We start from the raw sequence: 282,835 nt of genomic DNA, 5'->3' as shown, positions 1-282,835 counted from the left end.
ATCCCCTCACTCATCAGCCCCACCTAAGTCTTATCACTTTTTTCATCCTCTCTTCTTCTCCATCCCCCTCTTCGTTCATCTATCATTGGCCTCCACCGCCTCTACCGGCTTGCTCTCTGAACCTCTTAAAAGGGGTGAGAGAGGGTGAAGGGAAGAGCTTGCGTTAAGATCAGGCTGATCAGCGTCAGCGTCACTGCATGGCTACGGTGCCAACGTGAGGTGTATGATGTAATCCTTTGGAGTTTGGTTAACTGTTATCCTTAGGACTAAGAGATTTCTCTAGCTAACCAGCTGGATAAGATTCCAATTTTGTGACATTCCTGGAAACATAAAAGTGAGGATGTTCTGTTCGTTAGCTACCTCTGACCAGCCTCTATAAACATGTTGATGTTTAACACAGGAAGGACATAGCACAGTCAGCACTCTCAAAAACAATCAAGCTGTTTTAACTAGCTTCCAACCTAGTTTTAGCATCTTTGGCAGGTAGAACAGTTTGAAGGTGTTCCAATGGGAAGCTAAATCCATTCAGACTCCACTCCACCCCCCACACACACCATGTTGAAGGCATCAGTGAGGGAGGCCCCAGGCTCTAGTCCTGGAGCTACTGGCAGGCGGATGGCGGGACCAGTGCGGCCTCTATAAAGCCAGCTTGTTAAATTCCTCCCCCGAGGATCACTGGAGAATGGGGATAATCAGGACCAGAGGTCTGGAACCACTCACCAGTCAATGGGTCTGGTCTGCTCAAAAATACTGTACACAACAACTTTAACCATGAGCAGACTTGGTCGTATAGATCTATGTAGCTACCTGTGAAGTGTCAGTATCTGGCACATACAGTCATCCACCTCTGACTTATGACTGTGTACCATATGTAGTCATATATATATCTACAATAACATTGTGGGACATTTACCTCAGCCTGAATGAATATAATATGGCTCCATTGCCCTGCCCATATGTTATTTATCTTATTTTATAATACACAGCTTCACACTTGTTGAGAACATGCATCAAGGCAACTCCTGTCAATGTGGATATGCGTGCATCCGTATGTACTAGATGGATCCCTCTGGATTCCAGTGAGCGAATGGAGCGTTGGAAGCTATCCCAGTCAGATAGGCTACAGTGAATGGAGCGTTGGAGGCTATCCCAGTCAGATAGGCTACAGTGAATGGAGCGTTGGAGGCTATCCCAGTCAGATAGGCTACAGTGAATGGAGCGTTGGAGGCTATCCCAGTCAGATAGGCTACAGTGAATGGAGCGTTGGAGGCTATCCCAGTCAGATAGGCTACAGTGAATGGAGCGTTGGAGGCTATCCCAGTCAGATAGGCTACAGTGAATGGAGCGTTGGAGGCTATCCCAGTCAGATAGGCTACAGTGAATGGAGCGTTGGAGGCTGTCCCAGTCAGATAGGCTATAGTGAATGGAGCGTTGGAGGCTATCCCAGTCAGATAGGCTACAGTGAATGGAGCGTTGGAGGCTATCCCAGTCAGAAAGGCTACAGTGAATGGAGCGTTGGAGGCTATCCCAGTCAGATAGGCTACAGCGAATGGAGCGTTGGAGGCTATCCCAGTCAGATAGGCTACAGTGAATGGAGCGTTGGAGGCTATCCCAGTCAGATAGGCTACAGTGAATGGAGCGTTGGAGGCTATCCCAGTCAGATAGGCTACAGTGAATGGAGCGTTGGAGGCTATCCCAGTCAGATAGGCTACAGTGAATGGAGCGTTGGAGGCTATCCCAGTCAGATAGGCTACAGTGAATGGAGCGTTGGAGGCTATCCCAGTCAGATAGGCTACAGTGAATGGAGCGTTGGAGGCTATCCCAGTCAGATAGGCTATAGTGAATGGAGCGTTGGAGGCTATCCCAGTCAGATAGGCTATAGTGAATGGAGCGTTGGAGGCTATCCCAGTCAGATAGGCTACAGTGAATGGAGCGTTGGAGGCTATCCCAGTCAGATAGGCTATAGTGAATGGAGCGTTGGAGGCTATCCCAGTCAGATAGGCTACAGTGAATGGAGCGTTGGAGGCTATCCCAGTCAGATAGGCTACAGTGAATGGAGCGTTGGAGGCTATCCCAGTCAGATAGGCTACAGCGAATGGAGCGTTGGAGGCTATCCCAATCAGATAGGCTACAGTGAATGGAGCGTTTGAGGCTATCCCAGTCAGATAGGCCACAGTGAATGGAGCGTTGGAGGCTATCCCAGTCAGATAGGCTATATTGAATGGAGCTTTTGAGGCTATCCCAGTCAGATAGGCTACAGTGAATGGAGCGTCTGAGGCTATCCCAGTCAGATAGGCTATAATGAATGGAGCGTCTGAGGCTATCCTAGTCAGACAGGCTATATTGAATGGAGAGTTCGAGGCTATCCCAGCATCTGCTCCAGCCATGCCTGTGGTGTGGGCTAGCCTGTGGGCTGTGGGACTCCAGGCTGTGGAGCGTGTCCGGTCAGGGCCAGAGGCCAGGGCTCCTGGATGTAGAAAGCCTGTTGGTCAGGACGTCTCCAGGATGTCACTTTCAGCCAATCCTTCGGAGGGGAAGTAAGGGGAAACCTGGCAGGTGTGGATGGGAATGGGGGCAAGGTGGAGAGGATATGGGGGTAGTGTGTGTGTGTGTGTGGAGGGAGGCTGGCTGACTGTGACATTGGGAAGGTCTGTTATATAGATAAAAGGCCCATTACTCCCCTCCATCCTCCTCTTCTTCCCTCTCCTCCCCTCTTCCTGCCAAGCTAGCCTCTTTAGAGTTGATCTGCAGCTGTGGACGCCTCCTGTAGTGGAAAGAGGAACACTGTGTGTGTGTGTGTGTGTGTGTGTGTGTGTGTGTGTGTGTGTGTGTGTGTGTGTGTGTGTGTGTGTGTGTGTGTGTGTGTGTGTGTGTGTGTGTGTGTGTTTCCATGTGCAATACTGTAAGTGCATTTTCTATATGTCTATGTATATATGTTATACAAGCATATTCACATTGATTTGAAGGCCAAACAGCCTTCAATTACCTATTCAGTTGATCAAGAGTTGTGACCAGAACAGACTGAGTGGAGAGAAGAGTCTCCAATCCATAGTTTCAGTGACATTTTTATGCAAAATGAATATCATACAGAGAGAGAGGGCCGTTGTGTTACAAATCACATCACAAACACACTGTGCATGACAGAGGACTTCTTTCCGGAGAAAGAAAGACGGAAGGGGGGTTAAGGGCCCCACATGGGGAGAATCTCAATTGCATACTCCTCGTGTCCTTTCCAATGTTCCCTCTAAGCTGCGGTTGTGCGCGGGCGTGCAGCTCCCCTGGGACTGCCGCGCAGAAGAAATATCAGCCCCCGCAGAGATTGAACTTCACTCAACTTTCTAGAGTTTTCCTCGTTAGTTAACACTATCAATGGTTCCCTTTACTGTGGGAGTTGTGATCGAATCAATGTAATATTAGCCACTTTCAATGTACCATACCGTAACAAAACAAACTATGAAAGACTTAGTATGCAAAATGAACTATGCAAGACATTTTGTTGAAGGCAGAACTCATCGGAGTAGGATTCTATTGCATTGACAGGCAAGACTCAGGCCCGTACTACACAGACCTGTGCGGCATAACCAATCAGAGCTGCAGTAGGCCTGTATGCAAATAGACCATTGCCATATATGGAGCTGAGCCATTCACTTTGACCTGGACTGTGTTTACAGCATGAGCGGTCATGAGTAGATTCGCTTGTTTTGAAATCAAAGCGAAAGCTACATTTAGCCACGTGTGCACATTTGTTCATATCCTTTGCTAGTTAGTGAGTTATTAACCCAGTTATAGATCATTTGTAGTCAGTAATGGGGGAGTGATTGCTGGCAGTGGGGTGATGTGGGGCGGTAGATAGGCAGAGGGTAGCATAATTTGTCTGACTTTGTAATAATGGTATGAGAATAATTATGCATTTTATTTTGTAAAGTGGTGTCTTGCATTAAACAACACAACAACATTTTCGGTCACAAGGACAAGTGGATTAACAGGTTAATGTCAAGCCCTGCATGTTTTTTTTTTAAAGTCTGGAATATAGGCCTACATTGAAGACTACACATTGGCTGCTACTGTAGGCTAAACGATAGAACAGCTATTTCCGTGTTAAAATGTTATGGGATGCATTTTCTCCATTGTTTTTGATGGTAGGCTACTCTGGTAGGCCTACATTATGATCAAATAGCCACAGTAGTCTACTTGACCACTGTTAAAATGAACTTAAAGCGGGCACAGCCTCAATGTTCACAGTAAATGCGCACCGGAGTTGCACAGAATTTTCACAACGTTCAAGTTTGCGCTCCTCAGACCTGAAATTTGCTCTGTGACGCAAAAAATGAGGGAATATTGATCCTCTCTCCTCGACTCCTCAAAACCCTTTGGAGGAGGTCAGAGGGGAGGGACCTCTGGCTTTCTCATTCAATTTGTTTTGAGAAGGAGATGAGGAGAGAGAGGACGCGAGAGATCTTCCCATGGTCCCTATATCACTTCCTGCGTTATCATAGTGGGTGGGATTCAGCTGGGTAACCTCTGACCTCTTACCTGTACACATTTCAGTCACTTGGAAAAGAAATACAGCTGTATGACAACATGACTAAACTTCCACCACACATCATCCCATCCACACATGGTTGTCAGTGGATTCATCCATCCCCCAAATCCATCCAGCATCTGGCCCTGATGCCTCTGGGAGATGGAGTTCTGTGAGGTGGAATGCTTTTGACGTAATCCCCAGAGCATTGAAGCCAATAGTGAAGGGAATACTAGCTACTGTATATGTGAACGGTGCTTTGTCTTATAATGAGTTTCACCAGGGAATTAGTTTGCTCTCTAGGTATATAAATGAAATAGATTATTCTTCATTGTATGCATCCATCTTCAGTAGGGATGTGCATATTTTCCTTTCAAGATGATTCGATATGTATCTAGATGCATTGGATCCGATATGATACAGGATTAATACATTTCAGTTTGAAACGATTCGTTTCGATTAGAGATTGAATCGATGCGATCCGGTTCGATGCGATACTATTCGATGCACTGGGCCTCTGAGCTGGATCTGTCTGAGCTGACTGTGTGTATGTAGGCCCCTGAGCTAAACCATAAGGGAAGCTGGACATCTAACACCACACTGTCAGATTGGGGGGGCATTGTTTGCTTTTTGTCCCTCCCCACTTTTGATTTTTTTAAAACCCATCACCCACTATGAATTTGTTATTTTTGCAGATTAAAAGTGTTAGAGCTAGTAATGTATCCATATGTATCTTAAAAATATGCTATGACATAGCTAATGAATGTACTGTATGTAGCACAACTTTGAATTTCACCCCCGTCTCATAATCTAATGGTTTAGACCGCTAGGAAATTTTGACAGAGTTGGAGTGAGCTTCTCTTCTTCTCTGCTTCAACCATGCAGTGTGGGTAGCAAAAACGATTGCTGTCCTCATTGTGATATTAGCAACTTTACCCTGAATATCTAAAACTGACCATACTGATTGTTTCAAGCAAAACTACCAAAACGATTGCTGATGGTGAACCTGAACAATCAAAATTAAAATCTAATGTAATCCCTGATCAGCATGTAGCCTACCTATAGCCAGATGAGAGTGGTACCACCGCAGACGGTGGTAACTTAGGCTACTTTTATTCAACAGCACATTTGATAAAAATAGCCTAGCAAATGACATTGTTTAACATAAAATGTAATATTGCGCAATCCATTTGACAAACATTTGAATGCTGAAGGTGACCCGCAGACATGCCAGATTAGGAATAGGCCTACCTCTCGTTGGTCAGTGCGCGAAGCTACGCACAGTGTGCAATTTGACTAGGCTACTGATACTGTATTGCCTGGGCTTGTTCGGCATGAAAAATGACTTTTTTACTTTTATTTAACTAGGCAAGTCAGTTAAGAACAAATTCTTATTTACAATGACGGCCTTCTTTGTTCAGGGCCAGAACGACAGACATTTTACCTTGTCAGCTCGGGGAATCGATCTAGAACCCTTTCGGTTTACTAGTCCAACGCTCTAACCACTAGGCTACCTGCCGCCCCGTATATCACTGATTGTCAACACAATTACATGCTTAGTTCGACACTGAAGGAGAGAACGCAATTGTCACACGGATAAGAGGTATTTTCAGAAGGTAGAAAGAAAGTCATTTGAGAAAAATATATTTGTAACGTTTGAATCTATTGCCTGACCGGTGGATGCTACATTTGAATCGAGTTTGGGCCGATACGCTCATATCTTAAACATTTGAACCAGGGACCGATGCATATCAGTCAGTCGTAACAACCCTAATCTTCAGTATTCTACAGTCAGAGGATGTTTGATTTGATCCAGTTAGATCAGCAGCTTCCTCTCTCTCTTCTCCCTCTAATATCTTGTTCACTCTACTGAGCTGAGCTGTCCTGCACTGGCCTGGCTTCACATCCACCATAGTTGCTGAAGCCAGCACAGTTCGGGTTGGCACAATAGTGTGGAAAGGGCTTCACTGTGTGCAGGCCCAGGCTTGGTAGATTGAGCCTTCCTCATGGACAGACAGGTTCAAGCCGGTCTTTCCTCGCACCCCTGTAAGAATGGTGTTTAGGAAACCCAGAGAACAGGAAAGGCAGAGCAGGCCAGGGAAGAATAGAGGGATATCCCCTTACAGGGTACCCACCTTTTTCCTTCAGGATAGAGTTGGGAAGAGGGGGTATGTAAATCACACCACCTGTCTACACACACGGACTAACACACACGCGTGCGAGCGCATGCGTGCACTCATGCACGTGTGTGTGTGTGTGTGTGTGTGTGTGTGTGTGTGTGTGTGTGTGTGTGTGTGTGTGTGTGTGTGTGTGTGTGTGTGTGTGTGTCTGCCTGCGAATGTGTGTGGTGGTGTGAGACCCTCCCGACCATCCCCCGATTAGGCCTCGTTGGCCCAGTGGATTAGAGCAGGATCAATCCTGGCCGATGTTTTTGCGGTACCCTAAGAATGAGCCCTGTAGCCGGCGGAGCATGTAGCTTGGGGCCAGCCTGGGCTTTAAGGCTTAACACCCCATTTTAATTACGCTTGACTAGAGAGGAAAAGTAGTACAGCAACTCAGACAAGCTGTGATTTCCTGGGATGTGGGGTGGGGTGGGTAAATCACTGAATGCAATTACATTTCATTGGTGTACATTTACATTTAAGTCATTTAGCAGACGCTCTTATCCAGAGCGACTTACAAATTGGAAAGTTCATACATATTCATCCTGGTCCCCCCGTGGGTATTGAACCCTGGTCCCCCCGTGGGAATTGAACCCACAACCCTGGCGTTGCAAGCGCCATGCTCTACCAACTGAGCCACACGGGACCAAGTTGTAGTTGGTGTCCAGACCAGGGTAGTAGATGCAAGATAATGTTGAGGATGAATGGGCTGCAGCCTCTAGATGTTGTGTTGGATTGATTACTTTTGATATTTTCCTGTAAGACTTTGGTTGGAGAAAATAACTGTGCTAGCTGAGCTGACTGGTGTCCCTTGTTGTGATATGCAATGCCGCCCCCCAGTGGTTGTGTAAACCCACACTACTAGAACCAATCTCTCCCTTTCTCTCCAGGAGGCACCAGGGACATAGGTTCAGCTCTGACCAGGATGTGCATGAGACACCGCAGCATTGAGACTAAACTACGCCACTTCACCAAGTAAGTGGTCCACCTTCAACCCTGCCTCATTCCTCTCCCTACATCTCTGTGCATTGCTAATGGTGCTACAAGTCCTGTCCTTACCCTCCCTCTTCTTTCCTCTCCTCCCCAGTGCTCTTATGGAAGGCCTAGTCACTCCTCTCCAGGACAGGATAGAGGAATGGAAAAAGACAGCTAACCTGCTGGACAAAGACCACGCCAAAGGTGAGGGTTTATGTTAAAAGGGCTATATATTATATTGAATTTGATTGATTGAACAAATCAATCAACAAATGACGCTTAACTCCAGGGTGACCGCTCCTTCTCTCCTCATCAGAATACAAGCGGTCTCGCCAGGAGATCAAGAGGAAGTCCTCCGACACCATGAAGCTCCAGAAGAAGGCCAGGAAAGGTAACATCGAACCGCACCCTGTGACATGATCTGATTGGCTACTGCTAAAAACGACTGGTTACTGATTGGCTACTGTTAAAAACTCTGTCCAAAACAGGATGTAGACTAGATAGAGGTTTGTTGTACTGCTGTAGGCTAGTTACCAGCACCTAACTGGGAAATGCCACTACCTAGTGCCCTGAATGAGAAATACATTGTCATGGGTTTCCAATGAGGGATAAATCAGAAATTAAGGCTATCATCCAAAAGGTTTGGAGAGTTTGGAGGTAAAAAATAAGAGGTTTATGTGTACAACTTTGATCTATTTCAATGCTTATAACGATGACCGTGCCAACTCTAATATTGGGCTTTCTGTCTATGCTTCCCCCCCCTTCCTTCTTCCACCCATGCTACCTATCTGTCTACTCCTCTGCCTCCTCACTTGGCTATTCCCCTGCTGTAGAGCTTCTAGGTATGTGTGTTATGCTTTCCCCACATTTCCCCGCGTTGCATGAGGCATTTCATGATAATGCTATAGTTAATATCTGGTGTGTGTGTTTCTGTGTGTGTGTCCTGCATCATCACGTCATTGTGTCTGACCATCTCACCTGGAGTGTTGTAGTCTGTCTGATACTGGTGTGTCCTATCAGTATTAACATACCCTCGTCTGTGTTGGGGAGTCGTGACCTATATGTAGTTCAGATAGTAATTGGTCTACATTTGACAGTAGCTTGGTGGTAGTTCATCTACATTCAAATCCACTAGTGTTTTCAGTAGATAATAACTTTTTTTTTGCCATGTAGCGTTGTAGCTAACTACAGGAACCACGCACTACATAGACATATGGGAGAAGTAAGCAAGACATTCCTTTCTTTTTTGTCATCAGATCTGCCAAATTCTCACTTGAAGTTGAGTTTTTAATAGGCTAAATTACACATTCTGTTAACATCTGACTCCAGTCCAGAGTGATCGGTTTGTAGCAATTTGTAGTCTATGACGTTTCAGATTTACATATGATTAATCACTAAGTACTTTGGATGTAGTGAACTACTTTTTCAAAGTAACTTTAGTTACGTCAACGATATTTCTCTTAAGGGTAGCTGTAGTGTAGCTTAACTTAATTAGCAGCTTGGTAAACTATATGTTAGCTTCCCCAACACGGCCTCCTCTACACACCCCTCTTGGTCATCATGTCACCATGTTTCATAATTTGGGTCCAAAACTTTTTTGTTACAGTTTCTTGAGTTGAACGGTACTAGTCACTGGTAATTATCCACAGTCACTGGTCATTTTCCACAGTCACTGGTCATTTTCCACAGTTGTTCAGTAACCTCTTTACATACCGAACAGAGGAGTGAATTATTACTTTTATTATTATCCCATTATCTATAGGGCACTAAAAGCAATGCGGAAATCTAGTTTCCTCTGGTTTTAAAGATCCTAGCACTCCTCTATCTTAGACATATAGACTTAGAGAACTGGTTAGAACCTGTTCTCGTTTGTAATATGTTTCTAAGGAAGTGGAGCCAATTACCCCTTATCTATTTTCCTAGCTTGCCTCCACCTAGAAGGGGGATTTAGCTCTTTGTGTAGATGAAGTATATAAAGACTGTGTCATTTGTAAATGAACAAGATCCTCTCCAGGTTCATCCTGAGAGAGTGATTTCCCTTGCAATTGCTCAAATAAACCTATTATTACTGATAAATGGGTTCTGCCTGATTCCTTGTAATGAGTTTTCCTCAACAATAAGGCTGTCTCATACATGGCGGCTGAATATGTCATCAGTGTTGTATTTACCTGTGCTAGCAAACCATGTTCATTTCAGGATCTCCAGCCATATAATCTGTTGTTTTTGGTCACATACACCAGATAGATGCAGTGAAATGTGTTGTTTTACAGCGTCAGCCATAGTAGTACAGCACCCATGGAGCAAATTAGGGTTGTGCCTTGCTCAAGGACACCAACAGATTTGTCTGCTCGGGTATTCAAACCAGCATCCTTTTCCTGACTGGCCCAACGCTCTAAACCAGGCTACCTGCGGAGTTGTTGGTGCTAGCCTCCTTTGAGATATGTGCTGTAGTTTCGTCCCATTCTCATTGAACGCGTATCATTTCAGTGCAGTGTTGTTTGTCAATGGTGGTCTGTCCTACGGTACACCGGCAGGCCCAAACCTGGCAGAGGGTTCTAATCACCACTCTTTTCTTCTCCTCCTCCTCTCTCATTTCATCCTCATCCTCTAACCGTCTTACCCAATGCCCCTCATCCCCGGGTACCCTGGTCCTCCTTCTTTCACTATTGACCCCTCCCTCCACTATCCCCTTCCCCTTTCTCTCGTCTTCCTCTTTTATCTTCCCTCCTCTATGTACTCTTCTCTCTTTACCCCCCCCCCCCCCTTCTCCCCAGGCCGGGGTAACCTGCGTCCTCAGCTGGACAGTGCCATGCAGGACGTCAGTGACCTCTACCTGCTGATGGGGGAGACAGAGAAGCAGGCGGTGCGCCGGGCCCTCCTAGAGGAGAGGGGGCGCTACTGCTTCTTCATCAACCTGCTGAAGCCTGTGGTGGTGAGCACAGATCTAGGATCAGCCTATCCAAATCCTTAGCTATTATAGGGAAAACTTCACTCACTTTAGATCAGTCTGTGGTTGTGAGAGGGGAGGATGATGATAGAGTTGGCTGGGGTGGGCGCTGGGGCATAGATCTAGGATAAGATTACCCTCCCTAAATCTTAACCTTAACCAGTATGTGGGAAAACCCTGCCTGACTGTAGATCAGCGATGGTGGTGAGAGAGGAGGATTGCTGAGATACCAGGGCGGGGTGGGCTCCCAGGAGAAGTTGCCTTGGCTTTAGGCTAGAGTTGAGGGTTGAAGTCAATTCCACAAATCACATTATAATTCTATTCTCTCTCCCTGTTAATTACATTTAATTCAATTCAAATTCCAGGTCAGTCTTTGAATTCAGAGATAATTGAATTCCCCTGAATTCCAGTGTTAGTTCAATTCCAAGAATTCAATTCCCAATTCAATATTATCCCCAAAGATTCCAAATAATAATTCTCTGCAACCTGAGCCACCCCCAAAGAATTGTTCCGAGAGCCGATTCGTGACCCACCAATTAACATCAATTTATGAATATTTTTTATGAGTCCAGAGCAGTACGTTATTCCCCATCCCTGCATTAATTAATTTGTCTGCATGTCTACATTTGGATAAAAGGAAACCATGCCATGAGTGAATAAGAATGATAGGCCGATCTTCTTATTTTCACAATGCTGTGCGGCACATTGACAACTCAAATCGCTTTGAGAAAGAGCCATATAATTAGCATTCTTCTAATAAAACCTATACTGATGTAACGTTCCTGACCTATTTTTATGTTATTTTGATTATGTTTAGTTGGTCAGGGCGTGAGTTGGGGTGGGCATTGTATGTTGTGTGTGTTTGGTTAGTCCATGGGTGTTGTATGTGTATGGGATAGTGTTTGTTAGGTTGTCTAGTTATGTCTATGGCTGCCTAGATTGGGTCTCAATCAGAGACAGCTGTCATTCATTTGTCTCTGATTGGGAGACAGATTTAAGGTAGCCATAGGCAGTAGGCTTTTGTGGGTGTTTGTTCCTGTGTCCTCACAGGACAGTTGAAGGTTAGTCTCATTTGTTGTTTTGTAGTTTTGTAGTGTATTGTTTTGCTGTTTTCATTAAAAGATGGCTTATTTCCCTCAATCCGCATCTTGGTCCTATCCATGCTCCTCCTCGTTTGAGGAGGAGAACAACATTGACTGCCTTTACAGAAACACCCACCACAACAGGACCAAGCGGATTGAGGAGAGAGAAAAGGAACTACAGCAATGGGGAAAAGAGGAATGGACTTGGGAAGAGATTCTGGACGGAGAAGGACCCTGGGCACAGCCAGTGGAGTGTCGCCGCCCCAAAGCGGAGCTGGAGGCAGCGAAAGCGGAGAGGCGGCATTATGAGGCGCTTGCAAGGCAGAGTGGCTGGAAACCCGAGAGGCTCACCCAAAAATTTCTTGGGGGGGGGCTAAAGGGGAGTGTGGCGAAGCCGGGTTGGATACCTGAGCCAACTCCCCGGGCTTGCCGTGGAGTAAGAGGGCGTCGTACTGGTCAGACACCGTGTTATGCGGTAAAGCGCACGGTGTCCCCAGTACGCGTGCTTAGCCCAGTGCGGGCTATTCCACCTCGCCGCACTGGCAGGGCTACGGGGACCATTCAACCTGGTGAGGTTGGGGAGGCTCGGTGCTCAAGAGCACGTGTCCTCCTTCACGGTCCGGTATATCCGGCGCCACCTTCCCACCCCAGCTCAGTACCACCAGTGCCTACACCACGCACCAGGCTTCCAGTGCATCTCCAGAGCCCTGTTCCTCCTCCACGTACTCTCCCTATGGTGCGTGTCTCCAGCCCAGTGCCTCCAGTTCCGGCACCACGCACCAAGCCTCCTGTGCGTCTCCAGAGCCCTGGACGCACTGTTCCTTCTCCCCGCACTCGCCCTGAGGTGCGTGCCCTCAGCCCGGTACCTCCAGTTCCAGTACCACGCACCAGGCCTAGAGTGCGCCACGAGAGTCCAGTGTGCCCTGTTCCCCGCACTCGCCCTGAGGTGCGTGCCCTCAGCCCGGTACCTCCAGTTCCGGTACCACGCACCAGGCCTATAGTGCGTCTCAGCCGGCCAGAGTCTGCCGTCTGCCCAGCGGTGCCTGAACGGCCCGTCTGCCCAGCTCCGTCTGAGCCATCTGTCTGCCCAGCGCCGTCTGAGCCATCTGTCTGCCCAGCGCCGTCTGAGCCATCTGTCTGCCCAGCGCCGTCTGAGCCATCTGTCTGCCCAGCGCCGTCTGAGCCATCTGTCTGCCCAGCGCCGTCTGAGCCATCTGTCTGCCCAGCGCCGTCTGAGCCATCTGTCTGCCCAGCGCCGTCTGAGCCATCTGTCTGCCCAGCGCCGTCTGAGCCATCTGTCTGCCCAGCGCCGTCTGAGCCATCTGTCTGCCCAGCGCCGTCTGAGCCATCTGTCTGCCCAGCGCCGTCTGAGCCATCTGTCTGCCCAGCGCCGTCTGAGCCATCTGTCTGCCCAGCGCCGTCTGAGCCATCTGTCTGCCCAGCGCCGTCTGAGCCATCTGTCTGCCCAGCGCCGTCTGAGCCATCTGTCTGCCCAGCGCCGTCTGAGCCATCTGTCTGCCCAGCGCCGTCTGAGCCATCTGTCTGCCCAGCGCCGTCTGAGCCATCTGTCTGCCCAGCGCCGTCTGAGCCATCTGTCTGCCCAGCGCCGTCTGAGCCATCTGTCTGCCCAGCGCCGTCTGAGCCATCTGTCTGCCCAGCGCCGTCTGAGCCATCTGTCTGCCCAGCGCCGTCTGAGCCATCTGTCTGCCCAGCGCCGTCTGAGTCATCCGTCTGCCACGAGCCATTAGAGCCGCCCGTCTGTCCCGAGCCAGTAGAGCCGTCCGCCAGTCAGGAGCCGCCAGAGACGCCCGCCAGTCAGGAGCCGCCAGAGACGCCCGCCAGTCAGGAGCCGCCAGAGACGCCCGCCAGTCAGGAGCCGCCAGAGACGCCCGCCAGTCAGGAGCCGCCAGAGACGCCCGCCAGTCAGGAGACGCCCGCCAGTCAGGAGCCGCCAGAGACGCCCGCCAGTCAGGAGCCGCCAGAGACGCCCGCCAGTCAGGAGCCGCCAGAGACGCCCGCCAGTCAGGAGCCGCCAGAGACGCCCGCCAGTCAGGAGCCGCCAGAGACGCCCGCCAGTCAGGAGCCGCCAGAGACGCCCGCCAGTCAGGAGCCGCCAGAGACGTCCGACAGTCCGGAGCTGCCCTACAGTCCGGAGCTGCCACTCAGCCCGGACCTGCCGGAGTTCCTCAGCCCGGACCTGCCGGAGTTCCTCAGCCCGGACCTGCCGGAGTTCCTCAGCCAGGACCTGCCGGAGTCCCTCAGCCAGGACCTGCCGGAGTCCCTCAGCCAGGACCTGCCGGAGTCCCTCAGCCAGGACCTGCCGGAGTCCCTCAGCCAGGACCTGCCGGGGTCCCTCAGCCAGGACCTGCCGGAGTCCCTCAGCCAGGACCTGCCGCCCCTTATCCCGGTGCTGCCCCTTGTCCCGGTGCTGCCCCTTGTCCCGGTGCTGCCCCTTGTCCCGGTGCTGCCCCTTGTCCCGGTGCTGGTCGCTCATTTAGGTGGTGTTAGTGGGAGGGTGGTCATTGGGAGGGGGATAAAGAAGCGGGGATTGAGTATGGTGGGGTGGGGACCTCGCCCTCAGCCTGAGCCACCACCGTGGTCAACTGCCCACCCAGACCCTCCCCTGGACTTTGTGCTGGTGCGCCCGGCGTTCGCACCTTGAGGGGGGGGTTCTGTAACGTTCCTGACCTATTTTTATGTTATTTTGATTATGTTTAGTTGGTCAGGGCGTGAGTTGGGGTGGGCATTGTATGTTGTGTGTGTTTGGTTAGTCCATGGGTGTTGTATGTGTATGGGATAGTGTTTGTTAGGTTGTCTAGTTATGTCTATGGCTGCCTAGATTGGGTCTCAATCAGAGACAGCTGTCATTCATTTGTCTCTGATTGGGAGACAGATTTAAGGTAGCCATAGGCAGTAGGCTTTTGTGGGTGTTTGTTCCTGTGTCCTCACAGGACAGTTGAAGGTTAGTCTCATTTGTTGTTTTGTAGTTTTGTAGTGTATTGTTTTGCTGTTTTCATTAAAAGATGGCTTATTTCCCTCAATCCGCATCTTGGTCCTATCCATGCTCCTCCTCGTTTGAGGAGGAGAACAACATTGACTGCCTTTACAACTGATATAACAAAACAATACTTTTACAATCAATATTGTTTAGATAATCAAATAGTTTCATTGAGACTTAAATAAACAATTCCCAGAATTGAATAGGCTACAGGCTGCAAAAATACATTTATTTAGTAGGCAATTGGCTTATCAAACTTTTACCGACCACACAGGTTTAAACTTTATATGGCCTGCGTATGGTCTAAATGAATGAATTTACAGTGTGAAATAATTAACTGATAATTAACTGAATTATCATAAACAAATACCTGCCGCTTGCACTTTTGCAGATCTGCACATGGACAAATTATGAATGTTTCAGCACCACAGAAACAATGGACAGTTCCCTGCTCCAGTCTCTTGCTGCGTGACTGGTAGCCTAGTCCTAGGCTATATCTGCCTCACTGCTCACATAATGGATTTCGCAACACATTTCATCACAACAAGCTCCTGGGCTTGTACAATTCTTTTCAAATCTTGATTTAATTCAAACGTTTCCAACCCGCAATATAATTGTTCTGAACCGCCAGCCGACCACTGGTTGAAAGAATGTTTTCATTCCACCCGCCAGCGGATTGTTTTGCATGTCAACCACAGGGAACTGTGGGTATCTGACCCAATGCAGGACTATACTTTAGGCACAGATCTAGAACATGATTATCCTACCCAAATCTGAACTATTATATGGAAAAGATTTACAGACCATAAGAGTCTAGGTGCAACTGCATCCTTCTGTCCACAGTGGAGTTGTTTGGTGGTCTTAACTCTCATGTTAAAGTTGTTTGGTGGTCTTAACTCTCATGTTAAAGTTGTTTGGTGGTCTTAACTCTCATGTTAAAGTTGTTTGGTGGTCTTAACTCTCATGTTAAAGTTGTTTGGTGGTCTTAACTCTCATGTTAAAGTTGTTTGGTGGTCTTAACTCTCATGTTAAAGTTGTTTGGTGGTCTTAACTCTCATGTTAAAGTTGTTTGGTGGTCTTAACTCTCATGTTAAAGTTGTTTGGTGGTCTTAACTCTCATGTTAAAGTTGTTTGGTGGTCTTAACTCTCATGTTAAAGTTGTTTGTTGGTCTTAACTCTCATGTTAAAGTTGTTTGGTGGTCTTAACTCTCATGTTAAAGTTGTTTGGTGGTCTTAACTCTCATGTTAAAGTTGTTTGGTGGTCTTAACTCTCATGTTAAAGTTGTTTGGTGGTCTTAACTCTCATGTTAAAGTTGTTTGGTGGTCTTAACTCTCATGTTAAAGTTGTTTGGTGGTCTTAACTCTCATGTTAAAGTTGTTTGGTGGTCTTAACTCTCATGTTAAAGTTGTTTGGTGGTCTTAACTCTCATGTTAAAGTTGTTTGGTGGTCTTAACTCTCATGTTAAAGTTGTTTGGTGGTCTTAACTCTCATGTTAAAGTTGTTTGGTGGTCTTAACTCTCATGTTAAAGTTGTTTGGTGGTCTTAACTCTCATGTTAAAGTTGTTTGGTGGTCTTAACTCTCATGTTAAAGTTGTTTGGTGGTCTTAACTCTCATGTTAAAGTTGTTTGGTGGTCTTAACTCTCATGTTAAAGTTGTTTGGTGGTCTTAACTCTCATGTTAAAGTTGTTTGGTGGTCTTAACTCTCATGTTAAAGTTGTTTGGTGGTCTTAACTCTCATGTTAAAGTTGTTTGGTGGTCTTAACTCTCATGTTAAAGTTGTTTGGTGGTCTTAACTCTCATGTTAAAGTTGTTTGGTGGTCTTAACTCTCATGTTAAAGTTGTTTGGTGGTCTTAACTCTCATGTTAAAGTTGTTTGGTGGTCTTAACTCTCATGTTAAAGTTGTTTGGTGGTCTTAGCTCTCATGTTAAAGTTGTTTGGTGGTCTTAGCTCTCATGTTAAAGTTGTTTGGTGGTCTTAGCTCTCATGTTAAAGTTGTTTGGTGGTCTTAGCTCTCATGTTAAAGTTGTTTGGTGGTCTTAGCTCTCATGTTAAAGTTGTTTGGTGGTCTTAGCTCTCATGTTTAAGTTGTTTGGTGGTCTTAGCTCTCATGTTTAAGTTGTTTGGTGGTCTTAGCTCTCATGTTAAAGTTGTTTGGTGGTCTTAGCTCTCATGTTAAAGTTGTTTGGTGGTCTTAGCTCTCATGTTAAAGTTGTTTGGTGGTCTTAGCTCTCATGTTAAAGTTGTTTGGTGGTCTTAGCTCTCATGTTAAAGTTGTTTGGTGGTCTTAGCTCTCATGTTAATGTTCTTTGTTTGTCACAGTTATTTCATTTAGTCTTAAATAATGCACATGTTATGTCTTTGTGTGTTGCTGAGCGAAAGGTCTTGTTGTTGCTCCTCTTCAGAATGGAGAGATAGCCATGCTGGGAGAGATCACTCACCTGCAGGCCATTGTTGATGACCTCACTGTGCTCACTGAAGACCCACACAAACTGCCCCCGGCTAGTGAGCAGGTAATCTCCAACATATACACAAAAGAACAAGACTTTCCTGACACAAGAAATCAGTCTTGCAAGCACACATGCTTAACCAGTAGCACAACATGTCAAACATTGAATGCACTTAGTGTAGGTATTGCTTGCGTAAACTCTCTCTTCTCTCTCTCCAGGTGATCGGGGACCTGAAGGGTTCAGACTACAGTTGGTCCTACCAGACCCCTCCCTCCTCTCCCAGCAGTGCTGCTTCCAGGAAGAGCAGTATGTGCAGTATCCTCCAGATGCCAACTGTCGGTGCCCATCGTCTCAGTAGTGTCTCCTCCCACGATTCAGGGTTCATCTCTCAGGATGCCAACACCCACTCCAAGCCCCCCTCACCCATGCCCTCTGACATCACCAGCCAGGTAGACACTCCTCTGAGTCAGTCAGTCTCTCGGCTCCACTCCAGGTCCTCTGTCACGTTCTTGTTTATCAAAACTTTGGAGTATGATAATGCACAGACCTGGGTTGAAATACATGTGTATTTGATTATTTGTTATTTAAATACGTATGTTCTGTGTATTTCAGTATTCAAATAATATGGCCCGAGTCTAATACTTCTATTTATTAGTATTTATTTTCAAATAATTTCCTAAATACTTACAGTTGAAGTCGGAAGTTTACATACACTTAGGTTGGAGTCATTAAAACTTGTTTTTCAACCACTCCACAAATTTCTTGTTAACAAACTATAGTTTTTTAAGAAAGTCGGTTAGGACATCTACTTTGTGCATGACACAAGTAATTTTTCCAAGAATTGTTTACAGACAGATTATTTCACTTATAATTCACTGTATTACAATTCCAGTGGGTCAGAAGTTTACATACACTAACTTGACTGTGCCTTTAAACAGCTTGGAAAATTCCAGAAAATGATATCATGGCTTTAGAAGCTTCTGATAGGCTAATTGACACCATTTGAGTCAATTGGAGGTGTACCTGGATGTATTTCAAGGCCTATTCAAATTCAGTGCCTCTTTGCTTGACATCATGGGAACATCAAAAGTAATCAGCCAAGACCTCAGAAAAAAAATTGTAGACCTCCACAAGTCTGGTTCATCCTTAGGAGCAATTTCCAAACTTCTGAAGGTACCACGTTCATCTGTACAAACAATAGTACGCAAGTATAAACACCATGGGACCATGCAGCCGTTATTCCGCTCAGGAAGAAGACGCATTCTGTCTCCTGGAGATGAACGCACTTTGGTGCGAAAAATTCAAATCAATACCAGAACAACAGCAAAGGACCATGTGAAGATGCTGGAGGAAACAGGTACAAAAGTATTTATATCCACAGTAAAACTAGTCCTATATCAACATAACCTGAAAGGCCGCTCAGCAAGTAAGAAGCCACTGCTCCAAAACTGCCATAAAAAAGCCAGACTACGGTTTGCAACTGCACATGGGGACAAAGATCATACTTTTTGGAGAAATGTCCTCCGGTCTGATGAAACAAAAATAGAACTGTTTGGCCATAATGACCATCGTTATGTTTGGAGGAAAAAGGGGGAGGCTTGCAAGCCGAAGAACACCATTCCAACCGTGAAGGACAGGGGTGACAGCATCATGTTGTGGGGGTGCTTTGCTGCAGGAGGGACTTGTGCACTTCACAAAATAGATGGCATCATGAGGATGGAAAATTATGTGGATATATTGAAGCGACATCTCAAGACATCAGTCAGGAAGTTAATGCTTGGTCACAAATGGGTCTTCCAAATGGACAATGACCCCAAGCATACTTCCAAAGTTGTGGCAAAATGGCTTAAGGACAACAAAGTCAAGGTACTGCCGGAGTTCCAAATTAAGCAGCAGCAGCTGAAAAGATGAGCTCCTACAAATATTGAAATTTAAATGTTTTTTTTAGAGTAAAGTACATCGAAAAAAATCAAAAGAAAACTGCAAACTGAATAGGAGACCAAACAAGCAGCAAACAAAGAAGAAAGGCTTTTGAAAAAGTAACAATTTTTTCATAAAATTATACCGTTTTCTTAGCTAGCTAAGTTGTTTACCTGTTGCTAGGCAGTTGCTACGGACATTCCTGGAAGAAGCTAGCTAGCTAACAAGGAGTGTCTAGTTGGCAGAAGAGAAGAAGGGACAAAGAAGGGACAAAGTGGGACAAAATAAGGACAGAAGAAAAGGGAAAGGGGGGAAAGGGGACATTAAGGTGAAGCAGTCCTCTAAAGACACAAAAGACAATAATACAAGAAACAACACTTCTATTGCCTCTCCCTCTATGATACGCACTTCCGGGTTGGAGTGAGTAGTTGCATTCCGCTTTGCTCCACAGGTAGTATTACATTTAATTTCATTACAGTACAACAGTTTGATTTGTTTGATCTTAGCTGGCTACATAGCCGTCTTTGTATCCAAGATAATTGTGTAGTCTAGAGTAATTGTCGAGGTTACCTAGCCAGTTAGAGGTTACCTAGCCAGCTACACTTTCAAACAAAGTCAACAACGCAGCCACTGCTAGCTAGCCTATTTCACCAGCCAGCAGTACTATATCATTTTAGTCAATAAGATTTTTTGCAACGTAAGCTTAACTTTCTGAACATTCGAGACGTGTAGTCCACTTGTCATTCCAATCTCCTTTGCATTAGCGTAGCCTCTTCTGTAGCCTGTCAACTATGTGTCTGTCTATCCCTGTTCTCTCCTCTCTGCACAGACCATACAAACGCTTCACACCGCGTGGCCGCTGCTACTCTAACCTGGTGGTCCCAGCGCGCACGACCCACGTGGAGTTCCAGGTCTCAGGCAGCCTCTGGAACTGCCGATCTGCGGCCAACAAGGCAGAGTTCATCTTAGCCTATGCTTCCCTCCAGTCCCTCGACTTCTTGGCACTGACGGAAACATGGATTACCACTGATAACACTGCTACTCCTACTGCTCTCTCCTCGTCTGCCCACGTGTTCTCGCACACCCCGAGAGCTTCTGGTCAGCGGGGTGGTGGCACTGGGATCCTCATCTCTCCCAAGTGGACATTCTCTCTTTCTCCCCTGACCCATCTGTCTATCGCCTCCTTTGAATTCCATGCTGTCACAGTTACCAGCCCTTTCAAGCTTAACATCCTTATCATTTATCGCCCTCCAGGTTCCCTTGGAGAGTTCATCAATGAGCTTGACGCCCTGATAAGTTCCTTTCCTGAGGATGGCTCACCTCTCACAGTTCTGGGTGACTTTAACCTCCCCACGTCTACCTTTGACTCATTCCTCTCTGCCTCCTTCTTTCCACTCCTCTCCTCTTTTGACCTCACCCTCTCACCTTCCCCCCCTACTCACAAGGCAGGCAATACGCTTGACCTCATCTTTACTAGATGCTGTTCTTCCACTAATCTCATTGCAACTCCCCTCCAAGTCTCCGACCACTACCTTGTATCCTTTTCCCTCTCGCTCTCATCCAACACTTCCCACACTGCCCCTACTCGGATGGTATCGCGCCGTCCCAACCTTCGCTCTCTCTCCCCCGCTACTCTCTCCTCTTCCATCCTATCATCTCTTCCCTCTGCTCAAACCTTCTCCAACCTATCTCCTGATTCTGCCTCCTCAACCCTCCTCTCCTCCCTTTCTGCATCCTTTGACTCTCTATGTCCCCTATCCTCCAGGCCGGCTCGGTCCTCCCCTCCTGCTCCATGGCTCGACGACTCATTGCGAGCTCACAGAACAGGGCTCCGGGCAGCCGAGCGGAAATGGAGGAAAACTCGCCTCCCTGCGGACCTGGCATCCTTTCACTCCCTCCTCTCTACATTCTCCTCTTCTGTCTCTGCTGCTAAAGCCAATTTCTACCACTCTAAATTCCAAGCATCTGCCTCTAACCCTAGGAAGCTCTTTGCCACCTTCTCCTCCCTCCTGAATCCTCCTCCCCCTCCTCCCCCCTCTCTGCTGATGACTTCGTCAACCATTTTGAAAAGAAGGTCGACGACATCCGATCCTCGTTTGCTAAGTCAAACGACACTACTGGTTCTGCTCACACTGCCCTACCCTGTGCTTTGACCTCTTTCTCCCCTCTCTCTCCAGATGAAATCTCGCGTCTTGTGACGGCCGGCCGCCCAACAACCTGCCCGCTTGACCCTATCCCCTCCTCTCTTCTCCAGACCATTTCCGGAGACCTTCTCCCTTACCTCACCTCGCTCATCAACTCATCCTTGACCGCTGGCTACGTCCCTTCCGTCTTCAAGAGAGCGAGAGTTGCACCCCTTCTGAAAAAACCTACACTCGATCCCTCCGATGTCAACAACTACAGACCAGTATCCCTTCTTTCTTTTCTCTCCAAAACTCTTGAACGTGCCGTCCTTGGCCAGCTCTCCTGCTATCTCTCTCAGAATGACCTTCTTGATCCAAATCAGTCAGGTTTCAAGACTAGTCATTCAACTGAGACTGCTCTTCTCTGTGTCACGGAGGCGCTCCGCACTGCTAAAGCTAACTCTCTCTCCTCTGCTCTCATCCTTCTAGACCTATCGGCTGCCTTTGATACTGTGAACCATCAGATCCTCTTCTCCACCCTCTCCGAGCTGGGCATCTCCGGCGCGGCCCACGCTTGGATTGCGTCCTACCTGACAGGTCGCTCCTACCAGGTGGCGTGGCGAGAATCTGTCTCCGCACCACGTGCTCTCACCACTGGTGTCCCCCAGGGCTCTGTTCTAGGCCCTCTCCTATTCTCGCTATACACCAAGTCACTTGGCTCTGTCATATCCTCACATGGTCTCTCCTATCATTGCTATGCAGACGACACACAATTAATCTTCTCCTTTCCCCCCTCTGATAACCAGGTGGTGAATCGCATCTCTGCATGTCTGGCAGACATATCAGTGTGGATGACGGATCACCACCTCAAGTTGAACCTCGGCAAGACGGAGCTGCTCTTCCTCCCGGGGAAGGACTGCCCGTTCCATGATCTCGCCATCATGGTTGACAACTCCATTGTGTCCTCCTCCCAGAGTGCTAAGAACCTTGGCGTGATCCTGGACAACACCCTGTCGTTCTCAACTAACATCAAGGCGGTGACCCGTTCCTGTAGGTTCATGCTCTACAACATTCGCAGAGTACGACCCTGCCTCACGCAGGAAGCGGCGCAGGTCCTAATCCAGGCACTTGTCATCTCCCGTCTGGATTACTGCAACTCGCTGTTGGCTGGGCTCCCTGCCTGTGCCATTAAACCCCTACAACGCATCCAGAACGCCGCAGCCCGTCTGGTGTTCAACTTTCCCAAGTTCTCTCACGTCACCCCGCTCCTCCGCTCTCTCCACTGGCTTCCAGTTGAAGCTCGCATCCGCTACAAGACCATGGTGCTTGCCTACGGAGCTGTGAGGGGAACGGCACCTCCGTACCTTCAGGCTCTGATCAGGCCCTACACCCAAACAAGGGCACTGCGTTCATCTACCTCTGGCCTGCTCGCCTCCCTACCTCTGAGGAAGTACAGTTCCCGCTCAGCCCAGTCAAAACTGTTCGCTGCTCTGGCACTCCAATGGTGGAACAAACTCCCTCACGACGCCAGGTCAGCAGAGTCAATCACCACCTTCCGGAGACACCTGAAACCCCACCTCTTTAAGGAATACCTAGGATAGGATAAAGTAATCCTTCTAACCCCCCCCCCCCCCCCCCCCCCCTTAAAAGAGTTAGATGCACTATTGTAAAGTGGTTGTTCCACTGGATATCATAAGGTGAATGCACCAATTTGTAAGTCGCTCTGGATAAGAGCATCTGCTAAATGACTTAAATGTAAATGTAATGTAAATGTATTGGAGTGGCCATCACAAAGCCCTGACCTCAATCCTATAGAAATTTTGTGGGCAGAACTGAAAAAGCATGTGCGAGCAAGGAGGCCTATAAACCTGACTCAGTTACACCAGCTCTGTCAGGAGGAATGGGCCAAAATTCACCCAACTTATTGTGGGAAGCTTGTGGAAGGCTACCCGAAATGTTTGACCCAAGTTAAGCAGTTTAAAGGCAATGCTACCAAATACTAATTGAGTGTATGTAAACTTCTGAACCACTGGGAATGTGATGAAAGAAATAAAAGCTGAAATAAATCATTCTCTCAAATATTATTCTGACATTTCACATTTTTAAAATAAAGTGGTGATCCTAACTGACCTAAGACAGGGAATTTTTACTAGGATTAAATGTCAGAGATTGTGAAAAACTGAGTTTAAATGTATTTGGCTAAGGTGTATATAAACTTCCGACTTCAACTGATTTCAAATACTATTTTCAAATGCATGGGAGTGTATTTTAATCAGTGTATTTTCAAATACTTTCATGTGAATTTCCAAATACATTACAATATTCAACTACTTGTCTTTTCAAGTAAAAAATATGTAAATTCATACTTCCAAATGTCTTTAAAAGTAATTGAAATATCCTAAATAGTATTTGAACCCAGGTTTGGTAACGTGAGAATCCTATTTTTATCCTCTTTCTGGCTGGTATGTGTTATTACTTATACCATCAAGCCTGTAAGATGATGCTAGAGTTTTCCTCCTTGATATACTATGAATTATTGTGGCGGATGGCTGTTAAAATTTCTCTGTAAATAGAATGGGCATCAGGGAGGGAATCTGATGCATTCTTCCATAGCAAAAGAGCAATATTGTGTGATGGTTTGTTGTGGAAGAGTAAATAGTTCCTTGAGTCATATTCTTTCCCCTCTTTCCCATTATTTTCCCTCCCTCTCACTCACTCTCAATCTCACTCACTTCTTGTCACCTTTCTCCATCTCTCCCACTCCTCTTCTCTCTCCATCTCCTTACTCCTCTTCTCTCTCGCCGTCTCTCTGATTCCATCTACAGAAGTCCACCAGCTCAGCCTCCTCTGAGGCATCAGAAACCTGCCAATCTGTCAGTGAATGCAACTCTCCCACCGCGGTTAGTACGTACAGACAGACAGACAGACAGACAGACAGACAGACAGACATTCTTAAAATAAAGTGGTGATCCTAACTGACCTAAGACCGACCGACCGACCAGACCAGACCAGACCAGACAAGCTGTGTGACATATCTATGGCTTAAGAGGCCCAGAGGGACCTTGCTATAGTATGTGATGAACACGATGACTCAGACATGTCTGTCCATTCCGCAGTTTGGCTCGGGCTCATCCTTCGGTACCTTCCGCCCCGCTCTCTCACACACTGGCTCCATCAGGCCTCTCTCTGTCATACTTCCTGGGTCCCCCACATTTAACCGCTCTCCTGGATCCAAAACCCCCTCACCCATCTCAAAGGTTCCTGGCTGGAAGGTTTGTTTTAATTTGCTGCTTTTCCGTTTTAATCTTTAATTTGCTTAACTGCTTTTTTCTTGGCTTTAACAACTCATTTGCATAACTCATGATGCATAATATCTTCAGGATCCATTCTGTTGTCGAATTCCGCTTTCAAATCTCTCATGCCAAAGATTTGCTAAGCTGAGCTGACTGCTAAACTCATTGTAATAAAATATTCATGCTTAGGGCTGAGATCTATTTGTGTAGACAGCACAAGCAGATTTGGTACCATGCTGTTAGAATTTAACCTCTTCATGGACCCTCATACTGCTTCCATTGCACCACAATGGAAAATACTTCTGAACTGCTGAATGATAGACATGTCCAATCCAAGGGTACATTGTTTAGTTAATTTCCTCATTGCCTCAATAATACTGCCACAGGATTGGTCTAAAACCAGTACCTACGAGCCCTCATTGGCTACCACTCTGCAGCAAAGGAGAGAGTCATTGGACAGGATGAGGGAGCAGGAGGTTCCTTCCAGTCCTAAAGGGTTCTCTGGGATGCACCCAGACACTCATAGGTCCAGGATGGCCCAAGCTACTATAGCAGCCAAGGTAATGATGAGCACACATTGGATGCAGTAACAGTACTCAACAATCAGCATGAGTTGTTGAGATGTAGATTTTAATGTTTGCCACTACTACTATTGTACGGTAATGTGAGTCTCCTCTCTCTTCTCTCTTTTTCTTTCTTTCTCATTCTGTTTTCTCGCTCTCTCTCTGCGTGTGTGTGACCATGTGTGTGTGTGCGCACAGCACGGCAGTGAGGCCATGTCCCCAGCAGCCAGTACACTAGCCATGGTACTAACCCGTGGTCTCAGTATAGAGCAGCAGAAGAATAGCAGGGAATCTCTGCAGTACTCCAGTGGCTACAGCACACAGACCAACACACCGTGCTGCTCAGAGGACACCATCCCCTCACAGGGTAACATACTCTGATCAACACCAGATAACCACATGTATCCCTTCAAACAGTAGTACCTGAAATTGTATAGAAAATCCAATAGGATCCGGCTGTCTCATGCATACGGCCTGATCAGTTTGAATTCATTCTCTGCTGTTCTCAGGGTCTGACTATGAGTGCTACTCTCTGAACGGGGACGCTGATACCGGCAGGGAGGCTGACTTCGACAAGTCCTCCACCATCCCCCGCCACAGCAACATCGCACAGAACTACCGCCGCATGATCCAGACCAAGAGGCCGGCCAGCACCGCCGGGTTACCCGCCGGAGTGAGCCCTCCTGGTGGTATGCATGGAGTGATTTATGGGGGTGATGGAGGGCGTGACGGGAGGCACGGAGCTATCACCTCTGGAACAGCCACCATCCGCCGTACCCCCTCCTCCAAAACGGGGGTGAGACGCACCCCGTCCACCTCAGGCCCCATCGCCATCCGCCCCCCCATCGTTCCAGTCAAGACTCCCACGGTGCCAGACTCTCCTATCTACTCCCCCGGTTACTCCCCCAGCTACTCTCCCAGCCTTACCCAGAGCATGGGCAGCGAAGAGTACCTGTATGGGGACGAGACTCCATCCAGTGCCCTGGAATACATGAAGGCCTCCCCCAAGCGGCTGAGCCTACCTGACACCACCGCCTGGAGCTCCGGAGGGGGGCTGGACCAAAGTGTCTATGCCCAGCAGCCCCCTGGCATGACAGGCCTCAGCCTAGAGGAGGACCCCCAGCTGGCAGCCAACCGCCACAGCCTGGTGGAGAAGATAGGAGAGCTCGCGGCCAGCGCCCACGCCCTGGGCGAGGGTCAGTTTCCCTTCTCCTCTCTGGACCCTCTGCCAGCGGACCCAATGGGTACCAAATCTGTAACCCAACACCCACAACAACCACCACACAGGCCCCAGGAAGGCGTGGACATGCTGGTGTCCATACGGAGAGGTGTGAGGCTCCGCAAGGCGGTCTCCAACGACAGATCAGCCCCCAGGATACTGCAGGATACTGCAGCAGCATCCAGGATACTGCGGTAGTATCTACTGGGACTGACCACAGAACTGTGGTGCCACTGCAAGCTCTAGTAGTGAAATGAATGAACACTCATCCTGTACAGGAAAAGACTGCATGAAATGAAAGGGAAAACGAGTGTCAATGTGTAAAGATTCAATGAATGGCCATGGGTGGCCAATGGACAAATGTCATGTAATGAATTGCGTACAAATATATTTTTATGTCGTATTCCTATTTCCTATGATGTCTGTGGGCTTAGTGGCTGTGGTTGTCTATTCCCTCTCCTGTCTCCTGATGAATCAGCTCAGGCACCTTTCCTTTAGACTCATTGATCAGGGCCTGTATTCACAAAGTGTCTCAGAGTAGGTGTTGTGATTATAATGAATCTATAATACAATTATATGGACAATGGTCCTGAGAGATTAGTGTATTTTGAGGTCTGTTTGGTTTGGTTTCGATTATATATACAGTACGAGTCAAAAGTTTGGACACACCTACTCATTCAAGGGTTTTTCTTTATTTTTACTGTTTTCTACATTGTAGAATAATAGTGAAGACATCAAAACTATGAAATAACACATATGGATCATGTAGTAACCAAAAAAGTGTTAAACAAATCAATATATATATTAGATTTTAGATTCTTCAAAGTAGCCACCCGTTGCCTTGATGACAGCTTTGCACACTCTTGGCATTCTCTCAACCAGCTTCATGAGGTACAGTAGTCACCTGGAATGCATTTCAATTAACAGGTGTGCCTTGTTAAAAATACATTTGTGGAATTTCTTTCCTTCTTAATGTGTTTGAGCCAATCAGTTGTGTAGTGACAAGGCAGAGGTGGCATACAGAAGATAGCCCTATTTGGTAAAAGACCAAGTCTATATTATGGGAAGAACAACTCAAATAAGCAAAGAGAAATGACAGTCCATAATGTCTTTAAGACATGAAGGTCAGGCAATCCAGAAAATTTAAAGAACCAGAAAGCGCTATGAGGAAACTGGCTCTCATGAGGACCGCCACTGGAAAGGAAGACCCAGAGTTACCTATGCTATAGAGGATAAGTTCATTAGAGTTAACTGCACCTCAGATTGCAGCCCAAATAAATGCTTCACAGAGTTCAAGTAACAGACACATCTCAACATAAACTGTTCAGAGGAGACTGCATGAAACAGGCCTTCGTGGTCGAATTTCTGCAAAGAAACCACTACTAAACGACACCAATAAGAAGAAGAGACTTGCTTGGGCCAAGAAACACGAGCAATGGACATTAGACCGGTGGAAATCTGTCCTTTGGTCTGATGAGTCCAAATTTGAGATTTTTGGCTTCAACCACCGTGTCTTTGTGAGACGCAGAGTAGGTGAACGGATGATCTCTGCATGTGTGGTTCCCACCGTGAAGCATGGAGGCATTGTGATGGTGTGGGAGTGCTTTGCTGGTAACACTGTGAGTTATTTAGAATTCAAGGCACACGTAACCAACATGGCTACCACAGCATTCTGCAGCGATACGCCATCCCATCTGGTTTGCGCTTAGTGGGACTATCATTTGTTTTTCAACAGAACAATGACCCATCACACCTCCAGGCTGTGTAAGGGCTATTTCACCAAGAAGGAGCATGATGGAGTGCTGCATCAGATGACCTGTCCTCCACAATCACCCGACCTCAACCCAATTGAGATGGTTTGGGATGAGTTAGACCGCAGAGTGTGGAAAAGCAGCCAACAAGTGCTCAGCATATGTGGGAACTCCTTCAAGACTGTTGGAAAATCATTCCTCATGAAGCTGTTTGAGAGAATGCCAAGAGTGTGCAAAGCTGTCATCAAGGCAAAGGGTGGCTACTTTGAAGTATCTGAAATATACATTGATTTGTTTAACACTTTTTTGGTTACTACATGATTCCATATGTGTTATTTCTTAGTTTTGATGTCTTCACTATTATTCTACAATGTAGAAAATAGTAAAAATATAGAAAAACCCTTGAATGAGTAGTTGTGTCCAAACTTTTGACTGGTACTGTATATATATTTTTTAACATTAAATGCACTATGCATTATGTGGGTTGAATGCTGTATCAACTCAGAATAAAACAATTCATCAAAGTCCCATGATGGTATTGACTGCCCATTACTGCTTATATTAACCATCGTTTATTCACATTATTTTACTTTAATAAAATATTTCAGTTGTTGTGTATATAAACATGTTTTATTTGATTACTTTATTATTTAATTCCAAGTCATCATCTCATCTCCATAGTGCTGCTGCCTATGCTGTCTGACTAAATCACTATTTTAGTAGTTCTTCAAAGTAAATAAGGCATACTTTTATGACTGCTGAATACCAACTATCAAACACTTAAATTATGTATTTTCAAGAAAAAATACCGCATGAAGCGAGAGGTCTCTCGATCGCACATTCATCTGTCTCTTTTACGTAGTAGGCGTAAAAGAAACAAACCGGATCAGTAGGCGCGCAATGGATTGTGGTCATTGTAGTTCATGTTTTCTGAGCTTAACAATGTAGAATATTGGCCTGTTGGAAACTACTACAACATCACAGAGTTCGGGCTTGATCTGATTGTTCTTTAGAGAAACTGCATAATGTGTGCATTGAGTTTACAGAAAACTGAACAAAATGGACTTCAAATAATTGAACCAATGTCTGTCAACGAGTTGTTAAAATACGGAAAAATATCTGAAATGTCAGTTAATCACTCCACTAATGGACAAGACTGCTTTTATCCTAGATCAGCACTCCTACTCTTAAATGCTATATGAATATGGGCCCAGGAGGTCATTTCAAAATGGCAGTTGAATGCTGTGTCTTATTGTGTGTGTACTAACACAGCCATCTGTTGTCTGAAAGTGATGGGGCTAAGTTGCTCTGTGAGCCTGTCTGTATGTTATGTTGTGTATTATTATACTGATGTATGTATTGCCGGTTGTATCACAAGCTGAACACCAATGTATGTTACATATCGGAGAAATGTAAAAGTCATGTAAATTAGGAGCAATGTGGCAGTGTTTTTATTGCTGTACTGTACTATCAATTTATTCTGCAATTAAACCAACCTTTTCCTGTAGAGGGATGTTGCCCTTTATTTTGAGTCTGAGATTTTATATGATGCACAAAAATGGATTGAGGTTTTACAGTTTTTATGACAGCCTATAGGCTAATTGAAAATCCAAGCAAGTGTAGTTTTCTTATGGAATTGTTATTAGGCTATGTAGTAGTTTTAGATGAAGGAGCAAAGGGTGAAAAGAGCACATGGTTATCAGGACAGGTGGAGTAAGAGCCATTTCAGCCTGGTCTCATAGACTAGGCATAACACACTAATTGTAAATCTGGGACATTCAAAGTACTGTAGTATGATATGATACATTTGGTATGGTTATACTAGACGGTTACTTAAGGAAAAAACATAAAGATGGCCTGTCCAAATCTCATCAGGGACAACTTTAGTATATGAGCTAATAAGCAACTTTTCAACTACTTACTACGTTTTAGCTACTTTGTAACTACTTGGCATGTTAGCTAACCCTTCCACTAACCCTAACCTTAACCATTTTAGCTAACCCTAACCTTAACCCTTTAACCTAACTCCTAACCTTAACCCTAACTCCTAACCCCTAGCTTAGCTAACGTTAGCCAGCTAGCTAAATGAGTGTTAGCCACCTAGTTAACGTTAGCCACACCAAATTGGAATTCGTAACATACCGTACCAGTCAAAAGTTGGGACACACCTACAAATTTTTTTCTTTAGTTTTACTATTTTCTACATTGTAGAATAATAGTGAAGACATCACAACTGTGAAATAACTCATATGGAATCATGTAGTAAGCAAGAAAATGTTAAACAAATCAAAATATATTTTATATTTCAGATTCTTCAAAGTAGCCACTCTTTGCCTTGATGACAGCTTTGCACACTCTTGGCATTCTCTCAACCAGCTTCATGAGGAATGCTTTTCCAACAGTTTTGAAGGAGTTCCCACATATGCTGAGCACTTGTTGTCTGCTTTCTTTCACTCTGCGGTCCAACTCATCCCAAACCATCTCAATTGGTTTGAGGTCGGGTGATTGTGGAGGCCAGGTCATCTGATGCAGAACTCCATCACTCTCCTTATTGGTCAAATAGCCCTTACACAGCCTGGAGGTGTGTTTTGGGTCATTGTCCTGTTGAAAAACAAATGATAGTCCCACTAAGCTCAACCCAGATGGGATGGCATATCGCTGCAGAATGCTATGGTAGCCATGCTGGTTACGTGTGTCTTGAATTGTAAATAACTCACAGAAAGTGTCACCAGCAAAGCACCCCCACCTCCTACTCCTCCATCCTTCATGGTGGGAACCACATATGCAGAGATAATCCGTTCACCGACTCTGCGTCTCACAAAGACACGGCAGTTGGAACGAAAAATCTCAAATTTGGAATCATCAGACCAAAGGACAGATTTCCACTGGTCTAATGTCCATTTCTCGTGTTTCTTTGCACAAGCAAGTCTCTTCTTATTATTGGTGTCCTTTAGTAGTGGTTTATTTGCATAAATTCGACCATGCAGGCCTGATTCACGCAGTCTCATCTGAACAGTTTATGTTGAGATGTGTCTGTTACTTGAACTCTGTGAAGCATTTATTTGGCCTGCAATTTCTCAGGCTGGTAACTCTAATGAATTTATCCTCTGCAGCATAGGTAACGCTGGGTCTTCCTTCCAGTGGCGGTCCGTATGAGAGCCAGTTTCATCATAGCGCTTGATGGCTTTTACGACTGCACTTGAAGAAACTTTAAAAGTTCTTGAAATGTTCCGCATTGACTGACCTTCCTGTCTTAAAGAAAAGCTGTTCTTGCCATAATATGGACTTGGTATCTTAACAAATAGGGCTATCTTCTGTATACCACCCCTGCCTTGTCACAGCACAACTGATTGGCTCAAAAGCATTAAAAAGGAAAGAAATTCCACAAATTAACATTTAACAAGGTTAAATTGAAATGCATTCCAGGTGACTACCTCATGAAGCTGGTTGAGAGAATGCCAAGAGTGTGCAAAGCTGTCATCAAGGCAAGGAGTGGCTACTTTGAAGAATCTCAAATATAAAATATATTTTGATTTGTTGAACACTTTTTTGGTTACTACATGATTCCATATGAGTTATTTCATAGTTATGATGTCTTCACTATTATTCTACAATGTAGAAAATAGTAAAAAAAAAAAAAAAAAACGTTTTGAATAAGTAGGTGTGTCCAAACTTTTGACTCGTACTGTTTACGTTTTGTAAATTAGTAACATATGGTATATTTAGCAAATTCTTAACATAACATACAAATTATAATTCATAACATATCCGAAATGGATGATGGACATCCATACCATACAAATTGTAACATATCATGCTAATTGGAGTGTCTCGGCTGTACATACAGAATGATACGAAATGCGCTGAGATCAAGTTGGCCATTTTGATAGGATCTATGATAGGATCTATGATAGGATCAAGTTGTTTCTCTTGAGCTGTAATTTCTTACAACTAAAGAGCAGTCTCACTTGTCAGGTGGTGCATGTGTATAAGGTCACAGGTAAACAGGTAGCAATCATGCATGGGTGAACAGGAGATACATTTTGCTGCTACTCACAAGATTACTCTACTACAAACCATCACCACAATTTTTTTTTTACAACTCTGACATTTGAAATAGCCAATAAAGGTGGGCTCTCCATGACAGGACACTATGATACTGAGCACTTAATAATAACCAGAGAGGCTGCGATATGTTGACTGGACTGAAGGTGGCGCCAGACACCTTTCATCTGCTTTTTGAAGCTTGGCCGAGATTTTAAAGCCACAAGAAGAGGACATCCAGCGCGACAGGCGTGGACGGTGGACTTTCCCGAAACTTGGCAATCTATATTCCTATATGGCTTAACAAATGTATAAAAAATTATTAGTACGTTTCCCCCACCTTCATCCAGAGAATGAATTATACAATAGAATTATACAATAGAACATATTCTAATGATCTCGCCTTCATATGATGAATGGGACATTCTGGAAAGTATTTCATCTGTTTGTATACGCATCAATTCTTTTTAGTCTGAATAGTACATCATTATCTAATTCCCACATCTACCATCTCTCTCAGATAAATACAATATCTGAGATATCTGAGAGAGACATCTAGTACTGATTATCTTTTCAGTTCATTTTTAATGACATAATTATCTCCCAGCTCCTCTCATAGTAGAGGAATTCATTTAGTGAACTAGTAGGATAGCATGATTCTGTCAGAGCTGCAACAAGGTCTCCTTTTAATCAATTATTATTTGTGAGTGTAATCACTTGGCTTGGACTCAAGCTCTTCTAATCAGTATGGCCATAAGAGAGCCTCTCCGCTGAGCTTCACAAGAGACCCTGTTGGCGCAAGGCCTTGTGTGTGTTTGTTAGTTAGAACCAGCCTATTAGGGAGACAATGTTGTTACTATCATTTACAATGACATAGGCCTATGCTATTCTCTGTGCTTCCTTCGTGACTAATTGTCTTTGAGATGGAGGAATGTGAAGAATATATTCTCTCACACACACACATTGGAAAACCAACCAACAATAAAACTTTCACTCATCTCAGTCTGTTCTTTGATCCTTCGTTGCAGAAGATGATACTGTATATGACGACCCCCCCCCCCCATGATAATTGACAAACGTAAAAGACTAAACTTGATTTTGAATGTGATGCTCTGTTCATAACTAATGAGTATCTTCTTAACCGTTCATTAATGCACAATGATCCCTTCTATGCCGTTACAGTGTAGCTGAAGTAGTTCACTAGATGGTCCCTTGAAGGAGGCTTACAGCTCTAGGCCAATTAGCAATAGTTGAAATATCTTTATGGCTACAGTAGTTTCCCAAGGCTTTTATTGAGGACTAATAGCCTGAAGAGCTACAAGCAGAGGAATACTACTTAGTGTGCGTGTGTGTAGAGTCAGTATGAATGTGTGCGCATGGAATGTGTGTGTGAGCAAATTAAGTGTGTGTGTGTGTGTGTGTGTGTGTGTGTGTGTGTGTGTGTGTGTGTGTGTGTGTGTGTGTGTGTGTGTGTGTGTGTGTGTGTGTGTGTGTGTGTGTGTGTGTGTGTATACATGGACCTGTGTGTCAAGATTTTGATCGTATGACTTCATTTGCCCTTTTTTTATTTAACAATTATTATTATTATTAAGTCATACAATCAAAATCCTGACAGACAGGTCCATGTATGCACACACACACACACACACATAACATGCACACACATTCCTACTTACTCTACACACACGCACACCCACTCATGTAAAATCATCATGTACACTGCTACTACTCTGTTAATCATACACTGAGTGTACAACAGTAGCGGTGCGTGGGCAAAATCACTGGGGAAGCCAAGCCAGGGATAAAAGCCATATTACAACCTATTTGTTGTGATAATTGTGTTGTTTGCCCTATAAGCTGTTAGTTCATTTGCCTTGTCACCGTGATATACAGTGGGGAGAACAAGTATGTGATACACTGCCGATTTTGCAGGTTTTCCTACTTACAAAGCATGTAGAGGTCTGTAATTTTTATCATAGGTACACTTCAACTGTGAGAGACGGAATCTAAAACAAAAATCCAGAAAAACACATTGTATGATTTTTATGGCCATGGCTATCGTCCCTCTCCTTCCTTATTGTTCAACTCATCCAAGCAAGGTGGACATTCCGCAGTTCAGGGGCATCCCCTCACTCCATCCCTTGCTGTCTCTCTCTCCATCTCTCTCTCTCTCTAAGGCACAGACAGAGCACAGACACAAGTAAATGTGCTACATCAGTTACAGTAAGTACTGCTCCTGTAACACACTTCAACCATTGCCTTTAAGAAGCTAAAGCTGCTTCTACTTGAGTGAAGGGAATGGATTTGGTCAATTATTCATTACGGGGGAATTCAGACATGAGTTAGTGCAGAGTGGGGTAAGTTGAGCCATGTTTACATTCAGTATCACTCAGTCAAGGGAAATATAAAATGATTTTTAACAAGGATATCAACATATAGTTCAGGATGTTGTGTATCCCTGGAAATAGTTATAATGAATGTAAACATTACAGTCTCTTGGCACAACTTACCCTGGGTATGGGGTAAATTAAATCTTTATTTACCAAACACAATTCAACACAATCACTTTTTTGTCTTAATCATTTAAAACTTATTTTAAAACAGGCTTAACACCTAACAAACACTTTGTACTAAAAAAAAATCACTTTTAACATAGACCAGGCCCTGGTGTTACCACAAATCCCTCCGACAATGCCTTGCATTATGCCTGGGAAGAGTACACTTAAATTTGCTCAACTTGCCATTGGCTCAACTTACTCCATGGCAAATATTTGGACTATATTAGCCCACACTGCTACAAGGATGCAGTGCATGCTAGGTTCAGGACCTCATATTGAAGCTTATAGAGACCACAACTGATGCATAGAACAAGATTTCAATGATCTACTTTGGTTTAGATCCAAGCATCATGAAACCTCTAACACAACAAATTACATTTGTCTTGGTGAAAACCAAACTTGCTTACGACCTTTTCCATGTTGTTTCTTCCTTCACAGACTCCATGAAATTACCTCTTCTTAAATATTTGATCAAATTATTAATTTTGTATATGGTTTCCAAGCGCTTTGCTCAAATTACCCCACTCTCCCCTACGCGTGCATAAAAATTACTTCATTCCCTTTTAATGCACTTTCCTCTCTACATATTCTGACCTTGAATTTATGCATGGGGAAAATCCAGTGCCAGCAAGGTACACGTTTGGGGTGGAGATCAAATAACTGGAGGTGTAGCGGGTGTGTGTCTACAGACACGCCATATTCTGACCTTGACTTAATTCTCTCATAGTTCCGCCAGCTTTACGTGCGAGGAAACGATGAATAAGGTCGACCAACCTGTTGGTTGCAAGTGGAAAAACATCACGTGTTTTTTGCCCGATAGAAATAAGACCATTCTCGCAGGAGGCAAATGTGAAACCAGTCATATGGCAGCAAACTGAATCAAATCAACATGACTGGTGGGCCGCTTCCTACAGTGAAGTATATGAAATGCTGTGCCGTTACGCAGAATTGAAATTGTATGGCCTTTTAAATAATTTGCAAGGATGACTCTTTGACGCAAGCCAAATGAGATGACAAGCCAAATTCGTGCAGTGACAGTTGGGCCAAATGTAACCTCTGTGTGCACTACAATGTTTTAATTTCAGCCTGGACTTTTCTTCATTTTTTGTAATATTTTTTTTTTTAACAGATATTAGCCATCAAACGTTATAAACTGTCACTTTAATGGGCTTTTTTTTGTTTTTGTTTTCTCTCAATATTTAGCCTACATTTGGCATCATTCCATTACATCATTAGTTTTCCTTTTCCTCTGTCATGTCCGTGTGGTTGATCCTGTGGGTTCCTAGCAATAGTGCATCATATTTAACGTACTACAAGTTGTTCCAAAGTTTGGGACATGTAGCTCACTTTATGGAATCATAATGGATTGCAGACCAAGCATGGCAGTTTAAACCTGGAGCCTGGCGCCAGATTTTTCCGCAGAGTTGGGCCTATTTCTTTACCTCTTCCTCTCTGGCTGTAGTTGGTCTCCGCTGCCTAGCTCATGCAGCAAAGCTGCTCTATGAACAAGGGAATGTTTGGTGGGAAAGGGGCCAAAACGGAGAGTTATGCTAATTGTCGCCATCTACATGGGAGGTGTGAATTGCAGGCTATTACCATGTGCTATGTAATCAGGTAGAATAATAATAATGAATGCCATTTAGAGGATGCTTTTATCCAAAGCGACTAACAGTCATGCATGCATACATTTTACGTATGGGTAGTCCCTGGAAGCAAACCCAATACCCTGACATTACACACGCCATGCTCTACCAACTGAGCTACAAAAGACCACATTAGCCTAGCCATTAGCCTAAACATGATACATGTGCATCCAGGTCAGTAGAGGCTGGTGGGAGGAGCTGGAAGAGGATGGGCTCATTGTAATGGCTGGAATGGAATCTCGGAACGGAGTCAAACATGTGGTTTCCATATCTGTGATGTGTTTGATACCGTTCCATTGATTCCATTCCAGCCATTACAATGAGCACATCCTCCTATAGCTCCTCCCACCAGCCTCCACTGATCCAGGTATACTTATGTGGGTGAGTCAACTTATTTGAATTACATTTCATATGATTGAATACTGTACATATCCTGATGTACATACAGTATTGTACCTGTTAGATATTTGGGGCTTCCTGGGATGAGCGAGTTAGCCAGCATGCTGTTATTTTAATGGTTGCATTAACTCCCTGCTGATTTACAGTTATTTCAATGCTAACAGACAAATCCCGAATCTATAGCCATCAACATACTGTTGTCCTGCACATTTAATGTGCTTCCTTGTGTCTATTATCAGTTACTTACATTTACTGTATTTTGTACAACACTGAACAAAAATATTAACGCAACATGTATTGTGTTGGTCCCATGTTTCATGAGCTGAAAAAAAATTACCAGAAATATTCCATATGCACAAAAAGTTTATTTCTCTCAAATGTTGGACACAAATATGTTTACATCCCTGTTAGTGAGCATTTCTCCTTTGCCAAGATAATCCATCCACCTGACAGGTGTGGCATATCAAGAAGCTTATTAAACAGCATGATTATTACACAGGTGCACCTGGTGCTGGGTACAATAAAAGGCCACTTTAAAATGTGCAGTTTTGTCACACAACACAATGCCACAGATGTCTCAAGTTTTGAGGGAGTGTGCAATTGGCATGCTGACTGTAGGAATGACCACTAGAGCTGTTGCCAGAAAATTTAATTATAATTTCTCTACCATAAATCACCTCCAACGCCGTTTTAGAGAATTTGGTAGTACGCCCAACCGGCCTCACAACTGCAGGCCAGGTGTAACCATAACGCCCTTTGGTGGGGAAAAACAAATTTTGATTAGCTGGGCCTGGCTCCCCAGTGGGTGGGCCTCTGCCCTCCAAGGCCCACCCATAGCTGCATCCCTGCATGCCAATGATTGTTTTGAAGGACTAACCGCAGAAAAGGCAGAACATGTCCCATCATGCTTCACCCAATACTCACCATTGGGGAAGGCATTTCTTAATTCCATTCCTTTACTTTTGATGTGTGAAATTGTTAGATATGACTGTTAGATATTACTGCACTGTTAATGCTAGAAACACAAGCATTTCTCTACACCCGCAATAAAATCTGCTAAACACGTGTATGTGACAAATAAAATCGATTTGATTTGATTTCAGGACATTATCAGGAACCACTGGTACGTTATTGATACTGACCCACAATTGAAACCCATTTTTAAATATCCCCCACGTATGTTCCCCAAACGTGAGAGACTTTGTGTTTAAATCTGATTACCCACCAGAGAAAAAGCTAACTTTCTTGGACAAGGTTCCGGAGGGTAATTACAAATGTGGGCAATGTGCTCAATGCAGCTTCACGTACAAGTACAACTCATTTACCCACCCCCGTACAGGACAAAGATTTAAGATCAATTGTCTGATTACCTGCATACCCACTAATGTTATTTACATGTTGAAATGTCCTTATGGTCTGTCTTACATAGGGAAAACCCATAGAAGCCTTAAGACCCGGATCAGTGAGCACTGCAGCAATATACGGACAGGTTAGACAAGAAATCTGGTTGCTGTTCATTTTGTACTAGCTGGACATCCTATTAGTTCTCTGAGATACATTGGAATAGAAATGATCAAAATGTCACGCAGGTTAGGGGACATTGAGAGGAAACTTCTTCAAAGGGGATCTTTCTGGATCCACAGGCTGAACACTGTCTCCTCTTGTCCTTAATGCCTGATGAAGACCTAAGGGTCGAAATGTTGTATCATTAAAATCACCTGGGTGCATGAACAGCAATGTGTGGCGTTTTCCTTTCTGTTTTGCATCCCTGCCCAGTCATGTGAAATCCATAGATCAGGGCTTAATGAATATATTTCAATTGACTGATTTCCTTATATGAACTGTAACTCTGTATAATCTCTGAAATTGTTGTATGTTGCGTTTATATTTTTGTTCAGCTATTTTTTTGTCATTGTACCCAGTCTGATACTGACATGCGAGAATCCTGAATCTACAGCCATCAACATACCGTCGTCATGCATATCTAATGTGCTTCCATGTGTCTGTCGTCAGAATAATCACCAATCAGCTGGGATCGCTGGCTGTACAGTCCTTTCTTTAAAAACACAACACAAGAGTGTTACGAAGTACAATCACGTCTGTTACACTGGTGCTGAGACCAGTCTCATTCTCTTCCCGGGACGTCTGCTCCATTTGAAGTCGAAAAAAACCTTATTACATGAAACAAAACGTTGAATCATTTTGAGACTACAGGAGAAAGGTTCACTGCTACGTTAAAACAACTGCAGTAATGGTTACTTTGATTGTCAACAGCCTTTTGGCCATTGAGGTATTCTGACTGTAGAAAAACAGGGATCTCAATTTGTCCCAGTTCAGGCAGGCAGCATGCGAGGGAGCCCTTACCTGGTGGTGGGTCTGGAACTCACCCTTTTCAGTACACATAAGGGAACATCTCCCAAAGAGCTCGTTGCGCACCGGTGTAAGTTAGGTCTTCCCTGAGCTGGCAAGGTGGAGAAACCTGCTGTGCTGCCCTTAAGCAAGGGAGTTAACCGCCAACTGCTATGATGCTGATTAAGGCAGACCCCCCACTTCTCTGATTCAGAGGGGTTGGGTTATTTGTGGAAGGCACATTTCGGTTTAGTGCATTCAGTTCAGTTGTGCAACTGACTAGGCATCCCCTATTTCTGTTGTAGGAGGGATGAAAAAAAGGTTTCTCGCAGATTTTGTATTCCTCACAGGTTTTTTTGAAGTGTGTGTGTGTGTTCAACCTGTTGGTTTTTCATCCCTGCAGGCAGAATCTCTGCCATCTTCACACACACTAAGTACACCCCGCTCCCTTAGGTGTGCCAGTTTATGCTTGCTCGTGTCATCTCTTACGCTGATAGTTGCAGTAGTGCATTCATAATGTAATATGATATATAAAAATGGTGTCATTTTTTTATGACATTCAGATCATCATTATGAATATGGAATTTATACATGGTAGTTGTGGTCTCTCTCTCACAGCAAGTGAGGTTAATACAGAAACAATATGCACTCATATTCATTAATAATTGATGTAACTAACACAGTTGTAACCTCTTAGATCCCATTAGGATAGAGAAGCATCCTCTTTCTGTACTGGCCAGGAAGGAGCCCTTGACCCCCTTCTTCCCAAGCCTGTTGCACACTGCCGTCATGGATTTAACAATGGGCGAAACTCCCTCCAGCCAATGCTTACACCAATTCAATGTTTATAAATCCATGACAGGGAGTGTGCAAGTTTGGGGGAAGTGTGAAAAAATGTAGATGTACCACAAGTGTCTGTCTCACCTCAGAGGTTCCAGGAGCGTTCTGGATGAAACCAAACATCCAGGTTCCATCATGTTGTTACCCTCTTATCTAATTTGTGACACTATAAACAATTTGGCAACATCACATTTTAAGTCCGTACCCACATATTTAGCTGTTGTCATATTGTCATGAGCCATAAAATTGCTGTGAGAATTTGTGTGTTGCACTTGAAGATAACAATGTAGAGGGTGTTCTGCTGGCTGGGTAGGCATGGACCAGTGACAGTGTTGATTGTTCACACTCTGCTGAACACAGAACACAGGCAGCACAGAGCTACTGCCCAGTTTGCAAAGCCCTTTTCTCACTCTAGTAAAAGGCTACATCTCACAATACAAGTATTTTTGTTTGAGTTCTCATTTACAGCAGCCTAACCTTGAGTCCTAATTTGCCACTATGTTGTCCATTCATATTGTCTCTACCATTTGTCATGTTCCTAGCTTTCCACATTACATTGAATATCTGAGTTGGAATTGACTGTGCCAGGAGAGGACTGCTTCACCGTCTGTATTTGACTCCCGCTAAGGCTTCGGGCTAAAGAGTGGAGATCAATAACTGAGAGTGCTCAATGGTTCTTGTTTACACAAGTAGTTTATTTGGTCACAGACGTCTTAACCGCAGTGGAACGTACTCGAACCCAGGACCCAAGCAGCTACCAGGCGGTCACATGGGGTGGGGTTCTCCGAGAATTCCGTCCCTATACGCCACGCCCCCGCGCTGGCGCTGTCCAGCACGCCAGGGCTGAATGCTGCTGGTAGCGAGCAACCAGTAACTGCCTGCAGCGGTGGACTGCACGTAGTGCTGCATGGAACAGCGACAGACAGTCGGCAAATCTCACCGGATACTAAGGTGAAAGTTCAGTAGACCCAGGTCAATTCACGGAGGAGACATCGGACAAATATGTGACATCTTTTTGATTTTACCAGACGGGGGCATTTTATTTTTGCCTTTCATTGATTTGCTGTCACACATGGAACTCCTGAACCATTCGGTGGTACAACTTGTTACCACCATGCTTTTGTATATTTTATTGACTTACTGTCTGTTTGTTTTTGGATATAAAACGGATGATCGACTGCCTTTCTTTCATGGGCATGTATTTGAGAACTCGCCGAAGGCATCAAAAGTGAATGGACTAAGCATTCCTGTGAAGCGCATCAACGCGCAAAAATGGTGTCCAGAATCGGGAATGCACTTGAAACTCTATGGGAATGGTAGCGAGGATTTCCACGTATTTGCCCACCACAAACAGGGAAATATATTGCTTAAAACTTCCAGGATTTTGGACAGGGAAGAGCGCTACGAATACCTACTGAGTGTAAGTTTGTGTTGCCAAACATGCGTTTCAGCGGGCCATGTTGTATTTCAGGTTGCGTCGGTGAAAGTGGATGTTTTGGACACCAACGACCACGAACCCACTTTTCGCAATGCAGACTTGAAATTAACTTTGAATGACGCGACTCCACTCCGGTCTGTGGTTTACACGATGGAAGCGCTTGATGCGGACAGTGGAAAGAACGCAGAGTTGACGTACTTCCCTGTTCCCAAAAACGGCAGTTTCTACGTGGTACCAAAAACTGGCGAAGTTTTGCTGATGGACTCCCTACTGGGCCTCCCATCTGCAATCAAGTTCTATGTTTTTGCTAAAGACCATGGTTGGCCCTGCAGAATCAGTAAGGGTGTTGAGATCACGGTTACCCCACGACAGTGGTGCCCACTGCGCCCAGGCCAGACAGGGGAGTTGGGCAGCCTGGGCAGGTCAGGGCGGATGCATAGGGCATTGTTGGACTCTGGTAGCATGGTCTTCCTCAATGTCTCCGAAGATGCAAACATCGGTTCTGTCGTTATGAGCCTGAGCCCAGCCAGGTTTCAGGCAGCCTCATTTGAGCTGGTTTATCCGAAGACAGATATTACCCCAATCAACGTGGGAAAGGAGAGTGGAGATATCGTGATAGCCATGCGCCTGGACAGGGAGACTGAACCGTTCATCGAAATCACTGTCAAAATACAAGATGAACGAGGTGTGTACCATGTACTAAATCTGCACTTAACTGGGTGCATGTCTCCTGTGCGATATGTGCAGAGTGGTAATTCCATAATTTAATGGAAAAACGGCTATTACGCATGCATTATATGGCACTTAATAGCGCAGGATTTTACGACCATCTGGATTGCTGAATTACAAGTCTCCCTGCAGTCACCATCCCTCAGTAATGCCCCAAGAGAGCATAATATACATTAGGACACTGACACTGGTCAGAAAAAAAAGCTTTTAGAGCGGACTAGCTACAATACATTCAACAGGTACACATGACAAGGTATCACATTACCTGCTTCCGTGTGAGGAATGTACACAGATTATTTGTCATTATGACATGCTCATACATTGATATTACGAACCACATGTTTATGTATAACTCTAACAGCTATATGAACTTTTAACAGCTATTTTAATTATGGCTAAATAAGTGCTGGGTATAACTGACTTATTCATTGATTTCTTAAATAGACTCCAGTCAGCAGAGAGTTATGGCCTCCATAGAAATACTCTACGTAGACTCGGCTGTGAAGTTGTTTCCAACATTAATCCTTTTGGATTGGAGATCCAGTGTGATGTCTCTCTCCCGCTCCCTCTCTCTCTCTCTTTCTCTCTCTCCCCATCTATCCATCCATCCATCTCTCTCACTCTCACTCTCTCTCTCTCTTTCTCTCCCCATCTATCCATCCATCCATCTCTCTCACTCTCACTCTCTCTCTCTCTTTCCCTCCCCATCTCTCCATCCATCTCTCTCTCTCACACTCTCTCTTTCTCATCTGCTGGCATTAGACCTTTAATCCCCCTCTCATTCGCTCCCTCCCAGGGATTTGGAGAGGCACTACATGCCGTACTCAGGAAACAACCTCTGGCATTCTTGGAGGGAGAGAGAAATTATATGAAACCCTGCAGTGTAATTGTGTTGACAGTTGTTGTGTGGCCCCTAGAGTTAGGGCCCCTAGAGTTGGGGCCCTTACAGAGATGATGTTGGAACTTGGCACCGTGGCCAATGATTTGCTTTGGTTTTATAGTGCCAGTGTTTGATTGTGATGCACAGCAGCGTGTGAGAGTTGTTATTGCTTCCAGTGTTGGGACAGGGGCCAATAATAATATATGTTGGTTGTAGTGCCAGTTTTCCAGTGTTCAATGATGTTAATGTGAAAAACTTGTAGGGATTTTTCTTGAATAGCCTATTGTTGTTTGATGCACAGCATGTGTTCATTGATGTGTAAGTGTCTGTATGTATGTATAGAATGGATGCATATTTGTACCAGAATCACAATTATTTCTTGGGAATGAATAATGTTCATGCAACCCAATGTTTTCTGAGAAAATCAATTCACAATTCTTTCTTTCTTGAGAACATATGAATTCTCTTATATATTGATGTTGTGAGGCGAGGACTATTCCTTTTCCAACTTGTCTCTGCCTGATTAAAGATTAGCAATTTCTTATGACTAGCTTGCCAGACAGTTCTTTCTGCTTCTTTTGTGGGCTGGTCTTTTTTATTTTTATCCTTTCAAAAGCAGACTACCCATCAAACATACCTCTTTTTGTGTTTAAACACATTTTCTGCTGTATTTTATTTGATGTGTGTTTTGCACCAACAGACCTTCAACTTTAGTATTCTGTACTGCATGTGGTTTGCTTTGGTTTGCTTTTTCCAATATGGCTGTGTGGTGAAACAAGTAGCTATAGCATGGAGGCCCGTAGGGATATTAGGTGTGGCTAAAGTTAGCATATGGCCCAGTGGCCTCTTGTCCACACCCCAGACAGCCCTATGAGATCCAGGAGAGAGTGAGCTGTCCATGGTACTGTAGTCTTTCTCTGTCACCTCTACACCAGCAGCTGTGGAATCAGCAGAGGGAGACTGCAGGAGAAGCCAGTGAATTAGGTCATCATGATAGACACTGCTAAGGTGTCGTGTTGGATAGAGGCAAAGGGAACTCTCCATTAGTCCTGTCTAAAGATTTTGTTTCGACAAAGGCCATCGGCATTAGTAGCTTAGTTTCACAGAACAGAATGTATTGGCTGATTCTCTTTGACTAGGACTTTTTCCTGCACCTGTGTTGAAATCTGTTTATCGTATTGGAAGGGGCAGGAGATTTGAGAAATATTGAGCAAATTGGACTGGAGTGATTCCCCTGCCTTTTTTATATCTGTGGGCCGGGTGGTAGTGGTTTGGAATGGAGACGTGGAGCTGTGTTTTAGCTCATAGTAATCACATAGGCTCCTATTTATCAAGCGTTTCAGAGTAGGAGTGCTGATTTAGGATCTGTAATTCCTTCTAGATCACAATGAATAAAATGACATGGACAGCGAGGGACCTGATCCTAGATCAGAATTCCTTGGTGCTTGATACATACGGCACCTGAGCTCAGCCTGTTTGTCAGGAAACTCGAGTTCTCTAGTTCTAGTCATCCTCTTCCCTAGTTGCCTCAGGCTGTATTTAATCCAATTTCCCATTTTCTCACTGCCTCTCCCCCAACTAAACATTAGCATATTCCCCCTGTGATGTGAAATGAATTGGAATGAGACCTGATCTTATTTCATGTGTAATTTGTGAATCTGGGGCTGTATATTTAATATGGAAAACAATTTCAGAATGCCATGCCATCTGCATTTATTCAATTTGTAAAGAAACTCCAGCTGTGGCTGGTGTGTGTTTGTGTGTGCGCGCGCCGTGTGAGTGCGTGTGTGTGCGCATGCCCGTGTGTGTTCGTGTTTATGTTCACCTCTCTGTGGTGGGCCCTAGTTGTCACATTCATAGCTCCTTTCTGCTTGAAGTACATTGTCAATGCATTCATAAGATCCTGTCTATTGTTCGATTTGTCTAATGCTCTAGCCATACTTCAGTTATTTTGGAATGCAGTTTACAGATCAAGAAAGAGGTGAACTATTCATGAGAAAGACACTGCAGAGCCACAACCTCTCTCTGTCAATCCAGAAATATCTTTGTTTACTGAGTTCTGTTTCGCCTGTAGCGTCACCTTAACATACTCCCTGTTGGTGTTTCCCCTGTAGCGTCACCTTAACATACTCCCTGTTGGTGTTTCCCCTGTAGCGTCACCTTAACATACTCACTGTTGGCGTTTCCCCTGTAGCGTCACCTTAACATACTCCCTGTTGGTGTTTCCCTGTAGCGTCACCTTAACATACTCCCTGTTGGTGTTTCCCCTGTAGCGTCACCTTAACATACTCCCTGTTGGTGTTTCCCCTGTAGCGTCACCTTAACATACTCCCTGTTGGTGTTTCCCCTGTAGCGTCACCTTAACATACTCCCTGTTGGTGTTCCCCTGTAGCGTCACCTTAACATACTCCCTGTTGGCGTTTCCCCTGTAGCGTCACCTTAACATACTCCCTGTTGGCGTTTCCCCTGTAGCGTCACCTTAACATACTCCCTGTTGGTGTTCCCCTGTAGCGTCACCTTAACATACTCCCTGTTGGTGTTTCCCTGTAGCGTCACCTTAACATACTCCCTGTTGGTGTTTCCCCTGTAGCGTCACCTTAACATACTCCCTGTTGGTGTTTCCCCTGTAGCGTCACCTTAACATACTCCCTGTTGGTGTTTCCCCTGTAGCGTCACCTTAACATACTCCCTGTTGGTGTTTCCCTGTAGCGTCACCTTAACATACTCCCTGTTGGTGTTTCCCCTGTAGCGTCACCTTAACATACTCCCTGTTGGTGTTTCCCCTGTAGCGTCACCTTAACATACTCCCTGTTGGCGTTTCCCCTGTAGCGTCACCTTAACATACTCCCTGTTGGCGTTTCCCCTGTAGCGTCACCTTAACATACTCCCTGTTGGTGTTTCCCCTGTAGCGTCACCTTAACATACTCCCTGTTGGTGTTTCCCCTGTAGCGTCACCTTAACATACTCCCTGTTGGTGTTTCCCCTGTAGCGTCACCTTAACATACTCCCTGTTGGTGTTTCCCCTGTAGCGTCACCTTAACATACTCCCTGTTGGTGTTTCCCCTGTAGCGTCACCTTAACATACTCCCTGTTGGTGTTTCCCCTGTAGCGTCACCTTAACATACTCCCTGTTGGTGTTTCCCCTGTAGCGTCACCTTAACATACTCCCTGTTGGCGTTTCCCCTGTAGCGTCACCTTAACATACTCCCTGTTGGCGTTTCCCCTGTAGCGTCACCTTAACATACTCCCTGTTGGTGTTTCCCCTGTAGCGTCACCTTAACATACTCCCTGTTGGTGTTCCCCTGTAGCGTCACCTTAACATACTCCCTGTTGGTGTTTCCCCTGTAGCGTCACCTTAACATACTCCCTGTTGGTGTTTCCCCTGTAGCGTCACCTTAACATACTCCCTGTTGGTGTTTCCCCTGTAGCGTCACCTTAACATACTCCCTGTTGGCGTTTCCCCTGTAGCGTCACCTTAACATACTCCCTGTTGGCGTTTCCCCTGTAGCGTCACCTTAACATACTCCCTGTTGGCGTTTCCCCTGTAGCGTCATCTTAACATACTCCCTGTTGGCGTTTCCCCTGTAGCGTCACCTTAACATACTCACTGTTGGCGTTTCCCCTGTAGCGTCACCTTAACATACTCACTGTTGGCGTTTCCCCTGTAGCGTCACCTTAACATACTCCCTGTTGGTGTTCCCCTGTAGCGTCACCTTAACATACTCCCTGTTGGCGTTTCCCCTGTAGCGTCACCTTAACATACTCCCTGTTGGTGTTTCCCCTGTAGCGTCACCTTAACATACTCCCTGTTGGTGTTTCCCCTGTAGCGTCACCTTAACATACTCCCTGTTGGTGTTCCCCTGTAGCGTCACCTTAACATACTCCCTGTTGGTGTTTCCCCTGTAGCGTCACCTTAACATACTCCCTGTTGGTGTTTCCCCTGTAGCGTCACCTTAACATACTCCCTGTTGGTGTTTCCCCTGTAGCGTCACCTTAACATACTCCCTGTTGGTGTTTCCCCTGTAGCGTCACCTTAACATACTCCCTGTTGGTGTTCCCCTGTAGCGTCACCTTAACATACTCCCTGTTGGTGTTCCCCTGTAGCGTCACCTTAACATACTCCCTGTTGGTGTTCCCCTGTAGCGTCACCTTAACATACTCCCTGTTGGTGTTCCCCTGTAGCGTCACCTTAACATACTCCCTGATGGCGTTTCCCCTGTAGCGTCACCTTAACATACTCCCTGTTGGTGTTTCCCCTGTAGCGTCACCTTAACATACTCCCTGTTGGCGTTTCCCCTGTAGCGTCACCTTAACATACTCACTGTTGGCGTTTCCCCTGTAGCGTCACCTTAACATACTCACTGTTGGTGTTTCCCCTGTAGCGTCACCTTAACATACTCCCTGTTGGTGTTTCCCTGTAGCGTCACCTTAACATACTCCCTGTTGGTGTTTCCCTGTAGCGTCACCTTAACATACTCCCTGTTGGCGTTTCCCCTGTAGGCCAGAATTGCTGCCATTGATTTAGCAAGCATTCTTCTGTTATGTTCCAATCCCGAACATCGCTGTAGCCCTTTCCTGCAGTCAAATGACTAGTGGCCTCATATTGTACAATCCAGGTGTGCAAAGCTCTTAGAGTTGTAATCACTGCCAAAGGTGCTTCTAAGATGTATTGAGTCAGGGGATGTAATACTTACGTAATCAAGATATGTTAGGGCTATATTTTTTATACATTTGTGAAAGAAGAAAAAAAGACAAGGGTGTGAATACTTTCTGGAGGCACTGTATCTACAGTGTATTGTGCTGCATTTTTCTACCTTTTGCATCATTAACTGACCCAATTAACTGAGGATAACAATGGTTGTGGCTCAACCTTCAGCCCCTGAGAAGAGCTGATAAAAAACACGACACAGGGTATAGAAACAGCTCCGGAAGTTTTAGTGTTTGTGGACAAAGAGATGTTGCTGCGGAGAAATGGCTGACAGAGTTTCTGCGTGAAAAGTTTTAATAGGAATTTCAGTAAGGGCTAGAAAATATATAATTGCAGTAATTGGGTAACGTGTTGTGTTGTAAGGGACTTCTGTCAAAAGATGAAATGGCAGTTTGATTGAAGATTGAAGGGAGATATTTGAAGCTGGCTCAAAGTCTGGCTGGTTATCAAAACAATGCATCACTAGAAGCTATTGGCAGTACAATGAAGGTACTGGGAACTTGTCTCAGTTTGAATGAGAGGTTGTTAAAACCATGTCCATCAAAGGGTGTGGGCATTGATGTTATCAGAGCGTAGGACATCAACGTTTATTGGTCACGTACACAGTTTAGCAGATGTTATAGTGGGTGCAGTAAAATGCTTGTGTTATCAGCTCATCACAGTGCAATATAATGTCACACAAATAAGCAAATCATAAAAAACTATAGACAAGACATAAAAAATGTCAGAACGACTACAAATGTAAAATATGCATATATTCTTAAGCAATAAGGCACTAGGGGGTTTGTGGTATATGGCCATATAATCTACAAACCCCTGAGGTGCCTTATTGCTTTTATAAACTGGTTACCAACGTAATTAGTGCAGTAAAAATAACTGTTTTGTCATACCTGTGGTATACGGTGCTGTAAATGTCCTGGACGGCAGGCAGCGTGCTCTGGGCTGACCGCACCAGCCTCTGGAGAGCCGTTCGGTTGAGGGCAGTGCAGTTGTCGTACCAGGTGGTGATCCAGCCCAACAGAATGCTCTCAATGGTGCAGCTGTAGGAGTGTGTTAGGGTTTTAGGAGCCATGCTGAATTTCTTCAGCCGCCTGAGGTTGTAGAGACGCTGTTGCGCCTTCTTCACAACGGTGTCGGTGTGGTGGGACCATCTCAGGTCCTCACAATTTCAGGTCTGCTATTGCTAGATATTGCTGCACTATTGAAGAAATAAACGTTAGCATTTCGCTGCACCTGCGTTTTACTAAACTGTGTACACGACCAATAAACGTTGATTTGATGTGCACGCCAAGGAACTTGAAGCTTTTGAACCTCTCCACTGCGGCCCTGTCAATGTGGATGGGGGCATGTTCCCTCATCTCGACATGGTTCCACTTGACACCGGAGGGCAGCAGAGACCATCCTAGAGATAATAATGACACTCAGGTGTGTTCTATTACTCATTGTGATTTCCCCTTTAAAAGAGGTGTTTTCTATTACTCATTGTGATTTCCCCTTTAAAAGAGGTGTTTTCTATTACTCATTGTGATTTCCCCTTTAAAAGAGGTGTTTTCTATTACTCATTGTGATTTCCCCTTAAAATAGGTGTTTTCTATTACTCATTGTGATTTCCCCTTAAAAGAGGTGTTTTCTATTACTCATTGTGATTTCCCCTTTAAAAGAGGTGTTTTCTATTACTCATTGTGATTTCCCCTTAAAATAGGTGTTTTCTATTACTCATTGTGATTTCCCCTTAAAAGAGGTGTTTTCTATTACTCATTTTGATTTTCCCCTTAAAATAGGTGTTTTCTATTACTCATTGTGATTTCCCCTTTAAAAGAGGTGTTTTCTATTACTCATTGTGATTTCCCCTTTAAAAGAGGTTTTCTATTACTCATTGTGATTTCCCCTTAAAAGAGGTGTTTTCTATTACTCATTGTGATTTCCCCTTTAAAATAAGTTTTCTATTACTCATTGTGATTTCCCCTTTAAAAGAGGTGTGTTTTCAGTTTTTCTTTGCAGAAGCTTGAATTGTTTACTGTGTGCGGTCGTTTCCTGAGTGAGTTGTCGAGACTTAGTATTTGTTGTTTTGTTTTTCCAAGTGTACTGTGGTGCTGCGGCTAACGTTTCTTAGTAAAGTATTATGTTTATCCTTAACCACTGATTCCTCGTCTGGTCTCTTCTCTGCACCTGGGTCCAACCTCACCACGTCACACTTCTGTCTCCTGTAGTCCACTATCAGCTCCTTAGTTTTTTACGCTGAGGAACAGGTTATTTTCTTGACACCGCTACACCAGTGTGTGTGCGCGTGTTTGCACAGAGAGAACAAGAGAGAAGGGGAGAGACCATGGTGATGTAGCCTACCCACAAGCAAGGCAGCTGTTTGAAAGACTATCTGTGTCTGCGGCTGAGTGCTTAGCGTTCTGTTTGTTGTATCGTCCCTGCAGTTGGAGCACATATTATATGCTTCTGTTATGGTTTCCGTGTCTGTGGTCCGACTACCTCCTCAGTGTGCTTTGATCCCAGTTTAACCGTGTGTCTCTGCAATGTTCTCATCGCATGTGTCGTTGTCCACGACACATGTGAACTTTTCTACGGAACTAATGGATGTGGTCCTCTCCCTATTGTCAGTGTGGGGGTCCGGCTTAATGCTGTGGACTAATAAGGACACAGTCTGGTGCACTGAGAAGGAGGATGGGATAGTGATGATGCTGGAGTCATTAGTAATGCTGGAGGTCACACACACACACACACACACACACACACACACACACACACACACACACACACACACACACACACACACACACACACACACACACACACACACACACACACACACACACACACACACACACACACACACACACACACACTGTACAACTAAGCTCAGGATAGAAACCATGAGAAGCCATTTAAATGTACTTTTTCTCTACGTCAACATTGTCGAGAGGTTGAAATTGTTTCGCATTGTGACTATTTCACAAGATGTGTAGCGTTTAATTATTGTGTCCTTTGTGCCCCAGGAAGCTAGAGCAATTGCATTTTAATCAACCGATCTGAATCATTAATTGCATGAATGCATGTTAAGTTGCTTATGATGGGTTTCTCGGGTGCGTAGCATTGACTGCATCAGTCAAATCCTTAATTTAGTTGGTAAACACTTTATGGTCCTTAATAAAATAATCATACGTGTCGATATTAAAAAGTAAATACCAGATGCATTTACATTTTAGTCCATTACACACCCCTGTTAGTGCATCAATATTGTACTATGAGATACAGGATAATCATAGATTTGGGGAATTAATTCACAATATTAATATTTACCATGTAAATAAGAGAATCATATATTTCATTTTTTTAATGTCACACTAATGTAATCATACAAGTTAATGATCAGGGGTGTTAAAAGTCGGTTGTTAACACTTCCTCCTCGCTCTCCCACTGTGTGATGAGCATTGATCTGGTTTAATCTCGCTGGCTTCCTGCTAATGCAGATTTGGATGTGTGAGAGGCGATGATGTACCACAGCACGGGCTGTTCACTGGATTACACTCAGAAAATAGGGAGGTTTATCCTCTCCTTTACCCATTAATAACACTTCTACAGATGCTGCTGTCTTGATGTGTGTGTGTGTGTGTGTGTGTGTGTGTGTGTGTGTGTGTGTGTGTGTGTGTGTGTGTGTGTGTGTGTGTGTGTGTGTGTGTGTGTGTGTGTGTGTGTGTGTGTGTGTGTGTGTGTGTGTGTGTGTGTGTGTGGGAGGGGGGTATAGATAGTGTGTGTGTTTGAGCTATGTGAGGCATTGAAAGGGATGAGAGGACAACAGCATTATTTCGCAGCTCCGACACATTCTAGTTCTGTGTATACTCTTGCATACCAATCAATTCAAATGTGCTATGTCATTATATACTATGAAGTGTTGGACTCAACATTGTTCCTTATATGGAGTACAACAACAACAGGCCCAATAATGATTGGTCCTTAGAATCTCTCATACCGTGGCACAGTCAACAACGTCAACCCAGATTCAGGTGTTGGTGATAGATTAACACTGTCTCGGGCCATACTCTTACTGTTTTCCCATTAAGCCTGCATGGCTCTTCAGTGGCTCCTGCCTGGCCCTGTACACTCTAGGCTGGGGAGGCGACTGGGCTTCCTAGACACCCCCATCAATCACCACCACGCTGGGAAATGGAGAGAGGGATAGAGGAGCAAGAGCTATGGAGCTCTGATTGAGCTCCAGTAGTGGTGCACTACACTGAGTGTACAAAACATTAAGAACACCTGCTCTTTCAATGACAGACTGACCAGGTGAATCCAGGTGAAACTATGATCCCTTATTGATTTCACTTGTTAAATCCACTTCAATCAGTGTAGGTGAAGGGGAGGAGACAGGTTAAAGAAGGATTATTAAGCCATGAGACAATTGAGACATGGATTGTGTATGTGTGCCATTCAGAGGGTGAATGGGCAAGGCAAAATATTGAAGTGCCTTTGAACAGGTATGGTGGTAGATGCCAGGTGTAGGGCTGTAACGGTCATAACATTTTGTCAGCCGGTGATTGTCAAGGAAATAACTGCCGGTCTTACGGTGATTGACCGTTAATTAACAAGCTCATGTAGCATCTCCTGGCTTCCACACATACATTACAAGCCACTGATGCAGACCTTTGGAATATCTACAATTTAAAAAGTCTAATAAATCCATGTAACATAGCCTACACCTTCACAATAAATCAATTTATTTTAGACAGGTCTAAAGAAACATGATAGGAAGGAAATGTAGTCTATTTCAGAAGAACAGAATAGCATACTCTGAGTTGTCCTTATGCTAGGCTCTGATCTGGCTATGCCAAATGGCTGTGGGCTACACTAGTTCATTTAGCAGACAAGATTTGCTTAGAATTACATGGCATTATTTTATAACATGAAGAATACAATTGAACAAAGCTGAATAAAATAGAAAGGATATTTTCTCCAAACGATGTGAGGAAGTGTTCACATGCTGCTATTTTGTGTTGAGCGGTTAACAAAGAAACAGGTCCTCCTATTTGCTTAATTTGGAGTTATTTATGCAACTATAGTTGTGATACAGACTTTGAACACTACACTACACTACACTACACTACACTACACACTGCCTTCGGAAAGTATTCAGACCCCTTGACTTTTCCCAAATGTTGTTACATTATAGCCTTGTTCTATAATGTATTAAATATATTTTTTTTCACTCATCAATCTACACACAATACTCCATAATGACAAATAATTTAAAAAAGGGTTTTATACATAAAAAAATAAAATTAAAATTAAATTAAAAAAAAAATCACATTTACGTAAGTATTCAGACCCTTTACTCAGAACTTTGTTGAAGCAGCTTTGGCAGCGATTACAGCACTGAGTCTTCTTGGGTATGACACTACAAGCTTGGCACACCTGTATTTGGGGAGTTTCTTCTCTGCAGATCCTCACAAGCTCTGTCAGGTTGGATGGGGAGCATTCATGCACAGCTATTTTCAGGTCTCTCCAGTCTTGGCTGTGTGCTTAGGGTTGTTGTCCTGTTGGAAGGGGAACCTTCGCCCCAGTCTGAGGTCCTGAGCACTCTGGAGCAGGTTTTCATCAAGGATCTCTCTCTACTTTGCTTTGTTAATCTTTGCCTCGATCCTGACTTGTCTCCCAGTCCCTGCTGCTGAAAAACATCCCAACAGCATGATGCTGCCACCACCATGCTTCACTGTTTTTTATTTTTTTTATTTGATTTATTTCACCTTTATTTAACCAGGTAGGCTAGTTGAGAACAAGTTCTCATTTACAACTGCGACCTGGCCAAGATAAAGCATAGCAGTGTGAACAGACAACAACACAGAGTTACACATGGAGTAAACAATAAACAAGTCAATAACATAGTAGAAGAAAAAAAAAGAGAATCTATATACAATGTGTGCAAAAGGCATGAGGAGGTAGGCAATAAATAGGCCATAGGAGCGAATAATTACAATTTAGCAGATTAACACTGGAGTGATAAATCATCAGATGATCATGTGCAAGTAGAGATACTGGTGTGCAAAAGAGCAGAAGAGTAAATAAATAAAAACAGTATGGGGGTGAGGTAGGTAAATTGGGTGGGCTATATACCGATGGACTATGTACAGCTGCAGCGATCGGTTAGCTGCTCAGATAGCAGATGTTTAAAGTTGTTGAGGGAGATAAAAGTCTCCAACTTCAGAGATTTTTGCAATTCGTTCCAGTCGCAGGCAGCAGAGAACTGGAAGGAAAGGCGGCCAAATGAGGTTTTGGCTTTAGGGATGATCATTGAGATACACCTGCTGGAGCGCGTGCTATGGGTGGGTGTTGCCATCGTGACCAGTGAACTGAGATAAGGCGGCACTTTACCTAGCATAGCCTTGTAGATGACCTGGAGCCAGTGGGTCTGACGACGAACTTGTAGCGAAGGCTAGCCGACTAGAGCATACAGGTCGCAGTGGTGGGTGCTTTAGTAACAAAACGGATGGCACTGTGATAAACTGCATCCAGTTTGCTGAGTAGAGTGTTGGAAGCTATTTTGTAGATGACATCGCCGAAGTCGAGGATCGGTAGGATAGTCAGTTTTACTAGGGTAAGTTTGGCGGCGTGAGTGAAGGAGGCTTTGTTGCGAAATAGAAAGCCGTTCTAGATTTGATTTTGGATTGGAGATGTTTTATATGAGTCTGGAAGGAGAGTTTGCAGTCTAGCCATACACCTAGGTACTTATAGATGTCCACATATTCTAGGTCGGAACCGTCCAGGGTGGTGATGCTAGTTGGGCGTGCAGGTGCAGGCAGCGAACGGTTGAAAAGCATGCATTTGGTTTTACTAGCGTTTAAGAGTAGTTGGAGGCCACGGAAGGAGTGTTGTATGGCATTGAAGCTCGTTTGGAGGTTAGATAGCACAGTGTCCAAGGAAGGGCCAGAAGTATACAGAATGGTGTCGTCTGCATAGAGGTGGATCAGGGAATCGCCCGCAGCAAGAGCAACATCATTGATATATACAGAGAAAAGAGTCGGCCCGAGAATTGAACCCTGTGGTACCCCCATAGAGACTGCCAGAGGACCGGATAACATGCCCTCCGATTTGACACACTGAACTCTGTCTGCAAAGTAGTTGCTGAACCAGGCAAGGCAGTCATTAGAAAAACCGAGGCTACTGAGTCTGCCGATAAGAATGTGGTGATTGACAGGAGAGGAGAGGAGAGGTTGAACAGTCACTTTTAAAGAATGACCAGACATCCTCAACTTTTTTTTTATTTTTTTTATTTAACCTTTATTTAACCAGGTAGGCAAATTGAGAACACGTTCTCATTTACAATTGCGACCTGGCCACGATAAAGCAAAGCAGTTCGACACATACAACAACACATAGTTACACATGGAGTAAAAACAAACATATAGTCAATAATACAGTGAAAAAAAAAAATAATAATAAGTCTATATACAATGTGAGCAAGTGAGGTGAGATAAGGGAGGTGAAGGCAAACAGATATATGTATAAATAAATAAAAATATAAAAAGGCCATGGAGGCGAAGTGAGTACAACACAGCAAGTAAAATAAAAACTAAAAAAAAACACTGGAATGGTTGGTTTGCATTGGAAGAAAGTGCAAAGTAGAGACAGAAATAATGGGGTGCAAAGGAGCAAAATAAATTAATAAATAAATACAGTAGGTAAAGAGGTAGTTGTTTGGGCTAAATTGTAGATGGGTTATGTACAGGTGCAGTAATCTATGAGCTGCTCTGACAGCTGGTGCTTAAAGCTAGTGAGGGAGATAGGTGTTTCCAGTTTCAGAGATTTTTGTAGTTCGTTCCAGTCATTGGCAGCAGAGAACTGGAAGGAGAGGCGTCCAAAGGAAGAATTGGTTTTGGGGGTGACTAGAGAGATATACCTGCTGGAGCGCGTGCTACGGGTAGGTGCTGCTATGGTGACCAGCGAGCTGAGATAAGGGGGGACTTTACCTAGCAGGGTCTTGTAGATGACCTGGAACCAGTGGGTTTGGCGACGAGTATGAAGCGAGGGCCAGCCAACGAGAGTGTACAGGTCGCAGTGGTGGGTAGTATATGGGGCTTTGGTGACAAAACGGATGGCACTGTGATAGACTGCATCCAATTTATTGAGTAGGGTTTTGGAGGCTATTTTGTAAATGACATCACCGAAGTCGAGGATTGGTAGGATGGTCAGTTTTACAAGGGTATGTTTGGCAGCATGAGTAAAGGATGCTTTGTTGCGGAATAGGAAGCCAATTCTAGATTTGACTTTGGATTGGAGATGTTTGATGTGGGTCTGGAAGGAGAGTTTACAGTCTAACCAGACACCTAGGTATTTGTAGTTGTCCACATATTCTAAGTCAGAGCCGTCCAAAGTAGTGATGTTGGACAGGCGGGCAGGAGCAGGCAGCGATCGGTTGAAGAGCATGCATTTGGTTTTACTTGTATTTAAGAGCAGTTGGAGGCCACGGAAGGAGAGTTGTATGGCATTGAAGCTCGCCTGGAGGGTTGTTAACACAGTGTCAAAAGAAGGGCCAGAAGTATACAGAATAGTGTCGTCTGCGTAGAGGTGGATCAGAGAATCACCAGCAGCAAGAGCGACATCATTGATGTAAACAGAGAAGAGAGTCGGTCCAAGAATTGAACCCTGTGGCACCCCCATAGAGACTGCCAGAGGCCCGGACAACAGACCCTCCGATTTGACACACTGAACTCTATCAGAGAAGTAGTTGGTGAACCAGGCGAGGCAATCATTAGAGAAACCAAGGCTGTCGAGTCTGCCAATGAGGATGTGGTGATTGACAGAGTCAAAAGCCTTGGCCAGGTCAATGAATACGGCTGCACAGTATTGTTTCCTATCGATGGCGGTTACGATATCGTTTATGACCTTGAGCGTGGCTGAGGTGCACCCATGACCAGCTCTGAAACCAGATTGCATAGCGGAGGTGTGGTGTGATTCGAAATGGTCGGTAATCTGTTTGTTGACTTGGCTTTCGAAGACCTTAGAAAGGCAGGGTAGGATAGATATAGGTCTGTAGCAGTTTGGGTCAAGGGTGTCCCCCCCTTTGAAGAGGGGGATAACCGCAGCTGCTTTCCAATCTTTGGGGATCTCAGACGACACGAAAGAGAGGTTGAAGAGGCTAGTAATAGGGGTGGCAACAATTTCAGCAGATAGTTTTAGAAAGAAAGGGTCCAGATTATCTAGCCCGGCTGATTTGTAAGGGTCCAGATTTTGCAGCTCATTAAGAACATCAGCTGACTGTATTTGGGAGAAAGAGAAATGGGGAAGGCTTGGGCGAGTAGCAGAGGGGAGGGCAGTGCTGTTGTCCGGGGTAGGGGTAGCCAGGTGGAAAGCATGGCCAGCCGTAGAAAAATGCTTATTGAAATTCTCAATTATAGTGGATTTGTCGGTGGTGACAGTGTTTCCTATCTTCAGGGCGGTTGGAAGCTGGGAGGAGGTGTTCTTATTCTCCATGGACTTTACGGTGTCCCAGAACTTTTTTGAATTTGTGTTGCAGGAAGCAAATTTCTGCTTGAAAAAGCTAGCCTTGGCTGTTCTAACTGCCTGTGTATATTGGTTTCTGGCTTCCCTGAAAAGTTGCATATCACGGGGGCTGTTCGATGCTAATGCAGAACGCCATAGGATGTTTTTCTGTTGGTTAAGGGCAGTCAGGTCAGGAGAGAACCAAGGGCTATATCTGTTCCTGGTTCTAAATTTCTTGAATGGGGCATGCTTATTCAAGATGGTGAGGAAGGCATTTTTTAAAAATGACCAGGCATCCTCTACTGACGGGATGAGATCAATATCCTTCCAGGATACCCCGGCCAGGTCAATTAGGAAGGCCTGCTCGCTGAAGTGTTTCAGGGAGCGTTTGACAGTGATGAGTGGAGGTCGTTTGACCGCTGACCCATTACGGATGCAGGCAATGAGGCAGTGATCGCTGAGATCTTGGTTAAAAACAGCAGAGGTGTATTTGGAGGGCAAGTTTGTTAGGATGATATCTATGAGGGTACCCGTGTTTACGGAATTGGGGTGGTACCTGGTAGGTTCATTAATAATTTGTGTGAGATTGAGGGCATCAAGCTTAGATTGTAGGGTGGCTGGGGTGTTGAGCATGTTCAAATTTAGGTCGCCTAGCAGCACGAGCTCTGAAGATAGATGGGGGGCAATCAGTTCACATATAGTGTCCAGAGCACAGCTGGGGGCAGAGGGTGGTCTATAGCAGGCGGCAACGGTGAGAGACTTGTTTTTAGAGAGGTGGATTTTTAAAAGTAGAAGTTCAAATTGTTTGGGAACAGACCTGGATAGTATAACAGAACTCTGCAGGCAGTCTTTGCAGTAGATTGCAACACCGCCCCCTTTGGTCGTTCTATCTTGTCTGAAAATATTGTAATTGGGGATAAAAATGTCTGAATTTTTGGTGGTCTTTCTAAGCCAGGATTCAGACACGGCTAAAACATCCGGGTTGGTAGAGTGTGCTAAAGCAGTGAACAAAACAAACTTAGGGAGGAGGCTCCTAATGTTAACATGCATGAAGCCAAGGCTATTACGGTTACAGAAGTCATCAAAAGAGAGCGCCTGGGGAATAGGAGTGGAGCCAGGTACTGCAGGGCCTGGATTCACCTCTACATCACCAGAGGAACAGAGGAGAAGTAGGATAATGGTACGGCTAAAAGCTATGAGAATTGGTCGCCTAGAGCTACTAGAGCAGAGAGTAAAAGGAAGTTTCTGGGGGCGATAAAATATTTTAAAGGAAAAATGTACAGACAAAGGTATGGTAGGATGTGAATACAGTGGAGGTAAACCTAGGTATTGAGTGATGATGAGAGAGATCTTGTCTCTAGAAACATCATTGAAACCAGGTGATGTCATCGCATATGTGGGTGGTGGAACTGCAGGGTTGGATATGGTATAGAGAGCAGGGCTAGAATCTCTACAGTGAAATAAGCCAATAAACACTAACCAGAACAGCAATGGACAAGGCATATTTACATTAAGGAGAGGCAAGCTTAATCGAGTGATCAATAAGGGTCCAGTGAGTAGAGGTTGGTTGGGGTCGTGGCGATCCAGACAGCTGGCCGGGTATATGGCTATCGGTAGCAGCATAGGATGGAGGTCTGTTTGTAGATACCTCGTGCGTTTCCGTCGGTAGGTTCCGTGTAGTGGGGTTTTGTTCAGATAGCAGCCGATAAGACAGCTAACGATTAGCGGGCCTCAGATGAGCGTTCAGGTAACGCCGGGACGGAGGTGCCGGTTGGATAAATCCCTCGGGCAGATAACGTCGGCAGTCAGTCGTGAAGGCCCGGTGGGGTTCCGTATCTGCAGCAGCAACAAAGAAACGGGTCCGGATGGTGATGGAACTCCTCAGCTGGCTAGCTCCAGCATGATTTGAGTTAGCTCCGGGGTCGACGTAAGCCAATAGTCACACGGTATGCAGCTAGCTAGCTGCGAAATCAAGGTGCAAGTGTCCAGAGGCTGCGGTTGGAATCCGGGGAAACTGAGAGAAAAAAAAGTCCCGGAATGCTCCGGTCCGAGTCGCGTTGCACAAAAGTGCCGGTAGATTATCGAGCTAAAGGAATAGCTGATGACCGCAAAACGTGGGCAGCTGAAACACCAACGCTAGCCAGCAAACCGGCTAATTTCGGGGCAGCTACAGATTAGCTTCTGGCTAGCTATCGGAGTAGCTTCTGGTTAGCTTTCAGGCTAGCTTCTGAATTAGCCCCTGGCTTTCTTCCACGATGGATTTTCAGATTGAGGTAAATAATACTTATTGTAATTGGTGAAGCGGGTTGCAGGAAAGCTTTTGCAGGAAAGCTTTTGTAGTTGAGTTCTTGGATAATAAAATAAATAAAAGATATGTGAAGAAAAGGTGTAAATATATATATATACAGGACACGACACGACAACACGGAAAAATACGTCTGAACTGCTAAGCCACCTTGGTATTATCTGACGGGATGAGGTCAATATCCTTCCAGGATACCTGGGCCAGGTCAATTAGAAAGGCCTGCTCGCAGAAGTGTTTTAGGGAGCGTTTGACAGTGATGAGGGGTGGTCGTTTGACCGCGGACCCGTAGCGGATACAGGCAATGAGGCAGTGATCGCTGAGATCCTGATTGAAGACAGCAGAGGTGTATATGGAGGGCAAGTTGGTCAGGATAATGTCTATTAGGGTGCCCATGTTTACGGATTTAGGGTTGTAACTTGTGTGTTCCTTGATGATTTGTGTGAGATTGAGGGCATCTAGCTTAGATTGTAGGACTGCCTGGGTGTTAAGCATATCCCAGTTTAGGTCACCTAACAGAACAAACTCTGAAGCTAGATGGGGGGGCGATCAATTTACAGATGGTGTCCAGAGCACAGCTGGGAGCTGAGGGGGGTCGGTAGCAGGCGGCAACAGTGAGAGACTTATTTCTGGAGAGATTAATTTTAAAAATTAGAAGTTCGAACTGTTTGGGCATAGACCTGGAAAGTATGACAGAACTTTGCAGGCTATCTCTGCAGTAGATTGCAACTCCTCCCCCTTTGGCAGTTCTATCTTGACGGAAAGTGTTATAGTTGGGTATGGAAATCTCAGAATTTTTGGTGGCCTTCCTAAGCCAGGATTCAGAAACGGCAAGGACATCAGGGTTGGCAGAGTGTGCTAAAGCGGTGAGTAAAACAAACTTATGGAGGAGGCTTCTGATGTTGACATGCATGAAACGAAGGCTTTTTCGATCACAGAAGTCAACAAATGAGGGTGCCTGGGGACATGCAGGGACCGTAGGGATGGTGCCAGGTTTCCTCCAGATGTGATGCTTGGCATTCAGGCTAAAGAGTTCAATCTTGGTTTCATCAGACCAGAGAAGCTTGTTTCTCATGGTTTGAGAGTGTAGGGTTCCTTTTGCCAAATTCCAAGCAGGCTGTCATGTGCCTTTTACTGAGGAGTGGCTTCGGTCTGGCCACTCAACTATAAAGGTCTAATTGGTGGAGTGCTGCAGAGATGGTTGTTCTTCTGGAAGGTTCTTCCATCTCTACAGAGGAACTCTAGAGCTTTGTCAGAGTGACCATCGTGTTCTTGGTCCCTGACCAAGGACCTTCTCCCCCAATTGCTCAGTTTGGACGGGTAGCCAGGTCTAGGAAGAGTCTTGGTGGTTCCAAATGTCTTCCATTTAAGAATGATGGAGGCCACTGTGTTCTTGGGGACCTTCAGTGCTGCAGAAAAGTTTTGGTACCCTGTCTGTCTCAGAGCTTTATGGACAGTTCCTTTGACTTCATGGCTTGGTTTTTGCGCTGACATGCACTGTCAACTGTGGGACCTTACATAGACAGGCGTGTGCCTTTCCAAATCATGTCCAATCAATTGAATTTACCACAGGTGGACTCCAATCAATGGCAGCAGTTTTACGGGAGCCGACCCAATTGTGCTATTATGTGTTTTTTTTGTGTTATTTGTAACTTATTTCTGCAACCGTATCTTATAGCAAAAAAAGAGCTTCTGGATATCAGGACAGCGATCACTCACCTCGGATTAGACAAAGATTTTTTCTACAACAAGCAACACTCACATGATATTCTCCAAAAACCCGGCAGGGCGGACATCCCAGTTATTTGCAAGAGGAATCGACGCAGGTACAGAGGACAAAGAGTCGGATGCCTGGTCAGGACCCGGAGAAGGCGAGTAGGAAAGCTGCCGTTACCGTCAATATTACTCGCCAACGTGCAATCATTGGACAATAAATTAGACGAGGTACGATCACGTATATCTTACCAATAGGACATCAAAAACTGTAATATCCTATGTTTCATGGAATCGTGGCTGAATGACGACATGGATTTTCAGCTAGTGGGATATACGTTGCACCGGCAAGATAGAACAGCACACTCCGGTAAGAAGATGGGAGGCGGTCTGTGCATATTTGTAAACAACAGCTGGTGCACGAAATCTAAGGAAGTCTCTAGATTTTGCACACCATAAGTAAAGTATATTGTGATAAATTGCAGGCCACACTACTTGCCTAGAGAGTTCTCAGCTATACTTTTCGTGGCTGTTTATTTACCACCACAAACAGATGCTGGCACTAAGACCACACTCAGTCAGCTGTATAAGGAAATAAGCAAAGAGGAAACCCCTCACCCAGAGGCGGCGCTCCTAGTGGCCAGAGACTTTAATGCAGGGAAGATTAAATCAGTTCTACTAAATCTCTATCAACATGTTAAATGTGAAACCAGAGGTAAAAAAAATCTAGATCACCTGTACTCCACACACAGAGACGCGTACAAAGCTCTCCCTCGCCCTCCATTTGGTAAATCCGACCACAACTCTATCCTCCTGATTCCTGCTTACAAGCAAAAATTAAAGCAGGAAGCACCAGTGACTCGGTCTATAGGGGTGAAGCAGATGCTAAACTACAGGACGGTTTTGCTATCACAGACTGTAACATGTTCCAGGATTCTTCCGATGACAATGTGGAGTACACCACATCAGTCACTGGCTTAATCAATAAGTGCATCGAGGACGTCGTCCCCACAGTGACTGTACGTACATACCCCAACCAGAAGCCATGGATTACAGGCAAAATTCGCACTTAGCTAAAGGGTAGAGCTTCCGCTTTCAAGGTGCAGGACTCTAACCCGGAAGCTTACAAGAAATCCCGCTATGCCCTGCGACGAACCATCAAACAGGCAAAGCGTCAATACAGGGCTAAGATTGAATCATACTACACCAGCTCCGACTCTCGTCGGATGTGGCAGGGCTTGCAAACTATTACAGACTACAAAGGGAAGCACAGCCGCGAGCTGCCCAGTGACACGAGCCTGCCAGACGAGCTAAATCACTTCTATGCTTGCTTCGAGGCAAGCAACACTGAGGCATGTATGAGAGCGTCAGCTGTTCCGTACGACTGTGTGATCCCGCTCTCCGTAGCCGACTTGAGTAAGACCTTTCAACATACACAAGGCTGCGGGGCCAGACGGATTACCAGGACATGTGCTCCGGGCATGTGCTGACCAACTGGCAGGTGTCTTCACTGACATTTTCAACATGTCCCTGATTGAGTCTGTAATACCAACATGTTTCAAGCAACCTGCCTAAATGACTACAGACCCGTAGCACTCACGTCCGTAGCCATAAAGTGCTTTGAAAGGCCGGCAATGGCTCACATCAACACCATTATCCCAGAAACCCTAGACCCACTCCAATTTGCATTCCGCCCAAAGAGATCCACAGATGATGCAATCTCTATTGCACTCCACACTGCCCTTTCCCACCTGGAAAAAAGGAACACCTATGTGAGACTGCTATTCATTGACTACAGCTCAGTGTTCAACACTATAGTACCCTCAAAGCTCATCACTAAGCTAAGGAACCTGGGACTAAACACCTCCCTCTGCAACTGGATCCTGGACTTCCCGCCCCCAGGTGGTGAGGGTAGGTAGCAACACATCTGCCACTCTGATCCTCAACACTGGAGCTCCCCAGAGGGTGCGTGCTCAGTCCCCTCCTGTACTCCCTGTTCACCCACGACTGCATGGCCAGGCACGACCCCAACACCATCATTAAGTTTGCAGATGACACGACAGTGGTAGGCCTGATCACCGACAACGACGAGACAGCCTATAGGGAGGAGGTCAGAGACCTGGCCGGGTGGTGCCAGAATAACAACCTATCTCTCAACGTAACCAAGACTAAGGAGATGATTGTGGACTACAGGAAAAGGAGCACCGAGAACGCCCCAATTCTCATCAACGGGGCTGTAGTGGAGCAGGTTGAGAGTTTCAAGTTTCTTGGTGTCCACATCAACAACAAACTAGAATGGTCCAAACACACCAAGACAGTCGTGAAGAGGGCACAACAAAACCTATTCCCCCTCAGGAAACTAAAAAGATTTGACATGAGTCCTGAGATCCTCAAAAGGTTCTACAGCTGCAACATCGAGAGCATCCTGACCGGTTGCATCACTGCCTGGTGCGGCAATTGCTCGGCCTCCAACCGCAAGGCACTTCAGAGGGTAGTGCGTACGGCCAACTACATCACTGGGGCAAAGCTGCCTGCCATCCAGGACCTCTACACCAGGCGGTGTCAGAGGAAGGCCCTAAAAATGTACAAAGACCCCAGCCCCCCCAGTCATAGACTGTTCTCTCTACTACCGCATGGCAAGTGGTACCAGAGTGCCAAGTCTAGAACAAAAAGGCTTTTCAACAGTTTTTACCCCCAAGCCATAAGACTCCTGAATAGGTAACCAAATGGCTACCCAGACTATTTGCATTGTGTGCCCCCCCAACCCCTCTTTTACGCTGCTGCTACTCTCTGTTTATAATATATGCATAGTCACTTTAACTATACATTCATGTACATACAACCTCATTTGGGCCGACCAACCAGTGCTCCCGCACATTGGCTAACCGGGCTATCTGCATTGTGTCCCACAACCCGCTAACCCCTCTTTTTACGCTACTGCTACTCTCTGTTCATCATATATGCATAGTCACTTTAACCATACCTACATGTACATACTACCTCAATAAGCCTGACTAACCGGTGACTGTATATAGCCTCGCTACTGTTATTTTCAAATGTCTTTTTACTGTTGTTTTATTTCTTTCTTTACTTACCTACTTACACACACACACACACACACACACACACACACACACACACACACACACACACACACACACACACACACACACACACACACACACACGCGCGCACGTGAGCGCGCACACACACACACACACACACACACACACACACACACACACACACACACACACACACACGCGCGCACGTGAGCGCACACACACACACACACACACACACACACACACACACACACACACACACACACACACACACACACACACACACACACACACACACACACACACACACACACACACACACACACACACATACCTTTTTTCCACACTATTGGTTAGAGCCTGTAAGTAAGCATTTCACTGTAAGGTCTACACCTGTTGTATTCGGCGCACGTGACAAATAAACTTTGAGTTGATTTGAGTTGAGAAACAGCTCAAGGATGATCAATGGAAACAGGATGCACCTGAGCTCATTTTCAAGTCTCATAGCAATGGGTCTGAATACTTATGTAAATATGATATTTCTGTTTTTTATTTTTAATACATTTGCAACAATTTCTAAAAACCTGTTCTCACTTTGCCATTATGGGGTATTGTGTGTAGATTGCTGAGATTTTTTATTTTTTTTAATCCATTTTAGAATAAGGCTGTAACGTAACAAAATGTGGAAAAAGTCAAGGGGTCTGAACACTTTCAGAAGGCCCTGTATGTTTTGATTTTTAATCTATTCTATGGCTGCATGATGCGACTCTAATGATGATTTGAAAAAAGTTTAATGGAAGGCATGAGCTCTGCTTTGTTTCTTGCACGGGCTGCACACACTTCATCAGTCTGTAATTCACAATTTGACAAGCAATTGATAATGCCTCGAATTTCCTGGCGGAATCCCCCTAGCGTGGCCGTAATGCCCCCTAAAAAAAAGCCATGCCTTTTGCGGCCAGTAGCCGTTTTACTGAATATAATAATTCTAATTCCTTTCTCCTGTCTGCGTGTTCTGAAGCACCTCTCACTCACATGGCTCTCTCAGGTATCTCAATTATTATTAGCAAATGCCTGTCACGTGATCGTGTTCTTCTCACGGGCATCTTGGGGACGTAACTGTGCTTGTCCCACTTATCGAATTCCGAGGCACATATTGAAGATATTGGAAGAACTGTCCACTTTTACTTTTCGTCAGCCAACAAGATGAGTAGGCCTAACGAATAGCAAAAGCACTAGCCTATGTCCATTTACTATCCCCCATAGTACCAAATTTGACCTATTCCATTTGTCAACTTGTCCTTCTGTGCGAGAAAGAAATATTCCAAATTTAGTCTGGGACAGTTGTGGGATGCGACAGATCCCATATTAAGATTATTAAGAACATTTTTTTTAAAGCAATGAGCCTGATTCAACAGATCAGAACGTTTAGTTTAAAATGTTGTGAAACTATTAGGCTATTTCTTCACATTATAAGCTCACAAATGCACACACAATGCTATACGCGTGAATGTTCCAAAATGCAATCAATTAGTGAGAAAACACCATGCTCAAAAGTGACCTCAAATGTGATTATGCATGTAATGCTTTTATTAGAAAGATGCATTTTTATGGTGAAAATGATCTTCCCCAAACTTGAAGCTCACGCGCTGCTTATGTATGTATACCAGTTAGGCTCTACACCCATTGTAAAGCGGATTAATGTGCTTCATTTTAAGAAGTTATGTGGCCACTTTAGTTGTCATACAAACCTTATCGAAACATATAGGCCTATGGGCTAGGCTACATGAGGTGTGGGACTATGACTTAAAAAAATATATAATTCACAAGTGATAGGCTAATATTGTCACCAATCAGACTATTCTTGATTTAATCTTGTCGTTACATATACTAAGTAATATATGTGTGGAATTAGTTTTGATTTAGAATGGACCATTATCATGCACCTGTCTCGGAACAGGAGCAGGGGAAAAAATACATGTCATCTATGCACTTAAATACCGAATAGAGGGCGCTTTTTCCCGTGGTTCATTTTCTGTTGTAAATTGAAGCATGTGCTTAATATTAGGAAAGTTGAGAAATAAATATACTGAAGTAGACCTTGCCTATAGAAATCGGATCCTTCTATTTTTAATAAAGGCCATCAAAACTCTTGTTTCTCACACAATTGCATAGCCTATAGAACATGAGCTCATAGGCTCTCATGAAGTGTTTGATTAGATTTTCCAATACATTTGCATTGATGTCAGAGTGATTAGAGGGACAATAGTGCTGAGTACCAGGCAGTTAGCAAGTTTGGTAGGCTACTAAGGACCATCCGCAGCACCAGAACTTAGAGAAGCCTAGTTACCGTGACTGTGTGGGGGGGGGGCAACTCCATATTAGGAATGTGTCCTTAATGTTTTGCACACTCAGTGTATATTACCAAGTCAAAGATACAGTTATAGGGTGCATCCGAAATGGCAGCCTATTCCCTATGTAGTGCACTACATTTGGAGCTCTGGTCAAAATAATTCTACTATATAGGGAACAGGGTGCCATTTGAGACACAGGGTGTTGCTCAGCCTCACTGTCTTCCTCAGTAGAGTTACAGTGGGCTTGATAATGAGCGTGTGTGAATGGGAAATGTAATTAATCCGCTGGCAGCCCCCATAAATGTGTAGCTATCATGCATTCCAAGTCATATAATGAGTAAAGCTGAAATAATTTCACACACCATTAAGGAGCACAGGAGGTTGGTGACACCTTAATTGGGGAGGACAGGCTCGTGGTAATGGCTGGAGTGGAATAAGTGGAATGGTATCAAACCTGGTGTTTGATGCCATTCCAATTTGCTCCGTTCCAGACATTATTTTGAGCCGTCCTCCCCTCAGCAGCCCCCTGTGGTGAGGAGTGAGAAGATGAGTCTTTAAACAGTTTGGTCTCATAGTCATCACTTGACTTAGTTTAATAGGATTTGAGGTAACCTGGTCCCAGATCTGTTGGTGCTGTTGCCAATGACAACTCCATTGTTTGGCATGACAATGAGTGACAAGGAGTTGATATAATAGCACAAACAGAATCAGGATAGACTCTAAGTGATGTATCTATCTGATAGTCACCATGAAGATGCTCAGGGCCAGAATCCTAACTTGAGATAAGTGTGCGGAATTACAACCTCTGAGTAACAGAAGTCTTGCACTGATGTCAGTGGGAGATGTCTGCGGAAATATTGAGTTAGGTGCGTAGCTCAAGTTAGCTACGAGCTAATAGTTAGCTTCTTAGGCCTTGTTGGACTTAACAGCTCCTTTCTCTCTACCTGGCACAGTCCAAAGGTGTAGATATTAGCTAGCGATCCATTTTCAGCTGTTGTGTTGGTTAGGTAGAAGCAGAACTACCCACTGGGCACAGATGTCAATTCACCATCTATGTAATTTCATTGAAATGACGCGGAAAGTCTCTCCCAACATCTGTGACTAGCTGATGCATTTACGGGATATTTTGGTTCTGGGTCTCCGAGATTAAGGCAGAACATGCTAGTTAGAGCACGTTGTGTTGTGATGGTTTGGTGGAGGCATACCCTGCCTCAGTGACTCAGAGGTCAGAGAGTTCCAGATAGGCCACATCTGCTTGTAGAGCAACCCCATTACTCTCCAATCTGATCCCATTCTAGGCCTGTGGACACTGCTGAGAGTGGAGCCTCCAAATCGGCCCCATACTCATCACTATCTTTCTGTAGCTACCACCACCATCATAACACATTACCCCTTCCTCCCTTCACCACAGCAGCATTGCCACAGCACAGAGAGCGAGATCCTTCTGAAAGCCTCTAACACCAACTGACAGCAACAGATAGAGATTAATGGGTATATGAACAATACCCCTGGTTCTGGTTAGAAAGGGGAATAGCTAGCAGGAAATATGGAGAGAGAGAGAGAGAGAGCAAGAGAAGTGGAGAGAAACTAGAGAGAGAGAGGGAGAGAGGAGTGCAGAGAAACTAGAGCGAGAGAGAGCTAGAGGGAGATGACTCTCCTTATAGCCACAATCCTCTGCTGGCTCTCTGTTGTGAAGTTGGGAAGTGGTTTTCAGAGTCTTTTCTTAGAGTTGAATAGTGCTTCTACGAACTCGCCATTGTTCCCAATCCACCTCAGGCCCAGTGTGGTGTTAACAGCTGGAGGGATGAGAGAGACTGAGAGTACTACTATCGCCTTACTGCTAGTGTCCATTCTCCTCTCAACATACTACAGAAAAGCGAGCCTACATAGGGAGAGCAGGATAAGCCCAAAGAATATTTATGACTTTACATTCTCTCACAGAGGATAGTGTAGTGGTATATTCCATATTTAACTAGGCAAGTCAGTTAAGAAGAAATTGTTATTTACAATGACAGCCTACCCCAGCCCAACCCAGACAACGCTGGGCCAATTGTGTGCCGCCCTATAGGACTCCCAATCACAGCCAGATGGAATGCAGCCTTGATTTGAACCATGTTCTGCAGTGACACCTCTTGCAATGATATGCAGTGTCTTAGACTGCTGCACCACTCGGGAGCACAAGCGTGAAGCTATTTAGATTAACTTCCCTGAGACCTAGTCAGCAGTACATTGCATTTAATTGGTGTGTGTGTATGTGTGTGTCTGTGTGTGCGTGCATACGTACGTGTGTGTTTGTTTGTTTGTGTGTGTGCATGGGTGCATTTGATTACGGTTAGTGAGTGTGTGTCTGTGGATCTCTGTGTGTGTCCGAATCTCAGAAGCCTTGAGCCTCTACAGTACAGAGTGTGCAGAGGATGGATCTTCCAGTTAATAGTTTTCAGTCGTCTCAGCTTTCAGTGTGTTGATCCTATGCTGACCGGTCCAGACTCACCGTGCTTTAGCCTCACAATGGGGGGATTAAAAATAGGGGCCCTTTAACACTGAAAACATTTGGTTAATATCTTCATACTTCCCTGCTGCGCTGAAATCCCTTTTATACCAATGGACTGCTAAAAAGCACGTCTCAAAGGTATGCTGTGCCATTGGGTATTTATATTAATTTGGTACCCAATTGAAATAGACTGAGTGTACGAAACATTAGGAACACCTTCCTAATATTGCGTTTGCCCCCCTTTTGCCCTCAGAACAGCCTCAATTCGTCAGGGCATGGACTCTACAAGGTGTCGATAACATTTCACAGGGACTGGCCCATGTTGACTCCAATGCTTCCCACAGTTGTGTCAAGCTGGCTGGATGTCCTTTGGGTGATGGATCATTCTTGATACACACGGGAAACTGTTAAGCAGCATTGCAGTTCTTGACACACTCAAACTGGTGCGCCTGGCACCTACCTACCTACTACCATACCCCGTTCAAAGGCACTTTCTGAATGGCATACACACACAATCTATGTCTCAATTGTCTCAAGGCTTAAAACTAATTCTTTAACCTGTCTCCTCCCCTTCATCTACACTGATTGAAGTGGATTTAACAAGTGACATCAATAAGAGATCATAGCTTTCACCTGGATCCACCTGGTCGGTCTGTCATGGAAAGAGAAGGTGTTCCTAATGTTTTGTAAACTCAGTGTACTTGTTGCATGTCTTATTTTCCCACAATGGGCTCGAAGAACCAGCAGGCAATTCCGCGTGGGATCCATATTATGTAAAGCTTTTTAAAGGAATTAGATGATATATCTCAATACAGTTCTCTCATTTGCTGTTCTGCACTGTGTACTATGCACCGATCCCTGGTGTGTGAAGGCTTTGTCATACACTATTTTGTTATATGTAGTCACTGTGGTGCCATAGACTGCTTAGGCTGTTCCCCTTGTACTGCTCTGTTCTCTTACGCTTCTCTGCCGTGCATTGCACATAATATGCACAAATATATGAACACACACATCAAGATACACACACACACACACACACACACACACACACACACACACACACACACACACACACACACACACACACACACACACACACACACACACACACACACACACATTACCCCCCCATGCTCTCGTACCGTGGGCAGTCTATGAGAAAAGCACTTGAGAAAGCGTTTTATATCAGCAAGCCTTTATACTGTATAGCTACTACCCAAGGAGAGGATTAGCAGCAGAAAGTGACAACAACATCCCTGCAGGGATACAGGGGAGGGAACAGCACACAATGACACTCCTTCTATCCAATTTATCACATAACATTTCATTACAGCCATTTAGCAGATGCTAAATTAGATATTAGATACTTAAGCAATCAGACCCGAGGGGGTGTGGTATATGGTCAATATACCACGGCTAAGGGCTGTTCTTAAGCACGACGCAACGCGGAGTGCCTAGATACAGGCCTTGGCTGTGGTATATTGACCATATACCACACCCCCCCGGGACTTATTGCTTAAATATACCGTATTCATCAAATTGACCTACAGTAAATATTTTGTACGGGTTTTTTAAATTCAGAGGAGGCTTAATTGATTCCTCTCACAGTCATTTGATCAAAGCACTTGGTGTCAGTCAGGTGTGATGCTATCAGACCAGTTCCAGCCTGGGTGTTTTTATCAATGCTCCTTTTGTAGCTCCATAGATCATAGGAGCCTCTCACACACACGTCGGCTTTGACAAGCTCTTCATTACCATTCTAGTCCTGATGGTCTGTAATCATGTGCCTTGGCTCTGATTAGACGCTCCATAACAAACTAATTAAACCGGCCTTGCAAAATCATCACCACCATTAGCTAAGAGACATGAATGGGAAAGGCACAAACCTGCAAGAGCACGGCCTTTTCTCCCCTCGCTTGTCACAAAATAACACTATTGAACTAAATGTTAAGTGATTTGTCCTTGATAGAGTGCCTCTTAGACCTTCTATAACAAATACATATCTGTGATCATTACTCAAAATAACTCAATTTTTTTATTTCTTTTTTACAGAGCTGTAGCTGGCGCAAACTACCTCTGTCGACATTTCCACAGATACTTTCAAATGTTTATTAGTTATATTATTTTGATATTGAATACTGCACTGTTTGGTAGGGCTTGCAAGTTAATCATGTCAATGTTCTTGTGCATGTGCCAAATCAAACTTGAAATCTGAACGTTGATGAGTTTCTCTGCCCCATGACACTGTCCCAGTTATCCAAATGAGCTATCGCCTGTTCCACGATAACTTTTCCCCACAAACATACTTCAAAGTGAGGCTAGCAAAGCCAGATGAATTCTCTCCTCTAGCCTCTGCCTCTGTTCTATTATACCTCTAACAATCCGTTTATGAGCTGTCACACAGGTTAGAGCTATTGTGTTTCAGTAGAGAACACTCCTCAGCTAGCTACTCGGGGTACAGAGCATTCTGTTTCTCACAGAACACAGGCCAGCTAAACCTAAGCCTGGTAAAGAAATGGGAAATTGGTTTTTTAAAACATTTTCAGCATTTATTTGGTTTGTGCAACCCCACAGATAAAACTGTATTGACTCTCATATATCAAGGTGTATTACAATATGAGAAATATTGGTTATTTTTGGTACACTGGAATTTGACATCATAGAATATAAATTGATCATACAGTAAAAAGACTTAGTTGAGATGTCATTATAGTGACATAACTAATATGTCACTACAATGAACATATAACTAATATGTCAGTTTAGGTTACATATGCACTGAGTGTACAAAACACCTTCGTAATATTGAGTTGCATTCCCCCCGATTTGCTCTCAGAACAGCCTCAATTCGTCGGGGCATGGACTCTACAAGGGTGTCGAAAGCGTTCCGCATGGATGCTGGCCCATGTTGACTCACAGATGTGTCAAGTTGGCTGGATGTCCATTGGGTGGTGGACCATTCTTGATACACACAGGAAACTGTAGTTCTTGACACAAACCGGTGCGCTTAGCACCTAACCCGTCTCCTCCCCTTCATGTACACTGATTGAAGTGGATTTAACAAGTGACATCAATAAAGGATCATAGCGTTCACCTGGATTCACCTGGTCAGTCTGTCATGGAAAGAGCAGGTGTTCTTAATGTTTTGTACTCTCACCAGTGATGGTGAAAGACAGTAGCTACTTCCTGTTCACTTAATGCATCAGTTGTTTAGATTGTCAAAGAGCAGGAGGCACGTTTATAGCCCGAAGTCAGACATACTGTAGGAGTGCCGTTAATAGGTTTTAGCCAAATCCTGTCGCCTTTGACGCCAAGGAAACTTGGGTGGGAATATAGCTACCTAACCTCGCTAAGGTGAAACAAAGAACAACTGAGGAGACCGTCAATATGTCAATATCCTAGTCTTATTACTCAATATCTGTAAAAAGTGCTGAGCCTTTGAACAGTTGAATTTCCTGACAATGGCAAAGCATCCTTGATTCTATATTCAGCGTACCCATTGTTTGAATGTGCTGGTCTGTCTAGTCTCAGTTTCAGCTCTGAACAATGAACCTCTTCAGTCACCTTCACATCTGTATCTTGCTTCTCTCTCTCTCTGTCTCTCTCTGTCTCTCTCTGTCTCTCTCTGTCTCTCTCTGTCTCTCTCTGTCTCTCTCTGTCTCTCTCTGTCTCTCTCTGTCTCTGTCTCTCTCTCTCTCTCTCTCTCTCTCTCTCTCTCTCTCTCTCTCTCTCTCTCTCTCTCTCTCTCTCTCTCTCTCTCTCTCTCTCTCTCTCTCTCTCTCTCTCTCTCTCTCTCTCTCTCTCTCTCTCTCTCTCTCTCTCTCTCTCTCTCTCTCTCTCTCTCCCGCTGTATTCCTCCCTGCCGCGGTGAGAGAGCAGGTGATAATTGGATTGCAGGAATCTTCTTATTCACTACAGTGTGGCAGGAGCATGGCAGTAGCAGTGTGCAGGTGACAATACGCATTTGGTTGTGTGGCGTTATCTCCATGCTCCTGAGCGATCACAGAGGCTTTGCTGGGCCAGGGAAGATCATCTGTCGCCTGGCTGGGCTACTCTCCCAGGGGAGGCAGGGTGTCTGGAAGTCTGCTGGGCTGGCATCTCTCCCAGGGGAGGCAGGGTGTCTGGAAGTCTGCTGGGCTGGCATCTCTCCTGGGGTGGTAAAAAGCCTCCTGACCCTGGTGGGATTGTGACATCATGCCATCCCAGAAAAGCCTTCAGTCATGTAGGGCAAGAATCCCTTAGAGAATGGTATGGAGTGATATTGATGTTATTTAACCCTAATCAGGCTGCACTCATTTTGGTGAGATTTAGAATGATTGGAATGGGAATCCCCGTCAATTTCTCTATGATGGGTGGATTGGTGGCCATTTTGAGTGTACCCATAATAAGGAAGTAAAGTAGGAAGTACAGTATTCCCTTTTTTTATTTTTTTTATTTTTTAAAATGTTTTTTAAATTATGAACACAATAAATACAAAAAAAAGAAATAGACAAACAAGAGTACATACTGATCATTTCAAGATAATATTTAAATTCTATCTTAAATAATGTGAAGAGGGGTTTGTTCTCTGCCCACTTCATTTTATGGACAAAGAATCTTCCATTAAAGATAAACAAATTAACAATGAAAGTTAAATCAGGGTGAATATCATTTGGATCAAAATAAAACATAATATCAGAGTCTTTCAAATTAACATTAATAGTTGTTTCTTTTAAAATAAAATCTTCTAACTCACACCAAAATCTTCTGACATAAAAACAGTCCCCAAATAAATGGCCAAGAGTCTCTGGGTCACAACCACAAAATACACATTTGTTATCAATGGCTATTTTAAATCTGTGTATTATAAAGGTCTTTACAGGGTAGATTCTATGAATGAGTTTGTATGATATTTCATTCACATAACAACAAAACTTTGTTCCAGTTCACTTGTCCTAGGGCTGTATTCCAGTACATTTTAGCAGAGGGAATAGTAACATATTGACAGTTTCCTTATATGCATGTTATTACATTTATAGTTTAAAATGTCAATTCCTTCTAATTGTATTGAGGCTACAAAATCCTCAACAGTTGCACTTGGAGTATTGTTATATTCTCCTAAAAGAAGAATAGCACCTTTAGGGACAGCTCTAACAACGATTTGATACTCCTCAGGAGTGAATGTAACATTGTGTGTTCTAATAAATTCTGGATAATCATACAGTCATCCATCATTATTCAATAATTGTTTAACCCAAATAATGTTGTTGTCAAACCAGTTCTGGAAAAACAAAGAGTTGTTTGTCTTTATTATTCCAGGTTGTATACCTATGGGGGGAAAATATGTTTGTACATGAGGTTCCAAGTTAGAAGTGCTTGTTTATGAAAGTTAGCAAACTAACTTATAGGGATAGGGATCTTACCCACATCAGAGTTGCATTTGAGGAAGAATTCTAGACCACCAATTTGTTGGAATGTTAAATTAGGGATGATATTCCAAATGCAATCTTTATTTCTTACATAGTTTTGTTTCCATTTAATCTTAAATATCATATTAGAGGTTTTAAAATCCATAGCATTCAACCCTCCCTCACCTTGGGTGCTACATATTAACGCTTTTCTTAAATAATGAGGTTTATTCCTCCATATGAAGTTAAATAATTGAGTATCAACTATTTTAGTTACTGACAGGGGAACATCCAAGGCAAGGGAGGTATAAACTAATCTGGACAGAACTTCAGATTTTGATAAAAGTACACGTCCAGATAAAGAAAGATCTCTTAATAACCAGGAGTTAAATCTCTTTCCAATTTCCTCTACAATAGGAGAGAAATTTAAGTTGGCCCTTTCTTTCTGATCTTTGCTAACTGTAATACCAAGATATGTGATCACATTTACAGGGATATTACATATTGAGTTTGAGTCACATCTTTTCAACGCAAATAATTCACATTTCCTAATATTCAGAGATAAACCTGATACACGTGTGAAGGCATTAATACACTCAATAGCTTTCCTGTCTTCATTATGATCTTTCAAATAAATGGTGGTGTCGTCAGACAATTGTGAACATTTTATCTCTTTGTCTTGTATTTGATTACCCCCTAAAACTATCCTTATTTAAGTGAAGTGTCATAACGTGTGACCAATAAAAATAAGAAAGGAGAAATTGGGCATCCTTGTTTAATTCCACGTCTAATGTTGAATCTTTGTGAAGTTCCATGGGAAAATGTAGTTACTGTTATTGTAAAGTGTCTTAATTACACTTTGAAAATATTGACCAAAACCAAAAAATCTCAAAAATAAAATAATGTTCAACTGTATCAAATGCCTTGTAAAAGTCTACAAATAAAATAAAGCTATCTTCCTTAATGTGCTCATTGTAGTCTATCAAGTCCAATACTAGTCTAATATTATTACATATGTCTGCCCTTCATAAAACCAGACTGGGTATCATCAATGATTTGGTTAAGACCTTTTTTTAAGTCTTTCTGCAAAGATGGATGCAAGTAGCTTTCCATCATTGTTCATTAATGTGATTGGTCTCCAATTTTCTAACATCATAGAATCTTTGTTTGGTTTGGGTATTACAGAAATTAGGCCTTGTGTCATAGAAACAGGCAGTATTCCATTTCTATGGTCTAGTCTCTTCTATTGACCCACTAACTCTCTTCTTCCCAGGGCCTGACTGGTACCTGACCAAGGTGAAGCTGAGGGTGACAGATGTCAACGACAACGTCCCCGAGTGGGCCATGGAGCCTTACCCCTACCTGGCAGTGGTGTCCCACGAGGCCCCCCCTGGGGAGCTGGTGTACCCGCTCCATGCTCGCGACGGGGATGAGGGCAGTAGTGGCGAGGTGGAGTACTTCATGGCTGATGGTAAGAAAGAGATGCGCGCACGTACGCACACAGCGGGCCAGCCAAAAGATCTGCTACATCTGTGGAGCCCCTGCTGAGGGGGAGTGTAGGGGGGGGGGTCTGGTTTGTTGATGTATCAGGGACTGGGGGGTGGGCTAATCTTGTTCAATGGGATCACAATCCGTCTGCGACTCTTCTATGACCTGCATTAACTCAGTGCACTACCACTGACGCAGATAAAACCCTAGTCCAGCAGTATTCAAACCCACTAGTACCACTTTTTGAGTGGATTGACCCCCTTCTCGTTCCTCATTCTCCTCAAACAGATGTTGAAGATGAATTGTAACTAAGCACCGACATCACATGAGCCCCAAGTGGTACAAGCTAAATGGAAATCAACAACCACCTGCTAAGATTTTTTTAAATCAGATTTTTTAAACATGAGCTTTTGTATTTAATCCTTCAATGATTCCATAGGTTTAACTACATCTAAAGAGGATGACAGCCCGGGTCTTGGGCACCAGCGAGGTCTGCTAAATTACATTTGACCTCATTCTATAGAGTGGGGTGTTGGTAGACTTACTGTACTGTACGTGCCAGGGTTTACAGTTGGCGGACAAGACTAGGACCAGGATGTTGCTACTGTGAATACATTTTGATGGGGAAATTATCTTCAGTCTATTCATCTAGTCGTATAAAATCAGGTCAAGTCAAATGTGCCTTTCACATCCATGACACAACACACTTTACAGAGAAAAAAAGACAAGACAAGAATGTTGCTATTGTGTATTAATGGAAAGTTCAATAGGGGCGCTGTTTTCACTTTGGAAAAAATCGTGCCCAATTTAAACGGCCTCGTACTCTATTCTAGATCATACAATATGCATATTATTATTACTATTGGATAGAAAACACTCTCAAGTTTCTAAAACTGTTTGAATTATATCTGTGAGTAAAACAGAGCTCATTTGGCAGCAAACTTCCAGACAGGAAGTGAAAATTCTGAAAATGGGTCTCTGTTTCAGGGCCTGCCTATTCAACTGGCTTGTATTTATCGATATACATGCACTTCATACGCCTTCCACTAGATGTCAACAGGCAGTGGAAGGTGGAATGGGGTGTCTAGCTTGATCTGAGGTCAAATGAGAGCTTTTGGAGTGGCAGGTCAGGAACTTCCTTTGTCTACCAAGGCGCAAGGCGGGGCTCGACATTAGCTTCTGAAAAGCTTTCGGTTTACACGGCGAATATCTCCGGCTCTGATTTTATTTGATACATGTGATAATAACATCGTAAAGTAGGTTTTTTCAACCGAGTTTTATTAGTTTATTCAACGTTTATTGGGACTTTTGGAGTTTTCCATTCTTTGCGTCAAGAGAGGGTGGGAACGTTATCAACCTTGGCTAGCATTGTGGCGCGAATTCGACAGAAGAAAAGGACATTCTAAAACCAAACAACGATTTATTCTGGACCAAGGACTCCTTGTACAAGATTCTGATGGAAGCTCAGCAAAAGTAAGAACAATTTATGATGTTATTTCGTATTTCTGTGGAAAATGTTGATTCCTATTCTCTGCCGTTTTGGTGAGCGCTATCTCATAATAACGTAAGCTGTATGTTATGGTAAAGTTATTTTAAAAAATCTAACACGGCGGTTGCATTAAGAACCAGTGTATCTTTCATTTGCCATACAACAAGTATTTTTATGTAAAGTTTATGATGAGTTCTTTGGTCAGATTAGGTGAGTGTCCAAAATATCTCTGGAGATTCTGGTGAATCGATGTTACGTATTCACAATGTATAATCAGGATTTGTAGCTCTAAATATGCACATTTTCGAACAAAACATAAGTGTATTGTAACGGCGGTCCTCCTCCTCTTCAACCGAAAAGGAGGAGTAGTGAGGGAACCAAAATGCAGCGGAGTTTGAAGACATGATTTATTAACGAAAACATGAAAACACGAAAACGAAATACCCTTGACTAAACAAAATAACAAACGGTGTAGACAGACCTGGACGACGAACTCACATAAACACTAAGAACGCACGAACAGGGAAAATAGCCTACACATAAAAATGACGATAAACTAAACAAACCGAACAGTCCCGTATGGTGCGACAAACACAGACACAGGAGACAATCACCCACAACGAACACTGTGAAAACACCTACCTAAATATGACTCTTAAATAGAGGAACGCCAAACACCTGCCTCTAATTAAGAGCCATACCAGGCAACCCATAAACCAACATAGAAACAGAAAACATAGAATGCCCACCTAACCTCACGTCCTGACCAACTAACACATATAACAAACTAACAGAAATAGGTCAGGAACGTGACATAACCCCCCCCATAAGGTGCGAACTCCGGGCGCACCAGCACAAAGTCTAGGGGAGGGTCTGGGTGGGCATCTGACCACGGTGGTGGCTCAGGCTCCGGGCGAGGTCCCCACCCCACCATAGTCAATCCCAGCTTCCATCTCCCCCTATGAATGTCCACCCTCATCTTACCCCCACAAAATCCTTTTGGTAACATCAACAACAGGGGCAGCACCGGGACAGAGGGATAGATCAAGACAGAGGGATAGCTCAAGACAGAGGGATAGATCAGGATATAGAGGTAGCTCAGGATAGAGAGGGAGATCAGGATAGAGGGGCAACTCCGGACTGAAAGGCAGCTCCGGACAGAGAGACAGCTCTGGACTGAGGGGCAGTTCTGGGTAAATAGCCGCTCCGGGCTAAGGGACAGCTCATGACTGGCTAACGGCTCTGGACGCTCATGGCTGGCTGACGGCTCTCGACGCTCATGGCTGGCTGACGGCTCTCGACGCTCATGGCTGGCTGACGGCTCTCGACGCTCATGGCTGGCTGACGGCTCTCGACGCTCATGGCTCGCTGACGGCTATCGACGCTCATGGCTCGCTGACAGCTCTGGACGCTCATGGCTGGCTGAAGGCTCTGGACGCTCAGGGCTCACTGACGGCTCTGGCAGATCCTGTCTGGTTGGTGGCTCTGGCAGATCCTGTCTGGTTGGCGGCTCTGGCAGATCCTGTCTGGTTGGCGGCTCTGGCAGATCCTGTCTGGTTGGCGGCTCTGGCAGATCCTGTCTGGTTGGCGGCTCTGGCAGATCCTGACTGATAACTGGCTCTAGCGGCTCCTGACTGACTATCGGCTCTGACGGCTCGGGACAGACGGGCGGCTCTAATGGCTCAGGACAGACGGATGGCTCAGACGGCGCTGGGGAGACGGATGGCTCAGACGGCGCTGGGGAGACGGATGGCTCAGACGGCGCTGGGGAGACGGATGGCTCAGATGGCGCTGGGGAGACGGATGGCTCAGATGGCGCTGCGGAGACGGATGGCTCAGACTGCACCTGTCTGGCGGAAGGCTCTGGCTGCTCCTGTCTGGCGGAAGGCTCTGTAGGCTCATGGCAGACGGGCAGCTTTGCAGGCTCATGGCAGACAGGCAGTTCATGCGCCGTTGGGCAGACGGCAGACTCTGGCCGGCTGAGACGCACTGTAGGCTTGGTGCGTGGTGCCGTAACTGGAGGCACCTGACTGAGGACACGCACTTCAAGCCTAGTGCGGGGAGCAGGGACAGGGCACACTGGACTCTCAAAGCGTGCTATATTCCTGGTGCGTGGTACCGGCACTGGTGGCACCGGGCTGAGTGCACGCACATCAGGACGAGTACGGGGAGAAACAACAGTGTGCACAGGACTTAGGAGACGCACATGTGGCTTAGTGCGCGGTGCCGGAACTGGAGGCACTAGTCTGGAGACACGCACCATAGGGAGAGTGCGTGGAGGAGGCACAGGGCTCTGAAAACGCACTGGAAGCCTGGTGCGTGGTGTAGGCACTGGTGGTACTGGGCTGAGGCGGGGTGGTAGTGCCGGAAATACCGGACCGTGAAGGCGTACTGGCTCCCTTGAGCACCGAGCCTGCCCAACCTTACCTGGTTGAATGCTCCCCGTCGCCCGACCAGTGCGGGGAGGTGGAATAACCCGCACCGGGTTATGTAGGCGAACCGGGGACACCATGCGTAAGGCTGGTGCCATGTAAGCCGGCCCGAGGAGACGCACTGGAGACCAGACGCGTTGAGCCGGCCTCATGACACCTGGCTCAATGCCCAATCTAGCCCTACCAGTGCGGGGAGGTGGAATAACCCGCACTGGGCTATGCACTCGTACAGGAGACACCGTGCGCTCTACTGCGTAACACGGCGCCTGCCCGTACTCCCGCTCTCCACGGTAAGCCTGGGAAGTGGGCGCAGGTCTCCTACCTGCCCATGGCCCACTACCTCTTAGCCCCCCCCCCAATACATTTTTGGGGTCTCCTCTTGGGCTTCCAGCCACGTCTCCTTGCTGCCTCCTCATACCACCGCCTCTCTGCTTTCGCTGCCTCCAGCTCAGCTTTGGGACGGCGATACTCTCCCGGCTGTGCCCATGGACCTCTCCCGTCCAATATTTCCTCCCAAGTCCATGATTCCTGTGTATAATCCTGCTTGAACTCGCGCCGCTTGGTTCTGGATTGGTGGGTGATTCTGTAACGGCTTTCCTCCTCCTCTTCATCAGAAGAGGAGGAGCAGGGATCGAACCAAAATGCAGTGGAGTTTGAAGACATGATTTATTAAAGAAAAAATCACGAAAACACGAACTTGACTAATAAACTAACAAAACAAAATAACGGTGTAGACAGATCTGAACGACGGACTCACATAACACACGAGAACGCACGAACAGGGAAAAAAGCCTACACATAAAAAACACTGAACAAACAAACCGAAACCAGTCCCGTGTGGCGTAACGACATACACAAACACAGGAGACAATCACCCACAACGAACACTGTGAAAACACCTACCTAAATATGACTCTTAATTAGAGGAACGCCAAACACCTGCCTCTAATTAAGAGCCATACCAGGCAACCCATAAACCAACATAGAAACAGAAAACATAGAATGCCCACCCAACCTCACGTCCTGACCAACTAACACATATAACAAACTAACAGAAATAGGTCAGGAACGTGACATGTATTGTATAACCTGATGTTATAAGACTGTCATCTGATGAAGTTGTTCAAGGTTAGTGATTCATTTTATCTCTATTCTGTCAGTTTTGTGCAAGCTATTTTGGCGGGGAGTAAATTGCGTTGTGTGTTTGGCTACTGTAGTGAGCTAATAGAAATATATATTGTGTTTTTGCTGTAAAACACTTAAAAAATCGGAAATATTGGCTGGATTCACAAGATGTTTATCTTTCATTTGCTGTACACCATGTATTTTTCATAAATGTTTTATGATGAGTATTTAGGTATTTCACGTTGCTCTCTGTAATTATTCTGGCTGCTTTGGTGATATTTTTGATGGTAGCTGCAATGTAAAACTATGATTTATACCTCAAATATGCACATTTTCCAACAAAACATAAATTTATTGTATAACATGTTATAAGACTGTCATCTGATGAAGTTGTTTCTTGGTTAGTGACTAATTACATCTCTATTTGGTCGGTTTTGAGTCTTTGGCTATTGTGGTTAGCTAATAGAAATACATATTGTGTTTCGCTGTAAAACATTTTAAAAATCGGAAATGATGGCTGGATTCACAAGATGTTTATCTTTCATTTGCTGTATTGGACTTGTGATTTCATGAAAATTATATTATATGATATTAATCGAAAGTTTAAAAAAATGATCCTCAGTATATGTTCAGTCTCTCCATCTGTCTCCCTTGCTTGGCTGTCTTGTTCTGTACTCTATTATACTCAACTGTACTGTACATATGTACTTCTGTATATACGAATGCATATAAAATGGGTAGATTATCCCCAGTATGTTCAGTCTATCCATCTGTCTCCCTTGCTTGACTGTTCTGTACTGTACTCTACTGTAGCTAAACTGTAGTGTAGAGGCTTCTATGACAATAAAGCTATACTCTACTGTACTCTACTCTACTAATACTGTACTATTGTACTGTACATTGGGATGTAAAAGTGGCTTTACAAATACATCTGATTGATTAATTGATTAATAAATGAATATATGTATTGACTGATTCATGGAATGTAACTTACAGGTGGTAATGGCTGCTTTGCGGTGGACAAGAAGAGTGGTCACATCTTGACCACAGGTCTCCCCCTGCAGAGAGACAGGGAGTATCTGCTGAGTGTGGTGGCCTTTGACGGGCTGGGCAGTCGCAGTGCTCCTGCCATGGTGTCAGTCATAGCAGGACCCAGAACACCACAGTTCACCAAGGCATCCTACGCCATTTCCATACCAGAGAACACCCCAGAGGGACAGCCGTGAGTACTGGGAATGTATAGTTGTAGACGCACACCACATGGATGTACACCAGCCTGGCCCCAGATCTGTTCGTGCTATCACGCAAACTCCTTGTTACTCATTGTCAAGCCAAACATGGAGTTGGCAAGAGTACAAACAGATATGTGGCAGGCTGGATGGACACACACTCAACATGTTAACACAAGTCAGAACAGACACACGCACACACACACACACACACACACACACACACACACACACACACACACACACACACACACACACACACACACACACACACACACACACACACACACACACACACACACACACACACACACACACACACACACACACACACACACACACACATGCACACATGCTCATAGACATTCCATTTCTACTCTGTATGGGAATTAGGGATGTAATTTGAATATCACACGTTCAGACATCAGAGAAAACAGCAACATCGGGAACAGCCTCAGTCACGCAGCAGCAGAACTTATGTTGGTCCAGAATTGGAATACACTTTACTGTTAATGACATATTTCTGTCTCCTCTAGCTTCCTGGTGATGTTCGCCATCTCCTTCCAGAAGCAGCCAATCAGCTACAGCCTGCTGATCAACCCCAGCAGCCTGTTCAGAATGCAGCAGGAGACAGGGGAGATCAGCCTGACCCGCACGCTAGACTATGAGAATGACCAGAGACGTTACCTCCTTATGGTCAGGGCCAGCGAGGGGCCAGGGGGCCTCAGCAGCGCCATAGAGGTTAGTGATAGAGTGTGTGTGTGAGAGGGGTGTATGTGGCGTCAGAGGAGGACCGTGGGTGTGTGTTTGTGTGTGTTGGGGTTGGTCTAGTTTCGATTTTCAGACTTCCTCACATTGGTTGCAGTAAGGAACAAGACTTGGAAGGATGGCATTGTGAGACTATGGTCGGTCAAATCTCCAATTTGTCACACTTCTTTCTTATCTATGTCTCAGTGTTTTATGTATAGTAAAGACTGGCACGTCAAAGATGTGTCTAGCAAAACTAGAACAACCATGAAGTTGACTAAATCAGACAGCCATCTCCCTATAGAATTCTGTCTGGAAGTCAGTCTGCTTGCCAGAATTTATTTCAACCCTCTAAATTATTTATTTAATGATTTTGTCATCCAATTATCACGCCACACATTTATTTCACACTCCACGTTTCAGTTAGAAAACAGACCTTTAGGACTGACTGAGTCTGCTGGGTGCAGTGTTGGCTTGAGGGAAACCTATTCCTGCTATTTCAGTGCTATTACTTAGCTGTCACTTCACACTTTACACACTGACGGTGACACAGGGAGAGAGAGAGAGAGAGAGAGAGAGAGGGGAGGGAGAGAGGGGGAGGGGAGAGAGAGAGAGGGGGAGAGAGAGAGAGAGGGAGAGAGAGAGAGAGAGAGAGAGAGGGAGAGAGAGGGAGGGAGAGAGAGAGAGGGGAGAGAGTGAGGGAGAGAGAGAGAGAGAGAGAGGGAGGGAGGGATAGGGAGAGAGAGAGAGAGAGAGGGAGAGAGAGAGGGAGGGAGAGTGCGTTTCAGATGCAGGACTAAGGGCCTTGCTCAGCCAAAAAGACAGGCCGGGAACATTTCTATTTTAAAAGCAGAACTCATGAGCTGGAAGATAAAGGAAATGTTGAGGTGGCAACTTTTAGAAACTACAGTGCAATTTAGCTCAAGTTTTTCTCCTACCAGTATGACATTTCAGCAACCCTTCACTTAAAGCCATGCAGTTATAATGCATTGTAAGACGTTGTGAGTATGAAAACAAACATTATAATGATTTATTATCATCTTATAATGATCCTGATGAAATACCAGTCATGGGATAACATTTGATATGTGTTCAAACTGTAATATACTGTATACTTCACAAGCGACCCATAATAAGACTATGCAATTAATATGTTAATTAACAAAGTCTGTTAAATTGATAATCTGACTCCATAAAGTTTATTTAGCAATATGCAAGATACTATAGTTGAGTTACAGCAACAGACACTCAAGAAATGTATGAGAATAGAATTCTAAATACAAGTATATTGAATTACTTTGTAAAATGAATGGATTCACATACAAGGCATAATGCTTAAGGTACAAAAGCATTAACAAGCATTGCAAGGCATTATTCTAGGCATGATCAGAGAGGGAGAGAGAGAGAGAAGGCATAGCCTGAAAGTCCATGCCCCAAGAGTCCCTGAGGTAGAGAGAGAGAGAGAGAGAGAGAAAGAGAGAGTATCAACAAAAAAGATAGAGAAAAAATCAATGAAGTTAAGACACTTTTATAAGCATCTGACCTGCTTGGATTCAAAATATTTGTTGACCAATAGCATTCCTGTTGAGTTAACTTCCAAGTATGGCCGCAGGAAGTAAGGGTGCTGAAGATGCTGCAGCACCCCCTGAAAAAAATAAAAAATAAAATGAACAAAAATACAAAAATGAAACAAAATATACACTGCTCAAAAAAATAAAGGGAACACTAAAATAAAACATCCTAGATCTGAATGAATGAAATATTCTTATTAAATACTTTTTTCTTTACATAGTTGAATGTGCTGACAACAAAATCACACAAAAATGATCAATGGAAATCAAATGTATCAACCCATGGAGGTCTGGATTTGGAGTCACACTCAAAATTAAAGTGGAAAACCACACTACAGGCTGATCCAACTTTGATGTAATGTCCTTAAAACAAGGCAGAATTAGGCTCAGTAGTGTGTGTGGCCTCCACGTGCCTGTATGACCTCCCTACAACGCCTGGCCATGCTCCTGATGAGGTGGAGGATGGTCTCCTGAGGGATCTCCTCCCAGACCTGGACTAAAGCATCCGCCAACTCCTGGACAGTCTGTGGTGCAATGTGGCGTTGGTGGATGGAGCGAGACATGATGTCCCAGATGTGCTTAATTGGATTCAGGTCTGGGGAACGGGCGGGCCAGTCCATAGCATCAATGCCTTCCTCTTGCAGGAACTCCTGACACACTCCAGCCACATGAGGTCTAGCATTGTCTTGCATTAGGAGGAACCCAGGGCCAACCGCACCAGCATATGGTCTCACAAGGGGTCTGAGGATCTCATCTCGGTACCTAATGGCAGTCAGGCTACCTCTGGCGAGCACATGGAGGGCTGTGCGGCCCCCCAAAGAAATGCCACCCCACACCATGACTGACCCACCGCCAAACCGGTCATGCTGGAGGATGTTGCAGGCAGCAGAACGTTCTCCATGGCGTCTCCAGACTCTGTCACGTCTGTCACATGTGCTCAGTGTGAACCTGTTTTCATCTGTGAAGAGCACAGGGCACCAGTGGCGAATTTGCCAATCTTGGTGTTCTCTGGCAAATGCCAAAAGTCCTGCACGGTGTTGGGCTGTAAGCACAACCCCCACCTGTGGACGTCGGGCCCTCATACCACCCTCATGGAGTCTGTTTCTGACCATTTGAGCAGACACATGCACATTTGTGGCCTGCTGGAGGTCATTTTGCAGGGCTCTGGCAGTGCTCCTCCTGCTCTTCCTTGCACAAAGGCGGAGGTAGCGGTCCTGCTGCTGGGTTGTTGCCCTCCTACGGCCTCCTCCACGTCTCCTGATGTACTGGCCTGTCTCCTGGTAGCACCTCCATGCTCTGGACACTACGCTGACAGACACAGCAAACCTTCTGGCCACAGCTTGCATTAATGTGCCATCCTGGATGAGCTGCACTACCTGAGCCACTTGTGTGGGTTGTAGACTCCGTCTCATGCTTCCACTGGAGTGAAAGCACTGCCAGCATTCAAAAGTGACCAAAACATCAGCCAGGAAGCATAGGAACTGAGAAGTGGTCTGTGGTCACCACCTGCAGAACCACTCCTTTATTGGGGGTGTCTTGCCAGTTGCCTATAATTTCCACCTGTTGTCTATTCCATTTGCACAACAGCATGTGAAATTTATTGTCAATCAGTGTTGCTTCCTAAGTGGACAGTTTGATTTCACAGAAGTGTGATTGACTTGGAGTTACATTCTGTTGTTTAAGTGTTCCCTTTATTTTTTTGAGCAGTGTATATCTATCTATTTTCACAAAAGTAGTGCACTGGGCCTTTACTAGTCCTGTATTAGTGGACCGATATAGCCATCTGCAGCGCGGGCAAAAACACATTTTCATCAGTCCCACTTCTGTCTCCTAGATGTAGAATGATTTGGGTTATGTCCCCTCTCCTCCACTTCTCTCTTTTTTTCCCCCGTCTCCTCTCCTTCTTCTCTCTCTCTCCTTTCCACCCTTGTCTCTCTCCTTTCCAACTTTCCCTGTTTTATTTCCCTCCTCATCCCCCTCTTCTCTCTCCCCTTTCCCCTGAGCAGGTCCAGGTGGTGATAACGGACGAGAACGACTGTGTCCCAGAATTTCTCCAGTCTATTTACAGTGTTGATGGAGTCCCTGAGACAGTAACCACAGCAACCTCTCTCCTGCAGGGTGAGATGAGAATGCAGCTTTGTCTTCCTAGTGTGTGTGGGGCATTCTGTGACCTCTTTACTCTCATTTAGATTGATTATACAGGGTCACAACGAGTCACAATTAATTGCATTGCTGTTGAGTTCCTGGAACTGTTGTTACAGTAATGAATAGGTGCTGATATGCAGCTCTAGAACTTGTCAATTGTCTGTAATACCAACAGAAAAAGATCCCCATCCTGACACATGCAAACAGATTCATCAGACCTATTGTTAGAGACCAGGGTCGTATTCATTAGGGCACACCATAGCAAAATGCTTTGCAACGGAAAACTGAATCTAGCTTCAGCTAGTTTTCTTTTCTTTTTTGGCGCCTAATAAATATGACCTATGTGTTCATATCCTGTATCTCTCCTACAGTGTTAGCCAGTGACTGTGACTCGGGGTTGAATGCAGAACTCACATACTACACTCTAAGCCCAGACTTCAGCATTTCAGCCCACGGCACCATCTTCCCTGTGGGCCGTCTGGACTACGAGAGGCCCAACCACCTGTATGAGTTTGTGGTGATGGCGGTTGATAATGGGGAGGAGCCTCACTCTGGTACAGCCACCATCCGCCTGCGCATGGCCAATGTCAACGACCAGGCCCCCGAATTCTCCCAGACTGTGTGAGTGGATCTACTGATGTAGACTATAACCCCGCCCTCACACAACATCAGCATTCTAGTATCTACTACACTATTGAACTACATCCCCCTCCGTCAGTAGCATAGTATCTACTACACTATTGAACTACATCCCCCTCCGTCAGTAGCATACAACCCCCTCCATCAGTAGCCTAGTACATACTACCGGTATACTATTGAAGTACAACCCCCTCCATCATTAACCTAGTACATACTACCGGTATACTATTGAAGTACAACCCCCTCCATCATTAACCTAGTACATACTACCGGTATACTATTGAAGTACAACCCCCTCCATCATTAACCTAGTACATACTACCGGTATACTATTGAACTACATCCCCCTCCATCAGTAATCTAGTATCTACTATACTATTGAACTACAACCCCCTCCATCAGTAATCTAGTGTCTACTATACTACTGAACTACAACCACCTCCATCAGTAATCTAGTATCTACTATACTATTGAACTACAACCCCCTCCATCAGTAATGTAGTATTTACTATACTATTGAACTACAACCCCCTCCATCAGTAATCTAGTATTTACTATACTATTGAACTACCACCCCCTCCATCTGTAATCTAGTATCTACTATACTATTGAACTACCACCCCCTCCATCAGTAATCTAGTATCTACTATACTATTGAACTACCACCCCCTCCATCAGTAATCTAGTATTTACTATACTATTGAACTACACCCCCTCCATCTGTAATCTAGTATCTACTATACTATTGAACTACCACCCCCTCCATCAGTAATCTAGTATTTACTATACTATTGAACTACCACCCCCTCCATCAGTAATCTAGTATCTACTATACTATTGAACTACCACCCCCTCCATCAGTAATCTAATATCTACTATACTATTGAACTACCACCCCCTCCATCAGTAATCTAGTATTTACTATACTATTGAACTACCACCCCCTCCATCTGTAATCTAGTATCTACTATACTACTGAACTACCACCCCCTCCATCAGTAATCTAGTATCTACTATACTACTGAACTACCACCCCCCCATCAGTAATCTAGTATCTACTATACTATTGAACTACCACCCCCTCCAACTGTAATCTAGTATCTACTATACTACTGAACTACCACCCCCTCCATCAGTAATCTAGTATCTACTATACTATTGAACTACACCCCCTCCATCAGTAATCTAGTATTTACTATACTATTGAACTACCACCCCCTCCATCAGTAATCTAGTATCTACTATACTATTGAACTACCACCCCCTCCATCAGTAATCTAGTATCTACTATACTATTGAACTACCACCCCCTCCATCAGTAATCTAGTATTTACTATACTATTGAACTACCACCCCCCCAACTGTAATCTAGTATCTACTATACTACTGAACTACCACCCCCTCCATCAGTAATCTAGTATCTACTATACTATTGAACTACACCCACTCCATCAGTAATTTAGTACCTACTATACTATTGAACTACACCCCCTCCATCAGTAATCTAGTATCTACTATACTACTGAACTACCACCCCCCCACCAGTAATCTAGTATCTACTATACTATTGAACTACACCCCCTCCATCAGTAATCTAGTATTTACTATACTATTGAACTACCACCCCCTCCATCAGTAATCTAGTATCTACTATACTATTGAACTACACCCCCTCCATCAGTAATTTAGTACCTACTATACTACTGAACTACCACCCCCTCCATCAATAATCTAGTATCTACTATACTACTGAACTACCACCCCCCCATCAGTAATCTAGTATCTACTATACTACTGAACTACAACCCCTTCCATCTGTAATCTAGTATCTACTATACTACTGAACTACAACCCCCTCCTGTGCAAATTCTGGCATGCGTTTACTGTGAACACTGAGGCTGTACCCGCTTTAAGTTACAGTTATAACAGAGGCCAAGTAGGCTACTGTGGCTATTTGATCGTAATGTAGGCCTATCAGATCGGCCTACCATAAAAAACTATTGAGAAAATGCATCCCATAATATTTTAACATGGAGATAGCTGTTCTATAATTCAGCCTACAGTAGACGCCAATGTGTGTTGTTCAATGTCGGCTTACATTCCATTATACTTTTGAAAAGGACATGTAGGGTTGGACATGAACCTGTTTAACCACTTGTCCTTCAGACAAGGAGGTGACTGAAAAAGTTGTGTTGTTTGATGCAAGAAACCACTTTACAAAAGAATATTCCTTATTATTCCCATAATATTGTCTAGAAATGGCTAGAAATGCACACGTTTTGTGCTCTTGTAGGAAGCAAGCACTCCCCTATTGCTGACTAGAAATTAGCTATAACTAGCAAAGAATATGAACAAATGTATACACCTGGCTACATACAGCTCTTGCTTTGATCTCAAAACAAGCGCATCTACTCGCGACCACTCATGCTGTAAACACAGTCCAGTTCAAAGTGAATGGCACAGATCCATTTGGATCTGTTTGGAACCACCAAGATTCTTCCTAGAGCTGGCCGCCTGGCCAAACTAATTAATCGGGGTCACTCTGACAGAGTTCCTCTGTGGAGATGGGAGAATCTTCCAGAAGAACAAGCATTTTAGCAGCACTCCACCAATCAGGCCTTTATGGTAGAGCGGCCAGACGGAAGCCACTTCTCAGTAAAAGGCACATGACAGCCCGCTTGGAGTTTGCCAAGGCACCTAAAGGACTCTCAGACCATGAGAAACAAGATTCTCTGGTCTGATGAAACTAAGATTTAACTCTTTGGCCTGAATGCCAAGCGTCACATCTGGAGGAAACCTGGCACCATCCCTACGGTGAAGCATGTTGGTGGCAGAATTATGCTGTGGGGATGTTTTTCAGATGCAGGGACTGGGAGACTAGTCAGGATCAAGAGAAAGATGAATTGAGCAAAGTAAAGAGAGATCCTTGATGAAAACCAGTTCCAGAGCACTTAGGACCTCAGACTGAGGCGAAGGTTTACCTTCCAACAGGACAACAACCCTAAGCACACAGCCAAGACTACGCAGGAATGGCCTCGGGACAAGTCTCTGAATGCCCTTGAGTGGCCCAGCCAGAGCTCGGACTTGAACCCGATCGAACATCTCTGGAGAGACCTGAAAATAGCTGTGCAGCGACGCTCCCCATCCAACCTGGCAGAGCCTGAGAGGATATGCAGAGAAGGATGGAAGAAACTCCCCAAATACAGTTGTGCCAAACTTGTAGCGTCACACCCAAGAAGACTCAAAGCTGTAATCACTGCCAAAGGTGCTTCAACAGAAGGTTCTGAATACTTAAATGTTATATTTAATTTATTTTATTTTATTATTTGTAATTTTTTTCTCATTACAGGATATTGTGTATATGTATTTGTATTTGTTATTGATCCCCATTAGCTGCTGCCAAGGTGCATTCAACATGTCAATACCTCTCACAAATACAAGTAGTTGTCAAGACTTCAAAAGTGGTGAGTGAAGGAGTCAGGCGCAGAGAGCAGGGTAGTTCCAAAAAACGTGGATTTAACATTCCAAGTAACCAGAGAGACAGTCACGCCACACACACAAGGGCGCGTAAAGTCCCAGTCCAACAAACAGGACGAAACTGAACAGGAACAGACACCACAAGAATAAACGAACACCACAAACAGAAAAACAAGCCCACACAAAAGCCGGCGGGCCTACTGGGTTTAAATAGCCCACAACCAAACCTAAACATGAAACAGGTGCAACAAATCAGACACAACTAAATGAAACAGAAAAGGGGATCCGTGGCAGCTAGTAGGCCGGCGACGACGACCGCCGAGCGCCGCCCAAACAGGAAAAGGCACCATCTTCGGCGGGATTCGTGACAGTAGTGATGAAGTCAATCTCTCCTCCACTTTGAGCCAGGAGAGATTGACATGCATATTGTTAATGTTAGCACTCTGTGTACATGTTAGCACTCTGTGTAAGTGCTGTGCTTGTTGAATGTCCTTCCCTATAAGCGTGCTGAAAGTCTGTTGTCTGTTGGTAACAGTTGGCTATTTGAGCCAGTAAAGGGGGCTTTACTATCCTAGGCAGGGGAATGACTTTTGCTTCCCTTCAGGGCTGAGGGCACACACTTTCTAGTAGGCTTAAATTGAAGATATGGCTAATAGTAGTGGCAATATCATGTGCTATTGTCCTCAGTAATTTCCCATCCAAGTTATCAGACCTCAGTGGCTTGACATTGTTGATAGACAACAGTAGTCTTTTCACCTGTTCCTCACTTACTTTACAGAATTCAAAATTACAGCGCTTGTCTTTCATAATTTGGTCAGATATACTTTGATGCGTAGTGTTAATGTTTGTTGCTGGCATGTCATGCCTAAGTTTGCAAATCTTGCCAATGGAAAAATCATTAAAGTAGTTGGCAATATCAGTGGGTTTTGTGATGAATGAGCCATCTAATTCAATGAATGATGGAGCGGAATTTGCCTTTTTGACCAAAATATCATTTAAGGTGCTCCAAAGCGTTTTACTGTCATTCTTTATGTCATTTATCTTTGTTTCATAGTGTAGTTTCTTCTTTTTATTCAGTTTAGTGACATTATTTGTCAATTTACCAATCGGTTGTAGAGCCAAGAGACCTATTTGCCATTTCTTTTGCCTCATCCCTCTCAACCACACCATTTTTCAATTCCTCATCAATCCACGGGGATTTAACAGTTTTTACAGTTACTGTCTTCATTTATTTGACTAGAAATATCAGTTAAGATCAAATTCTTATTTACAATGACAACCTACACCGGCCGAACCATAACCAGGACAATGCCAGGCCAATTGTGCACCGCCCTATGGTATTCCTGATCATGGCTGGTTGTGATACAGCCCGGGATCAAACCAGGGTCTGTAGTGACACCTCTAGCACTGTGATTCAGTGCCTTAGACCGCTGCGCCACTTGGGAGCCCGCAGTGGGTGTATTTTTATTAGTAACTTGGATAAGCAATTTCATGAATGTGTCAAGTGCAGCGTCTAGTTGCTCCTCAATACACACCATGGACCAACAAATATTTTTTACATCAACAACATAGGAATCGCTACAAAACATCTTGTATGACCTCTTTTACACTACATTAGGCCCAGCCTTTTGAACTTTGATAACCTGAACCAGGTTGCAGGCACTAGATAGAGTTTGAAGCTTTCTCTTGAGTGGGCAGCCTGATGAAAGCCAGTAATATTTAAATCATACATTATCAAGCATTTCACACATGCTATCCAGATACTGACTGTTAGCTCTTGGTGGTCTATAGCACCTTTCCACCAGAATGGGCTTCGGGTGAAGCATAATGAACCTGTAGCCATATTATTTCAACAGTATTTAACATGAGATCCTCTCTAAGCTTTACAGGAATGTGGTTCTGAATTTAAACAGCCACATCTCCACCTTTGGCATTTCTGTCTTTTCAGTAGGTCTTATAACCATGTATTGCTACCACTGTATCATCAAAGGTATTATCTAAGTGAGTTTCAGACATTGTCAGAATATGAATGTCATCTGTTACTAGCAAATTATTGATTTCATGAACCTCAGTGCTAACAGTATAACTCTGGTTCATAGGCATATGATTACTGCATACAATAGCTGTAGAATCAGCAGAGACATTCAGGGCAGTTAGAGGGACATACATTAGGTTACTTACATTGTGTCTTCCAACGCCGCTGGGATAATGTACATTTGCTGAAGCATTATGACAACTCAGCGACACAGTGGTAGGATTTAACTGAGCAGGGCTTGGGTCATTGATAAGTCATTGTCTCAACGCAGCCTTATAATGCTGTGAAAGAATCCAGGAAGCCAAATGATTTGGGTGGATACCATCCTCCTTATAAAACAAGCTTTGTTTCCAGAAGGTATCAACATTTTCAATAAATGTTACACCCACAACGCTGCAATAGTATCGTAGCCAGTTATGGAGGGCTAAAAGTCTGCTGAACCATTCAATGCCACGATTTAGGGAGGGCAAAGGGCCAGATATTATGGGGCGTTTGTTGGTGTTAAATAGAGACCCAATCAGTTCTTTAAAATCCATCTTCAGCTGTTCTGAGCTGCCCTGTGTGTAGATTGATGAGGGGAAAAAACAATTTAATCAATTTTAGAAAAAGGCTGTAACGTAACAAAATGTGGAAAAAGTCAAGGGATCTGAATACTTTCCGAATGTACTGTATATCAAAAAAACATCACACAGATTACACCCTTCCCAATTAAGGGAATGGGAAAGGGGGATACCTAGTCAGTTGTACAACTGAATGCATTCAACTGAAATGTGTCTTCCGCATTTAACCCCTCTGATTCAGAGAGGTGCGGTGGGCTGCCTTAATCGACATCCACGTCTTCTGAGCCCGGGGAACAGTGGGTTAACTGCCTTGCTCAGGAGCAGAACGACAATTAAGCTTTGCTCTATGGTGTAACACCATACAGATATCTATCAAAATGACTAAAAATGTATAGAGGGTGTGGACTATTTGGATTGCTGAGGGGAAGGTGGGGGACAGTTTTGAAAATGTTCACGTGGGCTGGCTGCGTTCATTCCTCTTTACTGCCAGTCATGTGACAGAGACCTTCAATAGAGCGCCAGCACATCTAAGAGGCCCTGTCATTTCCAGGTGTCACCTCAGGGAACAGACGGACATGCATGCAGACAGGCAGACAGACAAGATACGTTCTGTGTGGCCTCGTCTCGGTTACTTAGATCAGTGTGCGAGAGGAAGAGATACATTGAGGATAGCATGAGTGATACTCAGTGGAGAGATGCCTGAGTGGTCCCGTCTGGAGGCGCGTGAAGAACCTTTTGAGCCGGGTGACAGATTACAGGCCACTCATGTTGCCACGGCGACTGCCACAGCTGGCTGAGATGAATCACCCATCAGCGTTCTTCTGTAAACCACACGTACACAGCCGTATTCTGCTGATGAGTCTATCATTTCTCTCTCTCCCTCTCTCTCGCTCTCTCTCTTTCTGTCTCTCTATCCCCGTCTTTCTTCCACATATCATTGACCGTGTCATTTCCCACTCCTCCTCCAGCATGTCTTGCCCCCCCCTCCCGTCTTTCTCTCTCCCCCTCTCTCTCCATCTTTCAATCCTCTCCCATCAAATTGAACAAGCCTCTCTACCCCATCATCCCACTCGACCAGTCTATTACTCTCTTGTTCCTGGCTGAGTATCCCAGTGCCCAGCACCACACAGCAAGCAAATCACTGTTGACATTTTAAAAGGCACTTGATCAAATGGCACAGAGTGGGCTGGCTATGGGAAGGCCCATTTGTTCAATGAGCTCAACATCCCAGCAGACATGAGCATTTGTCTTTGACCAGGCCGGCTCAGAGTAGTTAAATCAAAGTGGCAGGCAAAGCCAGGCTCATAACCATAATCAGTCTGCTGCTGCTTGGACTATGTGATTGATACAGTCACACACAGTGTGTGTGTGTGTGCGTGCACATGCATATCTACACACAAACATATTTATATACGTGTGTGTCTGTGTTAATGTCTGTGTACACATAATGATTTTCTCCTATTCCTCCCAGCTATCGGACCTTTGTCTCCGAGGACGCTGGCCCCAACACACTAGTTGCCACGGTACTGGCTAAGGACCCAGACGGTGATGGAATAGTGTACTCATTTACAGCTGGCAACGAGGAGGGCAACTTTGTCATTGACAGCCAGAAAGGTGACCCTTTGTGGAATGCTTTGTACTTCTTTTATGATATGTCAATACTAATTGACACCAAAGGTTCATGAAAAAGCAACAATTTCAAAAGAAGCGCAGACTGTTTGTTATTGAAGTCATAAATACAAAAAACTACATTACTGTATATCCAGGGCTTTTCTTTTGTTCCCCTAACATAGTTTATTCTCTCATATAGAAAATAGTTCTGGCCTGTGTACTCTGTATTTTGTGGCTGTGCAATTTATCTTTTTTTATTTACCCTCTGATCCGTAACCAGCAGGACATTTGTCTGACAGGGTGACATTTGTCAACCAACCCTTTCAATTCAATTTCACATTAGTTTTTCTATCATAGCTCACAATCTACAGCTTCTACACTCCCAGCCTCCATCTTGAGTCTATTTTCCCCTCTCATCCGTCCTCCCTTGCATCTTAAAGATAAGGCAAACGCCGAGCCGGCCCCAGGGATAAGAGACATAAGCGGTCGCTAGGGAAACGTTTTTATTTTATATATTTTTTTTACATTTTTGGAATGCAGTTGGGGTCTCAACTTACTATAGAGAGTAAGAATAGTAGAATACACCAGGTGCAATTTCGAAATTTGGTTGTGCATTAGCAGTGTTTCTCTTGTTATGTCAGTCACTGAAAGTCACTCAATAAGCCATGTCAGCTAACAATTTTAAGCTATCTAAACCATTGATTTTGTTAGTCATTCTAATTCAAATATCATATGAACATGGCATAAGTCATGGCAAAATGGGTAGAATTGCAGGAAATTAGCTTTAAAACTGCAAAAATGTCTCTCCGCCACATGGCAAAATGAATAGAATTGCAGGACATTAACTGTAAAAATGCAAATATTTTCTCTCTGCCCCATGGCAAAATGAGTAGAATTGCATGCCATTTGTTATAAAATTGAAAAATGTTCTGTCTGCCCCATAGCAAAATGTGTAGAATGGCAGAAAACTTTCTTTAAAACGGCAACATTCTCTCTATTTTCTTATTTTGTGAGCTGCTCTGACAGCTGGTGCTTAAAGCTAGTGAGGGAGATAAGTGTTTCCAGTTACAGAGATTTTTGTAGTTCGTTCCAGTCATTGGCAGCAGAGAACTGGAAGGAGAGGCGGCCAAAGGAGATATTGGCTTTGGGGGTGACAAGTGAGATATACCTGCTGGAACGCGTGCTACGGGTGGGTGCTGCTATGGTGACCAGCGAGCAGAGATAAGGCGGGACTTTACCTAGCAGGGTCTTGTAGATGACCTGGAGCCAGTGGGTTTGGCGACGAGCATGAAACGAGGGCCAGCCAACGAGAGCGTACAGGTCGCAGCGGTGGGTAGTATATGGGGCTTTGGTGACAAAATGGATGGCACTGTGATAGACTGCATCCAATTTGTTGAGTAGGGTGTTGGAGGCTATTTTGTAAATGACATCGCCAAAGTCGAGGATCGTTAAGATGGTCAGTTTTACGAGGGCAGCATTTGGCAGCATGAGTGAAGGATGCTTTTGTCACACCCTGGCCTTAGTTATCTTTGTTTTCATTATTATTTTAGTTAGGTCAGGGTGTGACATGGGGAAGTTTGTGTGTTTTTGTATTGTCTAGGGTGTTGTATGTTTTAGGGGGTTTAGTAGAGTAGATGGTTTAGTGTTCAGTGTAGGTATCTAGAAAAGTCTATGGTTGCCTGAATTGGGTCTCAATTAGAGACAGCTGGTTATTATTGTCTCTGATTGGGAGCCATATTTAAGGCAACCATAGGCTTTAGCTGTTTTGTGGGGAATTGTCTATGTCGAAGTATTTTGTGTCAGCACTTATGTTTGTATAGCTTCACGGTCGTCTGTTTTGTTGGTTTGTTTTGTTTTTCCTTCTTATAATAAAAAGAAGATGTATTTTTCACGCGCTGTGCCTTGGTCCTCTCTCTCCCTTTGACGATCGTGACAGCTTTGTTGCGAAATAGGAAGCCAATTCTAGATTTGACTTTGGATTGGAGATGTTTTATGTGAGTCTGGAAGGAGAGTTTACAGTCTAACCATCTAGGTATTTGTAGTTGTCCACATATTCTAGGTCAGAACCGTCCAGAGTAGTGATGCACAATGGCAATGTGTAAAATTGTAGGAAATGAACTCTAATCTTAAATGTTTCTCTCCACTGTCGAGGGGGGGTCACTAAAATGTTTTGCCATGAGGTGGGGGGCCCTCAACCAAATCTTGCTTAGGGGCAAAGAGCAGGCTACTGTAGGTTAATATGAGAACAGAAAGTATTATTTAATGGAAATTAGTCCCTTGCCAAAGAAATTATAATAATAAAAAAAACATATACGTATATACTGTACAGCAGGTTCTGTCACAAAATGTACCTACTGTAGGTGACAAAGATCTAGATGGATATTGTAATTCGTCGGCATAGTAACAAACCCTCACCTCGCAACTCAACCCAGTAGAGAGAAATATTTTCCGTTTTAAAGCTAATTTCCTGCAATTCAAAACATTATACCATAGAGAGAAGGGAGCATTTAGCCATTTACAGCTCATTTCCTGCTATTCTACATATTTTCCTCGTCTTATGTTCATATGATACCAGGAGTCGAATCCCGACCCAATTCCTAAAAACGGAAGAAAAAACAGTTTGACCCCATTCTGGGTCCGGATCTGGCCCGCGGTCCGCCTATTGAATATGGCTGCTGTACAGTATGGCTAAAACAACATGAGACCGGCTAAGTACAGTATATTATATCATAGTTCATCATTTTGTGTCTAGACTGTGGAGACCTCCTCTACCACAGACAATTAGTGAGCAAGAAGTAGACGAGTGAAAGAACTCAGAATCCTGCTTGTTGTCTTTAATCAGGAGGAGCAGTGAGAGATGGGTGATACAACAAGAGGAAACACTCCCTGTGCTCTCTCTCTCTTTCACATCAATTACTTTCCCCCAGATCACAAGTAGCTCATCCTGAACCCATTGATGTCGGTATTTACAGAGAGAACAGTTGACTCAGATGCTGTTCTCCTTTCGTTGATCCTTTTTTTCCTCCTAGTTATGCAAAGGCAAGACAAGGAGAAAACAAGTACATCTAACGTGCATGTATGTAGCCTGGTTAACTTATAGCCCTTGTCACCTTCACATGGGAATGGGGACCTCTTCTCAGCTGAGCTGGGTGACAGTACAGTTGGGGACACAAAAAAATGAATCTGTACTAAACTGCAATAAAAAACATGTAATGTAACTGCACCATCAGGGGCATATTTAAGAGATGTATTTAATTACATGGGTTATAGTTAGATAATTGCTAACGAACTTGGTGCTTGGCGTCACCCTGCGACATGGCAAGTCACATTAACAATGTAACTGGCTGCAGCAAAGGCATTGTAAAAAAGTAACGTTTTAATGTCTTCAACCGTAGGTAGTGGTCCCTTGCTAAGGTTGTAATGGTCCTCTGGTCTCATCTTTTTAGGGTTGATCCGGCTGCGCTCCACCCCCCCTCCCAAGCTCCAGGGCCTGGAGTATGTCCTCAACGTGACGGCTACGGACGACAACGCCTCCGGGGGGCCACACCCACTCTCTGCAACTGCCCGGGTCATCGTGGGTGTTGATGACGTCAATAACAACAAACCCATCTTTGAGAAGGTGAGGGAAAAGTATTGTGGATGATGTCCCTTTATACACACAGTAGTACATTGGACTGTATACAGGAAAGTAGTGTTAAAATTGTCTTCTAGGTAGTCTTCTCTGTCAATGTCTTGCACTGTCTGTCTGTCTGTCTGTCTGTCTGTCTGTCTGTCTGTCTGTCTGTCTGTCTGTCTGTCTGTCTGTCTGTCTGTCTGTCCTTCCAACTCTCGCTCTCTCTCCTACTTCCCCTGTCTCTCTACAGTATCCCCCTTATGGTTTCCCCAGAACTCTGATTAGTGCACATGCTATTTGAAGACAGAGATTTTAATTAATTGATGAAAAAAGTGACGTATCATCATGATATACTATACCTTGATGACTAACGTCCTCCTTAATTAGGAGTGACGTATACTTGGTCTGAGAAGTCTTCATAAAGTTCGTAAAGTCATGAGGTCCAGTGGATGGCTGGAAGGTGTCGAGGTGATACTAGATGACTAGATGACCAAAAGTATGTGGTCCTTTATGGCAATTTATTTAACTAGCTTGCACTTGCTAGCTAATTGGTCCTATTTAGCTAGCTTTTTCCTGGGATATAAACATTGATTTGTTATTTTACCTGAAATGCACAAGGTCCTCTACTCCGACAATTAATCCACACATAAAACGGTCAACCGAATCGCTTCTAGTCATCTCTCCTCCTAGGCTTTTTCTTCTCTTGATTTTATATTGCAATTGGCAACTTTCATAAACTAGGTGCATTACCGCCACTGACCTCGTTCGTCTTTCAGTCACCCACGTGGGTATAACCAATGAGGAGATGGCACGAGGGCACCTGATTCTATAAACCAATGAGGAGATGGGAGAGGCAGGACTTGCAGCGCGATCTGCGTCAAAAATAGAACTGACTTCTATTTTAGCCCTTGGCAACGCTGACGCTCGTTGGCGCGCGCGAGCAGTGTGGGTGCAATAATTGAATAATATAGATTTCTACATTTATTTTGCAACGCTCGTGCACGCAACGCGAGCGGTGTAGTCAGCCTGTTACACACTACGCGTTTCAGCACTCAGTGGTCCCGTTCTGCGATCTTGTTTGGCCTAGATGTTTCCACTTCACAATAACAGCACTTACAGTTGACCGCGGCAGCTCTAGCAGGGCAGAAATTTGACGAACTGACTTGTTGGAAAGGTGTCATCCTAGCTGCCATGCTGAAAGTCTCTGAGCTCTTCATTAAAGCCATTCTACTGCCAATGTTTGTCTATGGAGATTGCATGGCGGTGTGCTCAATTTTATACACGTGTCACCAACAGGTGTGGCTGAAATAGTCAAATCCACTCATTTGAAGGGTCCACATACTTTTGCATATATAGTGTATTTTTAGTACTTTGATATTCATATTGCTAATATGTATATTTTCCTGTTGGGCATATTGTGATCTCTCTCTCTCTACTAACAGTATTTTACTTGTATGTGTATTAATTCAAAAGCGCTCTAGTGAGTCACTGGAGACTCTCTGTCTCTGGGGCAGACTCAAGGGATAAGGTAGACATGATACCAGGGAAAGACAGAGTGGGTGCAATGTTGAGTTGTGGTTTGATGCGGTGGTGGACCTTCAAAGAAAGTAATGGCATTGCTCTATTTTCAATCCTATCATGTGTACTGTGCAAATGTCTACATAGAGTACAATGAGTATTTTCTAACCTAATTTCTGGATTCATTCTGAACCCACCCCATCTGCCCTTTTTTTTGTTATCTTTCTGTCTCTCTCTCCCTCTCCCACACCTTATTTTCCCTCCCTCTCTCAGTGTCAGCAGTACAGGGAGCAGGCGTCTGTGTTGGAGAACCAGCCCACAGGGACCTTCGTGCTGCAGGTGCATGCGGTGGATGCAGACGAGGGGGCCAATGGGAAGGTCAAGTATGGCCTGATGCACAGAGACAGAGCCATGCCTGCCTTCAGAATCCACCCTGACACAGGTAGGTACAGAGGGCAAGGATCCCAGTTATCTGTGGTGGTACTTGTTGAATTAGCCATAACCAAGCAGGATGTGTAGCATGGAAACAATAAGCATTTAAGACCAGGGGTAAATGCGTAACAGATTTAACAATTCCCATGCAGTCTTGATACTCTTAATAATATATTTTTTTAAACGGTATTGTCAGATAAATGCCCTTTACATACCTGTACAATTGAAATGAAGTATTACACCTCATACTTAACTTTTATTTATCGACCTATCGATCACGTTTTGCAGTATAACAATGTACTGTTATAATCATAAATGGATCCAGGATAAATATAACAATAATCAATAATGTCATGACAAATACAGCTATCCTATTAACGAGTTGTGACTAACTTCTTGAGTTTTTCCCGACCACTCAGGAAAAAACTCAGGAAACAAAATTATAGAACAAAACTAGGGCCCAGAGCTTTTCCTCAATTTCATGGTCATGTAGTTACCTCATGAAAAACTCAGGGGCCCTAGTCATGACCTTAGGCATCTGACCTCTGTGTCAGGTGTGATCGTGACGGCACGGCGGTTCGACCGGGAACGTCAGAGAGAGTACTCCATCACGGTGACGGCTACAGACTGGGCTGACGAGCCTCTCATAGGGATCTGTCAACTCAACGTCCTCATCCAGGACCACAATGATAACAGCCCCAAGTTTGAGAACCTGCGCTACGAGTGTGAGTGTCGTGTTATACATAATAATACATATGATAAAAGTATAATATAATACTAATACATATGATTGATGGCAGACTGACCATTCGTTATCATGATATAGACTATTAACCAAAGCTCTTAGAAAAGGTTTTATGTACTATGCGTTATGCATAGTAACTCTTTACTTAATTATCTGGTAAAAGTTGTCATCGTAATCCATTGTCTTTACATGTATTGCCATACGTAAAGATGTAAGCATACATAAACATACATAAGCATGTAAACAATTGATTTGTGTTCTGTTGATTCAGTCTATACTGTTCGCCAAAGTTGTGACAGACCGTGACCTTGCGCCAGAGTGAGGAGCATATTGTTTGGTCTATATTGTCTCTCACAGACTTTCTGAGAGAGGACACCATGATCGGCACCAGTTTCCTGCGTGTGGCGGCGCACGATGATGACTTTGGCACCAACGCAGTCGTCACCTACTCCATGTCCCAGGAGCAGCCTGAGTACCTGAGGGTCAACCCTGTTACCGGCTGGGTGTACGTCAACCAGCCCATATCACAGGTCTGTCACGTAACCAGTGTGGTGGAATTATTTTAATCAAAAGGAGAGACTTTTAGATTTCTTCAAAATCATCAAACTTTATTATTAAATTAGTGCAGTAATGGAGCTGGTCGGTAATCACCCCTGGAGCTGATCACTGAGAACTCAACCAGCTGGTCGGTAATCACCCCTGGAGCTGATCACTGAGAACTCAACCAGCTGGTCGGTAACCACCCCTGGGTCTGATCACTGAGAACTCAACCAGCTGGTCGGTAATCACCCCTGGGTCTGATCACTGAGAACTCAACCAGCTGGTCGGTAACCACCCCTGGGTCTGATCACTGAGAACTCAACCAGCTGGTCGGTAATCACCCCTGGGTCTGATCACTGAGAACTCAACCAGCTGGTCGGTAATCACCCCTGGGTCTGATCACTGAGAACTCAACCAGCTGGTCGGTAATCACCCCTGGAGCTGATCACTGAGAACTCAACCAGCTGGTTTGAGCCACAGCATTTTATAGCAAAGTCCATCCTCCTTCAGTCTACCTGACAAACACCAGATGTATGGAATGGGTCACAAGGTTAAGATTTGTATGAAAGATACTTAGAATTCACAGCAGACAGTATGTCATTGTGTAGAGACCAGGGTCTGTCCCTGGAGCCATCTCTCCCTGGTACCTTAAAGAACAGAAACATTAACTCATGCTCTGGAATGCGGTATCACCCAAAGACATCGTAAATCTTCCAGATGCACATCCTCAGTAAAACACACACAGATGAGCATTCTAACAACCCCTTATACTGTTGCATAAAACAACCATGTAATGCAATAACAGCATTATTTTTTATTTTTTATTTTTTTATTTTACCGTTATTTTACCAAGTAAGTTGACTGAGAACACGTTCTCATTTGCAGCAACGACCTGGGGAATAGTTACAGGGGAGAGGAGGGGGATGAATGAGCCAATTGTAACATCATCTTGTAATTTCCACCATACCAGTCAGTCAATCAGCCCATCTCACATGTCAGTCAGTCAATAAGTCAGTCAACCAGCCAGTCAACCAGCCCAAATCCCAGGTCAGCCAACCAGTTAGTCAACCAGCCCGTATCACAGGTCAGTCAACCAGTTAGTCAACCAGCCCGTATCACAGGTCAGTCAACCAGTTAGTCAACCAGAAAGTCAACCAGCCATTCAACGAGTCCATATCACAGGTTGGTTAACCAGTCATTCAACCAGCCTCTTGCTCAATCCCAGTAGATATCATCAGTGCAGGGTGATAGAGCTGTATAAAATACAGTGTCATTAACTTACTGAACTATATCAGGCTTAAATTAACCATATTAGACAGAATCGTATTGGTCCTTGCTATCCGGGACTATCCTTGGGATGTCTCTACCCCATTGAGGTTGACATTTAAACTGGTTAAGGTAATGTGGGGTGGGGGATGGGGGGGAGGGTGTAGGGGTTAAGGTTAGGCTTAGGGTTAGGGTTAGCAGGAACCCAATCTTATTATCTCGCTATTGTTTTGATGGCAGAGGTCCTACATCACACGGGAAGTAGTTGCCACGGACGGGGGGAATCGCAGCACATCTGTGGAGCTGTCTGTCACCATTACCAATGTGAAGAACCAGCCCCCGCAGTGGGAAAAGGACAGCTACAGCGTGGTCATCCCAGAGAACACAGCCAGGGACACTTCCATCGTGGTGCGTGGAACAGTCCGGTACCAGCCTGGGTGGCATGGGAAGCCTATCCCATTATGGACTTTCGGGTGTCTTTGTTTTGACCATTCGGTTTGATGGCTGCACACACGTTACTCAAGCGTTTGGAAAATATTTTAGGAATTGTTAAGTTGCAGGCTCAGATTTAGTCAAGGAGCACTAATTGACTTGACTAACCTGCCGTAATTTGCAATTTAATTTACTCAACAACTGAATAAATGTAATATTATACAGAAAATCCCATTGAATGTTTTTGTCGTAATTCCCTCTCAAAAATATTGTTTGCTCTCCGTTTACATCAGACGATCAAAGCGACCTCGTTGCTAGGCGATCCCAGGGTGACTTATAACCTGGAGGAGGGCGTGGTCCCGGAGACTAACATGCCTGTGCGGTTCTACCTGTCGCCCAACCGCGAGGACGGCTCTGCCTCCATCCTGGTGTCGGAGCCGCTGGACTATGAGACCACACCCAGTTTCTCCCTGAGGGTGCGGGCTCAGAACGTGGCGGCAGTACCATTGGCTGCATTCACCACCATCCATGTCAACGTCACAGGTAGGTCTCAGCTCAGACACCCTGCAAACACACCATTACAAGGGGGCAAATCCTAACTTCCACTTATGTCAAATCTTTTGCATGGATGTCAGTGGGAGACTTAGTGAACATTTGACTTAAGAGGGAGTTAGAGCCGCCCCTGGGTGAACTGTAAGCATTCACTATTGTCTTCAATAGACATTGATCCATGACTCATCTTTTTTTTTCTCAGCTTTATATATAGTATACTTTGAAAGCTGTAGTTTTATACATCCAATAGCACAAAGTCAGTGAAAAAACTCCACACTGTACCTTTTTTTAATCTTGAAATAGTCTCATGACAGTTTTGATTACAGGTGCAGAAATACATTTTCAAATAATGATTTCTCATATGTTGGCCCTCAGACGTGAACGACAATGTTCCCTTCTTCACCTCCTCCATCTATGAGGCATCAGTGACTGAGGGAGCCAAGGTGGGGACCATGGTCCTCCAGGTGTCTGCTCACGACAAGGACTTGGGTCTCAACGGACAGGTTAGTGGCACATCCACAACATCTAACATAACACAACAAAATAGCCATTGACCCATCCATAACTTAGCATCACATAGTTGTGGTGGTCAAATGGTTGGGATTATGTGCTATTCTGCCTGTGGGGCTTTGACCGTACAACCGTGAAGGTATGCAACACTATAATGATAGCAGTGACAGTGCTATTACAGTGACTCGAGTCTCTATGAACAGTCATGTGACTCATACATAGAACAATTACTCCCCCGCACTCAGGAACTACCGCACCGTTTATCGTTGGTGATTCCATCTGTTACAGTGACCACATGGATGTGATAGAATGATCCTTTACGGCATCCATATTAGGGAGTTGTCCATTTTATGTAATGTGTTGACTTCCTAATATGGATGCCGTACAGAAGTCAGAAATCTCCTAATATGGATACTGTAATTAACTGTACTCTGTCCCTGTCCTACAGATCACCTACTCCCTCCTGAGTGACAGTAGTGGGGACCACCGTCTATTTCGTGTGGATCCAGAGCTGGGCTCCATCTATACAGAGGCGGTGTTTGACCGCGAGGCACAGGGATCCTACCTACTGGAGGTGCAGTCTGAAGACGGCATGGAGTCAGCACGGCCCGGGAGGAACAAACAGCCCAACTTTGGTGAGGGCTGGGTTGTATATATTAGGGCACAACATAGCAAAAAGGTTTGCAGTGATGTTTTCCGATTTGCAGTGATGATTTTCCGATTTGCAGTGGTGTTTTCCCCGATTTGCAGTGATGTTTTTCCGATTTGCAGTGATGTTTTTCCGATTTGCAGTGATATTTTTTCGGATTTGCAGTGATGTTTTTCCGATTTGCAGTGAGGTTTTTTCCGATTTGCAGTGAGTTTTTTTCTGTGTTTGCAGTGATGTTTGGTATCTAATAAAAATGACCCTGATTTGACTACTGCAGTCCTGTAAAAACAAAAAAGGCAGTGGCTGCGGAGACGACTTTTCTCCGACATGAATCTTATGCACATATCACGTTCTACGCATGTGTTTCTTTACCTCTATTTTCCTCACAAATTTGTGTGGTCTCCTTCCCTTCACATTTCTCACTGTCAATCTTGAATGTTTATTATTAAAGTTTTCCCGGTGAAACGTTCATGCAGCATCTGCATACCAACCATTTGATCTCAGTTTCATGAGGATATGTATTTAGATCTTCTTGAGTTACTGTGTTGTTTGGAAGTAGCCTACAGCGTTGTTTTAAATGATGTACAGTGAGCGGATTTTAGAGCAGATGATGTTAACAAAGTAGCATAGCCTTCCTGTGTATTTTGCCTAGTGGCCTACATGTGTATTTTGCCTAGTGGCCTACATGTGTATTTTGCCTAGTGGCCTACCTGTGTATTTTGCCTGTTGAGTTTTGGCCACATGAGAGGGGTTTTTGTCGTACAGTAATGTTATACTATGCTATTATATTCAGTTCTGTTATGTAGAATACTATCATTATGTGATTGTGCAGACATTGATTCAGCTTTGATCTAACTTGATTAAATGAGCCCCATTCGCCAGAGTAGCCTGTTTTTTATTTTTACAAGTAGAACAGAGACTGTGCGTAAAGTAGAGCATAAACACATGCGTAGAAGCGTCGGGATCTTTAGTCCGGAGAAAAATAGGTCAGAAAAGTTGGATCCGCAGCCAAAAAATAAAACATTAAGTACTGTAATGTAGCTAGGGCTGTTAAACCCAATGTGCTCAGCTGAAACAAAGTACAAAAGGAATTCATGCACTGTGCACATTGTTTTACATAGACAATAAATGCCTATAGCATTCTATTCATTTGCCTCCTGCGAGGGCAAATGAAAAGAGAATCTTTCCTTTCATTCATTCTAACAGCGTAACCAGACAGCCTCTTGTCTCTTCCCTGTAGAGAAACTCTCTGAGGGTTGTGGTACATCATTTTACAAAACCATCGAATTTCGCAGTTTGCTGTTCAGAAATCTGAATTGTGTGTTTGGCTTGGTCCTTCATGATGGCAGAATTAACTCTGTTTCGGTATCGCAGGTGATGTAATAGGAAGCTTTGCGTTACGAATTAGGGTTTTTAACAAATGTTTGTGGAGAAGGTATTAGAGGTAAGGGTGATGGTTTGGAATAGCAAAGCCTCCTCTCCGGGGGATGTGAGGGGACTGCTTAGCATTTCCAATGAGCCTTAGCGCTGTGTTGGCGTTGTCTTCTGCCACATATCTGCACCAGCAGAAGGGCTCATCTCCTTAGCAAATACTACCTGTCTGTTGGGAGAGGGAGGAAAAAGAAAGAGAGAGGGGGGGTAGATGGGGATAGGGCCAGGGAGAGGGAGGGAGGAAGGGAGAGCGTGCAGAGAAAAGCAGACAGATATGGTGAAAATAGAAGCACATTTGTATACATGGCCATGTTATATGACCTTCTAAACATACCACTTACGACAAAAATGTCACCAACCTTTTTAGAAAAAGATAATCATGTTTGAGTTCAACAATAAAGGTCTGAAAATGGACCCAGACAGACAGAGACGTAAACACTTGTCGACTCATAAATATTTTATCATCCCAGAGGAGAGGTGGATAGGTTCTTCATCTGTTTTCTTTTAGAAAAGTGCGTTCCTGAGAAGGTCTACCTAATCACTGTTGTTTGCTGCCAAAATGTAACCCGGCTAAAACCATGGTTGAATAATTTCTGTCATTTCAAACACCTAATCGAGAATAACACTATTTCCGATTTCCTTGTCAAGTGAGGCACATTACATTGGGTTAAGTGCTCTTTCTCCCCTTCAAAAGTGTAGTAGGCTCACACTGTGACTGCCGACGTCCTCTGATGTAAAGAGGGATTGGATGGAAAGAGAAGTGTTAGGATGAGAGGAGAGAGAGAGTGGAGGATGACATACCGAGTTGTAGCTCCATGGCGTTTAATCTCCTTCCTCTTGTCGTTCTTTCTTGCAGACACAGCATATGTGCGGGTTTTCATCAGCGACGTGAACGATAACAAACCCGTCTTTGCTCCGCGTCTCTATGAAGTCGGCATTGACGAGGACGCAGATGTCGGCCTGGCTGTTGTCACCGTCGGAGCTAATGACGAAGATGAAGGTATGGAAGGCAGGATGAGATGGCAGGGGAAGAAAGAGAGAGGATAAAACCAGAGATGACACATTGGCACTCATGGCAGTGTTACACATTAATAACATTTCTATTTTCTAGGGAGTGCAGGTTATGGCACTGTGGCAGTGAGGAAGGTAACCTGGCACAGGATTAACATTTCATGGGGACTTTTGAAACCTGAGGGGAAAAGTCTTTTTCACATTTTGTGCCTGGCCAAAACTGTCCTTGGTGTGACACTACACCTTGGTCAGTGGTGACTATCAATCAAATAATTACATTTTCCCCAACCCCAGACACGAGTAAATTGTCTAGTTTTTGAGACTGAGGGCAGTGAAGAGTTACAAATGTAAAAAAAGGACTCACCACAAGTGCCACATCTGGATTGAGTTCTGATTAAATCATGCTGAGAGAGATGAGCTGAGCCACCCTGTGCTACATTAGGACGCAACCATTTAATCGTCAAAAGACAGACACACTCCTACACAGTAGGTGGGTGGGATTTGGTGTGATAAACCAGCTCATCCCTGATACAGCAGCAACACTCGGCGTAATATCCCTTTATCGGCCATGTTTTGGCTTGTTAATCAAGCATTTATCGCAAGCGGGGTCAGTGCGGCTTAGCTTGTAGTGTATGTAGCACTAGCCTCAACCAAGCCATGATGAACGACCAGAAAGCACCAGCCCCCAACATAGAAAGTTAGCAGTTCTGCTCGGGAGCCTAAGCCCAATCTGTCTTGTTTAAAAAATCCACACACGGGCTTGACTGCAGTATAAGCTTATTGGAGAGCCCAGAGGGAGCGCTTTGTCTGCTGATTTGTGTTAATAGCAGAGATTAGACTAGCATTTACATTGGGCTTTAACACAACAGACTGATTGAAAGGGGAGCCATGAAACATACAGGGGATTAATTTATCTGGGGACCATAAACTCACTGGATGGTGTCCATGGAGACACAGCAGAGAAGTTCAGATATCTACTTCCCCATTGGTCCATTTCTCAAACCCTCAAGGCAGGGGTTCAATTTGGCAGGTGTACCTTACACAGGAATGGAGGCCTACAACCTGTTTACATTCAGCACAGTCTGTTTCTGCTCTAGCCAACATGTCATTGTCTTGTTAAACAAGGTAACAATAACATCAACTTGTTGAATGCAGGAACAGTCTGGCACATAATGCTAGCTAACAATGAGGTATGTCCAAAAAGGACGTGCATTAGACTAGCGTCCTGTCCAGGGGGTGTACTTGTACAGTACTTCAAGCTGCCTCACGCTACAGAAACAGGAGATAGGCTCTTGCCAAAGCTACTTACGTACTTTTGTCCAAAATGGCACCCTATTTTCTATATAGTGCACTTTAGAGCACTATGCAGGGAATAGGGTGCAATTTCAGACTTGCTCTAACTCTACGAACAGCATCCAGAACTCCACCTTCAGGAATGTCAATTTCTTCACTCCCTGGTCCCACCACAGGTGCCAACGCCAAGCTGCGTTACCAGATCACATCGGGCAACACCGGAGGGGTGTTTGACATGGAGCCTGAAGTGGGAACCATCTTCATCACCCAGCCTCTGGACTACGAGCTGCAGAAGAGGTACAAGCTGCTGGTGCTGGCATCGGACGGGAAGTGGGAGGACTACGCCGCTGTGGTGGTCAACGTGGTCAACAAGAACGATGAGGCTCCAGTCTTCTCTATGAATGAGTACTACGGCTCAGTGACCGAGGAGCTAGATGGCTCGCCGGTCTTTGTGCTTCAGGTGTGTGTCTCAGAGTTCTTTCTCTAACCTGGGTGCCAGTCAGTTTCAGCTTGTGCAGTCAGGTACCGAGGCTCACACAACCATGTAAAATGCATGCTCTGTATGTCATACTGTACATGTGCTAGACGTAGCTGATAACTACAATGGATATCACTCGACAAGATATTTCTGTCTCTAGCCTGAGTGCCTGTCTGTTTCTGCTTGAGTCAAGACATAGTTTTGTTGTTTGACAAGCCAGGGGTTCATTTTGAATGCACAAACAGTCATGTACCCAGAATAATCTTTATCAAGCATAAAAATCAAATCCATGCTTCTGTATGTCATGCATGTACATAACTAGTCTACTTTCTACTTCATAACCAATGGCTTCTCCGCTGGCTTCTCCGCTGTGCAATCCGGCTTCCGAGCCGGTTACGGGTGCACCTCAGCCACGCTCAAGGTACTAAACGATATCATAACCGCCATCGATAAAAGACAGTACTGTGCAGCCGTCTTCATTGACCTGGCCAAGGCTTTCGACTCAGTCAATCACCGTATTCTTATCGGCAGACTCAATAGCCTTGGTTTTTCTAATGACTGCCTCGCTTGGTTCACCAACTACTTTGCAGACAGAGTTCAGTGTGTCAAATCGGAGGGCATGTTGTACGGACCTCTGGCAGTCTCTATGCGGGTACCACAGGGTTCAATTCTCGGGCCGACACTTTTCTCTGTATATACCAATGATGTCGCTCTTGCTGCGGGCGATTCCCTGATCCACCTCTACGCAGACGACACCATTCTGTATACTTCTGGCCCTTCCTTGGACACTGTGCTAACTAACCTCCAAACGAGCTTCAATGCCATACAACACTCCTTCCGTGGCCTCCAACTGCTCTCAAACGCTAGTAAAACCAAATGCATGCTTTTCAACTGTTCGCTGCCCGCACCCGCCCGCCCGACTAGCATCACCACCCTAGACGGTTCCGACCTAGAATATGTGGACAACTATAAATACCTAGTTGTCTGGTTAGACTGTAAACTCTCCTTCCAGGCTCATATTAAACATCTCCAATCCAAAATCAAATCTAGAATCGGCTTTCTATTTCACAACAAAGCCTCCTTCACTCACGCCGCCAAACTTACCCTAGTAAAACTGACTATCCTACCGATCCTCGACTTCGGCGATGTCATCTACAAAATAGCTTCCAACACTCTACTCAGCAAACTGGATGCAGTCTATCACAGTGCCATCCGTTTTGTTACCAAATCACCTTGTACCACCCACCACTGCGACCTGCATGCTCTAGTCGGCTGGCCCTCGCTAAATAAAAAATAAATAAACAAATAGATTGATGGGATTTATGCTTATAAAGACAGGCATACACACACACACACACACACACACACACACACACACACACACACACACACACACACACACACACACACACACACACACACACACACACACACACACACACACACACACACACACACACACACACACACACACACACACACACCGATGTTGATGAGTTTTGTGTGTCTTTCCAGGTGACAGCCATAGACCCAGACAAGGATGCAGACCAAGTTGCCGTGCGCTACTCTCTTCACGGTCAGGGATCGGAGTCTAAGTTTGTGATCGACGAGATCACAGGGAAAATATACGCCCAGAAGACACTGGACCGCGAGGAGCGGGCAGTGTGGCGCTTTGTGGTCCTGGCCACAGACGAGGAAGGGGAGGGGCTCACCGGCTTCACTGATGTCATCATCAACGTTTGGGACATCAATGACAATGCGCCTTCCTTTGTCTGCGTGCCCGACGGCTGTCACGGCAACGTGGCCGAGAACTCGCCCCCAGGTACCTTCGTGATGGAGATGACGGCGACGGACCTTGATGACACGGCGGTGGGTCAGAACGCCATCCTCTCCTACCGTATCATCGAGAACGCGCATGACGCGGGAGCCGCCGACTTCTTCACCGTTGACGCCAGTACAGGCACCATCTCAGTGGCAACCGGTGGGTTGGACAGGGAGGTGGCAGAGCGGCACCAACTGGTGGTTGAAGCCAAGGATGGAGAGGGTATGATGGGCACGGCTACCGCCACTATCATCATCACGGACCTGAATGACCACACCCCCCGGTTCAAAGAGAAGTGGTGCGGGGCTCGTGTGTCTGAGAGCAGCCCTCCAGACTCAACCGTGCTGAAGCTGGATGCTGTGGACCCAGACTCAGGGGCTCACGGCCTGCTGGGCTTCAGTGTGGTGGCAGGGGATCAGGGTGAGAGGTTCTACATGGTGAGCCACAAAGCAGAGCAGTCTGGAACTCTGAGGCTGAGAAAGAGGCTGGATTACGAGAGGCCCGGCGAGCAACAATTCAACCTCACCATTCGTGTGGAGGACTCCGACTTCTCCAGCCTCATCCACTGCATCATCCAGGTGGTAGACGAGAATGACCACGTCCCAGTGTTCGCCCCCACCTCCTACCCCCTCGCCCCTCTGCCAGAGGATGTTGCAGTGGGAACCAGTATCACCCAGGTGAGGGCCAGCGACTCAGACTCTGACCTGAATGGGGAAATAATCTATAGCATCTCCCCAGAGTCAGACCCGTACAGTCATTTCACAGTGGACGGAAACGGCATCATGACCGTGACCCGCCCGCTAGACAGAGAAATCGTGGCAGAGTACCAACTGGTTGTCCTAGCGACAGACCGGGGTAGTCCAGCCTTGACGGGTAGCACCACGGTCCAGCTGAGCCTGCTGGATGTAAATGACAATGGGCCAGAGCTGGAGGTGACCTATAACCCTGTCCTCTGGGAGAACAGCCCTGCTCCACAGGTGGTGTGGCTCAACCAGACCTCTACCCTGCTCCACGTTATCGACAGGGACTCCCTTGAGAACGGGCCTCCCTTCTCCCTCTCTCTCCCTCGCCTCTACGCCCCTGACTTCCACCTGCAAGACCATGGTGACGGCACGGCAACGCTCACGGCGCTGCACCGCTTCGACCGCGAGCGGCAGAGGGAGTTCTTCCTGCCCTTGGTCATGACAGACAGCGGTCGTCCGCCAATGACGGTCACCAACACACTCACCGTCACTGTGGGCGACCAGAACGACAACGCCCACCAGGAGGGAGAGAAGGAGATTTACGTCCACAGCCGGAGGGGTGAGTTCCTCACTTTAAGACAAGTGTCAGACAACTTTTTCAGTAAACTTTTGGTATTCATTAAGTGCCTAAGAGTAGGAGAGTCTGAGAGTAGGAGTGTCTGAGAGAAGGAGAGTCTGAGAGTAGGAGTGTCTGGGAGTAGGAGAGTCTGAGAGTAGGAGTGTCTGAGAGAAGGAGAGTCTGAGAGTAGGAGTGTCTGAGAGAAGGAGTGTCTGGGAGTAGGAGTGCCTAGGAGTAGGAGTATCTGAGAGTAGGAGTGTCTGAGAGAAGGAGTGTCTGAGAGAAGGAGTGTCTGAGAGAAGGAGTGTCTGGGAGTAGGAGTGCCTAGGAGTAGGAGTGTCTGAGAGTAGGAATGTCTAGGAGTAGGAGTGTCTGCGAGTAGGAGTGTCTGCGAGTAGGAGTGTCTAGGAGTAGGAGTGTCTAGGAGTAGGAGTGTCTAGGAGTTGGAGTGTCTTGGAGTAAGAGTGTCTGGAGCAGGAGTGTCTAGGAGTAAGAGTGTCTTGGAGTGTCTGAGAGTAGGAGTGTCTGAGAGAATGAATGTCTGAGTTTAGGATGTCTGAGGGTAGGAGTGTCTAGGAGTGTCTGAGATAAGGAGTGTCTAGGAGTAGGAATGTCTAGGAGTATGAGTGTCTGAGAGTAGGAGTGTCTGAGATAAGGAGTATCTAGGAGTAGGATTGTCTAGGAGTAAGAGTGTCTTGGAGTGTCTGAGAGGAGGAGTGTCTGAGAGTAGGAGTGTCTGAGAGTAGGAGTGTCTGAGGGTAGGAGTGTCTAGGAGTGTCTGAGATAAGGAGTGTTTAGGAGTAGGAGTGTCTGAGAGTAGGAGTGTCTGGGAGTAGGAGTGTCTAGGAGTAGGAGTGTCTAGGAGTGTCTGAGATAAGGAGTGTCTAGGAGTAGGAATGTCTAGGAGTATGAGTGTCTGAGAGTAGGAGTGTCTGAGATAAGGAGTATCTAGGAGTAGGAGTGTCTAGGAGTAGGAGTGTCTGAGATCAGGATTGTCTAGGAGTAAGAGTGTCTTGGAGTGTCTGAGAGGAGGAGTGTCTGAGAGTAGGAGTGTCTGAGAGTAGGAGTGTCTGAGGGTAGGAGTGTCTGAGGGTAGGAGTGTCTAGGAGTGTCTGAGATAAGGCGTGTTTAGGAGTAGGAGTGTCTAGGAGTAGGAGTGTCTAGGAGTAGGAGTGTCTAGGAGTAGGAGTGTCTAGGAGTAGGAGTGTCTGAGAGTACGAGTGTCTGAGAGTAGGAGTGTCTGGGAGTAGGAGTGTCTAGGAGTAGGATTGTCTAGGAGTGTCTGAGAGTAGGGGTGTCTAGTAGTGTCTGAGAGTAGGAATGTCTAGGAGTTTCTGAGATAAGGAGTGTGTGAGAGGAGGAGTGTCTAGGAGTAGGAGTGTCTAGTAGTGTCTAGGAGTAGGAGTGTCTAGTAGTGTCTGAGAGTAGGATTGTCTAGTAGTGTCTGAGAGTAGGAGTGTCTATGAGTCTCTGAGAGAAGGAGTGTCTGATAGTAGGAGTGTCTAGGAGTAGGAGTGTCCAGGAGTGTCTGAGAGTAGAAGTGTCTTGGAGTTTCTGAGAGAAGGAGTGTCTGAGAGTAGGAGTGTCTAGGAGTAGGATTGTCTAGTAGTTTCTAGGAGTAGGAGTGTCTAGTATTGTCTGAGAGTAGGAGTGTCTAGGAGTGTCTGAGATAAGGAGTGTCTGATAGTGGGAGTGTCTAGGAGTAGGAGTGTCTGATAGTAGGAGTGTCTAGGAGTAGGAGTGTCCAGGAGTGTCTGTGAGTAGAAGTGTCTGAGAGTCGGAGTGTCTAGGAGTAGGAGTGTCTAGGAGTGTCTGAGAGTAGGAGTGTCTAGGAGTGTCTGAGAGTAGAAGTGTCTGAGAGTAGGAGTGTCTAGGAGTGTCTGAGAGTAAGAGTGTCTGATAGTAGGAGGGTCTAGGTGTGTTTGGGAGTAGGAGTGTCTGAGAGTAGGAGTGTCTGAGAGTAGGAGTGTCTGGGAGTAGGAGTGTCTGGGAGTAGGAGTGTCTGGGAGAAGGAGTGTCTGAGAGAAGGAGTGTCTGGGAGTAGGAGTGTCTGAGAGAAGGAGTGTCTGGGAGTAGGAGTGTCTGAGAGTAGGAGTGTCTGGGAGTAGGAGTGTCTGAGAGTAGGATTGTCTGAGAGAAGGAGTGTCTGGGAGTAGGAGTGTCTGGGAGTGTCTGAGAGAAGGAGTGTCTGATAGTGGGAGTGTCTGAGAGAAGGAGTGTCTGGGAGTAGGAGTGTCTGGGAGTGTCTGAGAGAAGGAGTGTCTGATAGTGGGAGTGTCTAGGAGTAGGTGTGTCTGATAGTAGGAGTGTCTAGGAGTAGGAGTGCCTTATAGTGGGAGTGTCTAGGAGTAGGAGTGTCTGATAGTAGGAGTGTCTAGGAGTAGGAGTGTCTGGGAGTAGGAGTGTCTGGGAGTAGGATTCTCTGAGAGAAGGAGTGTCTGAGAGTAGGGGTGTCTAGGAGTGTCTGAGAGAAGGAGTGTCTGATAGTGGGAGTGTCTAGGAGTAGGAGTGTCTGATAGTAGGAGTGTCTAGGAGTAGGAGTGTCCATGAGTGTCTGTGAGTAGAAGTGTCTGAGAGTAGGAGTGTCTAGGAGTAGGAGTGTCTAGGAGTGTCTGAGAGTAGGAGTGTCTAGGATTGTCTGAGAGTAGGAGTGTCTGAGAGTAGGAGTGTCTAGGAGTGTCTGGGATTAAGAGTGTCTGATAGTAGGAGGGTCTAGGTGTGTTTGAGAGTAGGAGTGTCTGAGAGTAGGAGTGTCTAGGAGTGTCTGGGATTAAGAGTGTCTGATAGTAGGAGGGTCTAGGTGTGTTTGAGAGTAGGAGTGTCTGAGAGTAGGAGCGTCTGGGAGTAGGAGTGTCTGGGAGTAGGAGTGTCTGGGAGTAGGAGTGTCTGAGAGAAGGAGTGTCTGGGAGTAGGAGCGTCTGAGAGAAGGAGTGTCTGGGAGTAGGGGTGTCTGAGAGAAGGAGTGTCTGGGAGTAGGAGTGTCTGAGAGAAGAAGTGTCTGGGAGTAGGAGTGTCTGAGAGTAGGAGTGTCTGGGAGTAGGAGTGTCTGGGAGTAGGAGTGTCTGAGAGAAGGAGTGTCTGAGAGAAGGAGTGTCTGAGAGAAGGAGTGTCTGAGAGAAGGAGTGTCTGGGAGTAGGAGTGTCTGAGAGTAGGAGTGTCTGGGAGTAGGAGTGTCTGAGAGTAGGAGTGTCTGGGAGTAGGAGTGTCTGAGAGTAGGAGTGTCTGGGAGTAGGAGTGTCTGAGAGTAGGAGTGTCTGGGAGTAGGAGTGTCTGAGAGTAGGAGTGTCTGGGAGTAGGAGTGTCTGAGAGTAGGAGTGTCTGGGAGTAGGAGTGTCTGGGAGTAGGAGTGTCTGGGAGTAGGAGTGTCTGAGAGTAGGAGTGTCTGGGAGTAGGAGTGTCTGAGAGTAGGAGTGTCTGGGAGTAGGAGTGTCTGAGAGTAGGAGTGTCTGGGAGTAGGAGTGTCTGAGAGTAGGAGTGTCTGGGAGTAGGAGTGTCTGAGAGAAGGATTGCTGATTTAGGTTCAGATTTTTATTCCCCCTTTTATTCATTATGATTTAAAAGGTCAAATGTGTCCAATGTTAGCACTCCAACTTTGAGATGCTATGTGAATATGGGTCCAGGATTTTACCCAAGTTAGCACAGCAGGGAGGATGCGGACTAAGAGTTGACTGAGGTAGGAAATGTTCTTTCTGCGTACCTGTGTTGTCTGAATGCGTAATTGATACACCTGCGGCTAATATTACAATTTCTTTTCAGCATTTCATGATTCTTGATTGCAAATCCTTCCTTCAGGTTTAACAACATTCTACCCCCCACACGCTCTCCGCTCTACTAATTGTATCTGGCCCTAATGTTGACCTGAACATTACGAGATCTGTGGTGTTCCTCAGGGGGGATTGTTAGGCCAATTAATTATTCTGATCATGGACCTGGCTGTTTCAGTTTAGTTTTCAGTAATTGTATGAAACACTGCAGCAACATGACACGTACATTCATACAGGCTCCCATTGTTTACCCAGCTGCAGTACCCTGGCGCTGGGACTCGATAATAACATAATCCATACTGAGATAGCCCTGACTTCCTTAAGCCCTCAGCGCTCCTCGCAGCTCAAATACTGGGAGTCTATTCAACCCAGACAGTGGGACTTCACACTCATGAACAGAATAGGGAGAACAGAAACAGCAGAATCACAGAACAGCAAATAAGAAAAGGGCTAAAGATAAGCGACCTGGGGCCTCTATCACGTTGGGTTTGTTTTCAGACAAAATCAATGTCTTTGTGTGCGTTGTACAGGAAAGATGCAGACTACTTCACTGGGCAAGGTCTATGCCCCTGATCCTGATGATTGGGACAACAAGACCTACACCTTAGACGCAAGAGGAATGAAGTAGGTGTTACGTTTGTCTATAATGAGAGTGAGTCATAAGTAAGAACACACCGTTGACAACATGTTACAGGAGTTCCCTATGTACAGGACAGTTAATCAGTTAAACAGTTAACATATGAGGGATACAAATAGAGATGGGAGGGATTGGAGGATGTCATATAAAATCAACACCATTTCATACTTGGTCAGCGAGTGCTTATTCAACATGTACATCTGATCCGATGGCCTCGACCCCTAAAGAACGTTCCCTATGTGTTGAAATGATGAAGAAATATGATCAACAGTGATTGCTACTATGCTGAACATTGCAATCATATTCAGAGCAATCAGAGGATGCATTTGTATCCTGTCAACTGGTGGAATTGTGGGGGGAAAAGGATAAAATAATGTTTTCTCTGCGATTGTTTACAATTTAGCATCTAACACAGTCAGGGAGTAAAAGAAAAATCCCAATTGCATATTTGACACATTCCTGTTTTATTCATATGGACTTGAACAAGGAGGAACTTTTTGGCCTTGTCCAATAATATACACTTATTTCCTTATTTATATATTTTTTTAAGATTTTCCATTGCACGCCCTAATGAATACTACCCAGTCATTCAAGTTTTCCACAACGTCCTTGCCCTACCAACAGGTATTTCACCTTAGACAAGAGTACAGGTCACCTGGCCATCAGACAGCATACCCTAGCGGGCAGCTACTATCTCAGAGTGGGCGTGTCGGATGGGGTGTGGCCGGACGTGGTGTCGCGGGTCACAGTTCACGTGCGGGAGCTGGAGGACAAGGCAATCCATTTGTCAGCCTCCCTGCGTCTCACAGGTAGGCTACAGCAGCGTGACAGTGTCGTTCTAATCTAATCTACAGTCTATGATAGGGCCTTGTGTTTTGGTTAATCATGTCACAGTTTAACCTTTATTTAAAGCTTTTTCATCAAACTGTCCCCTTTTCTTTTACGTCATAGCACCATCCTCAGACAATTTCATTCATTTTTGGTCTAATTCTAATTTCTGGGAAGAGGCTGAAAATAATGATTAAAATCCAGGTCATGTGACTTGATTAGCCAAAACACAGGGCCCTCATGATAAAGGCTGTGTCTGAAAAGAATACTAGCTGTCAAATCCTTGTTTCCTCTATCCTTATTGTTTCCTCAATTCCTCTCAAAGCGCATTGGAGGATAGGACTCAAGGTCTCTCTCTGGACCTCCTCATCCAATGAGCTTGGAGAGGAGTTCAGGAAACAAGAACAGAATAAGTAATAATTTGGCAGCTAGTGAGGTTTTCAGACAGAGCCTACGGTCACTAGTTTTTTTTTTAACGACTACATTACGTGACTTGACAGGAGAAAGTTTGGGCCAAAAGTTTTTCCTGTCAGGTCACGGGATTAATAAAAGCTTCAGGCCCTAGTCAAGTCATGACCCACACACAGTTCAGCAACTACATTGATGCTACTGCTGCTGCTGTTACTCCACAGCAGGATTGCTCTATGGGAGAAGATTATCTAACAAAGTTTATGTTGATACGAGCTCTGAAGTCTGAACCTGTCAACATAAGTTACTTTTTCCATTTGTTTTCCTTTCTCTCGCTCTCTGTCACTTGTCTTTCCACCCACACCAAGCATCTGTTTTTTTTCTTCTTTTCTTTCGTTCCTTTGTTGGAGCGATATAGAGTGTAGCTTTTATTGAAATGTGTTTGGTTTGAGAAAGACAATAACTGCCAAGTTATTGTTATTATGATTGAATAAACTCAGACATTAAGTGGGTGATTATGAGGTTGTCAAATTAATTAAGGTGGAATCAGCGTCTGCTCAGTGAATTTAAACAGGAGAAAGAAGAAGAAATGAGTTATAAAGTCTCGGGATCTGGAATTGGTCCTCCCGAGGCTCCACTGTGAGCAAGCAAACCCAATGGATCCAGGTTGCTTTTTAAGCTTTTCCTAAAGATCAAAGCATTTTACGTTGAATGTGGGTCTCACCGTCTCCCTTACAAGCTGTAAGGCATGTACTTTACCACAAATCTATACAACCAATAGTCCCTATCACTTCAAGTAGCAGTGTGTGTCAAACATGTGGTGCCTTTTTCACCCAAAAAAATGCCGTTTAATGTCTTGGTCTTGTGGCTCTCTCTGGGCATATCCCAATTGTAAAGGTCAATTTCAAACTGCCAGGTTAGTCCTTGACATTTGAAAATCCATTGTATGAATAGACTACAAGGCTATTAGGCATACTAGGGAATCATTTTCATTTTGTATAGATTAAAGATTACTTTTTCCACCCTCTCCGATATTATTAGAAGAGACGCATAGCTAATGCTTTGACCTCTAAATCTATTTAATAGTGAGGCCGTCAAATGGTTTATACCGGAGCCAAAGAGTCGGGTCTCGCTGGAAATAATTAAATAACAGTAAATAAAATAGTTTCACCTAATGGGTGAGTGAACTGACGTGTGGCCAGCATATGTCAATCTAGAGGAATGTTGGAGATTACATTTGATAATAGAACCAAGACTGAGAACACTTTGATCCACTCCGCCTGTCAGTGAGTAGTGAACGTTCAGTGAATGTGTGTATGTGTGTCTCTCTCTTGCTGTGTGTGTGTGTGTGTTTGTTTGTATTTCTCCCTTCTGTAGGCATCACTGCCAGGGATTTTATTGAGTCCCAGGTGGACAAGACGAGTCGACAGGATATGTTCAGGGGCTTCCTGTCTGAACACCTGTCCGTCAGATCAGGTGCCATCAACGTATTCAGCCTGACAGACGTAGGACTGAAGACGCTGGACGTGCGCTTCTCTGTGCACAGCGACAGCTACCTTCGCCCAGAGAAACTCCATGGATACCTTGCGGTGCATAAAAAGAAGGTACACCTCAAGGTTTTCCCTTCTTGAAGATAGGGATCTTAGCTCATACATCTCTAGGTGCATAGCAGAGCTTGGCGTTCTTGAGATCATTTCTTTATCAGCCAAGAGGTGTGGTGTGCATTCATATCTTTTTCATTCATGTTGTTCACACCAACTCTCCCCCTTGTGTGTTCATACCTGCTTCCTCACTCTTTCTCTATCTCTCCCCAACTCCTTCCCTCTATCTTTTAAATCAAAGCAAATTAAATGTTATTTGTCACGTGCACCGAAAACAACAGGTGTAGACTTTACCGTGAAATGCTTACTTACGAACCCATTCCCAACAATGCCGTCACTGCAACCCCCCCTCCAGGTCTCTGATCACTATCTTGTTTCCTTTTCTGTCTCCTCTCCTCCAACCCTAGCCACTCAGCCCCTACCCACATGGTCATGCTCCGTTGCAATCTTCGCTCTCTCTTTCTCACTACTCTCTCCTCTTCTATCCTATCACCTCTCCCTTATACTAAATCTTTCTCCCTCCTGTCTCCTGATTCTGCCTCTTCGACCCTACTCTCCTCCCTTTCCGCATCCTATGACTCACACTGTCCCCTTTCCTCCCAGCCAGCTCGGCCCTCCCCTCCTGCTACGTGGATGAGTGACTCATTGCGAACATACAGAACAGGGCTGTAATGGACAGAGCAAAAATGGAGGAAAACTAAACGTCAGGATGACCTATCATCCTTTTACTCTCTCCTCTCTACCTTCTCTTCTTCTGTATACGCTGCTAAAGCCACTTTCAATCACTCTAAATCTCAAACTTCTGCTTCTAACCCACCTTTCCTCCCTCCTTAATCCCCCCTCCTCCTCCCTCTCTGCAGACAACTTTGTCAACCACTTTGAAAAGAAGGTTGATGACATCCGCTCCTCATTCACTCAGCCTATTAAGTCCACTGGTCCCACTCAAACAGAACTTCCCTACTCCTTGACCTCTCTCTCCCCTCTCTCTCCAGATAAAATCCTGCAACTAGTGGAGGTCCAGCCGCCTGACAACCTGTCGCTCGACCCAATTCCCTCTTTCCTTCTCTGGAGACCTTCTCCCATTCCTCACTTCTCTCATCAACTCATCCCTGACCACTGTTTGTGTCCCCTCTGACTTCAAACGGGCCTGAATCACTCCCCTCCTCAAGAAACCAACACTTGAAAACTACAGACCAGTATCCCTTCTTTATTTTCTTTCCAAAACACTTGAGTGTGCTGTCCCGTGGTCCCGTGTGGCTCAGTTGGTAGAGCATGGCGCTTGCAACGCCAGGGTTGTGGGTTCAATTCCCACGGGGGGACCAGGGTTCAATTCCCACGGGGGGACCAGGATGAATATGTATGAACTTTCCAATTTGTAAGTCGCTCTGGATAAGAGCGTCTGCTAAATGACTTAAATGTAAATGTTAAATGTCTGTGTCTGACCAACCCCCTCACTATCTCTCTCAAAATGATATTCTTGACCCCAAGTAGTCAGGATTCAAGACAGGTCACTCAACTGAGACTGCTCTTCTCTGTGTCACGGAAGCTCTCTGCACAGCCAAAGCTGACACTCTCTCCTCTGTTCACATCCTCCTAGATCTATCCACTGCCTTTGACACAGTGAGCCATCAGATTCTCCTCTCCACCATCTCAGGGCTGGGTGTCTCAGGCTCTGCACACTCTTGTATTGCATCCCACCTGGCAGGTCGCTCTTACTGTACCAGGCGACGTGGAGAGGATCTGTGTCTTTACAACACTCTCACTACTGGTGTCCCCCAGGGCTCGGTTTTAGGCCCTCGTCTCATCTTTCTATGCATCAGGTCACTAGGCTCCGTCATATCCACAAATGGTCTCTCCTATCATTGCTATGCGGATGACACTCAACCCCCTTCTGACACTCAGGTCGTGACACGCATCTCTGCGTGCTTAGCAGATATCTCGGCCTAGCACATCAAGCTCAACCTTGACAAGACAGAGCTGCCCTTCCTCTCCAGGGAAGGCCTGCCGCTTTAAGACATCTCCATCACAGTTGAGAACTCCACGGTGTCCCCCTCCCAAAGTACAAAGAACCTTGGTGTGACCCTGGAAACACCCTGTTGTTCTCTGCAAACATCAAAGCAGTGACTCGCTCCTGCAGGTTCATGCTCTACAACAATGGTATTCAAACGGTTTCAGCGGTGACCCAATTTTTTTTCAACAGAATTTCTAAGGTCTACATTCTTTTCACAAAGAATTTCTTGCAACCCTACCACACCCCAAATCTAATGTCACAACCGTAAAATCTGTAACTTTAGATTTTTTCATTGAAAGGTTGCTTGATCGAATCCCCGAGCTGACAACGTAAAAATCTGTCGTTCTGCCCCTGAACAAGGCAGTTAACCCACTGTTCCCCGGTAGGCCGTCATTGTAAATAAGAATTCGTTCTTAACTGACTTGTCTAGCTAAATAAAGGTTAAAAATAAATAAAACGTATATATATTGTCCCATGCAATAATCTGTACTCTGATTTATGTATTTGATTTTTTACGTTTTGCGATGCCACTGCAGTTCCACGACTTTGAGTAGCACTCCTCTACAACACCCGTGGAGTGTGACCCTACCTCGCAGAGGAACCCCCCGCGCAGATCCTAATCCAGGCACTAATCCAGGCAAAATGTTCAATGTTAAAAAAGAATACAAATTTGCTAAAAATCACAAAAGGAAACAGTAACACAATGAAAAAAATAACGAGGTAATAGGTAATATGTACATGTAGGTAGGGGTGACTAGGCAATCAGGATAAATAATGAACAGAGTAGCAGCAGTGTATATAAAGAGTGTGAAAGTGTCTCTATGTGTATGTGTGTGTGGCGTCAATATGTGTGTGAGCGTGTGTAGTCGTAGGTAGTCTACAGTATATATGTGTGTGTTGGAGTGTCATTGTAGTATGTGTGAGTGTGTGGGTAGAGTCCAGTGAGTGTGCATTGAGCCGGTGCAAAATAGTAAAATAAAAGTGTAACTAAAAAGGGGGTCGGATGCCAAGCAGTTGCCATACCAAGCGGGGATGCAGATGCTCTCAATGGTGCAGCTGTAGAACGTTTTGAGGATCTGTGGGCCCATGCCAAATTTTTTCAACCTCCTGAGGGGGAAGAGACATTGTTGTCCCCTCTTTACGACTGTGTTGGTGTGTTTGGACCATGATAATTCCTTACTGATGTGGACACTGAGGAACTTGAAGCCCGCGACCCGCTCCACTACAGCCCTGTTGATGTGGATGGGGCTGTGCTCGGCCTTCCATTTCCTGTAGTCCACGATTAGCTCCTTTGTCTTGCTGACGTTGAGCGAGAGGTTGTTGTCCTGGAATCACACTGCCAGGTCTCTGACCTCCTCCCTATAGGCTGTCTCGTCGCCGGTAATCAGGCCTACCACCGTTGCGTTGTCGGCAAACATTATGATGGTGTTGGAGTCATGAGCAGTCGTGGGTGAACAGGGAATACAGGAAGGGACTAAGCACGCACCCCTGAAGGGTGTTGAGGGTCAGTGTGGCGGTCCTGAGCTTAGTGATGAGCTTGAAAGGGCACTATGGTGTTGAACGCTGAGCTGTATTCAATGAACAGCATTCTCACTTAGTTGTTCCTTTTGTCCAGGTGGGAAAGGGCACTGTGGACTGCAGCAGAGATTGCGTCTTCTGTGGTTCTGTTGGGGTGGTGGACGGATTGGAGTGGGTCCAGGGTGTCTGGGATGATGGTGTTGATGTGAGCCATGACCAGCCTTTCAAATAATTTAATGGCTACAGACATGAGTGCTACGGGGCAATGGTCATTTAGACAGGTTACCATGGCGTTCTTGGGCACAGGGACTATGGTGGTCTACTTGAAACATATAGGTATTACAGAATGGGTCAAGGAGAGGTTGAAAATGTCAATGAAGACACTCGACAGCTGGTCAGCGTTCTGAGTACGCGTTCTGGTAATGCTTCTGGGCATGCAGCCTTGTGAATGTTAACCTGTTTAAAGTTCTTGCAGCAGCTACAGCGAGCATGATCACACAGTTCTCCAGAACAGCTGGTGCTCTCACAAATGGTTCAGAGTTGCTAGCCTCGAAGTAAGCATAGAAGGCATTTAGCTCGTCTGGGACACTTGCGTCGCTGGGCAGCTCGCACCTGGGTTTCACAATGTAATTTGTGATAGTTTGCAAGCCCTGCCACATCCGCCGAGTATCAGAGCTGGTGTAGTAGGATTTGATTTTAGTCCTGTGTTGACGCTTTGGCTGCTTGATGGTTCGTCGGAGGGCGTAGTGGGATTTCTTATAAGCGTCCAGACTAGTGTCCCACTCCTTGAAAGTGTCAGCTCAAGCCTTTAGCTCAGTGTGGATGTTGCCTGTAATGGCTTCTGTTTGGGATATGTACGTACGGTCACTGTGGGGACGACGTCGTCAATGCACTTATACATTTTTTATACATTTTTATTTATTTAACCTTTATCAAAGCAGTCACCGGCTGATAATTATAATTATGCGGCGCATAATTGGCCCAGCGTCGTCCGGGTTTGGCCGGAGTAGGCTATCATTGTAAATAAGAATTTGTTCTTAACTGACTTGCCTAGTTAAATAAACTTCTCAATGCCATCGAATGAACCCCGGAACATACTCCAGTCTGTATCTTAGCATCCGCTTCTTCCCTCCATCCCTCACTCACTCCATCTCCTACCCTCTTTTCTCTGTCTGTCTTTCTCAGACCTCAGTCATTTATTGAAAATAAATCTGCCATTTTGCACACTTGGTTATTTGAACGTAAATATGTCTATGTGCAAGGAGTATCAGCTTGCCTCATCACACCCCTTCCTTCCTTCTCTCCCTCTCTCGTTCTCTTTCTCTTTCTCTCTCTTTCCTTAGCTGCAGTCTCTGCTGCGGGTGAATTTGTCCCAGGTACAGGTGGATGAGTGTGTGTATACAGACTGCAGGGCGGGTGGGGGTTGCTCCACATACCTCAGCGTCAGTGACACGCCCACCCTGGTGGATGCTGGCAACATGGCCCTGGTGTCTGTGACAGTGACTTCCTCAGCTGTGTGTGGCTGCACCGCAAGGGACCGTGTCCACCAGGCATGTTCCTCCTACCCCACAAACCCCTGCTTCAATGGAGGCACCTGCATGGACACCCTAAGTGGGTACAGGTGAGCAGAGAGCAACGACTACAGCAACACACCTCACCTGAGGACCATGTGAACTGTGTTGTGTTTAGTAAGGCACATCATAGCTGAAAACAAGATATAGGGCTATACTTATTGGACAAGTGTAGATAATTCCTCCCTTTTTTCCTCAATTTCTGACCATTTTCTTCCAATTTAACTCTATTGAACACGATTGTATCCTGTATTTATTGTATTTAATTGATTATGCAAGATAAAATATACTTTCATAGGTGACAAATAAGAGATGATTGAGATAATGTGATTGAAATAGTCAAGAGGAAATCTACAGAGATAGTGATGTGGAGAAAATGAGATCCGAATCAGAAATGACACTAGAGCTACCTGGGAAAAAATGATTTCAGACTAGAATGACAATAAATGAAGGGTTAAAAAAAATTGACATTTCAATGATGAATTACCTCCTAATTATATGCTGGAGCCTTGAATGCTAAGCATATACAGCAGTCAGAAATCCATAAAAACCCAGTACAATTGCCCCATGTGGGCGCATCACAGAGGAAACAGGATGGAGCTAATTTGATGATGAGGATTAATGGTAGGATTTAAGAAATGTAGGCCAGTGAGATTACAACAATAACTACCCACCCCTCTCTTGTAAGTGCTGACAACTTTTCACAATCCCACTTAATACCATTTACATGACCATGTAAAGTGAAGTTAGCCAGACAGACGTGCATACAGAAGAACACGTCCGCCTTAAAACCTTAGAACATGAGGGTTACGCTCATGGCCTGTGTCCCAAATGGCATCCTTTTCCTTATATAGTGCACTACTTTGGACCAGAGCCCTATGGGCCCTAGGGTGCCATTTGGTGCACAGCCATGCATTCTGTGTTTTTTATCTGCCACATCAGCTGCAGTCTGCAGTCTTGTGAGAGAAAGTCCTAGCCCTTGTCAGAATATTGATGCTGCTATATAACCCAAGGTGTATTCAGTATGTGCGTAAAAAATCCAATTTCGGCACCATCCCATGTAGAGAGAGCTTAATAGCCAGTCTGAGACATTGCCTTATCAGATAGTGTCAGTCAAAAGGGAAAAACAGAGGAAGAAACATGCTCTGGAGTCTGGATTGGATTGGCATTGCTCTCTGGAGTCACATGGAAAATGCCTGGGAAGGTATGTGCTTGTGTGTGTGTGCGTGTGTGTGTCTGTAGTGTGTTCTTTTGCCCATATGTGTGTATGCTTAAGCACAAACGTGCATGCACTCTTTCTTCCGTATCTGTCTGTGTGTGTAAACACAAGTCTTTCCTAGAACCATCCCCCTGTCTCTCTCCAAATGGATCAGTATTCCTGACATGTGTTGGCCCTCTGCAGAATAAACAGAGTTGGAGACGGAGAGAAAAGAGAAAACAGACCCTAACAGTGCACAGCAGAGCCATATGCTCAGAGACGCCGCATGGAAAGAGATGGCTGTGACATTCTCTACCAAGCCCAGTTCGTCTCATATCAATTTTCACCAGGGGTGTGAGAATATTCTGCTTCTCCCCTGTTTGGATTGAAAGTGTTGTTTTTCTCACTGCATGTATTGTATATCAAGTCATTTCTTTGATTAAGATTTATGGCTCGTAGACATGCAGATGCACTAGCGGACGCATGCCATGAAAAAGTGGAGGCCTGCCATGAAGAAGTGGAGGCCTGCCATGAAGAAGTGGAGGCCTGCCATGAAGAAGTGGAGGCATGCCATGAACAAGTGGAGGCATGCCATGAACAAGTGGAGGCATGCCATGAAGAAGTGGAGACATTCCATGAATAAGTGGAGGCATGCCATGAAGAAGTGGAGGCATCCCATGAATAAGTGGAGGAATGCCATGAAGAAGTGGAGACATTCCATGAATAAGTGGAGGCATGCCATGAAGAAGTGGAGGCATGCCATGAAGAAGTGGAGGCATTCCATGAAGAAGTGGAGGCATGCCATGAAGAAGTGGAGGCATTCCATGAAGAAGTGGAGGGAGTCCATGAAGAAGTGGAGGCATTCCATGAATAAGTGGAGGCATGCCATGAAGAAGTGGAGGCATTCCATGAAGAAGTGGAGGCATGCCATTAAGAAGTGGAGGCATGCCATGAAGAAGTGGAGACATTCCATGAATAAGTGGAGGCATTCCATGAAGAAGTGGAGGCATCCCATGAAGAAGTGGAGGCATTCCATGAAGAAGTGGAGGCATCCCATGAAGAAGTGGAGGCATCCCATGAAGAAGTGGAGGCATTCCATGAAGAAGTGGAGGCATTCCATGAAGAAGTGGATACATGCCATGAAGAAGTGGAGGGAGTCCATGAAGAAGTGGAGGCATTCCATGAATAAGTGGAGGCATGCCATGAAGAAGTGGAGGCATTCCATGAAGAAGTGGAGGCATTCCATGAAGAAGTGGAGGCATTCCATGAAGAAGTGGAGGCATTCCATGAAGAAGTGGAGGCATTCCATGAAGAAGTGGATACATGCCATGAAGAAGTGGAGGGAGTCCATGAAGAAGTGGAGGCATTCCATGAATAAGTGGAGGCATGCCATGAAGAAGTGGAGGCATTCCATGAAGAAGTGGAGGCATTCCATGAAGAAGTGGAGGCATTCCATGAAGAAGTGGAGGGATGCCATGAAGAAGTGGAGGCATGCCATGAAGAAGTGGAGGCATTCCATGAATAAGTGGAGGCATGCCATGAAGAAGTGGAGACATTCCATGAAGAAGTGGAGGCATGCCATGAAGAAGTGGAGGCATTCCATGAAGAAGTGGAGGCATGCCATGAAGAAGTGGAGGCATTCCATGAAGAAGTGGAGGCATGCCATGAAGAAGTGGAGGCATGCCATGAAGAAGTGGAGGCATGCCATGAATAAGTGGAGGCATGCCATGAAGAAGTGGAGACATGCCATGAAGAAGTGGAGGCATTCCATGAAGAAGTGGATGCATGCCATGAAGAAGTGGAGGCATTCCATGAATAAGTGGAGGCATGCCATGAAGAAGTGGAGACATTCCATGAATAAGTGGAGGCATGCCATGAAGAAGTGGAGACATGCCATGAAGACGATCAATTCATTCTGCTTAATTTTGTTCTTCATTCAGTTAGCAATGGTCCATAGAAGCACTATAAGCTGTAATCAAGGCAAAGGAAGGGAAAGGAGAGGTAATCACAAAGAAATCAGTCAGAGTGCTTCTGCCTGCAAAACCCACATGCACCCACACATGCGCGCGTGCGCACACACACACACACAAGACACTCTTGCACACACATACACTGTACTTGGGGTACAAACTCTTGTCATTGTAGTGGTACCCTGCAAGGTGCAAAATAATAACTGAAAGCCACGCCCACACTAAGCCACCCTCCAATGATTGGGTACAAAAATGTACCATTATACTAGATGTCCCCTAAAAGGTACCGAAAAGTATCATTTGAGATCTAATGTGTACCTCTGAATGTACATTATGTATATTTCGATTTTTGTGTACCCCAGGGAAAAATACTGTACCCTAACTGCACCCTTTTTTTCTGAGAGAGTCCGTACACTACACCATACCATGGAATCTGCACAGCAGAGTAATGGGACTGAAACAAGGAGAGATTGAGAATCAGTGATACTGTAGGGGGCCTAGAAAAGTGGGAATCATGTTCTTAATCATGCTCGAACAAAGGGATCTGATGTGCTGCTGAGCAGTGGTAAGTTAGAGGAGTTCTACAGCCCCTAAACCTCTGTTTCGGCTCACAAGCTAAACAATGTTATAAGGATAATAAAATGAATAGAAAGATAGAGCGACTTGTGTTTCTATGTAATGTTTTCAATGCAGTATTTAATATGTACTTGATGTGTTTCATGCCTAATGCACAAGTAGCTACTGTATGTAGATGAAAGCCCTGCCTGTCATTTATAAAGATACGTTGCACAGCACTTTACACACACACACAGATATGACAATATAGCCAGCCCCGTCATAATGTTTCAATATGGAAAAATTACTGTTAATGTTCTTTGGGGTGCTTTTTTTCAATGCCACCACAGATGCCAGTGCCCACCGCAGTACGAGGGTCCTGAGTGCCAGCAGACAAGGCGAAGTTTCCTTGGCAACGGCTATGCCTGGTTTCCTCCCATAAGGCCGTGCTTTGATAGCCATCTCTCCCTGGAGTTCATCACAGGGGCTGAGGATGGGCTGCTGCTCTACAGCGGGCCTCTGGCCACCCTGCTTCCCGGAGACCCAGAGGACTACATGGCCATAGGTAGGGTAATGTGTTACCCACTTAGGATTTGAACCCAGGCCATGGAGATCACGTAAGCCCTCTGAGCTAAAGCCTAGGCATTAACTGGGAGCTAACTCAAGTCTTTAGGTCTCAGGCAAGGTTAATCAGCCCTCTAGCGTGGTTTACCAAACCAACTCTGTTACACAAAGGCAAGTATACTGCATCTACCTTCCAGTCCAACCAAGGGGCATGATTTGAATAACAAATGGAATGTGTGGGATATATCCAGCGCTATTTGGATTAATTAGGTTGCTTAGTCATACAGCCCAGACAGAGACAAAACATTAAAAGTAAAGCAGTGTAACCTTGTTAATGGGTTCACTTCACTTGTTCATGAAAAGTAGATAATGGTCCGTACCTTTGGGATGAACTGTTCGTTACATATGTACAGTAAATATACAGTTTCATGTAAAGTATATATGTATGCATTGACTATTTGACACTGAACAACATCCCTCCAAGAGCATCAGAAGTGCATACAACACCACAGTTGAACTTTGACCATTTAAGTCAGTAGGTGGAATGTCATGGTGATGCTGGTACTGATGACCTCTCTTCTCCTCAGAGCTGATTGGTGGAACACCTAGCCTGAAAATCAACCATGGGTCTGGAACCCTGGTCCTGCAGTTGCCGGGAAATGTGGTTGTGTCCGACAGACGCTGGCACCGTCTAGATGTTAGGAGCAACAGTAAAGTAAGCGAACCATTAAATGGCTGTATTCGCATCCTGAAAACACACATTCTTCCATGTTCTTACCTGTATGTGTATGTTTGTGTGTGTGCAGAGATTGTTACCTTCCTCTTCTTCTCTTGGGTTTTCAGGAAGTGCGTTTCACCCTGGATCGCTGCTCCAGTGCCATTGTCATGGAGACGGAGGGCGTGGACAGCTGGGCCATGACCGAGGACCGCTCTTCTTGTGAAGTCAGAGGAGTCACGCCCAATAGGGACAGGTACTGTCCTGCTCAGAATCCCACCCCTCTGACATCACACCAATCACACCTGCCAGCCAGTGAAGGCATTGCCGATGGCCAAAATAGTTCCTCTGAAAGGCATTAAAAGATCTACGAACATCTATCCATCTACCATGCATACTCCAATTATTGTAGCAGCCACTGTGTCATCCAGTGTTGGTTACAATTAAGATAAGGTACTATACAGATGAGTTGACACGAGTGAGTGGTGTGATTCTGGAAGGATGGATGGATGGACAAAACAAACAAATGGACAGACAGACAAATGGTTTGAATGGACAGACAGATAAATGGTTTGAATGGACAGGCAGATAAATGGTTTGAATGGACAGACAGATAAATGGTTTGAATGGACAGACAGATAAATGGTTTGAATGGACAGGCAGATAAATGGTTTGAATGGACAGGCAGATAAATGGTTTGAATGGACAGACAGATAAATGGTTTGAATGGACAGACAGATAAATGGTCTGAATGGACAGGCAGATAAATGGTTTGAATGGACAGGCAGATAAATGGTTTGAATGGACAGACAGATAAATGGTTTGAATGGACAGGCAGATAAATGGTTTGAATGGACAGACAGATAAATGGTTTGAATGGACAGGCAGATAAATGGTTTGAATGGACAGGCAGATAAATGGTTTGAATGGACAGGCAGATAAATGGTTTGAATGGACAGACAGATAAATGGTTTGAATGGACAGGCAGATAAATGGTTTGAATGGACAGACAGATAAATGGTTTGAATGGACAGGCAGATAAATGGTTTGAATGGACAGGCAGATAAATGGTTTGAATGGACAGGCAGATAAATGGTTTGAATGGACAGACAGATAAATGGTTTGAATGGACAGGCAGATAAATGGTTTGAATGGACAGGCAGATAAATGGTTTGAATGGACAGGCAGATAAATGGTTTGAATGGACAGACAGATAAATGGTTTGAATGGACAGACAGATAAATGGTTTGAATGGACAGGCAGATAAATGGTTTGAATGGACAGACAGATAAATGGTTTGAATGGACAGACAGATAAATGGTTTGAATGGACAGACAGATAAATGGTTTGAATGGACAGACAGATAAATGGTTTGAATGGACAGGCAGATAAATGGTTTGAATGGACAGGCATTGACAATGACGTGTCTCCTCTTTTCCACAGGTACCTGAATGGGAGTCAGGTGTTGCAGCTGGGTGGTGTCAACGAAAACATGTCCTATGAGTATCCCCAGCTACAGCACAAGCACTTCACTGGATGTCTGCGCAACCTGGTTGTGGATAGTATGGTAAGACAAAAAAGTCTAGAGCTCTCCCCTAACACCCCAACAACAACAAGTTTACCTCTCTAACTCAATCTCAGGCTCTGGACATTGCATATTATGTCTTACATTTTCTCACTCCTTGACTTGTCTAGTTGACTCGCTAGGTTTCATTAAGACATGAGCTCAAGAGGAATGTAAATTTGAGCTCAAGGCTAAGCTGGGAGTATCTTCTAAATGCTGATGTCTTTCACTCATCATATTCCCCTTCAAATCAAATCAAATCAAATCGAATTAGTCACAAGCGCCGAATACAACAGGTGTAGACCTTACAGTGAAATGCTTACTTACGAGCCCCTAACCAGCAACGCAGTTTAAAAATATGTATATATACGTATATACATTTAAAAAAATGTCAGGTTCTCTTAGTGCCTTAATGTCAGACAGGTTATATGTACTGGCGGGATGTATTCTCCTTCGTTATTATTCTCCTTTATGCCTATGACCTTCTCTCATCTTTACTTTATGCTTCAGAAAGGGATGTATTGTGCATTATTGAGGTTATACTGAAAACATCATGCCATCACTCTCTCTCTCTCCCTTATTCATTTCTCTCTTGCCCTCATTTTTTAAACTTTCTTTTTCTTTCTTCCTCTGTCTTCTCTCTCCCCCCACATCTCTCTCTCTCTCACACTCACCCTCCTTCTCTCGCTCCCTCATTCCTTCACCCCCCTGCCTCTCTTCCCTCTCTGCTCCAGCTCTATGACCTTGGTTATCCCTCAGAGTCCTCCAGCAGTGCCCCAGGCTGCTCTCTGACTGATGGGAACTGTGTAAACATGGGTGTACCAGCCTGTGGCGCCAGGGGGCGCTGTAACGGGCAGTGGGACTCCTTCCGCTGCCAGTGTGGGCCCGGTTACACAGGGATCCACTGTGAATACGGTACGTCCTTAGAGAATATACAGTCGGGTTAGGACAGGTGTTGTCTGTGGGTATCAAAGGGTGTAGAGTGGACTGTATTACATAGTAGAATCCTATTTTTTTCCCCCAACAAGATCAAAATGCACTGGCTTTGAATTATAGGTTTAACCTATAATAAGATTCAAGATTCAACTTTTTTTTTTATTGCTCTTGTGGAATGGAACTGTGTCTTAAGGCTTTAAATGCATGGCTCACACACAATATAACTGTGTTTGGCTTCTGTCACATATGTGATTTGTCTTTAATTGGCTACTGAGTCCACACAGTAGACGGTTCAGTATAAATAATACATCATGAATAATATACTGTAGTTGAAGCCCTCATGGCAGCTCTATGTTTTTCTCTCTTCGACTGACAGAAGTCCCAGAGTTCTCCTTCGATGGGAGGAGCCATGTCCAGTACCAGGTGGGCTGGTCTCTCCCGGCCCGTCACACCAGCGTGCAGCTCCAGGTGCGAACCCACGTCCCCAGTGGTGTACTCCTCAGCCTCCTCTCCCAGGAGCAGAATGAATACTTGCGTCTGGAGGTGAGTCATCGACACTCTGCCTGCAGAGAGGCACTTTAATTGGCTCCTGCTGTAGCCTGCTCCTCAACGTTGTTATTACGTTGCCTGAATGACTGTCATGATGGCTCGACATTTTCGACAATGATGGAGTGAGTAATGGCGGGCTTGGAACACAGGAAGTGGGTACTGAGTGGGCCTCTGAGTGACTGACTTCTGTATGTGTGTTCGGAGTGTACTTGTATTGCCTTTGGGTTGTTTTGAGATGCGCCCATGGAACACCGCAGCACAGTATTGAGGATTATTTTATTGTCTGTCTAGTTATAAGCACATCCTTCCTTCAGTATTAGGGTCTAGGGAAGTGGGTCGCTGTTATTAGTTGGATGTAAGAGCTTTCTTAAGTGGAAAGGTCCAATTCTGTCTTTCCTTCTTCAAGCTCTTATAGGGGACTTTTTCAGCATATTGCTAGACTTGTGTACCCAATTTGAACTGGAAAATATGAAGTGGCATATACAATCAACCTAGCTTACCTATAGTATTTGCTACATCACAAGGCTCTTCTCTGCCTGGCTTAACCAGGAAAATAGAACACAATTTCTGAGTGTGAATACCATTTCTGTGGAAATAGGATGTTAGGGTTAAAGGAGCCTTTGGCCTCTTTGAGTGACAGTGTGTCCACAGCACCAGGTAGAAGACTGCTCGGCTAGCGTCTGTCACTCAAGAACACCTACCCACACAGGTCAGCTGTTTCCACTCTCATCCTACTGTAGCTTCCTCATGACAAACCAGGTTGACAGAGCAAGTGTCAGCGAGTGCACCAGCATGCAGTCTCACTGCTATAGCTCCTTTCTGAGTGTCTGAGTCAGTGAAGTAGCAACCCCCCTCTAGCCATTTCTCACCACCAGCCCCATACATACCAGTACAAAGAAACTGAGGAAAGGATTGGGGCTCTGTATGATCTCAGCAGCAAATGTACGTAAGTTATATAAGGTACCTCTGTGAACAATCTCTCAGAATTGAGTTGGCGAGCTGTATAAAACGCTTGTTTTTTTTGTCTGAAAGCAAGCTACTCTGTCTGAAGCTGTCTCAGACCCTCCCGAGAGACACTTGAGTGTGGATCCAGACAACAAGTCTCTCAGAACCTCAGCCTCTCTTGTTTGCTCTGATGGGTAGAAAGGGATGGAGAGGGAGGAGGGAGCGCATGCTGAATGAATAACAAGACATTCACAAGGTTGCTGGGGGCTGCTAGGCCTCGGAAACCTTTTTCACCTCTTGTTTTTTATTTCACCTTTATTTAGGCCAGTTGAGAACAAGTTCTGGTTTGCGACCTGGCCAAGATAAAGCATAGCAGTTCTACACATACAACAACACAGAGTTACACATGGGATAAACAAACGTACAGTCAATAACACAATAGAAAAATCTATATACAGTGTGTGCAAGTGTCGTAAGATTAGGAAGGTAAGGCCATAGTGGCGAAATAATTACAATTTAGCATTAACACTGGAGTGATAGATGTGCAGATGATGATGTGCAAGTAGAAATACTGGGGTGCAAAAGAGCAAAAATAAATAACAGTATGGGGATAAGGTAGTCGGGTGGGCTATTTACAGATGGGCTGTGTACAGGTACAGTGATCGCTGCTCTGACAGCTGATGCTTAAAGTTAGTGAGGGAGATATGTCTCCAGCTTCAGTGATTTTTGCAATTCGTTCCAGTCATTGGCAGCAGAGAACTAGAAGGAAAGGCGGCCAAAAGAGGAATTGGCTTTGGAATTGGCTTTCTTTACCTAGCAAAGACTTATAGATGACCTGGAGCCAGTGGGTTTGGCGACGAATATGAAGCGAGGGCCAGCCAACGAGAGCATACAGGCAGCAGTGGTGCGTAGTATATGGGGCTTTGGTGACAAAATGGATGGCTCTGTGATAGACTACATCCAGTTTGCTGAGTAGAGTGTTGGAGGCTATTTTGTAAATGACATTGCCGAAGTCAAGGATCGGTAGGATAGTCAGTTTTACAAGGGTATGTTTGGCAGCATGAGTGAAGGAGGCTTTGTTGCAAAATAGGAAGCCGATTCTAGATTTCATTTTGGATTGGAGATGATTAATGTGAGTCTGTAAGGAGAGTTTACAGTCTAACCAGACACCTAGGTATTTGTAGTTGTCCACATATTCTAAGTCAGAACCATCCAGAGTAGTGATGCTGGTCGGGCTGGCGGGTGCGGGCAGCAATTGGTTAAAGAGCATGCATTTAGTTTTACTAGCATTGAAGAGCAGTTGGAGGCCACGGAAGGAGTGTTGTATGCCACTGAAGCTCGTCGAAGGACCAGAAGTATACAGAATGATATACTGGATCAGAGAATCACCAGCAGCAAGAGCGACATCATTGATGTATACAGAGAAAAGAGTCAGCCCGAGAATTCAACCCTGTGGCACCCCCATAGAGACTGAGGTCCGGACATTAGGCCCTCCAATTTGACAAACGGAACTCTGAGAAGTAGTTTAGTGAACCAGGCGAGGCAGTCATTTGAGAAAACAAGCCTGTTGAGTCTGCCGATAAGAATGGGGTGATTGACGAAAGCCTTGGCCAGGTCGATGAAGAAGGCTGCACAGTATTGTTTTTTATCGATGGTGGTTATGATATTGTTTAGGACCTTGAGCGTGGCTGAGATGCACCCATGACCAGCTCCAAAACCAGATTGCATTGTGGAGAAGGTACGGTGGGATTCGAAATGGTCGGTGATATGTTTATTAACTTGGCTTTCGAAGACTTTAGAAAGGCAGGGCAGGATAGATATAGGTCTGTAACAGTTTGGGTCTAGAGTGTCTCCCCTATCGAAGAGGGGATGACCGCGGCAGCTTTCCAATCTTTAGGGATCTCAAACGATACGAAAGAGAGGTTGAACAGGCTAGTAATAGCGATTGCAACAATTGCGGCAGATACTTTTAGAAAGAGAGGGTCCAGATTGTCTAGCCCAGTTGATTTGTAGGGGTCCAGATTTTGCAGCTCTTCCAGAACATCAGTTATCTGGATTTGTGTGAAGGAGAAGCAGCGGGGGGGGGGGGGGGGGGGGGGTCTTGGGCAAGTTGCTGTGGGGTGGGGTTGCAGAGCCGGGGTAGGGGTAGCCAGGTGGAAAGCATGGCCAGCCGTACAAAAATGCTTATTGAAATTTGCCGGTGGTGACAGTGTTTCAGGGTTTCAGTGTTTCAGTGTTTCAGTGTTTCAGTGTTTCAGGGTTTCAGTGTTTCAGGGTTTCAGTGTTTCAGTGTTTCAGTGCAGTGGGCAGGTGGGAGGAGGTGCTCTTATTTTCCATGGACTTTACAGTGTTCCATAACTTTTGGGAATTTGTGCTACAGGATGCAAATTTCTGTTTGAAAAAGCTAGCCTTTGCTTTCCTAACTGACTGTGTATATTGGTTCCTAACTTCCCTGAAAAGTTGCATATCACGGGGGAGGTTTTTGTGCTGGTCAAGGGCAGTCAAGTTGGGAGTGAACCAAGGGCTATATTTGTTCTTAGTTCTACACATTTTGAATGAGGCATGCCTTTTAAAGATGGTGAGGAACGCACTGTTAAAGAATAACCAGGCATCCTCTACTGACGGGATGAGGTCAATATCCTTCCAGGTTACCCGGGCCAGGTCGATTAGAAAGGCCTTCTCGCTGAAGTGTTTTAGGGAGTGTTTGACAGTGATGATGGGTGGTCATTTGACTGCGGACCCATTACGGATGCAGGCAATGAGGCAGTGATCGCTGAGATACTGGTTGTAGACAGCAGAGGTGTATTTAAAGAGCAGGTTGGTCAGGATGATATCTATGAGGGTGCCCGTGTTTACGGATTTAGGGTTGTACCTGGTTGTACCTTGTACCTAAGCATCTAGCTTAGATTGTAGGATGGCCGGGGTGATAAACATATCCCAGTTTAGGTCACCTAACAGTACGAACTCTGAAGATAAATGGAGGGCAATCAATTCACATATGGTGTCCAGGGCACAGCTGGGTGCTGAGGGGGGTCTATAAAAAGCGGCAACAGTGAGAGACTTATTTCTGGTAAGGTGGATTTTTAAAAGTAGAAGCTCAAACTGTTTGGGCACAGACTTGGATAGCATGACAGAACTCTGCAGACTATCTCTGCAGTAGATTGCAACTCTGCCCCCTTTGGCAGTTCTATCTTGGCGTAAAATGTTCTAGCGGGATGGACATTTCTGCATTTTTGGTGGCCTTCCTAAGCCAGGGTTCAGACACGGCTAGGACATCAGGGTTGGCGGAGTGTGCTAAAGCAGTGAATGAAACAAACTTAGGGAGAAGGCTTCTGATGTTAACATGCATGACACCGAGCCTTTTACGGTTATAGAAGTCAACAAATGATAGTGCCTGGGGAATAGGTGTGGTACTGGGGGCTAAAGGGCCTGTGTTAACCTCTACATCACCAGGGGAACAAAGGAGAAGTAGGATAACGGTACGGCTAAAGGCTAAAAGAACTGGTTGTCTAGTGCGTTGGGAACAGAGAGTAAAAGGAGCAGATTTCTGGGCGTGGTAGAATAGATTCAGGGCATAATGTACAGACAAGGGTATGGTAGGATGTGAGTACAGTGGAGGTAAACCTAGGTGTTGAGTGACGATGAGAGAGGTTTCGTCTCTGGATGCACCAGTTAAGCCAGGTGAGGTCTCCGCATGTGTGTGGGGTGGGACAAAAGAGCTATCTAAGGCATTTTGAGCGGAACTGTGAAATAAAACAATAACAACTAGCCAAGACAGCAGTAGACAAAGCATATTGACATTAGAGAGAGGCATAAAGCAATCACAGGTGTTGATATGGAAAGCTAAGACAACAACGGGTAAATGGCGATGAATGGGCAGAGCGGGTCCTTTAGGTACATACAGGACCTGAGGTTGAGACTGGGGCCAACAGATCAACAAAATGACGTACCGTGTTATTGAAACAGTCCAGGGGGCATCAGCTGTGTAGCCTAGTGATCATAGGGTCCAATGAGCAGTAATAGGTGAGTCCGGGAGACGTATTCGATGACAAAAACATGTTATCTTTATGTTCACATAATGGAACCCTTGAAAGTGTTTTCCAACCCACCAGGTTGCATTATTCTGTTGTGTGTTAGCGAAAAGGTGGAAATCAATGCTTATAACCCTCATCGCTTATTGAGATGCTTTTTATTTATCTCCCTATGAAGGGTTTTAAAATTAAAATAGAAAAAGGTTTACTTGTGAAAACATTGACAGTTTTTACTTTGTAGTGAAGTGTTTGTACTGCTAAGCGATGCTGAAAATGTATTGCTAGAGTTTTTATGGTCGGATTCTGTATAACGTTGGGATTAATTGGGCTCATTGTCATATGGTTGCCTAGGCTGTGTGGACTGCAAGCAATTAGATGCATTGTTAGGAGCCTATATATCTGCTGTCAGGGGGGGGGGGGGGTGGAAGGGGCTTGATAGATGGGGGGTTAATCAGTTCGTAGTGTGGCAGGGGAGAATAGAATGTTGGCATTATGCTCTTATGACCATGCTGAGGGAGCAATAGTACAAACAATCTGGGCTGTCATGCTGCATACATTAAAACACAGTGTTTTATTATCTCAGCCCCACGGTTTCCAATTAAGGGATGGACACACAAGTACAAGCTGCAGTTATGGCAGGCAGCATCCCCTCCCAGCCCCATCTCCAGCCCAGTATGTTTGTTCAGCCTTAGCTGCTGTGGATAATTGTTGTCTGTTAAATTCTCCTTCTGGATTGAGTTAAGTAATGTCCTTGTGAGTTTTGTCAAGTTTAAATATTAAGTACAATGGTCTTAATTGAATGTTTGACATTTTAATGGTGCGATCTGTGATTTTTACAGCGGTTTTGGTTCATTTCAATTGATTGATATGCACTGTATATTTCAGGTGTTTCAGGGGCTACTGGCTGTCTTTTACAACCTGGGTGACAGACTCTACAACCTCACTCTGCCCTTCCAACGCCTTGACAACGGAGAATGGCACGAGGTGGAGCTGGATCGTCATGGCAAAGAGTTCACCCTTCGATTGGATGGTGGCGGCGGGAGGCAAGAGGTCACAGCTGCTCCTGGGCAGAGTCAGGAGATAGTCATCGATCAAACAGTGGTGATGCTGGGAAACTCTTTCCCTTCAGGAAACAACCACAGCTTCCTAGGTATGGTGCTGGTACTGCGATCTGGTACTGCCCCCTGGTACTGACCACTAATATTATCCCTAACTTCCTACTGGCCTTTCCCACTAGTTGTTACTGCCAGAGGACCACGAGGGAAGATAAATGATTGGACGAATGAACGAACAAATGAAAGTGGTATAAAATCATGTATTATCTGTATGTGATTGGCAACACAAGACTGATGCACCATTGTGTTTCACACTTCTAAATCACTGAGGTGAATGATTCCTTAGCTACCCCCGCCTTCCAATCTCAAATGGTTTTAGATCTAAGACTCTGAGGAGGTCGGCTATGGTTTTGGGGCTGAGGCAGATGAAGTGTGAAGGACTTGATTCAGGAGCAGGGATGTGTCTGTATAAATGATTCAGGAACAGGGAGGTGTCTGTATAAATGATTCAGGAGCAGGGATGTGTCTGCATAAATGATTCAGGAGCAGGGATGTGTCAGTATAAATTATTAAGGAGCAGGGATGTGTGTATAAATGATGTTACACATCCTTCCCAGAGGATGGCGAGACAAGCAAACAAAGTAAATATCCTCTGAAACAAAGGGCTGCACTGACAGCTAAGCCCTGGGCTATCTGTGTGTGTGTGTGTGTGTGTGTGTGTGTGTGTGTGTGTGTGTGTGTGTGTGTGTGTGTGTGTGTGTGTGTGTGTGTGTGTGTGTGTGTGTGTGTGTGTGTGTGTGTGTGTGTGTGTGTGTGTGTGTGTGTGTGTGTGTGTGTGTGTGTTTCCTTCACTTCATGAAACTTACTTTAAAGGTTTTGCCTCAGGCCTAGTGTGTATGTCTCTGAATGTCACTATGTTGCTATGTCTCATCTCTCTTTTCCTCTCTGTGTTTTACCACCAGGGTGTCTGCGAGACCTGAGGCTGAACGGGAAGCCAATGCCCATGGCAAAGCAGCCCTCTGTGGGGTCCAAGGGCCTCCAGGTGGTCACATCCCAGGGCGTCTCCCCAGGTTGCCCCTCAGACGCCTGCAGGAAACACCAGTGCTCTCCCCCCTTCATATGTGTGGACCTCTGGAGGAAACACGAGTGCAGGTACATAAATGACAGCAGGAAATCTTGTCAGGAAAAACTCTGGGCACTAGGCTATAAGCTATAATGGCGCTGTAATGGAGCTGGAGGGAATAGCGGCTGTATATGGGCTCCTGACCAATTCTGCTATTTTGTGTCTTTTTTTGCTCTGATCTTAACTGTTTTGGTACATAATGTTTCCACCATCGTTTCCTATGACTGAAAAAAGCATCTGGACATCAGCTGTCAATAACCTCGATTTGGACAAGGACTTCTACTTCGACGAGTTGGAAGCAAAAGACATATTGATTATCCTGAACCAGGCTGAAATCCCTGACACTCAAAGAAGAAAGAGACGGTGCTATAGAGGCCGGCGTGCAGGACACCTGACGAGACTGAAATCCGTTTGACCTTATTTCTACCAGCATGTCACCTGTGAAACTAGATGCAACAAAACTCTAGATCACCTTTACTCCACACACAGAGACATACAAAACTCTAGATCCCCTTTAATCTACACACAGAGACACATACACAACTCTAGACCACCTTTACTCCACACACAGAGACACATACAAAACTCTAGATCACCTTTACTCCACACACAGAGACACATACAAAACTCTAGATCACCTTTACTCCACACACAGAGACACATACAAAACTCTAGATCACCTTTACTCCACACACACAGAGACACATACAAAACTCTAGATCACCTCTACTCCACACACAGAGAGACACATACAAAACTCTAGATCACCTTTACTCCACACACAGAGAGACACATACAAAACTCTAGATCACCTTTACTCCACACACACAGAGACACATACAAAACTCCAGATCACCTCTACTCCACACACACAGAGACACATACAAAACTATAGATCACCTCTACTCCACACACACAGAGACACATACAAAACTCTAGATCACCTCTACTCCACACACAGAGAGACACATACAAAACTCTAGATCACCTCTACTCCACACACACAGAGACACATACAAAACTCTAGATCACCTTTACTCCACACACACAGAGACACATACAAAACTATAGATCACCTCTACTCCACACACACAGAGACACATACAAAACTCTAGATCACCTCTACTCCACACACACAGAGACACATACAAAACTCTAGATCACCTCTACTCCACACACACAGAGACACATACAAAACTCTAGATCACCTTTACTCCACACACAGAGACACATACAAAACTCTAGATCACCTTTACTCCACACACAGAGAGACACATACAAAACTATAGATCACCTTTACTCCACACACAGAGAGACACATACAAAACTATAGATCACCTCTACTCCACACACACAGAGACACATACAAAACTCTAGATCACCTTTACTCCACACACAGAGACACATACAAAACTCTAGATCACCTCTACTCCACACACACAGAGACACATACAAAACTCTAGATCACCTTTACTCCACACACAGAGACACATACAAAACTCTAGATCACCTTTACTCCACACACAGAGAGACACATACAAAACTATAGATCACCTTTACTCCACACACAGAGAGACACATACAAAACTATAGATCACCTTTACTCCACACACAGAGAGACACATACAAAACTCTAGATCACCTTTACTCCACACACAGAGAGACACATACAAAACTATAGATCACCTTTACTCTACACACAGAGACACATACAAAACTATAGATCACCTCTACTCCACACACAGAGAGACACATACAAAACTATAGATCACCTTTACTCTACACACAGAGACACATACAAAACTCTAGATCACCTTTACTCCACACACAGAGACACATACACAACTCTAGACCACCTTTACTCCACACACAGAGACACATACAAAACTCTAGATCACCTTTACTCCACTCACAGAGACACATACAAAACTCTAGTTCACCTTTACTCCACACACAGAGACGTACAAAACTCTAGATCACCTTTACTCCACACACAGAGACACATACACAACTCTAGATCACCTTTACTCCACACACAGAGACACATACAAAACTCTAGATCACCTTTACTCCACACACACAGAGACATACAAAACTCTAGATCACCTTTACTCCACACACAGAGATGCATACAAAACACTCCCTCACCATCCATTCAGCAAATCTGACCATAGCTCTATCTTCCCGATTCCTGCTTACAAGTAAAAACTTAAAACAGGAAATACCAGTGACGCGCTCAACATGGAAGTGGTCCGATGACCAGACTGGAATATTGTTCCGGGATTCATAGGATTCATCCGATGGCATTGAAGAGTTTACCACATCAGTCACCGGCTTCATTAATAAGGGCAACGTCATCCTCACATTGATCATACGTACAAACTCCAACCAGAAGCCATGGATTACAGGCAACATCCTCACTGAGCTAAAGGCTAGAGATGCCACTTTCAAGGAGCGGGACACTAATCAGGACGCTTATAAGACATCCCCTATGCCCTCCGACAAAACATCCAACAGGCAAGGAGTCAATACAGGACCAAGATCGAATCCTACTACACCGTCTCTGATGCTCGTCAGATGTGGCAGGGCTTGCAAACTACCATAGATTATAACAGGAAACCCAACCGTGACTTGTCCAGTAATGCTGGCCTACCAGAAGAGCTAAATAGCTCCTATGCTTGCTTCGAGGCTAGCAACACTGAACCATGCATGCGAGCACCAGCTGTTCTGGACAACTGTTTGATCAAGCTCTCTGTAGCCCGATGTGAGTAAGACATGAACATATGTTAACATAACATTCACAATGCCGCAGGGCCAGACGGATTACTGGGATGCCTACTCAGAGCAGGCGCTGACCAGTTGTCAACTGTCTTCACTGACATTTTCAACCGCTCCATGACCCAGTCTGTAATACCTACATGTTTCAAGCAGACCCCTACAGTCCCTGCGCCCAAGAACGCCAATGTAACCTGTCTAAATGACTATCGTCCCGTAGCACTCACGTCTGTAGCCATGAAATGCTTTGAAATGCTGATCAGTGGTCATGGCTCATATCAACAGCATCATCCCAGATACCCTGGACACACTCTAATTTGCATACTGCCCCAAGAGATCCACAGGTGACGCAATCTCTATTACATGCCACAGTGCCCTTCCCCATGTGGACAAAAGGAAGACCTACGTGAGAATGCTGTTTATTTACTAGAGCTCAGAGGACCCTCTCTCTGGATTGATTCAGAACTTCCTGACGGGCCGCCCCAGGTGGTGAGGATAGGCAACAGCACATCCACCACGCTGACCCTCAACACGGGGGACCATCAGGGGTGCGTGCTTAGTCCCCTCCTGTACTCCCTTTTCACCCATGACTGCATGGCCACGTACCACTCCAACACCATTATTAAGTTCGCTGACGACACAACGGTGGTAGGCCTGATTACCGATGACTATAAGACAGCCTACAAGGAAGAGGTCAGAGAACTGGAAGTGTGGTGCCAGGACAACAACCTCTCCCACAATGTCGGAAGACAAAGGAGCTGATCATGGACTACAGGAAATGGAGGGCTGAGCACAGCCCCATCCACATCGACGGGGCTGTAGTGGAGCAGGTCAAGCTTCAAGTTCCTCTGTGTCCACATCAGTAAGGAATTATCATGGTCCAAACACACCAACACAGTCGTGAAGACGGCACGACAACGCACATTACCCCCCATGAGGCTGCACTATTGAGAGCATCTTGATTGGCTGCACCACCACTTGGTATGGCAACTGCTTGGCATCCGACCATAACACGCTACGGAGGATAGTGCGTACAGCCCAGTACATCACTGGGGTCGAGTTCCCTGCCGTCCAGGACTTCTATACCAGGCAGTGTCAGAGGAAGTCCCTAAAAATTGTCAAAGCCACCCAAGTCTGACTGTTCTCTCTGCTACAGCATGGCAAGAGGTACCGATGCACAGAGTCTGGAACCGACATGACCCTGAACAGCTTCTACCCCAAGGCATAACACTGCTAAATAGTTGGTCCAGGTAGCTATTAACTATCTGCATTGACCCGTTTCGCACTACCTAATTTGACTTATCACATACGCTTTTGTTGCTGTTTATTATCTATCCTGTTTCCTAGTTATTTTATCCCTACCTATATGTACATACACTACATGACTAAAAGTATGTGGACACCTCTTCGTTGAACCTCTCATTCCAAAATCATGGGCATTGATATGGCATTGGTCCACCTTTTGCTGCTATAACAGCATTCACTATTCTGGAAAGGCTTTTCACTAGATGTTGGAACATTGCTGCAGGGACTTGCATTCATTCAGTCACGAGCCTTACTGAGGCCGGGCACTGATGTTGGGCGATTAGGCCTGGCTCGCATTCTAATTCATCCCAAAGGTGTTTGATGGGGTTGAGGTCAGGACTCTGTGCAGGCCAGTCAAGTTCTTCTTTGCCGATCTCGACAAACCATTTTTGTATGGATCTTGCTTTGTGCACAGGAGCATTGTCATGCTGAAACAGGAAAGGGGCCTTCCCCAAACTGTTGCCACACAGTTGGAAGCACAGAATTGTCTAGAATGTCATTTTATGCTGTAGCGTTAAGATTTCCCTTCATTGGAACTAAGGGGCCTAGCCCAAATCATGAAAAACAGCCACAGACCATTATTCCTCCTCCACCAAACTTTACAGTTGGCACTATGCATTCGGGCAGGTAGCGTTCTCCTGGCATTCGCCAAACCCAGATTTGTCCGTCGGACTGCCAGATGGTGAAGCATGAGTCATCACTCCAGATAATGCATTTCCACTGCTCCTAAGTACAATGGCGATGAGCTTTACACCACTCCAGCCGACGCTTGGCATTGCGCATGGTGATCTCAGGCTTGTATACGGCTGCTCGGCCATGGAAACGCATTTCATGAAGCTCCCGACGAATAGCTGACGTTGCTTCCAGAGGCAGTTTGGAACTCGTAGTGAGTGATGTAACTGAAGACAGACGATTTTTATGCACTACACACTTCAGCCCTAGGCGGTCACGTTCTGTGTGCTTGTGTGGCCTACCACTTCTTGGCTAAGCCGTTGTTGATCCTAGATGTTTCCACTTCAAAATAACAGTTGACAGGGGTAGCTCTAGCAGGGAAGAAATTTGACAAACTGACTTGTTGGAAAGTTGGCATCCTATGACGTGCCACTTTGAACGTCACTGAGCTCTTCAGTAAGGCCATTCTACTGCTAATATTGATTAATGGAGATTGCGTACACCTGTCAGCAACGGGTGTGGCTGAAATAGCCGAATCCACTAATTTGAAAGGGTGTCCATGTAAGGGTGTCAATATACTATATAGTCAAGTTATCATTACTGTGTAATTAATGTCTGCATTGTTGGGAAGGGCCCGTAAGTAAGCAATTCACTGTTAGTCTACACATGTTTCAGAATTATATGACAAATACAATTTCCAAAGCTTTCGCAGCATTAAGATCATCGTCATAACCTTCTTACGGATTATTTTTAGTAGCCAAGGTGTTTCCCAAAGCCTTCGTTCAAGACCATATAGCCAAAGCGCATCGTTAACATCACTTTATTCACAGAAAATCTTGGCTAAACAGAGTATCAAGATGTCTGACTGATAATCTGCCTCTCTGTGATTGCCTATAAACTCAGAACGAAGTTAACTAAAAATAAAATGTTTCCAAAGTATTTGCAATTGTTACAAACAAGTGAAGGATAGTGTCTGAATGCTTTGCCTCAATGTGTTTCATGATGTGTGACAACATGTGCGCAATGATGTGCCCAATCTATGATTTTGTGCATAATTATTGAGTACGAGTAATAAGCTGCCTCAATAGCCTATTTGCAGCCGTAGGTGGTAACCTGAGTAAATAAAGCTAACCGTAGTGACAGGGAGTGTCTAGGCTGCAGCGTCTTTAAACTCCCCTGGACTCCAGTGTTTCCTGTCGTCCCTAGCTGGGATCAGAGCATGTGAAACATCTCTGAGGCCTTTCATCACCATGGGATGTCCACTCGGGGGTACTTAGTAGCCAGTTTCCACATCATCTCCCGATGTCCTCAGACATAGTTAAACGTCGAATACTGACTTGTATCACGGGTGACCTGGCAGAGATTTTCACAGTGCCAGGATGGCTATTCCTATCCCTTATAATGAAAAGTTATTTCCATCCAGATCAGGTGAATGAATCACACTCTCCACAACCTCTTCCTTATTTGCATCTCCACAGGTGCCCCCCTGGTCACATGACGAAGGAGAATGACTCGAGCAAGGTGTGCGTCTACACGCTGTGCGTCAGCAGGCCCTGTCGCCACGGCACCTGTGTGGCCCACTCGCCTGCCAAGTACTCGTGTCACTGCTCGGAGGGCTACCGTGGGCGACACTGTGAGGTCTCTCTGACGCTCTACCACAACAACAACAACAACACTCTGAGCCTCAGCTCTGCGTTTGCCATCAGTATCTGTGTCCTGGCATTCCTAGGTAACTATATTGACTACGTGAAAATGTCATCTTTCACCTTTACTCTCTGATTTGGTTTCATCTGGTTTTGGTTGTGGGTGGGTGTTCACAAATGTTCACTGAGTGTACCATTAGAAACAACATTTCCATGACATGACCAGGTGAATACAGGTAAAAGCTATGATCCCTTATTGATGGTAACTGGTAAATTCACTTAAATCAGTGTAGATGAAGGAGAGGAGACAGTTTAAAGAAGGATTTTTAAGTCTTGAGACAATTGAGACATGGACTGTGTATGTGTTCCATTCAGAGGGTAAATGGGCAAGACAAAATATTGAAGTGCCCTTGAACAGGGTATGGTAGTAGGTGCCAGGTGCACTGGGTTGAGTGTGTCAAGAACTGCAACGCTGCTGGGTTTTTCACGCCCAACCGTTTCCCGTGTGTATCAAGAATGGCCCACTACCCAAAGGACATCCAGCCAACATGACACAACTGTGGCAAGCATTGGAGTCAACAGGGGCCAGCATCCCTGTGGGATTTTTAGGGAGAGTTTGAAATTGGGATAATTTGCTCCGGACAACGGCATCTCATGGCTTATGACGTGTTGATATGCTATCTGGGGGGCCGACCTCCAAACGTGTTTTATTTTTGAGGGGTTGGGGGGCCTCAAAACTTGTGCCCCCCCCCCCCCCCCCCCCCCAGCCTTGCGGATCCAGCCTATGTAATACAAGTTTGAGGCAGTTCCTCCCTTCTAAACTCTATGGTATTGTACTCCATACTGTCAAAAGGGAGTTTGATTTAAGGCCACGAGTGGTGTTTTTATTGCTCAATCTAATTCATGCTGATTAAAAAAATATGTATCCATATGCCTAATCTCATGCACCATAGACTTAAACAGCTGACAATTATCAACATTTTAAAGTGTCACCAACAAAAAAGTTAACAATAGGCCAATAACAAATGTAGCATATAACAGACATTTTTTTAGATGCAAACAGTACTTCGGTAATGCTCAAAGCATGCAATTCCATGAGAGCAACATTTATTTTTAATCTCAAAGCAATTAGCCCAATCAGTCCTCCAAGACAACAAAATCATAATCAGTAATAAGTCCTTCGTTTTGGGGTTATTCTCAGGTAAAACAATTTGGCTAATCTATATTCCCATATTTCCATTTTTTTTTCTTGAAGGTCAAGAGGTATTAAATTAATTGTAATGACTGGAAATCTGACAGACTGGTTTTTAATGTAAAGATAGAGCCTAATCATATTATGTGTAGTAGAAAGCAATGGGTTAGAAGAAGCCTACATAACCAACCCATAAAGTAAAATGCAACATTCATTTATGGGTAATTCAAAAGTGATGTTACTGATTACAATTTTGGACAGGTAACTAGTAACTATAATGATTATATTTAGAAAGTAACCTACCCAACCTTGCCAGATATGCAGATTTCTAGTTCTGAAAACTGGAAGCTTCAATTGGTGAGGTGTGTCTACCAGAGGAGGCTGGTGAGAGAGCTATAGGAGGACAGGCTCATTGTAATGGCTGGAATGGAATAAATGGAACAGTATCAAACACATCCAACATATGGAAACCACATGTTTGACTCCATTCCATTTATTCCATTCCAGCCATTACAATGAGCCCATCCTCCTATAGCTCTTCTCTCCAGCCTCCTCTGGTGTCTACCTGGTAATATGTTCTTGCAGTACCCAAAACCATCTGTGATTTTATTTGGCCATGGGGAAAAGAGCTACTGCGTAAATACTGCAATGTGGATTTGATGGAATTGAGCCCCAAGTGTTCTTAGTATGGATCTCAGGAGCTGTGAGTGGCCTCAGTCAGTGGGGCTGCATGGATCCTGGCTAGAAACATTGATTTTGATAACTCTATGAGCCACAATAAAAAAAACAAAGCTTTCGCTGAGTTACAGTTCAAAAAGTTTGGGGGCCCCTCAGTCATGCCCTCCTCTATTTTGTCTTTCTTGATGTTCGTGATGTGAATTCAGACTTTTATTTGTCATCCTCCTTTCCCTTACTTTTTTATCTCGTCTGTTTGTCATTCCAGTCCTGTTACGTCCGTTTATGTCTGATTTGATCTCCCTCTGTATTTCTTCGTCATTTACTTTCTACTACCGTTTTCATCTAACCTAAATGTGTCCATGTTTGCTGCTGACACATAGTAAGGTGTGTTGGTGTGTCCAGTGTAGCGGACTATCTCTCCATAGAGCTACGTGTATACAGTTTATGAGTCTCTCTGTCAAAAACAGGGTTATAAATTGGTCTGACGATTCAAAACACAGTTTCTGCTACCTCTATAACTGATTCAACAGCACAATACCACCCCGGGCCATGTGGCTGGTGTATTGCAACAGCCACATGAGGTACAGATCAAATGCTATACTTCAATATTTGATATGATAATTACAAAGATAACAAACAGAGGCTTGGCCTCATTCACGGACATTCATGTGTTGAATATGTAAATGAAACTGCATGTTGCAGTCATCTTGTCACGCCCTGGCCTTAGTATTCTTTGTTTTCTTTATTATTTTAGTTAGGTCAGGGTGTGACATGGGGAATGTTTATGTTTTGTTGGTGTTGGGTGTTTATATGGTAAAGGGGTTATGGGGTGTAGTATATGGTTTTGTGTTGAGTGTAGATGTCTAGCGTTGTCTATGTTGGTTAGTTATCTAGGAGAGTCTATGGTTACCTGAATGAGTTCCCAATTAGAGACAGCTGATTTCGGTTGTCTCTGATTGGGAGCCTTATTTAGGGTAGCCATAGGCTCTCATTGGTTGTGGGTAATTGTCTATGTAGAACGTTTGTAGCCTGTATGTATGTGCACAACGTTTGTAGCTTCACGGTCGTTTTGTTGTTTTGTTAGTTTGTATAGAGTTTTGTGTCGTGTTCATCTTCGTGGTGTTAATAAAAGAAGATGGCTTATTTTCCAACTGCTGCATTTTGGTCCGTCAATCCGCCACACGATCGTGACAGAATTACCCACCATAGGACCAAGCGGCATGGAAGGCGGCAACAGGACCTAACCACAAAGGATTTCTGGACATGGGAGGAGATACTGGATGGTAAGGGGCCTTGGGATCAACCTGGAGAATATCGCCTCCCTCGTGAAGAGCTGGAGGCAGCGAAAGCCGAGAGGAGGCGATATGAGGAGGCAGCACGGAGACAAGGCTGGAAGCCCGTGAGTACAACCCAAAAATTTCTTGGGGGGGGCCTTAAAGGGAGTGTGTCGAAGTCAGGTAGGAAACCTGCGCCTACTCCCTGTACTTACCGTGGAGAGCGAGAGTACGGGCAGACACCGTGTTACGCAGTAGAGCGCACGGTGTTTCCTGTACGCGTGCATAGCCCGGTTCGGTACATTGCAGCTCCACGTATCGGCCGGGCTAGACTGAGCGTTGAGCCATATGTCATGAAGCCGGCCCAACGCATCTGGTCACCAGTGCGTCTCCTCGGGCCGGCGTACATGGCACCAGCCTTACGCATGGTGTCCCCGGTTCGCCTACATAGGCCGGTGCGGGTTATTCCACCTCCCCGCACTGGTCAGGCGACGGGGAGCATAGAACCAGGTAAGGTTGGGCAGGCTCGGCGTTCAAGGGAGCCAGTACGCCTGCACGGTCCGGTATTTCCGGCGCCACCTCCCCGCCCCAATCCAGTACCACCAGTGCCTCCTCCGCGCACTAGCTATATGGTGCGTGTCTCCAGCCCTTTACCACCAGTGTCTAAACCACGCACCAAGCCTCCTGTGTGTCCCCAGAGTCCTGTGCGTCCTGTTGCTGCTCCCCGCACTAGCCCTGAGATGCGTGTCCCCAGCCCGGTGCCACCAGTCCCGGCACCACGCACCAGGCCTACAGTGCGCCTCAGCCGGCAGGAGTCTGCCGTCTGCACTGCAATGACTGAACTGCCCGTCTGCCAAGCGCCATCTGAGCCATCCGTCTCCCCAGCGCCATCTGAGCCATCCGTCTCCCCAGCGCCATCTGAGTCATCCGTCTGCAATGAGCCTGCAAAGCCGCCCGTCTGCAATGAGCCTGCAAAGCCGCCCGTCTGCCATGAGCCTGCAAAGCCGCCCGTCTGCCATGAGCCCACTGAGACGTCCGCCAGACAGGAGCCGCTAGAGCCGCCCGCCAGACAGGAGCCGCTAGAGCCGCCCGCCAGACAGGAGCCGCTAGAGCCGCCCGTCAGACAGGATCTGCCAGAGCCGCCAACCAGACAGGATCTGCCAGAGCCGCCAACCAGACAGGATCTGCCAGAGCCGCCAACCAGACAGGATCTGCCAGAGCCGCCAACCAGACAGGATCTGCCAGAGCCGCCAACCAGACAGGATCTGCCAGAGCCGCCAACCAGACAGGATCTGCCAGAGCCGCCAACCAGACAGGATCTGCCAGAGCCGCCAACCAGACAGGATCTGCCAGAGCCGCCAACCAGCCATGAGCAGCCAGATCCGTCAGCCAGCCATGAGCAGCCAGATCCGTCAGCCAGCCATGAGCAGCCAGATCCGTCAGCTAGCCATGAGCAGCCAGATCCGTCAGCTAGCCATGAGCAGCCAGATCCGTCAGCTAGCCATGAGCAGCCAGATCCGTCAGCTAGCCATGAGCAGCCAGATCCGTCAGCTAGCCATGAGCAGCCAGATCCGTCAGCTAGCCATGAGCAGCCAGATCCGTCAGCCAGCCATGAGCAGCCAGATCCGTCAGCCAGCCATGAGCAGCCAGATCCGTCAGCCAGCCATGAGCAGCCAGATCCGTCAGCCAGCCATGAGCAGCCAGATCCGTCAGCCAGCCATGAGCAGCCAGATCCGTCAGCCAGCCATGAGCAGCCAGATCCGTCAGCCAGCCATGAGCAGCCAGATCAGTTAGCCAGCCATGAGCAGCCAGATCAGTTAGCCAGCCATGAGCAGCCAGATCCGTTAGCCAGCCATGAGCAGCCAGATCCGTCAGCCAGCCATGGGCCGTCCCTCAGTCCGGAGCTGCAGTCCCTCAGTCCGGAGCTGCAGTCCCTCAGTCCGGTGCTGCCCCTTACCCTGGTGCTGCCCCTTACCCTGGTGCTGCCCCTTACCCTGGTACTGCCCCTTACCCTGGTACTGCCCCTGATCCTGGTACTGCCCCTTATCCTGGTACTGGACCTTAGTCCGGAGCTGTCCCTTAGTCTGGAACTGCCCCTTAATACAATGGGGTTAATGTGGAGGGGGGTCGTTTGGAGGAAGCCTAGGAGGTGGTTAGGTACTGTGGGGACCGCGACCAGAGCCGGAGCCGCCACCGTGGAGGGAAGCCCACCCAGAACTCCCCTAGACTGTGTATGGTGCGCCCGGAGTTCGCGCCTCAAGGGGGGGGTTATGTCACGCCCTGGCCTTAGTATTCTTTGTTTTCTTTATTATTTTAGTTAGGTCAGGGTGTGACATGGGGAATGTTTATGTTTTGTTGGTGTTGGGTGTTTATATGGTAAAGGGGTTATGGGGTGTAGTATATGGTTTTGTGTTGAGTGTAGATGTCTAGCGTTGTCTATGTTGGTTAGTTATCTAGGAGAGTCTATGGTTACCTGAATGAGTTCCCAATTAGAGACAGCTGATTTCGGTTGTCTCTGATTGGGAGCCTTATTTAGGGTAGCCATAGGCTCTCATTGGTTGTGGGTAATTGTCTATGTAGAACGTTTGTAGCCTGTATGTATGTGCACATCGTTTGTAGCTTCACGGTCGTTTTGTTGTTTTGTTAGTTTGTATAGAGTTTTGTGTCGTGTTCATCTTCGTGGTGTTAATAAAAGAAGATGGCTTATTTTCCAACTGCTGCATTTTGGTCCGTCAATCCGCCACACGATCGTGACACATCTAAGGTACCTAGTAGTTACTCTAGTTCCTGGAATTTATAATCTGCACTCAAACTTTTGACCTTTTGAATTAGGCGAATTCCTGAATATATCAAAATGGAAATGGGAGGTCACCAAGAGTTTATATGAACTTTTCTTGAACCATCTCTGTGATGGGAAATATAGTTCAGTAGCTAGCAACACCTTCTGTCTCTAGCATGACTCAGGCTACAGTTCTTAGACTGGGCTGTCTGTAACCGGATACTGCGGTTGGAGGTCCTTTGATAACTGATTAGGTTTTAAGTTGTTCTCCTACTTTAAGTCCTAACTGAGGGAGCGAGTCAGCATCAGACAAGGCTTGTTGGAGATGACAGAGGTGTCTGTGTGTGTGTGCGCAAGTGACAAAAAAACGGCCGGACAAAAAGTCACAGACAACACACATCCCCCACAACACACTGAGGCTGGCTGATGGCCTGCTGCTAAATTCAACTGGAACTCTCCGTCTTTTCTCCTCTGCCTCAAACTCCAATAAAAGTTTAAGTGATCATCCATAATTCAGATTTACATAACCCATCCACAGACTGGCTGATTGCCAAGTTCAACATGTGCTACTGACAGAACCAGAGACAGGCAAAATTTGCCATCTAAGTATGCTTCATTAGGCCTGTTGAATGGGTTTCATATTCAGCATTGAAAAGCTTTATTGTCCATTATATTGACATTTTTACTGTGTGTCATTGGATTTGATATTCAATGAAGAGGACATTTCCTGTCCATATAGAATGGATGTAAATAGTTGTTAAAGTGACTGTATTTTTGTACTAGAACATACTTTTCTTAATAAAACCTCACAGCATTTCCCTTCTCTCATCTGTCCTTTGTTTCTACTTTTATATTTTCACTCCATGTTATATGTTGTGTAATATAATTTACTTTCTGACATGCATCAACAATGTCATCATACATTTTTCCATCTAGCTATACACTGAGTGCACAAAACATAAAAAACGCCTTCCTAATATTGAGTTGCACTCCCTTTTGCCCTCAGAACAGCCTTAATTTGGCAGGGCATGGACTCTACAAGGTGTCGAAAGCGTTCCACAGGGATGCTGGTACATGTTGACTCCAATGCATCCCACAGTTGTGTCAAGTTGGCAGGATGTCCTTTGGGTGGTGGACCATTCTTGATACACACAGGAAACTGTTGAGCGTGAAAAACCCAGCAGCGTTGCAGTTCTTGACACAAACCAGTGCACCTGGCAGCTACTACCATACCCCGTTCAAAGGCAGTTAAATATTTTGTCTGTAGCCATGAAATGATTTGAAATGCTCACGTTTGTAGCCATGAAATGCTTTGAAAGGCTTGTCATGGCTCACATCAACACCATTATCCCAGAAACCCTAGACTCACTCCAATTTTGCATACGACACCAACAGAGCCACAGATGATGCAATCTCTATTGCACTCCACACTGCCCTTTCCCACCTGGACAAAAGGAACACATATGTGAGAATGCTGTTCATTGACTACAACTCAGCATTCAACACCATAGTGCCCTCAAAGCTCATCACTGAGCTAAATACCCTGGGGCTAAACACCTCCCTCTGCAACTGGATCCTGGACTTCCAGATGGGCCGCCCCAGGTGGTAAGGGTAGGTAACAACACAACCACCACTCTGATCCTCAACACTGGGGCCCCTCAGGGGTGCATGCTCTGTCCCCTCCTGTACTCCCTGTTCACTCATGACTGCACGGCCAGGCACGACTCCAACACCATCATAAAGCTTGCTGATGACACAACGGTGGTAGGCCTGGTCACCCACAACAATGAGACAGCCTATAGGGAGGAGGTCAGAGACCTGGCCGTGTGGTGCAAGGACAACAACCTCTCCCTCAACGTGAGCAAGACAAAGGAGATGATTGTGGACTACAGGAAAAAGAGGACCGAGCACGCCCCCCATTCTCAGCGACGGGCTGCAGTGGAACAGGTTGAGAGTTTCAAGTTCCTTGGCGTCCACATCACCAACAAACTAACACACAATGACATATTGACTCTGTACCGGTACCCCCTATATATAGCCCCGCTATTGTTTTTTACTGCTGCTCTTTAATTATTTGTCGTTCTATCTCTTACTTCTTTTAGGGGGGTATTTTCTTAAAACTGCATTGTTGGTTAAGGGCTTGTAAGTTAGCATTTCACTGTAAGGTCTACCTGTTGTATTCGGCGCTGTCACGTTCCTGACCTGTTTTCTGTTGTTTTGTATGTGTTTAGTTGGTCAGGGCGTGAGTTGGGGTGGGCATTCTATGTGTTGTGTTTCTATGTTGGGTTTAATGTGTTGCCTGATATGGTTCTCAATTAGAGGCAGGTGTTTGACGTTTCCTCTGATTGAGAACCATATTAAGGTAGGCTGTTCTCACTGTTTGTTTGTGGGTGATTGTCTTCCGTGTCTGTGTATGTTGCACCACACGGGACTGTTTCGTTTTCGTTTGTGTATGTAGTCTGTTCCTGTTCGTGCGTTCTTCGTGTTTATGTAAGTTCACATGTTCAGGTCTGTCTACGTCGTTTTGTTGTTTTATAATTTTCAATAGTGTTTTTCGTGTCCGTCTTCGTCTGTAAATAAATCATTATGGATTCAACCTACGCTGCATTTTGGTCCGACCCTTACTCCTCCTCGTCCGAGGAGGAGGCATTAGACGAACGTTACAGGCGCATGTGACAAATAGAATTGTATTTTATTTGAATGGCACACATACCAAATCCATGTCTCAATTGTCTCAAGGCTTAAAAATCCTTATTTAAACATTAAACCTAACATCCCAAGACCTCCATGGTTGGTGGTGAACCTCAAAGCAGCATCATGGAGGATGGATAAGAGCTGTGTGTCTGTGTGTGTCTCCATGTTTAGAGATACAACAACACCAGCACTGCCACTGTCAGCTGTGTGTCTGTGTGTGTCTGCATGTGCACGCGTGTGTTTGTGTGGACACTTGTCTGTCATGTGTGTTTGTCCTTGTCTGTCCGTGTCTGTATCTGTGAATCCGCAAGCGTGTGTGTGTCACAGGAGGGTGCTGAGGGGAGGAGGGGTCATAATAATGTCGGGAATAGAGTGAATGGTATCGAAACATGGGTTTGATACCATTCCATGTAATCCGTTCCAGCCATTACAGTGAGCCATCCTCCCCAATTAAGGTGCCACTGGCCGCCTGTGGTGTGTGTGTGTTCGTCCTTCTGTGTGCATGTTTGTGTGTGTGTGTGTGTGTTCGTCTGACTCTGTGTGAGTGAAAAAACACCACTGCTGGGCGTGTTGACTGATTGGCCCGTAGAGGTGTGTTTGTGTATTTGATGTGAGGTTCAGGTGATTGGAGGTGTGTGTGGATAAAATAGAAAGCACTGTGGAGGTGGGAATATTGTGGCTGAGCGGGAGTTCTGAGTGCTGCTGGGATCCCAGCTCATCTGGATTCCATCGTGTTTCTCTGGGTCTGTACGGCACAGTGGAGGGCATGCAGCAAGGTTAGCTGATCAATAGAACCTGACAATAAACCTACCTCCAGCACACACTGAGTAGGCATAGCTGGAGGTCTACCTTTCCACTTGTTGCAGTCAATGTTGGCTGGTTACAGATCTGTTTGTGCTTTCTTGCCAACTCATATGGTCCTGTGGCCATTGTCATGCTACAATTACCAGGTAAAGTTGGCAAGAAAGCATAAAAAGATCTGGAACCAGGCTAAATCAATGTTAGGAAGAGTCAGATAACTTTCTGGTGCCTCATGATGGCCCTGGATGATAGAGATATAATCATATAGAATATAAATATTTAACGACTTATGGTGCCTTGAGTAGAGACAAATAATTAAAAGTCCAATTCCAGCCACAGAACAGTGAGTAATTTTCAAACCACAATTATATGAAATGTATTTTTGCTGATTTTGAAAACCTATTCATTTGAGTGACCTTGATGAGTGTGATATGTGTTCAGTAAACCATTACTTAAGTCCAATGTAACTGCTGCAATGCACCCCTCAATTATTAAATGGATGAAGCGATTCTTCCAAACCAAAACGCGATAGAAAACGTACCAGTTCTGATGCATCACCTTTAGTGTGAGAGATAAAAGCCGTACAGAGTCAAAAGAGACACGGAGAACGAAGGAAAGAAACACAAAGAGACTAACAAGAATGAGCGAAAGATGGAGAGAATGAGACAGATAAAGAAAGGAGAAAGGAAGCGAGAGGGAGATGGCAGACAGTAGAAAAAATATTGGTAGAGATGAATGGATTTTAAAGGTCAGCGCAGCGTACTGTATAATTCAACACATAGATGTGATTGATGTCAGTGCTCTAGCAGCATTCACACAATGCTATTACAACATTCCTACAACGCTCTCTCGATATTCCTGGGAGCTCTGGCCACAGTGGCTTTGGCTTGGACATGCAGAGAGTGTTGGTTTTGTGAAGAGAAGTGCAAGGGGTGCCGTCTTTGATGTAGGATAGAAAATCCAGGTGAACGTGGTGTCTCAGTCTCTGTTGCTTTGTCCTATAGCTCCAGGTCCTCATCGATCTTGATAAGGACAGACTGACTGGATTATTTCATAGAACAATGTGGCGGTAATTTACTCTGCCTATCCACAAGGATCATACGTGTTCACAGTTTTTTTTACAAAGAAAGACCGGTTTAGTGGTATTGGGTATCTGATTTACTTTATGGGTGTATGTATGGTGGCCATTTTGGTGTCAGAAATATTTTCTAGAGCCTGGGGCTGGTCTAGTGGGTTGTGCTGCTGCCAGGCACATGCAGCACGTATAACATACATGTCAGCGTGATATTGAATCCCACTGCCCCCAGTCTGTCCATCTATCTATGTATCTCTCTCCACCTCGCTCGAGGCCTAGAAGTGTACTACAATGGATATTTTTACACAGGCAGCCCAAATCTATTCCTACTAATTGGTCTTTTGACTAATCAGATTGACTAATAGCACTGCATGTGTCAACGCAGCCAATGTGGTGCACAAAATGTGGCTATCTGGTTCTCTCCCCTCCAATCCAAGCTTCACTATCCATTTCATTTAGTATCATTGCACACTCTGTCTAGGAAACTGCCATTTTTTATGTACATTTTTAACTGATAGAACATTGGGTGAAACCTTCTACCCCTCTCCCCCGGTCCGCTGTCCACCTCCCAACGTGCTCTCTGTCCCCGCCCAGTGCTTATGCTGGGCCTGTCCCTCTACTCCTGCTGGAGGAGACACAAGGGCCTGAAGGAGGGAGTCTACCACGTATCTGCACACCACGGAGAATGGGATGACATCCGAGAGAACGTGCTCAACTATGACGAGGAGGGTGGAGGGGAGCAGGACCAGGTACAGATACAGACTCTGAATCCCCGTATATCCTTCAACACAACTACCATTACCTCTCCATAACCTATGAGTCATAAGACCACTACAATACAGAATACAGTGGAATACAACTTGATCGATTCCCTTAGGGCAATTAGGATCACAACTCACAGACACAGGAGAAACCATACAAACCATAGATAAACAAACTGTATATAATTCAAGCAAGGCGTGGGAAGATTCACAGAGTCACAGTTTACGTAGTGAGTGTTCGTCTGGCAGCTCTACCAAAGCAGGTGGACTGGTGTTGGTAGAGGCTTGGAAATGAACACTAAAAGAACCATCCTAGCAGAATCATTAGGAAAATGATGTCAGAGACCAATACTCCTTAATAATGCCTCTATTTGCTTTAATAGCACTTTTTTCCCACTGCAATTAGATAATTAATTACAAGGCCAATCAATGGGGCTGTTGCTGCCAACATTGCCACTTAGGCCTCATGCTTTTGTCTTAGGTAGAATAAAAAATCCTCTCCAGTCAAAAGCACAGCAGACTGGCATTTTTCATAGTCAAATATTATTATAAATTCGGGTCCTGCTGTTGAGTGTTTTCTTTGTCTATTAATCTCTTCGTTTTTATAAGCAGCTCATCTCTAATCAACTCTCTCTAATCTTCTTCATCTCTCTTTCTCTCTCTCTCTCTGTCTTTGTCTCTCCCTCTCTGTCTCTTTCCCTCTCTCACTCTCCAGAATGCCTTCAACATGGTGGAGTTACAGAGGTCTCTGCGGCCCAGTCCAGCCCAGTCACTGTGGTACAGCTACCCACAATGCATCATACCCTCATCCTACCCTCAGACAACCAAGCCCCCAGACACGAAGAATGGGACCAAACCAAAAGGACCAAACGGACCCAAAAACGGCAGCACAGCAATCGCCCTGCGCCTGGCCCACCCTCCGTCCGGCTCAGCCACCCTCACCTCTCCCATTGCAATGCGGCGTTCCCACAAGTCCCTGTCCTTCTCCAGTCAGGACCTGGCCCGCTACCTGTGTGAGGTCATCAGGGACACGGACCGCTCCCCGGGGGACAACCCCGGCTACATGACCTCACTGCGTCCCCTGTCCAATAAGGCGCAGCGTGGCAGGCTGGCCGTGCGCTCGCTCAGCTCCCTCAGCGATGAAGGTCAGGGGTCGGAGGTTAGGGTTCAGGGGGGTCAGGAGAGCCTGAAGTGTCAGAGATCCCAGAGCCCACGGCTGGACAGGCTCAAAGGCTTGCGAGCTGTTGCCAGTGAACTCAGAGTGGACGGTGCTGTGGACTCTGCTGCCGCCAAGAACACAGAGGACAAAGTGAAGGATAGAGAGTGCAGGGCGCAGCCTAACTGTGAGAAGAGCGGATGAGACTGGAGTCAGAATACAAAAGGTTGGAATTCACACTTGGATACTGAGTTCAAGGATATTGAGAAGAGGACGTTCAAAGGCAGCATCTCAAAAATTGGAAGTTGTGAGATGTTCATATCGTTTAATCCAATGATGGTGTTGGGGGAAAAACCAAAGGAGAAGAAATATTTAAGAAATGTACATTTCTGATTTGTAACCCCTTTGAAAAGTATTCTATGGGTGGATTGTGGGAAAAATGTGACGCTTTAACTTGATATTATATATTTTACAACCAATCTGGAAAAGTATAACCTTTTTCTTGGCAATGCCCTGTATATACTCCATATGGAAAGCACCTTTTGATCCTTTGGTAACACCAAAATTGCATTCATTTTGAACAGAAAGCCTCACAAAAAAATATGTAAAAGAAGGCAAAAGTATTTGTTGATCATTATCGTAATATAAATTCTGTGGAAGAAAAAAAAAATGTTTGTTTTGATTGAATTCTATTTAAATAAATATCTTTGATAATATTTTAGTTATCAAATTGTTTCCTTAAAGAAATCAAAAAAGATTTCGGAATTTATGTTAGTGATAATATAAGCCAATTACTATCTTTGAAGTTCTTTTTTTGATCAAATGTATTTTTTTCACCATCCCATTTTCTTTATCAAAAGCTATGCTGGGTAAATGCATGCCTGTAATCCTCAGCAAGTTAAGTACCTCAATACAGACTTGTCATGCTCTACATCTTATTTACTGATTCATAATGGCATCTAAATAGTATATGCTATTAAAACCCACTTGTCTAGACTGGAAAGTGTTTGGGTTGAGAACCAGGACCAGTATGTCCCAATATCTTGACTCTGACTACCTCAATCCCCTGCTTATTGTCTCTCAAACTCATCATCAACCATGAACACGGGCTGTTGACCCGGGTTAGAACTCTGAAATTCAGCTGAAAAAGATGCTAGCATTGCTATAAAAGGAAGCTTAGAATCCAACACAACATGGACAAGGTAAGAACCCAGAAAACACAACCACCACACAACGTCACCTTCAACATTGTGGGACTTAAGGGTTTGAAAAGAAATCCACTGTCCAACATGTGACTCTAGCAGCTAGCAACAAGCAACACTATATTAAAATATGATGATGATTATGATAATAGGGCGGCAGGTAGCCTAGTGGTTAGAGCGTTGTGCCTGTTACCGAAAGGATGCTAGATCGAATCCCCGAGCTGACAAGGTAAAAATCTGTCATTCTGCCCCTGAACAAGGCAGTTAACCCACTGTTCCTAGGCCGTCATTGTAAATAAGAATTTGTTCTTAAGTGGCTTGCCTAGTTAAATAAATAAATACATAAAAAATGATAATGATGAGTTCATTCCTGCTCCATAATTAATCATTCATGTCCTGTACCCAAACCTTGTTGACCCTTTGGAATTCTCTGAGATGCACTTAAAAAGTCTGTAGCTCCCGGTGAACTGACCTCTTCAATCCTCAATTGCCCTGCAGGACTTGAGTTAAAGGCGGTGGCAGTGGGGCTCATCGTAGGGGAAGGAAGCAGTGCTGCCTTCATAGAAATATAATTACTAAAATGGACCAAAGCCCCTCAGACCACAGCAATTTGACTGCATCCTCAGGAGTAACTCTAATTCTGTTACTTTTGTGCTGCTCTTGATAAGTGTACCAACCTGCTTAAAACAACAGTTTGTTTAGGGATGCATGAGCTCTAGAGGAGGCCTTTCATCTGCCGTCTAGACATGGAACATGTGCTTAGCCATGTCAGTGATGTCACACGTAATGAATGGCCTTGCTTTGAAGCACGCATAGACCCATAAGCCTTGGAGCCAGACAAATTATAAAAGCAGAATTCAGACGGAAATAGCGCCTTCAAGTTCAAACATCCCCAAGACTTATGTAGCTACAACATAAGCCTTGCTACTGTAACACATTGTTACCAAGCAGCATCTCTGTCTTGAGCTCAGTCTTGAATCTGCCTCTTACCATACCCCCATCTAGTGGTAACTTCTTAGAATGCAATTTCCTCATAATTTGTTCTTCAACACATGCAGTTGTCCAATTGACCACTACGTGGCAGTGCTAGTCCATGAACTAGACAGCCGGATCAGGAGTGAGCCTGTAAGAGTAACAAAATATGTCTCCCCAAATGTTGAAGTTATGTATGTACAGAAAGACATGTCTAGACAAAGGTATATTTTTATATTTAAAGCCATCGTACCAGATCCAAATGGTTTCATTCCAAAGGTTTACGTCAACATAAATCCCTGGCGTTCCCGATTGTAGGCCTCTAGATGCAAGCCAGGATATCTCTTAAAACAGTTTAACTGATCCATCAGAAAGGGGCAGTATCTTGGTCGCTCAGGTGATGTGCTACAGCAAGACTATCAAGTTGATGAGATCTCAGTAAAAAATGGACAGGGAGAAGAGAGAAACGTGTGAGAGGGGAAGTGGGTAGGGAGGAAGTGGAGGAGGAGAGGGGAGGGCTGCTGCTTGATGTGACAGCTGGAGATTGTGGGAATGAGGGGTGACCTAGCCAGAGCCCCAGCCAGTCAGTCAATAGACACTCCCACAGACTGTGTGCCCCCTACTCACCCCTGTGTCATCACACTGTGTGTGTGCTTGCATGTTTGTGCGTGCAAATGTTTACATATATCCCCAGGCTATGGATCCAGGGATGTGACATTACGAAGGCCCCCTGTGTCAGTCGTGCAAAAAAGTGGGATGCGTGTCAGCTCTACTGACAAATGCACTCATCCTCCTGCCTGCCTGCTAACGCCGGCTGCAAATGCGGGACATGTCTTCTGACAGAGCGACACAGCGACAAGGCCTACACGACAACACAGTGACAGTCAGACAAAACACAAGCAGTCAGGTTTGATATGAGGGGCTCACAGGCAAGACACAAGGGTTGGTGGACATGCTGGGAGGGTGAGTGAAAGTCACTCTGACATCAACACATCTGGAGACACAGTGCTGTACACTGGCCCAGCTGCACTTTACTGACATCCCTTTGTTCTCATAGGAGAGGCCCACTATCAAGAAGTTTTCATAAGAATTTAGGGTATTTGCTTTGTATGGAAGAGGACCGATAAAGGTAATCCACAGACTGTAGATCTGAGTTGCAGATCTACAGTGTATAAGGGATGTTTACAGTCATGTCATACTGTATCTCTGTGTGTATGTCTGGCAATACGTCTACAGATGGCAGTCTAATCCACATCTGAGTGTCACACAACGGCTCTGTGCTTCCCAATATGTCCTCAATATTTTTCACGCTCGGAAACTTTACCAGCGTGGCTGAGCTCTAACATTCCCTCTGCTCTGCAATGTTGTACCAACGATGTTATTGGGATTGTCTAATGACACAAGCCTGATTGATTCTAGAAGCAGCTTGTATTCATTATACAGTATCTCCTCAGGCTAGCTGTGAATATCCAAAGAGTTAGCGTTCACTTCTGTAGTAAACCACCGTTGGATATCCCCCTCATTTCTCAGAAGAGTTTTGCATTTCATCCTTTTCCAACGCTTCTTGATTACTTCAGATTCATTATTATGAGAGTGGTGTTGTCGATAAGCTCCATGTCTGTCTGTCGATGTCGAATGTGAGACATTCTGTTGTCAAGTTCAGTAAGAACACATTGGTGTCGAAAGTGAAACATTCTGTTGTCTCACGTAACGTACCATTTTGTGGTTACGCAGCACAGCCATCGGTCATGGAAGAAGAGGAGGGAGGAGAGGAAGAGAGGAGGAGAGGAGGAGAGGACAGGCGGTTGGGCCTGACAGATGGGCTTAGTGAGTGAATCATTGACAGATTCCTGCTCACGGATGCTGGGGCCATCAATAGCTCAAAGCCCCCGTGATGAATTACTGTAGAAAAACAATGCTGACCGAGCAAATGCGCTTTTACTGTTTTCTTTATCGCTTTGGTGCAATTTTCACAAGTATGTGGTACATTTTCACAACTCTTAGTACAAAACTCAAAACAGACCATTTTAAAAAGCTAAGCACATTTTCAATTGACACTAAGTACAACACACAAAATCATACAGTCACTTTTTCATCAAACTTTCACAAAAAAAGGTGTTTCATCTAGAAATACATTGCAATACACATTCATAAAAAGTAATAGACTTTCACAATACAATGCTCAAATAACTTTTGATAATATTATTTTCTCTTCCGTTAAAACACATTTTACTATTTTACTTAATCTGATTGCGCTTGATTGATGATCACTTAAACATTTTGCCAACAAGGTAACCTGCCTAAATGACTATCACTATGTAGCACTCACATCTGTAATTATGTAGTGCTTTGAAAGGCTGGTCATGACCCACAACACCATCATCCCAGACACCCTGGACCAACTCCAATTCGCGTACCGCCCCAAAAGATCCGCAGATGACACAATCTCAATTGCACTTCACACTGCCCTCTCCCACCTGAACAGGAGGGGAAATAACTAGTGAGAATGCTGTTCATAGACTACAGGTCAGTGTTCAACACCATAGTCTCCTCCAAGCTCATCACCAAGCTGGAGACCCTGGGACTTAACCCGGGACTTCCTGACGGGCCGGCCCCAGGTGATTGAGGTCAGGCGACAACACCTCTGCCACGCTAACCCTCAACACTAGGGCCCCTCAAAAGTGTGTGCTTAGTCCCCTCCTGTACTCCCTGTTCACCCATGAGTGCGTGGCCATGTATGACTTTTTTTCATCATCAAGTTTGCTGACGACACGGTGGTAGGCCTGATCACCGACGGCGATGACTCAGCCTACAGGGAGGAGGTCAGAGACTTACCAGTGTGGTGCCAGGACAACAACCTCCACCTCAACGTCAGTAAGACCAATGAGCAGATCATGAACTATATGAGAAAGAGGGGAAAGAACGCCCCCGTCCACATCGATGGGGCTGTTGTACAACTGGTCAAGTTCCTTGGCATACACATTACTAAGGACTTAACATGGTCCACACACACCGGCACATTCGTGAGGAGGGCACTGCAGCGCCTCTCCCCCCTAAGGAGGCTGAAAGGATTTGGCATGGGCGCTCAGATCCTCAAAAAGTTCTACAGCTGCACAATCGACAGCATCTTGATTGGCTGCATCATTGCTTGGTATGGTAAATGCACCGCCCTTGACCGCAAAGCGCTACTGAAGGTGATGCCAACAGACCAGTACATAACTGGGGTCGAGCTCCCTGCCATCCAAGACCTCTATATCAGACGTGTCAGAGGAATGCCTGAAGAATTGCCAAAGACTCCAGCCACCCAAGCCATAGACTGTTCGCTCTGATACCGTCTAGCAAAAAGCTTCGAGACAGCTTCTACCCCCAAGCCATAAGACTGCTAAATAGCCAGACGCTAAATAGTCAATTAATGGTACCTGAACTATCTTCACTGACTCTATCTTGCACTGACCCTACGTACACTCACTAGACTATATATACAAACTATACACACACTCACACATACTACATTGACAATCTCACACAAAACCCAAAGATATTCACATACACTACACACAGCTGCTACTCTGTTCTTTATTTTTACTTGTATAATTATCTATTCTGATGCCTAGTCACTTTACCCTGCCTTCATGTATATTGAACAAAAATATAAAATGCAAAACGTAACAATTTAAACTATTTTACTGAGTTAAAGTTCATACAGTATATGGAAATCAGTCAATTGAAATCAATTCATTAGGCATAATCTATGGATTTCACATGACTGGGCAGGGTCGCAGCCACTTGGGAGCCAGGCCCAGCCAATCAGAATGAGTTTTCCCCCACAAAAGGGCATTATTACAGACTTAAATACTCCTCAGTTTCATCAGCTGTCTGGTTGGCTGGTCCCAGATGATCCCGCCGGTGAAGAAGCCGGATGAGAAGGTCCTGAGATGGCATGGTTACACATGGTGTGCGGTTTTGAGGCCGGTTGGACATACTGCCAAATTCTTTCAAACGACTTTGGAAGCAGCTTATAGTAGAGAAAATAACATAAAATTCTCTTGCAACAGCTCTGGTGGACATTCCTGCAGTCAGCATGCTAATTGCACCCTCCCTCAAAACTTGAGACATCTGTGGCATTGCGTTGTGTGACAAAACTACAAATTTTAGAGTGGCCTTTTATTGTCCCCAGCATAAGGTGGACCTGTATAATGATCATGCTGTTTAATTAATCAGCTTCTTGATATGCCACACCTGTCACGTGGATAGATTATCTGGGCAAAGGAGAAATGTTCACTAACAAGGATGCAAACTAATTTGTACAGAACATTTGAAAGAAATAAGGTTTTTGTGCGTATGGAACATTTCGGGGGTCTTATATTTCAGCTCATGAAACATGGGACCAACACTTTACATGTTGCGTTTATCATTTTTGTTCCATATAGTTTCTAGTATCTAGCTTGTGGGCCGTTTTGAGTGTGTGTGTTTGTGCACGTGCGTGTGCATGTGTGTGGGCGCACATGCATTAGAGAGCATAACTAATTCATAACTAATGAAATGGGAGGAAACAGCACAATCCTAATTTGTGCTGGAGAGAGTTATGTTCTGTGTGTTCCTAAAAGGAGAGGGAGAAAACCTCTACTTAATCTCTCTTGAGCTTCCTGACCTCTCTCTCTCTCCTGTTTCCTTTCCTTCAGAGACTGCTCTGCACATTGTTTCCTCTCTCGCATAACAAACCAGTGCTACACTAGGTGCTGGGCTAAACAAAGGCTCTGACCCTACAGGGATCCATGCCAGTTCACTCAGAGCGACCGTCTCATTCCTTCAAGAGGTGACTTAAATAAATGACATGGCCCATATGTCTCAGTAGCATTCTCTCTCCAGACTACTGCAGAGGGAGCCCTGCCCAGGCTGCCTGCAGCCTCTTTTGTCTCAGCATCAAGAGGGAGTTACACAGTGAAATAAACACAATAACAGACCCGTAGCTGAAGTCCCAACAATATGTATGTGACAAACTGTATTATTGTGTTTCATAAATATTTTAAATTGCTCAAAATGATTCATTGTAAATGTTTAATCAATGTCTCTGCTTCCTCATCTCACTGAACTCTCACTGAGTACGTTCCTTTTGGCAATGCTGAGACACTCAGCTCTCTCTCTCTCTCTCTCTCTGCCCCTCACTCCCCACCCTCTCTCTCTGTCTTGCAGACAACAGTAAATCCTGGTGTCTACCTGTGTCTGTGGGTTGGCCCTGCCATGTCCCAGGCGTCTTGTCGCCTGTCAGAGACAGCCGGCTGCAGACAGGGATGGCATGACCAGGGCAGTGGAGGGAGGGTCAGCAGCCGTCAGTGTTAGAGACAAACAGACAGAGAGACATATGTGACAGGGATCTCCCAGTCTGGCTGTCTGTCTGTCTGCCCACTTCATCTGTCGACAGGGGGCCACCTCTGCATTTATGCTAAAAATGATTGTTTAACTTTACGAATGGCACCCCATAGCGTTATACCAAAATAGCTTGAAATATTCATTATATTATCTTCAATTGATCTTTGTGGATTCGCTTCACCCTCTCCTCCTGAAAATATTGTCTACACAGGTCTTCTTTCAACATGAGATCAAATGGATCTCAACGTCAACATGGTATGTGTTTCAGCTATTGTTTCAGACATAGCCCTGTACCGTTAAGGTCATATGTGTGTCTAGTTATCCCTAAACCACCCCCTGCCCACACACCATGTCCAGTTTGACAGGTGACATTTTGAGTTCCACAGGAGATGTGTGTTGCCATTTGTATTGCTGGCAGGGTCACAGACTGCAGTATGACCTGTTGGCGGGAGGGACACAGAGAGATACTAATCTCCTATCAAATCAATACAGGACACAAAGATCTACAGAGATAGGTCATTGACTTCTGTCAATCCATTGTGTTTGTCATGTGGTAATTACCTGCCCCTCGCAGTGTGTCTATGTGATAAAAAAAACACAAGGAGTGAGAGGCTGAGGCTGGAGGTTTGTAAACAGAATTTTCCTGAAAGTGACTCAGTTCAATCAAACCTACAATGTGTACTCTTAGAAAAAAGGGGCTAGGGGAAAGAGGGGTAAATTGAGCAAAATGGGTAAGTTGAGCCAAAGGGTTAGTTGAGCCACCCCTTGTTTTTAGGAAATCATACACAAAAATTATATTTTGACAAAATATTTAGGAATAGGTCATTATGTCATGGAGTCTGTGAAGGAAGAAACCACATGGAAAAAGTGGTAAATTAGGTCCAAAAAACATATTTAGTTAGATGTTTCATGATGCTTGTATCTAAACCAAAGTAGATGCTTTTATGATTGTTCTATAGTTTGGGTCTATGAGCTTCAATATGATGACCTAAACATAGCAGGAAAGTGCATCCTTGTAGCTGTGTTGGCTTCTTTTTTGGACAAGCAATATTTTCAAAACTGTAATGTTTACATGAATTCAAATTATTACTAGGGGTAAACAAAATCCAGAAATATATGTAGATAACCTTGTTAGAAAGAATACTATATTTCCCTTGAGGGAGTGATGCTGAACGTAAAAAATGGCTCAACTTACCCCACTCTCCCCTACCGAGAATCATAAAAAAAAATATTTGTGTCTCTCTGTAGTAGAAGCAGGTTGACGTTTATTTTGATGAATCTTGTGCTGGAGGCAGAGTTAAGCGATTTCCACTAGATGGGCCCAGCTGCAAAGTCAGATTTGGCTATACTGTATATTGTAAAAATTCATGATTTTGTTTAGCTTTTTTGTCTTAATTTAAGGTTAGGGTTAGTCATAAGGTTAGCAGTGTGGTTAAGGTTAGGATTAGGCATAAGGTTAGCAGTGTGGTTAAGGTTAGGGTTAGGCATAAGGTTAGCAGTGTGGTTAAGGTTAGGGTTAGGCATAAGGTTAGCAGTGTGGTTAAGGTTAGGGTTAGGCATATGGTTAGCAGTGTGTTAAGGTTAGGGTTAGGCATTAGGTTAGCAGTGTGGTTAAGGTTAGGGTTAGGCATAAGGTTAGCAGTGTGGTTAAGGTTAGGGTTAGTCATAAGGTTAGCAGTGGGGTTAAGGTTAGGGTTAGTCATAAGGTTAGCAGTGTGGTTAAGGTTAGGGTTAGTCATAAGGTTAGCAGTGCTGTTAAGGTTAGGGTTAGTCATAAGGTTAGCAGTGTGGTTAAGGTTAGGGTTAGGCATTAGGTTAGCAGTGTGGTTAAGGTTAGGGTTAGGCATAAGGTTAGCAGTGTGGTTAAGGTTAGGGTTAGTCATAAGGTTAGCAGTGGGGTTAAGGTTAGGGTTAGTCATAAGGTTAGCAGTGTGGTTAAGGTTAGGGTTAGTCATAAGGTTAGCAGTGTGGTTAAGGTTAGGGTTAGTCATAAGGTTAGCAGTGTGGTTAAGGTTAGGGTTAGGCATAAGGTTAGCAGTGTGGTTAAGGTTAGGGTTAGTCATAAGGTTAGCAGTGTGGTTAAGGTTAGGGTTAGTCTTTGTTGGTATTTGGTATTTGTTTTATTAGTCCATTGTTGACATAGTCCAAAATGCATCATATGGAGATGATTTATGTATTTTGAAAGTTACATATCTTGAAAACTTGATTGCTGACAACAATGGACAAATGAAACAAATACCAAAATATCTTTAAAACATTTTTAGGTGGAGTTTTCCTTTAAGGTCTCAAAATGGCCCCTAGAACATATCAATGGTTAAACAATAAGCACACAATACAGAGAATGTTACAAATATATTGAGCCTTTTATTCCAAAACAGTCACACTATTGTAATAGTGTAATCTGTCATTTAAAACACACTTTATGCTGATTAAAATAACGTTTTAGTCTGAAAATGCAAAGATAAGCGTTTCTTGGCAGTGACTTTTCTACCAAAACAAAAGTGTGGATTCCAGTCACTCCTTAGACCAGTCTAAATCGGTTAACCCAGAACAAAAATCTTGCATGATTTAGTCAGCAGCAAAATTAAATTCTGGGTCCATATGTTTTATAAATTGGGAGTTCTTGGTTGTGAAGTTCATGCCATGTTCATGTGCTAGTCGGAACTTGAAAACTCTGAAATGTTTGACTTGCTACCTGGTTGAACGCAGCATGTGTATAACTACAAACAGTTAACTGGTTGAACGCAGCATGTGTATAACTACAAACAGTTAACTGGTTGAACGCAGCATGTGTATAACTACAAACAGTTAACTGGTTGAACGTAGCATGTGTATAACTACAAACAGTTAACTGGTTGAACGCAGCATGTGTATAACTACAAACAGTTAACTGGTTGAACGTAGCATGTGTATAACTACAAACAGTTAACTGGTTGAACGCAGCATGTGTATAACTACAAACAGTTAACTGGTTGAACGTAGCATGTGTATAACTACAAACAGTTAACTGGTTGAACGTAGCATGTGTATAACTACAACCAGTTAACTGGTTGAACGCAGCATGTGTATAACTACAAACAGTTACCTGGTTGAACGCAGCATGTGTATAACTACAAACAGTTAACTGGTTGAACGCAGCATGTGTATAACTACAAACAGTTAACTGGTTGAACGCAGCATGTGTATAACTACAAACAGTTAACTGGTTGAACGTAGCATGTGTATAACTACAACCAGTTAACTGGTTGAACGCAGCATGTGTATAACTACAAACAGTTAACTGGTTGAACGCAGCATGTGTATAACTACAACCAGTTAACTGGTTGAACGCAGCATGTGTATAACTACAAACAGTTAACTGGTTGAACGCAGCATGTGTATAACTATGAACGCAGCATGTGTATAACTACAAACAGTTAACTGGTTGAACGCAGCATGTGTATAACTATGAACGCAGCATGTGTATAACTACAAACAGTTAACTGGTTGAACGCAGCAAGTGTATAACTACAACCAGTTAGCAAGTCGTACATTTTTGAGTACCAACTAGCATTTGCTAACTAAGCACCACCTTCACCCAATCCTGGCAAATCCAAATAATCAGTGAGGAAAAGCCAAACACCGGCGCTGTTGCTGATGGTTTTCCTATGCATTCCATCCCGTTGTGACAGATTCTTTGGTTTACTGAAATAAAATCTGTCCACAAAAGATAGATGCTAGTCGGAACTCTGACATTTCAGACTTCCTAACTGATTGTAGTTATACATGTGCCGTGTTCAACCAGTTAGCAAGTTGGACATTTCCAAGTTTCCTAGTTCCGACTAGCATGTGAATGCGGCATAAGAGCAGTCCATAGACAGCTCAGGAAAGGAAACAAATATCTGAATACATTATTTCGCTGAACTATCCAATAATGTTTAAAGAGTTAGTACCTTTAAAGCCCCAGTGAAGGTGCAAACAAACAAAACCATGTGTGAAAATAGTCTGTGGTTAAAAGACTGAAGCACTGGGAGCATTTGAAGGTTATATAGTGTCTGTACAATTTCTACCTGCAAATCATACATGTAACATTTCTACCTCAATCATATCACTAATGAAAGACAAAAAATCCACAAGAGAAAAACTGACGGGTCTGGCCAGCTGTGTGTAGGCTACATCTCCCTGTTTAATGATTAGTTTGCGTTCGCAACGTTGACAACGTTAGCAAAACATTCACATTACAACTCTTTCTCAAGTGCTTGCAACAGTTGTCTCACAGTTTTTTGATATATTTCCTTTAACATGCTGTGTTGTGTGCTTATTCTTTTACCATTGATATGTCCTAGGCTATTTGAGACCCTAGTTAGTATCAGGTACTGCTGGAATGTCTACCAATGGCATGTCCATCTTTTTTTGTGAGAAATTACACTGGTCACTCAAAACATTTTTAAGAAGTATTTATAAAGTAGAAATAGCCCACACTTTAGATAAGGCCATGCTAAAAGACTTAACTAATGATTAGTAAATGGTTGAAAAGGACCCGTAGTTAACATCTTATGGAGTAATGATTAATAAATGATAAACTATTTACTAATACATCATGAATGCTTTATTACGTAGAGTTATTATAAAGTACTACCAGTTAAGGTTAGGGTTAGGTTTAAAATCCGATTTGACAACTAAACCCTCAAGTAAAACCTTAACGCCAGAATGGTTCTTTGAGGGTTCTTCGTTGGGTGAAAAAAGCTGAACCTGGAACCCGAAAAAGGTTCTAACCTACTTTCCACCCTGAAGGGCTCTGTGAAATAGTACAGACAAGTAGTCCCTCACCTGAAGATACATTCACATAGAGACCAGGCAGTATGCTATAGTAAACAAAGGTACTGTATAAACACTGCTGTGGCAGGACTGATTGAACACCAGCCTGGTAGCTAGTGTCTGTACAGTGATGTATGCTCGGTGCTGTGGAGGCCTATTGTCTGCTCAGCTCTAACTAGAAAGATGTATGTGAGGTACAGGGGAGAGGGGAGAAGGGAGATGACAGAATATGCAACAAGAAAAAAGACTTTGCTGCAGGGCACTGATTTTAATGATGAATATATTCATTATGGAATAGGGTAATTATGCTTTTGTTGTGGTGGAACGTACACATTCATCATGAATCCACCCTAGACCAAGTCTATTGTCCTCCTTTACAGCACCATCTTGGATGTAGCTTTTACACAATTGTAGGAATATACACACACACAAGCATATAATAATATATATACCCACACACTCCTAATGTTTTATTGCTACATTTTTCAAAATTGAGAGAAAATGAAAAAGGTTTTCCACCCAACCCCCCCCCCCCCCCCCCCCCCCCGAGCCTGTAATCAAACATTTTATGCTAATTGTATTTGTTTATGAGCAAATTAGCAAATTAATGGCAGGGATGCAAAACGAATGATGATGTGAGTGCACACAACATGATGAGATTCCTGAAGAATTCATTAGCTGTTTACAGGTAATTAGAGGCAATAATTAAGGTGATTAGTGTGAATGACACACACACTCACACACACAAACAAACACACACACACATGCGCACAAGCATGTTCACAAGCAAGCACAGATGCACGAACGAATGCACACACACACACACACACACTACATCAAAGGATCTAATTCGCCCCTGTACCTCCCTCCCTGGGTTTCTCAAAGTCTTAATGGAATGTGCTGACATAGCTGTCTGCTCTAAGGATGCAGTTCTTTTAGCCCCCTCTATATCCCTCATCACTCTTTTTCCTCCTAGTGCTCCCTCCTTTCCACCCTTCCCCTCCAGTACCAAATCCCTCACAGTGAGCAGAGTAGAAATCTGACACATGCAGATGGTATATATTGGCACACTAAAACTATTGCAGATCTATGCTCCTGTGGTACAGTATAGTAGCCTAAATCATTAAATCAACATCTCCAATCCCGTATCTCACAATAGACAATATCTCACTTCCCACCTGGGTCCAAGCCTCCAAGTCCTGTAACACACAACATAAAACCCAGTGATTATTTTATGGGGCGTAATTGGCCTGCAGTAGGTTCTGACTGTAACTGTGGCTCATTAGTGTCAGTGGGGGAATAATGACGCTGTAAAACCGAACGCTGTGACTGATGACCACATGGCACAGCCTCACACTGCTGATGTGGGGGGACTTTATAGTCTAATTCTGATGGGTTTATTATCTGGGTCCGTATTCATAAAGGGTCTCAGAGTAGGAGAGCTGATCTAGGATGAGTTGTTCCTTTTACATCAGAAATATTGACAAGGGGGATCTGGTCCTAGATCAGCACTGAATAGTCAAAACAAGAAAGAGAGCTAGCTGGAGATGGGTGAATCAATTTGTGCTGTGTTTAGGGTGAGTTTATTTATGATGGATCAAGACTGGCTTTGGCTGTGCACATTTGGAGAGCTAACTTTAGGTTTCTTTAAGAGTATTATGGATAGGCAGTAGATAGATGGCTGCTTCTGAGCCTGAGAGAGAAGTCAACGTGAAACGTTTATGATATTGATCAACTGAGAGCTGAAAATGTGCCAGTGTGTGCTGGGATTATTGGGTAGAAATTGTATAACACTGTCTCTCATTGGTTTAGACAGGGGTTCTGGGCAGAGTGTAGGCAGTGACTGATGATCCTGGATCAGATTGGGACCCAGACATTCTGAAACTCAGACTCAGACATTTACTGGTACATGCCACCTGCACTAGAAGTCATTTAAAATGTCCTCTTGGGTCACAGTTACAGCGAGAAATTCAATCACCTTGTCTGCTACTGCAGGGGGACAACTTTCTCTCAAGATTACTAAGTAGAAACTTTATAGCTAAGAGCATTAAAGCAGGTTCCTGCAGGCCCGGCTGCCAATAGTGAATAAATGATTGGGCCTCTGCATCCAGACAGCAAAATCAATGCAGCGTACCAGAGGGTTTCTGGTGGTAGTTGTGCTGCTGTGTTTGTGTCAACATGGGAAGTGGTTCCGCTCACACCTCTGAGCTTCATTAGCCTATACCTCTTACCAACATAGGCCTAGCCGTGGACCAATCCTCCACCTTCTGCTTCATTCTCATTTGGTGGAAAGTGAGTGAGTAGGTTTACATGTACAGTCAGGTCCATAATTATTGGCACCTTGAAAAAGATGAGCAAAAAACTGTATGAAATAAATCATACAAATACTGAACTATACTGTATGCTCAAAGCAATTTGGAAATTATATTATTTTATACTAATACAATTGCTCAGAGAAAGATATTTTGTTTAACAAGTTTAAAAAATCTCAAAAAGATATGAGTCAAAATTTTTGCCACCCTGTTTTCAATACTTTAGCACCCTCCCCTTGTGAGGATAATGACACTGATCATTTCCCCAAAATGTTTTATGAGCTTGAAGAACACGTCAGAAGGGATCTTAGACCATTCCTCCATACAGAATCTTCCCAGATCCTCGATATCCTTCGTCCGCTCTTGGGGACAAGGGAGATAGGAGAGGAGTGGAGGGGGAGAGCTCTGCTAAGCCGGAGTGACCGGGTGAAAAGGCAGTGCAGATGTAATTTGTCCTCAATGGCTGTTTGGGAAGAGTAATTGTGGTGACATTGGCCGGTCGATAGTATGGATTTTTTGTTTGGAGTGCCCTGTGTGTGTGGTGCTAGGGGGAAGCCAGGAAAAAAAGAACACGGCTGCTCAAATCCAATAAAAATGGATTGAGGGTGTGGTGGTTGTTTGCCGGGCTGGTAGTCATCGTTTGACTGTTTGGCTGTGTGTAGATGTCATACTGTAGATGGGCTGGTTCACAATCACAAATATCCCCTCTGACCTTCCCTATATGACATGCTATTACCATTGGCTTGTTGGTCATTGAAATTGATATAAATCATTAACAAAAGTATTAGTCAAGCATTAACCCTAAACAAATATTCCTGTGTACGCCCACAAAGAAATGATGGCACACTGAAAAGAAGCCTTGTCATCTTTAACGCCATCATGCCATCAAGATGGCTGTTATCCAACCACATACTACACTGTAGTGTAGTACGCTCTGAAAGGACTGCTAGAGAAGGTAGTTCATTTATGAAAAAGCTCTACTGTGTTTCTACTGTAAAATCATGGCGGTGGGCAAAAGGAGTCAGTGGGTGGGGTGGACTGACCCCTGCACTGCTGGTACATACAGTGAAGTGACAGTGGGGAACGAGTAGCCCCAGGGTAGACCACTGGAAGCCTGCTATGGTGTCCGATTCAGCCCTAACAAAATGAGGCAACCGTGTGTGTGCGCAGTGTGTTGCTGTTTGCTGTATGCTCAACCCAACATGAGAGAAGTAATGAGGAAGAGGGAAAGGGGTTATGACACAGTGGACGGACATAGGCTACACTCCCTGCCCAGGCAATACACACACACGCCCACACTCTCTCACACACACAGACACACACACACGCACACACTCACACAAACACAGACACACACACACACACAGACACACACACACACACTCACACATGAACGGACGCCCACACAGATGCATGTTCACACACATGGACGCGCACACACACGTACACACACATGAATGGACATACACAGACACATATGCACACACATACACACACACACACAAACGTGCACATACAAACATCTTTGTGATCCACAGCAGGGAGGTTCATTTCAATCATGTCAGTTTCACACTGTGGTTTTATTATATCGTTCACATATTCCCACTGCAGTATACCCAGAAGGCTCCCTTACTCCCTTACTGTAGTAAATGCCGATTAGCCTGGTCTTTTTCAGATCATCATTATAATGCATCCCCCCCAGCAGCACGGAGGTGTCTGGGCTCAGTGTCTGGGCTCAGTGTCTGGTCTCATTGGCACAGCTCTACTGCAGTATGTGCTGGGAGTCTGTGACACTGTGATGGGATATGGTCATATGGGTAATCCTCCTCCTCCTCCTCCGCTCTCTCGCTCCCCCCTCTCTCTTTCTCTCGCTCTCTCTCCCCACCTCTATTCTCTCTCTCTCCCTCTCCCCCTTTTCCCCCCCTTTATCTCTCTATCGCCCCCCTTTCTTCTCTCCCTCCCCCTCTCTCTTCCCACTCTCTCTCCTCCCTCTCCTCTCAGTCCGGTGAAGATGTGTGGATTAATGTCTCTAACCTAAGTTGACTGGCCCTACCTCCACACTGTCCTCCCTGCAGTCTGACGGTGTCACCACACGGCCATCGTCTCGGCATTCTTCTTGGCAGCTGTCCACCACCGCCTGGGTAATGAACAGTGTGTGGCCCGTCTTCCTGGGACACCTCCAACTGCGCCCATACCACCATGCCTTCCCTGCCCTCCTCGCCCTCTTCGCCGCGACCTCCGCCAGACCTCCAAGTCATTGTCACCACTGTGTCACAGCTGTCACCTTGCGTCGGATCCTGTTTCACTCCAAAGTGGACACTCGTTGGGAACTAACAACATACGTTGGGGAATGTTCACCGCAGTGTTCATTTTGTCAACAATAACTACGACGAAAAATACTCAACAACAACCTATTTATCCTGACGAAAACTAATGACGATAACAAGACGAGATACCCTGAAAAAGTTCTAACCATTACCAATTACTTTTATTGTTTGTTGACGAAAATGTAAGGAGACAAAAAATCCCTCCAACAGTTATGATAGGGAGAAAATCAGAGCTAAATTGTTTAACCTGTAGCTTTATATCCTATAGCCTATGCTTAATTATGGCTGGCATTGGTTACAATGTTGCCAGCTAAGATATACGAGGTGATAGTAGGCCTAGTTGGACAAGGCTATCTGAATGTGCACATGATACAAGTAAGAGGTAATATGAATTGTTTAATGGTAAAAGATGTACTAACTAAAATGTGACTAAAACTAAACTAAAATTGTCCAGAGTATTCATAGACTGATAATAACTAAGTTTGAGATGACTAAAATGTGACTAAGACTCAAATATATTTTAAGACTAAAACTAAGACTCCAAATAAATCTGAAATAGCTTCCAAAATGAACACTGGTTCACCGAGTCAGAAGAGGCTGAGGGTGCTCCTATTGTGACACAGCATCCGCTGCCCTGACTTAATGGATCCCGACACCTGACGTGGGGAAAAGGTCACGCGGCTCGTCAGCGAGCGGAGCGGAGGAAGGACAGCGAGTGGAGCTCCAGACGGGATGGACACATGGCTGGAGCATGGCCTTCTGGGAGCGGTGGGTAGGACGGGAGACCTGCTGGGAGGTGTCCCTTCTGGTTTCACAACCAGGGTGACGAGCCGACCTCCGAGCTGGACTGAGACGATGAGGATCACGCTAAGTCATCACATGCAAACAAGAGAGTCTATTAAGAAGACATCTGAAATCAAGACAGTTGCTTGAAGATGTAAGTTCCCCATGAAATAAGTATAAGTATATCAAACAAGAGAGTGACATTTTACAATGACTAAGAAAAGGTCTGAAACCAGCACAGTTATTGCTTGAAGTTAAAGATGATGCTAAAAATCAAGTCCAACATAGTGATAAGCCACCATCACTGATCAGAAATGTATAGGAATAGCCTAAGGAAATAGGCATGAGGCAGACAATGCCAAGTGGTGGGATGGCAGAGTGAGTGAAGATGCAGCTTTGCGTTTTATGTAAGATGGCACAGTGGTTGTGTCTGTTTGTGTGTGTGTGTGTGCATGTGTATCTCCCCCTAGCTTCCACATGGAGCAGCAGTATGCTAGTGGGAGATCATCCTCCTAGTGAGAGGCCAAAGACACTGTCTCTTGGGACCCATTAGTGTGCTTTTGGTGTGGGCTGGTGACATCTGACTAGATCAGCACTGCTCCAGACTGCTGCTCTCCTCTTATCCACTCTTCACTGAAGTCAATAACACATCACCTACACTGTGTAACGGGCCCCCAAGGGGGAGGAGACGTTTACTAAGCTGGTTTCTCTTTGTAAAGGTAAAGAATGTAATGAGACATTTAGATTTTCTGTTCCATTCCATCAATGCCATTATTGTCATTGTATTATTGTCATTCACATAAAAATGTGTCATGTTCTTGAAATAATTATTGTTCATATTTTGTGACAACATAAACACATTTATACACTATAATGATTTAATTTTACATGTTAAACTTTTTTTTTAAATTGTTGATGCTTACATTTCTAAATTCACCAATTTAACTGAGGAGTATAAGGTTGATGAAAAATGCAATTCCTAAGAAGATATTTGCATGTGTTCACTAAACCACAAGAATAACCAGTCTCTTTCCTGTGCAAGCATTTCTCCCTCCATAAAGGGTGAAACTTTGAAAGTCAAGCGGTTCTTTATCCCTCCCTGCTCTGACCTTTCTGCTAGGCTGCCCTGTATTCACTGGCTGTCAGTGGCTGTTTGTCAGCAGCAATCCGTCTCTGTCCATCCCCCGCCCCCTTCCCCAAGTCCCAGCCGACCCATTAGGCGCGAGGATCCAGGGAGAAGCAGCGCCTCCAGCCTATGGGAGCCGGGCTCAGCCTGCCTCGGTGTCCTGGGAGCCCGCCTGGTATCCTCTGGTATCAAGGTAACGTTAGCCACGTCCCACTAGCTAGGCTCAATCAGGTACCCCAGAGAGCTACCTAACTCTATATATAACATATAACAAAAGCACAACTGTCTGACAGGGACCCATGGGAGAAGGGAGCTTCGGAGTAGCTGATAGCTATATAGGGAGAGCGAGCCGATGCTATCACTGCAGGGGGAGAGAAGCTGTTATGCTGTTAGACAAGACTCTAGAGTCTGGTCCACTCTAACTAGCACCTGAATTTGTACAAAATTACGGGATTACTTTAGACCTGCCTTGAACATGTGGTGTTATAATGTCTTATATAGCTGTTATAAAGGCTTTATGAATGCATGGGGTTACCAAAATGTTCAGGTCTGTTGGTGTTGTGTTTAAAAGCATTCTGCAATACTGGAGTTTTTTATTTTTTACCTGTTGTTCACCCACCTACCCTAAAGACAGGAAAGAGGGGCGAGTCAGCGGTGAATGTCACCCTGTGTAAGAAATTCCATGAGAAACAGTGTGTCACGATCGTCCATGGGAGAGAGATAGGACCAAGGCGCAGTGTGTAAATAATACATCTTCTCTTTATTTAAGGAGATGACCAAACGAAGCAAAACAACAAATCCAAGACCGTGAAACAAAAACCGACTAAATGCAAAACATGCAAACTTGACACAGACCTTGACACAGACCTAGACAATGACAAAATCAATGACCCAACAAACACATGATGCCTATGGCCGCCTAAAATATGGCTCCCAATCAGAGACAAATGAAGACACCTGTCTCTGATTGAGAAACCACTCAGGCAACCATAGACATACCTAGAAACCCTCACTAAACCATAGACATACCTAAACATACTCACTCAACACAAAACCACACACACAAAACCCAACAACCCCTTAACCATATAACCACCCAAACACAAACCTTCCCCATGTCACACCCTGACCTAACAAACATAATAAAGGAAACAAAGATAACTAAGGCCAGGGTGTGACACAGTGACATACACTTTGAATGACCTAAAATGATAAATCCCATATTGGTCATTCAAAGTCAGGCCAACCCAAGCTGTACTGCGCAGGTAGACTAAAGGACTACTATTGAAACAGATACATGAGTGTCAACTGAGTCAGAAATTCACAGGTTTCAGATCGTTTTTTAAAATTCCTTCTTTTTAAAAAAAATAGAAAATCAGCACAATTGTATGTTCTAAGTCCATATAAATGCTTAAACCACATCAGGAGACCACTTTTGAGATCTGAGAAATTTAGATTTTTGTTGTGTAGTTGCCATTTAGTTCCAGTGTGCAGGCACCTAGCACTGTTGTTTGATTAGTGTGTTTCTGTAGCACATGAGATAGAGTTTGCTAAAGAAATTGCCACTGGATGGATGCAAATAATCATGATATCATTCTGCCAGGTAGGCATAGGGTACTTTGTAGCTAGTTAACATTGACTTGAAAAGGTTTTTGGGAGTGCCTTTCCATCTACCAGAAGAAGGTTAGGCCTATCATTAGCATTGCTATACTGTATTTAGCCTGTTCTTTAGCCTAATTGTTTGAACACTGGACATTTACTTCATATTCGGAGGCATGTCTTACCTTGCTTCAAGGTAGCCTATAGCCAAAATCCCACCAAAGAAACGTGCTTGCTAGCTAGCCAACTACGGCTAAAACAGCTGGAAAGACTGCAAACTAGCTGCACTTCATGTCGCTTTACTTGTTTTTCTATTTACATTTTATTGTATACACTACCGGTCAAAAGTTTTAGAACACCTTAAGGGTTTTTCTTTATTTTTACTATTTTCTACATTGTTGAATAATAGTAAAGACATCAAAACTATGAAATAACACATATGGAATCATGTAGTAACCAAAGAAGCGTTAAAGAAATAAAAATATGATTCCCATTTTTGCATCATAGACCTACCTGTGCTAAACAAGATTTTTAGTATGGCTTAAATCCCATCTCAACCAATAACAATGCTTGTTCTGACCAACCCGTTGTAGAATGCTGTGTTATTGATGTTGGGATATAGACCTCCACGGTGGAGGTGTCATAATACCTATAAAACCTAGCGGTGAAACAGGAAAATGTTTCCAATTATTTTTCGACCATTCATTTTTCCCAAGGGGAATTTTAGAAAAACATAAAATAAGGGCTGTGTTTCGTGTAGGCTTACCCTGGCGTGAATTTTTCATAACCATGTAAATCTCTCTCGGACAAGGTGTCTTTAATCAATATATTAATCAATATATTCGGCTCTATTTAATCTCAGATTCGAAAACGCTAATTAGCATCAAAGTAAACATAATGCAAGACTACAAATCCTTGCAAGCTCCTGCACATCATCTCTAGCTGACACATTTGCTAACAGGTATTGTGTCAATTTAAAACTTGCACAAGCAGTTTACAGAATTGTTAATTTAAAGAAATGTGGACAATGTATTCATGATTTAAATGTAGCTAACATTAGTTAGTTAATCCAGAGATTCTTACCTTTTCCTTGATTCAGTAGTCTCGTCCAGATCATTGTGGCATTTGTAGTTCTTTATGATAGCCACATTAGCAGCTAATTAGAATTTCATTTTGGGGGGATAAATACAGGTGAATATATTGATTAAAGTCACCTTGTCTTAGAGAGATATACACAGTTGTCAAAATGTCACACAAGGGTAAGCCTACACAATACACATCCCTTATGTTAAGTTTTTCTAAAATTTCCCCTATGGGGAAAATTAACGGTGGAAAAAAATTGGAACCATTTTCTTGTTTGAACGCTAGGTTTTATTGGTATTATGACTCATACTGTTGAGATATGACCCAGTGGGTGGGTTAATTCTCAGCCAAATCCAAAAGATCAAAGTAATCCGCAAGCTCATGAATGAGGATTGTTGCAGCTGTGTAGCAAGTCTACCTTACAGTGCAGCTGGCACTGAGTGGAATTACTTTTAGATGGACAAATGGGCAAGGCGTTTGTGGCTGACCAAAAATGATGAATAAAAGGCTAGCTAGCTAACATTACTAATTATTAATTTAGGAATAAATGACCTACCTATCATAATTACATATTATCTCAGTCATTGACAATTTTAGATAATATTAGCTAGTAAGCTAGCTAGCAAACAACCCCATACATGCTAGCTATCTAGCTACTTAGCTAACGTTTGCTAATTTAGCTGGCTAGCTAACTAGCCAGCTATTTTCCTGTGCTGTGTGTGGTAGAAAACATTTTAGGTGTTTGTTGAAGTTTGGCTAGCTAGCTATGTCAGTACCTGTATAAAGCTAGTCTTCTGTAAGCCTAACTTTAACTTTACTGTGTGGTGCATTGTTTCATATCAGGTAGCTGTTCCCTGTGTCTGAGTTAATTTAACATTTTTGTAGCTAGTTGGCAAGCTATTAACTCTTGCTTTTATGGTGGTTCAGTTACTGTATGTTTTTTGTAGCCTAATTGTTTCTGAGTTAGCTAGCTAGTCTCAGTCTGGATGAGGCAGGTGTCTCAATTGTTCATCCAAGTTTAGGCTATCCATTTTGACTCTCCACTTAAGTTGTGTTTACATTATGTCTTTGTCCCCCATTGCCAAGAGACTGGAGGCTGCATAGCCCTGACAGTGCTTATCCCACCACCACTGGTATGCAGGTATCAACATATTTAAAATGAAAGTTGTTTCTCAAATGTTCATCTACATTTATCCATACAATAGACCCCAACGTTCTGACTCCTTGGGGCAATTGCCTCTACTCCCTGCCATTCACCATGGTGAATGGTCAGGCTTTGGAGCAGAAAACATGATGTTTCGTTGTTGTTGTGGTTTTATATTAATTCCTATTGAAAATGTATACCTAGTAGGGGTTGGGGAGTTTTCTTCAGCCCTGGTCCTCAGCTGTAATTGGTAGGGCTGCTGTGATTTTAGAATGGTTGTTTATTTGTGTGTTTCTTATTTGTTGTTTATATTTTTGCATGACTTTATTTTGTAGCTGTAATTAATATCTGAAAATAAACATTTTGTATTTTATCTACAATTTGTTATGATTGGCTATATGTCATTTTAAGAATTTCATAGACTGTGTAGTAACGTTGTAACATTGATTGTTATTGGTAGAAATATTTGTACCTTTAGAAAATGAACAGATTCTGTAATAGAGAGGAGGTAGAAAAAAAGAACCCAGAAAAATAGTAAAAAGCAACCCACTGCTGGGTCAAAATAACCCAGTGCTGGGTAGATCATGCAACCCAACATGTTGGCTCATTCACTTAACCCATCAGTGCTGCGACAAAATAACCCAGTGCTGGGTATGTACTATAGTGACCCAGCCCAGGGTTTTCCCGCTAATTGCATTTTGGTACATTCACGGGTAGGCCTACTGCAGTGTGCACATTGCTGCGGCCAGAATGTGAAGAAATAATAGTTTATCTGTTCCATCAGCATTATTAATTGCATATACCTCCACTACACTACTTTGATATGCATCAGTGAAGATTAAGAAGTGAGTATATGCTATGCCCACTGAACAATAAGTGGGTATAAGGCGTGTACCTGCGCATACCCTCCACTACACCAATGTTAGGATGAAAGGAAGAGATAGAGAAAAACAGACAGACAACAGGAAAGAGAGAGGAAGGGGGGCAGTTGTAGCAGCTGATTAATCCTGGGGTGGTATTGGAGATGTGGAGGCAGACTGGGAGAGAGAGAGAGAGCAGAGTGACAGTAATAAAGTGAACCTGCCTCCCATTCATCTCCCTCACCCCGTCTCGCTGTCAAGGCCCTACACCCACTGACTAATGCCAGCTCTGCACGCAGGCAGACAGGAGTGCCACACACTGCCTTACCACACAAACAACGGGTTGGGTTGCCCTACAGTATAATCTGTCTTGTTGGTGCTCAGACTCATTCTATTGACCTGAGAGTTTTCTGATCTCTAGACTATAGATAATGTTGTGTACCAACCTAGTGGTTTTCTACTGCATGTACTGTAGCCTAAATGTAAAAAACACAAAGGTGGCCAAAATTAGTTGTTTTATTTTCCTTTGTCAAAATGTGCATAATTTTGGCCTCTTTTCAAGGCTGAACATTACATGAGATGTTCAGGTGATTTCCTTTCCTTTTTCATATTGTGGTTCATTTTGGCCTCTGTTCAAGGCTGTGGTTGTTGTTCAATGCACGTCATTATTTCCCTTTCCTGGCCTCCCCCTGGCTGGCAGTGGTAAGCTGGCTGTGGTAATGATATGCACATCCCACTGTGCCCCCATTAACCTGTCCTTAGATATTTCAGGTCACTGGCTTTTCATTGATTTGACACTGGGGGAGAATACTTTCCCTGTAATAGGGTTATGTCAGGGTTGTTACCTTTTCCCATTACACTTTACCTTTAGAGCTAGACCTGCTGTAATTAATGGAAATCAGGCCTGGTAGCTAATGTAACGTTCGTTGAGGGATGAAGCTCAGAAGCTGAATATTCATGGTTTTGTTAATGTTCACTGCGTTTTAAAAACCAAACCTTTGCTGCAACATGACCTCTGGTGCATGACATGGGGTCTTTCCATTTCAGCATAAATTAAATTAGTAGAACCAGTTGTGAATTTAAAAACGGGTTTGCAACTGCTCTGTGGTGGTCAGACTAAAACTACAAGGCTACAGATTAGTGTGCTTTGTGTGTTTCTGTGATTCAAACACTGGAGCCTTCTCTGAAAACCTACGACCAATTGTCTTAAATTACTTTTCGAGAGGCATGGCACTGACTTGATTCGAGGACTTCCCATGTTATTTAAATCATGAACAACTTTAATTGCACCCAGGTATAATGAAGACATAACTAATTAATAATGAAACCCGGGCAGGGTAGAAACATTAAAACCTCTTCCTCGCTGTCCCCCACCTGCATGCGGTAAATCTGTCTTCATATCAGGCCCCCGACTTTAGCCCGGCCAGACAATAGATTAAACAATGAATGAATGATTTATTAGCTGTCGTTGTCATGCTATTTAGATGGATGGCTGTACACACGGTGTGACCTCACTTCCTTGTACTCTGCCTTGCATGCAGGCAATGGTGTGAGGGAGAGATGGGGGGGGGGGTGGAGACGTGGCAGGGCGAGGCAGGTCAGGAACACCACTGGCCAGTGACAGAACCCAGCCTCTTGATCAATGATCCCAGGATTTGGTTGTGTTGTGTGTGTGTGTGTGTGTGTGTGTGTGTGTGTGTGTGTGTGTGTGTGTGTGTGTGTGTGTGTGTGTGTGTGTGTGTGTGTGTGTGTGTGTGTGTGTGTGTGTGCGTGTGAGCGCACCCCCACAGCCCAGTTGCATCTGAACTTTAAATAGGTAGTACAGAGGGACACTGAAGGTGTGTGTGTGTGTGTGTGTGTGTGTGTGCAGGAGGGAGGATAAGAGAGTGTGAAACAATGAGAGAATGTACTTACTCTCCAACCTCGCCCCCTATATCTCTCTCCAACCCTCTCTCCCTCATCCCTCTCCCTCAAATGGGTAATTCTGGCGATGCCCCTGACAGGCCATGGTTTGGATTTTGATTTATGTTCCTGTGAAGCTCAAATCAAAGATTCCATCTAGTGCTGCTTTATGGCAGCTGCTATGATGAATGGTGCAGTCTCTCGGTCAAACCAAGCTGCTGTGTCTTTGCCCCACATTTTAATTGCTAAAGTAGCCAGTCATTGCTCAGCCCTCCTACCCCCTTCTCTTTCTGTCTCTGAACCTCATCCTTTTCTTTCTCTTGCTTTTCTCCCCCATTGTCTTCCCCTTATTTATGTGTGATTTTCTGCATTCCCTGGCTTTTATTTGTCACCTTATTTACGGGGTATTTTACTGTTCCTTAATAAGGCTTTCATAAAGTTAGTAGATGAGAAGTTGCCATGATGCCATTTGAAAAATGGACAATCACTATTCCAGTTCCATCTTCAACCCTAAGCGGTATAATGTCAAACAGACTTTCCTCAGTATTTCCAAACAATCTGTCTTCTCCTCTGGCCTACATCATTTTTTCACACCACAAGAGTTGCCGCATGATATACTGCAAATAAGTCTGATGAGGGGGAAAATTCCAGAATCAACATAAAAAAACACTTTATTTGGGTAGAAAGAATTTGTTGACGTCAGGCTCTGATAGAGTTGATGTTTTCTCACTATTTTTCAAAAGTAAACACATCCTCGGGTACATGACATTACTAAGTAGGTTAAGTATAACCCAAAGCCATCATCCATCATGATGGGAATGAACGTAGCATATTCTGTCTCGATGTGAGATTAAAGTTTTCCACTGTACCAAGATTACATAAAAATGTTCACATCTCCTGGGTAGTCCTGGAATACATTTTTGGCAGACCTGGTGCAATTTAGCTGCTTGGCAGTTTGAAACTGTCAGATGAATCACAACATGGATTCAATGGGAGCCAGTCATGGCGTAATATTCTCTCTTTGTCAGAGAGGAGTAGGAGAGGGTGGGGTGCTGAGGCTTTGGACAGTATTCTCCAATCATATTCCTCATACACAGCCACTCTTCCATCCCTCCCCCTATCAAAAACCAAGAGTGGCGGAGTCCACCACGATATGGAGAGCTGTGTGTGGGTGTCTAGGAGGTGACGAGGTCTGTAAGGTCTGGAGTTTGATATTTTGACAAAGAGCACCAAGGAGAAAAATCAATACAGTCAACCTCGCAGAGCCACTGCGAATGCAAAGCTCTCCCTCTAACCCAAGAGAAACTCAAACGAGCAAAGAATAGACTGACTGTCCCTGACACAAGCCATTTATTAACCAGGCAGTATGAAACGATGGCGATGCAGAGGATTGAACTGCTGATGGTCTGTGTCAGTGTATCAGACAACACAGAAAATGGGATACTTTTAAAGTCCAGATCTGTTTGTGGTGTCTTGCCAACAACTCCTAGTGTCATTCATTTTGGCAAGACAGTACAAACAGACCTGGGACCAATCTAGGGCACTCATACCATGCAATGCTTGTTTAGAGCTATTCAACTTTATACTTGGCAACATTATACGTAGGACATGGGAGGCATACATGGATGGGAGATTGGTTCTATTGTATTGTTGTTTGCAGTGATTTGCAGAATGATGCCAGTACTCACCATTCACTTGTAGTCGGTTAAGCCGCCAATCAGGCCTCTCAGGCTGGCGGACACTGCTGTTGTCGGAGCATGTCAGGCTGACTCAGCCTGTCAGGCCGACCCAGAGTTCACAGATCCCCACTGCCCCAGTATGTGAGCGCCTCCACTTTCACTGTGTAAAATCACATTACCCTAATGAGAAGCCAAATGAAAGCATAGTGCTGTGGAATGGCCATAGACGAGTGAGTTGTCAAAACCAGTTATGTTCGCTGCGATAGAGAGAGTCATCTTCCTGTTATAGTGGCTGGATGCCAGCGATGAAGCCATCTTGGTTCTAACTATGTGTCACTCTATTGTGATTGCTGCTTCTCGGTTAAAGACTGAAGTTTGCAGTTATCAACCATTGCAACTCACTGACTACACAAAATAAAAACAAGGGAGACCATCTTAATGTTGTATCCTATTGTACTGACTGACAAAAGGAGGCCATTTTTATACACAGAGCTCTGTTGCTCTAAAGTGACATAAGGCCGGAAAATGTGAAGTGAAATCTGTTTGTGTATGGTGAGGATGATTCAAAGTGCCATTCAGCTGTGTGAGGACAGCCTTCACAAATACACTCGTCACATAGAGACGTTGTTGTCATGTTCCTCATCCTCGTTGTGTGCTAAGTGATGTCTCCAAGCGCCATCAAATGCATGTAGGTTACACCCACTAACACTGATTTCTACTCCTCCTTTTCCCATAGCTTTCTATCACCATCTTTCCGCTGAAGAGATTGGATATTGTACTAGGATGTGGAACTGAATTCCCATGTGTTCTCACTCGTTTTGTTGTTGTATTTTCCCGTATTAGCACCATTTTTTGTTGTTTAACCTCTTTGATGTATGAAGCTATCCAACTAGCTAGCAGCACCGAAGTAGAAACACATTTGAACTAGGTATTTCGGGTCAAGTGAAAGTGGCTGTACATGAGGAGAATAATGGTTTGTTGAATACCAAATGGCTTCTCTGGTCTGACAGTGGCTGTTTCCAATCCATGTTTTTATACATTTTCAATTCTGGACCATAGTAAAGTACCTGCAGTGGCGGAGAAACTGAGGTTGAGGAAAAGGAAGATCTTTGAATGAGCGGGTTTTCTGGAGCCGCCTGGTTGAGTCAACAGTCTAATTGCATGGATAGTGCTCCCGGGGAAATGATATGTCAACACATACATGGTATACAATTCAAATATGACTACATTTTCGAGGAAAGACAAAAACCATGGCTCATGGTGGCTTGGACAGGTTTCATTTCAGTAAGCTTCCAGTTACATTCCAAGACAGTTATATGGAAAAATAGAAATATTACAGGGCCAGGTTCCACACTGTAAGTTATTTTCAATCCCTGTTTAGGTGACTAGTCCATTAAGGCTTTCTCCAGTAGTTACAATGGAGCCAGTGAAGACATGGCAGCCCCATTACAGCTTTAGTCCCTCCATCCCCCTAAATATCTCTTCTCATTACCTGATCGACCTGGAGGGACCGAGGGAGTGCATTCGTTACCCAAACAGCCTGGCCAGGGCTCCCCGCAGAGTAGTTCAGATAGATTTCCCATTTGAGATCAGAGCAAACTGAAGTCAGCTTCGATTGCACTAGATAACTAGGAGTTCTTCGGGGCAAGCCAACTGTGACTGGGCTGATGTATAGCTGTCACCGTGCCGTGACATGATATAATATGAAATGATATTGAACAACGTCAGTTTGGAACTAAATTGATAGCAAGGCTTCTGCTCTGACAGCAGTCGGTTTATGGCTTTAATCCCAAGGTCTTTTAACCTTGCTTGACATAAAATGAGTTTGGCTTTTGGAGTGAGAAAAAATAAATGACAGAGGAAACACTTGATGCCATTGTTCCCTTTTGCCTCAACTAAAAACTTTTTTTTTTTGATCCAGGAATGTGTGCTACCCAATCAGTGGTTTTGTTTTTGCCTGAGACAAGAAATGAGACTGAGATGTAAAAATAGAGGATTATTTTCATGTGTGTATTGGTGTGTGTGTCTATGTGCATGCATGCATGTAAGCACAGTACTACACTGTAAAACATTTCCTGTGGTTTTTACGGTAACTTACAGGCAGACAGTTTCCTGTACGTTACCTTAAAAAAAGGTACAGTATGTTACTGTACTGTATTTTACAATATCTATTACTGTTAATGTGATCCTTTCTGCTGTTATTTTTTTACAGTAAATTACAGGCATCTGACTGCCTGTAAATTACCATAAAACAACAGTACAGTGCATTACTGTAATCGTATTAAGGTAATTGTATGGACTTAATGAATGGATGGATTCAATTTATTGAGAGGAGATGGGTTTGCATTTTACAGTATGTTACCATAATTGCATGAGATTGGTGCAAGCAGTGCCAGCTAATGGCTGCTAGGTAATTTATTTACATATTACAGCATATACATTAAAGCCAGTTTGGAAGCCTTTGTAAAGGAAACTAGAAGTGCAAGTGATATAAAATACCAAATGTTGGTCTTTCATATCACTTGCACTTCTAGAGGCCTTAAAAAAGGCTTCCAAACCGGCAGTGACTAAAGGGCAAAACAGACCATTAAAGGTTTGAGACTTGCTGCCATACCAATCTGTCCCCTATACACATTTACATTGTGGGGGCACTACTACTACATATCAGTGAAATTGGTAAAGTACTCTCACTAATGGCTAGCACAAATTTAGCCTCTTACAAGGCACTTTTCAAAATATGTTAATGAGCCAAAAACAACACTGCCCTGCAACCACAAATACAGTACAGTACTGTATACTGTGGGGTGGAATTACAGTACCATTCAAAATACAGCAATTCTTTCCCTGCCAACAACATTTTCCCACAATGCACCATCATTTACAGTATGCTGCAGTATAATGCTTCACAGTATTTTACTGTTGATAAATGTAAAAATGTACTGTATAAATCACTGTTTTCCATTACAATGTAATTCAGTGTAATATATTTTGTAAATGTTGTAGACACCTTGTTTGGTTGGTTCACTTCAGACCTTGATGTCTCTCAATCCTATCACTCAGAATTGTTTGAAAAAGTAGCCAGTTGCCAATCCCACAATTATGTGCTGTTACAGTAATGTACTGGTAAACCAAAGTTTTGGGGGGAATTTACAGTATCATTTACTGTTTACGCCTAAAATCACACAGTGTGCGTTGCCTTTGAGACTGTAAATGTAGAGGGTCATTATGTGTGTTTGTGCGGGTGCCTGTGAGCATGCATACATGCACGTGTACATGCATTGTGTATGTGGTGTGCGTGTATATATGTGTGTGTGTGTGTGTGTCAACTACACTGTAAAACTTTTCCTTTTGTTTTTTGGTAACTTACAGGCAGCCGTAAAAAAAGGTACAGTATGTTACTGTACTTTATGGTATCCAAAACTGTTACTGTAATATTTTATACATGTTTTTTACAGTAATTTACAGGCAACAGGCAACAGTACAGTGCAGTACAGTGCATTACCGAATGAATTAATGATTTAATAGATTAATTAATAAATTAAATTCATTGAGTGGAGATGGGTTTGTATTTTACCATAATTGCATGGGATTGGTGCAAGCAGTGCAAGTGGTTGCATGGTATTGTTGTTTTTGAGAGACACCATTTATGGCAATTTACTGTAAATAATGAATACGGTACTTTATTGTTAGTTTTATTATATAATACTGTCAAAAGAAGAAGAAGGCTTTACAGTGTACAGTGTACACCATATGCATGCACGACAGGGAGATCAAGTCAGATCAAGTGTCTATCTGAATGTACTGTCAGGACCTCAGAGTGTCACAGAGTGACAATGCACACCACCACCCCTAGAGGGTCATGTCTCTCTCCAGCCAACCCATCACACTGTGATCCATGATTGATATGCTATGTAAAGCGTCAATGGAAGCCCCTGAACACAGATCAGACGGAACATTCACCATGACTAATGTCTCAGCCGACAGGGAAAGATAAGAGTCATCCCTCAACTCACCCAAGCCCATTTCTCAGCACTAAAGGATCCTAATGGCATGCTCCTGGGTCGTTATTGTGTGAATAATTGAAATGGTGATTTAAGGGGGCTGAGGTGAGGTCAGAGTCAGAGTCAAAAAACCTCAATGAGATATTACTTCATTCTGGAAGACGTCTGACGAGGTGGAAATGTATCTAGCAGTGGAGGGTCCTCAGTGAATTTCATAAAAATAATAGTTAAACATTTTTTTTTTAAAGTTATGCTTTTTAGATAAATCTATAGCAAATATATTCACGTCACCAAATAATTGATTAAAACACACTGTTTCGCATTGAAGGTCTACAGTAGCCTCAACAGCACCCTCTATGGTAGCACCATGGTGTAATCGGAGGGCAGCTATTTTCCAACCTCCTCTGGATACACTGACTTCAATACAAATCTAGGAGGCTCATGGTTCTCACCTCCTTACATAGACTTACACAGTAATTATGATGAATTCCAGAGGATGTCCTCCAACCTATCAGAGCTCTTGCAGTATAATCTGACATGTTGTCCACCCAATCAAAGGATCAGAGAATCAATGTACTACTGAAAGCATAAGCTACAGGTAGCTACCATTGCAGTGCTTAAAGTGCGGTCAGTAGATGACTCAAAGAGCAAGACAATAGTTGAACAGTTTGAGCAAATTCATTGATTCAAAAATTAAGGAGATGCAGCTAATGCAGCTAATTTAGCCTACTCAACAACCTGACTCAAACAGAGAGGAATGCTATTTATGTTAGCTAGCTGGCTAGGGCTATCCAACACTGCAACTAAATAAGATTTTGGTTTCATGAATTTATTGCCACCAGGGCCTGGTGATTGTACACATGGATTGGATTCTGGGTTTACTAACACGTTAGTTCTAGTTTGTTGACTATAGCGTTAATATGGTAGGCTGTGTAACGTTAGCGGTTAGTGGTTATGGCATGACGGTTTAGCTTGGGGAGTTTTTTTTTACCTGATCACAGACAGCTGTTGTGTTGAGCACTGAAGTCCACAAGCGAAGGGAAACGGTGAGAGGAGGAGAGCACTTAGATGTAAGAAGGAGTTATACAACAAGCAAAGTGGTGAAACTGTATGTGGCTGCTATAAAAGTGAACTGTGTGTGCAGGTGACCAGGGGTGTATTCATTCTGCCGATTCTGTTGCAAAACTTTTCTTAAACAAGCAAACAGAACAAAACATGGAGGGATGTACCTGAATTTGTCCTATAAAAACTCTAATTTTAGTTGGAAAACTGTTTGGACTAATGATTACACGCCAGATCAGCTAGATGCAAGCAAGAGTGTGCAAGGTGGTACTGAATGTGTCACTGTCACCTTGATTACTCCAAATGGTCTCTCGACCTGTGCACTTGCGTTATAAACTTTCATTTGTAGACAAGGTTGTAGCAACCTCATGATGGGTTTAGGGCAAATTCGAGTATCATGTAGTGGCCTAAACCTATCGATGTAACATTGAGCTACACTACTGGTCAAAAGTTAGGACACACCTACTCATTCAAGGGTTTTTCTTTATTTGTTCTATTTTCTACATTGTAGAATAATAGTGCAGACATCAAAACTATGAAATAACACATATGGAATCATGTAGTAACCAAAAAAGTGATTCTTCAAATAGCCACCCTTTGCCTTGATGACAGCTTTGCACACTCTTGGCATTCTCTCAACCAGCTTCACCTGGAATGCTTTTCTAACAGTCTTGAAGGAGTTCCCACATATGCTGAGCACTTGTTGGCTGCTTTTCCTTCAGTCTGCGGTCCAACTCATCCCAAACCATTTCAACTTGGTTGAGGTCGATGGATTGTGGAGGCCAGGTCATCTGATGCAGCACTCCATCACTCTTCTTCTTGGTTAAATAGCCCTTACACGGCCTGGAGGTATGTTGGGTCATTGTCCTGTTGAAAAATAAATGGTGTATCACTGCAGAATGCTGTGGTAGCCATGCTTGTTAAGTGTGTCTTGAATTCTAAATAAATCACAGACAGTGTCGTCAGCAAAGCACCCCCACACCATAGCACCTCCTCCTCCATGCTTTACGGTGGGAAATACACATGCAGGGATCATCCGTTCACCCACACCGCGTCTCACAAAGACACGTTCACTCACAAAGACACGAAAATCTCAAATTTGGATTCCAGACCGAAGGACAAATTTCCACCGGTCTAATGCCCACTGCTCGTGTTTCTTGGCCCAAGCAAGTCTCTTCTTATTATTGGTGTCCTTTAGTAGTGGTTTCTTTGCAGCAATTTGACCATGAAGGATTGATTCACACAGCCTCCTCTGAACAGTTGATGTTGAGATGTGTCTGTTACTTGAACTCTGTGAAGCATTTATTTGAGACTGGTAACTCTAATGAACTTATCCTCTGCAGCAGAGCTAACGCTGGGTCTTCCATTCCTGTGGCGGTCCTCATGAGAGCCAGTTTCATCATAACGCTTGATAGTTTTTGCGATAGCACTTGAAGAAACTTTCAAAGTTCTTGAAATGTTCCATATTGATTGATCTTCACGTCTTAAAGTAATGATGGACTGTTGTTTCTATTTGCTTATTTGAGCTGTTCTTGCCATAATATGGACTTGGTCTTTTGCCAAATAGGGCTATCTTCTGTATACCACCCTACCTTGTCACAACACAAATGATTGTCTCAAACACATTAAGAAATTAAGAAATTCCACAAATTACCTTTGAAGAAGGCACACCTGTTAATTGAAATGCATTCCAGGTGACTACCACATGAAGCTGGTTGAGAGAATGCCAAGAGTGTGCAAAGCTGTCATCAAGGCAAAGGATGGCTACTTTAAAGAATTTAAAATATATTTGATTTGTTTAACACTTTTTTGGTTACTACATGATTCATTATGTGTTATTTCATAGTTTTAATGTCTTCACTATTATTCTACAATGTAGAAAATAATACAAATAAAGAAAAACCCTTGAATGAGTAGCCGATCTAAAACTTTTGACCAGTAGTGTATATGAATGGAATATGAATGAAAGTCATCTAATATGCTGTAATAGAAATAAGGCCACAAAATAAAACAGACCAAAAAGGTAAAAAATCATTAACTAAGATGTTACTTAAGTTAGCTAGATGTTCTGGTGGCATCGGTTTTGAAACCGAAACTGTAACTACGGCACATTAAATTGCAATGTATCAAATGACTGGAGTCAATCAGAAAAAGGAAAGTATGCCTGCTGTGTGTAATGCTGTGATGCTTTTCCATCTGTTTGGCAAAAATGCTGCATGCTCCTCCAATATTGGCACAGGTACACGAGGAGAGGAGCGATTCAAAATGAGCTGATGCTGATTGGAATGTCTCTGAAGGGGAAAATGGAACCAAGATGGAGTAGACATTACACCACTGGATCTTAGTTAAGGACGCCTCAAAAGTGGGTGACAGTGTCATTAATCTCATGATATGAACAAAGAAACCAATACAATTGAATCGCAGGGACTAAAAGAATGCAGTCCTCTATGTACACTGCAAGAATACCCAGTGAATAACATTGTGTGAGTATCAAGTTTAATTTCACTATTACTTCAGCCTTTAGCAATGTAACATAAACTAGTTTTGTATGTGTTTTTTGCATTTAATGAATGTACTGCCTTGTTCTCTGTTTTAGAGTCAGTATGAGTTTCAGTAGATTCATAGTCAGTATGAGTTAGATTCAGGGTCAGTATGAGGCCCAAGTCCTTCTCTGTTTCTGTCTGACTAGATGAAGGGGGCCTCAGCCTGTGTTTCCAACCTGTGTGGCACAGGAGTCCAAGGAGGCTACTTGGCATACGGAGTGACTGCCTGTCATATGCATGTTAAGATGAAATCTGAATTCTGTTCACTCACTGATAATGACAGGGGATTTGCGATATGGCCCACATCCAGAGTGGTTGACGAAACATGGAAAAGTCAAGGGGCAAACGTTCAAATCCCAACAAATGGAATTGGCATGAGAGTTGAGGTTGGATGCTGGCTGAGACTGCTTGACACAGCGTTGGGTGCATGATATGCATGATTGGCCTCCATGATATGCACTATTGTATTAATAGGCAGCTTTGCCATTAGACTGCTGGCTGATGAGATATTGCGACGACAAATCCATCTCTTAAACTATCTCTCCTATCTTCACGTCTTACTAAGCCCAGGAGGATCAAAGGGTAATTGGTGAATATTATAAGAAATACAAAGGGGAATGAAATACATTCACGTTTCGAAGGGTGTGAATTTATGCAGATTATTTCAAAGATTGTTCAACCAGCATGCTTTTGCCTAAAACTCAGAAGAGAAGGGTAATTTTGTCAAGGTAAGATTTAGTCTACTGATGTTGTGGATGCCACGTAGGCCTATTCAATGTCAAACAACAGCTGATGTGTTTTATTATGCAAACTTTAACAGTATCGATGCCATATGTGATTGTGAGTGGGGAAGAATGTACGGTAAGACTTTACTTGGACAGGACATGCTTCGTAAATAACAGGTACAGACTAACAGTGAAAGGCTTACGGGCCCTTCCCAACAATGCAGAGAGAAAAAATAGACACTCTACAGACTGTCTACAGATTATCAGTAACATTTCAACTAACTATCTCTAACCCTAGCTCTAACCCTAAACTTAACCCTTACCCTTATTCTAAACATAAACCTAACCCCAACTTTAGCAAGAGGTGCTTATCAACAGATAGTATGACCATCTGTAGAGCTTCTACAGATAAAAAATCCGGACTATCCAAATAAAGTGTGACCGAAAGTACACGTTTTATTTTTAAACCTTCAGTCATTGTAAATCACAGCTTTTAAAATGATCTAATAAATGACAGAAGACATAGATGGAAATGGCCACTGTAATGTACTTCCTACCCCTCTGCTACTGTAATGTACTTCATACCCCTCTGCTACTGTAATGTACTTCATACCCCTCTGCTACTGTAATGTACATCATACCCCTCTGCTACTGTAATGTACATCATACTCCTCTGCTACTGTAATGTACTTCATACCCCTCTGCTACTGTAATGTACATCATACCCCTCTGCTACTGTAATGTACATCATACCCCTCTGCTACTGTAATGTACATCATACCCCTCTGCTACTGTAATGTACTTCATACCCCTCTGCTACTGTAATGTACATCATACCCCTCTGCTACTGTAATGTACATCATACCCCTCTGCTACTGTAATGTACTTCATACCCCTCTGCTACTGTAATGTACATCATACCCCTCTGCTACTGTAATGTACTTCCTATCCCTCTGCTACTGTAATGTACATCATACCCCTCTGCTACTGTAATGTACATCATACCCCTCTGCTACTGTAATGTACTTCCTATCCCTCTGCTACTGTAATGTACTTCATACCCCTCTGCTACTGTAATGTACATCATACCCCTCTGCTACTGTAATGTACTTCCTATCCCTCTGCTACTGTAATGTACTTCATACCCCTCTGCTACTGTAATGTACTTCATACCCCTCTGCTACTGTAACGTACTTCCTATCCCTCTGCTACTGTAATGTACTTCCTATCCCTCTGCTACTGTAATGTACTTCATACCCCTCTGCTACTGTAATGTACTTCATACCCCTCTGCTACTGTAACGTACTTCCTATCCCTCTGCTACTGTAATGTATTTCATACCCCTCTGCTACTGTAATGTATTTCATACCCCTCTGCTACTGTAATCTTCCTTCCTACCCCTCTGCTACTGTAATCTTCCTTCCTACCCCTCTGCTACTGTAACGTACTTCCTATCCCTCTGCTACTGTAACGTACTTCATACCCCTCTGCTACTGTAACGTACTTCATACCCCTCTGCTACTGTAATGTGGTTCCTACCCCTCTGCTACTGTAATGTTCTTCCTACCCCTCTGCTACTGTAATCTTCCTTCCTACCCCTCTGCTACTGTAATGTCCTTCCTACCCCTCTGCTACTGTAATGTTCTTCCTACCACTCTGCTACTGTAATGTACTTCATACCCCTTTGCTACTGTAATGTACTTCATACCCTTCTGCTACTGTAATGTCCTCCTACCCCTCTGCTACTGTAATGTCCTTCCTACCCCTCTGTCCCCCTCTCTCCTCATCTGCTTTCCTGTCTTCTGGATCCATCCTCCTCTCTCTGGAGGAGTGATGATGCTGTCTGTCTGCTCAGCTCAGATTCCCCTCAACCCGACATTTCGACATGTGGAAAAAGAATGTTCCTGTCCGTCTGTCTCTTCACATCACAGACGTCCTGACTCCACTCCCTCTCTCTCTTACCCGAGACTGTGATTCTTTTATTTTCAAATCTGACTGTCCATCATGAACATCTTCTCTTTTATGTTCCCCACCTGTCTCAGACAGGAAGGAGAAGAGAGAAACCCAACGGCTCACAATATCCAAACTGACAGCATTGGCTGACACTGTAGACTGACATCAGAAGTGATGCCTGTTTTATACAGTATGTTCTTATTAAACAACACACAATATACACTGAACAAAAATATAAACGCAACATGCAACCATTTCAAAGGTTTTACTGAGTTACAGTTCATTGAAGGAAATCAGTCAATTGAAATAAATTCATTAGGCCCTAATCTATGAATTTCACGTAGGTGGATGGACCTGGGCAGGGGCGCAGCAATGGGTGGGACTGGGAGGGCATAGGCCCACCCACTTGGGAGCAAGGTTCACCCACTGGGGAGCCAAGCCCAGCCAATCATAACGAGTTTTTCCCCACAAAAGGGCTTTATTACGGACAGAAATACTCCTCAGCACCATCCCTCCCCTCCTCAGACGAGCCCACAGGTGAAGAAGCCAGATGTGAAGGTCCTAGGCTGGCGTGGTTACACATGGTCTGCGGTTGTAAGGCCGGTTGGATGTACTGCCAAATTCTCTAAAACGAGGAGGCGGCTTATTGTAGAGAAATAAACATTAAATTCTCTGGCAACAGCTCTGGTGGACATTCCTGCAGTCAGCATGCCAATTGTACACTCCCTCAAAACTTGAGGCATCTGTGACATTGTGTTGTGTGACAAAACCGGTCATTTTAGAGTAGCCTTTTATTGTCCTCAGCACAAGGTGCACCTGTGTAATGAGCATGCTGTTTAATCAGCTTTTTGATATGCATCACCTGTCAGGTGGATTATTTTGGCAAAGGAGAAATGCTCAATAACAAGGATGTAAACAAATCTGTGCATGAAATTTGAGACATAAGCTTTTTGTGTGTTTGGAAAATTGCTGGGCTCTTTCATTTCAGCTCATGGAAAATGTGACCAAAACAACATTGATTAAACCAGCAAAAACTGGTTGAATCAATGTTGTTTCCATGTAATTTCAGCAAAAAAATGAAATGGGATGATGTTGAATCAATGTGGAAAACTGATTTGATTTGCAAAAAGTCATCAACGTACGAGAATGTTGTCTTTTTTAACCTAAATGCAATGGTGTCATTTTTTGTTGATTTCAAGTTGAATTCATGTTAGTTGACAACTCAATCAAATGTAACTCAAAACTAAACGAACTGGTGTCTGTGCCCAATGGGATCCTAGTCCTTTAATCAGTCTTCTCCCAAATGATCTGAGCAATAGCGCCCCTTAAATTAAATCCTTCACCTTGACTCTCCATATAAATGTAATTCTGTCAACATAAGAGATATAAATAGATAGGGGTGTAACCATTCCTAATCTACCTGAATATTTAAAGGGCTCTTTGGGCGACGAGGGAGAGAAAAGACTTGATCAATCGTCTTGAGTTCCACCTCTACAATCAGAAACATGATAATTAGAACTGGGGTATCATCTATTCTGCCACATACACCATGTAGGATCATGATAACTTGATAAGACTCATGTTTAGGAGGTTTAACATTACAGTAGTAGCATGATAGCCTGGGCACCGGTCTGTTTCGGTTCTCTTGCCAACTCCTTGTGGAATTGTCATGCCAAACACGTGAGCAGAAACATACTGGTACCCAGTCTAAAGGCTAGTAGCACTCCACTACAGCCTAATTCTAAAATCTACTCTCCGATCACAAATGCATCTAATAATATGTCTGGGCATTGACTGAGAGTGTTAGCTGTTGTTGTGTATGGAGGAACTATTTTCTGCACGGGAGAAATGTTAAGACCGTGTTTTTTTTCACTGTCGCACTCAGCAGAGTGTGTGAATGGTAATGTTCTTTACGAAGACATGAGCAGAAGTCTCTGAACTACGCAAGCACATTAAGAGCAGTAAAGGGAAGAAAGGTGACAGGGAAGAACAATTTGATGAACACTGTAGAGACTGCAAAAAACAGTTGATGATAAATACAAGAAAATAAGGATCATTAAGTATGGGAAGAGAATAGAACGGGATAGGATAAGTTTGGATAGGTTAACAAATTCTGAAACCTCATCAGTTTTCCACCTCTTCCCAAGCTTTTCTATTTTCAGTGTAAAACTAATTAATCTGGTGCTGGAAATGTTCCTCTGAAGTTTTACAATGAGCAATGATGAGAGATCAATGGCAATGCCTAAAAGGTAGGTGTGACTGTGAAAGCTAAAAAATGAGAGTGAGACAGTCATCTCATGCTCCCGCTACCAGTTACAAAAAATACCCCACGTCATATAGCGCTGATTTATGAAAATCAGATTATTCATAGTAAGAAATGCATATATGAAGCAAAATGAGTAAAGGTAGCTTTAATTATGTATGTATTAGGAAATCTGTTTAACTTCAGAGACTGCTAAAGCTACGGGACATTACTGACTGGTTGGTTTGTGGCATTAATCATTACTCCCACACAACAACACTAGGCTGGCAAGCAAACACAAACGTCTGTTTTCCCAAGATACTGAACTTGTCATTGCAATGACCTGATGTTCAGCTACACCTGAAAAGGGTACCTATTTCAAATCATGCATTGCACAACGACTGTATAGCTACAAAACGCATGTAAAGGAATTATGTTCTTGCCATTTTGTTGTTTTTCATCCCCAATCTAATAATCAATGTTGAACAGTGATACCAGTCCAGTACAGTTTGGGAACACTAGGCTCTACCATATGACTAGACCCGCCTCTGGTGTTTGAGATGGACATTGCGTTGACCACGATGTCACATATCTCCTGGGGGATACCTCCGTGTGATTTGTGGAGCGGTAAGACTGATGAAGTGCTGTTGCCATCGTGCTTCTTTGCTAGATCAATTATACATGTAGGACTGGGCTTTATGAATGATGGAGACCTCCTCAAGTCATCCATACAGCTGCCCAAAGACACAGCCCTAGCCCCCGTAGCCCTCAGAGGCCGGAATAAAGCAATCACTCTTCTCTACAGGACGATGCATTACACAGTACACACCCACACAATGATACACACGTATTGTACATGCCTGGACACACAGACACATGTACTGTATCCAGTGTTGGGATTTGTTACTTGAAAAACTAATATATTACTTCTTACATTTAACAAAACGCGTTACTTTACGCTTTGTGTGGAAAGTTACGCGTTATACTACTTTGCATTACTTTCATGAAAATAAATCTCTAAATCTTATCTTTTGTTTGACTGTCGGAGGGAGCAAGGCAGGCCACTCGCACCCTACCAAAGATAGGCTGCTTACTAACTCAGGTTTGATCACAAGTTTCTCCTTTCATCTGTGGCACTGCTTTCCTGTGCTAGTCTACAAGTGCTACGCTATCATATGGGCTGCTTAATTAGCCGTAGCCAATCAAATCAAATGTTATTACACAACAGGTGTAGACTAACAGTGAAATGCTTACTTAAGGGCCCTTCCCAACAATGTAGAGAGAAAAATATAGAAATAATAGAAAAACAATAACACAAGGAATAAATACACAATGAGTAACGATAACTTGGCTTTATACACAGTGTACCAGTATCGAGTCTATGTGCAAGGGTACGAGGTAACTGAGGTAGATATGTACATATTGGCAGGGATAAAGTGACTAGGTAACAGGATGGTCAGATGGTGCAGACAAATACAGTCTCTGGAGATAACATCAATGAATACGCCGACTCAGTCACTAGATTTATACAAATAATGCATAGATGATGTGATCCCAATGGTGTCTTTCATAACATACCCGAATCAAAAACAGTGGATTGATGGCAGCCTTGTCTGGAAACTGAAGGAAAGAGATGCTGCTTATAAACACGGGAAAGTGACCGGGGACAATTGTATGGTTAAACAGTACAAATACGACCTACGCAGATTGATCAAGATGGCGAAACACAAGTAAGTACAGGGACAAAGTGGAGGACAAATTCTGCGCGTCAGACACGAGGCATATGTGGCAAGGGCTTCTAACGATCACAGATTACGAAAAGAAAGCCAGTGACGGCACGGACACAAGCGCTGCCCTTTTTCTCCCGCTTCGAGCATCACAGCTCTGAGCTGCAGAGGAGAGCCCCTGAGGAAAACGAGGGCTACGTGCTGACGGTCTCCACGGAGGAGTCAATCAAACTCGTTAACTCTCACAAGGCTGCCGGGCACAGACGGCATCCTTAGCCACGCCCTCAGAGCATGTGCACGTTTTTCGGACATTTTCAATCTCTCTCTAGCTCAGGCCGTTATCCCCACCTGCTTCAAGGTGTCCACTAACATCCCGTGCCCAAGAAAGGGAAAGTAACTGAACTGAATGACTACCGACCCATAGCTACCGACCCGTAGCTAGTCAAAGACCACATCACCTCCTCCCTCCCCGACACACTTGACCCTCTCCAATTCGCCTACCACCCTAACAGATCCACAGACGTTGCAACCGCTATTGCACTGCACACTGCACACTGCCCTCACCCACCTGGACAAAAGGAATGCATATGTGAGGATAATGTTGATCGACTACAGATCGTCCTTCGAATCCAAAGTGCCCTTTAAGCTCACCGCAAAGTTCATGGCACTGGGACTGAACTCCTCCCTATGCAACTGGGTCCTGGACTTCCTGATGGGCCGCCCCCAGGTGGTGAAGGTAGGCAACATTACCTCCACACTGATCCTCAACATGGGGGCCTCACAAGGGTGCGTCCTCAGTCCCCTCCTGTACTCCCTGTATACCCACGACTGCGTGGCCTCACACAGTTCCAACTCCATCATCAAGTTCGCTGACAACACGACAGTAGTAGGCCTGATTACCAACAACGACGAGACGGCCTACAGGGAAGAGGTAGGCACTCTGACGGCGTGGTGCAAGGTAAACAATCTCTCCTTCAACATCAGCAAAACAAAGGAGCTGATTGTGGACTTCAGGAGGAAGCCTTTGTGGAGACAGTCAAAAACGTCAAGTACCTCAGTGTACACATCTCCGGGGAGCTGAAATGGTCAAACCCCACGAACACCCTGGTGAAGAAGGCACGACATCGACTCTTCAATCTCGGAATGTTGAAGAAATTTGGCCTGTCCCCGAGGGCCAGTGTTTACAGGAGCACCATCGAGTGCTGCATCACAGCCTGGTACATCAACTCCACCACCGTTTACCGCAAGGTGCTACAGAAGGTACGCTCAGCCGAACGCACCATTGGGTGCACACTGCCTGCCCTCCAGGACACCTACATCACTAGGGGATGCAGGAGGGCCAAGAAGATCATCAGGGACCCCAGCCATCTGAGCCACAGACTGTCCTCCCCACTTCCATCACTCAGACCCCCTTGCTGCTCCCCCTATGGACTTTTGAAATGTTTAACCCCCACCTCAATGGAGATTTACTCTGCCTCCACCCAATGTACATTTAAATGACCACCACTAGTCAGCTACCTGCCCCCTCCTCCCCCCCAGCATATGTGATGAGTCAAAAGAGTTAGTGCAAAAAGGGTCAATCCAGATAGTCCTGGTAGCTATTTGGTTAACTATTTAATAAACTATTTAGCATTCCTATTGCTTAGGGGTAGAAGCTGTTCAGGGTTCTGTTGGTTCCAAACTTGGTGCATCGGTAGAAGTGGTGAAAAGTACTTAAGTAAACATATTTTAAAGTACTACTGAAGTAGTTTTTTAGGGTATCTGTACTTTCCTTTACAATGTATATTTTTACAACTTCTCCTTCACTACATTCTTAAAGAAAATAATGTACTTTTTACTCCATACATTGTTATGACACCCAAAAGTACTCATTACATTTTGAATGCTTAGCAGGACTGGAAAATGGTCCAATACACACTTATCAAGAGAACATCCCTGGTCATCCATACTGCCTCTGATCTGGCGGACTCACTAAGCACACATGCTTAATTTGTAAATGATGTCTGAGTGTTGGAGCGTGCCCCTGGCTATCAGTAAATAAAAAAATAAAAGAATGTGTGCATCTGGTTTCTTAATATAAGTAATTTGACATAATTTCTACTTTTTTTGATACTTTTGATACTTAAGTATATTTAAAACCAAATACTTTGACACTTTTACTCAAGTAGTATCTTACTGGCTTTGTGACTTTCACTTTTACTATGACAATTGGGTACTTTTTCCACCACTGATTGGTACTGCTTTCCATGCAATAGCAGAGAGGACAGTCTATGACTTGGGTGGATGAAGTCTTCCTCTGACACTGAGTGTTCTGGATGCATTGTTTTTCAGAAGATTTCAATAGAAGAAAGTAGCAGATCCTGTATGACAGGGAGCTCGGACCCAGTGATGTACTGGGACGTACGCACTCCCCTCTGTAGTGCCTTACGGTCAGATGCCAAGCAGTTGCCCTACCAAGCGGTGATGCAGCCAGTCAAGTTGCTCTCAATGGTGCAGCTGTAGAACCTTTTGAGGATCTGAGGGTCCTTCTTCACGACTGTGTTGGTGTGTGTAGACCATAATCATTCCTTAGTGATGTGGACACCGAGGAACTTGAAGATCTCAACCCGCTCCACTACAGCACTTTCAATGTGGATTGGGCGTGCTTGGCCCTCCCTTTCCTGCAGTCCATGATCAGCGTGGCAGATGTGTTGTTGTCTACCCTCACCACCTGGGGGCAGCCAGCCAGAAAGTCCAGGATCCAGTTGCAGAGGGAGGTGTTCATTCCCAGGGTCCTGAGCTTAGTGATGAGCTTGAGGGCACAATGTTGTTGAACGCTGAGCTGTAGTCAATTAACAGCATTGCAATAGGGGCTCAAGAATGGTGCAGCAGTCTAAGGCACTGCATCTCAGTGCTAGATGCGTCACTACAGGCCCTGGTTTGATTCCAGGCTGTATCACAACTGGCCGTGATTGGGCGGCACACAATTGGCCCAGTATCGTCCGTGTTAGGGTTTGGCCGGGGTAGGCCGTCATTGTAAATAAGAATGTGTTCTTAACTGACTTGCCGAGTTAAATAAGATAAATACAAATGTGAATGCTATGGGGCGATAGTCATTTAGACAGGTTACCTTGGCGTTCTTGGGCATAGATTCCTGTCTTTTCATTCAAAATCTTTCTCTCGAGCCGCCATTTCTGGTTATAGGCAGCAGGTACACAGACCCATAGAGATGTATAGAGGGCACACTTGCCACTAGACAGGAAAGCCCTCTATGGGCTTTGCTATCACAGAAGCGAGCAGTGGCAAAGATCAGAGGTGCAACCTCTATACATTTTCATGGAGGCCGCTGACGACATTTCTCCAAACAGCCTCGAGAACTAAATGAGGAAACAAGCCGAGATCATATCATGGAAACACACCCGGTAGAGACATAATTCTGAAAGTAACTAAGTAGTACTGTTACTTATACTGAACAAAAATATAAACGCAACATGTAAAGTGCTGGTCCCATGTTTCATGAGCTGAAATAAAAGATCCCAGAAATGTTCCATACGTACGAAAAGCTTATTTCTCTCAAAATGTGTGCAATTTTTTTTTTACATCCCTGTTAGCGAGCATTTCTCCTTTGGTTAAGATAAACCATCCACCTGACAGGTGTGGCATATCAAGAAGCTGATCAAACAGCATGATCATTACACAGGTCCACCTTATGCTGGGGAAAATAAAAGGCCACTCTAAAATGTGCAGTTTTGTCACACAACACAATGCCACAGACATCTCAAGTTTTGAGGGACTGTGCAATTGGCATGCTGACTGCAGGAATGTCCACCAGAGCTGTTACCAGATAATTGAATGCTCATTTCTCTACCATACGCCGCCTCCAACGTCCACCTGTACGTATGTCGCGTCATTGAGATACAGTGTGAATATGACCCCTATTTATCTAAGTCAGTATTTCCAATCATTTTGCTGAAAATAACCAGATAAGTGTTCACAAAAACAAATATTACATCTCTTTTCCTTCTACTACTTTAGTTTAATTCTACTTTTTAGTTATATCCAATTGGGACTGATGTGCCTTCTTTAAATGGAAGAAGAAGCACAGTCAGGGTGCAGCACACTCTGTTATCTCTGGATGGGCCCACAACTGGGTGCTTGTCAATAAGTAAGATCTGATGGTATTGAGGGATCAAATCAAATCAAATTGTATTCATCACATGCAGGTTCAGCACTCCTCTGAAGGCTGAATAGCATCTTGAAACAGAGCGGAATACATAGTCCTGCCTCCTGCAGAGAGGTTGAAAGAGAAAAGTGGAGCGCAATGAATACTTGAGTGTTCTGGAGGCTGTGAAATTGAAAGGCCTCTCCCCATTTTTTTCAGAAGATTTCAATAGAAGAAAGAATCAGGGCGTGCTTTTTAATCTCAACTTTTAGATTGATTGGTTGAATTTATGTGTGCAAATCAATGCGGCTCTGACAGACTCTTTTATGGCAATCCTCATGGCTACCTGACGCACAAAGAGGAGCACATAGGCCTTGTACAAAAACAAAAACAAATGTATAATCTCCAAAACAGAAGAACTTGACCTGATTTAAATTATAGTGTTTGACACCACGTGAAACGAGAGTGAAAATGAAAAATGTTCGCCTAATCAAAGTTATGATTTCCATGCTTTTTATTTGACAACTCTATCAAGAACATACTGTATGCTTAGTTTCATAATTAATCTAGGCCTTTATGTTTATGCCCATGATTCAAGGACATTTACAGTATCCCCAGCAAACAGAGGAATTCCTGAGGACATTCGGCAACAATCCCATTAGGTACCTTAAGGGTTTCAGCTATGTGACCCACTGACTTTCTGAAAACTTTCTAGGGACATTTGTCTAGTTCCCTGTAAGTTCCCAGGACGTCACTGAGGACCATATCATGACCATGTCAGGACCTTTTTAGGACATTCTCAGGACTTTGATTTTACTAGTCCTTAGGACTTTGTGTGATGGTCCCAAGGGAACGTTCTCTTGGAGACCTTTTTCTAGTCCCTGGTTTGTCCCAAGGATGTTTTTAGGACGTTCTTGGGATGTTGTGTAATGGTCCCTGGGAAGTTTTGTCTAGTTTGTCCCAGGGACATCCCCGAGGACGTTTTTAGCAAGTTCTTGGGACGTTGTGTCATGGTCCCCTGAACGTTCTTAGGATGTTGTGTCATGGTCCACTGAACGTCCTTGGGACGTTGTGTCATGGTCCCCTGAACGTTCTTAGGATGTTGTGTCATGGTCCACAGAACGTCCTTGGGACGTTGTGTCATGGTCCCCTGGAGGTTTTTGTCACATGATGGTCCCAGGTGTCCCATAACATTATAAGTAAAGTAATGAAATGGTATGGGTGGTTTTAGTACACTGTTCAGCTAAAATAGTGTAAAAAAATGTAATCAATGACAGTATGATTACAATTGACATGATCATTTAGTACTGACTTTTCAATATGAACCCACAACCTCTGGATTTGGGGTATGCTAATATTTCTGCTGCGCCACAAAGCTTGTAGAATCCCTTACACATTCATTACCTATAATACATCTTTGCACATAGTGAATTCGTGCCATCTGCACTGGTATTTTATTTATCCGTTAATGTGACTATTCTCATATTGATTTAATTTACTTACAGTATTTCAACAATTTGAGTTAGGGTTTTCAGTATAGTTGTCTAATGTTGGTGGGGCATATTATTATGTTTTAATGTTACTCATGAATCACTATGATAAATATTATAGTTTTTTTGAGTGTGTTTTTAACAAAGCTGAGATTTACTTTGAAGTGCAAAGTGGAGGAATAGTACTACAGGTGAAATCAGTCGTTGCTACAGACATGGTGGTGTAGCAGGAAGATCGGAATGCTGTGAACCGAGAGGTTATGAGTTCAAATCCCAGGTGAGGACTGTAATCATGTACTGTATGTCAGTGTTTCAAATACTGTATGTAAGTTGAGAACACTGTTTTTGTGGGTCCCTAGCTTTGTCAAAAGACAAAGAGCTGAGAATTGATTTGTGGTCCACCCATCAGGGCCTTGATGGGCTTGGCAACAATTACAAGGGGTGATGTGTATGAAACTAGGGTGCGTGTGCCCTGGGTAAAAACATTTTTGGGGAGAATGTTTCTTTGTGACTATTAGGTGAACTCCCCGGGACAACCTGGGAACTAGACAAACACCTACAGGGGACCATGACACAACATCCCATGAATGTCCTAAAAACGTCATGGGGATGTCCTAAAAACTTCCTCGGGGACGTCCTTGGGACAAACCGGGAACTAGGCAAAACCTCCAGGGAACCATGACACAATGCGCCAAGAACGTCCTCGGGGACTAGACAAAACCTCCAGGGGACCATGACACAACGTCCTGACCACTTTAGGCAACCATTTCCTAACGTTCCGGGGACTTCCTAAAAACAAATTTTTGTTTGCAGGGTCTGTACTACAATATGTAAATCATATTTATTGTTTTCCCATTTAATTACAAGGTAAGTTATCTACAAGGTTACGTATAGGCTAGGGGTATTTTATGTCCAGGCGTTCTACAGTCTCCCCCACCATGACATATGGCACAGATAACTCCCTTTTACAGTGGAGGAAAAGCACCCAGATGCTGCAGTATTTATGGGTTAATCGATATGCAGTCAAGATGACACCATGTTCCTGTAACTTTCTGTCACCATGATGGCTCACTAATTTTGGAGAGGATGCTTTCCCAACCTCCGACAGGCCCTGAGATGGTTTAATTTGGCAGTAAAAATGCCAATCAGCCAGTCACTGTCGGTTACTTGTTGTTCCTCGGGAGGTCATGATGAGGGTAAATCCATGGGAGGAAATATATTCACATACTGCAGCTAGAGACACTTCTAACCCCTGACATCCCATTTGGGTTGTAATTTCATGTTGTTAAAGTGACTAGGCTGAGACTGCAGTCCCTGTGCTGTTAGAAGGGGGTATGGCCAGATCAGGGGGATTTATGCTTTAATTTGTGTGTGTGTGTGTGTGTGTGTGTGTGTGTGTGTGTGTGTGTGTGTGTGTGTGTGTGTGTGTGTGTGTGTGTGTGTGTGTGTGTGTGTGTGTGTGTGTGTGTGTGTGTGTGTGTGTGTGTGTGTGTGTGTGTACAGCTTTTGCTGACAGGGGTCAGTACCGGTCAAAAGCACAAGGGGATCCCAAGGACCTTACCCCCCTTGAAGGATTGTCCCAGCCAAAGGGATGGGGGAAATGAACATGGCCATGTAATCATTGCCCTGGTTCCAACACTAAAACACTACGTTTTGATGATGTGCTATAACTGATAGTTGAATAGAAAAAGCAGCACTATACTTTCTGATCAATGCTTTCGAGGAAAGTGAGAGGGACATAAAACGTTGACCGCATTATCTACCAAGAGAATTCTCTTCGATTATAATCACAGCCGCATATATTCCCCCCCAAGCAGAAACATCGATGGCCCTGAACAAACTTTATTTGACTCTATGTAAACTGGAAACCACATATCCTGAGGCTGCATTCATTGTAGCTGGCGATTTTAACAAGGCTAATCTGAAAACAAGACTCCCTAAATTCTATCAGCATATCGATTGTCCTACCAGGGCTGGTAAAACCCTGGATCGTTGTTATTCTAACTTCCGCGACTCCATTTTGTTGCTTCCAGCCTACAGACAGGAATTAAAACAGGAAGCTCCCGCTCTCAGGTCTGTTCAACGCTGGTCCGACCAATCTGATTCCACGCTTCAAGATTGCTTTGATCACGTGGATTGGGATATGTTCCGCATTGCGTCAAACAACAACATTGACGAATACGCTGGTTCGGTGAGTTAGTTCATTAGCAAGTGCATTGGCGATGTCGTACCCACAGCAACTATTAAAACATTCCCCAACCAGAAACCGTGGATTGATGGCAGCATTCGCGCAAAACTGAAAGCGTGAATCACTGCTTTTAACCAGGGCAAGGTGGCCAGAAACATGACCGAATACAAACAGTGTAGCTATTCCCCCCGCAAGGCAATCAAACAAGCTAAGCATCAGTGTAGAGACAAAGTAGAGTCGCAATTCAACAGCTCAGACACGAGAGGTATGTGGCAGGGTCTACAGTCAATCACGGAATACAAAAAGAAAACCAGCCTCGTCGCAGACCAGGATGTCTTTGCTCCCAGGCAGACTAAACAACTTCTTTGCTCGCTTTGAGGACAATACAGTGCCACTGACACAGCCCGCTACCAAAACCTGCGGACTCGCTTTCACTGCAGCCGACGTGAGTAAAACATTTAAATGTGTTAACCCTCGCAAGGCTGCAGGCCCAGACGGCATCCCCAGCCGCGTCCTCAGAGCATGTGTAGACCAGCTGGCTGGTGTGTTTACGGACATATTCAATCAATCCTTATCCCACTCTGCTGTTCCCACATGCTTCAAGAGGGCCACCATAGTTCCTGTTCCAAGAAAGCTAAGGTAACTGAGCTAAACGACTACCGCCCCGTAGCACTCACTTCTGTCATCATGAAGTGCTTTGAGAGACTAGTCAAGGACCATATCACCTCCACCCTACCTGACAACCTAGCCCACTCCAATTTGCTTACCGCCCCAATAGGTCCACAGACGACGCAATCACAACCACACAGCACACTGCCCTAACCCATCTGGACAAGAGGAATACCTATGTGAGAATGCTGTTCATCGACTACAGCTCAGCATTTAACACCATAGTACCCTCCAAACTCGTCATCAAGCTCGAGACCCTGGGTCTCAACCCCGCCCTGTGCAACTGGGTACTGGACTTCCTGACGGGCCGCCCCCAGGTGGTGAGGGTAGGTAACAACATCTCCACCCCGCTGATCCTCAACACTGGGGCACCGCAAGGGTGCGTTCTGAGCCCTCTCTTGTACTCCCTGTTAACCCACGACTGCGTGGCCATGCACGCCTCCAACTCAATCATCAAGTTTGCAGACGACACTACAGTGTTAGGCTTGATTACCAACAACGACGATACGGCCTACAGGGAGGAGGTGAGGGCCCTCGGAGTGTGGTGTCAGGAAAATAACCTCACACTCAACGTCAACAAAACAAAGGAGATGATCGTGGACTTCAGGAAACAGCAGAGAGAGCACCCCCCTATCCACATCTACTTTACAGTAGTGGAGAGGGTAGAAAGTTAAGTTCCTCGGCGTACACATCACGGACAAACTGAATTGGTCCACCCACACAGACAGCGTGGTGAAGAAGGCGCAGCAGCGCCTCTTCAACCTCAGAAGGCTGAAGAAATTCGGCTTGTCACCAAAAGCACTCACAAACTTTTACAGATGCACAATCGAGAGCATCCTGTCGGGCTGTATCACCGCCTGGTACGGCAACTGCTCCGCCCACAACCGTAAGGCTCTCCAGAAGGTAGTGAGGTCTGCACAAAACCTCACCGGGGGCAAACTACCTGCCCTCCAGGACACCTACACCACCCGATGTCACAGGAAGGCCATAAAGATCATCAATGACAACAACCACCCGAGCCACTGCCTGTTCACCCCGCTATCATCCAGAAGGCGAGGTCAGTACAGGTGCATCAAAGCAGGGACCGAGAGACTGAAAAACAGCTTCTATCTCAAGGCCATCAGACTGTTAAACAGCCACCACTAACACTGAGTGGCTGCTGCCATACATGTAAAAAATGTATCACTAGCCACTTTAAACAATGCCACTTAATATAATGTTTACATACCCTACATTACTCATCTCATATGTATATACTGCATCTTGCCTATGCCGTTCTGTACCATCACTCATTCATATATCTTTATGTACATATTCGTCATCCCTTTACACTTGTGTGTATAAGGTAGCTGTTGTGAAATTGTTAGGTTAGATTACTCGTTGGTTATTACTGCATTGTCGGAACTAGAAGCACAAGCATTTCGCTACACTCGCATTAACATCTGCTAACCATGTGTATGTGACAAATAGAATTTGATTTGAACTACATTGATTTTGGGTTCACTTTCTTGGAAGTAGTGCCTTTCCTCAGCCACAGTGTATTATATGTGCACAAGTACTATCTCACAACTTGATGAAACCTTCACTCTTGCGTAGACATTTAGAAACGAAACATGCCAATTTGAAAAATAAGCCACGCAAGTTTTTTGAGCGAGAATTAAGACGACTTCGAGTAGTAATACATGTATAAAAGCAACAGATACCATTAATAAGAAGGGGCTAGAAGCGTCTTATATGGTGAGCTACCGAGTGACTGGGACAGGCAAGCCACATACTATTGTGGAGGACTTAATTCTTCCTGCTGCCGCGGATATGGTTGGGATAATGCTGGCGCAAAGACCAAAAAAACTATACAGACAATGCCTTCATCAAACAACACTGTTTCACGACGCATCAGTCACATGGCAGGAGATGTTTTGAATACAATACTTCGCATACAAGCCAGAGAATTCTATACATCACAGCTGGATGAGTCAACAGATGTGGCGGGCCTGGCACAGCTCCTGGTATATGTCTGTTACGTTTATGGGGGTCAATTAAGGAAGACATCCTCTTCTGCAAACCACTGGAAACCATAATAACAGGAGAGGATATTTTTAAAGTACTGGACAGCTTTGTGACATCAAATGGACTTTGGTGGTCAAGATGTGTTGGTATCTGTACTGATGGCACAAAAGCCATGACAGGGAGACATATTGGAGTGGTTACGTGCGTGCAAGCAGTTGTTCCCGACGCCAACTGGGTACGCTGCAGCATCCACCGAGAGGCTCTTGCTGCCAAGGGAATGCCTGACAGCTTGAAAGACGTTTTGGACACTACAGGGAAAATGATTATTAAGGCAAGGCCCCTGAATTCTCGTGTATTTTCTGCACTATGCAAGGATATGGAGAGTAAACATGTAACGCTTTTACAACATACAGAAGTGCACTGGTTATCAATGGGCAAAGTATTGACACATTTTTTTAAATTGAGTTTTCTTTACTGACCATAATTTTCACTTGTCTGACCACTTGCATGATGCTGAGTTTCTCACACGATTGGCCTATCTGGGTGATGTTTTTTCCAGTCTGAATTTTCTGGATTACAGGGACTCTCCGCAACTATATTCAATGTGCGGGACAAAATTGAGGCTATGATTAAGAAGTTGGAGCTCTTCTCTGTCTGCATTAACAAGCACAACACACAGGTCTTTCCATTATTGTATGATTTTTTGTGTGCAAATGAACTCAAGCTTATGGACAATGATACAGTGAAGCACCTGAGTGAGTTGGGTGTGCAAATACGCAGGTACTTTCCCTGTCACGTTCCTGACCTATTTTTATGTTATTTTGATTATGTTTAGTTGGTCAGAGCGTGAGTTGGGGTGGGCATTGTATGTTGTGTGTGTTTGGTTAGTCCATGGGTGTTGTATGTGTATGGGATAGTGTTTGTTAGGTTGTCTAGTTATGTCTATGGCTGCCTAGATTGGGTCTCAATCAGAGACAGCTGTCATTCATTTGTCTCTGATTGGGAGCCAGATTTAAGGTAGCCATAGGCAGTAGGCTTTTGTGGGTGTTTGTTCCTGTGTCCACACAGGACAGTTGAAGGTTAGTCACGTTTGTTGTTTTGTAGTTTTTGTAGTGTCTTGTTTTGCTGTGTTCATTAAAAGATGGCTTATTTCCCTCAATCAGCATCTTGGTCCTATCCATGCTCCTCCTCGTTTAAGGGGGAGAACAACATTGACTGCCTTTACAGAAACACCCACCACAACAGGACCAAGCGGATTGAGGAGAGAGAAAAGGAACTACAGCAATGGGGAAAAGAGGAATGGACTTGGGAGGAGATTCTGGACGGAGAAGGACCCTGGGCACAGCCAGTGGAGTGTCGCCGCCCCAAAGCGGAGCTGGAGGCAGCGAAAGCGGAGAGGCGGCATTATGAGGCGCTTGCAAGGCAGAGTGGCTGGAAACCCGAGAGGCTCACCCAAAAATTTCTTGGGGGGGGGGCTAAAGGGGAGTGTGGCGAAGCCGGGTTGGATACCTGAGCCAACTCCCCGGGCTTGCCGTGGAGTAAGAGGGCGTCGTACTGGTCAGACACCGTGTTATGCGGTAAAGCGCACGGTGTCCCCAGTACGCGTGCTTAGCCCAGTGCGGGCTATTCCACCTTGCCGCACTGGGAGGGCTAGGTTGGGCATCGAGCCGAGTGCCATGAAGCCGGCCCAACGTATCTGGTCTCCAGTACGTCTCCTCGGGCCGGCGTACATGGCACCAGCCTTACAGGTGGTGTCCCCGGTTCGCCTGTATAGGCCAGTGCGGGCTATTCCACCTCGCCGCACTGGCAGGGCTACGGGGACCATTCAACCTGGTAGGGTTGGGGAGGCTCGGTGCTCAAGAGCACGTGTCCTCCTTCACGGTCCGGTATATCCGGCGCCACCTTCCCACCCCAGCTCAGTACCACCAGTGCCTACACCACGCACCAGGCTTCCAGTGCATCTCCAGAGCCCTGTTCCTCTTCCACGCACTCTCCCTATGGTGCGGGTCTCCAGCCCGGTGCCTCCAGTTCCGGTACCACGCACCAGGCCTGGAGTGCGCCACGAGAGTCCAGTGTGCCCAGTTCCTGTTCCCCGCACTCGCTCTGAGGTGCGTGCCCACGGCCCGGTGCCTCCAGTTCCGGTACCACGCACCAGGCCTATAGTGCGTCTCAGCCGGCCAGAGTCTGCCGTCTGCCTAGCGCCAGAGCCGTCCTGCCATGACCAGCCAGAGCCGTCCTGCCATGACCAGCCAGAGCCGTCCTGCCATGACCAGCCAGAGCCGTCCTGCCATGACCTGCCAGAGCCGTCCTGCCATGACCTGCCAGAGCCGTCCAGCCAGGACCTGCCAGAGCCGTCCAGCCAGGACCTGCCGGAGTCCCTCAGCCAGGACCTGCCGGAGTCCCTCAGCCAGGACCTGCCGGAGTCCCTCAGCCAGGACCTGCCGGAGTCCCTCAGCCAGGACCTGCCGGAGTCCCTCAGCCAGGACCTGCCGGAGTCCCTCAGCCAGGACCTGCCGGAGTCCCTCAGCCCGGACCTGCCGGAGTCCCTCAGCCCGGACCTGCCGGAGTCCCTCAGCCCGGACCTGCCGGAGTCCCTCAGCCCGGACCTGCCGGAGTCCCTCAGCCCGGACCTGCCGGAGTCCCTCAGCCCGGACCTGCCGGAGTCCCTCAGCCCGGACCTGCCGGAGTCCCTCAGCCCGGACCTGCCGGAGTCCCTCAGCCCGGACCTGCCGGAGTCCCTCAGCCCGGACCTGCCGGAGTCCCTCAGCCCGGACCTGCCGGAGTCCCTCAGCCCGGACCTGCCGGAGTCCCTCAGCCCGGACCTGCCGGAGTCCCTCAGCCCGGACCTGCCGGAGTCCCTCAGCCCGGACCTGCCGGAGTCCCTCAGCCAGGACCTGCCGGAGTCCCTCAGCCAGGACCTGCCGCCCCTTGTCCCGGTGCTGGTCCTTGTCCCGGTGCTGGTCCTTATCCCGGTGCTGGTCCTTGTCCCGGTGCGGCCCCTTATCCCGGTGCTGCCCCTTATCCCGGTGCTGCCCCTTATCCCGGTGCTGCCCCTTATCCCGATGCTGCCCCTTATCCCGATGCTGCCCATTCAGTTAGGTGGGTTTAGTGGGAGGGTGGTCATTGGGTGGGGGATACGGAAGCGGGGAGTGACTATGGTGGTGTGGGGACAGTGTCCAGAGCCGGAGCCACCACCGTGGACAGATGCCCACCCAGACCCTCCCCTAGACTTTTGGTGGTGCGTTCGGAGTACGCACCTTGAGGGGGGGGTTATGTCACGTTCCTGACCTATTTTTATGTTATTTTGATTATGTTTAGTTGGTCAGAGCGTGAGTTGGGGTGGGCATTGTATGTTGTGTGTGTTTGGTTAGTCCATGGGTGTTGTATATGTATGGGATAGTGTTTGTTAGGTTGTCTAGTTATGTCTATGGCTGCCTAGATTGGGTCTCAATCAGAGACAGCTGTCATTCATTTGTCTCTGATTGGGAGCCAGATTTAAGGTAGCCATAGGCAGTAGGCTTTTGTGGGTGTTTGTTCCTGTGTCCACACAGGACAGTTGAAGGTTAGTCACGTTTGTTGTTTTTGTAGTGTCTTGTTTTGCTGTGTTCATTAAAAGATGGCTTATTTCCCTCAATCCGCATCTTGGTCCTATCCATGCTCCTCCTCGTTTAAGGGGGAGAACAACATTGACTGCCTTTACATTCCCAAAACGGATGACACAAACAACTGAATTCGTTATCCCTTTCATGCCCTGCCTCCAGTCCACTTACCGATATCTGAACAAGAGAGCCTCATCGAAATTGCATCAAGCGGTTCGGTGAAAATTTTATTTAATCAGAAGTCACTGCCAGATTTCTTGATTGGGCTGCACTCAGAGTATCCTGCCTTGGCAAATCATGCTGTTAAGACACTGATGCCCTTTGCAACCACGTACCTATGTGAGAGTGGATTCTCGGCCCTCACTAGCATGAAAACTAAATACAGGCATCGTATAGCGTGTATGTAGCAGGCTTACAACGATGGTAAAAAACAACATTTGAGAATGCGCTGACCCTGGTGGTAGAGGGGGTACGCAGCTGGAGGTTGAATGTTTGAAGGGGTACGGGACTATAAAAAGTTTGAGAACCACTGCTATAGAACATTATACCCTTTAATCATATAGCCCTAGACTGGACTAAATGTATTTCCCTATCAAAACGTAAACTACTCTTTACTGAACAGAAATATAAATGCAACACGCAACAATTTCAAGGATTTTACTGAGTTACAGTCAGTCAATTTAAATAAATAGATAAATTAGGCCCTAATCTATGGATTTCACATGACTGGGCAGGGGCACAGGTCCAACCTATCAGAATTAGTTTTCCCCCACAAGGGCTTTATTACAGACAGAAATACTCCTCAGTTTCATCAGCTGTCCGGATGACTGGTTTTAGACAATCCCTCAGGTGAAGAAGCCGGATGTGGAGATCCTGTGCTGGCGTGGTTACAGGTGGTCTGTGGTTGTAAGGCCGGTTGGACGTACTGCCAAATTCTCTAAAACGACGTTGGAGGCGGCGTATGGTAGAGAAATGAACATTAAATTCTCTGGTAACAGCTCTGGTGGACATTCGTGCAGATAGCATGCCAATTGCACGCTCCCTCAAAACTTGATACATCTGTGGCATTGTGTTGTGTGACAAACTGAACATTTTAGAGTGGTCTTTTATTGTCCCCAGCACAAGGTGCATCTATGTAATGATCTTGCTGTTTAATCAGCTTCTTGATATGCCACACCTTTCTAGTGGATGGATTATCTTGGCAAAGGAGAAATGCACACTGACAGGGATGTAAAAATATTTGTGCACAAAATTGGAATGAAATAAGCTTATTGTATGTATTTGACATTTCTGGGATCTTTTATTTCAGCTCAGCATGTTGCGTTTATATTTTTCAGTATAATTAGTGCTATCCGGGAACCTTGGGATGTCCCTGCACTAAGCCCTAACCCTTACCCCAACCTTAACCTTTACCTTTTTAAATGTCAACTTCAATGGGGTGACGTCAGAGTTGGGCCCCCAGTGATCTCGTTTAGATTTTTACATTCTAATTACTAGTCATTTGTTGTTACCAGTCAATAGATGAAGCCCACACATTGTTGACAGTAAAGAGAATAGGACTGCCTCGTGTCATAATGTCCCTCCCCTCTCGAGGTGTAAAGAGTTAACGGAGCAGTGGGTTTGCCCATTCTCATGTTTTGAGTGACGCGATCATCTATGAGACAAGAGAGGATCCGAGGTGGCCGCGTTTAACGCTGTTGACCACTACAGTCATTGCGCGCGGGGGGCGACAGACATTCGCCTTTTTTCACCGACTTGCTGTGTTTTTCCCCTTTTTTTCGCGGACTTTTCTGTGCTATTTGACAACAATGCTCTTAGTTTTCCTACGGAGAATACTCACTGTATCGTGTATGAAGGCGTAATCGCGGTGTAGTGGAGCAGCTCGGATTCTACGAGGCCAAAGATAACTCTTCTTTGGGAAACCAAACATGCCGCGGCGGAAACAAGAAGCGCCCAAGCGCGCGGCAGGTACGTAGCCCACTACGACAGGAGTGGTTTTATTTGAAGCGATAGCAGCTCAAAGATTTGTTGTTGTCAATCTCAAACCTTTGGAGTTCTGTTTCCAGTATTTTTTTTCATAGGAATACTAGTGCATCTACTCGATGTATAGTATAGGCTAACTTGATTTGTAATAACACTTTGTAATACGAACCCACTATCCCAGGAGTAGCATACTAGTACTGTAACTGTAGGCCTATCCCTCGAATGTTACCATTTGTTTCCCCTCGTTACAAAGTAGCCATACTATTTGTCACAGTATCACCCACATCCGATGGCTGCAGTCAACTTTCCCCTTCCCATTGTTCCCATGGATAGTTTACTTTCCCGGTAAACGTTAACTTACCTTGGTGGAAGAATTAAAATGTGTGAAAAGTGTTCCGTCTGTAATAGCGAAATGCCCAAGGCGGTGCCAATACTCTCTGAGTCTCTAGGGGCTTTGAACATTTGATCCAAGCGGCTAACTTTGGAATTGGGAGGTGGAAGAATAACTTATGATTTTTTATTTGTTTAAAATAAACAATTGGGTCCAGACGAAGAGATTGTGGACTGGAAGAAGGTATAATCGACTGTTGCCATGTCTGATTTGACAGTTGATTGATTAGCTGTCATCTGCTTTGATCTGTTTCTTCCCGATCTACATCAGGAAATCATTCCCCCATGTTATGCAGCCCCATGACGTCACATTAAAAGCACTTTGAAAGCATCGTGTACACCCCCCCTGCAATGGTCAAGTGACTCACGAAAAAGCAGAGGGGTAAAGTGGTTTCACAGTCTGACACACACACACACACACACACACACACACACACACACACACACACACACACACACAGCCTACAAACACACACATGCACGCTAGGGGGGTTGTAAAATGAGAAGTGCACAATGTAATGGAGGGGAGGAATGGTTTTCTCTATTAGACCAGGCAGTCAGGAAGGCTTTGTTTCATGTTTGATTTAATTGTCTCTTCTCTGACAGGCCCATTCATCAATGGCTTTAATGGTCAATCAGAGACAGGCTGAGTGAGTGCTCCCATTCTGTTTAGCCATATGCTGGCCCAGGCTTTTATTTAATCAAAATGCCCCTGCCTAATGTACACACTCGCTCAGAGGGAGAGAGGGAGAGCATAAAGAATGTCTGAAAGCTTTCTGATTTCAGAACGAGAAATATTTTTTCTACAGTTTGTTTGTCTTTTCTGTCCATTTGTTTTGTCTCTCTGTTGAGGCAGGATCATGGGATGTTGTAATATAGACCCATTCTGTGTTTGTTGTGGAAATGTTAGGGAACTTTTAATGTCATTCTTTGTTCATTTATTATTTCTTTTTACCTCCTTTTTGTCAGTGGGTCCCTCCAGCTGCAAGTTACAAAGTTGTCAACTGTTCAGTGGCACACAAAGGGTGATGATGAATTGATTGCAGCACAGAGCATGGTGATGGAGAGAGCAAAGAGAGGGATGACAGATGATGGGCCTTGATTAGGGACTTAGGGGGAAAGCAAGCCCACAGCAACCTTGAGACTTGCATGAAAAATCTCCTCTCCCATATTCTCTATATCTCTCCATCTCTCACCCACTGTCCTTCCCCTCCCCCCTCAGCATTTTCCTAGAAAAAGCGAAGTTTTGCTTGCTTCATTAGACTTCACCTAATTAGCTGGAAAGGCTGATGGAGTCTTGACAGGCTTAATGATTGGAGATGACAAGTCTCTGTGTGCCCGGCCTCAACCAACCAGGTTTGCCACCACTTTGATGTAATCAAGTTGATATTACACAGTGCCTCCGCTCCCGGCGCAGCGCTAGCCGTTGGTCGTGCTGTAACTCAATTTTCCGCTGCAGGTGACAAATGGCCGGGCGTACCTGTGTGGGTCAGGTTTGAGTGCTTTTAACAACCAAGGGCCGCCTGACAGGAGCAACGCAAACAGCTGGGGAAGAAACCCTGGATGCATTCACATAGCTTATGATTAGCTTAGGCTGTAGGCCCAGGGGCTATGATGTTTTACATTAAAGCATTCTAGTGAGTGTACTCAGTGTAGTGACTGGGACCTAACAAGGTGGCCCCTAGGTTAGCATCCTCACAGTTAATGGCTCTATTTGGTATGTGTGTGCCTGCGTGGGTACTTGCGTGCATGCATGTTTTGGTGTGATGTGTTTCTATGAGAGTGAGTTTTTTTTCCAGCCAGGTATCGAGTCTCCTACTCAGGCCAGCGTAGTGAAATCCAGCCCCATGCTCTAATCCGGCCTCCCTGTGCTCCAGTAATCTTTGTGAGCAGTTCCAGCGGCGCGGGGAGTTCTGGTTTAAACTGGGCTCTATGGCTAGAGGTCTCCTGTTTCTGCAGGGTCAGGCCTATAGCTGCCAGGTCAGCTGTGGCAGCCATCGTGTGTGTGTGTGTATGGGTGGGTGGGTGGTTTGGATGGCAGGGGTGATGAAAGGAATTGCAACCATAGAGGCCCCAGTGAGGAGTGTCAGTCATAGGCCATCGTTCCTCTGAACTCTTTCATCCCTCTACCTCTCCCCTCCCTCTACCCCCTCCACTCCTCATCCCCCCCTCCTCATTGTTACTTACAACTGTTGTCGTCACTGCAGCATCTCTTATACTGAGACAGAAATGTGCTCAGGTACTGTATATTATCATTACAGCGCACACAGAACAAAAATACTAATTGAAACCACATATGCTTACTTACAAATATGGTTATTGACATATGAATTGCAGAGACCAACATAAATGGTTTTTGTTTTATATCTGTGGGTGACTGCGTGTGTGTGTGTGTGTGTTCTGTATTTGTCATTACAGGAATGAGGGGGCATATGGGCTCGTAATTGTTCCACTAAATAACAGGTAGGACTAGACCGTGCAGGTGTGAGTCTCAAGGAAGTTTTTTTTGTAGTTTTGTAGGCCACGCCACCCATGGCTAATGAAAGTTACTGTGGTTGGATTCCGGCGAAGGTTGAGTCATGCCTGTGATCTATGTGTCTGATAAGTGCATACCTAATGAGGTCGCTGTGCCTGCCTGCCATGCCGTTGAGGAGGGGTGGTTGACTGAGTGCTTCCCACAGGTATTGACAGACACCACCCAGTGTAATGATAACAATGCCACCCTAAACTGCCAGTGAAAGGGGAGGGAGGGAGGGAGGGAGGGAGCGAGAGAGGTGGAACGGGCTCCTCTCCTCTTTATTTTTTAATTTTTAACCCCACTTGGCAGATGTCAGACCATGGGCCGGGCTCCAAAAGAGAAAAGGGAGTGAACCAAATCACAAAACGAGTAAGCCATCCTCTTCCAGGGCCGGGACGATACCAATATCACGATACTTGTTAGTAACGTGGCAAGAAAACAAAACACGAAGCAGACTTTACTTCTTTAGGAAAACAGCCCTAATATTGGAAACAAACATTAGATTGTCATTCAGAATCACATTTATTTATTTTCCAAGCTATAGCACACAATATTTAACATGCAGCACGTTTTTAAAGGACCAGTTTGATCTGCTTAATGTTTTCATTTTTGCCATGGGAAAAATATTGTGGTACTGGCATCTTCACAGCTCTACCCTCCTCAGATCAGGTTTCAGAGCCCTCATGTATGTGAGTGGAGTAGGCCTACGTAGATACTTTATAAAAATAGTCCCGCCATTCGTTGTTGTGATAGATGCAGCTGCGATATGGCAACAATCGGGGCAGTCTTGCTTACACAAACCCTCAGCTCCCGTCCCAGAGGGCAACGCGTCAGAGCCTAGTGGGATGTGTGGTCTTTTCGGGAAACTGAGCCCGCTCTGGTCTTCAGGGGTCCTGAAACCGAATCCAGGAGGAGAATAGCCCGGCCATGCCAAAGAGCCGATTTCCTTTTCAACAGAGTCATTTATCACTGACCCACCCTTCGTTCCTGACACACTGACGTGTGTCATTTATCATACTGGCTTTAGCAGACACACAGGGAGGGAGGGAGGGAGAGAGACAGAGAGAGCAAGAGAATGAAAGAGGAGAGAAGTAGACCGAGAGAAACAAAGAGAGAGGGGGGAAGGAATTGAGAAAGAGAGGCAGAGTGAGTATAGTTAGAAAAGGAGGAGAAAGAAAGTAACAAAGAAAAAGAGAGAAAAAGCCCGGTTTTAAGAGTTTCTCACAACAGTATGGGACTGTACAAAATGCTGGAGAAAAGGTTGTCGGGAGGAGGACGACAACGGGAAGGGTTTTTAGATGACAGAGTATTAAGTTACGTGATGTTTTGATGAGTGACAGAATATTCTTCCATGAGTCTCTGGATGTTTGGTTATTGAATATATGATGTGTTTGTTGAGTGTGTGTGAATATGTATATGTGTGTGTAAATTACACCTTGTGTTACGGTGCGTGTGTGCAATGGAGTTTGTGTGTGTGGCTGTGTGTGAGAGGGAGACAGTGTGCGCGACTGATGAGCTGGATGATGGGTATCACTCATGCTAGGCTGGCCTCCAAATGAACCCAAGCTGCTCTGCTATCCTGTGGTCCTAACCAGCACTCCCCAAGAGTAAAAAGCAGATTAATGATGGATACCAGGCTTATAGTGCCATTTATCATGGAGAATATTATTTAGGCTGGCCGTGTAGGTCTGTAACTGGAGAGCAGGACGAGCAGAGTGGAAAGCCTTAGACAGACACTCACTGTGTGATGAATGACCGTGCTCTCTGGCGGAGTGTTACTAGACACCCGGGCCACAGCAGTTGGGCCGAATCATATGGCCCAGCTATAGTGGATGATATGACATTTATCCCTCAACTACACTACCCAGATTGCTTTGCCTGGAGGGTTCGGCCCTCTGAAAAAACTCGATCCCTGTCTTTTATAAGCTAACAATGTGCTTGCAAATCATTTAATGGGAAAAATGTACCTTGCTTCCTAGGCGTAAAAAAAGAAGTGATGGTTAGCTTTAATGGAAATTCAGTTTGATTAGTGTAGCGTAAATTAGAAATACAATGGACTAGATGTCTGACCAAAACCCTCCCATTTTACTGTGCCCTGTGAAGGTCAGCAGGCTTCTGCTCCTCTGTGCTCCGGGCAGTTACGCCATAATCATGAATAAAAGAGTACAGTGAGGGGTCAAGGCAAGGCCAGCTCCACTGCTTCGTCTCTCTTCCACAATTAGAAAAAAGGTTGTTTTGTTTCTCTCTCCCGCCCCACACACACAGACACTGGTGTTGTGATTTATGGTGCCCATCCATCTTAGGGCCCCGTCCATCACCTCCTCGTTGCTAGGCGATCATCGCAGCAGCTGTTTGTTGGGAGTGGAGTGGGCCTTGAATGGTTGTCCCTTTGATGTGGTGAGAACATAACATCTGAGAGGGTCTCTATCTCTTTCTCCTCAGATTTGTTTGTCTGTGAGAGGTCTTTGTACTGTATGTAGCTGGTTGAATGTCAGATTAACCAATATACACTGTGTACAAAACATTAAGAACACCTAGGGTTGTTGAGGTGACCATATTACCGCCACACCGGCAGTCATGAGACATGACCTCAGTAAAACTCTGTGACCGTTGAGTCACGGTAATCTCCTCTTATGCACTCTGGACATGTTAGTCAAAATTTTATTAGTCACATGAAATGCCTACTTACGAGCCTCTAACCAACAATGCAATTTAAAAAAAAATACAGATAAGAATAAGAGATAAAAGTAACAAGTAATTAAAGAGCAGCGGTAAAATAACAATAGCGAGACTTTATACAGGGGGTTACCAATACAGAGTCAATGTGTGGGGGCACCGGTTAGTTGAGGTAGTATATACATGTAGGTAGAGTTATTAAAGTGACTATGCGTAGATGACAACAAAGAGTAGCAGTGGTGTAATGGGGGGCACTGCAAATAGTCTGGCTGGGTAGCCATTTGACTAGATGTTCAGGAGTCTTATGGCTTGGGGGTAGAAGCTGTTTAGAAGCCTCTTGGACCTAGACTTGGCGCTCCAGTACCGCTTGCCGTGCGGTAGCAGAGAGAACAGTCTATGACTAGGGTGGCTAGAGTCTTTTACCATTTTTAGGGCATTTCTCTGACACCGCCTGGTATAGAGGTCCTGGATGACAGGAAGCTTAGCCCCAGTGATGTACTGGGCTGTTCGCACTACCCTCTGTAGTGCCATGTGGTTGGAGGCAGAGCAGTTGCCATACCAGGCAGTGATGCAACCAGTCAGGATGCTCTCGATGGTGCAGCTGTAGAACCTTTTGAGAATCTGAGGACCCATGCCAAATCTTTTCAGTCTCCTGAGGGGGAATAGGTGTTGTCGTGCCCTCTTCACAACTGTCTTGGTGTGCTTGGACCTGTTGGTGATGTGGACACCAAGGAACTTAACTCTGAACCTGCTCCACGGCAGCCCCGTCGATGAGAATGGGGGCGTGCTCGGTCCTCCTTTTCCTGTAGTCCACAATCATCTCCTTTGTCTTGATCATGTTGAGGGAGAGGTTATTGTTCTGGCACCACATGGCCAGGTTTCTGACCACCTCCGTATAGGCTGTCTCATCGTTGTCTGTGATCAGGCCTACCACCGTTGTCATCAGCCAATTTAATGATGGTGTTGGAGTCGTGCCTGGCCGTGCAGTCATGAGTGAACAGGGAGTACAGGAGGGGACTAAGCACTCACCCCTGAGGAGCCCCTGTGTTGAGGATCAGTGTGGCATATGTTGTTGCCTACCCTTACCGCCTGGGGGTGACCCGTCAGGAAGTCCAGGATCCAGTTCTAGAGGGAGGTGTTTATTCCCAGGGTCCTTAGCTTATTGATGAGCTTTGAGGGCACTATAGTGTTGAATGCTGAGCTGTAGTCAATGAATAGCATTTTCACATAAGTGTTCCTTTTGTCCAGGTGGGAAAGGGCAGTGTGGAGTGCAATGGAGATTGCATCATCTGTGTATCTGTTGGGGCGGTATGCAAATTGGAGTGGGTTCAGGGTTTCTGGGATGATGGTGTTGTGAGCCATGACCAGCCTTTCAAAGCACTCACGGCTACAGACTTGAGTGCTATGGGTCGGTAGTCATTTAGGCAGGTTACCTTAGTGTTCTTGGGCACAGGTACTATGGTGGTCTGCTTAAAAAATGTGCACGTCCTTGTAATCCGTCTGGCCCTGCGGCCTTGTGAATGTTGGCCTGTTTAAAGGTCTTAATTACATCGCTACGGAGAGTGTGATCACACAGTCTTCCGGGAACAGCTGGTGCTCGCATGCATGTTTCAGTGTTATTTGCCTCGAAGCGAGCATAGAGGTAGTTTAGCTCGTGTCACTGGGCAGCTCTCGGCTGTGCTTCTCTTTTTAGTCTCTAATAGTTTGCAAGCCATGGCACACCCGATGAGCGTCAGAGCCGGTGTAGTACGACTCGATCTTAGTCCTGTATTGATGCTTTGCCTGTTTGATGGTTCGTCGGAGGGCATAGCGGGATTTCTTATAAGCTTCCGGGTTAGAGTCCCGCTCCTTGAAAGCGGCGGCTTTAGCTCAGGTCGGATGCGGCCTGTAATACATGGCTTCTGGTTGGGGTATGTACGTACGGTCACTGTGGGGATGACGTCATCGATGCACTTATTGATGAAGCAAATGACGTAGTTAGGAGTACCCAACTCACTATTGGCCTGGTACTCAGTGCTCTATTGTCCCTCTTATTTTTTATTTTATTTCACCTTTCTTTAACCAGGTAGGACAGTTGAGAACAAGTTCTCATTTACAACTGCGACCTGGCCAAGATAAAGCAAAGCAGTGCGACAAAAACAACACAGTTACACATAAACAAACGTACAGTCAATAACACAATAGAAAATAAAAATAGAAAGAATCTATGTATAGTGTGTGCAAATGTAGTAGGGAGGTAGGCAATAAATAGGCCTCTAACCACTCTGACATCAATGCAAATACAATTGAAAATCACATCAAACACATCATCAAAACGGTATGTTTTGAAAAACTCACCTAACTGTGATTGATCACTTTGAAGAAAGTAGTTCAACAACAGGTTGAAACTGAGTGTAAAACATGGTCCTTGTGCATTTCGTTTCAAAGCCAAACACAATGAAATGGACAGCCTTTCTAAGGTGGGGATTAATTCAAAACACCAAATGCATATAAGAGCTTATGCATATGCAAAGGCCAAGCATATATATAATAAATATATATATATATATATAAAAAATGAATAATGATTGTGCCATTATATTCCTTTCTCCGGCGTGCAGAGAGCGGGGCTGTTAACATTTTTTCATTACTAAAATGTTACTACAGATTTCACTTGGTTTCCCAAATTAAGTGCTGGGTGTAACTGCAGGAACAGGCAGCAAATAACCAGAGTAGGCTACCTGACATGAGTGAAACGAACCACCCGGAAAGTGGCCTCCATTCTCTGTTCCTGCACATGTAACCTTTATTTAACTAGGCAAGTCAGTTAAGAACAAATTCTTATTTACAATGATGGCCTACCGGGGAGCAGTGGGTTAACTGCCTTGTTCAGGGGTCAGAACGACAGATTTGCTTCCCACAGTTGTGTCAAGTTGGCTGGATGTCCTTTAAGTGGTGGACCATTCTTGATACACACAGGAAACTGTTGAACATGAAGAATCCAGCAGCGTTACAGTTCTTGACACAAACCAGTGCACCTGGCAGCTACTACCATACCCCGTTCAAAGGCACTTAAATCTTTTGTCTTGCCCATTCACCATCTGAATGGCACACATACACTGAGTATACAAATCATTAAGAACACCTGCACTTTCCATGACATACTGATCAGGTGAATCCAGGTGAACGCTATGATCCCTTATTGATGTCGCTTGTTAAATCCACTTCAATCAGTGTACATGAAGGGGAGGAGACGGGTTAAAGAAGGATTTTAAAGCTTTGAGACAGATTGTGTATGTGTGCCATTTTAGAGGGTGAATTGGCTAGACAAAAGATTCAAGTGCCTTTTGAATGGGGTATGGTAGTAGGTGCCAGGCGCGGCGGGTTTGTGTCGAACTGCAACGCTGCTGGGTTTTTCATGCTCAACAATTTCCATGTGTGTCAAGAATAGCACCCAACGGAAATCCAGCCAACTTCATACAAGTTAAAGCATTGGGAAGCATTGAAGTCAACATGGGCCAGCATCCCTGTGGAACTCTTTCGACATCTTGTAGAGTCCATACGCCAATTAATTGAGGCTGTGTTGAGGGCAAAAATCCTTCATTAACCTGTCCTCCCCTTCATTTACACTGATTTGAAGTGGATTTAACAAGACCTCTAAGTGACCTCAAGGAATCATAGTGTTCATCTAGTCAGTCTGTCATGGAACAAGCAGGTGTTCTTAATGTTTTGTACACAGTGTAGCTCAGCTCCTGGAGGTCTGTATACAGCTGCCTGTTGTAGGTCCAGTCATAACACAACAATGCAGCATTCTGGGAGTACAGTACAGTTTGATCTATCTGCCTGCCCAGTCTCCCTCGCTCGCTCTCTCAACATGGTACAGCATTGAGCCTCACCTGGAGCGAGAGGAATCTCTGTTTTTCCCATCTCCTTGAGCACACATCCTGCACTACAATCAGCGGACACAGTGTATTCAATCATTCATTAGGGGGTAGAAAATAGGAACAGAATAGGAGGAACAGTGATCTACAGTAATAGACTGTCGTGAGCATCTCTTTCTGAGCGATCAAACACAGCCACATATTAGTAAATCTTTCTCTTAAGGTTATGACTTATGACACTATTTTCTACCGTTGAGTGTTGGACTATGTTGTCTTACCTCTACCGACAGTTGAGAGAAACTCTACCTGTAGCCTATCTGTTACCGACCGCCTCGATTCGGTCTTATGTAGCAAAATGTTTAATTGTGGGGGGTTTTTTGTGTTTTTTTTTTTTTTTTTACATTGGATTAAAGTAGAGAGGTAGAAAATTTGACATCATACACGGCAGTTGAGGAACAATGGGAAAGTAATTCTCCTTTGAAAGTTGATAAACTTGTAACCCCACTTTTGAGAAAATGGCCCTTGAATGTTTCAGCATCGTTTACACCCTCTTAAGCATTAGCCCCACCCATCTCTTTAAGGATTCACATGTGAGTAGTTTAGTAAACAATCAAAGATTTCAAGACTGTAAAAGTGGTAAAAGTAGTAGGTTACAATAAGAAAAAAACTCCATGTAAAAATACACTATCTAGTCCTTGCCCTATATCCTAATCTGATTTTGGTGCATTGTCAATGTTGTTCACATTACTGTCTCTGGTAACACACACTATATCAAATAAAATCTATGTGGATGGGTCACTTTTGTCTAGACATGTACTCATGTTCATGAAATACAATAGATGGCTGTAATCACCCCCAGACACACCTGGCTAACTTGATGGGTCATGTAATCATCTGGCAAAGTGGAGTCTTTTGTTTAGACATGGAGCTAGCTAGCTAAACAATGAACTGGCATAATCCCAACGCATATTACTACCAATACAAACATTGTCATAGCTGTAGTATGAATCTGCAGGTAGCTAAAGCTAATAACTAGGTTTAATGTTAGCTAGCTAACATTAGGCTACAATTAGCAATGCAAATGGTTTTCTGATTCTAATAACATTACTACACAGATCATACACGTAACGTTAACTAGCTAGCAAGCTAACGTTCACTAGCTAGCTAATAGTACGCTGTAACTTGCAATGAAAATGGCTTTCTGACTTATATCTGAAAATGTAGCTAGACTCTTACCTGTATAAATGGATGAACACTTCACAGCAGACTGGAACCATTTTAACTCCGTTTTTGTTTGTAGCTACATCTTGTTTGGCCAGTGTTGTGTCAAGTCACTCCAGTTCACACTGACAGTGGTGTGTGCAGAAATTATTCCACCACCTTTTCCAACTGATCTGTCGATAGCACCTGCTAAATTCAGGGCATCAATGTTGTTGAGAATCGTAGCAAAACGTTTGTAGTTTTCGATGGCTAACGTTATATCTTTCAAAAACGGCACTGTAGAAAGGGCTATCAACACATACTGAACAGCTCACGTTATAGACAGAAGTATGCTACATGGCAGACCTATCCAAACTCATCTCCCAGCATGTCCAGTCCATCCATTATCTCAGCCAATCATGGCTAGTGGGAAGGTTCCTGACTTTTTCCATGGCTAAACCAACTAGGCTCGTAATTTAACAATTTTATTTGTATTTAAAGATTGGAATACACATTTGTTATTAAGGTACATGAAAGTTCACATGTTCCAGATGGCATTTCTGCCCCAAAAAAAACACATTTTGATTTCAAGCAAAATATATATTTATGTTCAAATGCATCTCCTGTGAAGTAGTGACGTGCGACATACGCCTAGTTTCCTGAAACGAGTCACATTTTTTTCTGACAGTGAGTATAATTTCACCTCATGCTACTCCCTCCTTCCTAGCAACAGAGGACACGAGGGGAATACCACCACAAGACCAAGGAGTGGTTAGCCTAGCATGACAAATGTTAAGGAATTTCATTTTACTTTCCCCACTGATCTTCAGACATTTTGATAGAACCAAACAAGACTGTTATGGTATGGAATTATTCTAATCTATTTTAAAGCCTTGAGCCAGTTGAATGCTGGGAAACTGGAACTAGTGGAAGTCGGTGGTTTGCGGTTGTGTGATTTTTAGGCTGTGGTGACTTACTTCCTGGAGGTTCTAAGTGTTATTTAAGGCTCCTTCCTGTAAGTAAGGGCCCCCTGCCGAGGCGCTGTGTTGCTTTAAGGGCGAGAGGGCCCAGTTAAAGAACAAATGTCCGGAATAAGAAACACCACAGCTGTGTAGTGAGGCCCTGCTTAACTCTCTCCACTCTCAGTACCCTTACTATGATCACACTGTAGAGTGTTGTTCACTACCACCTCATGATCCTCTAAGAATGTTGCCACTTTGAAGCATATCTTAACGTTTTTCACTTACCTTTATTTTTCTAGTTACCCCAAAAGCAGTCTATTGGGCCAGGAGAGATTTATCCACTGTTTGGATTTGTTTAAATAGCCGCCCTGCTAACTACCTATCGTTAGCCAATTCTCACCAAAATGTATTGGGTGGGATAGAGACAGGATCATCATGTTCAATGAATGAACCCACTCTCTTCTCCCTTATTCCTCCTCTGTTTTTAACTCTAGCTGGCTGTTTTAGCTGGTCAACCTCTGGCCTCCTAGCTGTGGAACTGTTATTGTTACGTGGTACAGTAACAGCACGAGAGAGCTTAATGATGGCATCCTTTTCCTATCAATAGCCATTAGCCACATTTGCTTCGGTGCCAGCTATGATAGCCTAAGTCTGTAGCTTTAGGCTAGTTGGTGGTTGGACCACCGACGAATATAACACTCTCCTTCTTTTACTCCTTTTGCCTTCTCCTTCCTCTCCCTCTTTTCAGCTGTTCTGTGGTCAGCTCCTGTAGCTAGCTGTAAGCTGCTATGTCATTCAGTGGTTGAAGTGCAGACTCGGGTAGTAGTGTCTTGATTACACATCCTGTTTACCCCAGTGTTGTGTGTGATTTGGCTCCCAGCTCTACTGGCTGTTTCCCCATCTGTGTGGAGGCTGAGTGAGGTGACCACTGTGGGCAGTGCAGGGTGCGAACAGATCAACCGGTACTGTTCTTAAAAGCTGATTACTTCAGGATGCATGTTTTTGTTTTCTTTCATATTCTTTTTTCAGTTGAAGCCTTCACATTTTCTTGTGTCTTGCTTCCATCACTCACCAGCCTTTCCAGGACAGGGTGTGACTCCTGGCTTTGACTAAATGATTACTGATGATGTACTAGAGTGTACCATCTACCATCAGAAGAGAGGGACTGGTTTTGCATCTTACTTTTGGTGTATAGTCACAGTGCCTGTTTCTCATGTTTCTTCCCTGTTCCTGATCGTTGGGACACTCTTTGTGAAAAAAAAGGTGCTAGCTAGAACCAAAAAGGGTTCTTTAGATGGTTCCATGTAGAACCTTACACCTCTACAAATAACCCTTTGATAATCCTTGAGAGTGTAGCTAGCTATCTGTTAATTCTCCATCCAGGTGTATTCTTAATAATCCATAATTTTTCTCAGAATGAACCCAACACACCCATCACATTTTATTAGAGTGATAAATCACCTCTGTTGTCAGTCAAGCTTGGGAGAATAATTGGATGGTGGTTGTCACCCACGGTGATGGATGATCAGTCATTGGGGATCAAATTAACAGATAGTGCTCAGATGTAATGGCTGTTTTGCATTTTAAATTGCCTGGGAGCGTTCACTGCTGGTTGCCCGTTTTTATTGCGATGCCCTTTCAGCCCACATCTTAGCCTTGCTTTCTTTGACTGTCTAGACTTTAGACTAGACTAGGAGATTGGAATTATGTTCATTTTTTTATTTTTTATTTTTGGGTTAGGAAAGGCTTGCCAAAATGACACTTTTAACAAAAGTAGTCATATACAGCTAGAACAAAAGGTTCAAAGGAATATGTGAAGCATGTTCATGATGAGTCATTGGTCAAGACTATAAGAGCGAACTAAGGACTTCTCGTTCAACCTGCCTGCTAATGCCAGAGTCATAACCTCAGTGATTGAACCTGACATCTGTGACCAGCTGCTCTGGATACAAACACATTACCGTAGCTACCTCATCCTGACTGTATTTCCTCCTTCAAATTAGACACTCACACGAACACCATCCGGAGATCGGAGGAGAGAAAAAAACCTAAGACTGAGATATCTCCCCTGCTGGTTTGTCCGCCGAGCGGTGAGCGATTTACCTCCTCAGAACCCCCGCCCTCCCCCCCTTCACATTATCATAATTGTGTCCAGGACATGAGGCCAGGGAAGTGATCATGTCATTTTATTTACACCCTGCTTGGCCCTCTTTACGAGCGGTGTGCCAGGCCCTGCCAAGCGCACGGGGCCCGGTGACATCTTTTGATCAGGGCTGTCGCAGAAGATCAGCGGAGACTGGCAGGTAATGGATACCCAGTGACAAACTAAATCTACGGGCAGGATGGGAGACTAGACCGCACCTGCCAGGTCCCTATTAGACTGGCCCTTTCAGTGGGGCTGCCTGCCTGCTGACACCCACCGCCCCCAGGGCCAACATCAGACCAGCGCCCACCGCCCAGCCGGCCCTGAGATTGGCTGTTAGCACAGGATATGGGAGTTATTGCAGCGATGCCGTTTTTGTTTAGACTGGATGTGTTTGTGTGTGTGTAAAGAGATTAGGGATTTGAAGTGGTGTGTGTGCATAGCCAGAATGCTCACCTGTCATAAGTATACAAGATGTTCAGAACATCTTTGCTTATAGTTTTTTTTGGGGGGGGGGGTTGAGTCCATAATGAAGTGGGCAGAAGGGGCAAAGGGAGGAGGCTGGTGACGTGTCCTTCGCCAAGACATTTGTCCCACTTAGCTGTGACAGTGTGTGGGGACCCGGGTGGGGCAGGGTCTGTCACTACAGGGGACCGTCACTCTCTGAGGACGGGAGGGGGGAGCTGAGGGAGGGTCGGTGTCCCCTGTGATCGGTCAGGGCCAGGCACCCAGCAAACGTACACACCTGTCTAAGGTGAGCCGAGGGCGCACACATGCAAAGTGACAGGTCGCTTATGTGTTGCCATCGTCTCTTACTCAACCTCGCACTCTTATGTCTGTTTCTCTCTGAGGAAATGTCTCTGATGTCCTGTGTATGTGTGTGTTTGCCTAATACCAAGCACCTGTTAGCCTGCTCCAAAAAGCATTTCTAGTCTGTCTGTGATACTCATCACCATTGGTAATCTCTTGTGCCTCACTTCCATCTAGTTGACTTTGAAAGATGTCGTTCTAACATTTTAAATAGTCTTATCGTCATAAATCATATTTCCCTTTATTAGCAATGAGTGAAAATCCTGTCTGTGTCCCTGTCTGTGTCCCTGTCTGTGTCCCTGTCTGTGTCCCTGTCTGTGTCCCTGCCTGTGTCCCTGCCTGTGTCCCTGCCTGTGTCCCTGCCTGTGTCCCTGCCTGTGTCCCTGCCTGTCTCTGTGCCTGTCTGTCTCTGTGCCTGTCTGTCTCTGTGCCTGTCTGTCTCTGTGCCTGTCTGTCTCTGTGCCTGTCTGTCTCTGTGCCTGTCTGTCTCTGTGCCTGTCTGTCTCTGTGCCTGTCTGTCTCTGTGCCTGTCTGTCTCTGTGCCTGTCTGTCTCTGTGCCTGTCTGTCTCTGTGCCTGTCTCGCTCTGTGCCTGTCTCGCTCTGTGTCTGTCTCGCTCTGTGTCTGTCTCGCTCTGTGTCTGTCTCGCTCTGTGTCTGTCTGTCTCGCTCTGTGTCTGTCTGTCTCGCTCTGTGTCTGTCTGTCTCGCTCTGTGTCTGTCTGTCTCGCTCTGTGTCTGTCTGTCTCGCTCTGTGTCTGTCTGTCTCGCTCTGTGTCTGTGTGTCTCTGTCTCTGTGTGTCTCTGTGTGTCTCTGTCTCTGTGTGTCTCTGTGTGTCTCTGTCTCTGTGTGTCTCTGTGTGTCTCTGTCTCTGTGTGTCTCTGTCTCTGTGTGTCTCTGTGTGTCCCTGTCTTTGTGTGTGTGTGTGTCTCTGTGTGTGTGGAGACAGACGAGAGGCAGTTGAAGAGGCGTCAGACATATTAACTGACAGATGGAGGTTGATCCAACTCATTTATTACCCCAGAGGAGAATGCCACAGCACGATTGAGCTTCATTAATTTCCGATTTAGCTTTCATTTCAAGCTGTTGCGCCCTGAGATAAATAAAATGGCACACTGTGTTTTTGCCAAGATATTGTTTTTTGTTTTTCCCCACCATAAACAAAGTAAAGGAGAGAGTAGAGGAGAATCAGCTAGTTATATGTGTGGCTGGGGTAGTATATAAACACAGGCTTGTCTGGGAGGAAAATAACACCTTAACGGTTGATGAGGTGAAATGGGATGACTGTCATTTCTCAACTCGGTTTTCACTCGCCTCCCACACAGATGGCTCATTTATCCCTGCGAGTCCTCAGGCGCCCGTAGTAGAGAAACTTTCTCTACAATAGTTCAACTAACACCCTGTGTGGGAAAGATGGGTCAGTCTGTGGACATATGAGGGTTGGAATTAAGATGAGTGACTGGTTGATTTTGACGATTCACTTGGAGTCCAGTACAAATACACTGAGTGTACAAAACATTAGGAACACCTGCTCTTTCCATGAGACTGACTAGGTGAATCGAGTTGAAAGCTATGAACCCTTATTGATGTCACCTGTAGACGAAGGGGAGGAGACAGGTTAAAGAAGGATTTTTAAGCCTTGAGACAATTGAGACATTGATTGTATGTGTGCCATTCAGGGTGAATGGGCAAGACAAAAGATTGAACTGCCTTTGGACGGGGTATGGTAGTAGGTGCCAGGCACACCAGTTTGTGTCAAGAACTGCAACACTGCTGGGTTTTGTCACACTCAACAGTTTCCCGTGTGTATCAAGAATGGTGCACCACCCAAAGGAAATCTAGCCAAACTGTGGGAAACAGTGGCGTCAACATGGGCCAGCATCCCTGTGGAACACTTTCGACACCTTTTAGTCCATGCCCCACGAATTGAGGCTGTGCCGAGGGCAAAAGGGGGTGCAACGCTATATTAGGATGGTGCTCCTAATGTTTTGTGCACTGAGTGTGTTCAAACCTTCCTAATATTGAGTTGCACCCCCTTTGCCCTCAGAACAGCATCAGTTTGTTGAATGGACTCTAAAAGGTGTCAAAAGCGTTCCACAGGGATGCTGGCCCATGTTCACTCCAATGCTTTTCAGTTGTCAAGTTGGCTGGATGTCCTTTAGGTGGTGGGCCATGCTTGATACCAGTGGAGGTTGCTGAGGGGAAGACGGCTCGTAATAACGGCTGCAACGGAGAAATCAAATGCATAGAAACCATGTGTTTGATACTATTCCGCTACAGCCATTACCACGAGCCCGTTCTCCCCAATTAAGGTGCCACTAAACTCCTGCGCTTGATACACACGGGAAACTGTTGAGCGGGAAAAACCCAGCAGCGTTGCAGTTCTTGACACAAAGCAGTGCCTCTGGCACCTACTACCATACCCCGTTCAAAGGCACAATCTTTTGTCTTGCCCATTCACCCTCTGAATGGCACACACACAATCCATATCTCAATTGTCTCGAGGCTGAAAAATCCTTGTTTATTCTGTCTCCTCCCCTTCATCTACACTGATTGAAGTGGATTTAACAAGTGACATCAATAAGGGATCATAGCTTTTACCTGGATTCATCTGGTCAGTCAATGTCATGGAAACATCAGGGGTTCTTAATGTTTTGTATACTCAGTGAATATCTATATCATTTCAATGTAACATCATTTTCATGCTATCCACCAAGTCCTCCAACCAGGGGAGAGGGTAGTTAAATAAAATTTTAAAAAGTGATCAGATATGATGAAATTAATAGAATTAGTCTATCAAATAATATCTGCTAATTTTATAGCTAATCTGCCCCCCGCCCCCCCCCCCCCCCCCCCCCCAGTGTGTTCAGCGGCCTTCATATAACACACCCTCTCTTCTGTTTCCCCTCCAGCGTACTCTCCAGAGGAGTTGGAGGAGATGAAGGAGCATGCGATGGAGGTGGAAGAAGAGGGCGTGGACTTTCAAGAGGACGGAGAGAGCTCAGAAAAGGACCTCCTCACAAAAGAGCCACTGGGTGACCGGGACTCCATTGCTGGGGCCGAGCTCTCTGCTCAGGAGATGGACATTGAATCACACGTGAGCGAGGCCAGCGACCCCCTGTCAGACTTTGAGACCACCTCTGTCAACGCCGTGGAGAGGCCTGTCAAAGAGCCTCTGAACGGAGCAGGGGTAAGGCTGGACACTCCCTTGGCACTGGACACTCCCTTGGCGCTGGACACTCCCTTGGCGCTGGACACTCCCTTGGCGCTGGACACTCCCTTGGCGCTGGACACTCCCTTGGCGCTGGACACTCCCTTGGCGCTGGACACTCCCTTGGCACTGGACACTCCCTTGGCACTGGACACTCCCTTGGCGCTGGACACCCTGGAACAAATGAAGACCATCTACTCCAGCTTCCTGACCAACACCTATTGGTCACCCCTGAACTTTAACCCCACCCCAACGCCAACTCAGACACTGACACCTGTGGAGAAGCCACCGAGGACTAGCAGCTCTAGCAGCAGCAGTAGCAGCAGCAGTAGTTATGACTGGCACCAGTCCGCAGTGGCTAAGTCCCTGCAGCAGCAGGCCTCTCAGAGCCGCCACCACCCTCATCCCTCAGAGCCCAGTCTCTTCAGCACTGTGCAGCTCCACAGACAGAACCCCAGACTGTACGGCAACATCTTCACCGGGGCCAGCAAGTTCCGCTGCAAGGGCTGCAGTGCCGCCTACGACACCCTGGTGGAGCTCACCGTGCACATGAACGACACGGGCCATTACCGCGATGACAACCATGAGAGGGGAGCCAACGGGGCCAAGGGGCACTGGTCCAAGCCTCGCAAGCGCTCCCTTCTGGAGATGGAAGGCAAGGAGGATGCTGCGAAGGTGCTGAAGTGCATGTACTGTGGCCACTCCTTCGAGTCCCTGCAGGACCTGAGCGTCCACATGATCAAGACCAAACACTACCAGAAAGTGCCTCTGAAGGAGCCACTGGCCCCTGTGGCAGCCAAAATGATCTCAAGGAAGAGAGGCCCACTTTCTGGGAGCCTGGACCTCCCTGGCTCCCCAAGCTCAAGAGAGGTGACCCCCAAACCCAAAGCCTCCCTGAGTGGTGACCCCTCCCACAAGGTCTCCAACCCCTATATCACCCCCAGCAACCTCTTCGGCCACCAGAATGGCGCCAGCTATGCGTGGCAGTTCGAATCGCGCAAGTCCCAGATCCTCAAGTGCATGGAGTGCGGGAGTTCCCACAATACCCTGCAGGAGCTGACCGCCCACATGATGGTGACGGGTCACTTCCTCCGGGTCACCAATGGCAACCCCCCCAGCAAGAGAGGAGGCAGGCCCGTCCCAGAGGCCGCCTCCCCCAGCTCTGTACAGGCCACACACCCCACACAGGAGGGGGTTCAGTCAATCCCATTGGCTCCTACATTCTCCCCCCCTCCACCCTCTGCCGTTTCACCCCTGGCCATCTCCCCTCCTCTCAAAGACATTAAGAAAGAGGAGACGGAGGACGAGTGTACCAAGGACATGGTCAGCCATGACAAAGTTTCGAATGGGGAGGAGGATGAGGAGAAGTTTCACAACTCCACCAAGTATAACTATCTGACCGAGGAGGACCTGAAGGAGAGCCCCAAGGGCGGCTTCGACATTCTCAAGTCCCTGGAGAACACGGTGACGTCGGCCATCAACAAAGCCCAGAGTGGCAACCCCAGCTGCGGGGGATACCCCAGTATCCACGCTGCATATCAGTTCCCCAACTCCCTGAAGCTGCCCCAGGGTAGTGCTGAGAAGAGCTCCCCTCTCAAGTACCTATTCACTGGAGGAGAGGGAGTGCTCTCTTCCCTCAGCAAGAGGCAGCCCCTGATCTCCCCACCGGCTAGTCAGAGCTACCCCCTCACCCACCTCAACAACTTCCAGGCCATGGAGGAGCTGGTTAAGAAGGTGACTGAGAAAGTGGCCAAAGTGGAGCGGAGGGTGAAGAGAGAGGTGTCCCCCAAGAGAGAGGTGTCCCCCAAGAGAGAGGTGTCCCCCAAGAGAGAGGTGTCCCCCAAGAGAGAGGTGTCCCCCAAGAGAGAGGTGCACCGGCCCCCCTGTAGCAGTGACGCTGCAGAGTCCACCGGAGCAGAGTCCCTGCTTCGAGAGTGGAGGGCGGTGACTCCGGCTAACAGCGACAGTAGCCATAGCGACAGGGCCTCGCCATCTGCGAGAGCGAGCAGGAGAAAAACGGTTCCATTGCCTGCCTCTGCTCTGAGCTGCAGCACAGCCTTCATAACAGGCCACGCCCCTCTGGAGCAGCCCTTCGTTAACCCTTTAAGTGCTCTTCAATCTGTGATGAATGTCCACCTGGGGAAGGCAGCCAAGCCCACCCTGCCCAGCCAGGACCCTCTCAGTCTGCTGTCCAGGCTGAGCCAGAGTATGGCCGAGAGGGCTGCCGTGGCCTCCTCCCCCACGCACACCAAGAGACACCCAGAGCCTGTGGCTTGTCGGGGCATCTGTCAGTCCAGTGATGACCAGCCCATGGACCTGACAAAAGGGAAGCGTGATCGAGGGGGTTCTATGGGCTCTGACCCTCTGACTCCCTCATCCACAGCCTCCTCCGTCTCCCCTTCCTCAATGGTGACCCCTGCTAAGATGACAGTCGTCTCTCCCTTCACATCCAGCAGCCCGTTACATGAAAACGCTCTGTCGGACATCTCCGACATGCTGAGGAACCTGACGCAATCAGCACACCACGTCTCCAAGCCCCCCTCCAGGACGCGGGTCACAGATGTAGTGGGCTCCACCACCCAAGAGGAGGCTGAGGGATCCATGGCCAATAAGAGGAAGGGCCGTCAGTCCAACTGGAACCCCCAGCACCTGCTTCTCCTACAGGCCCAGTTCTCTTCCAGCCTCAAGCCGACATCCGAGGGCAAGTACATCATGTCCGACCTGAGCCCCCAGGAGAGGATGCACGTGTCCCGCTTCACGGGCCTCTCCATGACCACCATCAGCCACTGGCTGGCCAACGTCAAGTACCAGCTGAGGAGAACCGGCAGGACGAAGTTCCTCAAGAACCTGGACTCAGGCCAGCCGGTGTTCTTCTGCAGCGAGTGCGCTTCACAGATCCGGACCCCCGCTGCCTACATTTGCCACCTGGAGGCCCACCTGGGCTTCAGACTGAAGGACCTGGCCAAGCTCTCTCCCAAACAGACCCTGAGGGACTCCTCGAAAGTTGGGTCTGATGAACTGCCCCTCCTGGACCCTTTCCTCTTCTCTTCTGCACCCTCTTCTCAGTCACAGGAGGAGGGCAGTGGGACTGTGTACCGGTGCCAGCTGTGTATCCGTAAGTTTGCCAGTAAGCATGCTATCAAGCTCCACCTCAGCAAGAGCCATGGGAAGTCCCCAGAGGACCATCTCCTGTATGTCTCTGGGATGGGGAAACACTAGAAGTAGAATTGACATTTCATTATCGAAACACTTGAGTGCTCCCAGCATTGGACATACTGGAATATAAGCTGTTAAAAAAAAGAGCGAACTTAAAAAGAAACTTAAAAGAAAACAGTTGAAGGTGTGACAAAAGTAACTACTGTTAAGTGTCAGCACAAGGTGTTTACATTCATGGCCTATGCTTGTCTGTATTTTTCTCCATTTCAAAATATGTTAATTTCACATGTTGAAGATCTAGCTCATGAATATTCAGCTTTTAAAGGGATAGTTCGCCCAATTACTAAGTTACATATTTTTCCTTACCTTTTACCGTAAGTTGTCTATTGGCCAGGAGAGACCACGATACAAACTTTAGATTTGTTTTCATCTCTGAAGATAAGGACACATTTAAGTAATTTTGTATTTTGGGTGAACTCTCCATTTGTAAAATATAGTAATTTGAGATTTATTATATTGTAATGTAGTTATTTTTACATTTTTGTGAAATTTATTGGAATTTGTTGACTCTTTGAACTACATGTATGTATTAACAAGTTAACAGTTCAAAACAAGTTTGATACTCCAGTTTTTAGTTAGCTCTTGTCACCTTGCTGATGAGGCAGTTCTACTCTAAGAGATCAGCCAAGAACCTGGGAGTGCTCTTCGGGAGAATTAGCCAAACAAATACATGACATTGTACTAGTCAGTTACATCACATTTTATATACAGTTTGTGTTGCAGGTTTTGTCGACTCTGCAGTATTGCTTATCATCATGTCAGGAGCCCTCAATCCACGTCTGTGTACAAATGTACATACAGTATATAGGCTAACCACTTTCTGTTTTAAGTTATGCATACTTGTTATATTTCCTAATTTAAGAGGACTATGACTATCCACTGGTGCAAAGCCTTTGAAGAAGACAGAAATGACATTGTTTTGCACAATAGTTTTATAAATGTTATTTGATAAGAAAATATATAAAATTGAACTTTGTTCATGCTCTGTTGCTTCTATTATTAAATTGACTTGAAGTGCTGCACACAACTGTTTTGTATTTCTTAAAATATCACAAATGCTTTTTACACCTCTTTTGTATTGTTACCAGGTCCCAAAACACACCCCAGCACTACAAAACAGATTCGGCATCCACAAAACACACTTAGTTACTGCAGAGCCTTCAGCCCTGTCTAGGCTCTGTAATGTCTGCACAGACACAGTCCTACCAAACACCAACTGCAGTGTGTGTGTGGCTAAGAGCAGACAGAGTGTGTTGCACCGAGACGTCTGCCAGGTGGTGTGTGCTGCATGTAAACCACCAGATGTTCCTGAAACAAGCCACTGGAGGAGAGAGCAACAGCAGGCAGAGTGGGCTGATTACCACCGAGGCTTCAATGCCATCATCATGAGGCAGCCAGGGACAGAGGCAAAGGAGCTGGCATATCGCCGGTTAATGTTAATATCCCTTGGCAGACGTGCATATGATGCTCACACCCAGACTCCAACTGTATAGTTGTATACCTTCAACCGCTGGAACGTGAACCTAAACAGACTTTTGAAACGCTCCTATTCTGTCAAGGGCATGAATTCCTGTAACATTGCAACAGGCTAACTGCTCGATCACACTGCGTCCCTGAGGCCATGGAGAAAGTGAACGTACTTGCACACAATCTCTTAGTTACCAAATTAATGCGTTTATTGTCCTTTTGTAATATATTTTAATGCAGATACAATGCTACATTGACAAGCCATAAAATCTTAATTTATTAGTCTAAACGAAGCAATCTTAGGTTGACTTGGTTACTATGGTGACTGATGCAGTTGCCCAGACTCTAACCCCTGTTCTCTCTCACCAAGGACAGTCGGCTCAAGCAGCACACCATTTACTCTCTTAAATCTCATCATCTCCTTCAGTTCCTCTCACCCGGGAACACATGAATTAACACACACACTGTGCCCTGACTCCGTCTTCTCACACAAACTCATTACCTCCTCAAACTGCTCCCAGCTCCGTTTCAGACGTTTGGGATATGTTGCACTAACGTTGCACAAGAACCTCGTGATCAGTCACTTTAGATTAGCCCAGTAAAGCCTTTAGCTAACAAAGGCTGAACATTGAAAGATGGGGCGTAACATATCAGTCATTGATTATCCTATAGTTCAGTAGTTGATTACAATTCAACTGACAACATTGTGGTGCGGAATATACGACTACAGCATGAACATACACCTTTATATTATGACAAAGGTATAGGCCTAAATCAAAGTGTTTCCCCCCCGATGTTTATCCCCTATGATCTGATCGGGGAGTGAATTGTATGGACGTCTTGGGGAAACATGGCTATGATGGTTTAGGGCGAAGATAAGACCGTTTACATTATGGGGGTTAATGAGGAGCTTGAGGAAAAGCCCTAAATGGTTTGACTTCTGCTTGAATGAGCATTAAAACAGACAGTTGGCGAGGATAAGCAACTGCCTTAGCCCTAAGACTACATTTAAAAAGACCATGGAAAAGCAACATTTCCGTGTGTCAGGAGATTGAGTGGAATGCTTACAGATGGTTTTTATTGTAGTAATCCAGATGAGATGAGATGTATTTTCTTTGTCTCGGGGAACCCTGAGCCGAGTGAAGGGATGGGCAGTGCTGCGCCTCACTGATCTCAAAACCAAGTCACTCAGCGTCGGGCAGAGAGACGGAGAGACAGAGAGGGAGAAATGAGTCCCCTCATCCCCTTTCCTCCTCCAGAGAGGCCCATCAGCTCTTGTCATCGCTCTAATGAATATCAGTTAAATTGCTCTGTGTGTATCTGACGAGTTGGGATGTCAATGTGATTTGTGTGAGTGTGGCGGACAGAGGGCCCAAACTAATGAAAGGAGAGCCCAGGCTGACAGTGTGATGAGCATCAGAGCCAACACAACAATCTGAACAGAGAGGCTGATAGACAGGGAAGACAGCTCAGTCTTTAGGAAAACAAAATGGCTGCCATTGTTTCAGGGGTTGATATTGATAAAGCCAAGGACCTGTCTCAAAATGTTAGTGATAGTGTGAAATTCTCTTGTAGATCTATGTTTCTGTATATATTCATGTCTAAATTCATAGAGATAAAACTATGTCTAAATCATTCTTGAAATCATTGACATTGTGGGCCTTCGATTAATTGAATTAATCATTATTATCTTGGCCAAGTAGGCCTAAAGATGAAAATTGTATACACTCTATACAATAATAAAGTATTAAACAACTTTCAGGAAACTAACTTGGTTGTTGATTAGCTCATTGATGACAACATTGGACTTAGAAGGAGGACACAACAGATGCTCATGGGTCCAATCTGATTACAGATTCGATTATCGACCATGTCACATAGTCCACTCTGACCTTTGTGTTTCTTGGAACCCTTGTGTGCTTCTTAGGAGTGTGTCTCTTCACACTGCGGCCACTCCAGTCGAGGTGACATGATGCTTTATGACAGCACAGAGGGGGTCATGAGTAGTGCCGAGATGGCTTAACCTTTGACCCTTGACATCTGTCCACTGAAAAGGAGGGTTCAACCAGAGAAGAAGAGTAACCAATCCACCCAAAATCTGTCCACAAAAATAAAACCACGAAGTGAGGATTTTTTGTATGGAGGTCAATGATAGTGTTGAATATGGTCCCCAAATAATTGCTACGTGGGGCTTATTTGATTGAATTGAAGTTTCGTAATGGTTAGGTTGTTCCTGCCACCCAGGAACTCTATACCAGGCGGTGTCAGAGGAAGGCCCCAAAAATTGCCAAAGACTCCAGCCAACCTAGTCATAGACTGTTTTCTCTGCTACCGCACGGCAAGCGGTATCGGAGGGGCAAGTCTAGGTCCAAAAGGCTTCTTAACAGCTTCTACCCCTCAGCCATAAGACTCCTCAAAAGCTAATCAAATGGCTACCCGGACTATTTGCATTGTCCCCACTCCACCCACATTTTTACACTGCTGCTACTCTCTGTTTATTTACCATGCATAATCACTTCACCTCTACGTACTGTACATATTAGCTCAATTACCTTGACTAACCGGTGCCTCCGCACATTGACTCTGTACCGGTACCCCCTGTATATAGCCTCACTACTGTTATTTTATTGTTGCTCCTTAATTATTTGTTATTTTTCTTATTTTTTAAATACTTTCTTAGCACTTTCTTAAAACTGCATTGTTGGTTAAGAGCTTGTAAGTAAGCATTTCACTGTAAGGTCTACCTACACCTGTTATATTTGGCACATGTGACAAATAACATTTGATTTTATTTGTTTCAAATGCACTGAACTTTTTATTTTTAAAGTCAGTTAAGAACAAATTCTTATTTACAATGATGGCCTACCCCGGCCAAACCCGGATGACGCTGGGACAATTGTGCACACCCCTATGGGACTCCCAATCACAGTCAGATGTGATACAGCCTAGATTCGAACCAGGGTGTCTGTAGTGAAACTCAAACACTAAGATGCAGTGCCTTAGACCGCTGCGCCACTCGGGAGATATAAGTGGACCTACGTGTCATTTTGGCAACCTTGAAAAAAAAGACTTTATATCGGTGTTGTGCCTGTTGGTCACATGCATATCTGCCCTCTCATTGGCTAGAATAGTCCCACCTGATCTCGCCTCCTCTCACATGCCTTTGACCTTTGAGGACATGCATTCCCACAGCCAATTATCAGCCTGAAAACGTCATCCTGGCATGTTTTTACAAAAAAGGTCAAATGTCACAGTAGCTAACGTTTTTTTCAATACATTGCAGTCAATGGGAAAAAAATTGTGTCACAGGGTTGATGTTTATGTCAATACATAGCAGTCAATGGGAAAAGATAAGCGTCAACCAAATGTATCTTATGTCAGTAATTTGCAGTCATTAAGAAAAGCTGAGTGTCACAGGGCTGATGCCTAAGTGAATACATTGCATTCATTGGGGGAAGAACAGCATCACAATATGGATGCATGAAGAAAGGCATCAAAGACATTACACCCTACTTTCTCTTGCTCACCCTCCCACCCTCTCTCTCTTTCTCTCTCTTTCCCCTCTTCCTTCCGAAACACAACCCTGCCAAGCCGCACTGCTTCTTGACACACTGCTCACTTAACCCGGAAGCCAGCCGCACCAGTGTGTCGGAGGAACATTGGCGACCGTGTCAGCGTGCATGTGCCCGGCCCGCCACACGGGTCACTAGAGCGCGATGGTACAATCCCATCCCGGCCGGCCAAACCCTCCCCTAACCCGGACGTGTGCCGCATCATGGGTTTCCCAGTTGCGGCTGGATCGAACCCGGGTCTGTAGTGACGCCTCAAGCACTGCGACTTGAAGACTTGCATCTCATGACATTGTTGAAGAGTGTCCCCAGGGGGGTCATACATTGAATTTCAGCTTTCCCAAGATTTAAAAAATGTGTAAGTCAGTCACCCCAAAAGCATTTTTGATCTTTTTGACCAATTCCAGAAACTAAGAGCCTTGTTATAAATTCTTGAATGAATTCTGAAGCGGATTTTGGTCAAATATTTTTAGATTGACTTGAAACTGTCTTTGTCTGCCTGCCTGCCTGCCTATCTGTCTGTGTGTCTGTCTCTCTGCCTAACTGTCAGTCTGCCTGTCAGTCTGTCTGCTGGCCTGTTTGTCTGTGTCTGCCTATCTGTCTGCCTGTCTTTCTGTCTGATTACAGGAAGTGACTTAATTGGGATAGCCACCCCTTAGACCAGAACTGTGACCATATTTTAATAATTGGAGCGGTTTCAAAGGGTTAAAAATATTTAATCTTCCCAAATTTTTACATATTTGTGACCGGGGACTATCATGACCTAGCATTTGGAATTTAAAGTCAAATGACCCAAAAGCATTTTTGACCTGTGACCCAGCGGTTGGATTTTACAGTGAGGCGGCAACCATGCAGAATAGTTTTTTCTTGCCAAGAGTGAGACTTTTTAATGAAACAAGAATGAGCAGCATGCCGACATGTTCCCTGTCCTGTCCCACAAACAATGAGATAGCAATACCCACGATGCAACTGACCAATGGGAAACCCTTACACATATCTGGTCAATTAGCATTCAAAGCACATGAAATACTATACATACATGTTCTGATAATAAACAATGTATTTACAGTGCCTCCGGAAGGTATTCAGACCCCTTGACTTTTTCCACATTTTGTTACGTTACACCCTTATTCTATAATGAATAACATTGTTAAAACATTTTTTTTGCAAATGTATATATATATAAAAAAAACGGAAATATTCAGACCCTTTACTCAGTACTTTCTTGAAGCACCTTTGGCAGCGATTACAGCCTCAAGTCTGCTTAGGTATGATGCTATAAACTCGGCACACCTGTATTTGGGGAGTTTCTCCCATTCTTCTCTGCAGGTCCTCTCAAGCTCTGTCAGGTTGGATGGGGAGCGTCGCTGCACAGCTATTTTCAGGTCTCTCCAGAGATGTTCGATCGGGTTCAAGTCCGGGCTCTGGCTGGGCCACTCAAGGACATTCAGAAACTTGTTCCGAGGCCACTCCTGTGTTGTCTTGGCTGTGTTCTTAGGTTCATTGTCCTGTTGGAAGGTGAACCTTCACCCCTAGTCTGAGGTCCTGAGTGCTCTGGAGCAGGTTTTCATCAAGGATCTCTCTGTACTTTGCTCCGTTCATCTTTCCCTCACTCCTGACTAGTCTGCCAGTCCCTGCCGCTGAAAAACATCCCCACAGCATGATGCTGCCACCACCATGCTTCACCGTAGGGATGGTGCAAGGTGTCCTCCAGATGTGACACTTGGCATTATGGCCAAAGAGTTCCAACCTGGTTTCATCAGAACAGAGAATCTTGTTTCTCATGGTCTGAGTCCTTTAGGTTCCTTTTGGCAAACTCCAAGCGGGCTGTCATGTGCCTTTCACTGAGAAGTGGCTTCCGTCTGGCCACTCTACCATAAAGGCCTGATTGGCGGAGTGCTGCAGAGATGGTTGTCCTTCTGGAAGGTTCTCTCATCTCCACAGAGGAACTCTGGAGCTCTGTCAGAGTGACCATCGGGTTCTTGGTCACCTCCCTGACCAAGGCCCTTCTCCCCTGATTGCTCAGTTTGGTATTTCCAAACTTATTCCATTTAAGAATGATGGAGGCCGCTGTGTTCTTGGGGACCTTCAACACTGCAGAATGTTTTGGTACCCTTCCCCAGATCTGTGCTTCAACACAATCCTGTCTCGGAGCTCTACAGACAATTCCTTTGACCTCATGCCTTGATTTTTGCTCTGACCCACACTGTCAACTTATATAGACAGGTGTGTGCTTTTCCAAATCATGTCCAATCAATTGAATTTACCACAGGTGGACTCCAATCAAGTTGTAGAAATATCTCAAGGATGATCAATGGAAACAGGATGCACCTGAGCTCAATTTCGAGCAAGTGTCTGAATACTTCTGTTTTTTAATTTGTAATAAATGTGCAAAGATTTCTCAAAAACGGTTTTCGCTTTGTCATTATGGGGTATTGTGTATAGATTGATGAGGACAACTTTGTATTTAATCCATTTTATAATAAGGCTGTAGTGTAACAACATTTGGAGAAGAGGAAGGGGTCTGAATACTTTCAAAATACACTGTATACAGTACCTGCACACATCAATAACTGTGCTAAACCCATGCTTTAGAGCATAAATATCATCTGGGATGTACGTCCCCCCGCGATAAGCTACTACTACCGCACTGCCCGTACCATTCATGCACTCGAATGCACTCCATTTGTCTGTCAATTCTCTTAAAAGGAAATGAACAGAACCCTCTTCAATAACCAAAGAAATACAAGGTAAACATTTCTGACAATTTACCTTCAGGTTTTAATTAGAAAATAATATCACATTGTACTTGTAACTTTTGATCACTAAATGTATGACCAGAAAGAGCCTATACTATCAGGAAACGCACAACAAAAAGTTTCTGCGCCCAACGCAAACTCTTAACATGTTTCTCATCTTTTAAAGGTGACCAGCATCAATCAAGAAGACATCTCTAACCCACATTATTATCAATAAATAAATAATCAGAAAATCATCGTCACTGTCTGGTTATTCATAGTTTATCACACCTCCATTGGACACAATGGTCTTGCAGTTCTAGAAACTAAGAGCTTTCTTAGGAATTCTTGAATGAATTCTGAAGAGGATATTGTTTTTTATTTTTTAGATTGACTTGAAACTGTCTGTGTCTGTCTACATGCCTGCCTGTCTGTCTGACTAACTGCCTGCCTGTCTGCCTGTCTGTGTTTGTTTGTCTGTCTGTGTCTGCCTGTGTCTGTCTTTCTGCTTATCAGTCTGCCTGTCTTTATGTTGGCCTATCTGTGGGAGAGAGGAGGGGGAGGGAGGAGGGAGCGGGAGAGAGAGATGAAAGGAGAGGAAGACAGGGATAGAAGGAGGGAGTGAGAATGGAGGGGGGAGCAGATAGAAAAAAGAGGGAGAGGGAGGGAGGGAGGGGGAGAGAGGGGAGAGAGAGAGGGTGAAGGAGGAATGGGGGAGAGAAGAGAGAGAGATGAGTGAAAGAGATGAGAGGAGGTGGAGAGATTGAGGGGGAGGAGGGAGAGAGAGAGAAGGGGAAGAGAGAGGGAGGGGGAGAGAGGGAGAGGGTGAAGGGGGGAAGAGAGAGGAGGGAGGGGAGAGAAAGATGGGAGTGGGTGAGGGCGAGATGGGGTGAGAGGAGGGAAAGGGAGAGAGATGAGAGGAGGTGGACGGAGGGAAAGAGAGGGAGAGAGAATGGAGTAGGGAGAGAGAGAGAAGGGGGAGAGAGGGGGAAGAGGGTGGAGGGCTGAAAGAAGGGGGAGGGAGAGAGAAAGAGGAAATAGATAGTGGGAGAGACAGACATGAAATTAAAAAGAAAAACGTCAACCCTGGCTGTGAGACTCATGTTTTTCAATTGACTGCAATGTACTGAGATATAAATCAACCCTGTGACCCTCATCTTTTCCCATTGCCTACAATGCATTGAGAAAAAAATGTAATCTTTATGCAAAAACTTGCCAGGATGACGTTTTCAGATGATATCATGTTGATTCCCATTGTTAAAGTGGTCACTCAACCATCTTGTCAATATCAGTGTTGTAAAAAGTACTTAATCGTCATACTTGAGTAAAAGTAAAGATACCTTAGAGAGGGACTGCAATGAATAAGTTTGAAAACAGGCTATATGCATATCAGTCAGAAACAGTTATTCTAGTGTCAAAATTTACTACAAAATGTAAATAGCACAATTTTGGTCATAAAGTCAGTCTCATCTAAAAGACTTTGGATAAACAGCTGCTTTGATTGCTCTCTATCCAATAGCATAGACAGTGAGACAGACCTGCCCAGCAGCTCCGACTTTGCTTACATAAGACAACACATCGTACATTTTTTTACTTGAGAAATACTGCACCAAACACCAGTGGTGTAAAGTACTTAAGTAAAAATACTTGAATGTACTACTTAAGTCGTTTTTGGGGGTATCTGTACTTTACTATTTATATTTCTTTGCAAATTTTACTTCTACTTTATTACATTCTTAATTTTAAAACCTCTACTTAATCACCCTCCCGGATCCGGGATCCTCCTCATCAGAAACGCTGACTAGCATAGCCTAGCCTAGCGCCACAGGGAATATCATATAAAATAATTTCATGAAATCACAAGTCCAATACAGCAAATGAAAGATAAACATCTTGTGAATCCAGCCAACATTTCCGATTTTTAAAATGTTTTACAGCGAAAACACAATATATATTTATGTTAGCTCACCACAATAGCCAAACACACAATGCCATTTTTTCACAAAACCCACAAATAGAGATAAAATGAATCACTAACCTTTGAACAACTTCATCAGATGACAGTCTTATGACATCATGTTATACAATACATTTATGCTTTGTTCGAAAATGTGCATATTTATAGATATAAATCGTAGTTTTACATTGCAGCCTCTCATTCGGTCCCACATCAGGCTAGACACCTCATTCAACGTTCTCCTGCCTGTTGACATCTAGTGGAAGGCGTATGAAGTGCATACATATCCATAAATACAAGGCAATTGAATAGGCGAGGCCTGTCACAGAGACCCATTTCAGAATTTTCACTTCCTGTTTGGAACTTTGCCTGCCAAATGAGTTCTGTTTTACTCACAGATATAATTCAAACAGTTTTAGAAACTTCAGAGTGTTTTCTATCCAATAGTAATAATAATATGCATATCATATGATCTAGAACAGAGTACGAGGCTGTTTAATTTTGGCACTATTTTTTTCCAAAGTGGAAATGGCGCCCCCAATTAAGAAGAAGTTTTAAAGAAAATTATGACACCCAAAAGTGCTCGTTACATTTTGAATGCTAAGCAGGACAGAAAATTGTCAAATTCGGACAGTTATCAAGAGAACATTCCTGGTCATCCCTACTGCCTCTGATCTGGCGGACTCACTAAACACAAATGCTTTGTTTTTAAATGATATCTGACTGTTGGAGTGTGACCCTGGCTGTCCATAAATTTAAAAAACAAGAAAATTGTGCCGTCTGGTTTGCTAATATATGGAACTTTAAATGATTTGTACTTTTACTTTTGATACTTATGTATATTTTAGCATCTACATTTACTTTTGATACTTAAGTATATTTAAAACCTAATATTTTTAGACTTACTCAAGTAGTATTATACTGGGTGATTTACACTTTTACTTGAGTCATTTTCTATTAAAGGTATCTTTACTTTTGCTCAAGTATGATAATTTAGTATTTTTACCACCACTGCCAAACACAATAGTTAGATGTAAAATTTCACAACTAAAAATCCTCAACAAAAACGTAAAAATGTATTAAAGGAAGTGAAATAGGGTTCCGCGTCTACAGTGTCTCATGGGGGATGAAGTCATTAACCGAACGCTGAATCGGTCAGACCGAAATCTTGTTTTTCTAATGAACAACAGAAAAACACACCTGCCAATTGGCGTGTTCAGTCGATCTTTAATATAAAATGAGTTGAGTAAAAGTGAAAGTCACCCATTAAAATACTACTTGAGTAAAAGTCTAAAACTATCTGGTATTAAAAATACTTAAGTACGGTGGTGGAAAAAGTAACCTATTAAATGGTCATACTTGAGTAAAAGTAAAAAGTAAAAGTAAATGCTAGACATCAATTAGCATTCTAGAAGATACCTATAGACTTCTTAGTATTGCTGTCACGCCCTGACCTTAGAGATCCTTTTTATGTCTCTATTTGGTTTGGTCAGGGTGTGATTTGGGGTGGGTATTCTATGTTCTTTAGTTCTATTATTTGTATTTCTATGTTTTAGCCGTGTAGGGTTCTCAATCAGGGACAGCTGTCTATCGTTGTCTCTGATTGAGAACCATACTTAGATAGCCCTTTTTGCCACCTGTCTTTGTGGGAGATTAACTTTGTTTGTGGCACATAGCCCTTTAGCTTGTTGACGACCGTGACAATTGCGCTAACGCTAGTTAGCATTGGCTCATGAAACTACATCTAACTTCCTTCATACTGGACACAGAGACATAAAAAAATCCCCCAAAATATTTATATGTTATTTTACCAGGTAAGTTGACTGAGAACACGTTCTCATTTACAGCAACAACCTGGGGAATAGTTACAGGGGCGAGGAGGGGGATGAATGAGCCAATTGTAAACTGGGGATTATTAGGTGACCGTGAATGGTTTGAGGGCCAGATTGGGAATTTAGCCAGGACACCGGGGTTAACACCCCTACTCTTACGATAAGTGCCATGGGATCTTTAATGACCTAAGAGAGTTAGGAGACCCGTTTAACGTCCCATCCGAAAGACGGCACCCTACACAGGGCAGTGTCCCCAATCACTCCCCTGGGGCATTGGGATATTTTTTAGACCAGAGGAAAGAGTGTCTCCTACTGGCCCTCCAACACCACTTCCAGCAGCATATGGTCTCCCATCCAGGGACTGACCAGGACCAACCTGTGGTATGGTATCTACAAGTTCATCTGGCTCTGAAGAAGTATCCCTTAAGGCAAACCAGACGCACAATTTTCTTGCTTTTTTAATTTACTGAAGCAGTATTTGCTTTTAATGAGTCCGCCCAGATCAGCGGCAGCAGGGATGATAACTCGTTATATTGATAGGCGTATGGGAATAAAATGTATATATTTTCTAAAGGAATGTAGTGGAGTAAAAGTAGAAGTTGTCAAAAATATTGTATTTTCTGTTAAAACGACCCCCACAAAAACAATTTATATATCAATTTATAATGCAGATGAATGCTCCTATTATGTAGGCCTATGTATGACTGCTAGGGCCAGGCAATGAAGTTATATCTACCGCAGTCATAGCCATGAAAGCGCCCCAGGCTATTGCATGTTTGTTTGTCTGTAAAAGCCAACTTATGCTTAATCCGAATATGTTGTCCGGAGGCTCCGTACAGAGGGTGTGATGCAATTGCGAAGCCTCCGGAAGCTTGCGGAGGCCAAATCAAGCTCCGCACCGCATCGTCGGGGCACACTACAGCTCTTTAAATACCGACACAAAACCTTCTCTGGAGATAGTTTCTGAAGCTCCACTGTATGTAAAGAAATTCCGCTTCTGAAGCGGGACTTCATCACTAGGCGACTAGAACTGCCAATCAAATAATATTAAACTGCCTGCTGCCTGCATGCAGACCACTTTCTCCTAAAAAAGTACTTTTGACTTACCAAGACATGTAGTAGAAAGAAAACCCATCTTCCGCTAGTCATTGACTCCTAAGATTCAGCATGGAATGGAAGAGACTGATTAGTTGCCTTAACTTCCGAGAACACAAACACTCGCATCTTTCATAGCGAGCTAGCGAGGGACGGAGAGAGGAGGGGAGGGGCACAGTATAGGCCGGTTGGCCGCCAGGCAGACAGTCAGAACTATACACTAGGCCTATCTATCGGCAATCAAAAGCTGTATCTTGCAATGGAATGCTGTACTTCGCAACTTCTTGGCTTTCAATGTCTTGCAACTTCAGTAATGCAGGACCTATCATCAATGAATAGGCTAGGATATTCTACACGCACCAGACTGCAGAGTGAACACATACATCATTAGCAAATAGAAAGAGCAGGCGAGCCAGCTGCACTGTGATTGTTTTTCCATTAGGGATTGTTCTTAACGTTAAGGATCCCAATTTCTTTTAAACGTTTTAACTTTTAAATGTTCACACACCTTGCACAGATAGCCCAAAAGACTACTTAAGCAGTACTTTAAAGTATTTTTACTTAAGTACTTTACACCACTAGTCAATTGATCAACTTTGGTTCAACACATCCTATGATGACAGCCAGGGTCAAGGTAATTTGCCTGTCCTTCAGCCTCATAATCCAGGAAAGGCTTTTAAAAACTCAAGATTTAGCTTTATTTAAGAAAAAGCCAAGGGGGTCATAAAAAAGTAGGCTGAGAAGAGACAAAGAGGAGAAAATAATCAGATTTCCCACATTTTCTGTGAGTGGCGGGGAAAGGGATTCATGCTGCTGAGTTGCAGTGAGGCCCGGCAAGACGCTTCCATCCTGAGATAGCTGTCAGAAGCGTTTTGCGCTGATATCTGACAGATTTGCTAAAGACACTCATCTCAGGGCACTACTCTATATATCGTTAGTTTAATGCACAATGACATGACCAATTATAGCGAGCTCCATGCTCAAATAGCATGTCAAAACCTGTGTATCAATCCATTAGATCCTGTCTCCTAGCACATTAAGTGGTACCTTAAGCAATCTCTCCAGCGGTACAGAAGTGCTGACTGAACGGAAAATCTGCCTCAGCTCACCGTGCTGTCTTTTTTAGAGAGGCAACTCGCCCTGCTGTCGAAGATACATGAACAATACATCTAGATAATGGCTGGCATTGTTTACTTTAAACTGGAAATATATTTGCACAAAAGCCTAGAATGCATTTAAGGGATATTAGTCACTCGTGTTAAAGCTTTGTTGACGTTATGAGCACTGAAGTAATGAAGTGATGTCATGACAATATCATATATTATTGTGTCCTTTCAGATAAGTTGATATGATGTGATTGACAGGAACAAAAATAAGGGGACCGAACCACTGAAGTACACTGACACTGACTCTTTACATTGTTCTGTATCCCTCCCTCCCTCCAATCATCCCAATAATCTGTCCCTTCTGAAGTGTGCACATGTACAGTCCTTCCCACAATTTTTAAAAGGAGTTACAAGGAATTTCCACCATATTTCTTATACCAGTTATTTCCTTTTCAAATCAATGATTTTTGATTTGATTTGAAGGGAAGTGTAGACTTTGACAGATTATTGTTTTCCTGCCATGTTGGCTATGACAGTCACTGGGCGTGTGTGTGTGTGTGTGTGTGTGTGTGTGTGTGTGTGTGTGTGTGTGTGTGTGTGTGTGTGTGTGTGTGTGTGTGTGTGTGTGTGCACGTGTGATTTAGTACAGCCGGTCCTAACGACCACTCTGTACCTGTGATGAGGACACACCCCCTCAGGACACTGGCATGGAGGGTGCGTCTTGGACCGACCCCTGCACCTCGCCTGGCTGGCACCACGCTGCACGCATGGCACCACATCCACACTCTGCCACCCCTCTGATAGATACCTATCTGATGCCACTAGCAGATAAATTTATTTGATTTGTTGTCATGTTTTTCTGGTGAGTTTTTGAGGATCAAAAAGATTCCTCTAGCTAAGGCATTGTAGTAATTGCATTACCCTTCCATAAATCAGATTAATGCAACTGCACCTGTGTGTGTGTGTGTGTGTGTGTGTGTGTGTGTGTGTGTGTGTGTGTGTGTGTGTGTGTGTGTGTGTGTGTGTGTGTGTGTGTGTGTGTGTGTGTGTGTGTGTGTGTGTGTGTGTGTGTGTGTTTAAAACTGTTATCGCAGCAGGAGCACATTACAGAATAGAATTCAATGTCCGGTGACATGGCCATCATATGAAGCTGTTGCCTGTAGCTGTGACTGCTCTTTCCAATGTGCCATTTCAAAGCAACCACATCAATAAGGCACGATTACAAGGCTGACAAAATGAATCTCAACTGTCATTATGGTTTAGACAGGCTCTTATCAAGTTATATTAGTGTGAAAGCCAGTGAATCAATTTATCTAGCCTTCTATTTGGCAAGGGATTATTACATGCAGAATCATATTCTGTTTGAGACAACTGACATTTGGAACAGTGAATTTGGAATCCTTGTTCTTGAGCCTCTGTATTATGAAGCATTTTATGTGGGACCAGTTTGGGTTTCTGATCAGCAATGGGATGTTGTTGGCATGTGTTAACAGTAGTTTGGGGGTTTTAGTCCTACTATGTACACTCACACATATGTAGCCTATTGCACAGCCTATTGCATGCGAGATATATGTGGGTCAAGGATGTGCATGCATAAACAAGGGAGGCATTACACATTCTGTAAAGTTAACATTTACAGTATGTTGACATTATTGTATACCACAGAGAGAGAACATACAGAGACCAATATTTGCATAAACCAAGTCATTCCAAAACGGAGAATTCCCCCTTTCCATCTGAGAAGTCTTAAACATCCTTCAGCTTCTGGACAGAGAAGGAGAGAAGGCAAGCTCAGGACATCCTCTGCTCTTCACCACAGACACAGTGGTTTGACAAGGCAGACATTTTGACGCCGTGCGTCAGGGTAACAGGACAAGACATTCTCATGTTTTATCAGAGCTTCAAAAACGGGCTGTCGTTCTGCCTCTGCGTCTTCCGTATGTCAGTCTGTCTCCTCCCGACTGCGTGGTGTCGTGTAGGTGGCATCGCCGACTCGTCTAGGAGACAGAGTGTCCCGAAAAAAGCGGCAATCAAGCGGAGCTAGCGCTGTGACCTCCTCGGCCATGCGACGTGTCTGGAGTTGGCAGGGGACGCAATTGAGTGTGACACTCCTGGTTGGCGCTGCCAAACTGCCACTTCCTGTCCTCTTTATTCACACGTAGCGGGAGTTTAGAGTGGACGTTTGAAGAGCCCAGAACAGACATGTGTCTCCGCGTCCAGCCATCCCTTCTGACTGTCATTACTGTGGTGAAGAGCCACTCAGTCATGATCAGTGCCAGGGCTTGGGCCTGTCTTGGTGACAGAGATGGCTAGAAAAAACATCACATCCAGAAACCCATGGAATTTACATGGATACAATGCCTACCTACCGTCAGAGTGTGAAGGGAATAATGTATGTATACAGTACCTGTTTATTTGTCATGTTAACTCAATTTTATACCTCCACAGTCATTGTGTATTACCTAGACATGGTTGTATGTTATCTACTAGGCCTACTTGACTTCTTTCTTTGAGAGATAAGAGTGAGTCATTGAAGAGAGGCCTCTCATTTCATTGCCTTTCAATTGCATACCATATACTTTTTTATGTATTTGTACCTACTCCCATTCTAGATAAACAGATACAGCTAATAATCATAGCTACTTTCAGTAGGTCGTAGCGTTTAAATTGGCAAATTAAAGACATATATTTTAATGTTTGTGTTAAATTAGCTTTTCACTTGTTTAGGATCAATTTGTTCACTCTATCCCTCCTCCTTTCTCTGCTTTAATGTCTTTGTTTTTCTCCTTCTGAGTATCCCTAATAACACTTCAGCTGGCCATGAGTCACTTTCACCAATACAAATCAGATTCAAAGTCATATGTGTCCAGACTCTGCTTTCATTGAACTCTGTCCCCTCAGGTCAAGTTTGTTTTATGTCTCTGATATCCCTCTCTCTCTGTCTCTCTGTCCCTCTTTCTCTCTCGCTCTCTCTTTCTCGCTTTCTCTCTCTCTCTTTCTCTCTTTCCCTCTCTCTCACACACATGTGCACCCTATCCTCAAGCTATTACCAGAATAAGCCAATTTGATTCACCAAGCCCAATGATGGGGAAATGTAATGTATTCTGAAGTGACCACAAGAAGATAGAAATGCATCAAGCGTCTTTCTCGGGTCACTGCATCCAGTCATTCAGAGTTCACAGATCAATACAATAATAGATCTATGGACATATACTATAGATCTGTTGTTTTAAATGTCACTCTAAAAAACAGCTTTATACAAGTCTGGGCTTTGGCACAATGTCTTCTATTTATCTGTGAGTCACAGACAGAGTTGCCAGCAAATGTAGAGAATGGCTGCTGTGACTTAGAGGGCTGCAGGGAGGGAAAAAATGAGAAGATACAGTGAGTGGAGGGAGGCAGGCACACAGAGCAGAGAAAGTTGGAGCTGAGACAAAAATGTGTCTATTCATGCCAACTGGTGTCCTGACCCTCCTCCAGGCAACCATTGCCTTCTGTCAGGGAGAGGAATTACAGGGACTGGGAAAAAGGACGACACATAGCTGGACAAAGGAACGAAATTCAGGAACGAAAATATATTTTCATTCATCTTTTCAGGTAGTAGTTTCAATCCCAATCACTAAACAGGGTTCAAGCTCATAAGAAAAAGCAGTGTAGAGAAAAGAAATATCTGTCACTTTAAAGGTGAAACATTGAGGTGCCAAATAGTGTACCTTTCGTTCCAGGGGAGAGAAGGAGAAGGTCACACAGAGTTCATTAGTGAGGAACAATGAGTGATGACTGTAGTGAGGGGCTTTGGTGTCTGCTCTGCTTTCCTCTACTCTGCTCTCTCTGCTCCACCTCTCCCAGGCTGAGAATGGGTGCACACAGGCACACACACACACACACAGGCACACACACACACACACACACAGTGAGTGAGCTGCCTCTCTGACGGATTGACAGCCAGTGAAAGGAAACACTCCTCATGCCCTTGAGGCCCCAGCTGTGCCTACAGCCCCCCAGGCGATGTGACAGAAGAGGGGGTAGGTATGTAGGTAAGTAGTGAACATCACATGGTAAGGCAGGGACATCCTGTGGTGTCTGATGTGTTACTGCTTAATGTTTAAGCATGTCAGACTGTATCCTAAGCTAAACCAGGCCAGGGCGACCAACATAAGAAGGGAGAAATAGAGAGAGCGAGCGAGCGAGCGAGCGCGAGCGAGAGCGAGAGAGAGCGAGAGAGAGAAAGAGAGAGAGCGAGAGAGAGAGAGAGCGAGAAAGAGAGAAAGAGAGAAAGAGAGAAAGAGAGAAAGAGAGAAAGAGAGAAAGAGAGAAAGAAAGAGAGAGAGAAAGAAAGAGAGAAAGAAAGAGAGAGAGAGAGATTTTGAACCAAAAGGACTGATCACCCCAATCCACAAAAGTGGATGCCGATTTGACACCAATAACTACCGTGGGATATGCGTCAACAGTAACGTTGGGAAAATCCTCTGCATTATCATTAACAGCAGACTCATACATTTCCTCAGTGAAAGAAATTACTGTACGACAGACCACATATTCCCCCTGCATACACGAATTGACAAACAAACAAACCAAAACAAAGGCAAAGTCTTCTCATGCTTTGTTGATTTCAAAAAAGCTTTGACTTAATCTGGCATGAGGGTCTGCTATACAAATTGATGGAAAGTGGTGTTGAAGGAAAAACATACGACATTATAAAATCCATGTACACAAACAACAAGTGTGCGGTTAAAATTGGCAAAAAAACACATTTCTTTCCACAGGGCCGTGGGGATGAGACAGGAATGCAGCTTAAGCCCCACCTTCTTCAACATACATATCAACCAATTGGAGAGGGCACTAGAACAGTCTGCAGCACCTGGCCTCACCTTACTAGAATCTGAAGTCAAATGTCTACTGTTTGCTGATGATCTGGTGCTTCTGTCCCCAACCAAGGAAAGCCTTCAGCAGCACCTAGATCTTCTGCACAGATTCTGCCAGACCTGGGCCCTGAGAGACCTGGGCCCTGACAGACATGGGCCCTGACAGACATGGGCCCTGACAGTAAATCTCAGTAAGACCAAAATAATGGTGTTCCAAAAAAGGTTCAGTTGCAGGACCACAAATACAAAAATTCCATCGAGACACCGTCGCACTAGAACACACACAAAACTATATATACCTTGGCCTAAACATCAGCGCCACACGTAACTTCCACAAAGCTGTGAACGATCTGAGAGACAAGGCAAGAAGGGCATTCTATGCCATCAAAAGGAACATAAAATTCGACATTCTAATTAGGATCTGTCTAAAAAATACTTGAATCAGTTATAGAACCCATTGCCCTTTATGGTTGTGAGGTCTGGGTTCCACTCACCAACCAAGAATTCACAAAATGGGACAAACACCAAATTGAGACTGCATGCAGATTTCTGAGAAAAAAATCCTCAGTGTACAACGTAAAACACCAAATAAAGCCATCACCTACAGAGAGGTGAACCTGGAGAAGAGACCCCTAAGCAAACTAGTTCTGTGTAAGGGCTGTCGTTCTCCTCATCCTCAGATGAGGAGAGGAGAGAAGGATCAGTAGACCAAAATGCAGCATTAGGGAAATAAGCCATCTCTTTATTTGTAAACGACGGCAACACGAAAACAAAATACTTTCAAAATACAAAACAAGGAAACGACGTAGACGAAAACCTATACATGAACTTACATAACTAAACGTAAAACTCACGGACAGGAACAGACTACATCAAAACGAACGAACAACCAAACAGTCCCGTAAGGTACATACATCGACGAAACAGGAGACAATCACCCACAAACAAACAGTGAGAACACCCTACCTAAATATGACTCTCAATTAGAGGAAAACGCAAAACACCTGCCTCTAATTAAGAGCCATACCAGGCAACCCAAAACCAACATAGAAACAGAAAACATAGACTGCCCACCCAAAACTCACGCCCTGACCATATACACATACAAAAACAACAGAAAACAGGTCAGGAACGTTACATTCTGGGGCTCTGTTCACAAACATAAACAGACCCTACAGAGCCCCGGCACAGCCCCAGGACAGCAACACAAATTAAGAGAAAATAAAAATGATAATTACTTGACACATTGGAGAGAATTAACAAAAACACTGAGCAAACCAGAATGCTATTTGGCCCTAAACAGAGAGTACACAGTGGCAGAATACCTGACCACTGTGACTGACTCAAGCTTAAGGAAAGCTTTTACTATGTATAGACTTAGTGAGCATAGCCTTGCTATTGAGAAAGGCCGCCATAGGCAAACCTGGCTCTCAAGAGATGGTAGGCTATGTGCACACTGCCCACAAAACGAGGTGGAAACTGAGCTACACTTCCTAACCTCCTGCCAAATGTATGACCATATTAGAGAAACATACTGTATTTCCCTCAGATTACACAGACCCACAAAGAATTAGAAAACAAACACAATTTTGATCAACTCCCATATATATTTGGTGAAATACCAGTGTGCCATCACAGCAGCAATATTTGTGACCTGTTGCCACAAGAAAAGGGAAACCAGGGAAGAACAAACACCATTGTAAATACAACGAATATTTATGTTTACTTATTTTCCCTTTTGTACTTTAACTATTTGTACATAATATGACATTTGAAATGTCTTTATTCTTTTGGAACTTTTGTGAGTGTAATGTTTACTGTTCATTTTATATAGTTTATTCACTTTTGTTTATTATCTATTTCACTTGCTTTGGCAATGTAAACATATGTTTCCCATGCCAATAAAGCCCTTTGAATTGAGAGAGAGAGAGAGAGAGAAAGAGAGAGAGAGGAAAATTGTATGACTGACAAGTTTGGAATCTGAATCCCCCTCCCTTCTCCCTTCCTCCCCCATCCCTATCCTCCTGTAGTGTTTTCAGCAACCCTCAGTATCCTCAGTGGTCATGTTGTCAGGCTGCTCCTCTGTGAAGTGGCCCTTGCCATAAAACAACAGTGACGTGACTGATTGATCCAGCAATGAGGATGGCAATAGTGTTCTGCATCAATATGAAGCCGGGCAGGCAGCCTGGGGGACTGGAGGCCTTTCAGACAGCTCTCTGCTTCTCCTCCTCGGAGGGAAAATCCATACACAATTGATGGCAGTTCAAAGGGAGGCTTTATTGTGGGATATCAAATAAAACATCAGAGAGGGAGGGAGAGAGAGAGGGATGGAGAGAGAGAGAGTGTGTGTGGGAGATAGAGATGGGAAATGTGCTCTGCATTTTGTGCTATGGTTTTCACCTGAGAATAAACTGGACTGGCTGGATTGGGAAGACGTTTACATCCCACTACAGGATGAATGTCCTCCTCGACTCATTTTACTCCAATATAGGTAAGTACAGTTGCACTAGCATCACTTTGTAGTAGAAGGTAGACAGACAAACAGCAAACAATTGTAATTATGAATGAGTGCAATGAAATAGACCTCTGGATGGGGTAAAACCACAGTATTTGTAGAGCATGATAGGGTGTAGAACAGTGTGGCTGACCAGTGACAGAGACATCCGTCCAGCCCTGCATGCCTGCCATCCTCTCTGTCCTCTATACCTGAGCCTTCAGCAGACCCCTGCATGATTTCATCAACACAACCCCTAATCCACTTTACTTAATGAAATACATAATTAACATAGCCTAATTGCAGTAAGGACAGTTTTGACAGAAATCATTTCCCGTGGTTAACAGCATGCTAATTGAACGTGTTCCTCGCTCTCTATAGAGACCTTTGTAATCTGTTTTTCGTCTTTTGACTGCTCTCTCCTGGTTTTGATTGATGGATGTTCCAGACTTTGATGAGACGTCATGGAAGGCAGAGCGGGGTTGGCGGTGAGGTCACGTGACCAACAGCAGATGGTACAGGGGTGTATTAGAGAGGGTTCACCTGCTGTGTGGTCTCCTGCATCCGCCCTGAGATATCAAACATCCCTGAGAGGGAGAGAGGGAGGAGCGAGAGGGGGTGGAGGGGGGGGGGGGGGGGGGAGGAGGGAGAGAAGGAGAGGGGGTATAATTTACACAGAGAAAGAGATACAGAGAGCAGATGGATAAAAGGAGTGGTACCAAGATAAACAGTCATATACCTCCTCTCTTCTTTTATCTTCTCCTCTCATCATCACTCTTCTTCACTCCCTGCCTCTCTCTCAGTGTTGAGAACCATCATGGAGATGTTGACTAGGACCCATTAAACACGTCCTATGGACCATAGGTTGGCCATAGATGACCAAGGAAGGCCTGTAAAGAACCCATAGTAACTATGAGTGATCAATGAGTGGGACTACTCCAGGGCACATCCTCTATGTAATTATCTTAGGGGGGAATTCCTGACCAGAGTTAAGTACGCAAATGGAACGTAATTCCCTTTTTATGCGCTTTTCTCTCTATGCATATTCTTACCTTGACTTAATTCCAACACCTTTGCGTACGAGGAAAGCATGAATACGGTCTAGCGAACCTACCAGTTCCAAGTGGATAAAGTATTACTTCATTTTCCCCGATAGAAATAACCCCATTCATTCACTGTAATTGGCAACTTTGATAAGATCTATTGACAATAAATAGGTAAATTAGTCATACGTTTGGATAAGGGGATTGTAAATATAAATGACACTTGTTTTGGATCTGTTTTACCTTATGGTCGCTGGAGACAAATGTAAAACCAGTCACATGTTAGCAAACTGAAGCATATCAACATATCAACTTTCACACAGGAGAGTTTATGAAATGTTTTGCAATTATGCAGAATTTAAATTGTATAGCCTTTTAACTTGCAGGGAGGGACACTCTCAAATGTCTCCCATTTCCATCATGTTAAATATCAGCATTCGACCATCAGTAGGCCTAATAACCACACTTAATTCAACTGCCAATTTACTGTTCGATCCTTCAGTTGGTGTAGCCTACATTATTGTTACATTTGTTAACATGATTAAGTTCACCTTAATTTGCTTCCCCTGTAAAGACACGGCGTGAAGACACGGCGGTGTTTTCACACAGTTCCATGCTTAGAGCAGGCAATAGACGAGGTTATAGCCTTCTATTGTACACTATTCTCCATATTATAATTATATGTACACCAATGGGTTGACGAACTGAATGTGGCAATTTTCACAGTGAATCAAACCACCGGTTTCTTTCTTTCGTGTGTAAAGGCTCTCCAGCCCAGTTTATGATTCATCAATATTTTCCTGAAAGAAGGCTTTCTTTCATTGATCTCTAATATTCTTTAACTCGTTCTCTCGGTATGGTCCTATTCTGGTCAGTTCACAAAATTCTAACTAAAAGGTGCGCCGTATTTGAAGCGATGGCTTAAGATAAACGGTATGTACCGAAAAACCCATTGAATGGAAACTCCACGAGAAAATGTGTTTGCCAGCAAGTGTGAGAGTTTTCAACGGTTGAATGGCATATATTCAGAGGTAGCCACACCTACAGAGCGCGTTCCGCAAATGAAAAAGGTACAATGCTTTACTGTCAAACTGGCGTCTGCAGTGGCCGTACAGCATTTACTGCGATGCGGCCTCCGCAGATGTCAGAGCGTTCATACTTCTTGCGCTTCGGGGAGCTGTCACACACATCCAATAAATTGGTCTGCCCCACACCACTTGTAGTGATTCAGGGCTAATCTTTATAGCTATCCAGCTAATTACAAGCAACTGGCTAAACAAAAAGACAAGACCTTTATACCTCCTCTGAGGTGCTTGACATAGGAGTAAATAAGACCGCACCGTTTTCCAACCTGCATTTCCAGTCTGGTCTCATAGACTAGACGTAACATAGTGTAATGAAACAGCAGGGAGCAGGTCTCGAACGCTGGACCTTCTAGCCCGAAGTCCAGCACGCTATTGACTGTGCCGCAAAAGCATGTTCAAGCGGCAGAGTCGATATCGGCGCTTATAAAGCCAGGGTCGTAATAATAGTACATGTAAATCCAGGAAACTCAACATAAGATGGATGGTTACTTAAGGCAAAAACTTGAGTGGATGGATGGGTGGGTGTATAACGTGAATGTCTAGCAACCCAAAGGTTAGGAGTTTGAACCTCATCACGGACAACTTTAGCATTTTAGCTAATTAGTAACTTTTTAACCACTTACTACATTTTAGCTACTTTGCAACTACTTATCATGTTAGCTAACCCTTCCACTAACCTTAACCCTTTTAGCTAACCCTTCCCCTAACCCTAACCTTAACCCTTTAACTTAATTCCTAAACTTAACCCTAACCCCGAACCCAAACTCCTAGCGTAGCTAACATTGGCCAGCTAGCTAACATTAGCCACCTAGCTAGAATTAATATATCATATGTTTTGGAAATTTGTAACATTTTGTACATTTTGCAAATGTGTAACATAAAATATGAATTGTAATTTGTAACATATCGTTTGAAATGGGTGATGGAAATCCACAAATTAATACATACCATACGAAACGTAACATATCATACTAAATTGATTTGTTTTATGTACAGAAACCAGGTTGCAGAGCTGTTGTGAAGGAAGTTGTCAAGGAAGTGAGTTTGTATTTATACAGGACCTCCCGCCCTCTCCTACCATCAAGCAGTCATGTCAATGTGGAGCTATACAGAGCCCTCCGCATGCTTACAACATTTGGGAGGCTCACGGCATCGTCATACCGAGCTCGATTTGGCCTTCGCAAGCCTCCGGGGGCTCCACAATTGTGTACTGGATCAAGCAACATTGGCTTTTAGTCTGAATACCAAATACTAAGAAGTGTGTAGGAAAGGCATACATTTCTAACTCGGGATTGGGCCCGTAGAGCAGAGCAGCATAATTTATCCTCACAAATAGACATATGACCCTGCAATACCCTTGTGTCACACAGAGTTAAAAACAGATTGCAGGCAGAAAGGATCATGCACACACATATGTGCATTGCACAAGCACGCGCAGGCATATGCATGTGTTAAACACGCATGTGTTAACACACATGCATGAACACAAATTTGTGTTAACACAAAGGCACACACACACACACACACACACACACACACACACACACACACACACACACACACACACACACACACACACACACACACACACACACAGACACACACACACACACACACACTGCAGAATGATCACGGATGTACTGAGCATACCTAATTACTCAAGTACAATACAGTACAAGCAATGCCACACCCAAGCATCTTGAAGTCAGTCCAACAGACATCCTGTGCTCCTTCTATCTGCCTTCTACAGACTCTCCAGACTCCACAGTGAATATTAGGGATGAGTAGAATGAGTGGCAGGTGTGTGTAAAGGCTGCTGCTGATATGTCACGGGCACCAATCTGCCTTCCCTAGGGAGCGCTCTGGGAGTTCAGACGCAGTATCACACGGAGGAGAAAACCATTTCTGCTGCCAATACTCCCGCGCAGATGAACAATGTTTTAATATTTGCGTCTGCTTTATGACGGAGGGTTATGACAGTGATGGAGAAAATGTCAGCTCTTTCTCCCCCTCCTTAAATGCCATTCTTTGTCTCAGCCTGTTTCTTTTCATTGATCTCCGCCTTTGGTCGTGAAATCAATAAGGTCGGCCAAAGAATTTTCTTTTTGGGAGAATGCAATGTGGCAATGTTTTCACTCACTGAAGCTTTGTTGCCTTTCAACAATGTCTCATAATTCTGAAAAGAGGAAGTCATCTTCCTGTATGCCTATTGCCTAATTCATTTTCCAATATCTTTCATAATGTATAGTACATTATGTGAAAGGAAATAGTCCGTCTTTCATTGGTACAACTTTATTTGTAATGATAGATGACTCAAATTAGATTAGATTTAATTTGATGAGATGACTCAAATTTGATAATATCATGACGATAGCATTCAGTATGGTGTGGTGGGTACCTACTGTTCTGTACTGTATGTGGAGTTATGTATGTTTCTGTCTCTATGGCAAAGCGCCTACCCAATCAGCAGCAACATTAACAGGGCACCACTACACCCTTTCTCCAACCCCCATTCCACAGCTCCCTGGATGTGCATGTTAATGGTAACTGACCCAAACTTGCATCTCTTGGGTGGTGAAGGGTAATTCAGTCAGAGTTGTCACTCCCTCTGAGACTACTATTTCCTACACGGGTGCACCAAGGGAAATAACCGCAGAGGCTGAGAGGAAAGTGGAGTACATGCTAATGCAGTTGTAGAATGATGTACTACAGTACCCATAATGCTCTGATAGTTGAAGTATCTCTGTATGCTGTCAAATCAGCCTCTAAAGACCATTGCACGAGATGGTGCTGTCGAGCAAGATGAAACATCATTGAGCAAGCAAACACTGTGTCAAGAGTGCCGAGGATGAGTGCAGCAAACACACAGACCACTCGAGAGAGAGCAGAATGTGGTCGAGGGAGCAGAGCATGGGTCCCACAAGAGCACAGGCAGATGGAGCGCGGAAATGACATTTTAGTGGCAAGTGTGACTTTGAACGAGCAGAACATCATTGCTGCACGCAAAATATTAATTTGAGAGCAGAGATTTTTGTTTGTTTTGCAGAGATACTTACTGCATGTCAAGACTCAGAAGGTACTGCAGTCTCACAAATACATGACATCCCCACACAACTCTCACATCAAAAAATCTTGCTCACGCAAGTGCAATCTTTTACTATAATTTTATTACAGGTGAAAACACAGCCACAAAGCCATAATTAGTATGGCTAACCCTTATAAAAATGAATTTGTTGCTGCAAACATCCTGCATGTTTGTGGCAAATTTGCTGTTAACTAAATAGTGTGCCATAAAATGTTGCCATAAGTTTGCAAATATTTGCCACTACTGGTGAATCTGCCGCGAACCTTTGGCAACAATAATATTTATTGCCACTAGTGGCAAACAGTTCGCCAGAGGTTTCTTTCTGGCAGACATTTTTCTCAAGATTGTATTTGAATCTGTGGCAGGAATATTTATTGCCACTAGTGGCAAACAGTTTACCAGAAGCTGTTTCTGGTGAACACATGAGTTCCAAGACCAGTAACCTTTTGGAAAATGGAAACCAAGTTATCTTGCTAGCTACAGTACCTACCAAAGTTGTCCGGTCAGTGTCTAACTTTCTAATAAACTTGTACATTTTATTAGCTAAATGATGACTAGTTAGCAATGTCATGTTTTATGGGATAGAGTGGAACACATTTTGTTGATACCAGTTTCAATCTGTCAGCGCCACTGACTGACTGGCTAGCGCTTAGCTAGCTAACGTTAGCTATCACATTTTAGTACAATTTATGTGATAGGTAGCTAGCCAACTAATGATTTTCCTTAACACTTATACAGTATTTTTAGGTGAATATGTCGCTGTCTGTTAATACCAATATGATACTGTCATGGTTCAGTAGCATGTTAGCTTGCACACTAGCTAGCAACAATATGAGTTCATTTGAAATCAAAGCTTCACTATTGCAAATTTTTATTTATTTTACTAGGCAAGTCAGTTAAGAACAAATTCTTATTTTCAATGACAGCCTAGGAACAGTGGGTTAACTGCCTTGTTCAGGGGCAGAACAACAGATTTTTACCTTGTCAGCTCGGGGATTCGATCTTGCAACCTTTCGGTTACTAGTCCAACGCTCTAACCACTAAGCTCAGATGGACTCCCTTCCTCTAGCCTTGGTGTTGGAAGAGGCTGTATTGGGAGGAGGATGCATCCACACCCTGCACTCACTCAAAACACTTTTTTTGTGATAAATTAGTGTATTGTCTTCAACATTGATAAGGTAAGTAAATGCATGATAAATATGTATGCACCAGACAGGTCAAGGCTTCTTGCATGTATGACTTTGAGATGTAAGTTACAATCTAACACATTTTGGGTTGTTTGAATAACCCAATTGCTGGGTTGCAGGCATTGGGTCAATAGTTGGGTAGTTTTCTGTAAATACAGCAAGGTTGGATTGTTGGTGCTGGGTTATTAAGGTTGGGCTATGGATATCTGACCCAGCCAGTGGGTTAATTGTCCCGCCATCAGTGTGTGAAGTCCACCAGAATACGTGCAAGTATTCTAGTTCTAGTGGAACTGAGTGACTGACGAGTGGAAAAAGGCTAACTTTATTTCGACAGACTAAGGCTGTTTTGCTGACTGAAAACCATGAAACGGTAAGTAACAAATGTTACGAATTATGAATTTTATGGTCATTCAGGTTAAATAGATTGTCCTGTCATAATTAGGTAACTAGCTAACGTTAACTTGAGCGTTAGCTAGCTAACGAGCGTTAGCTAGCCATTTTCTGTGTTAATATCAATTCAATTCAATTCAAGGGGCTTTATTGGCATGGGAAACATGTGTTAACATTGCCAAAGCAAATGAGGTAGACAATACACAAAAGTGAAACAAACAAAACGAATTAACAGTAAACATTACACATACAGAAGTTTCAAAACAATAAAGACATTACGAGTGTCATATTAAATATATACAGTGTTGTAACAATGTACAAATGGTTAAAGCACACAAGTTAAAATAAGTAAGCATAAATATGGGTTGTATTTACAATGGTGTTTGTTTTTCACTGGTTGCCCTTTTCTTGTGGTAACAGGTCACAAATCGTGCTGCTGTGATGGCACACTGTGGAATTTCACCCAGTAGATATGGGAGTTTATCAAAATTGGATTTGTTTTCGAATTCTTTGTGGATCTGTGTGATCTGAGGGAAATATGTGTCTCTAATATGGTCATACATTGGGCAGGAGGTTAGGAAGTGCAGCTCGGTTTCCACCTCATTTTGTGGGCAGTGTGCACATAGCCTGTCTTTTCTTGAGAGCCATGTCTGCCTACGGCGGCCTTTCTCAATAGCAAGGCTATGCTCACTGAGTCTGTACATAGTCAAAGCTTTCCTTAAGTTTGGGTCAGTCACAGTGGTCAGGTATTCTGCCACTGTGTACTCTCTGTTTAGGGCCAAATAGCATTCTAGTTTGCTCTGTTTTTTTGTTAATTCTTTCCAATGTGTCAAGTAATTATCTTTTTGTTTTCTCATGATTTGGTTGGGTCTAATTGTGCTGTTGTCCTGGGGCTTTGTGGGGTGTGTTTGTGTTTGTGAACAGAGCCCTAGGACCAGCTTGCTTAGGGGACTCTTCTCCAGGTTCATCTCTCTGTAGGTGATGGCTTTGTTATGGAAGGTTTGGGAATCGCTTCCTTTTAGGTGGTTGTAGAATTTAACGGCTCTTTTCTGGATTTTGATCATTAGTGGGTATCGGCCTAATTCTGCTCTGCATGCATTATTTGGTGTTCTGCGTTGTACACGGAGGATATTTTTGCAGAATTCTGCATGCAGAGTCTCAATTTGGTGTTTGCCCCATTTTGTGAAATCTTGGTTGGTGAGCGGACCCCAGACCTCACAACCATAAAGGGCAATGGGCTCTATGACTGATTCAAGTATTTTTAGCCAGATCCTAATTGGTATGTTGAAATTTATGTTCCTTTTGATGGCATAGAATGCCCTTCTTGCCTTGTCTCTCAGATCGTTCACAGCTTTGTGGAAGTTACCTGTGGTGCTGATGTTTAGGCCGAGGTATGTATAGTTTTTTGTGTGCTCTAGGGCAACGGTGTCTAGATGGAATTTGTGGTCCTGGTGACTGGACCTTTTTTGGAACACCATTATTTTGGTCTTACTGAGATTTACTGTCAGGGCCCAGGTCTGACAGAATCTGTGCAGAAGATCTAGGTGCTGCTGTAGGCCCTCCTTGGTTGGTGACAGAAGCACCAGATCATCAGCAAACAGTAGACATTTGACTTCGGATTCTAGTAGGGTGAGACCGGGTGCTGCAGACTGTTCTAGTGCCCGCGCCAATTCGTTGAGATATATGTTGAAGAGGGTGGGGCTTAAGCTGCATCCCTGTCTCACCCCACGACCCTGTGTGAAGAAATGTGTGTTTTTTGCCAATTTTAACCGCACACTTGTTGTTTGTGTACATGGATTTTATAATGTCGTATGTTTTACCCCCAACACCACTTTCCATCAATTTGTATAGCAGACCCTCATGCCAAATTGAGTCGAAGGCTTTTTTTAAATCAACAAAGCATGAGAAGACTTTGCCTTTGTTTTGGTTTGTTTGGTTGTCAATTAGGGTGTATAGCTTGAATACATGGTCTGTTGTACGGTAATTTGGTAAAAAGCCAATTTGACATTTGCTCAGTACATTGTGTTCATTGAGGAAATGTACGAGTCTGCTGTTAATGATAATGCAGAGTATTTTACTAAGGTTACTGTTGACGCATATTCCACGGTAGTTATTGGGGTCAAATTTGTCTCCACTTTTGTGGATTGGGGTGATCAGTCCTTGGTTCCAAATATTGGGGAAGATGCCAGAGCTAAGGACGATGTTAAAGAGTTTTAGTATAGCCAATTGGAATTTGTTGTCTGTATATTTGATCATTTCATTAAGGATACCATCAACACCACAGGCCTTTTTGGGTTGGAGGGTTTTTATTTTGTCCTGTAACTCATTCAAGGTAATTGGAGAATCCAGTGGGTTCTGGTAGTTTTTAATAGTTGATTCTAGTATTTGTATTTGATCATGTATATGTTTTTGCTCTTTATTCTTTGTTATAGAGCCAAAAAGATTGGAGAAGTGGTTTACCCATACATCTCCAATTTGGATAGATAATTCTTTGTGTTGTTGTTTGTTTAGTGTTTTCCAATTTTCCCAGAATTGGTTAGAGTCTATGGATTCTTCAATTACATTGAGCTGATTTCTGACATGCTGTTCCTTCTTTTTCCGTAGTGTATTTCTGTATTGTTTTAGTGATTCACCATATCTCTTGCTGCATTAACATTAGCTAGCTAGCTAACATTAGCCTCGTGACCATGCTCACGACGCTATCTTACTGAAGTGTTGTCGCAGAATATAACTAAATGTATGTTTTTTTGTCTACGTTTTGCTATCTAGTTAGCTATGTCAGTGTCTGTAATGGTACCTAGCTAAAGTTAGCTAGCTAACTACCTTAGCTAGTTAAGTCTGACACTTCTTCTGGACTGTCTCAGACACTGTTTCACTCGTTAGCTAAAGTTAGCAGGCTAGTTAAGTTACTATAGCTAGATTTTTACTTATTCTCCTTTTGGGTTAATTTAACCAAGCTATTTGGTAGGATTATCTCATGCTTACATGGTGATTGTTTGAGTTAGCTAGCATTGCTGTACTGGTTTTCAATAGTTTCAGTGGCAGCTTTAGTCGGACTTGTTAAGTTGAGGAGGATGGATGCAAAGTCTGTAGGTTAGCTAACGTTAGAGTTTACCTTAAATTTGACGCAGCCAAGTTAGCTTAGCTAGCTAGCTAGCTATGTTTCTAACATTTTCTTATTTCTGTCCTTGAATGCAGAGGCCACTTTCACATTGTCATCGATAACCAATAGTACAACCTTAATGGAAACTTGAAAGACTTAACTTCACCAGAGCCTCTTAGAACCATGAAGCCACTTTGGGACTAGACACATTACATGCATAGCTACCACAAATAGTCTGGGCTTCATTTCACCATACTTTCTTTATTGGTCATTTGCACAGATATTCTGTCACAGTGACCAACCTGACACACAACACACACATCATAGGCTGGGTCAGCAGGTCATGGGCACTTAGAGGTAAAGTGCCTTGCTCAAGGGCACAATAGCAGTAGGTAGTATACAGAGATATTGTAGCTGGTAACCATCTGGCTGACTCAGAGGGGTTGGGTTAAATGCAAAAGACACATTTCGGTTTAATGCATTCAGTTGTGCAACTGATTATGTACCCCCTTTCCCTTTAACCCTCTCTTTTACAGCTGAAGAGATGGCCCAGGAAACGCTCTTGCTTCTGGACGATTCTACCATAGCCTGAAGTTAAAGAAGAACATAAAAGCCTTATACCCTGTGTATATACTGTAAACACCACCTTTTTCAAATACGAGGGGAGGTCCTCGGGACACACACATGAATACATAGGACTGGGAACACACCAAGCGACACACCAAACTTGAGCAGTAGTTGGGTCCTACCAGGTACATGTTGAAAGATTTGTTGTGTATTTTGAAAACTGACCGATAAAAGTAATTTATAATTCATTGAATACTTTGTGCTCACAATAGAGTCAAATGTGAGAGGGCATCCCAGATGACCAAGTGGCTAAACAACATTTGGTCGGCAAACCAGGTTGCAGAGTACATGAACTAGATCTCGATCCAGAGGGCTCAGTGGACCAAACAGAATGGGGCCAAGACAGTCGAGATAGTTTGAGTATCCGCGTCTGCTGGATATTCCAGGCGTGGTGGGTACATATTTTTTATTAGACTGGAATTTCATTCTGTTTGCTTTGATTAACTAGCCTGGCTAACGCGAACCACGTAACTCACAGTGCAAGGAGAGTGGTGACCACACTGGTCTGCAAAGGAGGCTGTTTGTTAATGCAATATTTGCAAATAAATTGTACGTCTGGGTTTGATTGGTTGTCTCAAATGTTTTTTTTCTGGTTGAGACCTCTCATTGTTTGGATTTGAAAGTCCAACCGTTGTAATAGGAGGGGGCGGCGCTCAGAGGCTGTGTGTGGCTGTGGGTGTTTGAGCAGTGGTGTAAAGTACTTAAGTAAAAATACTTGAAAGTACTACTTAAGTCGTTTTAGGGGGTATCTGTACTTTACTTTACTATTTATATTTTTTAACAACTTTTACTTTTACTTCACTCCATTCCTAAAGAAAATTATGTACTTTTTACTCCATACATTTTCCCAGACACCCAAAAGTACTCGTTAAATTTGTTATGCCTAGCAGGACAGGAACATTGTTTAATTCACACATTATCAAGAGAACAACCCTGGTCATCCCTACTGCCTCTGATCTGGTGGACTCACTAAACATATGCTTCATTAGCAAATTATGTCTGAGTGTTGGAGCATGCCCCTGGCTATCTGTAAATAAATAAAAACAAGAAAATGGTGCCATCTGGTTTGCTTTATATATTACTTTTGATACTTAAGTATATTTTAAACCAAATACTTTCAGACTTTTACTCAAGTAGTATTTTACTGGGTGACTTTAAGGTATCTTTACTTTTACTCAAGTATGACAATTGGGTACTTTTTCCACCACTCTGTTTGAGTGAGAAAGACACTGGAGAGCCAACCTGTAAAAGCACGGCCCCCTTCATTCTTGACACATTATGCCAACAACATCAAAGACCCATTCCAGACACTGAAGTCAGGAGGACTTCGAGAGTTAGGTGTTAGCCAGACTAGTGATTAACTGCAATGGAAAAGTAATTGGTTGTCTAGCTACAACATAACACCATTTTAAATCAAAAGGGGCAGAGTCTCACAAGCATTAGAAAAAGCATTGGGTTTGGATACGGTTGGAACGTGGAAGCAAGTGTGATGTCATACATTTTTGTGGAAGTGTATGTAAATGTCAAGTTGTCAATTGTTTTTGTCAATGTGTTTTTGTTTGTGAAAAAAATCAATAACTAAAATAAAATAAAAATATTTTTTATGTAATTGCCTGCTTTACTACAGATTGCTCAGGACTTCTACATTTTAAACCCGAACTGCTTGGGGAAACTCACTGATAACTAGATTGTGTTCTGCAAGGACAAAAAACTTTGCTTCACCATCCCAGAGAGAAGCAGGCCCAAGATACTCTCAAAGTGCAAGTATAGTTTGAAATTTTACATTTAAGTCATTTAGCAGACGCTCTTATCCAGAGCGACTTACAAATTGGTGCGTTCACCTTATTACATCCAGTGGAACAGCCACTTTACAATAGTGCATCTAAATCTTTTAAGGGGGGGGGGGGTCAGAAGGATTACTTTATCCTATCCTAGGTATTCCTTAAAGAGGTGGGGTTTCAGGTGTCTCCGGAAGGTGGTGATTGACTCCGCTGTCCTGGCATCGTGGGGAAGTTTGTTCCACCATTGGGGTGCCAGAGCAGCGAACAGTTTTGACTGGGCTGAGCGGTGGTAGGGAGGCGAGCAGGCCAGAGGTGGATGAACGCAGTGCCCTTGTTTGGGTGTAGGGCCTGAAATGACCCTGATGGTGGTGCCTCAGATGATCATTTATTTTTAGCCTGAAACAATCAAGTTATTCTCCAAACATTCTTCTCTCCAGATACACAAGGTGACATCGCTTTAAGACTACTAAGTGGTCCTCCCAACACCAGTCTACAGATAGGCAGAAAGACATTTCGACCCAGCTTCAATGAGACCAGAAAGTCCTTAATTGACTTGCATCCTGCAAGTTTAAATAGTGGATAGGCATAAGGAGATTGATGGGGAAATTAGAAGATGGCGTTTTGTAAGCCTTGAATGAAAGGAACAGCATTCCAAAATATGTTACGCATAACTGCACACTCCAAGATACTAGCCAGGTTTCCATCCAATTAACGACAGATATTCATACAAATATTCAAAAATCTGCAGTTTTTCAACTGTTGCATTATATGGCAAATGTGCCCACTCTGGTCTTGGCACATGCTCTCTAGCCAACAGCTTGGAGCTACGCTATCTACATTATGAGATTATTATGAATAAGAGTGATATTATTTGTATTTGTCAAACGGTAGCCAAGTCTGAGTCTGTAATACCAACATAATCCCTGTGCCCAAGAACACTAAGGTAACCTGCCTAAATGACTACAGACCCGTAGCACTCAAGTCTGTAGCCATGAAGTGCTTTGAAAGGCTGGTCATGGCTCACATCAACACCATTATCCCAGAAACCCTAAACCCACTCCAATTTGCATACCGCCCCAACAGATCCACAGATGATGCAATCTCTATTGCACTCCACACTGCCCTTTCCCTCCTGGACAAAAGGAGCACCTATGTGAGAATACTATTTATTGACTACAGCTCAGCGTTCAACACCATAGTGCCCTTAAAGCTCATCACTAAGCTAAGGACCCTGGGACTAAACACCTCCCTCTGCAACTGGATCCTGGACTTCCTGACGGGCCACCACCAGGTGGTAAGGGTAGGTAACAACACATCCGCCACGCTGATCCTCAACACGGGGGCCCCTCAGGGGTGCATGCTCTGTCCCCTCCTGTACTCCCTGTTCACTCATGACTGCACGGCCAGGTACGACTCCAACACCATCATTAAGTTAGCCGATGACACAACAGTGGTAGGCCTGATCACCGACAACGACGAGACAGCCTATAGGGAGGAGGTCAGAGACACAGCCATGTGGTGCCAGGACAACAAGCTCTCCCTCAACATGATCAAGACAAAGGAGATGATTGTAGACTACACGAAAAAGAGGACCGAGCACGCCCCCATTCTCATCGACAGGGCTGCAGTGGAGCAGGTTGAGAGCTTCAAGTTGTTTGATGTCCACATCACCAACAAACTAACATGGTCCAAGCACACCAAGAAGGTCGTGAAGAGGGCATGACAAAACCTTTTCCCCCTCAGGAGAATTTGGCATTTGGCAAAGATTTGGTATGGGTCCTCAGATTCTCAAAAGGTTCTACAGCTGCATCATGACTGGTTGCATCACTGCCTGGTATGGCAACTGCTCGGCCTCCGACCACAAGGCACTACAGAGGGTAGTGCGTACTGCCCAGTACATCACTGGGGCCAAGCTTCCTACCATCCAGGACCTCTATACCAGGCGGTGTCAGAGGAAGGCCCTAGAAATTGTCAAAGACTCCAGCCAACCTAGTCATAGACTGTTCTCTCTGCTACCGCATGGCAAGCGGTACCGGAGCACCAAGTTTAGGTCCAAGAGGCTTCTAAACAGCTTCTACCCCCAAGCCATAAGACTCCTGAAAATCTAGTCAGATGGCTACCCAGACTATTTGCATTGCCCCCTGTATTTTACACTGATGCTACTCTCTGTTATTATCTATGCATAGTCACTTTAATAGCTCTACCTACATGTACATACTAACTCAATTATCTCGACTAACTAGTGCCTCCGCACATTGACTCTGTACTGGTACCCCTGTATATAGCCCCGCTATTATTTTACTGCTGCTCTTTAATTATTTGTTACTTGTATTTCTTAATCTTATTTATTTTTTCTGTTTTTAACTGCATTGTTGGTTGGGACTTTTAAATAAGCATTTCACTGTAAGGTCTACACCTGCTGTATTCGGCGCACGTGACAAACACAATTTGATTTGATTGGAGAATAAGACCCTCAATATTTCTTGGAAAGGAGCGTCAAGCTCATCACCTTGCAGATTCACTATCCTCTGAAGTTCATCATAATTTATTTAAGTTGTAGCCAAATTAGCTGCATGCTTTCCCGAGTCATAGTGGGAGGACCACACAACATATCATTGCGTGACCTCAAGTTTACATCGATGTGATGGTTACTATATCAATATTTGAGCATAAAGGATTTTCCACCGCCATTTCTCGCATAAAAATACAAAATCAATTTTGCGTGATGGTATTGTCAGTGTGCCTCCATGCTTTGCACAAGTCCTCATATTCTAAAATCAAATGATTCTCTAACAGGTTGGGCCAACATGGTTGAGTACCTGCACCAGGCAGAGGTGACCAGACCCTACCCATTTGTGTTGGCTCTTGGGGACTGCTCACAGGTGTTTACAGCCATTAGTGGACAGGCATTAGAGCAAGGTACACTGCTTGGGGCACTGGATGTGTGCTTCAAGTCCTATTATGTGTTTGATATCAACTTTCCCACTGTGCCCCCAGCATGGGAATTTCTACAGACCATGGTGTATCAGGTGCCAGGAACAGAATCCCCCACAGTAAGACTGTTGCAAGCATGTATTTTTTCCACTGAACAATAATGGATAAGTATCTGCTCTTGTATGTAGTGTGAAAAGTGACAGGAGGAAGCACAGCCCTCCGGCTGATGTGTTCCAGTGAATTAATAGATCAATGGATGGATGAGCCAGCGTCTCATTTTGATGCTAATATGCTCTTAGGGCACCATTTATACAGTAGGTCTGTTTGACTTTCTCAGATTGACTCTTGGTTTGTTTTTTAATCCATTTGTGGCTGCTTTTTGCCTACAGGAAAGGTATGCGGTACGTTTGCCTTTTGTTCAACTACTGAAGCGCTTTCTGGTACGTTTTCATTCTATCACAAAAATACATTTTAAATTCAAATGTTACATTTTGGGGATTGTGAAAAGTGCTTTATGAATGAAATACAGTTTTTAAGTAATGAGTCATTAGTCCATGTTATTAGGAGAGTGACCTTCAAATGTAATATTTTATACTTATACTTTTATACTTGTTCTGTGTAACAAGGTTTTAACTCGATCCAAATGTACAACATTATTGTATGGCAAAACAGCATTGTGAGTGTGTGTGTGCTGTCAGCTACAGTAAGTTAGCCAAAGTGTGTCACTGAATGTGAATATCTATTGATTAGCTCTGGCACTGTCTGCTAGACAGATCTGTGTTAATACCACTTAAGACAGACATTGTCACACGCATGCAAGCTTTCTTTTCTCAAATTGCAATATGAGTGTGAACATCAATTTCACCTGAGGCGTTAGTCTGATGTTCGGACTGTTTGGTTCATGAAATAATATAAACAAATTCTAATAATCAGCCCTATCTTATAAAATCTTATCTTGAAATAATGTACTTAGCTTTGTTTCAATGTGCTACTTAAAAATGGCATATATTCTTGTACATTCTCTGATGTGATGTATGTTCTGAAAAGCAGGCAATAGAAAGTAATTATTTGAAATTCAACATTGCATCTTGATTGTGTGTGTGTGTGTGTGTGTAGGAAATGGAGGGGGTGGGATGGTAAAGATGACAAAAATATGCACGCAAAATAGAAATTAGCATGACATTGAAAATAACCCCAGGATTACGTAAAGAATTACCTAACTGCTGACTCAATCCCTCAACAAAATGTTCTGAGTTTATGTCACACTGGGTTGTTTTAACTCAGCAATATAGCCTAATCTACCCAGCAGTTGGGTCAAGCACTCAACCCAAGGCGGTGGGTTGAATTAACCCTATGCTGTGTTTGTCCAATATTGACCCATTGCTGGGATGTCGAAATTATCCAAAATAGGGTATTTTTAACCCAGCATTTCTTTCAGTAACAATAACTCATTTTGGAAAAATAATATGAATTGCCATATTAGGCATAACTAAACTTAGCTTTTAAGATGCCAAAATAGAAATTGTTTTCAGTATCCTAATTTTGTTTTGTTTTCTGATTCATTCATCACGCTTTGGACGAAGGACTTCCACAGTTCACTCAAAAAGGCAATAGTTCTGAACTGGGTTTGATTTCGTTTTTGGTGTTTTAATGATGAAAATATTGTTAATTATCTTTTAAACTTATATTGGTCAATCTATTGCTCAGTTATCACTTGGCTCATGTAATACATTCGGTAGTTGTATCACGTTTCAGGTATGACCCAAATGCAGACTGTGTCGAAGTAACAATGTTTATTACAGCAACAGGGGCAGGCAAACGACAGCTCAAAGCAGGCAGGGGTTGATAATCCAGAGTAGTGGGGCAAAGGTACAGAAAGTCAGGCAGACTCAGGGTCAGGGCGGGCAGAAAAGGTCAAAACCGGGGAAAACAGGAATAATCAAGTGACAGGAACAGAGGGGAAACCGCTGGTAGGCTTGATGAAACAAAACCAACTGGCAACAGACAAACAGAGAACACAGGTTCAAATACACAGGGGATAATGGGGAAGATGGTCGACACCTGGAGGGGGGTGGAGACAATCACAAAGATAGGTGAAACAGGTCAGGGTGTGATAAGTTTCCCCTTTAAACATCCTAAGGTCAACATCTCTGTAGTGTTCACATTTCTCTCATGTAAATGTCATAGCTACATAAAAAATATTAAACAATTTATTTGGGAATATCCAGTCTTTGCTATTTTCTTCATTACCATGCTGGTAATTTCATGTTGTATTTTATTTATTTTTATCTGTTAAAGACATTGAATATATGTTGTTTAGTATATTTACTAAATTTGGTATGTTTACTTTTTCTCTGGGAAGTACGTTTCTTTTTTGTGATTTGGTTTATATAGATACATTTCAATGTTGTTTAACACACACTAACCAAAAACCTGATCTAATTAGCATATTCATACTGAATTTGCAGCAAAGAGAATGTTTACCACAAGTTTGCCAGAATTTCACAAGTTGCCGCAAATTTCCAGCAACAGTTTGCCACAAAACTAATTTGCATGTGAAAATATGAGCTTTCCGCAAATTTGCGTAAAATTGGCCAAAGGTTTGCCACAACTGTTTGACAGAAGCCAGTATTTTCAGTAAGGGAAATCCTGCCTATTTCTACAATTTATCTTTTTAAAATCGGATTTAACCTTAACCACACTGCTAACCTTATGCATAACCTTAACCTGTTGGGGATGGGGGCGCTGTTTAGACTACTTATGCTAATTTGGCTAATTTTTTAAACGGCTTCCCACAAAATCCTTGATCGTACAATATGCATATTATTATTATTATTGGATAGAAAACAGTCTATAGTTTCTATAGGAGTTGAAATTTTGTCTCTAAGTGGAACAGAGCCCATTCTACAGCAATTTCCCTGACATGGAGTCAGATTTGAGAAATGTTGGCCACTGTTCTGAAGTCATTTAAAAGGGCACTGTCGTTGCTATGACTATACGGACACTTCTTACGTCTTCCCCTGGATGCCTTTACGTGATGACGATTCCAACGGGGTCGATTGCACGTTCACAGGCCCTACAAATGAAAAAACCCTGAAGCTAGTCATTCTTTGGGAGCTGCGTCATGAGCAAAGTGGACACCGGCGCGCACCTGTTCCAAGCGTTAGTTTAGCCTGTTATATTTCTCCGGTCATCTTTTCACTCGTTATAGGAGTTAAAAACATCATAAGGTAGTTAATTTAAAGCGTTTTATAGCAATTTATATCCGTTTAGTGCGATTTTGGGACATTTATTTTTGCAACGATGTGAAAAGTTGGGCACGCTTTTCAGTTCATCCCGAACGCAGTTGACTTTTCCACATGGCAAGAGGACAGCTTTCCACCAAAAGACGATTTCTCCCAAGAAAGGATCCTTTGCCCAAGATACTGATGGAAGAACAGCTCAAGGTAGGACATTTTTATTATGATAAATCGTGTTTCTGTCGAAACATTTTAGTGGCTTAGGACGCCATGTTTTTTGACGTAGCTTCTCTTGGCGCAAACTGTATTGAAAAGTAAGGATAAATTAAAAAATGTAATAACGCAATTGTATTAAGAATTAAATTGTCTATCAATCCCTGTCCACCCTATATTTTTTAGTCACGTTTATGAGTATTTATGTATAAGAGTAGATCACTGTCTAAGTGGCGCAAGGACAAATTCTGACCAGCTGAGTTACATTTCACATTGTCTAACCATGATTTTGGTGGCTAAATATAAACATTTTCGATCAAACTGTATATGCATGTTGTAATGTGATGTTACAGGAGTGTCATCGGAAGAATTCTGAGAAGGTTAGTGAAAAAATTAATATATTTTTGGCGATGTTGACGTTATCGCCCACTTTGGCTAGAATCAATGCTGGGCTGCTATGTGCTATGTGCTATGCTAATATAACGATTTATTGTGTTTTCGCTGTAAGACACTTAGAAAATCTGAAATATTGTCTGTATTCACAGGATCTGTGTCTTTCGATTCGTGTATGCTGTGTATTTTTACGAAATGTTTGATGATTAGTAGTTAGGTAAACACGTTGCTCATTGTAATTATTCTAGTCCATTTGTGATGGTGGGTGCAATTGTAAACTATGCCATATACCTGAAATATGCACTTTTTTCTAACAAAACCTATCCCATACCATAAATATGTTATCAGACTGTCATCTAATGAGTTTTTTTGTTGGTTAGGGGCTATAAATATCTTAGTTTAGCCGAATTGGTGATGGCTACTGGTGTTGGTGGACAAATAAAAGATGGTGGATTATGCTAATGTGTTTTTAGGTAATAGATGTACATCTTTACATATTGTGTCTTCCCTGTAAAACATTTTAAAAATCGGAAATGTTGACTGGATTCACAAGATCTGTGTCTTTCATTAGCTGTATTGGACTTTAATGTGTGAAAGTTAAATATTTTAAAAAAATATTTTTTTTGAATTTCGCGGCACTGGTTTTTCAGTGGGGGGGGGGGGGGGGTGTGCCGCTAGCGCCACGCTGATCCTAGACAGGTTAATCTTAAATTAAGACAAAAAGCTCATTTTTGTTTTCATTCATTTTTACAATACTGACAATTTTGACTTTGTGGCTGCGGATGTTTACGGCGAAAGGCAAGGTGATGGTGGTGAAGTAGGTACGATGGCCGACGATAAAAAGGTAAGCTTTACAGTTTTTCAGTAGAAAACATAACCAACCAACTAATCAATTATGATTTTAATATTGAAATTGAAATAGGTGTTATTTGGTCTCAGCTAGTGTTAATTAGCTAGCTAACGCTTAACCACATATAAAAGTTACCAGTATCTTTGGTTTAACCAGAGCATTGTAGCTTGCTAGCTAAGTTAAAGAGGGGTTAGTAGGGTAGGAGGATTTGCAAGACCAGCATGACTGGGAGGGAGTGGTGGAGGAGGGAGAGGTAGGTTGAGAACAGACAGGGAAGGCTCACTGGGGAAGATGAGATGGGGTGAGGAGGAGCCAAGAGAGATCAAACTCCAAACTAAATTTGTATTTGTATTTATTATGGATCCCCATTAGCTGCTCCCAAGGCAGCAGCTACTCTTCCTGGGGTCCAGCAAAATTAAGGAAGTTAAAAAATATTAAAAACATTACAAAACATTCATTCATTACAGAATTCACAACACACTAAGAATGTGCCCTCAAGCCCATACTCCACTACCACATATCTACAACACAAAATCCATGTGTACGTGTGTGTATAGTGAGTATGTTATCATGTGTGTGTGTATGCATGTGTCTGTGCCTATGTTTGTGTTGCTTCACATTCAGCTGTTCCATGAAGTATGTTTTTATCTGTTTTTTAAATCTGATTCTACTGCTTGCATCAGTTACCTGATGTGGAATAGAGTTCCATGTAGCTCTGGACCTGGGGACTGTGAAGAGATCTCTGGTGGCATGTCTTGTGGGGTACGCATAGGTGTCTGAGCTGTGGTCATTTACACAGACAACTCGGTGCTTTCAACATGTACCTCTCAACATGTACCTCATACCTTTTACAAATACAAATAGTGATGAAGTCAATCTCTCCTCTACTTTGAGCCAGGAGAGATTGACCTGCATATTATTCATGTTTTCTCTCTGCGTACGTCCAGGGGCCAGCTGTGCTGCCCTTTTCCTATGTCCTTCTTTGTGGCACCTGACCACACAACTGAACAGTAGTCCAGGTGCGACCAAATTAGAACCTGTAGGACCTGCCTTGTTGATAGTGCTGTTAAGAAGGTAGAGCAGCGCTTTATTATGGACAGACTTCTCCCCATCTTAGCTACTGTTGTATCAATATGTTTTGACCATGACAGTTTACAATCCAGGGCTACTCCAAACAGTTTGCTAAATTTACACATTATTTATTACAAGATTTAGTTGAGGTTTAGGGTCTAGTGAATGATTTGTCCCAAATACAATGGTTTTAGTTTTTGAAATATTTAGGACTAACTTATTCCTTGCCACCCATTCTGAAATTAACTGCAGCTCTTTGTTAAGTGTTGCTGTCATTTCAGTTGCTGTAGTAGCTGACGTGTATAGTGTTGAGTCATTCACATACATAGACATGCTTTTCTCAAAGCCAGTGGCATGTCATTAGTAAAGATTGAAAAAATAAGGTGCCTAGACAGCTGCCCTGGGGAATTCCTGACTCTACCTGGATTATGTTGGAGAGGCTTTCATTAAAGAACACCCTCTGTGTTCTGTTAGACAGGTAAGTCTTTATCCATAATATAGCAGGGGGTGTAAAGCCATAACACATACATTTTTCCGGCAGCTAACTATGATCGATAATGTAAAAAGCCCGAGTCTAACAAAACAGCCCCCACAATCTTTTCATCATTAATTTCTCTCAGCCAATCATCAGTAATTTGTGTAAGCTTGTTGAATGTCATTCCCTATAAGTGTGCTGAAAGTCTGTTGTCAACACAATTTTTCCAAAACTTTACTAAGGGTTGGTAACAGGCTGATTGGTCGGCTATTTGAGCCAGTTGTCAGACACCGGTGGCTTGTCATTGTTGATAGACAACAGTACTTTTTTCACCTCTTCCACACTTAATTTATGTAATTCAAAAGAACAATTCTTGTCTTTCATAATTTGGTTAGATATACTTGGATGTGAGTGTTAGCGTTTGTGGCTGACATGTCATGCCTAAGTTTTCTAATCTTGCCGATGAAAAAATCATTAAAGTAGTTGGCAATATCAGTCAGTTTCGTAATGAATGAGCCATCTGTTTCAATGAATGATGGAGCTGAGTTTGCCTTTTTTTCCTTTCTTCATTGAAGGTGCTCCAAAGCTTTTTACAATCATTCTTTATGTCATTTATCTTTGTTTCATAGTGAAGTTTCTTCTTCTTTTTATTCAGCTTAGTCACATGATTTCTCAATTTGCTGTACGTTTGCCAACCGGTTGTGCAGCCAGACTTATTTGCCATTCCTTTTGCCTCATCCCTCTCAACCATACAATTTTTAAATTCCTCATCAATCCACAGGGTTCCAACAGATTTTACAGTAATTTCTTTAACGGGTGCATGCTAATTAGTAACTGAGATAAGCTATTTTATAAATGTGTCAACCGCTACATCTGGTTGCTCCTAATTACACACCATGGACCAACAAATATTCTTTACATCAGCAACATAGGAATCACTACAAAACGTATTGTATGACCTTTTATACACTACATTAGGCCCAACCTTTGGAACTTTGGTTTTCCTAGATATGACTACTATATTGTGATCACTACAGCCGATGGATCTGGATACTGCTTTCAAACACATTTCTGCAGCATTGATCAAACTAAATAACCAATATTGTTAACCGCTAATTGCATACTTTGAGATAGTCTATTTGAAATACAGATTTGATTACTTTTACTCTGGCCGTTGTTTGTGCAGTTACAATAAAAGAGGATGACCTCTAATCTTCTCTCTCTCTCGATCCCTCCCTCCATACAGGCCCACTTTCACTATGTGGTGGGGAGATATGAGATATGAGATATGACAGAGATATGAAATACAAGAGTCCACTCTAATCCAAGTACCCTGGCTCTCCTCTATGCACCTCACTCTGGGGACTTCCTGCAGGTAACCATGACTTCTATCAATCACCCCCATAACTGAATCATTAGTGGTACTGAGAGATACTCTAATTGTTTTGACGCTGTGTGGGGGCATTGTTATTAAGACATTTGTCAAGTAGAGTTATTGAAGTTAACCAATTGCTGTCTATTTGGTTAGAAAGATGGTTCTATACAGAGGATGATTCTATGCTGACTGTGTAGAAGTAGGTTAGGTGAGGGGTGAAGTGAACCTACAGGAGGAGAACTCTCCACAACGAGGGTTGGCCATGAAATGACAGCAGGCTGTTCAGTACTGAGCCATACTGACTGACTAGAGGTGTGGATTGGTACAGCTCGGCTCAGACCAACATGCAGTATGTTATCACTTATTTGGTTAAATTATCATCCAAATTGCCTCTTTTGATACAGCATCAGTATTAAAAGTGACACTAAGATGTTAAAACATTTCAACTCCAATTGAACTCTGTCTATGACATTTCCTATTTTTACTCTCTCTCTCTGCAGTTGTTCTCAGGAGACTAATGTGTGTGTAAAGTGTGTGTGTAAAGAATATGTGTCAGACAAGGTGGAGTCAGCTTTCTACTTCATAGCCCTGTTACCACTACACCTACAAGGCAGAGGAGTCACCTTTTACCGGTGAGTCTCCTTTGACCTTGACGTAACTTTCTTCTAAGGCTTTTGGGGTAATGGATGTTCCCTAACTCATATTGTGCCTTACACAACTCACGATATACTGTATGTATCCCTCCACCTTCCTCAGTTTGACCAGGGGTATCAAACTCCAATGTCTATGAACCTGTTGTGTTGGCGTAGTTACCAGACCAGTGGGAAGAGGTGTTGATGACAGTGATGCGTCCCAGTGTGATCTCAACAAACAGCCGCTGTGCCAACACCATGCCCGATGATGACAACCAGATGATATTCCTCCACCCTGGATCACGGTAAACACACACCTAGTCTCTCTCTTTGTGTATGTTTGTTGAGAGTGAGTAATGGGTCTGTATATGCAAGTGTGTGTGTAGTGTAGGATATCTGTGTTGTGTATATGAGTCTACACCCTGTATTACATGCTTGTGTTTTGTTTGCACACTGGGTTTTTTTGTGTGTAATTTAGTGCAGTGTTCTGTGACATCCCTCTCTCGCTCTGGTCTCCTCAGATGTTTGGGGCTCCACAGACCAGTGTTTTTAAGGCAGGGATGGACTGCACTGTTTGTCTGAGCTTGTCCCTCTACTCTGCACTGAGTGATGTCCAGTCCCCATACACAATCATCAACTCAGTTAGTTCCCACACACACACACTGTTAAACGCCTAGACACAACTGAGGCTTTGGCGTAAATCATCAATTGATGTCACTTGCATAAAAATTAGAGCTACAATAATTTTATGTTGAGATTCAGCCATTTGACTCCATACTAAATCTAATTCAATCTTCTGTATCTTTCTGTCCTCTCTATGGGTTATGCTGATGCACCACTGTAAGAACCTGGAGATCTTCACTGGTTCTGAGGGGGGTGACGTG

The 282,835-nt window shown here is 44.3% G+C and overlaps 3 protein-coding genes and 1 long non-coding RNA gene across 6 annotated transcripts in view; 3 read left to right on the top strand and 1 right to left on the bottom strand.

The window, feature by feature from the left end:
- LOC129866848 (protein MTSS 2-like) overlaps nucleotides 1-29,512 on the top strand; it is a 49,713-nt gene extending 20,201 nt beyond the window's left edge. Inside the window, exons 4-14 of one of the 3 annotated variants that reach the window (XM_055939821.1) lie at nucleotides 7,575-7,659; nucleotides 7,772-7,863; nucleotides 7,976-8,050; nucleotides 10,434-10,591; nucleotides 17,092-17,199; nucleotides 17,355-17,585; nucleotides 24,005-24,079; nucleotides 24,296-24,451; nucleotides 24,859-25,032; nucleotides 25,234-25,402; nucleotides 25,545-29,512. In XM_055939821.1, the coding sequence (XP_055795796.1) occupies nucleotides 7,575-7,659; nucleotides 7,772-7,863; nucleotides 7,976-8,050; nucleotides 10,434-10,591; nucleotides 17,092-17,199; nucleotides 17,355-17,585; nucleotides 24,005-24,079; nucleotides 24,296-24,451; nucleotides 24,859-25,032; nucleotides 25,234-25,402; nucleotides 25,545-26,452 (2,231 nt within the window). In that variant the 3' untranslated portion in view covers nucleotides 26,453-29,512. The remainder of the gene's footprint in view (nucleotides 1-7,574; nucleotides 7,660-7,771; nucleotides 7,864-7,975; nucleotides 8,051-10,433; nucleotides 10,592-17,091; nucleotides 17,200-17,354; nucleotides 17,586-24,004; nucleotides 24,080-24,295; nucleotides 24,452-24,858; nucleotides 25,033-25,233; nucleotides 25,403-25,544) is intronic. The other 2 variants (XM_055939822.1, XM_055939823.1) reach the window with 2 other exon arrangements.
- Nucleotides 29,513-40,591: 11,079 nt separating this feature from the next.
- Nucleotides 40,592-160,433, top strand: LOC129866846 (neural-cadherin-like). The gene is made up of 33 exons (XM_055939819.1): nucleotides 40,592-41,961; nucleotides 75,659-75,856; nucleotides 81,916-82,141; nucleotides 82,685-82,889; nucleotides 86,473-86,584; nucleotides 86,983-87,232; nucleotides 94,794-94,936; nucleotides 98,380-98,552; nucleotides 100,338-100,506; nucleotides 101,051-101,221; nucleotides 101,599-101,771; nucleotides 103,288-103,455; nucleotides 103,773-104,022; nucleotides 104,407-104,534; nucleotides 104,990-105,176; nucleotides 107,478-107,621; nucleotides 109,102-109,385; nucleotides 110,919-112,527; nucleotides 116,822-116,915; nucleotides 117,553-117,737; nucleotides 119,542-119,768; nucleotides 124,638-124,915; nucleotides 128,939-129,153; nucleotides 129,740-129,867; nucleotides 129,996-130,123; nucleotides 131,311-131,434; nucleotides 132,166-132,346; nucleotides 132,744-132,910; nucleotides 138,778-139,042; nucleotides 139,910-140,099; nucleotides 146,301-146,551; nucleotides 157,553-157,707; nucleotides 158,435-160,433. Exons 1-33 carry the CDS (start codon nucleotides 40,911-40,913, stop codon nucleotides 159,077-159,079), a joined length of 8,874 nt encoding a protein of 2,957 aa, XP_055795794.1. The 5' UTR covers nucleotides 40,592-40,910; the 3' UTR covers nucleotides 159,080-160,433.
- Nucleotides 105,071-108,077, bottom strand: LOC129866847 (uncharacterized). The gene is made up of 3 exons (XR_008761535.1): nucleotides 107,997-108,077; nucleotides 107,423-107,603; nucleotides 105,071-106,790 (listed from the first exon to the last, which is right to left on the bottom strand). It is a non-coding gene; the product is annotated as an uncharacterized LOC129866847 (long non-coding RNA).
- Nucleotides 160,434-216,029: 55,596 nt separating the features above from the next.
- On the top strand, nucleotides 216,030-238,363 carry LOC129866845 (teashirt homolog 3-like). The gene is made up of 2 exons (XM_055939818.1): nucleotides 216,030-216,346; nucleotides 233,831-238,363. The coding sequence occupies exons 1-2, from the start codon at nucleotides 216,307-216,309 to the stop codon at nucleotides 237,346-237,348; spliced, it is 3,558 nt and encodes a 1,185-aa protein (XP_055795793.1). The 5' UTR covers nucleotides 216,030-216,306; the 3' UTR covers nucleotides 237,349-238,363.
- Nucleotides 238,364-282,835: the final 44,472 nt, after the last annotated feature.

Source organism: Salvelinus fontinalis, chromosome 12 (assembly GCF_029448725.1).
Source record: "Salvelinus fontinalis isolate EN_2023a chromosome 12, ASM2944872v1, whole genome shotgun sequence".
Lineage (NCBI taxonomy): Eukaryota > Metazoa > Chordata > Actinopteri > Salmoniformes > Salmonidae > Salvelinus > Salvelinus fontinalis.
Note: the sequence above shows the minus strand (reverse complement) of the source record. Positions and strands in the feature narration are given on the sequence as shown.

Excerpts from the sequence above, each read along its gene's own strand:
- LOC129866846 (XM_055939819.1), top strand. The coding sequence starts at position 40,911 with ATGGAACTCCTGAACCATTCGGTGGTACAACTTGTTACCACCATGCTT. Across the intron at positions 104,023-104,406 it reads CATCCATGTCAACGTCACAG|ACGTGAACGACAATGTTCCC; the intron begins GTAGGTCTCAGC and ends GTTGGCCCTCAG. Across the intron at positions 139,043-139,909 it reads AAACAACCACAGCTTCCTAG|GGTGTCTGCGAGACCTGAGG; the intron begins GTATGGTGCTGG and ends TTTTACCACCAG.
- LOC129866845 (XM_055939818.1), top strand. The coding sequence starts at position 216,307 with ATGCCGCGGCGGAAACAAGAAGCGCCCAAGCGCGCGGCAG. Across the intron at positions 216,347-233,830 it reads AGCGCCCAAGCGCGCGGCAG|CGTACTCTCCAGAGGAGTTG; the intron begins GTACGTAGCCCA and ends TTTCCCCTCCAG.